Source organism: Sphaeramia orbicularis, chromosome 1 (genome assembly GCF_902148855.1).
Source record: "Sphaeramia orbicularis chromosome 1, fSphaOr1.1, whole genome shotgun sequence".
NCBI classification, from domain to species: Eukaryota; Metazoa; Chordata; class Actinopteri; order Kurtiformes; family Apogonidae; genus Sphaeramia; species Sphaeramia orbicularis.
The window spans coordinates 30,195,369-30,481,498 of record NC_043957.1 but is presented as its reverse complement, the minus strand read 5'-3'; the positions used below and the strand labels follow the sequence as shown (position 1 = coordinate 30,481,498).

The 286,130-nt window shown below is 38.5% G+C and overlaps 10 protein-coding genes across 18 annotated transcripts; 4 read left to right on the top strand and 6 right to left on the bottom strand.

Annotated features, from left to right (window-relative positions):
• Positions 1-19,770: 19,770 nt before the first annotated feature.
• LOC115420656 (somatostatin-like receptor F_48D10.1) lies at positions 19,771-40,549 on the bottom strand. The gene is made up of 5 exons (XM_030136113.1): positions 39,232-40,549; positions 36,750-36,890; positions 36,334-36,606; positions 32,107-32,253; positions 19,771-20,467 (listed from the first exon to the last, which is right to left on the bottom strand). Exons 1-5 carry the CDS (start codon positions 39,799-39,801, stop codon positions 20,264-20,266), a joined length of 1,335 nt encoding a protein of 444 aa, XP_029991973.1. The 5' UTR covers positions 39,802-40,549; the 3' UTR covers positions 19,771-20,263.
• A 32,185-nt stretch (positions 40,550-72,734) lies between these two features.
• On the top strand, positions 72,735-169,645 carry pkd1a (polycystic kidney disease 1a). Its single transcript, XM_030135177.1, has 56 exons — positions 72,735-73,209; positions 99,436-99,507; positions 100,082-100,150; positions 103,036-103,107; positions 105,205-105,368; positions 105,513-105,763; positions 107,661-107,921; positions 109,373-109,541; positions 111,478-111,655; positions 114,209-114,423; positions 116,253-116,374; positions 116,462-116,612; positions 118,108-118,370; positions 119,538-119,900; positions 120,887-121,369; positions 122,543-122,674; positions 123,439-123,614; positions 124,309-124,439; positions 124,763-127,380; positions 127,872-128,072; positions 128,526-128,825; positions 128,955-129,388; positions 131,375-131,525; positions 133,105-133,257; positions 134,393-134,533; positions 138,196-138,517; positions 138,979-139,195; positions 140,138-140,297; positions 140,403-140,555; positions 140,659-140,803; positions 142,399-142,728; positions 142,912-143,000; positions 143,583-143,901; positions 144,340-144,517; positions 144,666-144,930; positions 145,009-145,204; positions 147,136-147,306; positions 147,401-147,544; positions 147,634-147,844; positions 148,734-148,860; positions 148,968-149,078; positions 149,213-149,262; positions 149,579-149,793; positions 150,663-150,741; positions 150,824-150,939; positions 151,982-152,184; positions 153,607-153,801; positions 153,904-154,043; positions 154,977-155,107; positions 155,839-155,947; positions 156,078-156,203; positions 157,970-158,141; positions 160,078-160,368; positions 163,597-163,731; positions 166,044-166,370; positions 167,698-169,645. Exons 1-56 carry the CDS (start codon positions 72,947-72,949, stop codon positions 168,736-168,738), a joined length of 14,001 nt encoding a protein of 4,666 aa, XP_029991037.1. The 5' UTR covers positions 72,735-72,946; the 3' UTR covers positions 168,739-169,645.
• Positions 169,646-170,976: 1,331 nt separating this feature from the next.
• On the bottom strand, positions 170,977-205,114 carry tsc2 (TSC complex subunit 2). Of its 5 annotated transcripts, none has more exons than XM_030135134.1 (42): positions 204,945-205,114; positions 203,089-203,283; positions 202,635-202,721; positions 202,123-202,233; positions 201,880-202,027; positions 200,719-200,836; positions 200,559-200,607; positions 199,756-199,881; positions 199,547-199,620; positions 199,338-199,464; positions 199,086-199,229; positions 197,813-197,950; positions 197,613-197,716; positions 197,397-197,478; positions 196,359-196,514; positions 196,157-196,276; positions 194,142-194,264; positions 193,927-194,033; positions 193,666-193,831; positions 193,341-193,463; positions 192,400-192,534; positions 192,046-192,235; positions 191,781-191,874; positions 191,597-191,699; positions 191,073-191,167; positions 188,899-189,039; positions 186,086-186,247; positions 185,824-185,982; positions 185,643-185,755; positions 181,926-182,165; positions 181,280-181,528; positions 180,645-180,734; positions 176,856-177,013; positions 175,518-176,113; positions 174,960-175,038; positions 174,779-174,865; positions 173,946-174,132; positions 173,712-173,851; positions 173,549-173,627; positions 173,373-173,464; positions 171,932-172,030; positions 170,977-171,822 (listed from the first exon to the last, which is right to left on the bottom strand). In XM_030135134.1, exons 2-42 carry the CDS (start codon positions 203,221-203,223, stop codon positions 171,655-171,657), a joined length of 5,694 nt encoding a protein of 1,897 aa, XP_029990994.1. In that variant the 5' UTR covers positions 203,224-203,283; positions 204,945-205,114; the 3' UTR covers positions 170,977-171,654. The 5 variants fall into 5 exon arrangements, with proteins under 5 accessions (XP_029990994.1, XP_029990984.1, XP_029991003.1 ...); XM_030135124.1 differs by having other exon boundaries at positions 203,089-203,272; XM_030135143.1 differs by lacking the exon at positions 180,645-180,734 and having other exon boundaries at positions 203,089-203,272.
• A 1,190-nt stretch (positions 205,115-206,304) lies between these two features.
• On the top strand, positions 206,305-210,325 carry nthl1 (nth-like DNA glycosylase 1). Its single transcript, XM_030149755.1, has 6 exons — positions 206,305-206,568; positions 207,711-207,961; positions 208,049-208,219; positions 208,343-208,502; positions 209,183-209,288; positions 209,778-210,325. The coding sequence occupies exons 1-6, from the start codon at positions 206,307-206,309 to the stop codon at positions 210,070-210,072; spliced, it is 1,245 nt and encodes a 414-aa protein (XP_030005615.1). The 5' UTR covers positions 206,305-206,306; the 3' UTR covers positions 210,073-210,325.
• A 2,207-nt stretch (positions 210,326-212,532) lies between these two features.
• On the top strand, positions 212,533-224,026 carry nherf2 (NHERF family PDZ scaffold protein 2). Its single transcript, XM_030135088.1, has 6 exons — positions 212,533-213,199; positions 213,505-213,828; positions 219,238-219,429; positions 220,755-220,908; positions 220,988-221,208; positions 222,091-224,026. Exons 1-6 carry the CDS (start codon positions 212,993-212,995, stop codon positions 222,256-222,258), a joined length of 1,266 nt encoding a protein of 421 aa, XP_029990948.1. The 5' UTR covers positions 212,533-212,992; the 3' UTR covers positions 222,259-224,026.
• Positions 224,027-227,368: 3,342 nt separating this feature from the next.
• tnpo2b (transportin 2b) lies at positions 227,369-245,897 on the bottom strand. The gene is made up of 24 exons (XM_030135076.1): positions 245,714-245,897; positions 244,869-244,968; positions 244,525-244,600; positions 244,225-244,374; positions 243,876-243,982; positions 243,619-243,752; positions 243,444-243,525; positions 241,891-242,013; positions 241,679-241,797; positions 241,532-241,592; positions 241,243-241,414; positions 240,376-240,528; positions 239,150-239,375; positions 237,912-238,083; positions 237,572-237,766; positions 237,320-237,478; positions 235,897-235,984; positions 235,686-235,784; positions 235,483-235,578; positions 235,221-235,296; positions 234,532-234,631; positions 234,351-234,425; positions 232,761-232,891; positions 227,369-229,962 (listed from the first exon to the last, which is right to left on the bottom strand). Exons 2-23 carry the CDS (start codon positions 244,965-244,967, stop codon positions 232,784-232,786), a joined length of 2,670 nt encoding a protein of 889 aa, XP_029990936.1. The 5' UTR covers position 244,968; positions 245,714-245,897; the 3' UTR covers positions 227,369-229,962; positions 232,761-232,783.
• An 849-nt stretch (positions 245,898-246,746) lies between these two features.
• Positions 246,747-247,488, bottom strand: rln3b (relaxin 3b). The gene is made up of 2 exons (XM_030145160.1): positions 247,200-247,488; positions 246,747-247,114 (listed from the first exon to the last, which is right to left on the bottom strand). The coding sequence occupies exons 1-2, from the start codon at positions 247,372-247,374 to the stop codon at positions 246,834-246,836; spliced, it is 456 nt and encodes a 151-aa protein (XP_030001020.1). The 5' UTR covers positions 247,375-247,488; the 3' UTR covers positions 246,747-246,833.
• Positions 247,489-248,180: 692 nt separating this feature from the next.
• Positions 248,181-266,800, top strand: rfx1b (regulatory factor X, 1b (influences HLA class II expression)). 4 transcript variants are annotated; one of them, XM_030135037.1, is made up of 18 exons: positions 248,181-248,317; positions 249,416-249,791; positions 253,866-253,963; positions 254,082-254,171; positions 255,002-255,075; positions 255,198-255,507; positions 255,597-255,778; positions 255,865-255,984; positions 257,160-257,281; positions 257,524-257,642; positions 258,893-258,996; positions 259,094-259,245; positions 260,476-260,573; positions 260,917-261,066; positions 261,998-262,209; positions 262,328-262,481; positions 262,572-262,617; positions 264,695-266,800. In XM_030135037.1, the coding sequence occupies exons 2-18, from the start codon at positions 249,443-249,445 to the stop codon at positions 264,865-264,867; spliced, it is 2,553 nt and encodes an 850-aa protein (XP_029990897.1). In that variant the 5' UTR covers positions 248,181-248,317; positions 249,416-249,442; the 3' UTR covers positions 264,868-266,800. The 4 variants fall into 4 exon arrangements, with proteins under 4 accessions (XP_029990897.1, XP_029990884.1, XP_029990907.1 ...); XM_030135024.1 differs by having other exon boundaries at positions 254,079-254,171; XM_030135029.1 differs by having other exon boundaries at positions 248,191-248,326; positions 254,079-254,171.
• Positions 266,801-267,395: 595 nt separating this feature from the next.
• Positions 267,396-275,109, bottom strand: dcaf15 (DDB1 and CUL4 associated factor 15). 2 transcript variants are annotated; one of them, XM_030135057.1, is made up of 13 exons: positions 274,967-275,109; positions 274,243-274,340; positions 273,647-273,785; positions 273,370-273,476; positions 273,126-273,271; positions 272,877-273,038; positions 271,922-272,506; positions 271,733-271,824; positions 271,183-271,307; positions 269,407-269,487; positions 269,168-269,272; positions 268,937-269,052; positions 267,396-268,115 (listed from the first exon to the last, which is right to left on the bottom strand). In XM_030135057.1, the coding sequence occupies exons 1-13, from the start codon at positions 275,060-275,062 to the stop codon at positions 268,060-268,062; spliced, it is 1,908 nt and encodes a 635-aa protein (XP_029990917.1). In that variant the 5' UTR covers positions 275,063-275,109; the 3' UTR covers positions 267,396-268,059. The 2 variants fall into 2 exon arrangements, 1 of the variants encoding a protein (XP_029990917.1); XR_003935486.1 differs by lacking the exons at positions 267,396-268,115; positions 268,937-269,052 and having other exon boundaries at positions 269,407-269,490; positions 271,185-271,307.
• Positions 275,110-275,363: 254 nt separating this feature from the next.
• khsrp (KH-type splicing regulatory protein) lies at positions 275,364-285,398 on the bottom strand. The gene is made up of 18 exons (XM_030143980.1): positions 285,127-285,398; positions 284,010-284,106; positions 283,882-283,935; positions 282,483-282,519; positions 282,307-282,365; positions 282,127-282,198; positions 281,988-282,045; positions 281,678-281,825; positions 280,107-280,205; positions 279,897-280,016; positions 279,656-279,758; positions 278,925-279,049; positions 278,535-278,831; positions 278,323-278,432; positions 278,122-278,210; positions 277,832-278,023; positions 277,035-277,234; positions 275,364-276,223 (listed from the first exon to the last, which is right to left on the bottom strand). The coding sequence occupies exons 1-18, from the start codon at positions 285,214-285,216 to the stop codon at positions 276,215-276,217; spliced, it is 1,959 nt and encodes a 652-aa protein (XP_029999840.1). The 5' UTR covers positions 285,217-285,398; the 3' UTR covers positions 275,364-276,214.
• Positions 285,399-286,130: the final 732 nt, after the last annotated feature.

The window sequence follows — 286,130 nt, the reverse complement described above, 5'->3', positions numbered from 1 at the left end:
TACTTTAAGTTTAAATTATTCAGAAATATTGAATTGAGATTGTAGATGTGTTTTTGTTGTTGATTTTTAAAAAATTTTTATATTTTTAATTTGTGATTATTATTGTGTGTAGGCTTGATGCTGTACACATTTAAGTTGATGTAAGCAGTGTATTAGTTGAAAAGGATAGGCAAAAAATAAGCTTTTGCTTCTAGCCTATTCCTTTTTTGGTTTTTATGTTTATTATGATTGATGTCCTTAGTACAATGATTGATGTAAAACCAAAAATAAATTCATTCATTCATTCAGTAATTGTTTAGTAGGTGTGGCTGTGATGATCACCACATGTGCAATTCATCATGGGTGTTAATATGGGTGTTGCAAGATTACATATACCTGCTGCGTGAGGTGGGCAGTGTGTGTGTGAGGACAGCCCCAAACAATTTTCTAACCGTGAGATACAGAGTAAATTAAGTTGGTCGGTGTTTTCACTGTTTTTATGTTAAGCGGCCTATTTTGTTTATTTACAGAAAGTATATAGAACAATGATTGTGACCTATAATGAACACTTGGACATGATATCATTGAATAAATGGATTGGCACATCCAAAAACGAAGAAAACCAGCAGGACATTCATTCATGCACTCGTCAAAAAATACAACAGGTTGAACCCTTCCACACCATAGTAGTGGCTAAAGGTAAAGCCACTACACTATATTTGTACTTTTTTACTTATTTTATCCTCATCAGTATGTTTGAATACTGAGATTTCATTGGTTAATAGAAAATGTCTTATTTTTGGCTCCATTTGAAAGTGTCTGGAGCACAAGTGTCAAACATGCAGCCCGGGGGCCAAAACCGGCCCACCAAAGGTTCCAATCCAGCCCACAGGATGAATTTGCAAAGTGAAGAAGATATTAACAGTCAAGGGCGTCGAACTTGAAAATAATAGCATAATAACCTAAAAATAATGACTCCAAATATTCTTCTTGGTTTAATGTGAAAAAAATAATATGACATCATGCCTATAAATAATGGCAACACCAGTTTTTTCTCTTTGATTTATTGCAAAGAACATTAAATTCTGAAATCCTTTATTAATGAAACATCAATAACCTGAACAAATATGAACAACCTGAAATGTCTAAAGAAAAATAAGTGTAATTTTAACAATATTCTGCCTGTTTTGTGCCTTGGTAGATCTAATCTGTTATGTACATGTATAGGTCATAAGTTGAGGCATAATATTGATAAAATTATTTCTTCTTATTTTTCTTCAGAAATTTCAGTTTTTTCAGCTTATTCACATGTTTTTTGTTTGGATAGTTTGTAAAATCTAAATGTTTTCATAATTTAATGTTATTTTTTGCATTTAAAAAATTTGGAGTTGTCATTATTTATAGGCTATTATGCCATTGTTTGACCGGTCCGGCCCATTGGAGATCACATTGGGCTGAATGTGGCCCCTGAAAGAAAATGAGTTTGACACCCCCAGTCATGAAGCAAATTACGCTCTAAAAAAGTGGAATGAAAGGGCCACATTACACATACACAATATATAGATTTTAGTTTTTATTGCATGTCCCAACTTTTCTGGTAATGCAGTTTATTTATCTAAAAATAACAAACAGTGAATCCATGGCACCAGCGACACAGTTACTGCTTTAATTAGTGGTAATGTTTTAATGCACATGACACCAAGTATGGTAAATAAAAGGTGTTTTCTGTGAATGGACCTATTTTTAGCGCAGGTGACTAGTACAACCTGATATGCAACTTGACAAGAGGAGAATGTCCACACATAGACTCACAGGACAAATCTTAAAGTGCACAGTACAAGTGAGTCTGTCTGCGGTTATGCCTAAAAATATTTCCACTGGCTGCAGCTTCAAAGAAATCATGGTTTTTGGTGCAAAGTGAAGCAGTCTGATAGTAAATGGATCAAATAGTTATCACAAAACATTTTATGATCGTCAGAGTGTGTATTTGTGTGTCACTTACCGTCAGAGGAATGTGCATTTTGCATGTTGCTGCATTGGTGGAATGCATTGTGGTTTGGAGGATGGATTTGTCTTGCTACTGGAAAGCCTTAAACTAACACAATAAAACCACCCATCTCATGTTACTGCTCTCCTGCAAACAAGTGTGACTCAGAGTAAGAGGTGTGCTATTCATCTATGTCACACTACGATTAAAGAGTCTTATGCTTTTCATTTACTGTGTGTTTGTGCCTGTCTGTTGGAGCCTATCCTACTATGTCTGCCTATCATATATGGTACTGCAGGTCTTACACCAAATTCAGATTTTTTTTTTTTTTTTTGCTGAAATCCAATTTTTTCCCTGGTTGTTCACATTAGTATTCAAATGCAACTGTCATCAGACTCGTGCAGAAGAAAAGATAACGTCATACACAGCACATTGTTTTTATAGAAGTAAATATGGACTGGTATAAATCCTGGACATTACCTTTTCTTCATGGTATCAATGAAAAGATCATAGAAACGCATGTTAAAATTTTACATAACATATATCCCACTAACCTATACTCATGGTTCCTACAGGTTTCTAAAAGTTAAATTTAAGACTTTTTAAGACTACTTAGGGTGACATGGTGGTGCAGTGGATAGCACTTGTGCCTCACAGCAAGAAGGTCCTGAGTTCAATTCCAACACCAGTCAATGGGGGTGGGACCTTTCTGTGTGGAGTTTGCATGTTCTCCCTGTGTATGTGTGGGTTCTCTGGGTACTCCACCTTCCTCCCACCATCCAAAGACATGCACTGATAGGTTAATGGGTTAATCTAAATTGCCCATAGGTGTGAATGTGAGAGTGATTGTTCGTCTCTATATGTTCAGCCCTGCAATGAACTGGTGATATGTTCAGGGTGTACCCCGCCTTCGCCCAGAAGTAGCTGGGATAGGCTCCAAACGACCCCCGTGACCCTAGTGAGCATAAAGCAGGTTCAGAAAATGAATGAATGGATAAGACCACTCAGAACAGAATTTAATGCCTTTTTCACAGCCTATTTCATGGCCATACTGGCAAAAATTTATGACATAGAATTTAGGAAAATGTATTTATTTACTCCAGTGCCTTGATTCCCACTGCTCTGAGTCCTTTCTCACTGGGGGCTGCAAACTTAGTGATAATTGGTTCCTAATTTCAATATAAATTGTCAGGTTGGAACAGATGGAACTGAGTGGACTAATGTTACTTTCTTTGCAGTTTGGACATTTCCCAGACACATCTACACACATACAGCCAACAAGTTTATGGCAACATAATTTAAGACCTACCATATGAAATTCAATACCCTTTTAAAGACTTTTTTAAGGTATTAAATACAGATTTGTACATTCAAGACTTTCAAGACTTTTTAAGATCTCTCGGGAACCCTGTATTTTGTTCAAAATATTTAGATATGAAAATACATATAGTCTACATTTTTTACCTTTTGCAAACATCATGTAACATTTCAGCAGAAGTAAGTCACAAGAGAGTAAAATTGGGTCATAATCTTCATGCCTTAATATACCACATAACTGTGAAAAGGCAGTTTCATTAACTAACATGTGTCATACAGCACATAGTCTATTGCAACAGCACAGACCCTTCAGTCATGGTGTCAAACTAAAACCTTCCCTCTACCCAATCAACTCAGCTACTCTCCCCCCACAGGAACAACATGAGTCACATGACTACACAACACGTAATAGGAACTAGCTTTTAACGCATATTTTCAACATGCAAAGTTGCACACCATCACATGTCTCAGCAACACCGCAAACCATGCTAGTCACATGACTCGGCACAAACCGTCCAACAATGCAATCGGTGTGGCTCGCTACAATAATTTAAAAAAGAAAAGTTTCTAATTGTAAGATTTTCATGTGTGAATCCACATTTTATTTCGATTCATTTTCCCTACTCAAAAAGCAACAAAAACATTACAATTCTTTAAAATGGAATGATTACACCGCCTTCCAATGATTGTGTTGTCTATTGATTATATTTTGTAAATTGTCTAAATTGCCTGTAATGTTTGATTGTATTGTTGGAGTTCTTTAATAAAGTTTAAAATAAATAAATAAATAAAATTTTAAAAAAGGAAGTAAATATGGATCTTACTAAGTCCTGCCTCCTTTGGCACAGAATTGTGACATCTGTTGCATTTCAGTGATGTAAAAGTTTGATGAAATTTGGAAAACATTGGATATCTACCATATTTCGTACCATTCAGTATGAATTGGCAAAAAAGTTAGATTTGTGCCACTTTTGCCTGCAGTGTGAACGTAGCCTTAGTTTTCTGTGGGCCTGAGGGGGCCTGTTGAAGAGTGTGATTAAAGCTGATACTTGAACAGAGTTGGAAGATGTAACTTGTATGTAAGGCTGCATTGTGACCACTTGGTGGAAACATTTAACCAGAAATCTCAGGAGTCATTTGTACAAGGAGTAGGACTAAGGCTCCTTTTCTCTTTCGGTATCTTCATACTCATTGTCTGGAAAAGTGAAGCTCTAGTCTCATAATAAAATGAAGACATTCTAATCTCACACAAGATTCAGCATCTGTCTCTGTTTGTAGAGACAGAAATGAAGGTGAGCAAAGTGATGTTCTATTTGTTGAACTTGTTTGGTTTGGTTGGTTCTGCTGCCTTCCACATCCACATCCCATTGACGAAGGCAGTGGAATGGTGTCAAATTGATCCCGAGGAATACACAAGGGTTGTAACCACTGTCAGCAGAGGAAGGCACCGAATGGAATGGAATGAATCTAAATTTTGGTACAAACAAAGGCTTTCACTGTCTCGTCTCTTCCTGCATATTTTCAGTAAAATGAACTGATTTTCATCTAGAGTGTACCGCCTGAGCCCATTGGTTGCTGGGATGGGCTCCAGCACCCCCCGCGACCCTCTTGAGAATAAAGTGGCTCAGAAGATGACTGACAGAAGATAACTAAACTGATTTTTTTTTTTTTTTTTTTTTTTTTTTTTTGATATATGTTTTCAAAAGAGCAAAACCAGCCCAGCTGAACTTCGAAAACTACCAGAAAGAATGAAGACCTGGACAAATGAGAACTCATGCAGAGAAAATGAACTGATTTTTTAATGTATTTTTGCTGTTGTCAGAGGCTGTCACCACATTCACTCATTCATTTACTTGCCTGAATGTGGTTTCTGATGTGGTGTCTTACTTGTCTGATGTAATTATGGTACTTCAAAGCTTTGATTTCACTTAGACTATGGTGTTCACCTGACTCTACTTAAACCTGACACATCATCCTGGCCAGAAAAATATTGAAAAATCTTTGTCATAAGAAAAAATTGAATTGAATTGTTGGATCAGTTACTCCAGTAAACGTATTAAAACACACTGTTAACATACTTCACTACAAGGAAAACAAATGTATTCTAAAACTTATTCCATTAAAGTTATTTTCTGGTATAATAAGCTAAATGTACTTAAAGTATCAAAAGTCATTGTTCATTACGCAAGTACAAATACTAAATTATACTACACCAGTGTCTGTAATTTACATGTTTTAGGCTACTATTTTGTTTATTTCAGCTTTGATTTAATATTTTTTGTGTAAAGAAACAAATGGAAACAATGTCTTATGTTTTACCTTGGAGCCATTTAAACCTGTAGGGCTGTGTGTATTTTAAAGCACCATACACCATTATTGTTCATTTAGGCTTGTAATCAGTAGCTCAGGATAGATTTAGGAGAGATGATTTGACCTGGACCTGCAAAGACTTGGCTTTTTCATTTAAGACTTGAAGGTTCAGGCTCCAGACCTACTTTTGTCTTGTACATATTTGACTTACTCCTACCTCTTGTGAAGTGTGGAGATCATTTTAGGGTGATGATCAAAAGTAGTCATTATAAACACATAATATTGACATCAACATTAATAATGTTCAAAATTCTTAATATGTATGTTTTTCTATTTCATAAAACATATATTGTGTTGTCTAAAATTATAATTGTTCTGGATAATCAACTCACAAATAGAAGCAATACCTATAGCTGGGATTCATCAGATGTGTTTCACTTCTTTTTACAAAAAATGATGTAAGTTATTGTTCTGCTGTAGGTAAAGGATCAAAGCATGAGATGGTTTACCTTCATACATTGCAACATACATTGAATTTCCCCCAGGATCAATAAAGTATCTATCTATCTATCTATCTATCTATCTATCTATCTATCTATCTATCTATCTATCTATCTATCTATCTATCTATCTATCTATCTATCTATCTATCTATCTATCTATCTATCTATCTATCTATCTATCTATCTATCTATCTATCTATCTATCTATCTGTGCATCCGTCCGTCCGTCCATCCATCTGTCTGTCTATCAAACAGCTTTTAAAATGGTGAAATGTCTGATGGTGTTGAACTGCAATCTGTGTTGTTTGTAGGTTTTCAGATTTTGTATTTGACATATGCTATTATGTCTTATTTTATTAATTCTAAACTATATGAGATATCAACTATGTGTTGTGAAAGTTTTTACATGTCATGTTCTGTATATTTACTGTGATTTTATTGTGTGTTTAGCATAGGAAGAGAAACTGTTTTGTGGGTGGTAGCTAATAAAGATTGTACAACACATGATTACAAAGCAATCACAACTTGACAGTGACTGTCAATGTGAACAAACCAACATTATGTAAAATGAATGAATGAAATTCCAAATATAAACACTCCATCATTACCATTCACGAGACATTTCATGCATACATTTCATATGTACTGTATCACACATTGCATTCAACCGAATGCTGACTGTCAATTATTCCCCTCATTACAGTGTGTTCACAGTTGTGTCAAGCACAGATGTAACACGCACAGATTCACAGAGATTCACTGACACATGACACAATGGCAGCAAATAAGAAGAGGCGGTACGGAAGACAGAAATATAAGTGAATGCACTACCATATCAAAAATCTTATTTATCCCATGACATCAATGAAGAAGTGCAAGAAGATCTGTATAAAAGTGAAGAACAGAAAATTAGTCATCAAAACTCCTTACTTTAACATGTCAAATGTCAGGCTTTATTTTTTTAGAACTGTTCCACCAATTTCTGTCCATTTCCACACACACACATTTAAATATCAAATTTTTCTGGCTCTTCACAGCCCAGCAAAAAAGTCCCCACCAGAATTTAACTCAACAAATACTTTAGATCCCTCCATTGGTTATGTACCGCATTGATTAGTATGTTTCATCTGCAATAAGTTCTCTAACCCTAACTGATGCAGTGAGTAGTTTCTCATTTCCCAAACAACAATCAGTTTGACTGAGGGTAAAGATTGAACTGTGCTTCAATGGAAAAAGGTCATGTGGTCTGATGAGTCCAGACTGACCCTGTTCCAGAGTGATGGGTGGATGAAGTCATTACCAGTCATGCCTAGTGTCTACAGTACAAGCCCGTGGGTCAGTGTTCAGGTGTTCAGCAACATTATCTGTCCATAAAATGAGGTCAGCTGAACCTGAATATACTGAAGGACCAGGAATGAAAATCAATGGATTTTTTCTTCCCTGACCACAAAGGCATATTCCAAGATGATAAAACCAGGATTCATCTGGATCAAATTATTTAAGAATGGTTCAGGGAGCATGAGACATCATTTTACACATGGGTTGGCCACCACAGAGTCCAGACCTGAAACCCACTGAGACACTATGGGATGCGATGGGGCAGACTTCACATGACGTTCAGCGTCTCCATCAAGCACTTGATGAAAAATTAATGCAAGTCTGGATGGAAATGTTATGACATTTATTGTAATAACGCAGAAGCATTTAGTGGCATAAACAATGCCATGGTAAATGCATCCAATAAAAAAAACAAAGGCAATCTTACAAAATATTGTTTAGGCGAATTTTTTGGCACTGTACTGTTTTACAGACTTTATTTATGCTGTCTTAGCTCTCTTTCTGAATGTGCTATTATTCCTAAATGTGCTTCTAGCTGGTTTGCTATTATATATCAGTTACAGTATTGTCTCAAATTGTTGTAGATATTTGGTGTTTCATATCCATCACATATCTCTTATGTAAGGTTCAGGGTCAGGCAGTATCTCTCTGCAGGTCTCCATTTGCAGGTATTGATAAGGTAAGATATGGTAAGGTGTTGCTGCAAGGGGCATAGAGTAACTTTTGCACATGGCTATCTTTAGAGAAAAAAACATTTTTATTTGGAGGTTTGTCACCAGCATATGGAAGGTCACACATCAATGCAAAAACCCTTAACCCCCACAACCCCCGCAGCACAGGCAAATCACACGGTACAGCAGATTGTTGTCCTGATATAGAGTGACACCTCATTTTTATTCACTGCTAATCACACTGTTGTGGGAGCTAAACTGATATATGATATGATATGATATGATATGATATGATATGATATGATATGATATGATATGATATGATATGATATGATATGATATGATCTATTAAAAAAGGGGGGATTTGTGGGGTGCTTGTCACATGTCAGTTTGCCCCAGAAGTGAAACGATAATGGTGGCACCAGTGTCAGGAATTTCTCTGCGGCACTCAGTCAAAACCAATTTATTCCCACTGGAGGTTTCTTTATAAATGAAAAAAGAAATCTTTTTTTTTTTTTAACTCAGTCTTTCTGGACATTATCTTGACCTTGGTGGTGCGTTTTGAGATGTGCTTATGTGAAGTTCGGGGCATGTTAGTTAATTCCATTTAAAAGTGAACATAACAGTAGCTAATGTTGAGGAGCAGAGGAGGAGCACTGAAGAATGATTTTTAATGTAAAATTTGACTGCAAGAAATCTGACTATAGTCTTCAACATAGAAATCAGTGCACAGGCTGTAACCATGGATGTAGATAACTGAGTTGCCTAGAGGAGATTTTCATTTTTAAGATATGTTCTTGTCTGTTCACGGTTTTGAAATAAAAGAGCAAGTAACACGTGTACACTTCACCGATACTGCATGTTGGAATTTGAGTCAAGTGTGAAAGGTTTATGAATGTTTTTGAGACTCTAACTCTGCAGAAACGGAATACAGTGCCTGTTAAAAATGTAGACATCCCTAGTTTTTATTGTCCTATCCTAACCCCCCCCCATTTCCCAATTCATGCAGTTGGCTCAAGCCCCCACTGATTAAGTGGTTTAGAAAATGAATGAATGCAGGAATGAACGACTGAATGAATGAACAAATGAATATATAATTGTACAGATGAATTCAAATGTCACTTGAGACGATAACTGTAGATTTTCTATGAAATATAGCTGTGTCAGGTTCCACTTCACAAGACTCCGTTTACATCAGGTTTGGAGAACATGCCAATTCATTTCATACATGTAGATTAAATACCCCATAGATTATGACTGACTGAGTGCAGTGAAACATGAACAAACAACAGCAACGACATCAACACCAACTTCACTTGCAACAAGACAAGGAAAAAAAAACACATCCAAGGTCTTACAGGGTTATTTAGAGCGAAAACAATCGTCTGGAGTGTTACCTAGCATGGAGCAACCTGACTGAAATTCTACTGTACTGTTCTGCCTGGTCAGATAGAAATATGCAACTTGACAAGAACAACTGTGGCAAGTTTTATAAGAGGTATGGCAAAGTAATAATAATATACTAATAATATAATAATATAAATAATGGAATTACAAAATTCAATATAGATTTTCCATTAGTATATTAACATGTAGTACAGTATAGTTAATTGTATTTAGTATGCTTTTGACTTTTCTATCTATCTATCTATCTATCTATCTATCTATCTATCTATCTATCTATCTATCTATCTATCTATCTATCTATCTATCTATCTATCTATCTATCTATCTATCTATCTATCTATCTATCTATCTATCTATCTATCTATCTATCTATCTATCTATCTATCTATCTATCTATCTATCTATCTATCTATCCATGGAAAACATTATTTACTCATAATGTTTTATGTGAAATGTAAAAAATCCAACTTCAACCTGTCCTCTTCTGCTTTAAGTTGGTCTAAACCCTACTTTGCTGGATTTGCTCTTTTTATTTGGTTAACAGTAGCTTGACACCTTTCCCTCCATTTAAAATCTTAAGGAGGACCTGGTATTCTGCAGTATCACATGCCCAAGAAAATGAGTGAAAGTGTCAAATGGAGTCTGGTATCACTGCACAGAGCAGATAGCAAAGACAGATCCTCAAAGGAACTCACAAGAGAGAGGGCTGAAAAGAGCACTGAAGAGATGACAAAGCACAAAGAAGAGCTTAAAGAGGAGTCCAGAGAGAGAAAGACACTTGTTTGATGATAAAAGCAGACCTCCAGCAGCGTGGCCTTTACTGTTTCACCTCACTGCATTTTGTTCCCGGCAGACCTCGCTGTCTGACCCAAAAATCTCACAGTCCCCCTAGGGTGCCTTCAGCTTTAAGCAAACAAGCATCCTTCTGCCTAAATAAACACAAACTGCCACATACGCACATTGCAAAAGACGAATAAACAGGCTTTATTAAGAGGCTTCAGGTCAACTATTTCTTTTACAAACATCATGGGCTGTTTTAATTTTTTAACGGTGCAAATGCTGTAACAGCTGCAGTGGTTGAAAGTGTCTCTCCAGATGAGTGTCACCAGCTCTGGTGTTTTAGTCTGAGAGAATCTGTTTCTGTATCTTTCTTGCTCATTCATCCACCTCCACGTCTTCTATCTTTAACATGTTACACAGCCTATTTCTTTACATTGTGTGGCTTGATATTAATGACCTTCTTTTAATCCTCCATTGTCTGTCAAACAACAGCTATTATGCTTAAAGCAGGAGCACACTTGAACTGCTGCTCATCAAGTTTTTCCTCTGCCATTCAGTGCTAGTTACAATGAGAAGTTACTGTAAGAGTTCAAGTTGCAGTTAAATCATAAGGTAGTCAGTTTTACATGCAATATTTTAACTAACTGTTGAATGATACAATAATGTTATTGAGAGTATGGTGTGTTCAGTGTGTTTCTGTTCCCTTCTTGCAGAAGATTAGACTCAGGGACAGCACAGACAATTGGAAAAACTACTGAAGCAGAGGAGCAGAGTATTTTTCTATTTGTTCCATGAAGATGTACTAAAATATTCCCATTAGTCTGTTCTCTTAATTTAACTTTTCTCTTGGTATGGCACTGCCTCCGGTGGTGTATGTGAGTGTTAGTGTTGGTCCAATCATAATCCATTCATCATGCGTTGCTGGGTAAAATTAATCTGCCCTGACGCCTTCAGAATCAACAGTGCAGGATCTGCAGCTTAATATAAATAACAATGAACCTGTTGCTTTAACCAATCAGATTTCATATTGGCCATACAGGGGTAATCCAGCAGACATATAATCACACTGGCATTTTCATGCCGGTTTTGCAAATGTAAGCAGTAGAAAGTACAATGTAAAAGAGACTGAGGTGAATAAATAAAGGAATAATTTCATTTCATTTCATATCATATCATTGTATTTATTCATTCCAATCTAAATGATTGGGAAAGAGCAGGATGAAGAAAACTTATAATACCGGCCCTTTTCTTGAAACATCTGCTTACATCAGATTTGTTGCCGTTACACCTATTACAGTAAACAGTTTACATGATAGTCAATGGAAATAAAACAAATCCAAAATGCATAAGTAAAATTATTTCATTATATGCTTTTATAAAGCTTCTCTATTCTCTCCCTATATAACTGAATTTTAAACTGAAAAATATTTGTAGTCCCTTCTCTTCCATTGCCAAAGAATTCCACATTCTGACACCCACCACAGAAATACACATTTGCTTTACATTAGTCCTGACCCTTTGCTGTTTAAAATTAAACCTCCTTCTATGTTTTTATGTTTTATGTTTCCTGTGATACTAAAACAAATAAGCTCTGCAGATTCGCAGGCAAAAGTCTGTTTCTTGCTCTAAACACAACCAACAATGTCCTTAATTCGGCTAACTCTTTAAACTTAAACAATCCTGATTTAATAAAAAAACTCATTTCTGTGTTCCCTGAAATTAACATTGTACATGATTCTTATTGCTCTTTTCTGTCATAAAAACAATGGCTTTGTGTTACTCATATATGTGTTGACCCAAAAATCAGAAGAAGTACACCATTTACATAGACTGTAGGTAGTTTTAACAATATTACTTTCAATTAACTATATCTATATGATTTATTGATGCAATTCTCATCAAGTGGAAAAATAATATTGTATTGTAATAAAAAATAATCTTAAGTAGAAATTATAATTGCACAGTTAATAAAGCTGAATAATATGTTCATGATTAAAAGTTGTTTCTGCATGTGGTTTGTATGTATTGTTTATGTTTTTTTGTTCTGAGCTATTTATGTAAATCTTGTGGGTGATGTCGTGCAGTTTACACAATTTGGAAACCACTACCAAACTCTCAGCTATGTGTTTAAGGATAACCCATTACAGCAGTGTGCTCATTCTTCTTTTTATGTGTTTTGTGCATGAAATTAAAATGAACAGCTGGTTGCAAAAGCGCATGAATGCTACAAAGTGGTCAGAGCAGGCAGAAGCTTGAGGTTATGAGTAGTAAGAATTCATTTTACATATATAAAAAGGCAGCAAATTAAAAGGGAAAAAAACTGATGAGAGAGACCTGTTCCAGGATGATGATACCTCAGGGATGGACAGGGACTCACTGAATAGTTTGATGAGTATGAGAATCATATGTTATGGTCTATGGGGAGGTTTTGGACTGACATAGTAGTCTCCACAACATCATCCATCAACCATCAATTAGAAACATCTGACGTGTTGAATGAAATGTGGTATAAAACATCAGAAAATGAATGCAATAATTCTCATATTGTTTAAACCAAAGGGCCAAAGGGATTTTAAGTGCAAAGGGAGGTCGCACTAAACACTACCACTTTGGTTTTATAGAAGATGTTTGTTTTGTTTTTCCTGCTGTACATATGTCCAACAATCAACAAAACTAATCTTGGCCTCGGACTTCTTAACAGTAGTACATTTGTATTTTCCTCAGTGCTCACTACATTTTCATGACAAATTTGTGTTTAAGATGAAGATTTTATATAATGGATAACAGAAGTTGTTAAAGAACAAGACCGATATCTGATCACAAATCAGAGATTAGAGAGAATGTCCTGAAAACGAAAACACATTTGTGTTTCAGACATTTCTTTGTCTCTGTTGTTCTCCCATTAATCATGAGATGAATCCTATTTATCTGGTGTACTTGTATATGAAAGTGAATTTAAAGTAACATGGGTGGCCACGGCTAAGGAGGTAGAGCAGGTCATAGAATAACCGAAGGGTTGGCGGTTTGAATCCTGCTCTCGCCTAGTCGTGTGCCACCAGGAACTTTGAAAGTTCAGGGTAATACAGAAAGTTCCTGCAAAAGTTCCTGCAAAAGTTCCTGCGGTGGGAAAGGGCCTATAGTGTCCTTGGACAAGACACTTCACCCACCTTGCCTCCAGTGTCACTAACACTGGTGTATGAATGCATATGAATGTTCGGTGGTGGCTGGGGGGGTCGTTTGGTGTGAATTGTCAGCCATGCTTCTGTCAGTCTGTCCCAGGGCAGCTGTGGATACATATGTAGTTCACCACCACCAGAGTATGAATGAATAATGGATCAATAATGTAAAGTGCTTTGGGTGCCTTGAAAAGTGCTACAGAAATCGAAACCATTATTATTATGCTGAAAACACATTGATGCTTCACTGTTAATAATGCATTACATCAGTCATGGGAGCAAACTAATACTTTTATTGAAGATACTTTTCTAATTTTTCAAGCAGGGCTTTATATTCTAATGGGATATTTATTCATTATTGTATTAGTACTTTTAATTTTTTTTTTTTTAATGTTTTTTTTTTTTTTTTACAAAAAGCCTAAAAACAAGCCTGTCAGACAGAGGTTAAACTGAGGGGCTATGTAACAAGCCAGATATGATAAATAATTTGAGCTGTGAATAATCTAAAAGTATTCAGGAAGTGAAAATATGAGGCTGAATATGTGCACAGTGTTCTCTTTAAGATAAAGGTCAAATTTGCAATCCATGCCTATTAGAAAATCAATTCCTGCATTCCCTCCATATAATAATGTTATTGGGGCTTTTAGGGCCACAACTCATGTCCTTGTGAGTCTTTTTATCATCTGTCATTCAGTGCAGTGAGTGGATATACTGAGTGACAGTTAAATCCCAGGTGATTAACCTCACATCCTCATTCAGAGGGGAAGCTGCTGCTTCTGCAGGGGAATATATAAAACAATTTGATGGCCACTTGACTGACGTTAGTCATACTCTTATAGACAATAAATGACACCACAAAGCTGTGTTACAGTCAGTTACAGCCCACTATCGACAGTGTTTTCACTGAAAGATGACAGCTCAAGTGATGATAATTCATCTGAGCCTAGAGAATAGTCACTAAAATCAACAAGAATAAGAAAAAAAGAAAAAGTATTTACAGTCACAATAATAAATACTTGGATAGTGACACACGTGTAATTTTATCTCCACAGTGGATTTAACATGAAGGCTGTGGAAGTGTGGACAAAATATTAGGAATTACACCACTTTAAACATGTCTCTCTATTTTCAGGGGCTTAAAAGTAATTGAGCAGTTGACTGACAAGCAGATTCACATTCAGATGTGTCCTGTTCCCTGTTTATTCCAGGACAAATGAAGCAGATAAAAGGTCTGGAATTGATTTCAGATGTTGAATCTGCATGTATTTGCTGTTTCCTGGTATTCTCACCATAAGGTCCAAAGAGATATCAATGCAAAGAGATTGGCATTCAGCTGAAATAAAATAATATCATATATCTCAGAGTAAGTGGAAACTGTCCAAATACTCATAGGCCTGACTGTACGTTTTGCGGAATGATGCCTGTGCAACTGCAGAAGGTTATATTTAGCTGGCATTTCCATTGCTTTATTCCTTGATTGACATTTGGAAAGACCAAAAATGCCTCAATCCTCTGCCATTTAACTGTAATCACAGCCCTCAGAAGCATCATTTCTGTGTGTGCTATTGTGAGCATTTGGTATCACTGGGAGCCTGTGAGGTGACAATAGACATGACAACAGACTGAAAGATTACAGTACAAAAGAGCAAAAGTTAAATTATACAATTATCTACAGATGACCTTACATTACTTTGAAATATAATGATGACAAGCATGAGAGCTCTGATGTTATAAAAAAAACAAATTATGAATGAGCAAACACACCAGAAGTAATGCTGATCAATTCACATGTGCATCTGCTTTTTCCCATTGGACCAAGTTAACCAAATTATGTTTCCCTGAGTGGGCCCCTGCTGTCAAATTCTGTGTAATTTATTTATTTATTCAAATTTTCCACATTGTTTCGAGAAATCCATCTGACAAACAAATGAATCAAGATGAAAACGATTGAACAAGAATGCTTTCCCAGGCAAAGCCACTTCTCACATCTGGATGACATTGTAGGATGTTCATTCAGCAGAAATAGTTGCAGCTTGTCTCTGTAAACACATACATGTACAAAAGTAAAACCACATATCAGTATCTGTCAGTGTGTGATGTATGCGCATCTATATAATGTGTCGCAGCTATTAGGAGAGTGTATGTTTGCCTTGTGTTGTCTTGTGTGTGAAAAAGGTTACAAAACTGCAGAAGGAAAATCAAAGTGGCATCTAGCCTGTGATCATTAAAAAGCTAGGCTGTCTCTAAAGGCCTTTCTTAGAATAGGAGTACACACAGTGGCTTATATACAGACAAAGTAATATGCAATGATATGATTGCTGCTATTCTAGTCATAAGCATAAATATTTGAGGATTTTCTACAGCGGGGGCATCAACCATGTGGCCCGTGAGCCAAAACCAGCCCACCAAAAGGTCCAATTTGGTCAACGGGACAAAATTGCAAGGTACAATAAAGACACTGAAAATACTAATATTCATGGGTGTCAAACTCATTTTAGTTCAGGGTCGCATAAGGCCCAATTCAATTTCAAATGGGTCAAACCAGTAAAACAATAATATAATAACCTGTCCATGGTGACAACTCCAAATGTTTCTCTTTTTTAAGTGTAGAAAAAAAGTAAAATTATAGGATGAAAATGCTTCCATTTGCAAACTATCCTTTCACAGAAAATGTGAGCAAACAGTAAATGAACAACCTGGAATTTATTAAGAGAAATGAGTGGAATTTGACCCAGGTTTTTGTTTATTCCATGTTCCATGTTTTCTTTATCATTTATGTTAATAAATTCTTCTTTTTCCCTTCAGCACCGTGCATGTGAGTCCTCTCATTCCCACCCTTCTGACAGCTAGAGTGTTAACAAACAAAGAAACAAAGGACTGTAGTCCATGTCTCAAGACCAATGTTTGAAAAGTGGCTCCATTTTTAGATAATGACATAATACAACATCAGGCTCACCTATGTTTGTACTTATACTCTGTCCACACTAATATGGATTCTAATAATTTCCCAAACAGATATTTTTCTTTACTTTCTAGCCTCTCGTACACATAGAGACAACATTTTAAGCTGCAAAAATAGAGGTTTGTTTGTGTCCATGTGGACAGGAAAAAACACATATATTTGTGCTTTGTTTAATGAACCTGCACCTGAAACATCAAATCCAGGTGTATAAGCCAGTGTATGACCTGCAGTAGATCAAACTCAGCACAGATATCGATGGAGGACAAGCCAAACCGGTGTTATGGCCAAATCCACATCATGAAAAAGAATACACTTCAACAACCTGAACTAACGCTTATAACTTAAGTTTATAATTAACGTGTTTGCTGCTCACCTTCATGACAGATTAAAGCCTCTGTGTTCGCTACATCCAGTACTATCCACAGTGGCAACAGTTTGAAGTTGTATTTGTTACCTTTTATTTATTTATTTATTTGTTTAACATTTTACGGAGGTCAGCGTGAACAAATAAAAGCTGGTTCTTAAATACAGATCACGTCAAAAAAAAAAAAGAAATAGTAATAGTGATAAACTTCTGGCACCGCCACTAAAGCACAATGTTCACTTTTATGAGCTTAATTTAATACATTCAGTAATATAACCCAACTGTTTGTTGCTCTGATGATCAGGACCTGAAGTATTATTGTCTGATCTGAGACACTGCAGGTGTGTGTCTGAATTTTTAAGTGAAACTGAAGTTTGTAGACATGACAAACAGGACAGGAAGACATTGTTTATGCAATAAAAGCTCTGTTATGTAATGAAAAGATTCTATTCACTGAAATCCTGGAGGGCATTTATTTTGTAACTTTTGCAAACTGAAGAATTGTGTTTGTAGAAAAGCATTGTACAGTATTACACAAAAGTGAATGTATCAAAATGAATGTTTTGTACCAGATGATCGTGTCGACTGATAAACATGACTAATAAACAGAAGTAAATAGAAATAAAGATCTGACTCTAATACAAGCCTCCTTCAAATAAAGGCCCAAAAGCCGAGCTAAATAAAGACTCTGGTCACTGTTTAAGGAAGTATGATATATTATGATAAATTTTCAATGCTGGACCTTTAAGATCAACTAGATGTTTTGATCCCCATGTAAGATTTGTCTCTTTATTTATGGGAATTTGGATCAATCTGTGTTTACTCACAATTATATACTGAATCCCTGTCTATTATGGACTGTAGCTGTAGGGATGTAACGGGAGTGATTAGTTAACAGACATAATGTGTCATAATCTAATAAACAAATTGGAAAAGACACATTACATATTGCTGTCTATTTCCAATGTGTGCAGTCATTTGTGTTCATGTGTCTGTAAATATTTACATTAGAGGTGTGTTTCTGCAGTGTTCCTTGTGGAGGTAGCTATCAGCCTCACAGCGTGCCTCTGTCTGCTTTAGTTCCCATTTGGCATCATTTCCATTTTCCATAAATAGTCGGTGCTGGTTTTGCAGATGTCAGGTGTTATTGTGACAGCAGAAATCAGAAATCACTGACTTCATGAATATATCCTTTTATTCAAAATAAACATATATATATATATATATATATATATATATATATATATATATATATATATATATATATATATATATATATATATATATATATATATACACATCAACAGCACATAAATAGCTTTTTTAAAGGCGAAATATACAACATAATCTGTGTGTGAAAACATTCCTGCCAGGACCATTTCCATTCAGCTTTTTGTTTGCAACAAATGACCAATGTTATTTACATCCATCCCCTTATTCCCACACATCTACTTGACAACCCACTGGTGCGACTGCTTGTTGCCCATTACCTTTCCAGAACTATTTTAACCACAGTAACCACCTACTGATAACACTATGACCAGAACGCATCATAAATATTTTCTATTACCTTCACCTTACTGCAAAACCAAAAAAGGACTGTTCACAATAAAAGCCTAAGGGCTGACAGTAGTGCAGTACAGTATTTCAGTGACCATAAAGAACAAAAAGTAATGTGCTGATTAAAATTGCACTGTAAACAAGCAAACTGCACCATGACACCAACACTAGCTGCAACATTTCTTGCTGGATTTACTACCATCAAGGTTTTTGTGGAGGAAAACTCACACAGTATAATGGCAAAGTAGTAAATGTACACACAAAGAAGAGAAAATACACCACACTGTAAGCCACATATTCAGTTTTCTGTAGAGAGGTTGGTGGGTTTGGTTCAGTGATGGCTACATGACTGTAGGAGTACACAGAATAGGCAAACAGCTACATTTACCTTTGTGTAACAAGCAAGCCTTTAATTCTGCAAATGAAAATGCTCCTCAGCTTCACTTGTCAAAATTTACCCTTAACATCGAGTGAACAGAAATTGAAGAAACCTGAATTTTCACATTTACTATTTAAACACAAACAAAAGGTAATGGTGAATTTGTGAATCAGTGCTGTTTAAGTAAACATAATGGCTGTTGCCACAGTACTGTAGGACTACCTTTCTCATTTGTCAATATCCACAGAGCCAATCAGTGTCCTCGTTATATCATGTGTAGACTGGTAACTTGTCACCCTGCTGCCACAGTACTGTGGCAAAAATCCGGTTACAGGAAAAGGCTAGGTAGCAGTTACTGGATCTTTTATGGATTCTAAAAGTTTCATATCCATACATGTATCGTTTCAAAAAATATCTGCGTCAAGGCGGAAATGGGAAAACTGTACACAAACACAGACAGAGCCGCAGGATACACTAAAATCACACAGTAGTAGTACTAAAAGAATACAGTGAGCATGCCCATGAGATCCTTCTTCTTCAGCGTGCAGAGTACAAACATGAACACAACAAGAAAAAGAAGATAGCAGGTTTTATTGTAGTAGTGCTAATAAACTTAGCAGCGCTTGCAATACAAACACAACTCAGTAATCTACCATTGTTGTTGTTGTTGTTGTTTTTGTTGTTGTTACCTGTGGGGTTTTCTTTTTTTTTTTTTAACATCTGGGGTTTTCTTCTTCTGGTCACGTTGTACTATGGTGTCATGGTTTTGCCTATCCATATGGCAACGCAAGGGTGGCGTTGTGACATTTTTCCATTCCGTTTCAGGGCACCGACAACACCAGTGTCAAGTGGACAAAAGGCCAAAACGATATAAAAGTTTTGCAGATTGACATAATTTTGTTGTCGTGTGTACCATATATCACTACAGTACTGTGTATAAGAGGCTAATGAGTTTATGTAACAGTATCCATGATTGTCTCTGTGGCAACAAAATGTTGTTGTCAGTGTCACAGTACAAATGCTTACATTTGATTGACTCTGTGGCAATAGACAAGCCAATATTTTGTACCACAGTACTGTGGCAGTAACCATTGCCGTAAGTAAAACTGTACAAGAAAAAGGGTCCTATGTGAATTTACCTTCATCTTATATCCAAAAATGTGTATTTTTCATATTCACAATGAATGTACACAATCCCTTCCAACCAGCTTCAGAATCCAAATGCCACTGTTTGTTTCAGGGGAAAAAATACATTTGTACATTTTGTTTGAGATATAAAAAGAATGTAAGACAAGCAAGTAAGGCCTAACTCTATCTGTCTTGTTTTAGATCAGTAATGGTTTCAGACAATGGCTGAAAAGGCACTTACACATGATGGTTGGATGCAAAGAAAAGTGGAGCCTGACATCCAGCTGAGGACTGTTACATTACAATGAATCACGATGTTTCAATGCATCACTAGTGAAGCGGAAGCAGCGAAATGTCAGAATATGAGAAAATCCACTTTTGTGCATGCTTTATTTTGATTCATTATTGTTCTTGTTGAGCCACAGAGGCAGAGGGTGAAGCCAGAGATGTGGGGGTTGGAGGTTCAACTGCGTTTACAATAGCGGCATTCACTGTAGTGGTCGGTCCATTTCCTGCAAAAATAGAGGGAGATTGACTCGGAGAGGTGAAGCGGTGAAGGTCTGCAGCCGTGTGAGAAGTAGGAGAGCCTGGAGGTTGAGGAGAGACCTTCAGAGAGAAGAGAAGGAGGAGGATGGGAAGTTAAAGACAAGAGGAGTTTCGGATGTACAAATAGGCATGTGTCTGCCTCTGCTCTCAAGTTCTTCATCATTCATCATAGGCTCAGGTTGAATACTGGTAATGTTTACAGCACTCAAAACACCTCCTGTGTGAAGAAATCATTAAGTGGTCTTCTCTGTCTGAGACATGATATGCATATGATTAGTTTACTTACAAGACTGAAACAGAAGTTGCTATCCTATGTCATATCTTTGCTTGGCTAGTTTTTTTAACCCATAAAGACCCAAACATCTACCAACTACCAAAATCATTCACTAATATAAAATGTTTAAAATAATAACAGGTGTAAAATACAGTTTTTAATCTTTTCATGGTCATCAGACACATTTGGACATTCAGAGGCACCATAGTGAAAGTGGAAACAGTCATATTCTACAACATTGATTCACCAGTAGAACCCATGGATCAATGGCAGAGGATGGAAACATTTATTTTATTGTTCAGGTAATGACAGTTAGCAGAAAAATAGATTTTTTTTCTTCAGTTTTCTCTTTTTTAAATATAATAACCCACAACTTTAATCTGAGCTTTAATGAACATTGACATAATCCATAAATTATATAGGACAACACCATATGTATATATATATATATATATATATATATATATATATATATATATATATATATATATATTTATATATAGAGATATAGATATAGATATAGATATTAGGCCTGTGTACCGAACCGAACCGTTTCGGTACACACCTGTTCGGTTCGGTACACAGCTGTACCAAAACGGCACAGCATGTTGAGAAAAAGAAAAAGGAACGAAAGACGTTTGATGCAGAACTTTAAATCCGCACAAGTTTCACACAGACATATGGAAGGATGCACACACTGACCCAAAATATGAAATAGCAGCTGATATAAAGTTAAAAAAACAAAAAACAAATGTGATGTGAACCTGGAAGGAAGAGACTGGAGACCCTCCACCATCATTACAGTCCAGTTTGGACCAGTTCAGGTTCAGGTGAAAGACAACAACGAGGAAAGAGACGTTAATAAGACGGACGTTGTTTGGCCCCTAGGAACTACGGTAGTTTTAAAATACTGACATTAGCTCTGTCTGTCTGTCTGTTTGTCTGTCTGTCTATCACGCCCGCTGTATAATAAGGAATAAATAGAACGTTGAAAGTATGTAAAGTTTCACTTTTGTTTCACGATAGCGTTTGTTACATTAGTTATGGACCGCACCCCCAGGTATATAACTGCGCGCCCCCCCTACCCCCCGGCTCCGACAAAAAAAAAAAAAAAAAAAAAAAATCCCCCGTGCACACAGGCACACAACACAGTTTGTTCTCCGTCCTAAAATAAATAATTTGGTTCATTGTGTTGTTAATGTTTCTCTTCAGTTTGTTTCAACAGAATACCAGTTCATCCTCTTGTTAATGTTGCACTTCATGCGGAATTTTTTTTGTTATTTTTATGCAGAATGAGAACTGACAGAACTGTGATTAGATTTTTCTTGTTTGTTCGAAACTACCTTTCAGGGAAAAGTGCAATACAAATGTTTAAAATACATTTAGTAATATTAATAATTTATTTTATTTTCTACTTGATTTGTAGCAGCAGAATTATATTATTCCTGTTTTTCTATATTCTATTGTCTCCAAAAATTGGGGGGAAAATGTACAAAAAAATTCATAAATGCATTAATAGACATTTTGAGGGGTTTTCTTTCTTCCCGTACCGAACCGAAAAAAAACCAAACCATGGCTTTGAAAACCGAAAACGTACTGAACCGAAAATTTTGTGTAACGTTACAGGCCTAATTTATATATATATATATATATATATATATATATATATATATATATATATATATATATATATATATATATATATATATACTTAAGAAAGGTTAAAAATAGTTTAAAGCAAGTATATCAAATGTGATCTAAACTTTTTACAAAGCAATGAATTAAAAAAAATCTCTCACTTCTGAATTAGCGTCCTGTATATTTATTAAACAGTGTTTTTTGAATTTATATTTTACTATTTTGTTTAAGGCAGTTATGTGATCCCTCCCCTTTGTCTGCCTAAATATCCAACAGAAGGATTACACAATAACCACTGCACAGACTTTCATGAGGCTTGGCGGGATGAGCTCCTTAAGTTTTGGAGCAGATCCATTAAAAGGTGTAGAGACTGGAATAGTCTTTCACTTTCTTTAACACTGAGTAGCTGGAGGCTAACGTCGAAAATAGAATGGTATTAAGCTTACAGACGAATTTGAAATAAGAGCTTTGTTACTATGGTAACAGTCCATTGAACCAAATGTGGTGTAACTGAAGAGAGAATATTCAGACACGTCATAGCTTTGGGACTCTTATGGAAGAGGTGGCTCACTTCTGTCACTAAACAACCACTTAGTTAAACTGTTGTTTTCATGACAATCACATGACCTCTTTGATGATCTCCTACATCTCATAATCAATTAGCAAATCATGACACCACCTGGTAAAACCTAAAATGACCAAAACAATAATTTTATGTGAGAAGTGAACGCTTGAGCTGCTGTAACCATGGGGCGAGGAAGTATCTTACATGTGTAATACCACAGACAGCCACTGGCAGTGACTCCAAAAAGCCCTGACTCCCATAGATACTGAGCTTCAGCAATTATTTTCCTGGAGTCATCCCAGTATCACAGGTTTAATTTGGAAATGATCTGATGGTGCATCTTTCCATTGCTGATGCATTAATCAGATCTCTTCTCTGATATGTGCCATGTTGAGCACTGATTGGCAGGTCAGTATGACAGCTAACTTGCCTACTGCATTAGGCTTTAAGGTTCTCTTTATTACCTCCACCAAGGAGGTTATGTTTTTGCTGGCATCTGTCTGTCTGTCTGTCTGTCTGTCTGTGTGCAAGATAACTCAAAAAGTTATGGACGGATTTGGATGAAAATTTCAGGAAATGTTGATACTGGCACAAGGAACAAATTATTAAGTTTTGGTGGTGATTGGGGTGGGGGGGGCACGGATCTGCTTTGGTGGAGGTCTGCACTTTCCAAGTGCTTTTCTAGTTTAATAATATTTTTTTTTTCCTGGCAAACATTTCAGCTGTAGGTAGGGCTGCTCGATTATAGGAAAAAAAAATAATCACGATTATTTTAGCAATAATTGAAATCACGATTATTAAAAACGATTATTTGTTAACCTTAAAGTTGTTTATTTTTTTCTTGCAAAACAATGTAAAATATACTCTTTTAACATAAATAAAGCTTTTAACCACTAAAACAAAGTATGTTCACTTTTGTACGAAACAAAAAAATCTTTGAATGCAAATAAGTGTACTGTAAATTCAAGTATGTTTCCTTTTGTAAATAAATAGTGCACTGTAATTAAACTGCTATAGACTTGCCATAGAACTGTAGCAATAAAAAAAAAAAAAAACTCACGTAAAGTGCAAATTATAAATTCAAGTATGTTCAATGTAGTATGAAACAGTAAATTCAGTGGCGTGCCGTGAGGTTTCAGTTAAGGCCTTCTGTATACATCAGCCATGTAGAATACGTACGTTAGGGTTATACGGGTTATACGGGTTAGGGTTAGGTTAATACGGGAGTTGCAGCGTAAAGAGATTCGGAGACTGAAGATTGCATTGCGGGCGAAGTTGTAAACGGAGTTGTTTTTATGTGTTTTAGTTTTTCATAAGATTATGATAACGGTGGCGGTGGTTAAACTTTAGATGGTTTAAAGGTTTGTTGTGTTACCGGTCGGTGCGGACACAACTACGAAACACTTTTTGCACGTGATGTGTTTTTGCTCTTCGTCTTCTTCATCAAACCCAAAGTGATTCCATACAATTGAATTTGACTTGCCTTTTTTGTTTACCAAGCACTTCTGCTGTGATACTCTTGCCGTTTGTCCAGGTCGCTAGGTACAACTGTCCTCTTGGGGTGGACCTGCCGGCTAGCTGGCAGCCGTAGCTTAGAGGGGGGCGGGGCAGAGCAGCTCATGGGAGCTTGCGTGCGCGTGAATTAAAACAACTCAAAATTAATTTTTTTTTTTTTTCGATTACATAATTTTTGTAATCGTTGCATGTAATAATCGAAATCGTAATCGAATTTCGATTAATTGCACAGCCCTAGCTGTAGGTGTGGTTAGTAGGTTAACCTAACTAGACTGTAAAATGATTGTCTTACCCAGTGCTAGATGAAGTTTTATCAAGTGAGTAAACTAGCCCTTAAACTCTTGTAGTCCAGCCCCTTTGTCCATAAATGGTCACTTCTGGATCCAACAAAGCCAACACAATGATGGCCAAATCTCAAACTACTGTAAGTTCAGACACCAATGGGTTATGTAATATTCCTCTGTATAGTAGTTATATAAAGTCCACAGAGTCAGAATGTTAACAGAAGCTTTATATTCTGAAATGTAGTTACCAACGTGCACTTTTTGTCTGTTTTCTTCTTTCTACAATAAAAAAACAAGTTAAAAAGTAACTAGAGTTACAAATGACCACAATATTCCCATAAACATTGGCAAAATGTTGGGAATGAGACTATATATTGATACTTATTTCAATTCCATTTGCTGAAACATCCAATGCAATTGACTTACAGTGAGCCTGTTTACATGCACACCAATACTCCAATCATTATCCGATTTCTGGAGTTATCAGATTATTCAAGTGATAAACAGAACAATCTGAATGGCTTTATCTGATCACAGCAGTTAACTGATTATGGGAAATCAGATTAACACACTTAGATTTCTCCCCAATACTCTGATGTCTTCACGCATGTATACAGGTTAATCTGATTTATTTATTTATTTTACATCTGAGCATGTGTAAACACAATTAAAAATAGTAGAGAACGGACGCTATGTAGTCAAACGTGCGTGGAAGACAACAGGAAGTTTAAGTTTACCATCACTATGTATGTACGAACTCGTAAAGAAATCCGATAATGGGTTGGAGTGTCTAAACCAGGGTTTTTTGATTATCGGATTTCCTAAGTGCATGTAAATGCCATCAATCTGATTATTACAATTATCTGATTACTCCCGGATATCAGACTTTTATGGTCAGTTAAACAGGCTCACTGAGTTTAAAAAGGAATTCTATTTATACACAAATTATATACAAATAAGGCTGTATTTACATCATCAGGACAAACAAGAGCAAGAAGTAGTAGTCCACAATAGATCACAAAGAGAAGAGTGGACAACTAGTCTTGCTTGATCTCCAAGTGCCCTTTCTAATTTTACACTGTTATTCAACATCATTGTAGATGAGGGTCAGCCCTTGAAATTTTTCGGAGAATAAATGAAGATAAAATATGATATTTAACTTGTTTAAGATAAAATACTGTGACCTGGCTTTGAGAGTACCAAGGTGATCATTGTATCAGTGATGGATGACTTTAACATATTTCCAAGGATGAGGGTGGACAAAAGGTGCACTTTTCATAACCTTGGACAAGTTGAGTCTCATCAGACCTTATTGTCATTGTCCTGTACAATTTATTTAATTAGACACTCTTTAATCAAACAGTACTTCACATAAAATCTTTCATCTCTGACTTCATAAATGTTCTTAATTATTGCCTATTCATCAGAGTTTATCTACCTTCCTTTCTACAATTGGTTGGTATGACATACGCATGCACCTGCCTGTTGATTAATTCATAAGTGTTTGACAATCTTAAGAAGGAGAGCTGCCAGTCATGATGCATCAGCCTCATCAGTGATGCAGAAAACTATGTGTGTGTGCTAGTTCACTCCACTGGTTTTAGAAAATCATCAAACCCTGAATAATTCATGCATCCTATTTGACTCAATGCTACACCAAGCATAGATGATTTGTTATTACATATTGTTACTTTCTTTTTAAATTTCTTTTTTTTTCTCTCTTATTCCATTAATCTTTTGCTCTTAATTTTCCATTCAAGAACAGATTGTTGTTAAATATTCGTTCACTGTAGTCTTTCCAGTATTTCAGTTTTGGCTTGAGGCTTTCTTCACATTCATCTACTGGACGAAGAATGTCTTGTGGCTGTTAAGAAAAATAGGGCTAATGGCCCTTTAGCTCACTGGCATGTTCTATCAAGAATGAAACACAAGCTGAATTTGCAAGGTTGTAATGATAATAATACATTTTATTTGTAATCCACTTTACATGTTTATCTAAAAGCCTCAAAGGCAGGGTACAATAAATACGATTAAAAAGAAAATCAGAAAATTTAAAAAAAAAAAAAAAAAATGTTGGTTGTCAGGTTGTCAGATTCTGTCTCTATGTCAGAGTCATGTGGTCTTAATGCAGGAGGTCAATCTCCCAATAGAAGTGGGTGGTACTTTCACTGAAGGAGAACTCAACTAATTAAATGAAAGTCCATGCATGACTTCCTATCAGTGCTCAATAGTGACTATATTGATATCTGTAACCATTTCCACATTATAAGCCATCAAAATATGGACCATTATAAGTTAAGGCACATTTTTAATAGTGCAAAAATTTGTCAAAAAAGTAAAATCTATGTTTTTCAAAAATGTGAACACACTTCGTAGATATTATCTGAAGGAAGCTACATATAAAATTTGAAATGAATCTGACCAGTAATTTAGTCAGAGAAGATGTTTGAAGAAACTGATAATGAAGACAACAGCAGACGCGCCTTCACAACAGTTCATGGCCTACTGGCTGGTCAGCTAAAAATCTGAATTTTAAGGTTCAGTGTGTACGATTTAGTGGGATTTATGAGGATGTAATTACAGAAATAGAGAACAATATACAACATTGTACTTTACCTACATTACCATCACCATAAGTGTTAGTGTTGACTATAGCTAAAGGCTCAAAATAGACAAAACGCACAGGGGCTCAAACAGTTTTTAGCAGCTGCCATAGAGGATGGTGGTGGAAGAGATATAAGAGAGTCTAAATAAGTGTAACATCTACCAGAGGTCTTTAGTTGATTAGAAGATTATTTATACACAGCATGGCCAAAAAAATTCCAGACCTGGATTTAACTCCACATTGCAGTTATTAATATATTTCAGCTCCCACATGTTCTTTTAACACTAACAGATGCAGTGAGTAGCTTCTCATTTCATAAACATCCATCAGTTTGAAGAGAGCATAAAGACTGGACTGAACCTGAATATATTGAATGACCAGGTCTGAACATCAGACCTGAAGACACGTACCCCACTGAGAATATTTGAGATGTATTGGAGAAGATTTTATGTGAAGGTCAGACTTTTACATTATCAGTGTAAAAAATTAATGCAACTCTGGGCAGGAATAAATGTAAATATATTCAGATTGTGTATTAGCATTGTGTGGCATTTACAATTTTACTGTAAATGTGTCTCATAATCAAAGACTGTGTGTGTGTGTGTGTGTGTGTGTGTGTGTGTGTGTGTGTGTGTGTGTGTGGGCGGGTGTGTGTGTGTAAGGCTTGACTTTGTCCAACCCTTTCTATGTTGTTCATTGATAACAACATGCAACATATGTTTTCCAATGGCGATTGACAAAACATCAATTTACTTCTTGTTATTACAAATTGATGATGATTGATGCAGAAATTCATGCATATAAACAAAGATTAGAACAAGAGCATGACTATGATGTTGTTTAAGAACTGCTTCAGTCCAGAATTTTAGAAAAATAGGTCCTTTTCTGCAGGACTGTATTGCAGTGAAAAAATATAGTGACTTTCAGTTCTTGTCAACAAAATTCCTCATGGTATCCATCTTATGCAGTCTGTGTATAAAAATATCATGGACTTCTAGGACTACAAAATTATCTTATTTTTGCTTTTTCATATGCTTATATATCTGTGGTTTCATATCAATTTATATGTAAAACCATCTTTTTTAATGTATTGCTTAGTCTTTCGTATTTCATACTATATATGTACAGGGTGGGGAAGCAAAATTTACAATGAACATTTAGTTGTTTTTTCTCAGCAGGCACTACATCAATTGTTTTGAAACCAAACATATATTGATGTCATAATCATACTTAACACTATTATCCATACCTGTTCAGAAACTTTTGCCCATATGAGTAATCAGGAAAGCAAACGTCAAAGAGTGTGTGATTTGCTGAATGCACTCGTCACACCAAAGGAGATTTCAAAAATAGTTGGAGTGTCCATAAAGACTGTTTATAATGTAAAGAAGAGAATGACTATGAGCAAAACTATTATGAGAAAGTCTGGAAGTGGAGGAAGCAACAAAAAACATACCAAAGCTTTTATTAAAGCTCTCAAATCCAAAATCCTAAAGGATCCAACCAAATCCATGAGAAAAATAGCAATTGAACTTGAGGTAGACAACAAGACCGTTAGAAATGCAGTAAAATATGATTTGAAGTTAAAATCTTACACAAGAACACCAAAACACTTCTTGACAACAGCAACAAATCCAACTTTAATCATGGAATCATGTTTATGGCCGCCTTCTAGCCCAGATCTAAACCCTCTGGATTATGCTTTTTGGGGCGTTTTAGAACATGCTACCAATAGAACATCACACAGCAATGTCGACTTTCTTAAAGATACTATTAAAGAAGAATGGGAGAAGTTGTCACCCAAATATTTGGGGAACACTTGCGGAAGTTTCAGGAAGCGTGTGAAGGCAGTTATTGAGAAAGAAGGAGGACACATAGAATAAAAACATTTTCTATTATGTAAATTTTCTTGTGGCAAATAAATTCTCATGACTTTCAATAAACTAATTGGTCATACACTGTCTTTCAATCCCGGCCTCAAAATATTGTAAATTTTGCTTCCCCACCCTGTATGTCTATACATATATATATATATATATATATATAGATAGATATAGATATAGATAGATATAGATATAGATATATAGATATATGTGTATATACATATATATATATATATATGTCACATCACATCATATATATATATATATATATATATATATATATATATATATATATATATATATATATATGTCACATCACATCATATATATATCACATATCTTATTTGTCATAATATACCATATATGTGTGTGTATGTGTGTGTGTGTGTGTGTATAAGTGCTGGGCAGTGATTAAGATTTTTAATCGCAATTAATGGCATGGATTTCTGCTATTAATCGTGATTAATCGCATTGCTTTTTTTTGGGGGGGGGGGGGGGGGTTGCCGGCATCAACAGCATGTATTGCCTTTAAGTGATATTTCAGACTTGAAGTACTCCGGTGATAAAACAATTCCACATTGCAGTGCTTCCAAACAACTTTGTCCTTCTCAACCCCACCATCTGAAGACATTTAAAAGGAAAATGTCCATGTAAAAGACTGCTACTTTTCTCCATGTTTATGTCCCCACCAGTTTATTTCCACTTGTGAGTGACTGACAGGAGTCTTAAGCCCACTAATAAATACTAATACTAGTAAGCCCAATAATATGTGACGTTCAGTTGTTAAAAGCAAGCGAAGAGGGCCCTCTAGTGGTCGGAAAAGTTGCACTAACGTATGTTTTGTCCTTTCGGTGTTACCATAGTCAGGTCGGACATAAGACGGCACTAACTAAGAAAATAAAGACAAAATAAATCAATTAGTTATGTCTATTAATGATATGCATATTCACAGAGAATGCATAGATGTAATTATTATAAACTTAAATTGACTGCTAATACAACAGTCACATCGTAAGTAAGTAAAGGTTAGTTCAAAGGCTGGCATATTATACCTAAACACAGTCAATGAATTTACATAAACTTAGCATGAGCCTGCATAAAGAACTAGCAACCCATCTCCGACTGTTAGCATAAACGAATTAGCTTAAACATGTTAATAACACATTGTAATAAACACATCTAAAATAACGTCATAAACATGTTTCCAACGGCACGTTTGCATGTGAAATTATTTAGCAAAAAACAGAATGATTGATACATACAGGCGTTGAACTGCAGGAGATACCCAAAGTTTGATTCAGCATTACTTGGAAAGTTCGCTGGCTTTTCTCCTCTCAGCACGAGCAGCATGAGTTTCAAAATAAGAGTCCGTATGTATAAATGAACTAAGACTTGCTTGAAAGGCAGAACAATAATAAAACGGCATTAACGTGAGATTAAAAAAAAAAAAATTGTCGGCGTTATTTAATGAATGCGTTAATGCGGTAATAATACGTTAACTTGCCAGTCCTAGTATGTGTGTGTGTGTGTGTGTATATATATATATATATATATATATATATATATATATATATATATATATATATATATATATATATACATATATACATATATACACATACATACACACACACACACATATATATATCACATATCTTATATGTCATATACCATTTTCTCTATGGATACCTACATTTTATTCTCTAAACATTGATTTGTGATTTGTCAATTACAACAAAGCTAAATCTAATGTAATCTTTTCTAATTTATTGCAGAATATCTTTCTATCATGTCACACAACATGATTCACTTTGCCTTTTTTTTTTTTTTTAATTTCGAATAAAAAAATAAAAAAAAAATTAAAAAAAAAAAAAAAAAAAACACCAGGAAAAAAAGTTTAAAAAGTAAAAAAAAAAAATTGAAAAATTGAAAAATTGAAAAATTGAAAAGGAGCAAAAAGGAGAAGAATAGCTTATATACTCCCGCTTCGTTACCAGGGATGCACCGATACCGATACCAGTATTGGGTTTGGGTCCGATACTCAGCGTGTGTACTTGTACTTGTACTCGTAAAAGTACTCCAATACAACTGCACTGATACCACTTACGGCAGCGTCACATTCGCAGTTAAGTGGAGCAGGTATGTGGTGGAAGAGTAATGTCAGCAGTGTGGAATTTTTTCAAAATAAATGATGGTGACAAAAGTAACGCTGACTGCAAGTAACGTTAAAGACACAGACGGATACAGACGGAGCGTTCTGTCCATCCTCTGTGTACATTCCATCTGTTTTCCAGGTGCTCGCAGATGCGTACTCAGATGGAGAATACCATCAGAACCGCAGAGGTAGAGGATCTGTTCAAAGAGCAACTGTGTGAGTTAGAGAAAAACTACTGATATATTTATGACAACTACCTTCATCAATATCAACATTAGTATCCACATTAGTGTTACTTCTGTCGTCTCCATGTTTGTTATTACTGACTTTCTTCTTCTTCTTCTCCAAAAACTTTACTCTTCTTCATGGTATTTGTCCAGTATGGTTAATTAAGAGCAGCGCCCCCTGGTGGATTAATTGAGAAACGCTCATTCCAACACATTAAATGTCAGTAGCAGCACTTTGTTCCAGTCAGACTAATGACAACGACAATAAAGCACATTTTCAAAAGTAACTAAGAACTGTAATAGTATTAGAAAGCACTCATATGGGTACTCAGTATCAGAAACTACTCAAATGTAAGTACTTGTACTTGTACTTTGTCTGGAAAAAAGTGGTATCGGTGCATCCCTACCCCTTACCCAATCTTTTTCTATTGATCATAAAGTCCAATGTCAGTTCCTCATAGTACCTGAACAAATCCTACACATGTCCAGATACATTTTCAACGGTCCTTTAATTCACCATGCTCACCTCTTGAACACACACTCACACACGTACCTGGCTGCACTGAGGGTTGTGGTAAACCTGGTTACGAGGGGAGACCAAGGCGCAGTCGTGTGCTGTGGTTTTCTCAGTGCGTGGAGCGCTTGGGTCACCGTCATCTACGCCATTGGTTTTACACCGCACACTCTTTACACACAACACCTGTAGGACCACAGCAACATGTGACATGGGTTAAATATAGACGATTTAGAGCACCACTACAAAATCTACACATCATCCTCCTCTGTTTTAGAGAAACCATAGAGTATTTACACATATACACCACCAACTACAAACATTTTAGGAATACAGTATTGGTTATATAATTCTGTTATTCCATATTCTTTTTTACTTAACCCTCAAAGACATAAACAGCCACTAAAAATCAAAAATCTACTGAAATAAAATGTTAAATAACTTCAAAACCACTAGTCCTATCAATTCATGTAAATAATTCAGGTAGAAAGTGATTTCAAACCTTTTCACCATCATCAAATATGACCCATATGGATGTTCAGAGACTGTTTAGTGAATGTGGAAACACCGCCATATTTTGCAACAGTGATTCCAAGAAGTCTGACACAATGTAATGCTTGTAGATGCTTCTTTTTAGGATCACTTAATGACATATTTTGCTGCAAAAGTCCCATTTGCCTTAGTTTTCTCTGTTTTGATATCTAACCTTTGAAAGTACTTTGATGATCATCTACATGCAGTAAATCAATTAAAGAACACCTAATTTTCACTGAAAAATGAAAAATGCAGAGGATCATATTATAATGAATGGTGATAAGTCAGTTGGGAAAGGTTAAATGTAAATTGATTTGGAAGTTGATTCAAAAATAGTTTGAGGTCTTTACGTGTTAAAGGAACTAATATCTTTTTTTTTTTTTTTTTTCAAGCAAAATCATAATACTGTCATGTTTGGTTCTGCACACTAAGTCTAAAGTTAAAGAGAAGAATAATTGTTAATAATCCAGTTCATGGACTGATGTTAGGAATATGCTGTTATACATGCAGTGGCTTTATCTGTCTGATAATAACAAGATGGACAATTGGTTTGCTACAGAAGAGACAGCAAAAAATAAATGCCAAAGCCAATGTGTGTCTTCAGTCCCATCCAGAGCTGACATTAACATGTGTCCAGAGCATCAAACGGTGACAGGTCTGATGCGAGGTGTGAACAGACTCAGGATGCAATGAAGAAGCATTCTGATCCGATCACTCATGATGCATTCAGAGGAGGTCTGGGATGCATATCCACTTTCCAGTCATCAGATTGCCTCCACTGCTGCATGAGTTAATACCAGTGCATCAGTGGAGTCATATTCAAGTGCTTGTAGGACGTCTGAAGCTTACAAAAGCCCACAAAGACATGTATGAGTGCTTGTTATGTGTCGTGCTGCAGGAGAGCACTTGAATGACGCTCCACATATTTTTCCTCTGTGAGGAAAGATGGCATTTACAGTTTGCATAATATGATAGAAATTCAAGTAGTTTTTGACACTACAGCTCAGACCTAACATGGTATTAGTGGTGTAATACTTTAGTCAAAAAGAGGTGATAATGTGTAAGAAGTAGAAATGGTAATTACCATTTTATAATTTTTAAATTCATCTGTCTTTTATAAAATAGAAATTTGTTTTAAGTGTTTTCACTGTAAAAAATTGGTTATTACATTACAACTATTGCTAATTACATGATCATTACCATATTATTACATTATTATTTTCAAATTATTGCCCAGTTATTACTGATCTGTAAAGTGCTACAAATTCCTAAATCTATTTTAAGCACCTAAAGACTCAATCATCACTGAAGTGTGTGTCATCCAAAAGAAAAGAACACAGTAAGTGGTCAAAGCAGAAAATGATAAAACAATAGGGGCGTGTATTGGGAAGAATCTGGTGATACGATACAAATCACAATACTAGGATCATGATATGATATATCACGATATATCATGACACTGTTAAAAAGGCAATTTTTAGTTTCTTTCTTTTTTTTTTTAATGATTATTTCCTTGAAGAATTGAATTAAACCAGAAATATGGACAAATACTGAACACATTTTTATTGATCAGAACAGGATCTAATGCTATACCCCCAAATTTTCCTCTGGTCAAACTTAAATTCTGTTTTACAGACATTACAGTTTAAGATCCTCTTCAAACATTCATATTCTATTAGTTCAGAACTAACATCAGAACATTATTTTTGTGCAATCCCAACAAAGGAATTAACATTATTTAATAAAAGAGTGTCAAATAATAATGAATAAAATATAAACAACATAGAAAAACAAAAAACAAAAATGAACCTCCACAATATCTGCATTTGAATAAATACCTAAAAATATCGATACAGTACTTTTTAATATCGATACAGTACTGTGAAACGAAATAGCGCGATATATTGCAGAATCGATATTTTTTTACACCCCTATAAAACACAGTAAGTGATCAAAGGTTTCATATCAAAATTGAAGGTGTTTTGACTGAATCACATCATTTCATGCATGGAGTGGTAAACAAGAAAACATTCCACCTTACAACAGCTATGCAAATGTCATTCAGTGGTGAGTGTGCAGAATACGAAGAAACTGAAATGAAACACTGTACCATGTTTTGGCAATAGAGGAGTGGCTGTACTTGCATACAGAATGAAGGAGATTGGAAGCAATCACCCAGGGTGCATTTAGAGACACATTGTAATGCAGAGTGTGAACAGATGCACTTAAAGACCACATGGGGCAGGATTTTGAAAAACATATGGTAATACCAGCTCTGAACAGCGGTTTTGTGTGTGTGTGTGTGTCTATGTGTGTGTGTGTGTGTGTGTGTGTGTGTGTGTGTGTGTGTGTGTGTGTGTGTGTGTGTGTGTGGGTGTGTGTGTGGGTGTGTGTGTGTGTGTGTGCATTTATTTCAAAAGTAGTAAATGCTTTTGGCCTCTAATCTCCACGCCACGGCTTTGCTTAAATGACATGCTATTTTGGCTAATGTCATGACGTCACTTATAGATTTTAACATATAATCAATTACTTCACTTTGCTGAAAGCTTTACATGATGGATAAGGTTGCATGATCACTGACTGAGATGCACCCTCCTGGAATAATAAGTAGACACAGGAGTCAGGGCCAAGTCTGACAGCTCAGTCGTAAATGTTTTCAGCCCTATAAGGTCACTGTCCAAAAACCAGTCCCATAAGTAAGAAGGTTCCCTGAGCAAATTACCCACAATTCATAGTGCTATGACATCAAACTGAGAGTTATCAGATGTCCTGCAGCATTAAGGCAAAGAGCAGGTGACAAAATAGACTAACACCAGATTAATAAGAGTTTCAGAAATCAGAAGAATTTAAGGATCTAATTACAAACCAATTCATCAACTATTCCTTTTACTCATGTTTTGTGAATGCTAGAATTTTTTTTTTTAGCTGTAGATGCATTGAATTGTCTGGATTAATGAAGTGAGTCCCTGTCCTTTCACATGTTTCCAATGGGACACAACTTTATAGGAAATATGGGAGGTGTCCAGAGGCAAGAAACCAATAATTTTTTAATTCTCCTTAAATTGTGCCACCATTTACACATGTGTTTGTCAATTTAACTATCAGCGACCTAAACAGCAAAAAGCCTCAGTTGACTGAAAGTGTTTTATAACTTCTGAACCAATAATTCCATCAATATGTATAAATAATTCAGCTAAAGGATTTTTTTTTTTTTTTTTTTTTTTTTTTGGAGATTTGCAATGGACCTCACTCTTGCTTTTGGATGAGATGGACCTTGTGATCTTTTGTACGTCAGTGTGTTTAAGCTATTGATTTACCGCTGTTTGTCTGTTGATATTCCAAGTTGTGTTCACCACATCTTATAGTAAGTCATACTCTCAATTAATCTATACCTTTTTAACAAATTTGTCTGTATTTTTCATCCTTTTTTCAAAATGTTCTATTATATTTAATGCCTATTGTCTTGTGCTGCTGTACACTTGAATTTCCCCCTTGGGAGATCAATAAAGTATATCTTATCTTATCTTATCTTATCTTATCTTAATTAATGTATTGTATTTAAGTTTAAAGGTTATCATTCAGTGAGTGATTTAATCTGTGGATACATGCATGTCACCCTCTGCACTCTTACATGGCCATGTTTATGTGTAATAATGTTAAGCATCTCATAAACATGCTTTTCCCAATCACCTTAATATAATATATACACTTCTTTTTATGCAGAATTCCTACTTTTCTGAAGCTTTGTTTAAAGTTGTCCGACAGAAAGCCGTAGAGGATGGGGTTGGCACAAGAGTTGGCGTAGGACAGGATGACGGCAAAGAAGTAAATTCCTGCAGTGACGCTGGACTCAGGGATGATGACCACCAGGTTAACCATGTTGATAATGAAGAAAGGCAGCCAGCAGAGAACAAACACCACCACAATCACCACCACCATCCTTGTCACTTTGCGCTCTGAGCGACGGCGCTTGGTGAAGCCGGCCCTGGCACCTGAAGACTTCACCTGGATGAAGATATTTAATAATGAAGACAGTGATGAATGAGAGACGGAAGTTAGCAATCAAGATGGAAATTAGATTAATATGCTGATCTTTATAAGAGAATAAATTTATATACAAGCTTTGCCAATCACCCTCATGCACATACCTTGATTACGATGAGCAGGTAGCAGAGGCAGATGATGAGCAGCGGTCCAAAGAAGCCCACTGTAGCTGTGTAGAGAATGAAGGCTGTGGACCACACGTCCTTTGGCTCTGGCCATATCATGTTGCAGGAATTAAATGTGTCCTGAAGGGAGTAAAAGATACCACTAATTAATGTAAGTGACAAAAAACATTAAAATTAAGTCACTGTCTGCTCATTGAGATGATGAGTAAATTCAGTAAATAAACTCTGTGCCCCTGGGTCTACAGAGGAGTATAGTAGATGTGTCTGTGGGGAAATGTGAGTTTTCTTTGGACAGTACAATCTGTACTTGAAACACGGAGCAGAAGGTAACTTATCTGCACCTGAAGACCTCTTTGTCGTGTCACCTCATTGTTATCAAACCAGCGGCCTTCAACATGGCTTGCATTATAGAAACTTTCATTCTGAATACATTCCTTCTGCATTTTTTCCATCTTGCTTTTTGTGTTATCTCACTTTGAAGGTTTAATTCTATTTTGCTACTTTTGTGTTCAGCTCGTATTCACAGGCTTGTATGGTTCTACACATAAACTCCAGAGAAGTTAACTCCAGAACACTCAAGCAGGTTTTTCATGAAATTGCAAAAACTTTACAAAAATCTATAAACTACTTTTGACACAACTTTCAAATGAATTTTTCTCTACATCTAACCTTCATTTATTATTACATTATCCTCTACATTTCCTTATTTAATTTACTGATCATGTAGATGTTCATAAAAGTTCAGAGTAAATTCAAAAGTTACTATATAAAAGTACAGAAAACTGAAGCAAAAGTTCCTTTTTTTTTTTCAGCAAAATATAACGGTAACTTCATGTGAAAACCAGCCTAGACAACCACTCTCATTTACCAATCTTCATGGGTTTTACTGGTGAATTAGTGTTGCGGAAGATGATAGTAAGTGGGTTCAGATAATGAATGAATGAAAAAAGATGATAGTGTTTCCATGTTCAATATGCAGCCTCTGAACGTCTAAATGGGTCATATCTGACAATGATGAAAAGCTGAGAAAGTGCATTTTACCTGAATTATTTCAATGTATTGGTATGATTAGTGATTCAACAGTTATTAAACATTTTATATCAGTAGCCACTTTAGGTTGCAGGTGGTTCTTTAGGTCTTTCAGAGTGTTGGACTGCTTGGAGTAACAGCATTAGTCTGTGCAGCTGCACAGTAGGGTTGTTATTGAGTAGCATGGGTGAGTGCATATTCCAGCTGCTACTGGAAAAGTTATGTAAATATAAATATTCTGCATGGAGGAGTGTAAGAGTGAGAGTCCAGTACAAATATGGTGACAGGTATCCTGTGGAGATTTCAGCCACTAGTAGTGTCATGCATTTTATGTTGTTTGATGGGTTTATGTTTGTGTATAGTAATATTTAGTGGCAGCAATGTTTGACTCATGGACCAACAAATTTTAGCAAATGTTAGCAGAACTAACAGGGTCTTTTAGCCTGCATCAGTACTTATTATTTATTTATTGTTGATAATTTAATATATTTATTTCTCATTGTCCTCCAGTGGCCTATCTTGAATTTGTACACTGATTCATGTTTGACATATTGCCCTTTGAATGCTGACTGATGTCTGTGGTAAGCTGCAAATGAATTGCCCTTATGGGATAAATACAGTTTTCTGAATCTGAAAAGATTAAGCTGCTTTCTATAACTATATGCATTCCAATACAGTACAATACAGTTTGTGCAATGATACAACATTTATCTCAAACATTTTTTGGACACATAATGTTGCTGAACCCGGACCTGATGAAGTGAATCAACCCCAGATCATAACACTGCCTTTACAGACTTGTCCTGTAGACACTAGGCATGATAGGTAATCACTTCATCCCCCTCAACAGGGTCATTCTGGACTCATTAGACCACACAACCTTTTTCCATTGAAACACGGCCCAATCTTTATTCTTTCCATCAAACTGATGGATATTTAACAACTGAAAAGCCACTCATTAGTTAAGGTTAAATAACCTGTTGCAGCTGAAACATTTATCATTGTGATAATTATCCAGTGGAAGGATGTCCTCTATTTGCTTGGTTAAACATACAAGGAGCCTTTTTATTATTATTATTCTTACAGTATAATGCACACTTTGTTTATAGAGTTTGTAGATATTTCCTGTATTCAGTTCTGTGATTCACAGGCTGACCTCATGAGCAAATGGGATTGATTAATAAATAATTCATGCTGGTATGCTCATTGGAATGGATCCGCTTTTATGTAGCTATTAATATAAATAGAAAACAGTGCAAAGGCATGTGTTGTGTGGGCTGTTTGATCAATCTGGTATTTAACTGTTTGTCACTGAAAGACTGAGATAGATGTTTTTCTGTGGGCATGGATGGTAGTGTAAACTATTTAAGTCGACTTGTATGGATATTTTGTGAGTTTTTATCAATGTCTGACTTGTACCAGATGCTTCTACCTGGACATCCGAGAAGATGACCACTGGCAGGACCACCACAAAGGACACAGCCCACACAGCTGCGCTCACCACCTTGGCCACGCGAGGGTGACGCCACTTGGTGCTGCGGATCGGGTGAACCACTGCCAGGTACCGATCTATGGACATCACCGTGAGGCAGAAAATAGAGGTGAACTGGTTCATGGAGTCCGCTGTCATGACCACACGGCACAGGAAGGAGCCGAACGGCCAGTAGGAGAGCACATTCTGGGTGGTGAGGAAGGGCAGCCCGATGATGTAGAGTTCATCGGCCACGGCCAGGTTCAGGATGTAGATGTTGGTGACGGTCTTCATCTTGGCGTAGCGCAGCACCACGTAGATGGCCAGAGTGTTACCGATCAGACCTGCCATGAAAACTGTGAGGGAGATGACCGCAGTCACCAGAGTGCTGCTACCCTGGAACGGCACACTCTGAGTGGACATGTTGGAGGAGATGTTGAACAGGCGGGGATAGGGGACGAGGAAAGGCGAGGAAGAGGAGTTCGTGTCCGATGAAGGGGGTAACCAGTGGGTCTGGTTGTGGAGCTCCATTCTGGGGGAGATGGTGCCAAAAAGTCCAGATCTTTTCCTCCCAGCCTCACTTATTAAAGCACAGCCTTTTACTTTTTTGTTTCCCTTTCACTTCAAATGATTCAACCCACCTGTCTTTCAGATAACACTCCCGATATTGAGAAGTACAGTCTATAGCGATCGATATTCTTTCATTAATGTCTTTGGTGCAGATGCGCGCAGGTGTTCTACCTTCTTTGCGTCCTCTTTCTATCTTCACGTCCTACGTTCAACTTAATAAAAACATAAATGATCTCAAAATCAATCAGATCCACAATTATGCACCATAAATTAGACGGTCATGATTCTTTAACGCACATGTGATCCAGTGTGTTGTGCGTCAAACAGAAAAAGTGCCAGATTGGATTTTACGCACGGAATTTAAGTTAGGTTTCATTTTCCATATGATGACCATGCCTTAAAAACACGGCGTACAGACTTGTCCCAACACTCTAGCACTTAACAGGATGCAGTCCACCTATGAATAACATGTTTTAAGTCTCGTTTCACATTGGTAATTCACGCGCAGATCGAGGAAGCAGCGGGTTCACACTGACAGATACCCAGCAGCCAGAAAGTCACAAGTCTCCTTATGTCTTACATCAACAAACAGCCTGAAGTAAAGTCCTCGATGTCAGATCAGTCCAGTTAATCCTCTGGTACTGACGGAAATCTGTGTCCCGGCTCCCAGATGTTCGCTGTCCGTGGTACTGAGAGGAGGCGACTGCAGCTCCACTTCCACTCCAACTTTGTACCCACACTAGTCTGCTGGATGATATGATGAGAGAGAGAGAGAGAGAGAGAGAGAGAGAGAGAGAGAGAGAGAGAGAGAGAGAGAGAGAAAGAGAGAGAGAGAGGGGGGGGGTCCTCATCAGAAACAGGCAGGGGAGTGTTTGAGTAATGTCAGCTGTAGTCAGAAATGAGCTATGTCTGCCTTATGCATCCCAACTACTTGTAGACAGAAAACATTACTGAGCATTTTTTCCAGAGTCAAAAGTATTTTCCTCAAAAAGAATGCATTTTCCTCTATATTAAGTATTTTCTCTATATTGAGTAAATTTGGCTCTATGTTGAGTTTGGACAGCTCTACCTAAAGAGTAACTTTTATCACACACACACACACACACACCTATGGTAGTTCCTTGTTTCCCTGATACCATTTCTTCTTTATATTTTTTCCACAGCTGACGCATGTTTGCTGTTGTGTTTTTTCAGCCATGAAAATGGTCAAGGGTTTTCATCCCTGTATTACTTCAGAATTTTCTTATGAGCATGACCAAAACACATATGAAAGACCTTACTTGTTTGTGTTATTATTGTTAACCTATCCAAAGCAGCACAGGTCAGATTATTAATACTGTGATTGTGTTTTTGATCCTCTCATCAAGAAATATAATTTTATCCAAGATATACTGCCATTCCTCTGTTGACTCTGTTGAGATGATGTATATATACCCTTGTGAATAAATGATAATCATAGGTCATAGTATGATGGCACCATGTCTTATACAACACCCTCTCTCTTCTGGAAAGCTCGACCTTTCTTCAGCAGATATGTTTTGTGGCTACTTGAATATACTGTATCCGTGCTGAAGATAAATAGAGATGATTAGATTTCAGCCCTCCATTTGTCTTCAATTTATTACACAAAAGCACAGCATTTACAGGCTTTGTGCTGCAGCTGCCAGCCGTGAATCACAATACTCTCAACAGCACAGTATTATCTCATGTTGTGTGGTATTGCCCTGTGTTGACTCTCACAGCACTAAAGGGATGAATGATTCCTATCCTTTAAATTACACATCTGCCAGTGTAACACCTTGTGGGTGTGGGTTTTCCTGACTTGGAAGCCACTATTTACTCTTATTTTGAACAAAAAGGAATAAGGAAGTTAAAAATTAAAACATTAGATTAACCTTCAAATAATGAAACCACCTCTGACAACAAAAGGGATGACTGCTTTAAGATGTTTAATATTTATTGAACAGCTAAACCTTTGCATGAACTTGGAAAAGTCAAGGAGGATCATGGGTATGTCCACACCTCCAATCAACCCCCAAATCATCTTTGAACAATTTAAATAAAACAAGCTCAAAAAATTGTATCTGAACCCTCTCATATACTGAACTGTGAGTATGGGCTACTGCAATCTGGTAGGAGATACAGGGTAGTTCTGTGCAGGTATAGCTGGTATAAACATTGATTTATTCCTCAGTCAATTAAACTGATTAATAAAAGTGATTCTGACACTGCATTGCACAACTTTATATGTTGCATTGATTGATATATTGCATTGTTTGTATTTATGAATTTATGTTTAATATCTATGTGTGCAGCATGTGTGTAATGCAGATGTATAGCAATATAAATTGTTGTAAATTGCTCTGGGAAGGCTGTACAAAATAATTAGGGAGTAAAAACCCTAATGTTCCCAGAGAAAACATAAATGTGAGTATGTAATATAAAATTACAACAAAAAAATGAACCCCTTACAAGCAAAACTTACACACAACTACATAAAAAAGTAACTTATTAGTTAATAATAAGTTAATTATTATTAGTATTTGTGTTGTTGCTGTCAAGTTGTCATGATCAAGGTTATTATCGTTAACGGAAACTAAAGAAATGACGAAAGCTAGAATTGAAAAAAATATTTTTGTTAACTGAAATAAATAAAAACTATTATTTAAGAAAAAAGATAACTAACTGAAACTGTATTGTGTACTTACAAAACTAACTAAAACGTACAAAAATTATTGATAAAATTCCCTTTGTTTTCATCTTTGTCAATGTCAGATTGATATGAAATTGATTTATTTCGCTTGAGCAATTTTAGCTGGCAGCACAATATGGCAATTTACAGTCCGTCACTTCTCATGACTTGTCATTTAGAGTCAGCTTCTCATCCCCAATCTACCTGGAAACATGGAGACTACAGTTGGGAGAAAGCAGCAGAGTCCTGTATGGGATTTCTGTGAATACGATGGCAAGGAAGATAAAATATATGAAAAAGCTAATACTAAAACTAAACTAAAACCAAGCAATTACAAAAAATTTAAACTAATAAAAACTAGAAAACCTGCTCCAAAAACTAATTAAAACTAACTGAATTAGAAAAAAAAATCAAAACTAAATAAAACTAAACTATAATGGAAAACCCAAAACTATTATAACCTTGGTTATGATTCACACCAGTGTAACAGGCCACTATAAACGGGGGCATATTCTGGACTGGGTGTATACTTTAGCCTGTTACACTGGGTCAGAGAAACATGCACACAGAATTTCACAACACTTCCACCTGAGGACATGACCTTGAAAACAAGCATGACTGTTTTGATGTTTGTTTGTTTTTGTTTTTTTAATATGATGAACAGATTGGATTGCACTTTTAATTTCGTTGTACTTGTTACAATGATATTCTATTCTATTCTATTCTATTCTATTCTATTCTATTCTATTCTATTCTATTCTATGTTGCTATCAGTGTTCAATTTCAACATTTATATTGTAGCGAGGACTTGCTAGTCTTAGGACTTGATGTTTCAGGGAGTTCTAACTTTTTTATATAATGAAAGTCAAATTAATTGAACATTATGTTACATATGCATTATAATGTTTTGCTCTGTAATAAAGATCAATCTGATTGCACTATGTATGTGAATCCTTACCCATACCACATCACAGATACTAAATTAAGTGGAGACTGTTAATTTGAATTGCTATGATATAGTGTTGTTCAATAGGTATGATGTAAATTAGTGACATTGCTAAATAAATGGCATAATGTATATTCATTCATTCATTTATCTTCTGAACCTGCTTTATCCTCACTATGTTTGCGGGTGGTGAAGCAGAATATTGAGGCAAATATGCGACAATAGTTTAAAAGGGATTAACCAAATTAATCTTCAGAATCAGATGATGCATGGATCCTGATGCTAACTGAATAAACACATGATCGATGCCATGAAGTTAGTTTCAGGTCTTTAAAGTTAAATATCAGAAGACTAAATTAAAGCACTTTCTGTGTTTCCATGTAATTACTCCTGCTCTGTGTGTGGTTGAATTCATGATGTGATGAAATTAAACAAAAGGAGGCAGTCAAGCTTTTTGCAGCAAGGATTCAGTTATTGTCACAACACTAAAATGATTTTGACCAGTATTACCTTATTATTACACCTTATTAAAAGATAAGGTTTGGAACACATGCATGGAACATATGATACATTTAACATTTTAATGTGGTAATTGCCGATTTTGACTATCAAATATACTGATGCAATTTTGATGGTATGTAAGAGCCTATAAAACTGTGGAAACATCATGTAGTTTGGTAATTTATGTCACTATATTATCGCACTGATAATCTTGTCGTTCACAGGCTACCATATTATTTCAAAAATAGTAAGTAGTTTTACCCTGTTAGCTGTGAATGTGTTTTCCCATTATTTTCTAATAATGGGAAATAATGTTCAATTAATTCCATAGGCTTACTTAATTATATTTCTTTATCATCAAACTATAACCTAGTTGATACAAGATTACTGTAACTTGCAATGTTAATTGCTATACCACATTGCTTTTCCAAGGTTTTGGCTGAATTTCCCCAGAATAACAAGCAAATGTGTCTGGAGGGAGGCACGAAAATGCAAATTATATATGTGCCAAACTCATTCTCAGTAATTACATTGGTTTCCTGAAGCTTTCAGGTTTATAAATACAGGGAATATGGTCAATGTGCATGTTTGACAGGATGAGAATGTGATCTAAGAAATAAAAGCTGAAAAAAAATAAATAAATAAATCCTCATAACAAATAAAGCTGCCCCCCTTCTTAGACCCTGTGTTAAAAATTGTACTTGTGTGAGCAAACAACCACCATGTCAACATGCTTCTCATTGCTCTAAAAATAACAATAAATTGAAAAGCAGTGCAAAAGTGTTTTATTCTTCTCCACATTTTTACAGAGCATAACTTTACTTGTGGTGGAATATTTTCATTTTGCAATTAATACTTACTTGTTAAGGGCTGCACAGTTTTATTTTGTATTAACACTGGTGAAGTTCCTGTTGTGTTTTAAGAACATTTGGGTAATGTATTTATGTAGAGCATGATATGACAATTAATATTTTGTAGATGTTTTGGTGAATCAATTCATGTAAAATCAGCCCTCTATCAAGAGAGCTCAAAGCTTATCAACATTATGACCAAACCAGAGCAGACCAAATGAACACTACAGGAGAGTAAAAAACAATGGCCAAATCAACACTCTTAACATATAAAGTCCCAGTGCTGCTTTTGTGACAGTTCCCAAATGAAGTTTTCTCTATTTTTAACCTTTCTTGAGTGATTTATCACCATTTATGCTAATATTATGCTCTGTATTTAGCCTTTTTAAGTGAAAATCAGGTATTTTTCTATATTTAATGCACTGATTATGTAGATGCTCATTAAAGCTCAGTTTAAATTTGGGGTTCTTACATCCAAAACAGAGAAAACTGAAGAAAAAGATTGTTTTTCTGCAAAATATATTGTAAATTGAACATAAAATAAGTGTGTCCATCCACTATCCATGATCAAACTCCATGGGTTTCACTGGTGAATCAACAGACGATAACGGTGTTTCCACGTTCACCACGGAGCCTCTGAATGTCCCAATGGGTGATATCTGATGACCATGAAAAGATGACAAACTGTATTTTCCACCAATTATTTACATGGATTGATAGAATTAGTCTGTCAAATTATTGAACATTTTACATCAGTGAATGATCTTGGTCACGGTGGATGTTTGTGTTGTTATGGATTAAATTCAACTCTGGAAAATTAATGCTTCCGGATTTGCTGTGTATTGTTCTACATCACAGGAAAAATTATGGAACATTTTTCCCAGAGTCAAAAGTATTTTCCTCAAAAATAGTAAATTTGGCTCTATACTGAGTACATTTGGCTCCATATTGAATAAATTTGGCTCTATATTGAGTTTGGAGAGCTCTACCCAAGAAGTAACTTTTACTCTTTTTAGAGAGGGCCCAAATGTTATCTGAGTAAAGTAAAATTTTCTTCAATTTGAGTAGATTTTACTCAAATATGCAAATTATGTGGGGATTATTTTAAAAATGTTAGTTCATTCACAGTTATCCAGGGATGGAAAGGATTCACATTCTTGTATTTGAGGCAGAAAAATGACCCTATAATTAAAAAAATAATAATTTTTTCATGAAATTTCCTTGAGTAAAATTTACTCAAATTGAAGAAAATTTTACTCTAGTCAGATAATATTTGGCCCCTCTCTAATAAGCAGTGTTGGGCAGTAGTGTCGCTACTTGTAGCGAAGCTAGTAACTAACTACAATTCTCAGTAGCTTGGCAGTAACGTCACTATTTCCTGAATCAAGTAACGTTTCAGTAGCTTAACTCTTTTATTGATCAAGTAGCATGGTAACGAGCACAGAAGCTATTTTTATATGGATTAACACAGTGGAGAAGCAGTTTGTAGTCTAGAAATTTCAATTATATAATGCACAACACAAGCACTTAAGACTGTTTGGAATCGGGGCACACACTGTCTGCACATGACTCACTATAAACCAGGCGTTTAACCCAAGTGGGCGTGGTTTACTGGAACGTCATCGTGCACATTCTTGGAGCCGCCGTGCCTGTGCTTGTGGACTGCACAACAGAATCCGGGCAGCGATGGAGCTTTTCCCCACTCCCTTATTTATGTTCCCCTACCTCCTGCCACGTCGTTGCTCTCAGTACCAGTGAGCGGACAGTGCATACAGGATGGAGTGGACCAGGTGTGTCATGTGGGGCTGAGTTTCCATGGAGGAGTTGGAAATGAGACCTGCACCACACACCTGGTACCACCTGGAGCACCTGTCAGATGACAGCGTTCACTTCAATGCAGAGGGAAATGGTGCTCTGCTGAACATCGGATGGTTGTTGGCTGAGGTGTGTGGACGGTGATCACCACAAAGGCTCTTTTCAGAGCCGCCAAACCCACAGTAAAGAGCATTACGGCCGGTTCCCCTCTGTTTCTGTGGTTAATGGCTGTGACACAAGCACTAAAGGAACCAGTTGGTCAGTGGTGTAGTGGTCCCTGGAGAAGTGGGTATACTCTCAATTTGGGCATTTGTTTTTTAAGTAGTCCAGAAAAACCCCTTGTTTTACAAACAGTCCCATGTAAGACTACTATATTTAAATGAAAAATAAAATAAATAATTATAAATAAATAAAATTTAATATAAATAATGTTAGGTTAATGGGTTAATCTAAACTGCCCATAGGTGTGAATGTGAGTGATTGGTTGTTTGTCTCTACATGTCAGCCCTGCGATGAACTGGCATGTCCAGGGTGTACCCCACCTTCACTCATAAGCAGCAGGGATAGGCTCCAACGACCCCCGTGACCCTAGTGAGGATAAAGTGGGTTCAGAAAATGAATGTAAATTGTATGCTTACATTTTATCACTAAAACTATATGACATTCTTAATTTTAGACCAAAACCCATCATGCCTCGCACTTATAAACACAAGACATGCAGGGTTGCAGCATCGACAAATGGGATGTTAAGTAGTCGGCCGGATCTAGACCCCCACCACCACCAACACACCCAGACCCACATTACCACACACCCACATCCACACACTTAGACCTACACAGCCAGACCCAAACACCCATAAACTCAGACCCACAAACACATCCAAACTCTAACACCCACACAACCAACCCAAATACCCACATATCCAGATCCACACACCCAGAGACACAAATCCCAGACCAATGGACCTAGACCCTAACCCACACACCCTCTCACCCAGACCCACACCGACACACCCACCCTAATAAATCCACACAACCACACACTGAGACCTACACACATAGAAACAAGCTAACAAGGGAGGGCCGAGAACAGCTGGAAAATGAGGCGATGGGCATGCCTCATCAGTGTTTGACTTACCTGCCATTTGTTTAATTTAGCTAACATTGATTTCAGTTTTGAGTTTGCACTATGTTATTAAAGAGCAGTTTCCAGTCCCTCCAGAAAAATACAGGCAAAAATCCTTGATTATGTGATGGAATAGGTGCGGGTTTACGTGATTTTATGCAGTGAAACTGTGGAAATTTGCAAAAAGGTGCGAATTTGCAAAAATATGTGGGAACTGGAAAAACATGTTTTAATGAAATAAACAGATTCTTCTCCCACACCTTGGTGTAACTACTAACTACTACTAAATGAAAAATGTCTAATTACATGCTATGATAAGCAAACATACAGAAGTAAGCATACACTACCTCACAGAAAGTTGTGGTTATGGTTTAGTTCTTTATGGGTTAAACATGGTACAAGTGAGTCACAAGTGTTAAAAATAAAATAATTGCTTCCTGCTTCTATAGTGAGGTAGAACAGGCAGTCTGTTTCAAGGCTATTAGAGTCTTTATATTCATAAATCATTGTTATTGCCCTTTTTGAAAAAATGTGAACCCCCATAATGTGTGCTAGCTTGATTATGCATTGAATTATGCGATCACATAAACATGTTTTTCTGTAGAGAATGCTTTTCTAAGCATAGCTCCAACATGGTTTTAACATTTGTGAGGCACAAGTGTTAAAAATAAAATAATTGCTTCTTGCTTCACAAAAATTAGGTAGAACAGGCCATTTCAAGGCTATTAGAGCCTTAATGTTCATAGATCATTATTATCACTGCAGGAAAAACCTGGACCTTCAGCATGCCCTGTGGTGGTTTGCAGTCAAGTGTGAAGCGAGCGGGATGAGGATCAGCACCTCCAAATCCGAGGCCATGGTTCTTGACCGGAAAAAGGTGGTCTGCCCTCACCGGGTCGGTGGGGAGTCTTTGCCCCAAGTTGAGGAGTTCAAGTATCTTGGGGTCTTGTTCATGAGTGAGGGAAGGATGGAGCGTGAGATTGACAGACGGATCGGTGCAGCGTCTGCAGTGATGCAGTCGCTGTATTGGTCGGTTGTAGTGAAGAAGGAGCTGAGCCGAGAGGTGAAGCTCTCGATTTACCGGTCAATCTACGTTCCTACCCTCACCTATGGTCATGAGCTTTGGGTCATGACTGAAAGGACAAGATCCCGGATACAAGCGGTTGAAATGAGTTTCCTCTGCAGGGTGGCTGGGCGCACCCTTAGGGACAGGATGAGGAGCTCAGTCACCAGGGAGGAGCTCGGAGTAGAGCCGCTGCTCCTCCGCATCGAGAGGGGCCAGCTGAGGTGGCTCGGGCATCTGTTTCGGATGCCTCCTGGACGCCTCCCTGGGGAGGTGTTCCGGGCATGTCCCACCGGGAGGAGACCTCAGGGAAGACCCAGGACACGTTGGAGAGACTATGTCTCTCGGCTGGCCTGGGAACGCCTCGGGATCCCCCCGGAAGAGCTGGAGGAGGTGTCTGGGGAGAGGGAAGTCTGGGCATCCCTGGTTAGACTGTTACTCCCACGACCCGGCCCCGGATAAGCGGTGGATAATGGATGGATGGATGGGAAAAACATTTTCAAATGGTTCATGCTGGTAAAGTGGCTTGAGCATAGATTTTCTCCTATGTTCCAACGTATGTTGCAAGTTGGACAAGTTGTGCCACCAGACCACTTTTTTTTTTCAAAAGCTGTATTTCTTAAACAGTTTATTTCAGATCCAAAGTTATTGTTCCCAGGGATGCACCACATCCTGAAATATATGTACATACTTAAGTCGGAGGCATTACTGTCATGGCCTCGCTTTAAAGTCACTCTGAGTAAAAACTGGTACAATTCACCCCACTCTCCCCTACTGGCCACACAAGCAGACTGCATTAATGTAAATGTATTCATGAGGAAAACATGGTGTTTCAGTTATTTTTTGAACATTTATTTAACTAAAATACTTAAATCTGAAGTTGACAATGCATCCTTGTTCATATTTCACCTTAAATAAATCATTCTCTTCCACACATCTAAACCAATCAGGTAAACTCCGAAGTGCACTGTCTGTCATGTACACAATGTGTTTGATGCAGGACATAGAGCCCCGCCCCCTGGGTGAAACACCTGGCTTTTAGTGAGTCCCCTGTCTACACCATAGACATATACATAGACGCCGCTTTGACTGCTATTGATAACCCAATGGAATTGACTTTGCATGAATTCGGTAATTTAAATATGTAGTTTCTTAAGTTTATTACCATGTTAAGTTGAAGCAAATTAAAGTAGCTTCACATGTAGTGAGCCACTTCTGTGGTGTTTGTGTAACTTCGCTTGCTACATTTGACTGGGTGGTAGCTTCTGTGTAGTGGAGCTTCTTTCATGGCAGAGTAACTGGTAGCTTAGCTCACAACATTTTCCAAGTAACTTGCCCAACACTGTTGTGTGTACATTTCTGCTCTTTCTTTGATTTCAAGGTGATTTAGAGAAAGGACAATCTACAGACCGTACACATAATCCAAACATGAAACAAGATCATTACACGTCAGTGAAAGTAGCTGCTGTAGCTGGAGACTGCTTTGCATTTCTGAAAGTACGACGTAAGTGCTTTTCAGATGATCCATCATTAGATGAGATCCAACACCACACAAAACATGTCTTATATGCGATGAGATATAATCTGTTCGCAAAAAGAAATATATCAAGAAACAGTAGTGGAATGTTCATTTATTCAAGTACTGTAAAAATGTAAGCAATTCTATTTCTGTTATTTCAGAGCATCAAAGAGGTCAACAGAGAAAAGCAAAAGAGAATCATCTTTTCAGTCACTCAACCTCATGTATTAACCTCAAGTACTAATAAATGAAAAGCTACGTACAAGTGATTTTGGAGAACTTCACATTGACATTCTTCTATAGATTTAGACAGACTTTATTGTCATTCAGATATACAAATATATACAGAACAAAATGTCATTGCATTAAACTCGCTCCAGTAAAAATATAACAGAGTAAAAATAGACTATAGATGGTAAAATGTAAAATATAAAATATGTAGAATATGAACACGTACACAATGGAATATAGGTCAAGCAAAGGACAAAGAACAGTGCAAAGTACAGTGCAAAATGTAATAAAATATAATAAAATGTAATAAAATACAGATTAAAAGCGCCAGTCGTGCAATAGTATTTTACAGACTTTAAATTTAAAAGTCTGATGACCTGGAGGAAAGAAACTATTACAGAACTTGGTGGTTCTGCTTTGGATGCTGCGGAATCTTCTTCTGGAGGGCAACAGTGAAAAAAGACCGTGGTGGGGGTGTGAGGTGTCCTTGACGAGCGCTGAGGGGCATATGTATTTTTTCACATTCTCTTTGACAACCATGGCACAGGTGACATTTATCATGTCTGCTAAAATCATTTATATAGATTTTTTGAAGTTATGACGTTGCATGCTCATACAAAAGCAAAAGTAGATTCAGGTATAGAAAAATATTATAATAAAAGTAATATATGAGACTGATTGTTTTGTAAAGTGGTGGCACAAGTAGTGTTTCAGTCTTGACCAATGACACTTAAAGACCCAGAGCATAGGATCTGATATTAAGGATTTTTCAGTCAGGCCTACTGTACACTCTAAGAACTTTAACTATGCTCTACGCAATTTAATCTGTGTAACATTTTTACAGTTAAAAATACTGAGTAAATTTGAAAGCTGTGAGGTCATTTAGATTTACCTTATGAATTAAGTAAATGTAATTAAAAAAAAAAAATGAAGCCCATCTGAATAACTAAATTGAGTACCATGAATATAAAACTGAGTTGATATGATTAAAATTTTAAGTCTATGCAATAGTGACCCTGAGTTCAAACCACTCAAAAAATGAGTCGATATAATTAAAATGTTAGGTAGATGCAACTGAAAATGAGATTATTTAACAAAACAAATTTTCTACATTTACTTAATGTTTTTAACAGAATGTAATTCATACTGGACTATCAAATATCAGAATAAATAAGTTACATTTACTTAATTTTTAAAAAATGTATTTACTCTTTAATCTAGGGGTACTTCAGGTCAATATATGGGTTATAGGTTATGGTTATAATCCACCCTCTTTACACGCGAATGATGCACATCTTGACGTTCTGGGTAACAAAACTTACTTTCTTAAGATGTTGTTAGAGATGAAGACTACTGAGAAAGAATGAGTAATAATTAAAGTTATTGAAACTGATCGGTATAATTGGTCCATACTCAAATATCCTCACTGGTATTTACAGAAAATATTATGGCTATCTTAAAAATATAATACGTGACTCAAATACTCATTTCTTTTTGTAATATAAACTTAAATAATAGATGTAAATATAAGACTAAATTAACTGTTACATTTTTAAGCATTTATCTTGGTATGTCCAACTTTAATAAGCCCTTAAGTGATTTTCAGAGATTTTATTAAGGTAGCATACCTTTTTATTATTGTGATATTTACTAAGTCCCTGAATTATTTTTTAAAGGGTATCACAGTTTGTCAGTGTTGTACCAGGACTGGAGATAGGCCTGGCTCCATCCACTAACACTCTGGACAAGACAATGTGTTGTTTTTTCTTCTTTCTGTTTCTCTAAACAAGTCACGCTGGTCTTACGATAAACAATCTCTCTACAACATAGTCCTCGGAGAAATTGTTTTGGTGTTAAATTTGCACATTTGCACTGATTCAATCCCTGCAAAAAAGACAGTCACATAAAAGATGTCTGTCTTTCAGTGAGTTGTTGTAGCTCAGAGGTTATTGTTCTGTCACACAGTGAGGAGCACTTTGACATAACTGCCCATTTGCAGAAACAGTGTTGGTAGCAGAAACACTTAACAGACTCTGATTCTTTCAACCACTGATTGTTCTACAAAGCAGATAAACTCTTCTGCTGAGTAGCAGCGACCAGGTTGCTGACATTTTAGTCTATACTGAAGACATTTTTCTGTTTGACATTAAGAAAAGAATTCCAAATTCATTCCGATCTGTCAAACTACATCCAAGACCTACCCATGTGGAAAACAAAACGAAAGTTCAAGTGACTGTCTGCTTTCAGAGTAGAAAAGCAAACAGACAGTAAAAACCAAAAAAGGTAGCATTGTGCTCTTGAACTTAACTTGCTATTATGATGTGTTGAATCAGGATCAATGAGGTGTTCTCTGTTACATCATAGTTCTCAGAGCGTCAGCCAAGGAGGATGATCAAGGATGACAAAGATACAGAGTTTTCAGGACGCTGCTGATCCACCAGAGCCCTTTGAGAATACTGATGAGGTAAAAAGCAAAATCAATAAAATTATTGCATTCTTTCCTTTGGCCTTAAAAGGAACTGAACAGAAATCTTATACTATGACTGAAACAGATATAAAGCACCAAAACAACAACTGACTTTGCAAATTATTCCATTTAGAATGTGTTTTTATTTATTGTAGATAATGTGTCCATGTACATTTAACTGTACATACTGACTGATATTCTTATGGATGAAAAATTTCATGTAACATTATCTTTTTCTGCCTCTGCTTCAAAGCTTAACTCATTGGTGTTGGTCTGTAAGATGAGATCCCAGAGGATGCTGCTGCTGTCTTGTTGTATTACAGACGGATGAATTTAACCCTTAAAGACCCAGTGTGACTTTTGTATGAGTTCCAAAATAAATTTTTCTCTCTAGTTAACCTTTCTTAAGGGATTTTTCACCATTTATTATAATATTATCCTCTGTATTTTGCATTTCTTCAATAAAAATCAGGTATTTTCCCATGTTTAATTTACTGGTCATGTAGATGTTCATAAAAGCTAAGATTAAAGTTAATTGTCGTAGTATCAGAAACAGAGAAAATGAAGAAAATCTGACTTTTACAACAAAATATATCCTTAACTGATCATAAACCCAGTGTGTCCATCCACTGTCATTGATCCGACTCCATGGGTTTTACTGGTGAATCAATGTTGTAGAAGATAGATGGATGTTTCCACAGTAACAACGGAGCCTCTGGACATCCAAATGGGTCATATCTGATGACCATGAAAAGATGAATAACTGTATTTTACACCAATTATTTAGATGTATTGATATGTTTCATGGATCAGAAGTTATTAAACATTTTATACTGGTAGAAGATTTTGGTTGCCAGTAGTGGGTTGGGTCTTTGTGGGTTAAAGCCTTTTTTGAGATTGCCATGTTCATGTGGTTTGAGTTTGTAGTGCTCTGAGTAATACCTCAGACAAACATAATGGCATATCTACTGCAAACACACAAACCATCTTGGAAACATAGATTTTGATGTATTTAACACAGCTGCAGGTTTAAAAGAATCCTGTTAATGAGAGAGAGAGTGAAGGATCAGAATTGAGTTTCACCTCTGGTGTTTATGAAAAGCACATTTAGTAAATAACCATCCTTTTGATGCTCCTAATATTCAGTTTGTGCATTTGTTGAGATGTGGTAAAATCCGATTATGTCAGAGGGGAATGTAAGGTGGGTCTTTTAAAGACATTTTAGCTTCATGCATATTTCTGTAAATCTGAATGCGGCTTAATAATACCTCATCTGCATGTAATTACACCAGTTTAGAACTTCAAACAGGCAGTATTTCTGTATAACACATGCTTGAAACAATTTTTAAGCTACTATGAGATAAAAAAAAAAAAAAAAAAAAAAGTGTCTGACAACCTGTTACTCTATCTCCTTTAACAACAGCAGAGTAGCAGCAAACAAACCAGAGACACCTTCATGCTTATGCTTCTATGACTATAACATTTATATTTGTTCTCTGCTGCTTCATACCCCCCCCCCCCCCCCCCCCCCCCATGTACGCTCCTTTTCAGTGTGTTTCTTCTCTCTGTAGGGAACATGAGGAGCCCTCCACCACCACCACCATTTTCTAGCCCTTTACTATCAGAGACATGAACGCAAAAAGATACAGACACCCATCTCCTCAACAATCCCCCGAAGTGAAGCTATCACACAGCCCGAGGGTTGACCTTAGCAGCCTGTCAAAGGACATTACTGTCCTGTGGGCAGTGTGTGTTGTGTATGTGGGCAGGGAAGAAAGAGAACGAGAGAGAGTACTTGGAAAGACAGAAAAGAAAAAAATTTGTAAATTAGACCACGTAGCCTAGAGGGTGACTGCTAAAAATATAAACATACAAGACAAATATGCAGTAAATATTGGCAAACAATGCTTATCTTTAAGTTAAGATAAGACAAGACAAGACAAGACAAGACAAGACAAGATAAGATAAGATAAGATAAGATAAGATAAGGATTTAAGACATCATTGTTATTGTGGTAAGGGACAGTGAAACAGTGGAATATTGTGTTGAATGCTGTAAAATTGTGTGCAATATATTGAAAACAAGTGTAGGCCTCAAATCAAATCATGTCCATTTATTTTCAGCACGGATACAGCATAATCAAGTAGTCACAAAACATCATATCTCTGAAAGAAAAATAAAGAGCTTCCCAGAAGACAGAGGGTGTTATATTAGACATGTTGCCATCATACTTTGACCTATGATTATTTATTCACAAGGGTATACATATCATCTAAACAGAGTCAACAGAGGAATGTCAGTACATCTTGGAAAAAATGACATGGCTTGATAAGAGGGTCAAAAACAATCACAGTATTAACTAGAAAAGCACTCCGAGAGCGCAGTTCTCTGTCAAAGCAGATCATTCCACTCCCCCCGATCACCACCAAAATTTAATCATTTGTTCCTTGTGCCAATATCAACATTTCCTGAAAATTTCCTGAAAATCCATCCCTAACTTTTTTAGTTATCTTGCCAACAGACAAACAAACAGACAAACCCCGATGAAAACATAACCTCCACTGTTACACTTGGCGGAGGTAATAATCTGGCCAGTACTGTTAACTGTGGCTGAGGCCTATGTTGACTACTACATCACTTTGGGTAGACTAACAATAATAGCACAAACAAGTAAGGTCTTTCATGTTTTAGTCATTGTTCCAGGTACAGATTACCCCACAGTTGTTTTCCCTCTGGTTCAGGATCTTGGCCACAGGTCATTGAGGATTATCAGGTTCAGTTGCCGTGGTTCCCTCACCTGGCTGTAATTAGCCAAGTAGGCTTTAAAAGGAGCTGGAGCTCAGCAGCTCAGTTGGCTTTGAACTGTCCAGAACGCAGCATTCTCTACTGGTTGTCTGACATCCATCCTCACTTAGTTAGTTTTTGGTTGGCCATTTTCTGTCTTCCCCCCATCTTGACCAGTGACTCCCATTTCCACACTAGTGTTTAAGGCCCACCTTCCCATTATTTTCCCTATCTTTACAACAGACCAGGGGTGTCCAGTCCTGGTCCTCGAGGGCCGCTATCCTGCATGTTTTAGATGCTTCCCTCTTCCAGCACACCTGAAGGTCATTATCAGGCTTCTGCAGAGCTTGGTCACAGGTTTATCATTTGAATCAGGTGTGTTGGAAGAGGGATACATCTAAAACATGCAGGACAGTGGCCCTCGAGGACCAGATCTGGACATCCCTGTGATAGACTAAGGGCGTATTCACACCAGGAATGTCCGATAGTTCACTTGGTTTGGGCTGGACCAAAATTTTATTTTATTTTTTTGGTGCGGTTCGCTTTCACATTGTACATTTTTGTAAGTGGACCAAAATGTGTAAACAAAACCATGTGCGCTGAGGTCGTTCAGTCATTGGACAGAAATGAGCAGTGTCAATTAAAGCGCGAAGTCCAAAGTGAAAGGAGAGAATCATGGAAATTTTGCATGCTGTTTTTGTTATTGTCATAGCGATATGGTTTTTACAGATGCAGATGTTTGCACAAATGTTTGAGCAGCAAGAGCGTTTGATGCAACGTCAGGCTTACAATATTGTAGAATTCATTTCTCAACGACGAAGACACAGAGTAAGACGGCTACGGAGGACAGCGCTCGTGCACACATCATGTTGTGACTGTTGCTCTTCTTCATGCAAGACGCAACAGGTATGTAGTATGTCAAAAGACTGTTATCAAAAAGCATTAGTGCTACGTACTGCTTACCTATGTGTAGCTATCCTATATCACCGTTAAGTTTAGCCAGGTACAGAATTCCTTAACACAGGTAAAGTTTGCTGGGGCTGATGAAGTCGTTTATTATTTTTCTTTTCAAGCACAACAGACAAATCTAACTGGAATTCTGAAAATGAAATGTCCGTATGTTACTGTTTTGCATAAGCACCGAATCCAACCCATACCCACACTGAAGTTCAATTACTGGGAACATAAATGAAAAAAATTATACTGGCTTTTGACTGCTGCCTTTCTACAGTACGAATATGAACTAATAATGCACCGTTTCCACAACAGTAAAAAAAACCAACTGTGTCGGATCGGGTCCGGGCTGCTTTCACACCTCAAATAAACCACACCAGGGTTCGTATGGTACTGCGCCAAGACCACCTCTTTAGCTGGGTCTTGGTTCACTTGTTTGGTCCGGAACAGAGTTTGGTGGTTTTTATTCACATCAGCCGAAAAGGTCCGAACCAAGGGAGCAAATGAACTCTGGTTCGTTTTAAATGAACCAAACAAGACAGGTGTGAATACACCCTTCGTGGGGTCCTTTTAGAACCCCTTAAAAAGGACCCTACATTGGTTTTACCCCTTTTTCTTGGTTTTTGTCTAGTTTTTTAATTTCCCAACTTGTGACCCCGGTCTATGTTCTGTTGGATTTTGTTTTGGGGGAAATGTAACAGTCATGCTCACAACAAAATCATGAAATAATACAATGATGAAAACCCTCGACCATTTCATGTGATCCTCACATAGGTCTTCCAATTCTCCAGATGACTCAGCACTGAATGAAGTGTTAAGACAATGGCTGCCTCCATTTTCTTTTGTAAGTCAACAGATCGGGGTTGAAGGAGGGAGGAAGGCCATCTCTGATTTGCTGTGAGACTAGTCGCTTTAGACCAGGGGTGTCAAACATACGGGCCATGTGCCAAAACCAGCCTCCCAAAGGGTCCAATCCAGCCTGTGGGATGAATTTACTAAGACAAAAAATTACACAGAAAATGTTAGTCAGTGGAACTGAACTTGTGTAAGTTCAGTGGCCAGTGATGGATGAGGATGATGACCTTCTTCTACCTCTTCTTCTTCTCCCTCTTCTTCTCCCTCTTCCTCTTCTTCTTCCTCTTCCTCCTCCTCCTCCTCCTCCGGTCACATTTTCCTTTCTCATGTTTTCCTATTAAGAATAGTATCTTATTTAATCCAGTGTGTCCTAGTCTGAGCCTTATGAGTATTGTCTCTTCTTTTCTACACCTGCCCCAGCACCACAAACCAACATATGGTCTGATAAAGAAAAGTTCTCTTCCTTTGTTTTCTTTGTTCCACTGATCTTGCCATATCTTCATAATTTTCTTCTTAGTATTGAATTTGCTTCTGCTTTGCCAACTTTACTATGAACTGATGTCCATTCTAAGGGCTTGCTTAGCATATTTGTCGCCAGTTCATTTCCCACCAGTCCCACATGAGCTGGCACCCAAACCAATCTAAGATGTGTTCCAATACTTTGAATTTGGAATAACATAACTAATATTTCATAGACTAGATCATCCCTGTCACTTAAATTACCTGATGTGAGATTTTCCAAAGCTGATAATGAGTCTACATATTATTACTCTTTTTGGCTTAGTTTGTTCCACCCATTGCAGTGCCATTATGATTGCTATAAGTTCTGCTGAAAACACTGAAAAATGACCTGGTATTCTTGAGGCACATTTAGCATCAAATTCTGGTACTACAAATGCTACAGATACTTATTCCAGTGTCTGGTTGCTTGGATCCATCAGTAAAGACTTGAACATATCCATAATACCTATCATCATACATCATTGCCAGTTACCCATAATCTCCTTTGTGTTTCTTTATTTTCTCATGTAGTGTTGTATCTATCACTGGAACCAGTAGCAACCATGGAGTGCAGTGGATGAACCACAATAGGACTAACTGCAAGACTTGCAACACCAATTTTCTCAGCCTTTTCCTGTACTCTTCTACCAAAATGACCCCTTTTACTTTTTGATTGTTCCCAGGTTGGGATGAAGATGAGGCAGCTCCTTTATTTCCCGTCTTTCAATATTGGACACGCTGATTAATCCAGGTGTGTCTGCTACTTGTTGTTGTGACGTCTGTGGTCAGGTACACCTGGATTAATCAGTGTGTCCAATATTGAAAGACGGGAAATAAAGGAGCTGCCTGAAGTTCAGGAAGTAGTGGAGCTGTGCATAGAGCGCATTAGTCATGTAACCTCCTCCTCTGCTTTAAAGGGGTCATATTTAGCTAAACCCACTTTTATTAGTCTTTGGTACATTTATTTGTGTATTTGGACCCTAATAGTTCCAAAAGTTTGAATTTGAACCCTCCCGGTGCTGCAAAGCTATCTTTATATTCATTTTGGCAAAAATCGAGTGGATTTCTACAACCTGTTTTAATTCCTGCTTAATTTGTTACATCTATTACTACTTACGTCACGACATTTGCACATATAAGGTCCAGACTTCCGACGAACATTTCTCCAAGTATGACATAATTGTTAGCAGCAGCGGTTGTAGTCCACAGTGAAAATATGTCCAAACTTTGAGCAGATTACCTAACATGTTCAGTTGTTGGTTGAATGGGACAGAGCACCACAGTCAACAACCTGGAGGGGGTGGGGCATGAAGTAGCTCATGTGCATTTAAAGGGCCAGCACTCAAAACGACCTTTCTGGTGTCATTACTCAGAAATAGGGTTGACCCGTGGAGTTGAATTAATGAAGAATTCAGACCCAAGCATTACATTTACAGTTTATGTAGACCACAGGGAAATGTTTTAAAATGCATAATTCCATTTAAAATAAGTTAAATATCACTCTTTTAAAAGACCTGTGATGAGCCAAAACCTGCACAATGATGTGGATTTTCCACAACACAAAACTGGAGTTCACAGAAGTGAGAAGAATCTGTCTCTCAGACCACTTAAATAACTGTATGTTAAAAGGTAATTGAAGTTTTTGCTTAGTAACATCAGTTTTAATGAGATTTTAACATGGTGCAAATAAACAGCTCATTTTACAATAATGAAAACATGCTAATTCTCATTTTCACAATAAGGTAACTGTATAGTTTTGTGTTTTTGACAAGAGTGTTACCCAAAGTAATATTTGGCAGATGTCCTTTCTGATAAATATTATTTTGTGAATTACTCATGTGGGGAGGAAGGACTAGGGACCCAGCCACTTAAAATAAATGGTCAATCCACTCAACCAACTGCTCTACAGTGTTGAGGAGTAACACAAAACAACAGTGCTATTGTATTTAGAATACACAATATGAGTAACTGTACATGGATACAAATACAATTTAAACAGGAAGTGATGGAAATACAGTTGTAATGTATTAAAATAGACTTTCAGTCACACTGAAATGCAAAAGCCATCACTACAGCCCTCAGACTTAAAATAAATCACTAAACAATGTATATCTTTATGTTTATTTATATTATGTAAGTATTTTGCACATATTTGATTCTGCAGGAACACAGCAAAGGTTGTTTTCTGGCATCACTATCCTTGTGTTTACTGTGTTTGACTCTTGACATGATAAAAATAAAAGGTCATGGCAAGATCATGCTTTTTGTCAAAAAAAAAACAAAACATTGCACTGCTTTTATGTTTCCATATACTTACGCCTCACATCTCGACAACAAGTGCTACTACACTAGGTGAAAGTGAATTCCAAGTGACTCCAAGGTCAGTAATGTGTAAATGCCACATCTGCAGTGTTACATAATCATGTCATACAATGTTTTTAAGATATGCTACTCACAGTGCGTAACCTAAAGCAAAATGTTACATGTAAGGGCATTTATTCCCTGATCAGGATCGAAGTATATTTTCAACATAATGTTCACACAGCGACATGTTAGCATTGACACATTCATTTGAGGGTTATTAATGTCAAACATCAGGTATATGAAGGATCATCAGCAACAGTATGAAAATAAGTAGGCGTTTATAGAATAGAACACTCTCAGACATCAGGGTGAGGGCATTATTGATCTTTTTGTGTTAATTACTGTTATCTTGTAAAAAAAAAAAAAAAAAGAAAAACAAATTGTTTGCTTCATTCATGTCTCATCAGAGCGAGCATGTATGAAGCTGAAAACATTTTTGTTCTCATAAATCCCCGCTCCACCATGATTGCCATTCAATTTATGTATTTGATCGATTTTAGCAGATAGTGCTTCTGAAACCATTTGCTCTCATTAAAAGAATGCATTTGGGTAATTGTGCAGCTGCGGTACACTCCCTGAGTGCTTTGTAGATAAATAGGTTTATTTGAGTCTTTATATACACATGTTACTGCTGGCTTGTGCTTGTTGCGTTTACTGTGTCCAGAGTGGACTTACTCATTACAGTATATTGAAACTGGAGTAGTTTGGACCCAAAAGCAGAACAGTGGAGATGGGGAACAGTTTGAACAGGCCTTTATTATCACAGCAGAGCAGAATGAGCAAGTTCAACACACAGGGTGCTCTTCAGGGTGATAGCCCTCACATGGTCTTTGAGGCTTAGGCTCGGGGTAGTGGTGAGGCCAAACCCAGCCACATGACCAGCGGGGAGAACCCGAACCCTTGTGTAAATTTTTCAGCTGAAAATGTGCTGTGAATTTTGAGTGACAGGCACCAGCAGACATATATACATACATGTGAACCTGATTGTAAAGGTAACATTTGTACAAACACTTCAAATAAACTTGCTTGTGGTTTGTATCCGATGGGGTCTGACTTGTCTGAACTAGATGAGTCAAAGTGTTCTCATCAAAACTGCTGGAAACAGCTATCAGGTGAAGAAACTAAATTATTAACCCAACACACCTTCCTGCTATATCTGTTTTCTCCCTCTCTTTCTATTTCCCAATATTTTTAATAAATTACAGCAGATTTTTACAAATGAGGCTTACTTTCCCTCTTTTTTCCCTTAGTAATGTATGTCTTTCCAGAATAACACATTCTGAAAGTTTCTTAATCCAAAATTTCGTAAAGGGAGTATCAATAGTATTCCAACATAGTGCAATAACTCTCCTGACTTGCAGAACTCCAAAGTCCTGTAGATTAGTTCATTTCTGTGTTTGTGCGAAATTGCATAGATTCCAATTACATAAAGTTTAATAATTAGAAAGATGTTGATATTGAACACCTCCAACCTTTATCTGATGACATCTCTCCACAATATTCTCAAAGAGAGTGAAGATTGGTTCCTTTTTCATTAAGACCACATATGTCTGGAATATTACCAGACATTTAGTGAAGTTTGACAGGGGTTATGGAGTTCACCCATATCAGCCATTTGTATTGAACTTAAATTGATGATTTATTGTTTGCTTTTGTGTCTTCAATCAAGTATCATTCCAATCTGTTTCATCTATGTCTTCTTGGACGTTGGCTCCCCAGGGTGTAACTAGTCCACTGCTGAATGTTTAGAAGTAGATATTTGTAAATTATAATATAGGAGGAGGAAGAAGAAGAAGAAGAAGAAGAAGAAGAAGAAGAAGAAGAAGAAGAAGAAGAAGAAGAAGAAGAAGAAGAAGAAGAAGAGAGTTTTTTTTTTATTTTACTCACATTATTCCCTGGTTCTGATGACAAAGACAGGTTCACCACTTCTCGATGACAGGTGGAAGATAGGAAAATATTCTCCACTGTAGCCTCACTGCAAACTTGTCATCCATTTCATCATCTTTTGAATCTTCAAAAGAAATTAAATTTGCTCTTTCAGTGAAGGTTCATGCTGTGACATGACTCCTGAATTTCCAAACAAAACACTTTAAAAACACTAATATGTCATCATCTTCACAGCCTCCATCATCCTTGATCAGGACATAAACTGAATAAATGTAGAGAAAAGTATTGCATATCCCAATCAAATTACAGAAACATCAGTTTGTGCAAGACTCGTATTATCACAGGACAGTGCAATAGGTTTGGTAATTTGCCCTGGAATTTTTACTTAAGAAATTACAGACATGGCCTGACGTTCACACAGTATTAAGATCACAGACAACTTCCACAATTATTACAGTCAGCCTAAGGCTCATAGGTACAATTATTTCTGTGCAAATAGGGTCTAAGAATGTAGCTCTGCTGTTACAAACTGATGAAGCTGTTGAATAAAAACATTAGATTTCAAAGAATATCAATCGTTTATCTAGGGAAGTTGGCACCAATTATGTCAGCTGGCAGCAGATTCTGTGTAAATTGGAATCTAATTTCAGTTGTAATAACCAATGTTCAACCTGTAGAGGGCAAACTACATAGAGATTTAAAACAGATTGTTAAGGGGTTTAGTTATTCTTTAAGCACAAACTGAGTGTCTTTTCATGCCACAATTAAAACAAGAACCCATTATATTACAGTCAGAGCAACCTCCATGTTACTTCTCCACAGAGCAGATATTGTGCTAACAATGTACCCATTACAACAAATACAGGTGACAGTAGAACCTGACCAAACGTAGTTCAACTGGTTTTAGTGGTGAATGACAAAGTGTCCTATTCTGAGGAACATAATTTAATCTCTGGTCTCATGCATCACATATGCAAAGAATATCCTGCATTTGTATTTTGTAGGTAAGATGTGACTATACTGACTGTCACATATCAAGACAGTAGAACCTCAGCTGACTTTCACACTAACAGTGGTTATTTACTTCTTTACTCCATATTCAGCTGTGTTTACTTTAAAGTTAGTGCAACATAATAATAATAATAATAATAATAATAATAATAATAATAATGGATTGGATTTCTATAGCACTTTTCAAGGCACCCAAAGTGCTTTACTTTATTTATTTATTTAAACTTTATTTTTCTTATTTCACAATAAACATGGTTAAACATACGTAGCACAAACAGCAGGGTCAGGGAGTCACAGCTTACATAAGAAAAATAATAGATGACTACATAGATAAATATGCATTCTCACACAGTGTAAATGTGTATATAGGTTACAGCACTTTACGTTATTGTTCCATTATTCATTTGCTCTCATATTCATACTCCGGTGGTTGTAAATTCCGTTTGTAGCCACAGCTCCCCTAGAGCGGACTGACGGAGGCGTGGTTGCCAATTCACGCCAAATGGCCCCTCTGACCACCACCAAACATTCACACACATTCATACACCAGTATGAGTGACACTGGTGACAAGGTGGGTGAAGTGTCACTGGCCCACATGACTAGAACTGCCAACCCTTCGGTTATTGGATGACCCACCCTACCTGTGAGCCACGGTCACCCCCAATACTGCATTGGAAGCATGTCACATATTTTTCCTCATTAAAATACATGCTCTTTGGCCTAAATTTTGTTTGTTGGAGCTTGGCCATCCTGTTAAGTGGCCATGTGGATCCAAGTTCTGTCTCAAACTGTGCTGTAAAATTGCTTGTCAATTTTAGAAGGAGTGGGAGTAGATGTAGATTTAGCTTGTCACAAAGGGGTTTAAGAGAAATAAAAGTGTGAACTAAGCTTGAGTCAATAGTTCAAGTTCATGCGTCTTTTCATTTCTATTCTAACCAGTTTTTTCAGACATTTGACATGTCACTGTCATCCTCTTTTGTCAAAATCCTCAACAGCACATCAACTCTCTTTCATTCCTCATACAATGTGCCTTCATCTCCCTCACCCTTCATCTCCTTTCAGACTCTCTTCATGCTCTCCTTCTACATTTTCTCCTCATACCACCCCCCACCCCCCTTACTTCCCCGCTCTTCCTGTAGCCCTACAATAACACAGACAGAGGCCTCTGTAAGTACTGTTTTCCTGGCTGGGCTGGAGGACCCTCCCCATAACCAAACAGGAGCCAAGCTCATTTTACCTTCACCCAGCCCAGACTGGACTGGTCCAGGCCAGACAAATTTTAGATGTGCAAACCAACCAGATGCACTTGTCTTTAATCATGAGCACAAATCCACAGTTTTATCCATATTGATAAGGCTGATCTATCAATTAATGCTGGAATGGGGGACATCAAAGTCACATATGAATGGGAACAGCTTTCCCCTGTACAGACATAAGTGTACATGTATATATAACAGTGTCATAATTTTTTTTTTTTTTTATATATATCATTTTAACTTTCTATAAGAGTGAAAACATGATGTGCAGAATAGAACATTAGATCAAAGAACATATTCTGAGATTAATTTTTATTAATTTGTACAAATCACTGACCTAATGCTCTTCAACTTTCTGGAGATGATCTCAGCACATTTTTTTCCTCTCATGATCTATGGTTTCAAGCTATTTGAGTCTATGACTGTAATTATGGGTCAGACGATTAACCTTAGTGCATATTGCTTCAATTATCTGTAATTTTCTTCCTTTAAAGGCTGTTTTACTCTAAAGCTCCATTTGATACAAGGTGTGACTCTATTCGTAGATTCAAAATCTTAGTTACCTTAATCAAATCAAATCAAAAAGGGGGAAACCCACGGATGACCAGCAAGCTGAAATATAACTGTTAAAAACTCAAACTGCTGTTATCAGTATAAATACAAATCTCCATAACTGTTAACTGTTAATACTACTACTCTAAGTACCAACAGTGGATATACTACTACTGTAGTTGTTAGTAACCAACAATAGAGACCACTACCATCCCAGTAACTATATAAACACTATCACAGCTATATGGATAGATGAATAATGATGATGGAGGCAGGAGAGAAGCAGGACCACAGCAGGAGCATCCAGAGATGATCAAGGGAAAACCTGTGAGGCGTTAAAGCACAGAGACTCCAGGGAAGAAGTCAAGTTAGTAATATGCATTTACTGGCGTGAATAGAGATGAAGAGGAGCAGAGAGAAGGTCAGAGAAGAGGAGGAACAGAGAAGAGCTCAGTGAGTCATGATGAGTCTCCCAGCAGTCTAAGCCTATAGCAGCAGAACTAAGAGCAGCCTGAGCCACCCTAACTATAGGATTCATCAAAAAGGAACGTTTTTAAGCTACTCTTACACATAGAGAGGGTGACTACCTCCCAGATTGAGGCAGGGAGGTGGTTCCACAACAGAGGACCTTGATAGCTGAAGGCTCTAGCTCTCATCTTACTTTTGGAGATTCAAGGGACCACCAGTATGTCTGCATGTTGAGAGGGTAGTACTCTAGATGGATTGTATGAAACTCAAAGCTCTTTCAGATAAGTAGGTGCCTGGCCATCAAGGGCTTTGTGAGGAGGAATATTTTAAAGTCTGTCTTAGTTTTTACATGGAGCCAGTGCAGAGAAGCCAACACAGGAGAAACATGGTCTTTAATACTGGCCCTGGTCAGTACACGGGCAGCAGCATTCTGGATTAGCTGAAAGGTTTTTAAAGACTTTTTGGGACAGCTTGAGAAAAGTGACTTAAAATAATCTAGTCTGGATGTAATAAAAGCATGGATACATTTTTCTGCATCATTTTGTGTTAAAATATGCCTGATTTTATCAATATTTCACGGATGAAAAAAGCCAGTTCCAGAAATCTGTTTTATGTGTGAGTTAAATAACAAATCCTGATCGAATATAATGCCTAGATTCCTCACAGAGCTGTTGGACTCCAAAGTAACACCATCCATGATGACTACTTTGCTAATATTCGCTAATATTATTTGGGCGAAAACAATTACTTCAGTTTTTTTCTAAGTTTAACAGCAGAAAGTTGTTGGTCATCCAGCTTATAGTATCTTTAATGCACTCCTGTAGTTTAGTTAGCTGAGTGGTTTCATCAGCTTTCATGCATAAGTATAATTGGGTATCATCAGTATAATAATGCAAGTTGAGGGAGTGTTTCCTGATTAAGTTACTTAAAGGAAGCATGTATAAGGTGAACAGTATCAGTCAAAGAACTGAGTCAGCGCTTATTTATTTATTTATTTATTTATTTATTTAAATTTAACAATAACAACAACCTACACTGATGTTGTTTCATGTCACATTTGTGTTATGTGTATTGCTGTTTTCCCACATTTTGTGCCAGGGAAATCTTCATGAGACATATGTATAAAAGTAGGTTATATTAACTGTCTTTCAACCCTTCGTTGCATAATCTTTGAGTACATATTCAATCAAATTTCTCAAAAATCTTAAACGTAACACAACAAATACTGCAAACTGCCATTGGTGAAATTACATCTTATTTACCAAAACAATCATAGCTGCTCCCCGGTGATACAGAAGCTCAGCCAATATATCAGTGCATCAGTAGTTTCTCTAATGGCTCAATTATTTTATTTTCAAAAAAGAAACAGTTTAGTTATTATTATGTCACTTTAAAAATAAATAAGAAATATTCACATTTTCTACTTTTCAAAAGTTTGCAACTTTGCAACAGTTTAAGGTCAGACCTTGTTTAATAAATAATAGAATGATGCTTCTGTGAAAACATTTATTGGTGAGTTTGAGTTTCAGTCTGTTATGGCTGAATAGAATAAAATATGAAAGCACTTCCAGTAACTTTGGATACAAACTTCTTAAGGGAAAATAAAATGGGTATGCTGCTATAAAACACTAGAGTGTTATTGTTTTCCATGTTTTGGCTAAGTGAAAAATATTCTCATTTACTCCCACTTTGCTGGAATTTTGGTCTGAAACAGTCATTTTTCAACACATCCTTTTTTCTCTTCATTTGTGTTTTTCCTCACAAATCTGATCTCTGTAATGAAATGATGCCAATGACGATAAGAGAGTGCAAGAGTCTCATGTTGGGACTCTCCTTTGTGCAGAACACCAGATGCATGCAGGGAAAATTGACGGGCCCAGGCCAAGGCAAATACACAGGAAACATCTCCAACACGTGCCCTGCACTGCTTCAGGAAGTACTGCAGAGAAAAAAATAGAGAGAATAAGATACAGACCTGATCAAAATCTTAAGACCAGTTGAAAAATAATTAGAATTTACCTTTTGCACATTTTGATCTGAATGAGGTTTTAAGTAGAGCTACAATATACAAAAGCAAGAAGGGGGAGTGAGACAAAAAGCACTTTGAAAAAGTAATTTATTGAAAACAACAAGTAAACTGAAATAGGCTGTTTATCAGCTGATCAAAAGTTTAAGACCGCAGGCTATAAAAGCCAAAATCTGCTCAAAATTCTCATTTTCTGTCGGGTATTCACACGGTCATGCCCTCCTGATGGCTAAAGCTAAGAAGCTTTCTCTTCTTGAACATGGTCGGATCGTCGAGCTGCATAAGCGAGGCCTCTCGCAGCGTGCCATTGCTGCTGAGGTTGGACGCAGTAAGACAGTCATTCTAAATTTTTTGACAGATCCTGAGCATTATGGAACAAAAAAGTCAAGTGGTAGACCCAAAAAAATTACACCTGCGCTGAGCCGGAGGATCCGATTGACTGTCCGTCAAGACACAGGGCGGTCCTCGACCCAAATTAAGGCCCTTACTGGTGCCGACTGCAGCGCAATAACCATCAGACGGCATCTGCGGGAAAAGGGTTTCAAAAACAAAAAACAAATTCAAAGACCTCGTGTCCTACAACGCCACAAAACTGCCCGTTTAGACTTTGCCAGGGAGCATCAAACATGGGACATTGAAAGGTGGAAAAAAGTTTCATTCTCTGATGAGAAAAAATTTAACCTTGACGGTCCAGATGGCTTCCAACGTTACTGGCATGACAAGGAGATCCCACCTGAGATGTTTTCTACCCGGCACAGTGGAGGGGGGTCCATCATGATCTGGGGTGCTTTTTCATTCAGTGGAACACTGGAGCTTCAGGTGGTGCAGGGTCGTCAAACGGCGGCTGGTTACGTGCAGATGTTGCAGTGGGCATCCCTCATGACTGAGGGCCCTCGTCTGTGTGGTAACAGCTGGGTTTAAAAACAGGACAACGCTGCAGTTCACAATGCTCGCTTGACGAAGGACTTCTTCAGGGAGAATAACATCACTCTTTTGGACCATCCCGCATGTTCCCCTGATTTAAATCCCACAGAGAACATTTGGGGATGGATGGCAAGGGAAGTTTATAAAAATGGCCATCAGTTCCAGACAGTTGATGCCCTTCGTGAAGCCATCTTCACCACTTGGAGCAATGTTCCCACCAGCCTCCTGGAAACACTCGCATCAAGCATGCCCAAACGAATTTTTGAAGTGATTAACAAGAACGGTGGAGCCACTCATTACTGAGTCCTACTGAGAAAATTTTTTGTTCTGGTTTGGAGAGTTTTTTGTAATTTTTTGAGCGATGGTCTTAAACTTTTGATCAGCTGATAAACAGCCTATTTCAGTTTACTTGTTGTTTTCAATAAATTACTTTTTCAAAGTGCTTTTTGTCTCACTCCCCCTTCTTGCTTTTGTATATTGTAGCTCTACTTAAAACCTCATTAAGATCCAAATGTGCAAAAGGTAAATTCCAGCTATTTTTCAACTGGTCTTAAGATTTTGATCAGGTCTGTATGTATAGTAACTTCGAAATGAAATCCAAAGGAATTATAGCACTTTATCATTGTCACATCCCTCTGGATAAACTGGCTGTGATTTCTTATTATTCACCTGGACAACTCATGCATTGCTGATATAATGTTGCCTTCATGTGCTATGGGAATTATGGTAAATACTAATTATACCTACTTAATACCTACAAACTCGAAAATTGTACATGAATGTCCCCTCATGTTACATTTTCCATTGAGGAACTGGGAAAAAATAACCTTTGAACTTTTCAACTTGGATGAACAACAGGGGATTAATTGCAAATGATAAACACTGCTTGTATTAGTGTTCTGCTGCTGTAGCTGATGATTTTGCACATTTATAGTATACACAATTTGCAAAAAAACTATTTTACAAAAAAATGTTGCAACACATGAATTAACTCATCCAAAACTGTTTTACCCAAGTAGCAGGTCACGATAAATGGTGTGTCAGCCATTTTTCATTTGGCTTCGACAACAAAAGCACATGAAAACAATGCACTGGTAATTTCAAATTTACAAGTGGACAGGATCATCTTCCCAATAGCATGTTAAGGCAGCATATAGCCGAAGGCTTTGTGTATGATGTGCAATTTTCTACAACATACAGTGGCTCTTCCTTGAGAGAAGGAGGAGAGCAAGAAAGTGCCTTATTAGTGTTATATACAATCAGGGTACGATTTGTCAAAAAAAAAATAGGGGGGGGTTAAGATAATGAAAAAACAAGCAATCAACAGGCCTATTTCTTTTTTAAGTTAAGGGTTGGCCCTATTACATGTCTAACAGTTGAACATTCATCTTTAATGCAAGCTAAATATACATGAAACATTTAATTTTCTGTGACAGCCACACCTGTGATGTAGGGGATGGCCTATTTAAGTTTCAGGACCATGGATGAGGGCCGATCACTACCACATGGTAATGGATTTATGGTGAACGGGCAACTCAATCAGACTGTAAAACCTAACATAAAACCTAATTGATTAAGATGCAGGTGAACATATAGATTTATGCCTGCAGATGTACGTCCGTGATGTGTGGATCAGCGGGTTACCTGTGAGTCACAAAAATGTCACTTCCAGACACACAGAGAGAGAGAGAGAGAGAGAGAGAGAGAGAGAGAGAGAGAGAGAGAGTGCTATGGTATACAATGTATTTATGTGCATGGGGATGTTGGTGAATTCCGAGACTGCTGACAGTTTGGTTCAGGTGAAAGTTAAGGCTCCCACAGAGTCAGGTGCACTGTGGACATACTGTGAGTGGCTGAGGACTCTGTGTCTGCTTTGGGTTCGCCTTGAGTGCACTTGGATGTCCGAGGAGTTAAGTGCACCCGACCCTGTGGGGACCTTTAGCACCAGCAATGTAGGATATAGGTGTAAGGGCGAGGATGAAATTCATTCAGCAGAAGTAAGGATGTAAAAACCAGAGGGAGGGGGTTTGATCCCCCCCACCCTTCCAATAAATCACATCCTGTATACAATTATTCTGTTAAAGCCCTACACTAGTCTGATAAAGTTAAAGAACTAGATATAAATACAGAGAGGATGCATCATGCTTCTTCTCCAAAACTGTCCAATGGTCCTTCTCTCAGAAAGTATACTGAACTAGAGCCAACGCTGAATTAAAATGAATTTGGGCATACTGTTCCCAGAGCAAACCAGCACGATGAACATTTCAGGTAGTGCTGTTTCCCAAAAGAATGTGATCTGTTGACTCAAAAACTTCCTTCCACTTCTCAAAACACCCCAGTACAGAGAACAAAACTGTTAATTAAAAAAAAAACCACTAATTACTTTAAGAGTGAACCTCCAGAGAGAGATATAAGGTAACATTTTGGATTCATAACTGGTGAGAAAAAATATAGTTTTAGCATTCTGTCAGAAAAATAATGTTTGACTTTTATATACATTGGCCAAGCTCAGGGATTAAAACCAGTGAATGAATAAATATTATTATGAAGAACTATAAAACAGACTGTAGAAAAGGATTTGTTCCACACTGGTTAAAAAGTCATTTAAATTATAACAACTACAGTTTTGCCTGAATTAAATGTATGTACCATTTTAGTCCAGCGTAACATGAATAATAAAGTATATATCACTCCATATTTTAAAGTTGCTGTGGAAGTTGACCCCGTCCACTCTATACATAATATAATGTGCTATATACACCAATAAAAAAAAGTTATTCAAAGTACTAAATAGTATTTTTAATGTCTAGTCTAGTAATGTTCAGAAGACCTAAATATATAATTTGAGCTGTCTATTATAAATAAATTCATCCATTCATTTTCTAAACCACTTAGTCCTTGTGGGGGGCGTGGGGTTGATGGATCCTATCCTGGATGAATAAGGAGAAAAGCTGGGGTACACCCTAAAAGTGTTAGAAATATATTTCAATCTATTTTCTGAACAACCACTTCTATATTACTCATTAAAATATATATAATAAGTAAATCATATGTTGGGGGTGTTTTGTTTTTTTTTAATTTTAGTTCAGGGGCCACACATAGCCCACTTCAATCTCAAGCAGGCTGGACCAGTAAAATAATAGCAAGTTATAATAACCTATAAATAATTGCCTTAACTGGTCATATCCTCAGTGTTATTTTTGTGCCTTGCAAATGTATCTTGCCGGCTGGATTAGTTCCTTTGGCAGGTGTTTTGGGCCTGGGGCCGTATGTTTGACACCCCCATTGTAGGGGCAGAAATACCACTGTGCAACATCAAAATGACTGAGGGGTCGCACAACTGAAAACTATTGGAATAAGATGGCAATATTAGAAAGAATAATGAATAAATGTTTTATTTCAGACATTTAATAAACACAAAAGCCTACAACCAACAACAAAATATTTATCAATAGCAAACAAACAAAAAAGAAATGTTTACTATCACACAAAATAAACACTTTATCCAATTTTAATGTTATTTACACATTTGAAAAGGAGCAGGAACAACTAATTAAAGTGTGTATTCATATGCAAACTGCTACAGGTTTATTCCCAGCATCTGACATTAAAGAAGAATATTGTCACTGTTACAGTAACAATGAACATTTTTTAAACAGCTCTGTTCTGTTTAGCAGCACATTCTTGAAGTGCAAAGAGAGACTGTATATAAAAGCTGTCACACATAATTATACTGAAAATATAAACTGCGAAAAAAAAATACTGACAATATGCAAAACTACAAATAAATACTGAAATATTCAACAGTCCAATTCCAATTACGTGTGGTATTGCACTGCACTATAGTGTTTACTGTTAAATAACTAATGACAGTTTTCTCCATGAAGGCAGTACTGATGTTGATTTAAGACACAATTTTCAAGGAATTTTCAAAGAATTAAAGACTGCGCCAAGTTTTTAGCGGCGGGTCAAGAAACTGCACTGAGAGGAAGAAAGAGGAGGAGGAGAGAGGAGGAGGAGAGAGGAAGTTCTCCAAAAGTTTTTTTCCCCCTGAAAAAGATTTTGGAGAAGCTCCGTTATATTTTCGGAGGAAGGGGATCCTATTGTAAGAAAGAAAAGCGCTTGGGAGAAGAATCCACATGACGGTGTCTGAGGATTAATCCCTTTTTTTCCGTTTTTTTTTTTTTTTTTTTTTTTTTTCCTTTAGTCTCCTCACATGAAAACCCGTGCGCTCCGGTCCCGTGCGTTTTGTTCCTTCCTTCGCAGACTGAGTGGACTTACACCATCAGAGGCGATGAGATGTGAGTGAGCTATGCCTTGTGGAAATGGACAGACTTTTTCCAAGCGAAAATATGGCGTCTGCGTCCCGAGGTTTAGCTTCTTTTCCAGTCTGCTTGTGGCGCTCTGCTGCCTGGAGGTGTGGGGCTCCGGGCCGCCGTCGAGCTGCAGCCCCTGTCCGGTTAACTGCAGCTGCGCACTGGCGGGGCCCCAGGCGTCCTGCGTCGTCAACTGCTCCAACATCGGGCTGGAGAGGGCCCCAGTGGCGGCCGACGTCCCCCACAACACCAACGTGCTGTAAGTATCCAGACTGAGATGTGCACAAGAAGAGGAAAAAACAAACAAACAAACAATATTCAATCACATTTTACTGGAAAGCTACAATCCAACCCTCTGAGATAGTAATGTTTACATGACAAAAACATACTTTTCTGTTTCTCCTTTCTCCCCTCATATGATAAGATGAAACTTTACTGATCCCACATCGTTGAAATTCACAGATTAAAGCAATAACAGGATAAAGTGGAAGAAAATGTGCATGCGCAGAGATGGTACAAACAAGCAAACATTATAAAAAATAATAACATTAGTAAAACTCTACTGGGTATTTAGATATTAACATAAGAATCATGTGTAGTTTGTCTTTTCTGTTGTGCATATTTGGTTTGTTTTTGTGCTGCTTAATGATTGTTCTTCCTATTTGTTAAATACTCACTGACCACTGAACACTATTCCAAACTCATGTTTTTCTTTTTTCTTCTTTTTTCCTTCCTTCCTGTGTCATTTTCCTTACATCATCCAATTATCACACATTGAGGTTCACTTCATACGGAGTTAATTTCATTTGTGCTCTTCTTGTTGTTGTTGTCGTTGCTCCACAGTCATGCATGAACACCCTGACAGATGTGGGACCGGATCAATGTGGCCTCTAAAACTTTCCAAAAATTCAACAAACTTGGGCTGCGTGTGCACTAGTCTACATTGTTCCCAGCAAGGGCAACAACTTGGAAAAAAAGCACTAAAGGGATAGAGAAACACATGTAGCTGTGGCATTTTCAAACGAATAACAATAAGTGGCCTTTGTCTGCTTGAAGGTTATCTTTTTTGTGGCTTCAGAGAGTGAAGCAACTCTGTCTATGTGGTTGTGTGCACATGGTTGTGTTCGTGCACATGTGAATTCAGACCCCAGAGAAGCGAACATGGTGTTTGAGGTGTAGGTCAGCCTTCAACCTCTGGTGCTGCTGCAATGAGAACATTCTGTTCTGTGCCTACGGAAACCATATGTTATCAATTATTTATTTCCCCCTTTAACAAGACTCTTTTATTTGAAATAGAAAAGATTTAACTCAAATACCAATTCTGTCTTCATATTGACATCAGTAAGTGAATCCACTAAGTAAACCTTGAGGCATTTATAGCCTTTTTCAGAATAAACTCCAGCCACAGTGGATTCAGCATAAATATTCAAGATTATTTTATCAATTTAAGCCTCTCCTTTCATGTCAGACTTGCGTATCGCTTGACATTTAGTGCTAGTATTTGCATAAGACTAACGCTCTGTTAGGTGCTACTTAAATTAGAGACAGACGTTGGAGCTGGATCTGTCTCTAATCACGTCAAACTCTAGTGAAGCGTTAATTGCATCAGTTTATATACCTCATCCGTTATAGCAGGAGCCATATGGGAAGGTGGCTGACTGTGAACATTACTGTCCTCTGTAATTTGGTCTCCTGATTCCTGCGCTCACCCTGTAAGCTGCCAACATCTTGCAGTTACAGTCAGATATTTTGCTTTTAGTCAGTTATGATTTCATGGCCTGCTATGGCATCCAGCAGAGTTTCAGCCGAGAACTCACCAGTATTCATTTTATATGTAAGGCTGCAGGCAAAGCATGGGCTGTGCTATAGGCTATGTGCATTGTCTTGGATGGTGAATGGCTTTTAGATTGTATGAGGCAGACAATTTACCACAGGACTACAGACAGACAGACAGACAGACAGACAGACAGACAGACAGGGCCTTGACCCGTGGGAATCCACAGTTTCTAGAAGCAGTAGAGTTGATAAAATGGAGAGCAGAGCTAATCTTACTGGTGTAACACACAGATTAGGAAAAAATATAATGGCCCTCATTTAGTTTTGTATTGAAATCAAAAGTAGCAGGAAAGAATGCATTCATAGTTACCTTTTATATATGTCTTTGAAAGGGCTTTACATCATTACCATATGACTTCATCACATTCATATGACTTGATGACTTGACAAAGTTTACTGGTGTAACACACAGATTAGGAAGAAATAGAATGGACTTCATTTTGTTTTGACATACATGGACCATAGACTTTTACACAGGACTGAACATGACGTTTTGTGAATTTTACTCTTCCCGGCAGCATAAGACTTTTACACAGGACTGAACATGACGGTTTATTGCAACTCACTGCCATTCTGTGTCCGGATCCGCTGAACTCCGGTCCGTTTGATCAGAGTCCATGCAGAACGGTCTGTTACCGTGTTACGACGAGGGGGGTGAAGGGGGATGTTAGTAGGCTGGGTCTGACCAGGACTGGCGGAGTGGAACTAGGCCACAGTCAGAACCGGACTGACCTTGTTAGTGTGTGATCTGGGACCCTGTTCTCCCGTTGTGTCCCGACAGTTCTGTTGATCTGGATCCAGCCCCTCCTCCTCCTGTTTGCAGCTGTGAATGGACTCCTCCGTGGGCTGCCTGTAAGCCCACTGTAATTTTAAAAACAACCAATAACTCTATAGTATTAAGTAGTATTAAGTTATACCAAAGTATCGGTCCTATCAATAAGCAGTTTTCACCTGTCTGATCCTTGACCCAAAATACATAAGTACTCCAAAAGGCAAAGGCTAGATCTGTCCAGTTTTTCAGTTGTGAAGCAGACATGCACACACACATGCACGCACACACACACACACGTATGCACACGCACACCCACACACGCACACACACCTACACACGCACACACACACACACACACACATACACAGAGGTCACTTAGCTTTTCTAATATAGAAGATGCATTAGATAATTGTCCCACTTAAAGTAATTTCTCTCACAGTTTTAATCATAGTGAATGTCCAGTTACTGCTGTTTCCAATCATCACACCTCAAAGAGCCTTAAATAACACTAGGAAGATGCATAGTGCAGTGTCATCCAAATGTACAAATGTCTTTGCTGTTTTGTCTAATGTAATGGGCATGTAGTATATATGTAGGTATTATGGCTTATAAAACCAAAAAAGTTGTCTCTTAGTGACACTTAAATATTTTTCCAATATTGTCATTCCTCGCCTTTATGCCGAATATCAACAAAGGATTCTTGAGCAGCAAGTGTCTGTCAAACTTGAAAGTACATGTCTCACATGTTTTGTTGCTTGTTTCCTGTTTTATTTTTCTGAGTGATGATACATATACATCAGCATGCTTTTTAAATGAGCCGGTGTTAACTGGCTCATTTTCCACTGTTGTCCCATGACTAGATGTTAAAGTAGTCATTAAAACAATAACAGTGGGTCATTTTCAGATGTCGTTTTAAAAACGAATGCTTGACTTTTTATTTATATTTTCAAAAATGTATTTATGGATCTATTTATTTTCTGTATCAAATACCTGGTGTGTAATTTCTAGGGGGCTCTCAATCCAGTCATGTTTCCTAACTGAACTTTTCATTTAGTGATCTAGTTTTACATTATGCCATTTCATTCTAAGTAGCTGGAAGTTAAAAGTTAGTATGAGGAGGATTTGGTGAGGTGAGAGATTCTGTTCAGATCATACAAGCCAAACTTGGATGTATGTCTTTTATACACATCAGGGGTTCATAGGCAGAATAAAACTCTGTTAATGACTGGGGCGTTGTTACAGAGCAATGGTGGACTGTGATTGTGATCAGTAAGTAAAATGACATTTGTCCAGATCACTCACCAAAAGCTATCACAGACAGCCTAAGCCTCCAGAATCCAGAGAAAACTAGAAGAAAACTTACTATAGTTTGGTTGCATCTTGTCTACTGATAAGGGGTGAGGAAACTGTGATTCATATCATGGGTTGTGGAAGTAAATAGTTGAAAATATTGTAGTGGTTTTAAGAAGTATAATGTAATTAAAAGTATGTTTGGTGGAATGTTAATACATTAATGGTCAATTTTGATGATTATACAAATGCTTGCTGTATCTCAGGCCTGCTAAACATTTCAAGATTAGTCCTGGGATCTGAAATAAAAGGCCATTATAGTCACTATTCTTGCAGCTTTATCACAAACACATGAATACTAACAGACAGATTGGACTGTTTATACTCTCTGTGGTTTCAGGCTGCTTTGTGATCTTTATGTCACTAACTAGCTCCTCACAGGAGAAGAAGGAGAGATACAGTAAACAAGTACAAGGCCAAGTTCTGTGCACGAAGATACAAAGAAAAAGAGAATGTCTGATTGAGCACAGTAAGTGTGCTCTTCAACAGTACAGATATTCTCATATGACACGGAACATATTGACGATTTTAAAACATGAATATCTCAAGAGAAGTATTCTTTGCGTATGGATTTTCTTCTCCTGGAACCATTTCATATTATTGCCATGGCGACAGCAGCGTGTTTGGCTGTGACCAGACTGTGATACCTCACTTAAATCGCTCACATTCTTCATTCTTTCAGTATAAACAGACACAGCTTATGCTTTCAGTAACAAATGAAGTTCAGCTTTCTGTTTACTTATTTAGCTATTTAGTAAACATCAGATGTATAACTATTACTATTCTTATTATTATTATAATATTCCATCTGTCAACCTCATATATAAACAAATGTACAGACAAGTAAAAGTAGTTTTGATTTTAAGTTCCTATTTTCCAGAGAGAATGGATTGATCAAGACCTTTATTTGCAAACTATTAATAAGTGGAAATGGTATATTGACCATACTAAAGGTTCAGCAATGATTCAAGGAGACTTTATTGTCATTCCAAACAGGTACACTGTACACCCATAAAGTTGGACTAAAATATTTTTACCTCTTCGTATGAAATGATTGTGAAAACGTGATTTATTGTTGATAAAGTGTAATTGGGACTCTGTAGGTAATCATTGGTTCTGGTTGAAAGTGATTACTGATTTGTATAAATAGGAATAAAAAGAAGAATGTGTCTGAAAACCAAATTATTCCAGTTTATGGGCAACAGTGTACATGATACAAAACAAAATGAGTTACTTAGATCCCAGAAATATCAAACTAAGAAACTATGAATGATTAAAATAGCGTATGACTTTTGTTACCAATTTTTCATCAAATCTGTAAAACCTGAGTCATAGTCTAAATATCACGAATCCGTAAACCTTTCTGTGATTAGTTACCTGAATCTCTTCCCTCACGGTGAACAATTTTGAAGTTTACTCCACCTGGGGTTTTACAGATTTGATGAAAAATTGGTAACAAAAGTCATACGCAGCTTTAACAAAAACTACAGTTTAGACAATAAAATACAGAGGAAAAAAAATCATGATAGTAAATAAAGCTATCCATAAAACGAAATGAGTGCACAGGCTCAGGCAAACAGCATAAAATCAGGTGTTTTGATTCTATCAGAATTACTACTTATATTTGCCTTGAAAATTATGTTTCACCTTTATATAGTCTCCAGTAGAATTAAAAAGTAAGGTCCCAAACCAAAACATTTTCACTTGTCTGTCTGCATAAACATAGAATGTGGTCACTTTCATTAAGTCTTAAATATCCCTCTGAAATATTTCATCAAGGCTTAAAGTATTTTAGTGTTATAAGATCAGGGTGTAATGAAATTGTCAACTCACGAAACGATACAAAATATGATATAGGGCTCACGATACAAAAAAGTCACGATATGAAACAAGAATTAAAGAAAATCACCTGATGAAGATAAAGAATTTGATGAAAAACAACTTGACAGCAAAACTTGGACAGTGTGGGTGTGTTTTACTCTGCATATTATAAAGAAAGAATGAAAACAAATTTTAATTTACCAATGTCACTGTTTTTTTTTTTTGTTTTTTTTTTTGTTTTTTTTTATTATTTCTTAAACATAAATGACAATGTCATGAAATCTTTTCTCTTAGTAGTGCTTTCATACTTATGGCTCAAAGTCAGGCAGGGCACAAAACCTGTTTTTTTTTTTTTTTTCCAGTCTTTTCTAAACTATGTCCACAAACAAGCAAACATTTTGCCATCCTCTTCCATTCTCCTGTCCAAATATGAAATTCAAATGTTATTTTGAGGTAACTTATCAGTGCAAAAATACAAACATCAAATTCAGTCATGTTATTGTATGTCAGTCAAGTTATTGCTTCCTGTCTTCAGTACAAAATAAAATGCTCTTTAAAAAACTTAAAAAAAAAAAATGTAATTTTTTGTTTCCTTGTTTAAAATGCACTGCAAATACAAACATAAAATCTCAATAAAAAGTGCTCAGTTGTAAACAATAAGGACAACTACATTCTTGAAGTGACAAAGAAAACAAAATATTAAATAGTCCTCAGGGTTGCAGTCTACTCTAACCTAACCTATAAATGTCTGAACTCCAATATTTAGTCTACAACAGGTGCATATTCTTCTTTAAGTATCATCAAATTCCATCAACAGAAATGCAAAAATCAGCTATTCTTCCTTATGCAGACTTACACAGACATACCAAAGTTATTGAAGTGGTGCAGCCAGTGACTTCTGCAGAGTTATTTGGTCTTTCGGTAGTTGTTTTTTAGGCAGTCAAAGTAGCTTCTCTTTGTGGTGCTGTTGCAAATGATACATCATGCTAGTAGTGCTCGGCGTAGTGTAAGACGTACTGTACCGACATAGTTTGCACAGTTTTTGTTCGATCCATTATCTTCTCACCGTTATCTTCTCTCTTAGCTGGGAAGCCAATATGAGTCCACACCATCAATTTATGTGATGGAGCATCCACTGTTTCCTCGTCTTCCTCCATTTTCTGCTACAGTAGGCGAGAGGGTCAGAAATTATCAGTCAATCGCAGCGCCCCTTCTTGAAACTATTTTTTTAACCTGATTTTTATTTCGTGCATCTTTGAAGTTTACTTTGTCATTTTTTTAATCCACAAAATTTTTTGCCATGAAATTTTGTTACACCTCTAGTAGCCATGTATCGTTTTCTATAAACGAGTCAATGAAAGTGATTCATGCTGGTTTCCTGCTAGATTTCACAAGGCGATTGTGAGAAGCTTGACACTGTACAGTTACACATGCTTCTTAGAAACAGAATAAAATTTCTTAAAATGTATTTGAGTATCAGACTGATTTCACCCGTCCTGGTTCTTAGTTGACAAGTGCCGCTTTTATACAGAAGCAGCAATAGGCCGTTCATTGACAAAGGGTGTGAAAGTCAATGAAAGATCTGTTGTATTTTCTCCTCTGAGCCCCCATTTGGCTGGCAGTCAAAATGATGTAGACACACCCCCGATAAGAAATCACCCAGTGGTTGCAGGAGTATTTTTACATACTTGAAGAAGCATTCCCTTTACACACAAGTCCATCTGTTCCAGCCCACACACATAATAAAAGTCTCTTAACGCTTTATGCAGACAGCTTATGCAACAGTGCAGTCACTTCTGGGAAATGCTTGTGGAATGAACTCAAGTTTTTATTATAAGTCAGTAAAGTCTTCTGTCTTAATTAAGTATAGATGGTGCTGTGTGTGTCCTGAGACTGTGACAGCAAACAGCATGAATGAAGTAAGTGTCACTGAGCACAAGACAATTGGGAGTAGCTGAGCCCTAAAGCACAACTAGTCAAGTTAACCTCAAACCAAAAACATACTTTTAATACATACCTTAAACATGACATAAGATTAGGGCTGCACGATATTGGAAAAAACTGACATTGTGATTTTTTTTTAACCCTGCAACATATATTGCGATATGAAAAAATACTCAGGAGAATATAATAGCTGTGTGGTGCTGATTTAAATGGTCAAACAAATTAGTTGTGTTTAGGGATGCAAATTATCGATTACTTCATTTGTCGTTAGTTGGTTGCCCTTATCGATCGATTAACGATTAATTGATAAGCGGCGATTTTCCTGAGAACCTGAATTTCTTTTTCGATACAGTCTATAAGAATAAAAGCTAAATATTGATTATACACTTCATGAAAAAGCCATTTCATATTTCTTAATGATTGATTTATTGAACCATTAGATACAGACAGTGTTTCCTGTGGAATTTATGTGTTGATGTGGCAGTGTGTAATGGGGGGGGGGGGGGGGGGGGTGCGCGCACCTGTGTGCATTTCACTGGTGTGTGTGTGGGTGCATGCGTGTGCGTTTGTTAACTGCGCGTGTGTGCGTCACTTTCTGTCCCACTGTACAGTGCAGTCCGTGCCCCCGCAGAAGTTAAAGTGAAACTTTTCACTGACTTTAGACTACACCAACCTCAAGGGAAAATGCTCCGATACCGACCCCGCATTTGTGCATGAATTTATTCGGGGGTGCATTGCTCCCACAAACAGACGGGCCGGTCTGTGTTTGGCTCCACCATGTCCATAAAGACATTCTAACTCATCAACGCCATGATCTGGTTCAATGAGCGGCTATCCCAGCCACGGCGTCGCAGCGCAGAAAAACCGGCTGCCTTCAGACAGGTGTAGACGGGTGGAAAAGGGCAATTAACCGACAATTAATAATTTAACTGAGCAAATTCTTATCAACAATTAATCGTTAGTCAATTAGTTGTTTACATCCCTAGTTGTGTTACCTCTCATTAAGTCTACAGGTACCAGAACATATTTCAGTATCATCCTTCTTGTAGCCGAAATAATTCCAGATAACTGACGTTGCTTTTCTTTTTGCCACCAAGTCTTAGTTTTCTGTGATTTTTCTCTTGTTCGTTGCGTATTTTTTAATGTTGTTACCAGCGACTCACTCCATGTGCAGGGGCGTGGTCTGCTTCGGCAAACTGATTAAGAACGATTGTGAATGGTGGATCGCTGCGCGTGGTGTGTGTCAGGTACCAGGTTGAAATTGGATGAGAACGCATTGAGCTCATTTGCCTCCTACATTGCAGGACATATGATGTGACTATTGCGCACACAAACATTGTGATGACGATGCTCAAACGATATATTGTGCAGCTCCACATAAGATAAGATAAGAAAAGATAAGATCAGACAAAATAAGATAAGACAGTCCTTTATTCGTCCTCCACTGGGGAATGGACGGATAAATGGATCATACTTTACAAACCACACAAATGAACATCTTTAAATCCATGCATTAAAATTATACTGAGGTACACTGAAGTATCCTGTATAGTAACATACCCTCCTGAGACCCAGCAATGCATTTTTGTCCTCTGTAGGAGACAATAGTTTCACAGCTTTTTGTAAATATAAAAATACAAAAACACTGTCCAGTCCAAAGGACATTCCATAAAAACAACTGTATCTGAAAAAACTGTTGCATCATGATGTTTCCAGTCAAGGCAGTTATTTAATGTAAAAACGCCAAAACTTTTACTTTCTTGAGTCTCAGAAGGATATATACTATCTGACCAAAAAGTCCTGCACCCAATAGGATCGCTTTCAGCTTTGATTGCAGGATTTTTAAATTTTAGACTGACTGGATGAAAAATGCCATTGTTGTGTTATTTGACCAAGAAGAAATACATTCCAACATTTAGAGGCTGAAGTGAACACTGAGGCCTTTACCTGAGCTACAAACCCACTCATGGTCTCCTTCACCTCAGTTTGATCTTCTCTCCATTTGAGAGAATTTTTTTGTGGTGTTACCACGGCAGCGGGATGCATACACAAAGACACAGTACAGGCGTGGCAATGTTCTTTTCAGTCTTGTCTATTTACAGGGAGCAGATCTGGCTCCAAACTGGGTTAAGAGGCTTTCCAGCTGTCAGACAGACAAGACTCAATCTCAGTTCAATGTCTGTCCTCCCTCAGAGGCTGTTACCATCATACAAACACCTGTGTGCACATACTGTACACACAACTGAGAATGGAAGTTTAGTTTCATTTTTTTTTCTCAGTTCATTTTTCATTTCAGTGTGTCTGTACTGTATGATTACTCAGTTAGCTCAGCTACTTTGTTTCAGGATAGTAATAACATTTTTTATTTTAACTTTTTTTTTTTTTAATTTTATCACATTGTCCTGGCTAGAGATGGGTGATATATATCGCCTACAATAATTTCGTAAATGTTGATTTGACGATGTGCAATTTTACATGATCGAGTATTCATAGTGTCCCAAAATGAAAACAAACGGACGATGCATAGACAGTAAAGGAGAGGCACATGAAAGTCCTCACTGGCCGAATGCGTGCCTCAGAAGCCAATCAGCGGACAGAATTCAGTCTCGTGGTGACTCGGCGGCACCCTAAACACAACATCATCTCACATGAAGGAAATACGCAGGAGTCTCCCGTCTCAGTGGATGATTTCATAGCAGACGTGGGTCCACATCACCAGGCTGGAAATGGTTTGGTTTTGATCAGACTGTTGTCGGTCAAAATAACGTTATATGCAAGCTGGGGCACCATAAAGGGGGGGTAAACGTGACAAATTCATGTGGAGAGGGTCCAGTGGATACAGGTTAGAAGTTGTGAAAATTTCGTGTAAGATCCATAGTTTAATAGACGCATAGAAGCCAGGAGTCGGATGTTGAAAGAATGTTAGGTTTCACTTTGGTTTCACCCCAGTGTTGGTTACGTTAGTTATGGACCACACACCGGCATATGTAACTACTAGTTTTACAGCATTTTTTGTAAAAAAAAAAAAAAAAGAAAGAAATTCACATTTTAAAGGATATCATCAGACTATCGTGATCGGGAAATTTTTAAAAATAATCAAGATATTTTTTTTTTTTGCCCACTCTTAGTCCTGGCATTAAAAAATGTAGAGACACCAAGGTTTCAATGTTCATAAAGGGCAAGAAAAAGGGTTATATAGAAAATGAAACAAACGGAGCAAGGAGCTAATAGTGTTTCATTGAGTTAACACTATTAGTCTAAGTAATGTGTGACTGCATTGTTGGGCTGCTGCTGCTGCAGAGAATAGACTGACCCTGAAGAATGTGTCCCTGAGTCTCTGCTCTGTCATGTGTGTGAGAAAATCAATACTTGTTTTAAAGTAACACTGGCCCAACTTCATTAGCTTATTGTCCCTTCATGTTCAGCAGCTATATGACCTGAGCAGAGAGTGTTGTTTCTTTATCTTTTGTAGAAATCCCATGTCAAATAATAGATTATGAGCCGAGGCATTAAAAAGAGTGTAAAACATGACTCAGATCAGTGTGGGCTGCAGTAGATGTGCAGTGTACACACTGTACTCTAACAGGAGGGATTTTACTCATACTTGTTAGTAAAATATTCAGTGGTATTGAGGAAATAATATTATATACAGCTAAATTTTGAAAAATAAATAAATAAATAAATAGAAACTGAGAGTGTATTTATAAAACTGTACTTTGTTTATGACCCTATTTACGTTGTTTGTGTGTTTTCTCATATATTGTAGTATGATAGGTCAGAGACAGTTTAAGACCAGTTCTGAAAAACGTTTGTGTCTATGCTTTGTAACCAGTGGCAACAGAATCGATTTGTGACAAAGGATTTCCGGTTCAATTCCCCAGAACGGTAGAGAAATTGTTGGCTGATGTGCCCTTAAGCAAGGTACTTTACACCCCCGCCCCCATATTTCGTCACTACGCACCTGATAGGGCAGCCCTCTGCTCCTAGCGATGGGCTAAATGCAGAGGGTCAGTTTCAGTGTGTGTTTCATGTCCACATGAAAGTATAATGACAGTATACACTTACAGTATATTTTCAGGTATTTACTGCCAGGGTATAATCACGATCCATGATCTGAATCACAATTTTTTTCACTCCTTAGAAGATGTATGTAAATTACAACAAAACTATGATAAGTTTTCCTCTAGTTTCCTCTGCTTTATTGAGGCTTAGACTGTGTGTGATGGCATCATTTTGGACTAATAACATCATAATATTTTGACACCATCTAGATGAAGTAAATACTAGTTCACATTTCCATCAGTGACAGCTTAGTTTTTTCTATTAATTACTTAGATTATGGTGGCCTAATTTGTCCTATCCTGAGTTTCATGATGAATCACAATGAAATCAAGATGAAAAACATTGTTACACTTTAGCATAACTCTAAAGCATTTATGTAAATCATACTCATGTTGGATTTCAAAAGTTATGCTCGTAGCTGACAGACTTATGATAATTCTTCAACATTATTTCTTCAATAGCAAACTGGCAATTTTCACAAACTGCAAAATAGTGCAGTCTAAAGTTGAACAGTTAAGTGCAGATAGGTTCTAATTTATAGCTATAAATGGATGGAAATATAGTCTCAAGCCTTGCACATTCATCCTATAGATCCATAGGTTGGTGCACAATTACACTGTTCTGAACAGGCCATTTAAAAGAAAGCAGTAGCAAAGTAGGAACACTTTGACACTTTGAAAATTTGCACTCTCCAGAAAACCGAACAGTTTACACCAGTGAAAGTAGACAAGGTTGATACATATTTCCATAACTGACAATTGTTTTTATCTTTAGTAGGATGTAACGATTACTGGTATAATGATAAACTACGGTAAAATTGCAGATGGTTAGTATTACCGTTTAAATTCTAATTATCATGATAACTGTGTTTGATTACCACACTTTCAACACAAAGTTGATACGTAAAATAGTCAAACAATAGCTATAAGGTGACATCTTTAATGCACATTTGTTTGTTTGATGTTTACATGTTAATATTTGAATGTTTCTACCAACAGAAAGTACATTTTTCCTATTATTTTATTTGGAGTTTTTTGTTTCTTTTTTTTTCCAAAATACAACTTGGTTAAATTATTTCAGTGTGTGTATAAGTACTTTTTGAATGTTTCGAGCACATTTCAACAATACCGCAATAATAATGATAACCGTGATAATTTTGGTCACAATAATCGGGATATGAAATTTTCATATTGTTACATCCCTAATCTTTAGATAGATATAAATTGTAGCTTCTTAAAATATGACAGAGGATAGTGATAGTGTGTGCTTACTATAGTCACGTTTTTAGTATTGATGACATGTGAAAATGTAAAAAAAAAAAAAAAAAAAAAAAAAAAAAAAAGGAGGACGTCTATTCCTGGAGTAGTTCAGACATCTAGATGAGTTGGTGAGAAAGAATACACAGACTTTAAAGACAGCCTTGAGGAGCTTATGAGAAAAGCTGAAGCACACTGAGACCTGTTATTCATGTAAACAGATGTTTGGACACAGCTGGGACTTCTTTCACACATGGTACACTACTGCGTCTGAAGAGAATAATACACAGTGATGCTGGAACATAAGTCTGTTTGCACCAAAAGGTTGTAAATTTATGAGTGTGTTTCAGATTTACTTGTTTTTCCTTCAGTTTTGCTGTCGTAGCTGAGAAGCACAATCAGTTTTGTTGGTTTCTGTTTGAAGATGCTCAGAGATCCCCATATTTATTCAAGACAGCCTCTCACCACATGAAAAACCTCTGGGTATTAGGTGACCTGCCTTCCGGAAACACAGAGAAAAACATACACTATATGTGTTCTAAAATCAGCCACTTGTGATGCTGTCACCCGGCTGGAGTCGAGCTGAGACAGTGTAATTCAGTCCACTGCCACTTCAGCCTTCTTCATCCTGATGTGTTTTGGTCTGAATAGGGCTTTAAACTGCCTGCAAACTTCAGGACATTGATGTCATGAATGTTGGCGTTAGGGATGCAAATTATTGATTAATCCATTCATCATTAGTTGGTTGGCCTTATCAATCGATTAACGATTAATTGATAAGCAGCAGTTTTCCTGAGAACCTGAATTTCTCTTTCGATAGGGTCTATAAGAATAAAAGCTAAATATTTTTATATACTTCATGTAAAAAGCATGTCATATTCCTTAATGACTGATTTATTGAACCACTGGATACGGTACAGGCAATGACATTTATGGAGTATAACAAAATAAATTCTGCAGAGAAATTCAATAAAATAAACAGATCTGAAGAGGGGCAATTTAGAAGAAATGGGCATTTCTGACTTTGCATCACTGACATGATGGAGCGAGATTTCAGCGCAGATTTAATCAAGCAAATTCTTATCAACAATTAATTGATAGTCGATTAATTGTTTACATCCCTAGTTGGCATCTTCCAGTAACTTGCACGAGCTGTGTCTGAAGTACGAATAAAGCATCACCCCTAAAAAAAAAAGAAAAAAAAAGCCATGTATTTTACACTATTTTGTTTTTTGGGGGAAAATGTTTCAAACACTACCAGTACATGGGGACGGTCCTCCTTAATGCTTGATTTCTTCTGAAATCATATTTAATAATAATGAATTAGATTTCTATAGCTCTTTTCAAGGCACCCAAAGCACTTCACATTATTGATCCATTATTCATTCACTCTCACATTCACACTCTGGTGGTAAACCTCGTTTGTATCCTCAGCTGCCCTGGGGCAGGCTGACGGAAGCATGGCTGCCAATTTGCGTCAAACAGCCCCTCCAACCACCACCAAACATTCATATGCATTCATACAGCAGTGTGAGTGACACTGGAGGCAAGGTGAGTGAAGTGTCTTGCCCATGGCCAGGACCGCCAACCCTTCAGATATTGGATGACACACTCTACCTCCTGAGCCACAGCCACCCATTTACTCAAACTGAGATGTTTTTTTATGAATGAATCTGTGTGGGGTCCTGTATCTTGACTGAGTTATTTGGTGTGTGTATTCTCATGGTTTAAATTTTTAAGCACTTTGTTAAGGCTGTTGTTGTGTCTGTGTTATCCCAGGTTTTTTAACTCTGTAAGAGTTGAAGATCCACCAGGCATTACAAAAAAATATACTCCCATGAGTCTGGTTTGTCCATGGTAGAAATCCAGATTTTCCAAATGTTTTAAGAGTCTGAATACATTTATCTAAGGTGTATGTAAACTCCTGACCTCAGCTGTATGCATGGACTTAAATGGGGGAGAAAAGGACTGGTTGAATGTACCAACCATATGCGAGGGAGAATTTGTTGTGTTACCATGGCAATAGTAACGAATGACATCACTCACAGAAGCACAGACATTCCATGTGGTCATAAATAAGAGAAGACGGAGAAGAGACAGCTCCCATCGACTCCATCGACTCCTCCAGTGTGTGCACACGTAGAAATTTTTAACTTGTGCTAACAGATAGTTTTAGTTTATTATTAACTCTCAGCAGTAGTGGAGGTCTCACTGAGGACTCAAAGATCTCATTTTCCTTAGAAGGAAGATATGTGTGTTCCTGGTGGTGATGCAACATTCAACTGAAGTTTTCACATCTTTGAAAAGTTTCCAGCTCTGTTGCACTATGACTATACACTAATGAAGCGGAGGGCTGATGTAAAATTCACCGCTAAACCATATCCCATATTTCTAGTTAGTCTTTCAGCATCAGTCAACCTTATGAAAGATGCTGTCACATCAGGCATATTATGCATGAACTGTAAAAGGTAGAATCATTAAAATGTGTCTTATCAAATGTGTTGGCCTTGAACAGGCTGTGGGTGATGTGGACTCAGTTACTACAGTTGGACTGATCTGAAGAATACACATGTAGCTGTCTTAAGTAATGATAACCACTGAGAGCATTTATGCAGCATCATTTGTTAAAGATTATAGATTATTTTTACACGTCCAACAAACCTCAATGATGTACACTCCTGAAAAGTGAAAGTTAGGCTCAACTTATTTCACATTTTTCACATTTAGCCAATTTATGCTGATGTACTTTCCTCAGGGCCAGATCGGTATTTGAGTACAATTTGATTTCTGGTTGCTTTGATTTGATCCTCATCACTAATGTAGGTTTCTTCCCACTTGATATATTTGTTAAGGGAGAGAAACAGGGCAAGGGTCCTTTCTGGAGAGGAAGCATTTAACTTTTGCTCCCACTAAGCAAAACCACACCATACGACCATACAAAGTGAAAGTGAAACTTAAGACGCTTTACTAATTACCTCCACCAAGGAGGTTATGTTTTTGCCGGTGTTGGTTTGTCTGTCTGTCTGTCTGTCCATGTGCAAGATAACTCAAAAAGTTATGGATAGATTTGGATGAAAATTTCAGGAAATGTTGATACTGGCACAAGGAATAAATGATTAAATTTTGGTGGTGATCGGGGGGTGGAGTGGGGGGACTGATCTGCCTTGGTGGAGGTCTGCGCTCTCTGAGTGCTTTTCTAGTTCTTCTAAGTCACCCACTGTTGTGCACCTCATCTTCCTTGTCCCTTCCTTCGAAAACTTTTATTTGAGGGGGCAGGACGTTTGTTGCCCCCCCCCCCCCCCAGAGCTGGGCCTGGATGACGCCCTGGTGTTTGCTCTGCTGCTAGATTCACAAGCGCCGCTAAGTAGCGTGTCAAACACATGGCATTCCTTTAAATGAACTGCATGCAGTGTGGACAAATGTTTTAGCATATAGGAGGTATTTCCCCCCTTTGAAGAAATGGAAGCTTTGCAAGTGTTATGAGTGGCCCTGGTGTCATCTTTTTGCATGAAATATAGCTATACATTGGAGCGTTTCTGCCTCGATGCCATGTTGGCTACATTTAAACCAAAACAGCTACAGCGTATGTGTGACGTCATCATGTATGTGCAACAAAGGCAGAATCACAGAATTGTTAAGCAGGCAGGCAGATGATTCCAAGGAACTGAGCTACTGGGAACCAGTTTTCAAAAAGAACTGGTTCTCGACTCCCATCCCTAATGCTCACTCTCCACCATGTTTCTTGTGTTGTCTTGCTGTAATAATTCCTCCTTGGTGTGCATCCATGAAAATATTGCCTTCAAAAATAGAAAACCACAAACTAATACAAATTTTATACATCAACACAAAAATCAGCATTTTCTAGTAATGTCCCACCGGGGAGTTCAAGAGTAAGCTAATTATCTAAATGTCTATGTGGTCTCATGTTGTCTCCTGACTTCTCCGTGTCACAAGTCAATTTAGAATAATGCAACTGAAAAGTAATTATGAGCAAAAGAAAATACTAATGCAGCCTCGTGTCTGTGAGTCTTCAGAGTCGGTGTCAGTTGTGAGTCTGCATGGGCGAAAATTTAAACCAATACACATTACAATCTGGTTAACCCCTGAGTCAGTCTCAGTGACTGCTCAGTGTTTTATCCCCCCATTACACAGGTGGTAGCGGGTGCACGGTGGATGTTTGGATGTCTGTGGAAAGCACAAGGTGTATTCTCTAAATTTTTTGTATTGAGCAAACGGTCGAATTTTTGTAAATATTTAAAACACATCATAAAATATGTCAGCACTGACACATCAGGAGTTTAAAGGGTTAATGTTGGTGAACTTGAGAAGCCCTGGGGGGGGGCATGAAAAGCAAGCAGAAATGTTGCAGTCCCAATGACAGTCACAAAAATTAGTAGTTGTCAGTAGAAATCAGTGTGTCAACTTGCTCGAGGTCCAGAGGTGTGAGCAGATGAAGTCCTCCTCGCCTCTGTAGATAAGTGTTTTTGGATGGTGAAGCTTTTTTATCAGCTGGGCCCTCGTGGACAATTAAGTGCTTTTTTTTTCTCAAAAATTCGTAGAGCGGATCATCCACAAACTAGGTCAGTTTGATCTCTGATCCTTGGGCTGCACGATTAATCGATTTTAAATCAAAATCAGATTTTTTAATTAGGACGATTTTTAAAATAGGGAAATCATGAAATTGATTTCATCTTTCTCGTGTCTCCGGGTTGTGCGCCTGCGGGCTACCGTAGGCTCCTCCTCTTATCTGTGAGAGCGGTCTTTCACAGAAGTCTGTGTAATAACCTCAGACGTTAAATCTGTTATTGAGCCCACAGTACTTAGCGCACTATAAGCCATGGCTTCACGCACAGATCCCACAACTGAAATATAACTGCATGGGGATCACTCATATTACTTTGTCCCGGATCTGTACCGTACTGTCTTCTTCTGGGTCCAGGTCCGGGTTGCAGGGCCAGCAGCCTCAGCAGAGGAGCCCAGACAGCCCTCTTCCCAGACACATCCACCAGCTCCACAGATAGAATCCCTCCAGCGTGTCCTGGGTCGGTCTCTTCCACGCACAGATCCCTCAGTTTAAATAGAACCGCATGGGGATCCCTCATATTACGTGGTCCACACACGCATGACTGACGCCTGTCACTGACTTACATTGGTATCACTTCTGTGGGCCCAGATACTCCAAAAAGGGAAGAAAAAAAACATTTTTTTTTATAACTAATTTAGTTCTCTTGCAAAATTTTTCATTCACAAATGTAAGTTCTGTAACACAAAACCAAATATTGTTTATTTTTTGAAAGATGTTGAACCTTATTTAAAGCTATTAGATAAATCCGGAAACAAAAAGACTATAAAAACCATCAGTATTTGCTCTGATTTGGACATTATGTTGTAGTGCTTTCCCCCTGGATAAAACTGTTATGTTATTTTCTTGTTGTATACATTGTTTGTATACTCTGCTTCATTCAATAAAGATTTGATGAAAAAAAAAAAAACTTCTGTAGGTCCATCACGTGATGCCATCACAGATTTGAGGGAGGGAGCAGTGGCTTGCATTGTGGGCTGCTCACGAAAACGACATGCTGACTTCTGTTGTCTTTTGCAGTTTTACCCAAAAATCGAAATCGAAAATCAAGTTTTTTTAGGAAAAAATCGGGATTTTATTTTTTGCCAAAATCGTGCAGCCCTACCTCATCCCTGTTAAAGTGTCCCTGAATCCCAAATAGTGTGTGTGACTGGTTGAACGTGACACAGTGTAAAGCGTTTTGAGTTCGAAGATAGAAATGCACAATAAAAGTCCATTTACAAAGTACAAATTTGAGGTATTTCTACTTTCATTGTTTGCAGCTGTGTACTTTAAGGCAGGGGTGTCAAACTCATTTTAGCTCAGGGGCCACATTCAGCCCAAATTGATATCAAGAGGGCCAGACCCATAAAATAAGAGCATAATAGCCTATACATCATGACATCTCCACATTATTGTTTGTTTTTTTGGGGGGGTTTTTTGTGCAAAAAAAATATGAGAATGTTACAATACATTTATAAGCTATCCTTTCACAAAAAATGGGAATAACCTGAAAAGCCTGAAATTTCTCAAGAAAAATAAGTGCAATTTTAACAGTATTGCGTCTCAACTTATCATTTATACGTCTGCATTACAGATCACAGTGGATCCACAGAGGCACAAAACATTTAGTAACAGGAAAAATATTGTTAAAATTTTGGAGTTTGGAATTTGGAGTTTGGAACTAAATGACTTTGACACCCTTGACTCTTAATACCTTTAGTGTAATTTTTGCAGTTTGCAAATTCATTCTGTGGTCTGGATTGGAACCTCTGAGGGGCTGGTTTGGGGTTGTATGTTTGACTCCCTCACTTTAAGGTAGGGCTGCAGCTATCGATTCTTTTTGAAGTTGAGTATTCTACTCAATATTTCAGCGATTAATTGAGTAATCGAATTTCATCATCAAGCCGTCGTCGAGACTCATAATTATAGACCACAACAAATGCATAGCCTACGTTGTAACCAGCGATGCTGTGTTTCTCAGTTAGCAATCACATTAATTTACCTTGTGCTGGCTTCAGATGTGTACTTACACACATTGCACGAGATTCTCTGTTTTTTAAAGTCTGAAGTTATCCCAAACTTTGGACATCTTTTGCCTCACTCTCTTCCATAACGCCAACTTTTTGACTCTGAGTTGTGTGCGTCATTGTTTACAGTTTGTGTACAACATGATCCCCAGGGCGAAACACAAGTGACTACTTAAACTAAATTAATAATTAAAGGAATACTCAAGGCAAAAAACATGATTTACAGGATTTTTTGGATTTGAATTACTCGAGTACTCGTTGCAGCTCTATATTAAGGCAATTAAGGTAGTCTACTTCTTACTTCACTATATTTGTCTGACAACTTAAATTGCTTTTCAGATTGTAGTTTTTCATCTCCTATCTGTCCAATGAATGATAGTTGGTATGTTGTGATGAACTGAAGGATCTCCTCTTTAAGACAAAAGCAACTCTGAGTTTAATCGCATGCAACCACCATCCTATAATATAAATCCTTAAGTCATGAGTAGAAGTGTTTCACCTTGGCCTTTGTCTCTTGGTGACCACAATCTTATCGGTTCCTGTAAAATGAAAAATCTGTCAAATGTGAAGATTATTCCATGTTTTGAAGATAATGAGGATTGAGTGATGGACAAACCTGTTTATAAAGATGTGTGGAAACATCTAATAACCTCTTTAGAAACTCTGTTGGATTTAGGGGAAAATACATTGTCACAGTTGAGAGCAGGCATGTTTTTCTGAGCTCATGACAATATGTTGGAAATGCCTGGTTCTCACCGGACCTCAAGACGACAAACAGAGGATGATCTTGTTGAATATGATGCATAGCTGTAGAGCAGTGTTTTTCAACCTTGTGGATGCCTGGAATTCAAATGGGGTTGCCTGAAATTTAATTGATAAAAAATAAAAAAAATTTCTGATCAAAAATATATGGTGAGTTGAGCGAGACAATCCCAATACATGACAAACTGTGAAGCTGAAACTGAAGCCCTGTGGTACTGTTTATCTTTCAAATGTTCGTTGTGGTCGGTTTCAGATGCTGCAGCTCTTTCATAATTCATAGTTTGAGTTATTGTTTGGTCAGTATTAATTGTCAGCCCTGTAAATCCGAGCTGGACTGACTGTACATATCCTGACGGAGGAAAATAAAATTCTCACTTTGTGCAGTAATCTACACCTGGCTTTTCTGCCTCCGTCCAGAATAATATACATTATATAGACTAAATGTCGCCTAAAATTAATGTTTATTTGCAACATAGTATAGCAAACTATTACATGATCAGAAACAAGTTAATTTTAGCAAAAAAAATTTCTCTGTTTTGAATGTCTGGGGTCGGCAGAAATTTGCGATGTTAAAATGGGGTCACGAGCCAAAAAAGGATGGGAACCACTGCTGTAGAGTAAACTACACTTCAGATGAGCTCCACTTGAAACATCAACAGCAGCAAAATTTAACATGCATTAATGAAGCAATGATATGAATTGTAAATATCAGGGACCACTTTACTGCACAGTATGAAAATTTTACCAAGTGGCATATCTTATATAACTGTGGCATTAGTTAGTTCTTTTAGTTAATAAAAGGATTTGAATGCTTCTTCCACCCCTGACTTCATTCAGTCTCTCTTCATTTTCCCCTCTGCTCTTTTAGTTCTTTCTCTTTCACTTGTTGCATCAGTTTATGTGGAGCCTTTTCCACTGTTTTAGACATGACATAAATTAGCACTGCTTTCTGTGACGTTCCACTTCCATCTTTGGTTGTCTGGGGACAGATGCATTAAAATCTGTCTAATAAAGATGGATATTGAAGTAGCTTACATTAGTACAGACAAGATCAGTAATAATGTGCTTGACCCTTGAAATACTGTGTGGATTAATAAAAGAGCTAGGATCCTAAGCTTTTTTTTGTTTTGTTTTTTTTTTATTCCAGCTCCTTCTAACACCTGGCCTGTATGCAACATACATTATCAGGGATCATTTTGTGTTCATGAATGGCTTTTTTTTTAAATTTTTTTTTTTTTTAGAAATGGCTTTTATGCAGGGTTTATTTTGTGAATGCATTGTTTATACATCTGGTCTTCGGTCTTTTCAAACTGAAAAATGGGTTGTGATTTGCATGTGAACTTTGGCAGGATTAATGTGTGACCCGGGAAGTGCAGATTCTTTAGAATTTCATAAATGGGACCCATTTTCTACAGAAACATGCAAATTAAGTGTTGAGCACAATTATCATTTCTTTTGTAACATACTACATAATTACAATAATAAATGTTTTATATCTGGTTAATTTATGGAAAGTTTGTGTCATCAAAGGTGAGAAAATTACACTGTCAATAGACTTTGCATGTTCTTATGTTATAACCCTACCACAAAAAAGAAAAGAAGCGGAGGCCAATTTCCATAAAGTGCAATAAATATCTATCAGCCTGTCTGTCAACTTGTGTTTTATAAATAAAAAAAAAAGATAAAAGGAATGTGTACATAATAGCACATCTTTTTTTTTTTTTTTCTCAGTGCAGTCATCTGTTCTCAGCTATACTCTTTTAAGTTTTTTGGGTTTTTTGCTTCTTGAAAAGCAGCTACAAGATTCACTCTGTCAGAAATAAAACGACACAATCAAAGGATAAGAGATGGTCTGGCTGTGATAGAACTTACAGCAAACAATTTCTTTCACTTCTCATCTCTTTTTAGTTTTTATTTTTTAATTCCTGAAAGAACCACATTCACAGTGGTACAAAGTTCACAGAAGTACAAACGTGTTGGACAAAAAAATGTTTGTGTGCATTTGATGTCGCAGTTCCTCCTTAATTTTCAGCAGTAGTTTTGCTTTTTCATTTCATCACATCCCAGAAGTGCTGTAAGCCTGAGGCTCATTTCTGGTCCTGGTCCGATAATTTATGACTCTTAAGCTATGTGGCGTTGACTTTGTTGAGTTTTGTTTCCCAGGAAAGAGTAAGCAATGAGAGTAAGATAGCATTACAGGATTTGTGTTTTTCCTGCATGCATCGACAGCATGTAAGAGTGTATGCATATGTGTGTGGGTGTATTTTGTGTGCGCGTCGTTCTTTGGGAGAGTGTGTTAAACCGCTGCACACAGCTGCCCTTCACTTGCCAGCTGGACACCAGACAACCGAGGCAGCAGCAGCTGGAAAAATGGACAAAATGTTCTGAAGGAGGAGGAGCAGTGGACTTTTGAGTAAAATATATAATGCCTTTTAGACCATCTCCTTGCACCATTCTCCTAATTTTATGCTCCCTCCTGTTCTGCTCTAGGAAAAGTACCCACCCTCTCTAATGTCCCTCCCCTACATTTGCCTTGGACAGTAGGTGCTGTCTGGCAGCTCTCGCATCAAGCTGCATCTGTTTTAGAGGAAACTGGGAAGCTACGGAGAGGTTATTGATCTCCACACTTGGCCTGTGTTCCTCCCCAAGTTTCAACTCTACTTTCCCCCTCACACCTGCCTTCTCCATCATTCCTGACTCCTTGCTCTCTTTTCATCTGTAGAAAAGTTTTAATCATCCCTGATCCTGATCGAACCCCCCACTCAAACATGAAAGTTGTTCTATCTATTAATAAATGTTGCTGGATCTGTTATTTATTTATTTTTTTTACTTCCCCGTGCACCTTAGAAGTAGCTGAAGTTGTTCCTTGCTCACGTTCGTCTGTTCCTGCCTCTCTTTCTGTGTGTCGTCAGCCTTGAATAGGTCTGCCTTTTTAGATGTAAACAAAGCAGTTACAGAAAAAAGTGGGGAAGGAAAGAAAGTAGAAGAAATGAGTGGGGGAGGGCGCTGCAGAGAAATGAGGCAGGGAGGCTGAGGGGGATGAAAGCGACCACAGAGCAGTCTGTGTTTAGTGGGTTAGTGGGGCGCTGGCCTTCATTCGCAGTGATTTTGGATCCATTTGCCACCACGACGAAGCAGATCCCAATGTGTCCTCCAATCAGACCCACCTCACAGCTTTCATCACTGACATTTGGCTCGGAGGTTTCACTATCAGTTTTGTGCAGATGAAAGCCTTTCAAGTAGATATCAATCTTCTTTAATTTCCTTCACTTCTCTTTGTATCTGTTGGTTTACCTTTTCCTCTTTTCATATTCTCTTTAGAGCTTGTGCCCACTTCTCATTCCCTCTGGCAAGCTTGAAGTAGTCAATGAAGAGTGTGTGTGTGTGTGTGTGTGTGTGTGTGTATGTGTGTGTGTGTGTGTGTGTGTCTTCTCATCCTCCGGCTCAGAATAAGTGGCACCAGACAGGCCTTATAAGGAGTGGTTAGATCATTGGCCACACCGTTAGTAAAACAGAACCATATGTGGGCTGTGTGTGTGTGTGTGTGTGTGTGTAATTGTGTATATGTGTAGGCCTATACCTCAAGTACTCTGTGTGTGTGTGTGCGCTTATGCAAAGTAGAACCATGTGTGTCCAGAGGTAGCAGGGAGAACAGGAGCCTGTTGCTAATAGACATGGTGAAGGTCACATTATATGGTCATGTTAAACACACGTGCACTTTTTCTCTCCTTAATCTTCTTTTGAGTATACAGTGTTACTCATGACTTAGGTGGGAATATTGTAGTGGTGCATGTTCGTACGTGGTGCTGACGGTGGCATTACATAAAGTGAGGTGTCAGCCTTATGTACAAATTATCATCTTGTGGGAGGGGCATCTTTCTGCTGTCCTGTTTCATCTACTGATGGGTTTATCAGAAGAACGCGCTCCCTCTCTCTCTTTTTCAGTCTCCATCTTTCTTACACAGCTTGTCTGGAATGTACAGATGTTTCCTTTTGGGAATGGGCGTCCTGCTCTGTTCACACACACACACACACACACACACACACACACACACACACACACACACACACACACACACACACACACACGCATGCACGCACACAGAAAGAAAGCAAAAGAAGCAAGAGAGATCAGACTCTATTCCCATGTACTCAGGCTCATTTTCTTGCTTTTATTTGTCCTTGATTTGATTTCTTTTGTGAAATTAGTGTGCACCAAGATTAGTGCCAACTCTTGTTTGCTTTCATTCAAGAGTGCAGTATCTTATATGTGCTTTTAAATTCTGACAAATGGATGTTGAACCTTTGATTCTTACTTTATTCTTTGGTTCAGCTGCTCGCTCTGATTTGCAGCTGAAGCTTCATTGTGTGGAGACAGGACTAACTCAGTCATAGCTCTTCAGTGATCACTGAGGAGGAGACGTCTTCTGCTATTATTGTTTTCCTTGGCTTCTCAGCTTGATAGTTCAACCTATTCAGTTTCTTTTCTCTTCCTGATTTGTTTATCTACTGATGTCTCATTGACTCCAGCAGATTATTTTGGAAGTAATGAAACAACTGTGTTGTGACGGCTGCATGTGTCAACTGTACAAGCTGAATCATAGCGTTTGTGATGATTTGCAGCTTATACTAACCTAAAAAGGTCAATGATATGCCAGAGACTTCGTTTTAGTGAAAGAAAATCTATTACAGAAGAAAATATGTATTAATGTATTTGTGAAATAAATTTCCTGGACTCTAATTTATTCCTCAAAAAAAACATATCAAACTTTTATGAATTTGGGTAATAACTTCCAAACCCCAGCCTCAGAGATAATAGTTTTATGACAGTCGGTAGTATTTCACAATCACAAGATGGCAAATAAAACAACGCTTTATCCTCGTGTCACTGTAGGGTCCGATCAAGTGAACGTGAACATCAACATGAAAAAGTAAATTTGCACATCATTTATCAAGTGGGCTCATTTTTTAGCTAAAGATCTGTATTTTATGGAACTGTTATCCTTTTTAGAATGCCACTTACACAGTACAGGAGAAGTTCTGAACCTTCTACTAGGCTGCATTAAATTAACAAAAAGACATGCAAAAGACTCTCTATTACTTTGAGAAATTAAAATTCTGAATGATGAAGTTTGTGAATTCATACACTGGTCACATTTAAAAAGACTATCTGTGAACTGTTACTGAGAAATGACTCTTTATTTGTAATTTACCTATATCAGTATGGACCACCACAAGTTGTAAATAACACTGTGTTAGTGTTAAATACATTAAATAAAGCATTGTGATTATATCTGGCTTGTTGTTTTAAAAAAATAAGTCAACATTTTTGACTGATGCATACAATGGTGTAAAGAGTCATTCACATGTTACTATGGCAACCTGTCCATGTGTTACTACATTCTCATGTCAGTAAAACAGAGACTTTACAATATTTTACTCCAAAATTTATTTTCAGCATAGGTGAAAATAATATCTACAAGGTTTTGTCCTACTTGATATCAATTTCTGTAGAGAACCACGTGTTTTGAATGTTTGCATAAAGGTTAAGAAATTGATATTGATTTCAAGTCCGCATGTTACGGAGCAGTAATTTGACATTTTTCACCTAAAAATTTTATCTCCCCAAATTGTGTTCTACATAATGTTAAAGTGCTTATAAATACCTACTCAAATATGTATAATACATGCATATAAGTTACTCTTGACTGTTGATCTGTTGAAATGTGTCCACATGTTGCTGCTTGATCAGACCCTGTAAGGCTAAAGCTGATGCATTTATGTCATGTAGTGTGTGTGTGTGTGTGTGCACGCGCATTTTTTCTATTGAAATCTGACAATTAGTGGCATCGTTCAACATTTGAATTGTATCAATCCAGCTTCCTCTGTCACTTTCACAACACCTCAAAGAACCCATCCGCCATACTCATCTAACACTAAACATTCAAGCATAAAAAATAGGCACACAAGAGGAATATTTGAAGATTACCCATGCTGTCTGTGAACAGGAAATAGGTTACATGTATTTGCATGTTGCATGATCGTGTCATTACATGCTTTTTAAATATGCATATGTCTGTTTGCTCCACAGAGATCTGTCCAAAAACCACATCTCTTCTCTTGACACCAGCCTGCTAGATCGGCTCACTGGCCTTCGAGAACTGTGAGTATACATTTACATAAGAATAAGTCTGTGTGTGCTTAGGTGATTTAGACCTGATCTAATGTATTTAACACCATGTTCAAACAGCAGGTCTTAATGCACAATTGTTTTTTATGGTGAAATCCGATTTTTTTATGTGCTCATTCATATTTCAAATTAAATATGATTTCTATCAGTTTTGAGTATGAACTGAATGCAACCCTGAAGTGACCCACATGCGCAAAAGAGGTCCTGACCAAGCAGGCACGCACTGTGTTTACGGAAGTAAATATGGAGGCATCTTACCTCGGTACAGAATTATGACATTTGTCACTGTGACGTAAAGGTTGGATAAATGCGTCCTGGCCATTCAGACTGAAGTACAAAATATCAGAAACGTATCAGATTCAGGACCACATATGAAAGTGGCCTGGGTCAGATTGGACAAAATTGGATTTTTGCTGTTCAAACTGTCTTTAACATATCGGATACAGGTCACATATGGGCAAAAAAATCGGATTTGGGCCACATTTGCCTGGAGTCTGAACATAGCCTAAATGGCTGTGTATTGATTTTTGCATCTGTGTTCTGTCAGGTATCTACAGGGGAACAGGATCAATGTTCTCCCCAGGGGGGTGTTCTGCTGTGGGCCATTGTCAATCCTGTGAGTACAATCCTGTGAATCTTACAAACACCACAGGCCTTCAGCACAAAGCGGTATCATAAAAATGGTCTATTTGTTACTGATATAAATTGTCATGGTAATTTATGTTGCACACCTGCTCAGGAGCAGGTCATTTTCGAGACGGTGGAAAACCCATTAAAGCTCTGCACCCATCATTTCACTCAGAAAATCCCATGGACCTATTCCCTGTCCATAATGATATAATATATAACTGATATTAAACCACTAAAGCCTTGTTGTGTACCTTATATGGTTTTACAGTAAGACTTTGTCTACAGTAATACTTTTTAAAACATTTTTTACAGTTTTTTGTGATTATACCTATCATCCAGGCCACTCCAGCATTTTAGGATCCCTAAAATGGACACTTTGAAATTGCTAATGACCCAGCTCTAGATTGGAAACTTTTGGGTTGCATTGTAACATGGATGGAAAAAAATGAAAGCTTTGGAAACAATGACACAGCTGCTTGAATGGGTCTTATTAGTAACTATTTGTCGCAGTCTTGTCACATGATCTTTATTTTAGAAAAGGAAGATATTGTCCTTGACTACAAGTTTTTAATTCAACCAAGTTACAGGCAGTTTTGCTCTGGAAGCTTTTGTGCAGTTTAATTTTGCTTTTATGATGATAAAATTGAGGTAGGACAATAGAAGCTTGGCTTCCTCCTACTTCATTTTGGGCAAAAAGTATTCTTAAAGAGCCACAACGAAATAGTTGTACACTTTGTGACTTTTTTTTTTTTCTTTTTTTGGTTAACTTATTGCTTTCAGTATTCTGGAGTGTCTGTTTAAATTTGTAATTTCTCTTTGTTCTTTGTTCACCTTTATATTTTATTCTTACTTACATTCAAAATTAAGTTTATCATCTTCGTGATCATAGAACTACATTGCATATTGTCACCTTCTTAAAATAATTGCCCAAGTCATTTTTTCAGATTTTTCAGGAAACAAAATAGAACTTATCCAGATATTTTGCATTTGATGATTTAGGCAAAAAGGCATTTTTGTCAAAAAATGACTTCAGCAGTTATTTTAAGAAGCTCCATTTCTTATATGTAGGGCTTTCACACTGGCAGGGATTAGTGCTGCTTCTGGTTCCTTAACCTAATTTTGAAGTGGCTGGTGCATTCACGCTAAAAACAAATTAGTTTGGAACTTGAAAAGTTAGTTCTCAGATGGAACCAAAAAAAGTGGTTTCTTCTCACGAACCATGATATCATCAGTGGGCGTGTCATATTTTAAGTTGTGAAGACAAGCAGGAAGTAGAGGAAAATAGAGAAGGTCAGTGGTCTGCTGAGGAGGCACAATGATTGGTGGTGATCTGGACATCGACAGAATTACAGGTGAAGCTGGAGAGTTGTACCAGAAAAAGCAAATGATATGAAGAAGTTGCAGGAGAGATGGCAAAGATTGGATTCACCTGAAGGTAGAGTTACATCCTCCAATTTTGGTTCCACTTAAACTGGTGTGAACATGAGTTTGTTCCCCAGAAGGAAAGACATTATTCCTGAACTGTTATAAAAGCACATATGTGGACAGATATCACTTTCATTTAAAAAATGACATTTTTAAACAAAAAATATTAGTGTGGAGATTATCTAGCCTAATTTTTTAGCTCAAATGCTGTTTTTGCATTTGCTGTTTACTTGCTTTCAGACTTTTTATCACTGCCAAGGTTGAAGTGAAAAGTCTCAATTTGTCCTACATGCCATAAGCAGAACAAACACTTGTAACTTGAGTCTAGTCTTTAATGCTTCAATGATTCATACAGTGGACAGTTTATTGCCAATTTCCTTCTTTGGCTCCAGTGTTGCTTTTAGTTTGTGTCCTAACGTTTATTTATTTTTTTTAATTTCTCACATTTATTATTGAAGTTGTGATTGGTCATTTTGTTCCAACACCATATGCGAACTCATTTATTATCAATATTGTTAAAAAAAAAAAAAAAAAAAAAAAGGTCATAACCATTATTGTGGTGCAACCTTGCATGTTTGTGATTGTCTGACTTTGTTAAGCCAGGCCACTGAAAGATATGTTGAACTTCATGATATAGGGCCCTGATCGAGAGGAGAGAAAGGTTTGGTTTAGTCTGGCTTTAAGTAGGCAGAAATCCCAGGAGTAAGTAAACTGGACCAGAGAGCATTCACAAAAAAAAACGCTCCCTTCCTCCATCCATTACCTTATTTCTTCCACCCATTGAATGGGCGTTTAAGCACATGTTTGTGTGTATATGTGTGTGTGATGAGAGAGGACTCTGGTGGTTTCCATCAGTTCCTTCCAAAACCACCACACAACGGCCCCATTATGTATCCTACTGGATGGAGGAGGGAGGGAGAAGCAAATCATGAGTGGAGGAGGGAAAAGGGAGAAAAATTAGAGACAGGCAAAGAAGAAAGAAAGAAAATAAATGAGTGTGGAAATAAAGCAAAGAGGGTGGGTACAAATAGAGAAGGATGCAGAAATGCAGAACATGTCATTCAGTTCTTGAGTGTTTTTAACTTAACGCTTAATGCTCCTTATGTTTGTAACAAATACTCTACATTACTCTGGTCACAACTGTAGTCTTGTCTTGTTGATATAGCACATAGAGCCTTCTGTATATAGATGGAAAACTTCTTTCGCATCATGAGTTCATGTCAACAGCACAAACAATAAAATCATTTGGAATCGTGAATCATCCACAACACTGAAAACAATTGCCCGGCCCTCCAGTGTTGAAGCCAATGACAAACCCAAACCAGATGAGTCTTGTCAAAATTAGCATTGCAAAAAAGTGTAGGACACACATGTTATGAATGTATTAATGGATATTGATGTCTCCTCTGAAATGTTTTTTTGTATGTGTGTCTTTGTTTCCACCAGCGATTTGAGCAACAACCAAATCACAACCATAAAAGAAAGAATATGTGACAACCTGTGCAATTTAACACAAATGTAAGTATTTACTTGGCTCTTCACAGCCACACATCTTGCTCACTTCTTTCTCCTGACAAGCATAAAACATGTTATTCACAAACTCCTTGCCTACACTTTTAAGAGCATCTACACATATGTCAAATCAAGGAAGCTTAAATTAGATGTGTGTGCCCAATTCACCTACACACACAGTCAATGAATGTGTATTTGAGCCTTCAGTGGGAGTTAATGAGTGGTAATGATTCTGCAGCACATGTATGAAGATAAAATGTTACTTGTGTAAAGTTTGTGCATTGATTGTGTATTTTTAGGACACTGCAAACCTCTTCAGTTAAACTAATGCCTCTCCATGTCTTTTTTAATTCATGTGAGTTATGAGCTAAATTATGTGACAGAGTGAAAAAAATGGAGCACTCAACATGCAAATTCTACATGTAATAATAATGCTATTATATTTCGTTGAGTTCTGCTTTCCTGTTACTCTTTTCTGCTTCTTGTAATTGTCACTCAAGTTCTGATCTTTTACTCTCCTTTACTGGATCTACATGTTATCTAGGTAGTCCTGTTGATATAATAGACACAGGTATGATGAATAGTATTAATGTTTTCCTGGCAGCTGAAGTCATCATGTCTATGCATGTGCTGATGTCTGCATAGACAAATTTCACCCATTATAAGTAAATGGGGGAAAAAAGATTTTAGAAATTTGTAAAAAAAAAAATTTGTTTTGACCTACTTTTCGTAAAATGTAATCATATCTATTCTGGGTCACTGGCAATCTATAAACCCAATTTGGTATGAATTCAACTGATTGTTTTGCTGCTAGATTGTTAAGAAACAAGTAAACCGAACCAAAAACAATACCCCTTGCCTCCCCTTTGGGGGGCGAGGTACATAAATAAATAAGAACAGAATAGTCTGTAACTAACATTTGAATGGCATTACATTAGTACACTGGTTCCCAACCTTTTTTAGCTGCTGACTCCATTTAAACATCACAAATTTCAGGTGACCCCAGATTCAAAACGAAGACATTTTTTTCTAAAATTATTTTGTTTTTGATCATGTAATAGTTTGCTATTCTCTGTTGTAGATAAACGTTAATTTTGGACAACATTTAGTCTATATAATGTATATTATTATGGACGGAGGCAGAAAAGCCAGGTGTAGATTACTGCACAAAGTGAGAATTTTATTTTCCTTGGTCAGGATCTGAACAGTCAGTCCAGCTTGTATTTACAAGGCTGACAATTAATACTGAACAAACAATAACTCAAACTATGAATTATGAAAGAGCTGCAGCATCTGAAACCGACCACAATGAACATTTGAAAGATAAAGAGTACCACAGTGCTTCAGTTTCAGCTTCAGAGTTTGTCATGTCTTTTATGGATGGTGATTGTCTCTGTCAACTCACCATATATTTTTTATTAGTAAGTTGTTGTTTTTTTTAATTTTTATCAATTACTAGAAATTTCAGGTGACCCCATTTGAATTCCCGGCAACCCCACATGGGGTCCCGACCCAGAGGTTGAAAAACTCTGCATTAATAAAATGAAAAAAATTCTTACGATTGTTATTTTTTAACCTTCCAAGAATAAAATAACTCATTAAAACTTACTACATTATAGGACGCAAAGAAAAGACTCATTCTGCAATGTGTGCAAAGGTTTGATCATATTGTGAGTCAGGCAGGATTATGAGGGATGATACATCTGAGAATAGAGAAGAAAGGGAAGTAGGACAAATACAGATCTGTTAAATAAGTTCAACTCGATTCTAAAAGGAGCAGGTAGTTAGTGTAAACAGGCCAGGTTTGGTGATGTGGTTGTGTTTCTGAGCCCAGGTCAAAATTAAGGCAGTTCTGGATGATCTGGAGGTGAGAGAGGGATTTTTTTTAACCAATATCAAGGTGTAAAGAATGACAGAAGTTTAAATAATTAATTATGAGGCTTGAATAATGGTTTCCACATTTCTGTAGAGAATGACTCTAATTCTAAAAATATTTCTGATATTTCATAACATTTTTCTTGTAACTTGAAGAGCAAATTAAGTTATGGAGCATATTTTGACTAAGCCAGTCATGTCCTCCTGCTTTTTTCTCTTGTCCTCCAGTGATCTGAGCAACAACCCTTTCGAGTGCGACTGTAAACTCTTCAGGTTGGTCAGCTGGCTACAGGAGAAAGGGGTTCGAGTTCGACGCCCAGATGCCATGCTCTGCAACCATCCCCCTGAGCTCCACCACCAACCGCTGCTCAACGTTAGCCTGCTCACCTGTGGTACAAAACACACACTGCACATACTTCACAGAACAATCAAATTAGATTAAAAAAAAACTAAAGTCAGTTATAGAATGAGTCGTAATAATGGAAGATCATCTGCTTAACACTGAGTCATCTTTGAATCGTCTTCCTCTCCTTCAGGTCTGAATTATGCAGCTTGTCTTGAAGACAGCAGCAGCGGAGGAGGCGGACGTAACGAGCTTGTTATCTTCTCTTCCTCCACACCGGGAAATTTTACACGTGAGCAGTGTAACAGTGTGTGTTTCCTGATGTCACACCGCTACGGGGGTTTGGGAGCAAGGCATGAATGTCTCTGCAGCACAAATTCTGAGCCCAACTTCATCAGCGAGTCTCAGTGTTCTGCTGCCTGCACCAACCCAGATGTTATGAAGGTATGCCACACACAGTGCTTCCTCAGATAATTATTATAGCAATGCAGGATCATCAGACTGAAGTAATTATAGTGTGAAATATGCTGCTTGGTTATGCATTGCACTTTTTTTTTTTAACCCTTAGGGGTCCACGGTCACGGCCCTGTGACTGAATCACATGATATTTTCAACACATCGTAGCATTGGAAGTCAGTCATGTAGACCACTGGGGACAAAGCCATTCGAAAGTGCGGACATGAAACACTCTCCCACTTTTTATTTGATGTTGATAGAGCAAATACAACCGGAGATATGATGTTTTAAACCCGGAGCAAACAAGTAATATAGCATTATTATAGCGATATAAAGCAAGCGTTATATTTCCGACCATATCTTCGTCATTTTTTGTCCTTTTCAAAACGGAAAAAAAATGGCTGAATCTGCTGATTCGAATCCACAGATTGCATTAGCATTAAAGGTAAGGGTGAGAATGATCCCCACCTGAACCGCATGCTGAAACAGGGAGAACCAGGGGTGGGGTTGAGAAAACTGGAGAAAATGCCTATGTAAAGACATGCTTTTATGTCAAATATTTCAGTATAGTTTTAATTTATTACAATTTTGATTTTATATACCTAATATTTGGAACCAATATTCACTTTTAAAGTATTTGAAAAGATTTGTTAAGCGTCTTTGTGGTATTTATGCAATAAATTATATACATTTTTCAAATTGGATTTTATATTTTTTGTGTGTTTTTTGGCCTTTTATGTTGATATAATAAGTCAAAGTGAAAAAATAATAGGCAGATGATATAGATGAAGTTGTGCTGAAAAAAAGAGATACCAAACATGGGTATAGTAAACATTTCTTTAAATAGTATATAAAGGAAAAATCAAAAGTATTCAAAAAAGGCTCAGACCCCTAAGGGTTAAGTGTTAAAGTCTGAATTGAACTGAAATGAAAAATCCTTAATCTCCCTGAAGGGCAATTTGATTTGCAACAGAAGTGTACATATCTCACATATCACCAAAACAATCAATCTCACGTAGTACAATTAATCTAATAAATACAGTCAGTCAGTCAGTCAGTCAATAAATAAATAAATAAATAAATAAATAAATAAATAAGCAAGCAAGCTCGTCTACAGGCTGTTTACCAACTTGGGACGAATGAGTTGAGATATGGGTTTGATTTGGCTCTGCAGGGGAAAGTATACCTTCTCTTAGATGGGAAAAGCTGAAACTCTGCATGAAGAGGAAATCACTTATACATACACAATATACATCTAGGTATTCATACACAAATGTCAAATGTGGTCGGAAATTTCAGTTGTGAATGGTGTGTAGGTATTGTGTCTTTAGTAAATGTATCCTGTTGTCTATGTTGTCAATTGTTGTATTTTTTTTTTCTTTTTAGATCTGTTAAAACTGTCTTTTATTAAGAAAATGTGCAGATAACCTACTTTCAATTCATCCATCTCCTGTAGTCAAATGTTCAAACTGCAGCTTGTATCAGTGAAGGCCTCTTGTAGTGTGGCTTCCTTCTAGTGTTTTGTTTCTTCTTTTGTAAACATAATATTCAGGATTTCCTCTAAACCTTCCTATAACCTAGCAACAACTTCCTTCTGTGGCTTGAATAACTTCCCTTTGTCAGTTTCTCGCATGACTGTTGCACAGAGACACTCAAGAGGTGTTATCCAAAACTCCAATTATGTTGAAATCTGGGTTTATTTATTTTAAATCAGTGGAGTTCATATGTTTTATTAAAACCATGTTTTTATTTAAAACCATAAAAGTAATAGTGAAACCACAAACATCTTTGCAATTAACAGTAAAGGGTTTTATTTTACATTAAAATTCTTGCATGTATTGTCAGAAAAACCTCCTCTTCCTCACATGGTTTCCTCTATGCATAGGACTGTGGGTGGACTCTGGCCGAGGATGTGTTTGCGGTGGACTTCTCCGTCTCTGTGAAGCCTGTTCCGCTCCAAAGTGTTCACGACCAAATCAGTTTCTCTGCCACTTCCTCCGTCACTCCTGTAACTCTCTCCTGGGACTTTGGCGACCATTCATCACGGGTTAACACTTCCGAAACAGAAGTCACTGGTGTCTCACACAAATATGGACTTCCAGGACACTATGTAGTCAGTTTGATGGCATGGGCGGGACACAAGGAGGTGAGAGAAAAGAACGGACTATTTTGACTGCTGCACTCTGAGTAGAGGCATGAATCTTGACTAGATTCACAATTTGATTTGATTATGATTCCCCTATCACTGACTGTGGGTGGTTTTCATGTATTGCATCTTTATACGACACATGGCTCCTTTTTCATACAAGCTGTTTAATCAGTCTTAAGTCTTTTTTATTGAGGAAAATCAATTCTCTATTTAATCTGACTATTTTTATTACCTTATCTGTGGGTAATAACTGTGGATCAACTACAACCATTAGATCTGTGATAAGTCATTTTAATTTTTAGTTTTCATGCTTTCCATATTAGCTATACATTCACTTCTCTTTGTTGTTGCCAAAATTACTTGGAATGTAATAGAAAATTTTATATCATATGAGCAGTCACATCTTTTCAATACAAGTATCAGCTCAGTAAATGAAACTGCCACAGGCAGCGTGGTTGCCGGTGGCCGTTGAAAGAGAACTTTGGTCTATATTTTCTAATCTGATACTAGTCATTTTTCTCTAACTGCAAAATTGAGGGAGTTACAGTCAAAAATTGGGTATTTTGAAAATCATGACCTTGAGTTTGACCTTTTAGGGTCATCCAAGTTCAACAAAATTGGTACCAAATGAAAGACCATATCTAACTTCCTATAAGCCAATAGTACAAAGTTAGTCGATGTCCATCTTAGTTTTCAAGATAGAGGGTGTTTTGTGCATATGCAAATTAGGTGCTTGTGCCCTCGTTACTTTAGATGCCAATAACTCAAAATCTGTATATACACGTGACAAATGAGGTAGGTAATGGATAGAGAACTGAATTTCCAATAATTTGGCCTTAGTTTGAAATTGTTACAGAACAGAATAGAAGTTATTATCGATAAACAGATTGTACATACCTTACCATAGCATCCAGAAGTCACAAAACCTTGCAAAATTTGGCATATGAGAAGAGACTTGCACAGAGATGCTGTATGTTAAATTTTGGTATTATCGGATGAATATAGGCGATATTACAGCCATTTGAAATGTCAGAAAACTGAGTTTACTGACCCCCCTGATATTTACCCAGGGGCACTGACGAGGGTGTGACCCTTATGACATCATGATGCGTACCATCGGATGCAGAATAGAAAAATGCACAATTTGGCTTTGGTTTAAAGTTGATACGATGATTTTGACAGAAGTTATGGCAAAATGTCCATTTTTGAACTTTGGCCTATATCTCAGCTGACAAACAGACAGACAGACATATGAACTGACCTTCCGGCAAACAACAAAGCGTGACTCCTCATGCATTACCAGTCAAGGTGTGAATATTCACTGACCTCATCATTTAGTTTACAGTGCCCTCATTTCCATACCTTAACCTGTAACTGCCCAGTATTTTGTTGACTGAACTTTAATTGTATGATTTATCTGTTTTTTATTGTATATTTTTATATGGCAGGTCTCTGCACGGGGAGAGGTGACAGTGGCGCTTCCTCCCAAACTAGAACTGCTTTGTCCTTCTCTAGTTGTGGCCAATAAAAGTTTAGAGCTCACACTCATCAGCTGGGGTTCCATCAGCTTGGATATAGACTGGAAAATTACAAAGGACGGCATCCAGGTTGCTAAAGGTAGGTTTTACTCACACAGCAGCTATGAGCAGAAGATGAACCTCAATCAATAACCTTATCACCTCTGAGATAGACCTTGACTCCAATCCTCTCAGTAATCAACCATCAGGTGGATCCCTGCTGAAGTGCAGCTCTAATTCTGTGTTTGAGGTTTGTATAAGAAGCTGACAGGTTGAATGCAACAAATATCTAAAGTAAATGCTCAGGAATCACATCCATCAGGGGAGTTGATTTAAACGCAAAATTCCTTTGCAGGGACATACTTTGTAAAAATGGCAAAATCTTAAGATCAGACTATCACAACAAGCTGTGAATCATGAGAAGAGCAAATTTTCACTCATTTTCACACTTTTCACATATCAACTTATGATATTAATTACAATAGGTAACCAGTTATTTTTGAAGAAATGTATGTTTGAGTTAACACAACTTTGTTTTTATCACCTTACTGGCCGACAGGCCATAAGCTATTGTCGTCATGCGGCATCCGTCGTCGTTGTCGTCTGTCGTTGTTGTCGTCGTCTGTTACAAAAATTTCAATCGTCTTCTTCTCCGAAACTACAATTCCGATTGACTTCAAATTTGGTATACAGCTTCTTTATGATGACGTCAACACAATGTATTGAAATTATTTCAATCCAGATCTGATTCTGGATTTGGTGCGACTTTAAAAAATTTTCCCATTATAAGAGATAGGAAGTGCATTGATACAATAAATCAGTAAGTATCAATGATATCAAGTTGGAATTTGATTTTTTTACAGATCTGATTGGAATATGACCAAAACATGGGCCATTTCTGGAATATAATAAATACACATAACTGGGTGATAGTAAATGGCATCTGGGTACATTTCCCGAAGCTTTTAATTTGGCCAGTAAGCTACAGGGCCATTGGTCCTATTTCTTTGCACATGTGGTTGAAACATCAAATGAAACAAATGTAAATGCATTTAACAGGTTATCACATTAATTGTATTTATGCAAAAGTATAATACAGTAATATTTTACTTTTTTATTAAAAGCAATTTATCAAGATGTAGGCCTGTATCAGTTCACAGACTCTGTGTATTCACTCAGTGCTGTGGGGATAAAAGGCCTTTATCTGTGGACGAGAAATGTTTTTGAACAGATTTCTGTAGAAAACACTAACCTGTGCACATTTCAAATGCATGTTATGTTAAGATTATGAGACACACACAATCAAACAGTGTATCTCCTGTCCCTAGACAGCTTTGGTAATCTTCATGGATTTCTGCCAACAGCTGATTTGTACGATTTAATCTTTTGGTGTTATTTGATCTGTGTACCCAACTGGTTCTTTGAGATTATTGTGAGCCTTTTATGTTAAACTTTGTGGAATTAATGCTTTTTACTGGAGGGCAAAATATGAACACAGAAGACAAGAAATATGACAAGTGATGGTTCTCGCTGTGTGATTTATTGTATGTAGGTTTGTACAGCTCTGGTATATGCAAATATGACTGTTTGTGGTTTTTTTGGTCTTTTTCTTAACTATTTAACATTCAACATCTATTGCCTTGTTTGTCTTTTTCTCTCTTTCAAAAACCAAATACAACAGTATTGTTTATTCGTAGCAGCCACAAATATCTAATATTGTCTCTGTATTTGGTTTTTATTTTCCTCTGAAAGACTTATGCAACTGTATGTCTGTTTAAATATACTAGCTTTATCAACAAACTGATATTTGATCAAATGTTGTCTGTAATAGTATATTTTTTAAATTAAATGAAAAGTTTTTGTAATGTCAGATTAATTCTATGTTTGGAAACACACAATATTTAATTTTATATCTTGAAAAACAAACTTTAAAAGCTAATCTTCCAAACAGTGAAGTAATAATTTGCATTTCCATGATGATACAATTATAACTTTAAATGATCTATGAAATCGTGGATGTTTCTCTCCTCTGCCAGCCTCTCCTCATTGTCCAAGGGATGGGGTATTCCACAGCGAGTCCTCACACTGTTTCCAGATTGTTCCAGGGGAGTTGAGCTGGACAGATGCTCGAAAGCAGTGTTCAGACCGCGGTGGGGATCTGGCAATAGTTCGACCTGACACGCTGCGTAACCTGCTGGCACATAAAGTCACACAGTGAGTGTTTCTGTCTGTTTGGGGTTCAGAAATGGGGCCTCAGTGTTTCTGTTGGTGAGGTTTTGCAATACTATGTGCTATGTATTTTGTTAACAGAGACACAAGTTTGTACGAGTTAGAGAATTTCTTAAAGCATTTTTTATTGTTTATTCTCGTTGCATGCTGTAAATTCTATTAGTGATCATGTTGTCAATATCAATAATATCAAAGTATTGTAATAAAACGGATACAATATGCAGACAGTACAGATGGCTTTTCAACACAAATCCTCTCACCCTTCAGTTTGATAAAATGAAAATGTAGAAACTTGTTTTTACACTTTTACATATACAGTTTTGATTAGTTTTGGACAAACGTACCTCCTCTTTCCACCCTTCTGCATGACAGTCTCATAATAGAAAGTGAGACTTTTTGTGTTTGGGTCAGTGCATGTAACTTTTAGGCCTGCAAATTTGTAAATTATTATTTTCTATTGATGACTTCAAGCACACCCAATGGATTTGTTCCTCACCTTTGCTTCTTCTATGTTTTTGTCATCGACCCCCCTCTGTTGTATCTTTTTAATATTTTTCCCAGACTATGTACAAATATAGAAATTACAGCATGTCAAAAAGGAGCACAATGTCAGACTTGTCTTCATTAACAACACATTTCCATGAATACATGTTAATAATATTTTAAATGTATGAATTGTAAAGATGTGGTTTTGCAGATATAACATGTTTTGGGTCTTATACTGCAGTTTGAAGGGCTCCAGTGTTTGCTGTTTAGGTCAGAGAAGGTTGCAAAATACACATCTGTAAAAGCACAGCTGCACTGTGACTTTAACACCCTGGGAGGAGGGGTCCACATGTGTATGTGTGAGGGTAGAGGCCCTGCTCTCACACACCGACTGGAGAAGGAAAAAACCTGCCACAGATGGAGCTTATCCCCACTCTCCTCCTCCACTCATGGGTTTCTCCACCCCCACAATTATATAAGGAGCCCCATTTTTGTCTGTCCTTGTTTTCTTCTCCCTTTTTATGTACCCTCTCTGCTTGATATTTTTACTCCCTTCCACTGTTTTATAAAGCAGTAAAGAGAACAAAAGAGGAAGCACATCTAAGAGACTGGCTAGCATCAAAGTAAAAACTCAATAAGTTTGTTTGTTTCTATTTGCCATCCTCATAAATCGATTATTATGGACCCTCTTTTGAAGGAAGTTCTCAGTTTTTACCCTCGGTCATCGCTGCAGGGTATTGTCATCAGTTCGTCATCTGTCCATCCATCTATCCATCTGTATGTGCAAAAACTTTGGTGTGGACTAAAGGCCGAGGGTTTTCAAATGCAGGCATGTTATGTTACTCAACATTGTACAGCAGGAAGAGAAACAGGAATCCAAAGGGTAAATCCATTGTACCTGTTACAATCACAGCGGTTTACTCTACACTTTCCTGTAGTTAAAGCACCTCATAGTGTTTTCAATCAAGTAAAACTGCAAAGTTTGTTGTAATCACAGGGGTGTACTTAATACCTGACAAACCTGCTGTTACACAACACTAAGTTCCAATCAAGGCCCCTTTTTCTGTACCCTGTGTCCTGCAGTCATTGATTGCTGGAGTTCGGCTATAGTAGCCCATCATCACTTGAAATAAATGTGACTTTGATTCAAGCTTAGAGGTCTTTTTTCTGGTTTTGTGAGTTAATGGCCAATACTTTAACAATCACATATTTGTTCAGTCTCTGCATAACTACCCTTTACACTAATTATACAGTATATTATTGACCCTTATTTGATCATCTCAATTTGAGTGAAATTTGTTGTAGACCAAAGTGACTGTAGAATTACTTGATTTTGCAGGATTACACAAAAACTACAGCACAAATGTTCATTAAACTTATTGGAAAGAGTAGGAAAGTTACATGGTGGTGCAGTGAATAGCATAGCAAGAAGGTCCTGGGGTCGATTCCAACACCAGTCAATGGGGGTGGGACCTTTCTGTGTGGATTTTCCATGTTCTCCCCATGTCTGCATCGGTTCTCTCTGGGTACTCCAGCTTCCTCCCACCATCCAAAGACATGCACTGATAGGTTAGTCAGTTAATGTAAATTGCCCATAGGTGTGAATGTGGTTGTTTGTCTCTATATGTCAGCCCTACAATGAACTGGCGACATATCCAGGGCGTACCCTGCCTTCACCCATAAGAACTTGGATAGGCTGCAGTGACCCCCAGGACCCTAGTGAGGAGAAAGTGGGTTCAGAAAATGAATGAATGAAAAGAAGGGTAGGTCATTAGCCAAGGACAAAGCCCTGAAACTCTGAAGCAGATTCCTCACATGGGCGGAAAGCTGGAATTGCTTTTCACTTTCTTTAATATTGGAGACCTCCAGGCTAACTTAGAATTTAGAATGGCAGCAAGACTTTCTATCCAGTTCTAGTTTGTATTGTTGTTTGTGCCTTTGAGTATCTATACTTTCCAACTGGTTGGAACCAAATGACAAGCTCAACGGCCACATAGTTATCTGTCAGGAAGGTTGTGTGTTAATCATGTCACCTGTCTGTCACTGTCCCAGGGAGCGAGGCGTGTGGCTGGGCTTGAGTGATGTTGACACTCCTGGAAAGCTGCGTTGGGTGAACACCTCAGAGGCAGAGGATGGAGAGGAGGGTCTGCAGCGTCGGACTCAAATCTCCCGTGGAAACATGTGTGTATCACTCGATCAGCGTGGGCAGATCAGTTCACACCCATGTAACGCCAAACGGGCTTACGTTTGCCAGTACAGTCCCCAAGGTAAGCTACACACAGACTCCCAGAAAAGTAGGGTTCAGCTCAAACATCATCAATCAGAAGAAGAAAATGTGAAGTAACTTATAAATCCACTGAAGACATAATTAACATAAATCCCTCTAAATTTCAACCTTTTCACTGTCAATTTTATGCAAATCACACTGTGGTAAAAACAAGCGTAGAGGAAAAGTAAACAGCCTCCTACATAACTAATCAAAAGCACAAGACTGGTTCCCTTAAGCACCATTTATAATTGGATAAGAGGCAATCTCCAACTGTCCTCAGACATTTTCAGTATTGCAGTTATAGAGGATCCTTGCAGCAAACTGTATGTGTATTTTAATAATTTAGTGCATTGTGGATTTGTTTTTTTTTTGTAGGAATAAGGTCATGTTTTCTGAAAAAGTGGACTGAGACAAAGACAGCAATGATGAATGCAATGTTTTATCAGTCAAAGGTCTTGAACATAATTGTAAATATTCCCATTTATCATAATGTGCATCTTTAGGAATAAAACAGTTGTATCTATTCAAGGCTGAATTATTATTATTACTGGTTTGTTTGACTGTTGTTTGTTTTCATATCCAAATAATTCTGTAAAGCCCTGTGAGGCAACCTTGTTGTGAGATAGGGCTCAGCAAATAAAACTGAATTGAATTGAATTGAATTGAATTGAATTACAGGTTTGTTTCAGGTTCTCCTTTTGCCTATGCAGCAGGTACCTGATACCCACAGTAGGGGGATATTACTGAATTAAAAATGTAAGACCAAATATGAAGAATAGGCTTAAATTCAGTGGAGGTGAAACTTTTTCATTGAAAGTCAGTGAATATAAAGCCTCTCCTTTTAGTACAAGGGTGACACTAGATACACACAGAGAAGTCCAACAGATCATCTAGTCCTATACATAATTCAGACCCATCTGAAGCCAGAAGTTAAGAGGATCTACTGTGTGTCTTTTCTTCACAGAAACGTTTTTAATGAGGCTGAGCTCCAAAAAAAAATGTAGAAGGGCACACAATTATGATAGACAGACTTAGTCTAAAACCTTGGCTTAAAAACACTTTAGTTGAGTTTTTAAAGCCAAGCTTTCAGACTTAAGTTTGTCATACACTGTCAAGTGAGTCTAAGGGAAAGTTTTTTCCCCCCATAATCTCTGATGCCATACTTGTGTCTTTGGTTCAGTCTGTTTTTTATTCTCTTGTGTGATTGTATAAGTTCATATACGTTGCTCTAGTAAAACTAATTCTGGTGCTGTGTCTGGTCCAAGGTTACCATCATTCACAAAAGTAATACTGTGTCTTTACACAAGAAAGATTATAGGGAAACATCTGTAGTTTTTTGCCTTTTTCGATTGGTTGCAGACATAAGCCTATTATTTTGGCTGAATATGAAATCTATCTTCCCATATATTTGGTAAATGACACAAACACAGCAACTAACACACATCTTTAATAGTTGTCTTTTATGAATGGTTATTCTGTCCTAGGTGAAATTTTCTTTTTTTGAATTTATACAATATAAAGACAATATGTTTTGTGACGTTGTTGAATCTTGCCATTGCCCATATGATGATAAAAGACACTGAAGCTATTGAAAAGTGAAGTTAAATTTAGCATTTCAAAACATATAAAATAAACTAAACTAGCAAACCCACTTGAAAAACAGACTCACAATAAAGTGAAATTTAAAACACAATAATGGGATAAAAGTTAATGAAAAATTAAAATTATTTTGTGAACCATTTGTCGCACATGGACTCATGCAAGTGTGATTTTTATGAAATGTAAGTTTTGCGCTTTTCTCTTTTGTCTCTGTTTCTTGTACTACAGTACGTGTTCCAGATGCAGGGGTCTACATGGTTGGCCTTGCTGTCTTTCCCACTCATAATCCTCTGCATTCAGCCCCATCTGCTCCTCTCACTGCACCACCACCACCCATCAGCAGCATAGAAGTGAGAAAATACAGCTGGATTGTTTAAACTTATTGTTATTCTTCATCTTGTTGTTATTTTCACTATTTTACTCCAATTTTCCCTCAGGTGTTGCTATTCCCAGCGCTGAGCTTTGTCCAGGCAGGTCGACTGTCTTCTTTAGAGTTCATCACGCAGAGGCTGAAGTCACATGTCCACATCCTATTCCAGACGTACAGACCCCACTGTCATCATCGTGGCCTTCACCTGCTGCTCCCCAGTGAGTCACACTTAACACCTGAAAACCATTCACACATTTCTATCAAGCACCAGCAGGTGTTATAAAATGTTTAGACCACCTGCTTCCACAGATGAAAATGTACACACAATCATTTAATCTCACCAACCTTGTCTGAAGCTGTTAAGGTGTCTAATCATAAGAAGAAGCTGAATGAGACAGAAACTAGGTCAAAATAAGAGATGTGAAAAACAAGGCCAGATCAGTCAAGGTTATTTCTGTCCTGAATGTCCCTGTTTCCTGTCTTTGTCTGAGATCACAGAAAAAGTAACTGTGACACAAGGCACAAAAGATGAAAAGACTGTCTATTGTTTTTGAGCATCTCCCCTGAGACAGAGCTGCAATGATATACAAGCAGAGACTGGAAGCACTAGAAAGATGTGAGAAAGAGAGGACAGCAGCTGGTAAAATACATGAGAGCAGATTGGTTTGTGGAGTTTTCATTTTGTGGCTGTTTTTTGAGAACCCCCACTATCTTTAAAGCGAACTCTTTTTTTTCCCTAATTATTTTAAATTATACATTTACCTAAACATCTACAGAAAGAAAAGAAATCACACAGACACAATACAAAAAAAGCAAATTACACAACAAACCAATTAAACACAAAAAGAGGGAAAAAAAACAAAAAACACAACAACAAAAAAAACAACAAGAAGATTAAGTTTTCTGTTCGTGGACAAATTAATTTGTTTTATCAACAATGGAATCCTTTTTTCTCTACTGTCAACAAGAGTGTCCTGCTGTCTCCTATGTCCTTTTAAGAGAAATTTCTTGTTAGTGTAAATTATATTAACTCTTAATCAGCCCTGAGTATTGTAAAGAGGAGTTGATAATATTATTTATCTTTAAAGCAAACTTTTGATGAACTTGTAGAAACAAGATTGCTTTCAGTTGTATTTTCCAGTGAATCCAAGAGGCTTTTAAAAAGTTTATTTAGCATAAGACATAGGATAATTTTAAGATCAACCCATAAAATTACACTTGATCAGTTGGTGTCAAAGTAGAACTGTCAAACAGTTGTCATGAAAGAAAACTGCAATTTACCACTGAGATGTAGTAGAGCAGAAGTATGAATGACAGTAAATAGAAATAAATGTAAAAAAGAACACATTTGTACTTAAATACAGAACTTGAGTATAAGCACCTAGTAGTCGTAGTATACTCAAACTCATAGTGACAAATTCGATTTTTGGCTTTCTTGTTGAATATCACTGTGTGAAAAACAGATGAATATAAGCAGTGTATATGTTTGCATGTATGTGTATGTACTATGGTCAGATTTTCTACACTCATGGTTCTGCTTATTCAAATGCACTCGGTATAACTAGGATGCTAACTAAGTAGGAAGATGTTAGGGGAAAGTAGGTTAGTTCTGGGGAATAGCAAGACTATAGGTGATGTCAATGCTTTTTCGGATCTTGTCTTTTAATTTAAAAAGTAATTAAAGCTGAATAATAATCATATCTTCTGTGACAGGCTGTGGAGGTCCGGCATGTGCTCCTGTAGCTGTTTGTGTTCCTAATAACACAAAGAAAAGTGAACCACCGTCTTGCCCTCCACATGAGCAATGGTGTCCCTTCCAGCGTCACTGCCTTGGCCTTTCCACTCCCTGTCAACCATCGTCCTGTCCGAACTGCACCCAAACTCACCGTCTGTCCACCGGGGTATACAGGCCCCGATACACACTGCAGAATGAGATTCTCATCACTTTACCACCAGGACCTGGTGCACACATATTGGTAAGAGATACATTGTCATAGTTTAGTGTTTATAATTTCATAAATACTCTGGAGAAATACAGTGATGAGTTCAATATATGGATCAAAATGCCCGGGGCAGAATCTGCTCTAAATGTTAGTTAACATTTGGTGCTAGCTTTATGCTGTTGTATTTTTTATTTTTGGTCTTATGCTTGAACACTGAAATCCATTTATTTCAATGAAAATGTAGTGTCCTTGATGCTTATGCACATATGCCAAAAATGAGCCAATGAGATGTGGCAGCGAAATCTAGTGTTTCCCAGGCTGCCTGGTGTAGTCTGTTCAAACAATAAGAAACATAGTGCTGGAACCCATGGGGAAAGAACAAGTGAATGTAGCCACCCTTTTCATTTACAATGCCCGCTCACGTATGTTCCATTGAGCAGACCCTCTGTAAGGGAGAAAGAGGAAGAGCATGATGAATTTTAAATTATCATTTCTTTCAAGGCTCAAAAAGGGCACAGTTTTAGGTCTTAAGTGAAGATGAAGAAAATAGATTGTTATTTGTTGTTTTCAACTATACTAAAATGCTTCCAAAAAGTGGAACTTGTAAAAGATTTTGTCAGTGTTATAAAATAAACCTAAAAGACAAAAGATGTATGAAATCATATTGAGATAAATATGGTTTTTGCTGTATTGCCTTGCCCCATAATGATGAAGCTGTAGAAGAAGCGATCAGGCTAATGCTACATTTATGTCAGAAAGTTTGAACTATGATAAGAAGAAGCTGAATGGGAAGAGCACTTGTAATTCTCATTCTCTGGTCATTTTTAACTTTACAACATGCATACACATAACACATACCAAATTATCTACAAAAACCACCATTACCAACCTGTTAAAGAGAATAATTCACAAGTATAAGTTAATGAGACATACAGGTGGGTGACAAATGAAAAGTTCCTTATAATAATCATTTAAAGTTATAGTTATCCATTTGACCAGGACAGATGTAAACACTACAAGCGGTTTCCCCAGTAGTTAAATTAGTGCAGAGTTTTAATTTAGAGGTGTCCGCAGCCAAACTAGGTAAACAGTCAGGGAATTACAGCTATTATATCAGGCATCTGCAGTCAGTGTACACAATGAGGCAGAAAGATTGGGATATATGTAATTATACTACACTAATCTCTCTCTCTCTCCCAGGTGCAAGAACACCTGGAGGACCTCCTGGTTTCCCCTGGTGATGTCTTTGCTCTGCAGCATGATGCTGGCCCCACCTCCTTTCTCCACTGCCAATCATCCCCACACTCACCTTGGAGACAGCCTGTTTTAGCAGTCAACCAATCAGAGTGGTTCTGGATTAACAACAGCAGACACACAGATGAACATGACTACCTCCCTGACCCAGAGCTGGACGTAGAGGCTCTGGTGGCAGATGGAGAGGGAGGCTGGCTGGAGGAGGTGATGTGTCCTGTCAGAGTCCTCTATGTTGGGAGCAGTGAGACCAAACTACAGGGAGCACAGCTGTCTGCTGGTTTAAGTCAGCCTGGCCTCTACAACCTGCTGGTAAGACATCAGAGCTGTATGGCATATCCCAGCATGCATCTGATAGGTCACAACATACAGGATGTATGTAGGACTGATTCCATGTTTTTATATGTAAGAGATGGATTTTTTACTGTTGGATAAGACAGATTTTGCAAACAAGTACGTCAAAAAAACTACCTTTATTAATATTTTTGTGTTCTTTCAACTAGAAATCAAGTAATATGTTTTTTTAAAGGACTGATACTGATTATTAATTATCTAGAAGATCAGTAACCCATATTTGGAACTTATACTTTTGCTTTAAAACTGAAAATCTTCTGTTAAGTTTATAATATCCAACTCAAAAATTTCTTGAGGCTTATGTATGAGTAAAACAATGGTATAGCTAGTAATTTAAAGAAATTAGTGCCACTGATATGCGAGTGTCAATTAGAACCAAAGTAGTGTTCATGATTTGGTTATTTTATTGCAAATGGCATTTTTAAAAGTTACAAAAGGAGTGGTTTTAAAAATGCTGAATATTAGATTGGTCAACCCCCACTTTCCACAAAAACAGAGGTTAATCAATAAACGCCTATAAAGAGTTCTCAGATATAAATTATTTTTATTTGTTTTGTTTTTTCCCTCTCTGTAAATATTCTTTTATCTATTTGTTGACTTCTTTGTATTTTATGCATTGTCTGTTCAATCTTGTTGTACAGTGTCCTTGGGTGTCTTGAAAGGCACTTATATATATATATGTATGTATGTATGTATGTATGTATGTATATATGTATGTATGTGTGTGTGTGTGTGTGTGTGTGTGTGTGTGTGTGTGTATATATATATATATATATATATATATATATATATATATCACAGTAGAGATTGAAATCCAGTAGGATTCCTAATCCTACTAGGACAGCTATATATATTTATATAAATATATATGATATATATAATTTATTCTTATTATTTTCTTGTCCTTCCATTATAACTAAGAGAAAGGTTTTGGTCATCCCCAGGTGACTTCAGCTGAGCCGTCCTACCCTGCCTCAGCTACATGCCCATTACGGGTGGTGCCGCCTCTGGGCTTAACGATCATCCACCCAGCTCCACATAATGGCACCATCTATCTTCAACCCAATGACACGCGGCTGCTACTCCGTATCCAGTCACGCTATTTAACAAAAGTTTCACAGCGAGGCAGCAATAGCAGTGTGATCTTCCTGCCTGACTGTCCCCTGGAGTTTTTGTCAAGCCCTGGACTCTGTTTGCCTGGACCAACTTCAGGATCTGGGCCTGAGGCTGCAGAACCCAGTCAGTATGCAGTTTTGGATTTGGGCCTTGGAATGGAGGAACAAAAGATGCCAGTGCAGGTGGAGCTAGAGGCCCACAATAATGTGACAGAGGCCAGCCTTACTGTGATTGTACACCTGGAAAAGCCACTCAGTGGGCTTGTGGTGCAGCCACACCCTGCCCACAGGGTACTGATGGAGTCCGTCGTGGTAAGTATGTGTTCATTCAGCCTTATTCAAACCAAAGATTTGGAACAAAACAAGTCCATTGGCTGTTGCAGGCAGCAGTTCCAGCAGTATGAAGTGGCCAGCAGGACTCAAAGGGGCTGAGAGTATTGCCTGTAATTGTCAAATCACCTGTGACTAATTGTAGAATGTGGAGTTATATAGTATACTAGTACATTGTATATTAATACCGATATCTAGGGACTGAAGTTAGTAAATGTTTCGTTCCTGTTTTTAACTTAATTTCCCATCATGTGTCATGGTAGTGATGGAAGTCTGATTCTTTTTACTAACACGATTCTTTTGGTTTGGTCTTCTGTTATGAATCTATTCCAAATCAATTTGTTTGATTCACCATTTAAAAACAAATAAAAAATCTATAAGGTGTTGGTGTTGAACCGGTGGTGCCAAATTGCCAAGTATATGCTTAATCCACTATGCCACTTGACAAGTTTAAGAAGCAGTAGCTCTAACCCTTAATATCTGTCTTTCCTGTCCATCTATGAATAATGTAATTAGAAAATTACAAAACGTAATAAAGATTTTCCAGTAGTATATTGACATAGTACTATTTTGTCAATAGTAATTGTATTTAGTATATTACTTTGGTCCTATTAACTTGCCGAGATATTTAATGTGGAGATGGGACTCAACTGTAAGTACTAAATTGGCCAGTTAAAAATGTGTCAATTTCTCAGAAATGTGCACACACACACACACACACACACACACACACAGACATACACACACACACACACACACACACACACACACACACACACACACACACAGACACTCGGAGGGGCCATTTGGTGTGTATTGGCAGCCATGCTTCCATTAGACTGCCCCAGTGAGTGAAAGAATAATGGATTAATTAGTGATTTGGGTGCCTTGAAAAGTGCTATAGAAATCCGGTCCATTATTATTATTATTAGCCTATTAAAAGCCAGTAAAAAGAGTAGTTGCTATGGAAATGATTCTGTCATGTCTTTTTGCCTTTGTGTGAACTGGAAGTGTTCTGAACCAGTGTTTCCATCAGTTAGAGGTTTTCAGCTTGTCTTGATGAGAATCTTTGATCTTAACCGGCAGTTTTATCTTTTATTATGCACACATAAAAATACATTTAATATGTTTTTTTTTTCTTTATGTGTTTTCTAGAGCTACACTGCATCTGTGCATGAAGGCTCCAATCCTACATTTAAATGGACAGTTGATGACAAACCGTACTTCACCTATTACAACACTGTGCTCAACGTGATCTACCAGCATGCTGCTGTTTACAAACTCACAGTGAGTTGTTCTGATTTTCAGATGTGATTAATAAGATTGTTGTTACGCTGTTAGACTTTCAACACGCTTCCCATTACAAACATTAGGTGTTGCACGCCTCCAGTTTTTAGAGGCAACAGTTCTGTAATGAAAGTTGAGTTAATGTTGAGTAGTCACTGTTCACATCATCAAAACATTAACACAACACAACAGGTAAAATGCAGCACTAGAATACTTAAAATTAAGAAATTAATTCCAGCTCTCTGAAATGTGAGTCAGGTATCTCACTATGGGACACACTGCCTGCACTGTTAGATAAATGTCACTACATTTATTACCATCCAGACTTGAGTTAATTTCTTGCCCAGATTTTGTATTGATGATGGAGGAGTTGGGCCACTGTGTAAAGTCTTATCCATCACATCCATAACATCCTCAAAGGGGTTCAGGTCTGGCCAATCCAAGTGTGAAAATGATGGTCCCTGAACCACTCTTTGACAAATCAGATGAACCTGATTAAACCTGGCATTGTCCAAGCATAATGCTCCTCAGCAAATTGAGTGTTGTTTAAGGAATGAGAAACTACTGACTGTATCAGGTTTAATGAACTTGTTGCAACTGGAACATATTAATCACAACAGCAATTATCCAATGAAAGGCTGATGCCTATTTGTTTATTTAAATCCAGAAGACATTTTTAGACAGGCTGTGTATTTAATGACAATGTGACACAGAATTCACTTCACTGCCCTGTTTAATTGTCTAATGTGTTGTGGTTCTACCAGGTGACAGCCATGAACCATGTCAGCAGCCTCACAGAGCACTTTAACGTGACAGTGGACAGACTACAGCCCATGGCTAACCTCACAGTCAAAGGAGTACCAGATGTTGTCCCTCAGGGCTCCACTCAGACTCTCAGCACCTCTGTGCTCGTGGACATGTCTGTAGCTGCCACCTTTCGGTAAAAACTGTTGCGTTGTTGACATTATGCGCAATACTAACAACTGACAGAAAGATGGATTCATTACATCACTCCCTGTTGTGTTTTTTGAAAGAAATATTAAGGAGACATTAATAAGACAGGTGTTAGTCTCTGAATGTCTCTTCTTTTGTTTTTAAAGCTCAGTAATATAGTACTGCATCTGTTTGTGTTTGACTGGTCTTTTCTTTCCCACTATCTGTCACTCCTCTCTGCGTTTTCCTGTGTTTTTGTCTTCCTCTGCTCTAGCAGCACTACAGCAATCATACCATGCAGAGCCTTGGATTTATAACCATGTGGTTAGAGCAGATTGCTGACAGGAATTTTCCTTCTCCTCTCCCTGATTTTTTCCTTCTTCTTTCACTGTTTCTCTTTTACTCTTTTCCCTCTCCCCCTTGTTCACATTCCCACCCTCCCAGCTATAGCCCACTCTTTCCCCTCTACTCTCACCATTTTTGATCCAGAGAAGCTTCCTGTGTTTTGAGTTTCCACTTCTCCTGGTCCAACCCTCTAATGCCTTGTCAGAGAAGAGTTCCACTTTCCAGCTAGAAACTGTGGATCTTTGTGTACATGTACACGTGAATGGAAATTGTTATTTCTTCACCTTTGAAACTAAGCTCTATCTATGTCTTGGCATTCTGCTATAATGGTTTTTGCATTGTCCTGTTTACTGCAGATGGTCTTTTGGTGATGGTGGGTATAAGGAGTTTGAGTATAAGCCTCCCTACTCCTCGTCCCTCAACTGCCCTGACTCCCCCAATCAAGTCCTCCTAAGCAACAATGTCACTTATATTTACTCTCAGCCAGGTAATGCCATTTCCATTTTTCTTTCTACACTACTGGCGTACACTTAAGACTAAATAAGCAGAAGACAGCCTTGTTTGATCTGCTTTCTACGTACCACATTCCCTGGGGAAATTATCTACAACAACTGCAGAAACTTATGTTTGAGACAGGCTTAGTACATGTAGTATATATTCATATATAGTATGTTACATATACTTTTAACTGGAATGCACATTATATGATAGGAACTATGCTGATATGACAAAAAACAAAAAACTGTACAGTGTTGAAGTACGTATGGATAACTTTTTTTTTCTGTTCTGTGCTCTGCTTTGTCTGCATAGGAATATACACAGCTTTGGTGTCCGTGTCTAATCGCTATGAAAATGTCAGTCAGAACATCAACATGAGTGTCTACAGCATCCTCAGCCATGTTGATATACAGACTGAGCCACGTCTGCTCCTAGCTCATCAGTCAGCTGAATTTGAGGCTCATCCTTTGCCCTCGCCCTATGGCATTGTCTATGACTGGCACTTTGGAGATTACTCTGTCCCTTTGCAAGGTCGACGTGTGACACACACCTATGCACAGAGTGGTGTCTACAATATCTGTGTATCAGTAAATAACACCATCAGCTTTAAACAAGCTTGTGCTGAGACATTTGTGTATGACAAAATTGAAGGTTTAACAGCAAAAAGCTCCTCTCCCACGGAGCTTCACAGTCCTGCATCAGTGTGGGCACATGTTACAGCTGGTAATAACATCACATGGACTTTCTCCATGGGTGATGGGACTGTGTACACTTTATCCAAACCTCATGTGTCACACAACTATTCTGAAGAGGGCAATTATACTGTGAATGTAACTGCCTCAAATGCTGTAAGCTCTGATTCGACAGTCCTACCAGTTAAGGTGTTTGTCTTCCAAGTTGTAGAAATAGAACCATGTGGGTGTGTCCAAGAGAGGACTCTCGTCAACTTTAAGGCTTATGTGACTGGTAACGCATCCGCTCATCTTTATCAATGGAGCTTTGGGGATGGAAGTCCCAATGAAACCCACTATGGTGACTCCAACATGTCACACACCTATTCAGCCAGTGGGAACTACCACCTCTCCCTTGTTCTTTCCAGTGGTCTCAATGAGGCTACCAAGTCCATCTTAGTGTGTGTGCAACCGGCTTTAATAAACATCAACTTTACCCCTGAGAAATTACACTATGCTGTTGGAGAGACGGTTCAGTTTCATGTCAAAGTGGAGCCACAATTTAACTACGGCTATCAGTGGGACTTTGGAAGAGAGCAAGATCATGTACTTATTCACACTTCTGAGAATGTTGTCACAACATATAAAGACCCTGGTCAATATGTTGTGACTGTCACCGTATTCAATAATATCTCCACCAGTAATGCCAGTGCTCAGATTGACGTTCACATGCCAGTAGGACCAATTGTCATTCAACATAATGGCACAAAACACAATAACCTCACCCTGAGAGCGCCCTATGCTTTTATGACCTCCTCTTTGGCCACTGATGTCACTTACACATGGAACTTTGGGGACGGGAACATGCAAATAGGCCAGAATATCATCCACAATTACAACATATCAGGGAAGTACAATATTACACTGACAGCTGCCAACACAGTTAGTAGGAACCATACTGTTTTACCTGTTGTTGTGCTTGCACAGATCCATGGGTTAACAGTCAATGCCAGCCTGGTAAATGTCCCTCTAAATGCATCAGTTCACTTTGAGGCCCAAATGGAAGAGGGAGATGGTGTCCGATTCTCTTGGAACTTGTGTGACCGCTGTACCTCCCACCTCCCTGAGACCCCCACAACGTTTTATACATTTCGCTCTGTGGGCACATTTACCATCATTGTCACAGCAGAGAATGATGTAGGAACAGCGCAAGCAAGTATTCTTGTCTTTGTCCAACGTGAACTGGAAGGGCTGCAAATTTTAACAGATGAGGAGATCAGTGGCGGGGGAGTTGGTGGATTAAATGGTTGCTGCTTTGCTACAAATCGTGATTTGCACCTTCACGCAGGGTTAAAAGAAGGAACCAACATGACTTTTACCTGGAACCTCAACAAAGAATTTGATCCTCTCAGATCCAGCTTCAACATAAGTGCAAAGTCTGTAGCGGTGAATTTTCCCACACCAGGTCCATGTGACATCGGTCTTCGGGCAGCCAACCTGCTGGGCCAGCTATCTGTCAACAGAACCATCTATTTCCTCGAACCAACTGGATTAGTGTCCCTGCATATCAGCAATAACCCTGTTGCAGTCAATGCTCCAACTAACATGACAGTATTAGCATTGGAGGGCACAGATCTACAGTATCGCTGGTCTGTGAATGATGTGGTTCTGCAAGGGAACGAGCCCTGGAAGATGCATACTTTCATCAGTCCGGGCCTGAAGCAAGTTAGTGTGGAGGTTTTCAATGAAGTTAGCTCAGAGGTTGTATCAGAAGTTGTCCAGGTGCAGGAAGTCATTTCTGGGCTAAGGTTCACTGCTACAAATGTGACCGAGCAGATTTATGTAGCGACAGGAGTCAATGTCTCACTGCAGGCGGAGGTTGATAAAGGAACTAATGTGACATGGACATGGTTCTTGGATGGAATAACAGAAACTGGAAACAAAACCTCACTCATTTTTCACGAGCCAAAAACAGCAACCATTATTCTGAACGCCACCAACAACGTCAGTGAACAGGTGGTGTCCAGGGAGTGGTTTGTTCAGGACAGGATTCAAGGGTTGGAGCTGAAGGCAAGTAAAAAGTTTGCAGCAGTGGGAGAGAAAGTGGAGTTCAACATTTCTCTGATATCCGGCTCAGATGTGCATCTGACCCTCAGCATCAGTGGGGACACCACTGTTTTCCCTGAGCCCAACCAAACCTATGTCCACACATTCACTAGGGTGGATACCTACATGGTGAATCTCACCGCTCACAACCAGGTAATCCAAAGGAGATAGAAAACAGGAAATATTAAGAACAACTTTTAGATAATTAATAGGGGTCGACCAGTATCTTTTTTTCAGGGGTGATACTGTTTTTGATTATTATAAATCAAGGATAGCTGACATTTGGAACCACCAAACAGGACATTTACCGTCAAATGTTTACAGATAAACTTAAGGCAAACAGTCAATTTTAATACATAAGTTATCGCTATAACATTGTGTAAAAATTGTATGAATAAATAAAAATATGTTTTCTTTTCTATTAGTGTTCCCAGTTCAAAATTGTTTCTCAGTATTCCACAGAGAGCACCATAAACAAAGGTGACTCCGACAGATCTGATGTTGGATTTAAAAATATAGAAAACCATAACGATGCTGACCATCAGATCTGATTGGCCAGGATCATAATTGGTCGACCCCTAATGCTTAATCTGAAATTTCACTCTTACTATTAATATGGTTATTGTCATTTTTTTGCAATCTAGGTGAGTTCCAAGCGGCGGCAACTTCAGGTTGAGGTGATGGAGCCGGTGCGTGGTCTCTCCATTGTGGATTGCTGTCCGGCTGCCATCCCTGTTAATGTGAAGAGGTCCTTTGTTGCTAACATCCAAACAGGCAATCCTGTCAGATTCCTGTGGACCTTTGATTTGCACCATCTCAACAAACCAGCATATATGAGCAAAGAGGTCAGATGATTCAAATATTTTGAATCATCATTATGTATCATCATGATACATACTACAGCTCTGGAAAAAAACAAGAGATCACTCCACATGTCTAGAAACCCTCTGGAATGTGATCAAGAGGAAGTTGGGTGGTCACAAGCCTTCAAATAAAACCAAGTTGCTGCCACATTTGTGGTAAAAGTGGCCTGAGATACCCAACAGCAATGTGAAAGGCAGAGAACATGCCATGAAAGTGGGGATTGAAAATCAGGGTTAATCTAAAAATATTGATCTCTGAACTCTAAAGTTTGAACATAAGTATTGTGTTGTTTGAACTTTGGGTGTAGTGTTGCCGGTAGTTTGAAGAATAAATATCTGATGGTCTCTTAACTTTTTCCAGAGCTGCATATGTCATAATGTAAGAATAAAAGCTACACACATTCTGAATTTTGTCCATGATTCACTCAACTTTAGGTATTCTATACACCAGAAGAACCTGGTCTACTAACCATCTATCTGAAGGCCATCAATGCACTACATGATCAGAACATCACTAAGCACATCCTGGTGCAGAACCTGCTGACAAGAGCCACGCTGTATGCATCACCGCGGGACACTTTCATCAACAAGACAGTGACACTTATGGCCTTGGTTGAACCCAAATCTACTCCTGTGGAGTGCTTGTGGGATTTTGGAGATGGTTCCACCTTCACTTATACCAACAACACAAGTGTGGGTTATGTCTACAAATACCCAGGACATTACCGAGTCCAAGTATGTTTGTTTTGTTAATTACACGCATGTTTCTATTTATTATTGCCTCTTAAAATTTTGACCTCAGCCTAACTTTGAATGACATCTTCCATTTTCAGATGACATGATGTGGTTATTTTTCCCTTCTAGGTGAACTGTAGTAACCTGGTCAGCTCTGTGTTGGCTGAGGTAGAAGTAAACATCACTGTATTAGAGTGCGAGGAGCCAGAAGTGCAGGTGCAAGCCCCCCGTCTTTCTATCTGGCGTTCCCACCTCACTGTGTTTGATGCCAATGTCGACCTGAAAGGCTGTGTACGCTATGGAGCGCAGTACCTCTGGCAGATATTCCAGACACCCCACTGTGATAATGATAAAGACGACCGTATTCTCTCCGAGGAGGGGTCAGAGCCCTCACAGCCTCTCCCAGTTCACCTACCAGCAGAAGTGGATATGCGGCGCCTTCAGCTGTCATTGCCGAAGATGACACTGGCAGCAGGGACCTACACCCTGGTGTTTTCTCTGTCATATGAAGGTGTACCACTGAGGAAAGCTGCCTGTCTGGAGCTTAGTGTCATGGCTGCCAGGTTAGTAGAGGAAAAGTATTAAATACAAGTGGTGTCAGGCACAACAAACCCCGCCCCTTGCACGTATTGTAGCTTATTTTGGCATCGATTCAGCTGATGTCATCATGTCTATGCGTGTGCTGATGTCAGCATATTAATTACCTCTGTATACGTGCCAAGTTTGAAGTTAATTGAAACAAAATTGATGTTTTTATAAATATTTCGCCAATTATAAGTAAATAGGAGAAGGAAAAAGTTTTTAAAAATCAATAAAAAATTTTTAACTTTGACCTACTTTTCCCAAAATGTAAGCATATCTATTCTGGATCACTGGCAATCTATAAACCCAATATGGTATGAATTCGACCAATAGTTTTGCTGCTACAGACATGTGAAATTTCACCCATTATAAGAAAGTGGGGGAAAAAATGGATTTTAAAAAGTCTTTAAAAAATTTGAACTTTGACCTACTTTTCCCAAAATGTAATGATATCTATTCTGGGTCACTGGCAATCTATAAACCCAATTTGGTATGAATTCAACCAATAGTTTTGTAGCTAGAGTGTTAACAAACAAACCGGACCAAAAACAATACCCCTTGCCTCCCCTTCGGGGGACGAGGTAAAAATTTGCACTGCATGTAGATCTGTTAATCCCATTATTTCTCTCCCTTTGTTTGGATTTTGATTCGGTTGATTTCACTGTGAGATGATGCTCCGCCTAAACACTTTTCAAAGCATGTTCCATAACGAAGTAAATTAACTTTGGCCTGGAACTCATGCTTGTAAAAGTTGTCAGTGCTGGGCAGTTTCATGACAATAGATGTGTAATCTTCATGAAACCTTTTTCAAACCACACTTTCAGTAGAAATGACTTCTCTTTTTCTGTGCTTATGTTGAACATCTCCCAGATATGTATTGTTAATGAGTGTGTTATGCATTATATTCATCATTGTAAAATTATTGATAAGTTAATTGCGATAATAACTAGTTAAAGCTGCACTGCTTGATTTGGCAAAAAATCTGTGATTACCTTTTAGCATATCATAATTTAACAGGTCTGAGCACACATGAGACCTCTGTATGTATTCCTTTCCTCTATTTTTGGCTGTCTGTGAAAAATCAACTCTGTGGCACAGGTTTCTGGCTAATCGCAGCAATTTTCATACAAGTAGGGGGCTAAATATGTGATGAACAAATGTAATTACTAAACACTAATCAGATTCTGTCAGACATGATGTATACTTGATGCTACCACTTTACTCTGTGTTTCAACCGGGAGGCTTGAAACACCAACAAATCATCCATGTTTATATTTAGTCTGGGGCAGAGAGGGAAGCTGTGTGTTTCATATAGTTTTTTTTTTGTTTTACCCATGATTTTGGCTCCTGCAACTTAAGGTGACAATATACAATATTTCCACAGTAAAATATGTTAAAGCAGCAAGGCAGGTGCTTTATATCAGACATTTAATGATACCTGTGGCCATTTCAGCAGTTAAAACGAATAGAATAATTTTAACTAATTCTAAAAAGAGCACTTTGCCTTGTCTGTAAACATAAGATGGATTTTCATCTGTAACGATGGTGGGAACATTTCCCATGATCCTTTGCTACTTCACAATATCATTTACATATATCTACTTGTATTTTTGTTTAGATCAGTGGTTCTCAACCTTTTTTGAACAAAAGCCCCTTTATGTTATCATGAGCCTCCTACCGCCTTCCCAGAAAAAAATCTTGCAACAGGGGTTTATAGCACTTTGTAGGTAATGCCCCCCTTACCTCATCATTATCCTCCTTTTTGCATCCATTCCCCCCCCTCCGAAATAAGTTGTCGGGGGGGGGGGGGGGGGGGGGTGTTCTCCCCTGTCGAGAAACACTGGTTTGCATATTGTGTCTTTAACTAATCACTATTCACTTGTTGAAGTTAATAGGATACATTTTGTGCTGTTGTATCTATATTTTTTTTGGCATTTCAAGTATCTTTTTGTCTTTTTTCCTACTAGGCTGATGCCGATTATAGAGGGAGGCTCTCACAGAGTTTGGTCTCGAACCCAGGACTTGCAACTCAGTGCGGAGCAGTCAAGTGACCCCAACATGGACCCTGAAAGCCAACCACTGCTGCAGTACCGCTGGGAATGTCAGAACACATCAAAGGTTAGTGCATACATTAAATAAATGGCTTAAAAAGGCTTTTTTGGGCAAATTGGGAAACAAAAGGCCTTGAAGGCAATCGGTGAGTTACCACACATGTATCAGATAAAATAGTAAATTGTATTATCATTCATTCATTCAGTGATAAAAGTCTAGTCAATAAGGGACAGCCTAGTAGAATCTGTCTTCTCTGTCTCGTGGTTAACCAGTGGGGATTATCTCGCTATCTTTATTTCTCTGCCTCTTCCTAGATTTTAGATATTTGGCTTGAGGCTGACAGAAATAAAAGTGCCTTTTCACTTTTTATTAGTGAATTCATAAAACAGGATCTGGAGGATAGATCTGATTCTGTAAAAGAAGACAGAACAGTTACATAACAGTCATCTGGTCTGAGTCTTACAGCTGCTTTCACAAAGACTTGGCACGATTGATATAAAGAGAACTGAGAGTGATGAGGAGAGAGTAGAAGAAACTAAGATTAGGAGTTTTTCGGCATGTGTGTAAATTAGTTTAATGTTTCTTACACACACTCCTTCCTTAGTTGGGTGGGACCACATTCTGACTGTGCAGCAAAAGACCACAATATTAGACCCATTAGGATGGGTGTGTGTGTGCGTGCGTGCGTGCGTGCATGCATGCATGCGCGCGTGTGTGTGTGATGTGTGTATGTTAGCAGACAGGCATTTAAAGGGTTACATAACAGTTTAGAGATAAACTCAACATTCCACAGCTGATCCTATTCTCCCCACCCTGTCAATTACACACTTTCACATAAACAGCATGCACACATACATACAAAGTTATTCAGCACTATTGATTTTTAAAAGAGATGGGTCCATTATGAAATAGTTTTCTTGGCATAAAAGTTGGAAAGTAGAAGTTGAAAGGAACACAATTGAATGTTCTACACAGTTGTGACATTGGATCTGAAGATGAATAGATGTTTACTTCACCTTTCAATGATATTATCCCTTTTTGTTGCAGTATTATTTGAAAACCACCAATGAGCTGATTGTCTCTGTATTTAAGTGTTTAAAGTCTTTGAATTCTCATTTTATAGTGCGTTTATCTCCATTATGAGTTTAAATCCAACCAAACAAGATGAGAGTGTGGTGATCAGTGTCTGAATGTGCAGGGGTGAATGTGTCACTTGAGTAGTTCAGGTTCATCCACATGACGGAGAATCACAAGACACTTATCACACTCTGAAAGGGTTAGTTTGAGTTTTTGTCCTGGTTTTACCTCCTGAGAAAGGTTCACCTGTAAATCAGTATTCATTTAGATCTGTGTTATATTTATTATATATTTATTTTATCTTCACAACGTTTTTGCTGCAGTGTGGGTTTTTGTGTGACTGTGGTGTTTTAAAATGTTACTTTGGATTCAAACCCACAATCAAATTAACCGATGGAGGTAGCAGTTCAATACTGATAAAAAGGCTTCAGTTCAACCCACTAGAAAAGTAACAAGATACAGCAAAATCTGATTTGAACAGGTGAACTGATGAAAAAGGCAGTAACATTGATTTTTTTTATTTTCTTAAATATATATAAATATATGAATGTATCATTTCTGCTTCCAGGGTCCAGAGCACTGCTCCAGTCTGAATTTTGGGTATGGCTCCAGCGATCCAGTGCTTGGAATATCTGGCTCTGAGCTTGAAGCAGATGTTGAATACACTTTCAAACTGACTGTCAGCAAAGATGGCATGGCACCGGAGTCAACCACACAGACAGTAAGTACACACAGTGTCCATAATAAATGAATACAATAATTGAGAGGAGAGTACAGAAACAGCCAAATCCAGTATCAGATCAGAGTTCTATATGGTTTAGAGCTATTTTGTTTTTGTTTGCATTTGTTTTCTGAAATTCTTAAATTCAACCTTGTTACATCCTGTTAAACACAAGACAAGTGTGTTCAGTCCACTGATCAGCAGGTTGGAATAAAGGAACGAAAATGTTGTTGCCACTGAAACTGTACTAATAGACTGTACTAATACATCTTTTATCTGCTCTAATACAGTAAACTGTCATACAAACTGTTTACATACATATTGCAATGTATACGAATCCCTTAAGCACATTCTGTGTTGCTTTTGAGGAATCTGGTATTGAATGGCAGCTCCTGTGAATTTACCAATTTAATCTTGGAAATTCTTTGAAAAAAATACCCCCCCAGGTTTATTTTGATTATTATTATTATTATTATTGTTCCGTCCGTCTGTCCAACATTGTTGTCCATCCCATTTCTCAGACACCATTCACATCTTTTCAAATTTGACACACTTGTTCTTTTACCACTAGGAGACATGCCGTGCACAATTTGATGGCTGAATTAAAATTTTTGGGATTCTTTGAATATGTTTTTCTAAATTTCAACAGACAATTTGTCCAACCCATTTCTATTTACACTATTCATCCAATTATTTTCAAATTTCACACACATGTTCTTTACATGTGCCGTTGTCTCAATTTTTGCATTTTGTGCAGACTTTTGAAAATTTTGAAAAAGTTTGAAAGTTAAGACTCAAAAGTAATCCCTAGGTAGGCAGGGTATCAGTGAGCAGGAGGGGCAAAGTGTTGTATGACATTAGTAAGTATTACTTTTTTTTGTTTTTACCTTCAAAAGCATTAATATGTCACAATAACAAACAGAAAAAGAGAATAAAATAAAGGCAAAGCAAATGCAAAATAAATCATGCAACTCTAACAGATAATGAGTTACAACACAACAAAAAACAAACTGAGCATGAATCCTGTTTATATTTTGTATTTTTAAGTGATACAAATATTTTTTTTCTAATTGGAGAGAGTACTTAAGTTTTCTCCCTCAATTGCTAATGTTTAGGTTTGTACTTGCCTTAACAGGTGCTCGTCCAAAGTGGACATATTCCCATGGTTTATCTGGAGTGTGTGTCCTGTAAGGCTCAATCCATTTACGAGGTCAGCGAAAACTCTTACGTCTACCTGAAAGGAACCTGCACCAACTGCCAGGGTGTCCCTCGAGGGGTAAATACTCTTTCTTGAACCCTTTTTACACTTGGTTTTAATATTTATTTCTAGTGATCCAAACGCAAGTGGAGAAAATTCACTCTTTACACCAGTGACCTGCTAATCTTGTCAGAACTTGCCTATGTATGTCATCTGCACACAGTTATTGTGAAGAACTAATATTAAAGTTGGTAGGTAACAAACATCTACAGAACTGGAATTGTACATCAGTGCTCCTCTCTATGTTACTGGCATGATGTCATTTAAACAACCATTACATCCTTTATCATAGTATTTTCATGTTACATCTAGAGATAGATCCCTTTATTAACTGTAAAATTTCCTACAAGTAAATCGATTCCCTTCAAATTCAATTAAATTTGGTAGACTATGGCTTCATGAGTGGCCATTGGATGATATTATTCTTCACACTAATAATACTGACTCTGAAAATACCTTAGAAAATCCAGATTTGTGCGGTAACTTGGATACTCATCTCTAGAGTTACTGACCTAAGGTGATTTTGATGTTCAATAATCCTGATTTATTAATTAACTCGTATGTTATATTTCATTAAACTGTAGTTAGGGATTGATATCAGCTGACTAAAGGGGTTTTGGCTCTTTCTGATTCCAAACATTTTTATAATCCTTATTAAATCAGCTTTAAAAATTGCACTGACCTCTAGGTATGTACTTTTCAGAGATGCATCAGAATGTGACCACTTAAAAGTCCAAGCATGTAGTCAAATGTGTGCTTTTGAGCAGTATTCACCTGTAATCTGACTGTCAAAGACACATTCTGAGCAGGGTTCCTGTGGGGTCTTAAAAGCCTTGAATTTATAAATCTGTGTTTAATACCTTTAAAAAGTCTTAAAAAGGTATTCAATTTGAAATGGTAGGTCTTAAAGTAAAGTAAGTAAGTAAAGTAAATTTTATTTATAGAGCACTTTTCACAGACAGAGTCACAAAGTGCTTTATCAATTCAAATCAGAATCAAATTAAGTTTACAGAGACCCAACAGAATCCTTAAGTTCTGTTGCCATGAACTTGTTGGCTGTATTGTGTTTAAATGTGTCTGGGAAATGTCCAAGCTGCAAAGAAAGTAATGTTAGTCAACTCCAGGTGTCTCCGACACGTCACTCACAAGGCCCTTTCCAATTGCTTGCCAAGGAGTCAATAATATAATGACACAAAGTTGATTCATCACTTGGTGGAACAGGTCTACAGGTGTCTTGCCCCCCTCCTGAGTTGAAACGGTCAACTAGCTGTCAATCAAACTTTTGCTCTGGTTTTCTGTCTGTCATTGGAGAGGGTAAGAGTAATAAAATAATAAATAAATTAAAAATACAATGTTACAAATGTTTTATACAATTATATACTGTACGGCCACTTCATTATGTAAAAGTGACGTCGGAGTAAATAAATACATTTTCCTAAATTCTAGGAGTTACACATTTTTCCCAGTATGGCCATGAAATAGGCTGTGAAATAGGCATTAAATTGTGTTCGAAGCAGTCTTAAAAAGGTGTTAAAAAGTCTTTCATTTAACTTGTAGAAACCTGTAGGAACCCTGTCTGAGGGAACACACAGAGGTAAATACAGTCTAAAGTACATGCTGACAATCCTGACCGAATCCGACTCTACCGTCTCAGCAAAATGAAGTCACTGCACCACAAAAGCATCACTGAAGTGAATAATTTCAGATAATTTCTGTCCTTCTTCTACTTCACCTCTTCTTTGTTTTCTCCTTGAGTCATACTTTCCTTGGGGATGTGATGCATACACATCACAGAGCAATGTGTGGGTGTGAGAATGAGGTCATTGTAAAAGTGGAGCCAGAGAGAATATGTTCTGTCCTCACTGACACGGGGAAACAATTTGACCCAACACTTGTTGAGTCATTGGGCCTCGAGTTGTATAAACTGGATGACTGGTCAGTTGTAGTCTAACTTGGGCCACATTTAGGATTGCATTGAATATTGTTCCATTCTCTATTGGGATAATTTAATGCAATAGCATATTTCTGACCAAATGTAGTTTTACATACATGATGTCATGGGAGTCAGATTGTAACATCAGCAAGAAAAGACACAGCAGGGAAAACAAAGCAAAAATCAGCAGAATCACCATATTTTTTTGACATTTTAAGCCAAAGTGTGAAAAGTAAGTCATCACTGCCCAGTAAAATGGATCTTGTCAGTGTTTTAATCGTTATATGATATTTTTTTATTTATTTTTACTGCTCTAAGATTGTGTGGAATTGTATTGCTATGTTAAAAGTTTAGCTTATTTGAAATACATCCTTGTTTTCAGGTTTTTGACAGTGTATTTTCTGGTTAATCCAAGAAGGTTTATTTTGCCCAAGGAGGAGAATTTTCTCAAAAAAAAAAAAAAAAAGGAAGAAAGAAAGATCAATACTTTCAGAGATATGTGGTTTCACTGAACAGGGAAGGTGTCAAAAAAATTTATCTGAAGAGCTAAAGCTAAACTAAGACTAAAGCTGTTAAACAAATGTAGTGGATTAAAAAGTACAATACTGGAGTGTAAAAAGTTGTATAAAAAAGAAATGCTCGAGTAAAGTACATTTTAGTTCGAGTTTAGTGAAATTTACATCAATGAAAACATCACGCAAGATAACAACAAGCATGAGAACAAAATACAATTTATAAAAGAGAAACATCATCATTCAGGCACAACAGTTGTTCTTTTTTCTATTGTTCTATTTTCATTTTTATTTTTGTTTTGCTTTATTTTATTTTTTTTCCTATGTTTTTTTTTTTTTAATGTTTGTCTGAAATAAACTAAACTAAAACTGAACTAAACATTGGTTGGCCAGTTGTAGAGACATTTTGGGATTGTCCTCCAAAGCTGCTGTGTCCAAATGGCTGGAGGCCAACCCTGGAGTCATGGGCTTTGTCTTTGTTAGAGGACGGCCTACAGCTCTTTGAACCACCTCAAGATGAGACACAGCTCTGTGACTGAAAGAGTTTAATGAATTACTTTTAATTGATGTTCCACTCATGATGACATTACCTGAATTTGGAGGTACAATACATGTCTTTCTGTGTCTGAGCATAGAAAATATCCTCCAGGGGAATGGAAAAAGGACACCTACATTTCCTGATGAAGAGTTTGAAACGAAAGGTTAAATATCCCCAGAGTGCTATAGGGTATTTTATACACTCTCACAACCAGAAATAGGGACTTTTACTTTGTACTTATTCAATTATTATAGCTTCTCGTAGCAACCAACCTGCCCATTAGTCACTTTCACTGACACAGAAATGGCTGAGGCAGAATATTGTTAAAACTGCACTTGTTTTTCTTAAGACATTTAAAGTTATTCATGTTATTCAGATTTTTAAGGAAATATTGTAGATGTAAACATCATAATGTCATTTTTGTTTTTTCACTGTTATTCTTTTACTGGTCTGGCCCACCTGAGATCATAATGGAGTGAATATGGCCCCTGAACTAAAATGAATTTGACACCCCTGTTTTAGACAGATATCCCTTGGTTTCTACATCCTGCGAATTACTCCTGTGTCTTTTTTTTTGTCTCTGCTGTGCCCAATTGATTGGTCTGTGTAACAACTATGACTGAACCAAATCAGACAAATGAAAGTATACATTTTAAAATGCTTTTACTGACATCTGTAAAATCTCTCTGTCTCTCAGCGCTGGAGTGCCACAACTTTGCAGAAAGACACTCTGGTCCTTGACTCCTCCTCCACCACCACAGGAAATGGAGGCATGAACTTGGTGTTGCGCCAGGGCGTTCTGCGCCATCAAGACTCCTATATCTTCACCCTGCATGTGACTGATGCCAGCCTGGATGGTGAAGGAGCTGCGTCCATCACACTCCACCGCAACATGCCTCCAGCTGGAGGGGAGTGTCACCTGGGAGGGGGAGGTGAAGCGGGAATGGAGTACAGCGATGGAGACGGTGAAGGCTGGAGGATACGCACACTGATGGACCGAGTTCACTTCAACTGCTCAGGTAAGAATTCACCTGAGTGTTCACACAACATTCACCTGTTAGTCTCTTGTCCCGGTGTTGTCCTGCCTCTCAGTCTAGAGTTAATACTTTTGACAGTTAAAATTTGTATTTAGTTTTTCAGTTTGGTTTTAGTTAGTTTTTTTTTAGTGTATTAGCAGTTTTAGTTATTTTTTTAGTTTGTTAAATTTTTTTAAGCATTATCCAGAAAGGGTTATGGTTAGTTTTGAATGAATTAGGAAGGACGACAGAAGGCATTTAGTATGATTTATAAAATCATTGTTAATTTATGGTCTCATGTACAAATTCATTTTATTCTTGTTCATTATGAATCATTATCTCCATCTACAGCAGAGCTCAGTAATCAGCAACCTGTAGCAACGTAAAAGTGAACCATGCAATATTTTATATCGTAAAGTAACGTAACTATAATAACCCTTTGTCCATCGCTCTTCACCCTCCAGGTTACAGGGATCTTGGGGTTTCAGAGACACCCTTGCTTTACAGTCTGTTAGTGACTCGCTGCAGAGAAGATTACTGCGAGGACTTCTGTGTGTATAAAGGCAGCAGTCCAGAGCACTCGGCTTTCCTGCCTCCTGGCTTCAGCTCTGCTCGACACCGTGTATCTGTTTCCATCACAGTGGAAGACCACCAGGGAGCGGCTTCTATTGCACGCAACAAGTAACTACAATGGATTTCACTGCTCTGTGAATTTAGGCAATGTAGCCATTTGGTATGATCTCCTGTCTCTGAACTTTTTATTCATGTTTCAAACTACAATACTATAACCCATTAAGCTGATTATTTACTCTACAAACCTTCAGATAGATATTTCACAGATATCATTTCATTAACAGAAGTGTCAGCTCCGCAGTTTGAACCTATGGGAGTTCAGCCCATCAGTGTCACATTATTATGACCTGAATGTATTTGAAACCACTACTCCTTCAGCTGTAGCCAAGAGAATGAGAAAACGTTAATGAACCCAGGAGAAAGTGCATCTCAAATGCACGAAACAAAACATTAAAAATGAATAGTATTATGTAAAACACTTAAACCTGAATATCTAAACATCTTTGTTATTGTAAAGATGATATCATTGCAGCTTTTTTCCCTAGGATTTTGGAGATTTGGTGTTGTAACATTTTTTTGTTGTTTTTATTTCACTAAACTTTCTGCATGATTTTGAACTTATATTATTAAAATATTTAGAAAATAAAAATCAAAGAAAAATTGAATAAATCTGCATATTGAGTAACTCCACTTGCCAATTTCAATTCTATTTTCATTCGTAGCAGACAATCCCCACCTTTTACAAGCCTCCCCCTCAAGAAAAAGTCTGTCTGGGTGAATATTGCTGAGTGATAGAGAAATCAATAGTTTTTTTGTTTCTATTTTCCTTCAGCTGATCTAAACCCCAGGAGATAATCATACCCCTCAAATGTGTTGTATGGTATAAACAAATCCCATTGTTATTATATAAATAAAGTAAATAGACACTGTAACTGTTCCTGTCACAGCCTTAAATGCACACATTCAGCTACATCTTCCCTCAGTCCAAATGTTCACAAACAAATGGGAAATACTATAATTAATAAAAATATCTTTTCTGGTTTTGTCTAGGACCATCGAGGTTGTGCTGCCAGATCCCCCCCCTGAATACAGCAGCCTCCCCCACTGGCTGTCCAATCTGACTGACAGCAAACTGAAAACACTCCTGGAGCAGGGGGATTCTCAGAGGGTTAGAGAGCTATCACTGGCTCTTATTACAGTTTTAAATGAGGTATGAGAAGATATCACTGCCCATAATCTATTAAATGTGGTTCATCCATCAAATTATAAATGATTTAGTCATTGTTGTGACATATTTCTACTTGCTTTTTCACAGTATGAGCAGACCAGAGGGTCAGCACGTGTGTCTCAAGCTGAGCGTGAATATAGAGTTCGAGTCCGCAGCAACATCACCAGAGCTCTGACTTCTCTGGATCTGACCACAGTTAGCGACATCCAGCAGACGTCAGCTGCTCTGGCACAGTGCACGGTGAGCCACAGGAAAAGAAAGAATAAACCTACAAAGTACAATAACAGACAAGAGAGCAAGCCATGCACTCCATTTCACGTCTGTCACGTGTGTTTGTTGTCAGGCGGTGAGTCGAGAGTTCATCTGCGAGGAGTGTCAGAACAGCACGCTGAACAAGCTGGAGTCCATGTTGGAAATTCTGCAGACGGACACCAAGCAAGGCACTGTCACTCCCACTGAGATAGCTGACAACATCCTGAACATCATGGGTGAGAGACGAGAGAGTCTGTATTTTTTTTCTTAATTACTTTTGGACTGGGGAATAAAGCTGAGACAGAACTTAAATTGAATTCTTCTTTTCCTTTTGGCTGTTCCCTTCAGGGGTCACCACAGCCAATCATCTTTCTCCATTTAACTCTATCCTGTGCATCCTCTTCTCTAACACCATCTACCTTCATGTCCTCTTTCATTAAATTCATAAATCAGAATCAGCTTTATTGGCCAAGTATGTGAACACAGACAAGGAATTTGGGTTCGGTTTTTACATTGCTCACGACATACAGTTCCGACATGAACCCAAACAACATGTAGACCTAGACACAATATAGACAAACAGTCCACTCCAGAGAAAGACAACAATGGGTTGAGATTTACCGTGGATTTACAATATAATATGTACAGAGTGCAAATTGGAGTTTTTATACAGTGAGTGGATGTGTGGATCTGGTCGTTTAAAAATATATGTTTATGTATATATTATTTACAGTGGGTTTTACATTGTAATATGTACAGAAAGTGCAAATTGAAGTATTTCTGCAGTGAGTGGATATGTACAGGAATACAGTCTGTAAATCTGGTCCTGGGTCGTCCTATAGACGTCCTGCCTGGCAGTTTCGACCTCAGCGTCCCTCTACTAATATATTCAGTATCCCTCCTCTGTACATGTCCAGTCCGTCTCAGTCTGGCCTCTCTGACTTTTTCTCCAAAACATCTATCATGTGCTGTTCGTTTGATGTACTCACTCCTGAACCGATCCATCCAGGTCACTCCCAAAGAGAACCTCAGCATCTTAACCTCTTCTACCTCCAGCTCTGCCTTCTGTCTTTACCTCAGTGCCACCGTCTCTAATCGATGCAACATGGCTGTAAATTAAATTCAGATTGTGGAAATCTGGCTGATTGCATTGCCAGCCGCTGTAGTGTGGTTGGCTGGTTGCAGACTCGGGTTACTTAGACAAATGCACATTCATTTGACAGTCAGGTGCAAGTTCCAGAATTAATCAAAAACACTGCTACAAATTTGACTACACACTATTAAAGTAATATAATCAATCTAGAATGAAACAGATGGTTCCATTTGTCCTAATGGTTTTGTTTATCTGCTCTGTACTCTGCATTTCTTCTTTTAAAGTGTACCATTTGCAGTATTTCCACTAATCACACTTGTGCAATGTAAAGGGGATACAGCATTTCTGGAAATGGAAAGAAGATCTAATACACTGAAGCTCATGCAGAGTTTGATACCACCTAAATATTCACACTGAATATTCACAATAACAACATTTCGTTTGGGTCTAGTTGTGCAGACAGAAGCATAAATAACCTGTTGACTCTAGACTCGCAGTTTTAAGTCCTTGTAAAATGCTTCTGTTGTAAATAATGTAAATAATATCACATTTTGAGTCAGTTTTGTGCTGGTTTAGTTGACACTGTCTTTTCTGCAAAATGGCTCATTTGCTAACAGAAAGGTGTATTTCCTGTGGTCACATCTATATAAATGTGTCAATTTGTGCAACTGTTAACTAGTTCCTCTTCCTCCCAGAGATCTTTGTGAAACTCACTCTATCCCCTCCTCCTGCCCTCAGGTGATCTAATCCATCAGGTCAGCCAGTCAGCCTCCCAGTCTTACATCCCTCCTCCTTATGTGGACTCCTCTCCACCTTCATCCACCTTGTTGTCTGCTACTCTTGAGCCGGGTGGAGCCCTGTTAGAATCTTCTCCCTCCTTATTTGAACCACATCCTCTGCGTGTGGCTGCCAAAGCCTATAACCTGTCCTCCGTCCTCATGCTGATCCTTATGCACGCCCGTGTGCTCAACGAGGAGCCTCTCGTGCTGAAGGGAGCAGAGATCGCTGCTACAGGAAAACTAGCAGACCCCCAGAGCCTGCTCTGTTACCATGGCAACAACAGTCCAGGTGGGCCTGTGTAATTGATGTATTTTCCCTGGCAGGCTATGGAAAGTTTTATTTCTTTAGATGCTAACCTCATCACCTCATCTTCTATAGAAAGATGTTCATTGTACAAAAAAAGACTGTGGAAAAAAATTGTTTGCAGTTGATGATCCTCTCACCTCCTTTTGTTTTGTTTTTTTTTTTCAGAGTGCCAGCGGTTCTCCATACCTCGAGCTTTCAACAAAAGTCTTGGCAGAGCTGCTGCCGGAAACAGCATCATGCAGCTACTTTTTCAGGTGACATCAGAAAACTTAGAACATGAAAGGAGCTTCTCAGGCATGAACAAAAGCCTCTCTTTTCATTGATATCTAGGAGTTTAGCTCGTTGGAAAATACAGCTCATTCTTACAGAAATATTATCAAGAAATTTCTCTGTATAACCACCTCATATGATTAACAACTTTCCTGTGTCACAATATGCTGTAATGCATATTATTATCATGATTGACAAAGAGCCTCAAAAAAATGCAAACAGAATATTTGTTGTGGTTGAGGAAATCTTATCCCTTTACTGAAACTTTAACATGTAAAAAGTCTCTCTTTTGTAAAAGCAAAAAAAAGAAAGCTGTCAGAAAGGGGAGGGGAAAACTGCAGAACATTTGAAAAAGTACTCTCTTTTTAGAATTTAGTAAATTTAACTAGGACAGAAAATTTTGACCCCACAGGTAAGAGTCTTTCCCTGGTTGCATTAGTTTATTTGAAATGCAGTAATCCATACCTTAAAACAAAGTACCACTGGAAGTACACTTGAACCTCATTATAGTAACTTTGTCTTAAGCTTGGCTGAACTGAATTGAATTTGGGTTTTTTTCCATTCAGGTTGAGTCCAATCCTTTCCCTTTCAACTATGTGGCGAACTACACTGTCTCAACTGAGGTGGCGTCTATGGAATTTCGAACAGAGAACGGCACCCAGATTCCCATCTCAGGCCTGGATGACAGTTTAGCCATCACTGTTGCCATTAACAATGGCAGTGGTAATGGAGAAGTGGGCCCTGAGGGGTCTGGCACTGGGGGGGTCCCCATAGCTGGAGCTGTAAACATCAGCCACTGTGACTCCGTCATCATAAGAGTCAGCGCAAGAAACACCAACCGGCAGGCAGGACTGTTTGTGCAGCTTAACTTCACTGCTCTGGAGGGTAGGTTCTAGTGAATTTTACTCAATGACAGTTTCTCTTTATATTTTATGCTTTTATTATTATTATTAGTAGTAGTAGTATTTAGGCTTTTATTTTATTATTCGGTTCTTTCTCTGTTCTGTCACTGTAATTGAGGGATCATATTTATTATTAATGGGCAGGATTTATTTAGAATTATTAAGCTGTACAGGTCTCCATTATGGTCAGATTACACACCATTTAAAGGTGCGTTACCATAATTAGTTATGTAAATCACAGGTTTTTGTGATTGAATTAACTACCCTTGTTGCTAATCATAGAATACATGTGGTTTAATAAGAAATGACATGTGTTTCATCTGTTTTATAGTTTTGTTCTTTAAGTCCTCTGGTGACCCATTTACATTTCAGGATAAAAATACTTCTGATCTCCTCATTCTTTTTTCATGTCCTGTTCTAGATGTAGGAAGGCAAAGAAGAAAGATGGAGGAAGAGGGGGAGCCATATATCACAGCCTACCTTCACTCTCATGAACAACCCAATGAGTTCAACTACACAGACAGAAAACATATCACACTTGGAATGACCAGGGGGCAAGAACTAGACCATAGGAAATATACCTTCTTCCTGTCGCCAGAGTAAGAGCCCCTTTGCATCCACCACCGTCTAATAGTACTGTGTAGTATGTGTACTGAACTTAACTCCCAATGTGGTTGTTTACAGCAGTTCAGCTTTAAAAAGATCAGAGCTTTTGGTTACATTTTGTTTTCTGTCTTGTATTTTCAGAATGTATGACACCACACTGGACTACTTTATCAACGTGAGCACACCCTGCGGCCCCAGCTCTCAGCCAGTGGGGGTCCATTTAGAGGTCGGGGTTTTTGTCTCCCTGTGCCAGTACTTCAGTGAAAGTGATAAGCAGTGGCGGACTGATGGAATGGTACCCCTAGCTGAAACTAATGCCAGCAGAGCAGTGTGTCGCACCAGACACCTCACCGCCTTTGCTGCAGGCCTGTTTGTGCCACCCAATGCCATCAGCTTCAAAGTCCCAGTCAGTATCTGTAACATACAAATTTATGCTCATTCACAGTTTGTACACTTCATTGCCAAATGTTGTTCCTTTTTGCAGGAGCGTTCTGGGCCGCCAAGCCTTGTTGTGCTGCTGGTGTGTATTTTGGGTTTACTAAGCTATGTTGTGGCTGCAGCCATTTTACATAAGCTGGACCAGCTGGATCTACGCCGGGCTGGTGTGGTTCCACTCTGTGGCCGAGATGGGCTGTTCAAGTATGAGGTTCAGGTCAAGACTGGTTGGAGCCGAGGGGCAGGTGAGTTAGAGTGTTCTAAGGATGTCTAAAAATGAGTGAGGTGAAAAGTGTTCATTTTTAAAAATTTGATAATTACCTCAAGGGTTTTATTAATAATGGCAACGAGAGAAGGGGGTGCAAATACATAAAAATATGCTCTTACAATTTATAAATGCTAGTTCATGAAATGCAGGTACATTTAAATATGAAATATATATTGATATAAGAAAGTGTTTAATGAATATGTGATTAAAATATAACTGGTATTTTGAAATTGTAAAAATACTGTGTTTTCATCTATGGCCACATTGACAAGTTCAAGAGGGAATTACCAACCTATTTTATATTAATTACCTATTTTATCATGGATCATATGGTTAATTTACTGTAATGCACATTTCCACAAAACAACAGTTTAATTTTAGTCATCAGTACTGTGAACATGGCATTTAACCTGAGAGAGTTCAGTTTGTGTTCACAGCAAATTACAATCAGCACATTAGGAGACAGGCTTCCCTCTGTTATACTGTGGGAGTTTCTAATCAAACATTGAAATTAGAGATAAAGGTGTCTCTCCGCAAAAAGCATGGTTCTCTTTGCAGCTGCTAAAAACAAAAACAAAACCAACAGTAGAGGAATACTACAATCAACACAAATTCTTAGTTGGACATTTTTTCCAAAATTTTAACTTTGGGGTACATATCTGTCTTATCTGATAGTAAAATAATATTTTTAATGTGTTGCATTTCAGGTATTTAAAAAAACACAAATACAAGCTCTTAAGATATTTAACTAATTGCTTACTTTATAAATTTTGGGGGGTTTTGCAATGAACAAAATACAGTTACAAAATAGTCTTAAATACAGTTAATTCAGTGGTATAATGGCCCCTGGAGAAGTGGGTATACTCTAAATTTTTGCCTTTTTTTTTTTTAGTAGTCCAGAAAAACGCTGTTTTAGAAACAGTGACATCTAAGACCACTCGATTTAGTTTACTCAAAAATCCATCAGTAGTATTTGCTCACTATTATAAATTATCATGACTTGATCAGGAGCAGTTTGTAGGTTTTACTGGTCATACAAGCAACTGCATGAATGAAATGTATTCAGCATGAAGTAAACATAGGCTAACATTAGCCTTTCATAATGTTAGCCTTTCATAACATTAACCTACTCGCATAGTTGAACTATTGGTAACACCATCTCTTCTCCTCTAAATGTACAGTCATATGTCCAGTTGTTTAAAACAGTGACTCATTCTGAAACCACCTTAAAACTTACCTCAGAATTATGTATTCCATGAAAGTAGGTTCTCTCAATGTGTGTAACTCATTTGAAAGACGTTTATTCTGCCTTTCTTGCTCACATTTCCAATAATCATGCATCTTTCAATGAGACGTGCAGTGACCTGTCAATAAACTGGAGTGGCACTGGCACTTTAGGTGTCCAATCAGGTTACAGAGGTGGCCAGCGCAAGTTAGCAATATTTTCCTCAAAATGATCCACCCTACTCTGCCTCTGATTGGCTCATTAGTCCACATGCCTAAAGTTAACCAATCTTATCAGTGGAGGTACAAGTACCAAGTACTAGCCAATTAGAGGCAGAGTAGGGCAGGTCATGGCTTCACCATCTGAGGGGAAAAAATGGACAGTTTGGCTCAGATACTACTGAATGGTGCACATCAGGGGGATTTAGAGGTGGGTTTACCCAATGATGACTGAAAAATAAGTGGATATACACTGTATAACCCTGTATACCCTGGACTACACCACTGAGTTAACTGAAATATTGTCCATCTATGATGACTAATTTTAAATCTTTAATTAATATAATGTATTAAATATAATAAATAAGTACATCCAGAATTTGCATGTAAATGTGATTCATTGATTGGAAAGGACACATGAAACACTTCAGAGTAGTTTATGTTGTGGTGTCTTGGTTCTTGTAGGGACCACAGCCCATGTAGGGATCAGTTTGTATGGACGTGAGAGTCGCAGTGGACACCGCCACCTCGACAGCAGAGGAGCCTTTTCACGCAATGCTCTGGACATCTTCCATATTGCCACAGATACCAATCTAGGAAGTGTGTGGAAAATACGGCTTTGGCATGATAACAAGGGTACAAATTCATTTACACACACCACAGTTGATCATTATCAATGCAAGATAAGTATATATTTGAAAATATCTGTCCTTTGCTCTCCCTCCCTCAGGTTTGTCTCCTGCATGGATGCTTCAGTACGTCTTGGTCAAAGACCTACAAACAGGAAGCAGCTACTACTTCCTGGTTGAAGAGTGGCTGTCAGTAGACAATGAACGAACAGACGGACGGGTGGAGATTGAGGTTGAGGCATCAGGTACGAGAACACACCATAAATGTATCAGATAAAAATAGAATGATTATTGTATTTTTGTAAACTCCTACATTTCCTCCTGTTTTCTTCAGAGGAGGCTGTGCTCCGTCAGCTGCCCCGACTCCTGCACTGTGAGCTGCAGAGGGCAGTATGTGAAAGTCACCTGTGGCTTTCACTCTGGGAACGGCCCCCTCGCAGCCCCTTCACCCGCCTGCAGAGAGCTACATGCTGTGCTGTGTTACTGCAGCTCATACTGATGGCCAACACACTGTGGTACAGCATAGTAGTGGACAAACGATACAGGTACGCAACTGGGTTCATTTTACTACAGTCTCTGTTTATCAAACCCTTTCCACCAGCACAAACTAGAGCTCGTTCTGGATGGTTAACGAGCTGGGTCTCATTAAAATAAACTGAAAGACTAAATAAAAATAAAAAGTTCAGAATAAGAATGATATTATTATTATTATTATTATTATTATTATTATTATTATTATAACCTTTATTTAGGAGAAAAGCTCACTGAGATTAAAAATCTCTTTTTCAAGAGTGTCCTGGCCAAAACAGCAGCAGCAGAAGTTACACAAAATAAAAATTACAGCCATACAGCCACATTAAAAATATACATGAAACAAAATAAAAGTCTGTTCTAAAACCATACATAAAACACTAAAATAATAATAACATGCATATAAAACACTACCATTATTTTAAAAGGTACTAGAAGTATACAGCAGTGTTCCTTAGAAGCATCTCAAAACAGAACCCAATTCAATCAATTAAAAAAAGTTCCAGATTTATCCTTTTCCTATTCATTTAAAATGACTTTGAATGTATTTGAACTAACTTTTAAAATACCTGTGCTTTGTGTCACATCTCTACATACCAGTGCAAACTCCAAGCACAGCAACAATTCATTACATTCGTTTCCAAACACAATTGATCTGATGCATTTGCGGCAGTTTTTAAAAATGGTGGTCACAAAGTTTTTGTTCGTTTCTTGTGTCAATACCAGTGTTAATGCCACTCCGGAGCCTGTTTTCTATTCTTGTTCTGGGACTTTCAACACAAAAAAATGGCCCCAACTCTGTTGGGGACCTCAAACTTTGGTGGAGAAAGGGCATATGTGAGTGTCCATATTGAGACCTTGAGTATTTTTGTTCCTACATTTAACTGTCAACCTGTGTTGCAGCCTGAGGGCCGTGTCCAGGTTTTCCTCATTAAATGGAGAGACTGTGGCAGCAGGAGTTGTGGCCTGTCTGATCGTCTACCCTCTCTATCTGCTTGTTTTCACACTGTTCAGAATGAGCCGCAGCAAGGTGACAGACAGCAGCACTAAACTAAAACTAAAATATGATCAAGGTTTTCTCTCTCCTGTTGCCAACTGGCAGCTGAATATTTTATTTGTTTGTTGTGTGCGCAATAGTGTGTATCTGTGGAGCAGGTGTCACCACAAGTGGACCAGGAGTCAGTGGAGATTGATGATTTTCTGGACAACTCCATGGCTGGAAGTTCCTTCCTGTTTTTTAATGGAGAGGTACAGACTTTACACACTGAGACAGACTGTATCTGATATTAAATATAATTCAGATGCTTGCAGCCAGCCAAGGAATAATGCAGGGTTATTAGTTTTGTCTGTGCTCACCACTAATCTTTCTGCCTCTTTTTCAGACCAATTCAGAAGAAACCAATGTGGATTTACCCACCCCTTCAACCAAAAGGTGTGCTACTTATTTATGGAAGACAAATGATGGCTATAATTGCCATTCATCATTATAGTAAGAATAAGACAGAATGAAAGAATAAAGAGCATGAAAAATAAAAAAAAGGGTGGAAATAATTAGTAATTTGTGAACTGTGATCTCTGAAGAATGAGATGACCTAAAAAGTTTATTTTCCTATCAGCTTCTCCTGATGTTGAATTAATTCCTCTCTCCCCTAAAAACAGCAGAAATTTGAAAGGCTTACTTTAATGAAAACTGGAAAACAATGAGTCATCACATTGTTTAAATAAACATCCCTCTTCATGTGTTTCAGTGTGGAGAGTTGGGGCATGGCAGAGGAGGAGATGGAGGACAGGGACTGGCCGGAGCTCCTGAGTGATGTGTCAGTGGTGGGAGGGATGGGGTATGGAGCGGGGCTACCCAGACTGAAGAGGGGTCAAGGGAGCAGGCACCTTGGGGTGGACATGACCTTTAACCCAGACGAAGAGGACGGCACTGAACAACGCAACAAATATTTCACCTCTTCAGGTAACTAAAGCCTAAACTCCTAAACTGGAGCTTCAGTATTTTCAGTAATAGGCACATGAGCTGCAACACAGTGTATGAACTCACTCACTTTAGTCATATGTTACTGAAGGGCAAATTCAGTTATATTTTATAAAAGACGTAATACCACCTGCAGTTCATTTTCATTCAACAAATGAATTCAGCACCATTAAATATTGTAATTTCCAAGTGGCAAAAACATTCATTGTGAAAGTGAATGTAAATGGTTCACAGACATAACAAATGCACAACTCAGTTTAGTTTACAGTATCTGCAGGTTGTGATGGTTTAGGCTCCAAAAGAACTAGGTTTGGGTTTGTGACTGGTACCAGGATTTGATTTAATACAGAAAAACTCTGCAAAGATGTCAGTAAATGAGATGAGATGAAATTAGATTAGATTTGATTAGACTTTATTGATCCCACAACAGGGAAATTCAATGGTCAAGGCAACGACAGAACGAAGTGCAAGAAAAAAGTGTACATGCATAAAGATGGTGCAAAAGCAAACAATATAAAATAATAATAGTAATAAAAACCTATACAGACTATATACATACATACATTTACAGCAGAGAGGAAATTGCAAAAAAGTCAGACAATACAGATGGGACACAGATGGGTTACTGTGTTGTGTTGTAAAAATGACTGTTTAAACCAAGCATGATCATTTTTGAACTTTAACCAAAGCACTTTCATGGCATCCTCTCATCCTATCTAATGATATTAAAAAGCAAGGGGAATGCAAAAAACATGATTGGATTTGTAATTTGTAACACAGTTAACTGATTTCTGTGAGACGGATTACTTATTGTGGTCTGAGATTCCTCTAAAGTCAGTTTTCGCACACAGACGAGGATCTGATCAAGCACATCCTGGCTGACGGACAGAACTTCTTTCCTCAAGCAGATGAAAGTGAAATGGCTGACCTGTGAGTACCTTTATGAGATAACAGGATGAAATCTTTCTATATTTCCTTGACTTTAACTTATTATCGATCGTCTGTGTGTCAGTTCAAGCATCCTCGGAGATAAGACAGAAGTGATTCTCCTACAGAAATTGAATGAACCTCTTCCTCTGGAGACTGTCAGAAGGGACCCACCGAAAACTGCCTTCACCTCAAACACTGGTGTGTCTTTTTTGTGTGGTTTTATGTAGATCTGAAATAATCAGAGGAACTGCTTGTGTTTACAGTTCATCAGATGGTTGGTTAATTAAACAGAAAACTATGGAATTGTTTATTTCCTTGAGACAAGTAAGATTCCTGTAGTATTTTTAGTAAAATGACAGCAGGTTCTTGTTGTCAGGTGTTTGGTTTTTCTTTTTTTCATTTTTGCTGCCAGTAACACAATTATATGTTACTCCACTGAGTTCAGTTATAGATGTGTTTATAGTTGTTTTATGTATTTTATCGTCAAGACCTTACAATATTATAGAATAAAAACAACAAATCCTTATTATATGTTCTATATTGTATCCTGTAATTACAAAAATGCTCAGATTGGAATTACAGAGCAAACTGTCTTGTCGAATATAGTTTTGTCTATTATCTTCAAACTTGGCTACTGTTTTGCATTTTGGTTGGCTTTGTTACACTGTGGTACACTAGAGACATAAATCACTCTCCCCACTTTAACAGAACAAGAATTAGAGCTTTCATTTAGTAAAAAAGCCAAGTTTGATCATTGGCTTTTCACAAAGATGATTAATTGGTAGAATTATAGTCAGTAATGAATCCAGGAGTGGCGGCTTGGTTTGATGTGGAAAGAAGCCATCTGCATTAAGCTTCTATCCTGTTGTCTGAATATGTAATAAGCAACATCCTGTGTGTTCTTGCACTGGATACAAAGTTCTCACACTGTTTTTTGCTTTGTTGGTCATTGGATTTTGTTTTTTTTTTTATATAAATTTGTTCACCAAATAAGACTTAGAGTCCCTCTGTGAATTCCTGATATCTAAAATAATCTTTAGCTGTAGAATGGATATAATAAGTCAATGCAAATTCCTCATCCTAAATGCACTCAAGAACTCTCAGAAGTCTTTTCTTTTCATCTTACTTTCACAAGGAATCTTCACCTCCTCCCCAGTCATTTTCATTTTCATCTTTTTTTTGGTATTTCTTTGTACTCAAGGTCATTTTCAATTCTCCATGGTTTCCCCTTCCTTTCCAGTTGTGACAGATGTGTGTCGTCCCAGACGATTCCCTCCCTGGTGTGGTCGTGCTGCTTTGTGGGGAAGCTGGTCAGGAATTGCTCTGGCCAATGCTGTTTCAATTTGGACGGGCCACAGTTTCAGTCAACGTGTGGCCATGATGTGGCTCATTTCATGTTTTGCTAGTTTCCTGTGTTCCTGCCTTCTGTTGGAGCCAATAAAGGTAGGCAGAAACATTTTCAAAATGGGTGCTTCTATGAAACTGGTCCCTAAAACAGGGCAGAGGGGCTAAAAATTCAAACAAGATCTAGACTAATGTTATGAAGCAAGTTTGGAAGCACTTTGGGTCAATTTTGAAAATAAATATTTACTGAGATAAAAGAGAAACTATTTTTCAGATAAAAAAAAATCTGCATGTAAAATGGTAAAAAGGACACAAAAATGAATGCACTACTATTTTTTTGAATATCTTTTTATTCTCTCACAGGTACATTTTGGGAATCAAACTAATTATGCAAGGCAGTGTTTCACAAAAATGACCGCTGGTGCAAAATCACTCACGATTTATTTGTGTTTAAATGGGCAGGTTCCACATGTAACACCAGTGGACATGATGGGTTACACGCAAAACCTGGTATGAGACTGCCAATTCATGAAAAACCCACATGTCTGGATTAGAAAAAACACTAGGATTGACAAATTTAACAGTGTCTTTATTTATAGCAGTAAAGAAGACCATTTCAAGCCATGTTTTCCAGATCAAATGCACTGACACCTAGGTAGTTTTTCATGTCCCAATTTTGTTCCTATTTTTGGCCCCAATATTTTATTAAAAAATCATTAATTTTGGGATGGCTCAGAGCAAGTTGTATTTTTTTTTTTTTTTCGCATTTATCTGAGGTCATCATGAGGTACATCCTGGTTCGAAATATGTTTAAATTTCTCTTTTATTATGGGGTCTAAAAAAGCTGGCAAAGTGCCAGGTACCAAAATGAACCCAGTTTCATAGAAGCGCCCATGTTCATTTGTGTTGAGTTCAAGGCCTAGTTCAAGTCTGGCATTAACGTGAACTACAGCTGTATGTATTTTTTTTCTCACCTGGCATTAAAATATCATTCCAAATGTGTGGCCATGGGTCAGGAAGTACAGCGGGTCATCCAATAACCAAAGAGTTGGCAGTTCGAATCCTGCTCTGTCCTAGTCGTGTGCCATTGTGTGCTTGGGCAAGACACTTCACCCTCCTTGCACCCAGTGTCATTCACACTGGTGCTTTGGGTGCCTTGAAAAGCACTATAGAAATGTTATCCATTGTTATTATGTGTCTCAGGTGGCCCCTTGTAATGAGATCTCAGTTCCTCAGTTTATGTACAAATGAACAAGCGGTTACCTAAACCAGCACCAGGTTTCATTTCAACAAGACACTTTCATATGACACTGATGGACTGCTGAGCTCAACATAGAGGACAGCAGTCGATTGGCTGGTCCATTAATCTGTCCAAGGATACATTTGTGTGCATACTGCAAAAAGAATATGGACAGAAGGGTGTCCCTCTTTTAAGTGTATTCACTTCCTGTTTTAGAGCTGTCCATGCCTAATTGTTCAGTTATAATAGATCCATGTCCCACTTTGACTTTTGTCCTACAGGTGTTATGTGAGGCAGTTTACTACGCAGTGTTTGTGTGTCGTCTGCGTCCGGAGGACCAGGACGTGCTGGTGGAGTTCCCTCGGGTGGAGAGAGTTGTTCAGAGGGTCCCCAGGGTGCGACCTCCACAGGGATTTGCTCTGTCCCAGGCCCGGCACCAGGCCCGCAAGGTCCACATGCTGCACACCATGTTGAAGGTGAGTGAGAAAGAGAAGTAAAAATTAAAGCATATACGTCTTCATTGAGCTGTAAATACTGGTTATTTTCTTGTTTGCTAATACATTTTTTCTGGTTTTCAGAATTTCCTGGTTTACATGTTTTTGTTGTTGGTGGTTTTACTTCTCAATTATTCTGACACGGCCAAAGACACACACAGCCTGAGACTGCGCACTCAGCTGCAGAGAGCCCTACACACACCTGAGTATCACAGCATCACCAGGTGCGAACATGCGAACTGCTAGAAATACAGTGTTATATTCTGTCGACGTACCTGTCACTAGGTGTGCAGGAGTTCTCATTGTTTTCTAACTGAAACTTTCACCAAAGTTTGCACATAAAAGTACAAAATGCAACTCTTGGTGTTGTGTTAATGAATGCTAATGTTCTTATTTTTGAACTTCTTGTAGACTACTTTTTAAGTACAGAGTGGGGAAGCAAAATTTACAATATTTTGAGGCAGAGATTGAAAGACAGTGTATGACCAATTAGTTTATTGAAAGTCATGAGAATTTATTTGCCACAAGAAAACTGACATAATAGAAAATGTTTTTATTCTATGTGTCCTCCTTCTTTCTCAATAACTGCCTTCACATGTTTCCTGAAACTTGCGCAAGTGTTCCTCAGATATTCGGGTGACAACTTCTCCCATTCTTCTTTAATAGTATCTTCCAGACTTTCTCGTAATAGTTTTGCTCATGGTCATTCTCTTCTGTACATTATAAACAGTCTTTATGGACACTCCAACTATTTTTGAAATCTCCTTTAGTGTGACAAGTGCATTCAGCAAATCACACACTCTTTGTCGTTTGCTTTCCTGATTACTCATATGGGCAAAAGTTTCTGAAAAGGTATGGATAATAGTGTTAGGTATGATTATGACATCAGTATATGTTTGGTTTCAAAACAATTGACGTAGTGCCTGCTGAGAAAAAACAACTAAATGTTCATTGTAAATTTTGCTTCCCCACCCTGTAGGTGGTCCCACTTCTTAGACTTCAGAAAATGTTTCTCAAACAGTATTTATGGTCATAAAGAAATAACCTTTTTTAGCCACTCCCATGAATAGGCCAGAGATTTCCTTTTGTGTGGTTGTTAGATGTGATCTTCCCAAAATATGAGTGTTTTTTAATACATTCTCTCTTTTGTCTCTTAGCCGAGATGATGTTCTGATGTGGTTGAATGAGTCTTTGTTGCCTCGCCTACTGGATGACCCTGCCCTTTTAAAAGATACAGGAAGTGTGTTACTCGGCACATTGAGGCTCCGACAAATTCGTGACACACCGGGTGAGATGACCTTGAAGTCACCTTTATTAATAATATATTTTGATGAAGGAAACTAAACTGTGGCTCAACTGACCCTGCAAACCCATGATTAAATTACTTTTGTAAATGTGTTCTTTCTTTTTGTCTTTTATCCTTGTAGTGTATTATTGACTTAAATGTGTTGTATTTACTAGTATGAAAATTAATGAATATAGTCATTTTTATTTCAATAGTTCTAAAAAATAGCCTTTGTTATCTTCCCAAGGAGAATTTGTCTTTGTCTCTCCACACATGTACATTCAAAGTGTAACATACACATTAGTAGCACTACAAAACACCTTATGAGGGCCGTTCAATAAGTTCATGGCCTCACCCAGAACAGAACAACACAGACTGATAATTTATATTTTATTTTTCAACATAATCTCCATTTACAGCAATGCACTTGGTCCATTGATGTTCAAGCATCACTATCCCATCACGAAAGAATGTAACATCCTGTATTATAACAACCAGTATTTCTGGGTGAGGCCATGAACTTATTGAACAGCCCTCGTACATCTAAATATTACCTAGATGCCATAAATCAAGATTCCCTCCAAAAGAAAAATTTAACATTAAATATTACACTTTTGCCCTTCCTATTGCACGTGCCCCATAAATGTTGTAGTGATATAAAAACAAAACTTTAACCTGACTAGATATACAGCAATGTTGATTTTAATTTTTGCCAAACCTGCACTTTTTTCCAGTTCCTGGTGGCTTCACAGCAGGAGAAACAGTCCTGGGTAAAGGCTGGATAACATTTCCCACCAAAGATGATAACAATAAAACAGCACTCAATGACTCTGATGCAAATGGGTAAGAAAGGGGTTGAAAACATGGTAAATGAAAGGTTTACTTGTAACTCAGATTATCCATGTAGTTGTTGACATCATGTCCTTTTTGTTCCCTCTGTCCCTGTGTCTTTTGTACTTCTTTCCGCTCTTAGGACATGGCGTTTGGGTCAGAACCAGATGCCTACCAGTACAGATCTGATCCACCATCTGAATAGAAGCCTGGGCGAAGCCTCTTCCACTCTTCTGCAGCTGCAGCAGCAGCACTGGCTCGACTACAGGTAGCTACTATTGAAAAAAAAGCTGGAAACACTGACAAAGTGTCTTTAGGGCAAAGTTAGAGTAAATGGAAAGCTAAAACATTGTGAAATTCTAGTGCATGAAATTCCAAGGCCATAAAATCAATAAAAACTGTTATATGTAGGTTTATTTTTCTGCTTTAATACATGTGTTTGCGCACTGATCCCATAGGTCATATTGTTCCAAAGTCCAGGGGCCAAATGTGAGGGAGAATTAGACTGGATGTTCAGACTTTTACAGTGACAGGAATAATACAGAACCATGTGTACTCAAAAGCTTATGAAACTGGAGTGGAGTTGAGTTTTATTCACCCAGAAGTGCAGTTTCCTTCACAGCCTGCATTCAGTAAAAACTGGCAGTTGAAAATTTATACTACATCAAACATTGAAAGAAAACAGAAAATAACAAAGTAGGAATGTGGCCTCAGTTTCAACAGTTGTTTTGAGAATAATAATAAATATTAGCATACACTAACCATTAGGGTGGTCCAACAATCATGGTAAAAAATAAAGTTTCAGATAACCTCAATTAGAACCCTGCATTAGATTTTGGCATTCAAAAGATGATTTAGGAAAAAAAGAAAGAAAAAGGAGATGTTTTAGAGGTTGCACAAGCTGCTGGAAGTTGACTAATTTTGCATTTTCAGCATAGCCGAGCTGACCTGCTAAGAGAAGCAGCAGTACTATCAAAACCAAAGTTTTAGTGCTTCATCTAGCAATATATGCATTAAGTAAGACTGCTGACATCTGTGGTACTTGAGTGAAGACTTGGTTGGCCTGGCATTCTTCGACTCCAGTGTGACACAAGAGCAGAAGCAGCTGATGGTTCACAACATGATGGAAAATGAAGGTTCTTTCGGTTCCACTAAAGCGTTGGGATGCCCTTAATCCAGCAGATTATGAAGGGAAGCAGATCAGTGATTTTGTCACCACCAGCACCATGCGTTTCTTTGAAACTTTGGATCTGCCACAAACATTCTTCAGAATTCCTCCAGAAGACTGAGCTGATGATGAAGACTTTCAGAAGGCTGCTAAAATTGTGCATTCCAGAAAAGTTGTCAGTGATGTTGCTGAAAGAGGGGTGAAGCTTATTCGAGACTTCAACTGTAGCTGAACAAAAAATGAAGATCAGAAACAGTACTTGCTCCAAGTTGTCAAAGAACACAGGAACATTTTTTGTAATTTCAATAAAGCAACAGTGGTTGCTGGACTTTCTAAGTAACATTTTTATGCGAGTTGCAGTTTGATTTTGAGAATAAAATTACAAATTATTCTAATATGCCTTATTCATTTGGCTAGTTATGTTATAGTATATAGAGCAATCTTCACAACCTCTTTTGCAACCTCTAAATATTAATTAATTTGCATAAAATTTGGACCGAATTAATTTGGCCAGATATGGAACCAAATGCAGGGTTCTAATCCAGAGAATCTTAAAAAAAAAATTTTTTTTTGACCACCCTACAAACCATTAATCTTGTTAATATCACATTTGACATGAAGTTACAAATATTCACAGGGGAAGAACTGAAATTCAAAAAAAAAAATCCTATTGAGTCTGTTCTTTTTCATAATTGAACAAAGAAAATCTGTGCTTTTTAAGTCTTAACAAAAAAACCCTTCTGTGATGGATACCTCAAGCTGAGTGTTAAATAACAGAAATAAATCCTGAAAACTGGCTGTGAAACAAGAATGTAAAATATCGTGAATTTATTAGTGTATTGACTGTCGTGTGTTTGCGTTCATAGGACCCGTGCTGTGTTTGTGGAGTTTTCACTGTACAACATCAACACCAACCTCGTGGCCGTCTTCTCCTTCATCTTTAAGTTCCCAGTTTCTGAGCGTGCCCAGTCCAGCCTTGACCTTCTTGTCATCACCCTGTGGCCAATCACAGGCCTGGATTTGCAGCTCCTCCTCATGGTAACACCCGGCAACCACTGTTAATGAATTAAACTAACCATAATTAACTAAAGCTTCAGATTTTCTTGGGCTTGACAACAGTGCCACAGAGACCTATAATTTTTTTTAAAGCTAAAAATCCAAACATTGTCGGTCAGATCTAAAGAAGTCTCTTGGATGAGGGGCAAAACATTTTCATAAGACCTAAACCAGTCCAGTTGAACCGAGAAGAACTACAAAGAAGAACAATGACCTGAGCAAATGACAACCTACACAGACATTGTCAGTTTAACAACTAACAGGATGAAAATTAAAAGGGATTGTTTTGATACTTTATTTTACTAAGACTAATGCCAAAAGGTGCTCTTCCGCATGTATTTCATTCATTTCTTTTGTGATAATGTCTGAAGTTCTACCATGGACTCTAACATTTTTTGTGGAAAAAATACCATGGTTACCAAGTTTCAAGCCATTCTAACGTGGTACAGAAAACCTGCTGGAAGACTCAGCTGGATTTGCACCAGTTCACATGAACATTTGACATATTAATCTGCTGACCCTGATTGGCTAACAGCTAGCCAATGAGAGCCTGGCCTTTTCAGCATCCTTTACCCTATGCAACAAGTAGAGTTTATACTTCTTCCTACTCCTTTTCGACCAAGGCAAAATTCAGACTTGCACGTACTTGAAGATGGATTCTGTTCATTTAAATGTTTTTTTTTTTTGTTTTTGTCTTAATTTGCCTCATTTTTTTATTTTGTTTATTTGTATGTTCGAAAGAAAGAAAGAAAGAAAGAAAGAAAGAAAGAAAGAAAGAAATAGAGGAACTGGTAGAAACCGAAAGTGAAACTTAACATGCTTTGACCGTCCAACTCTCGGTTTCTATGCCTCTCTTGAACGGCGGACCTTCCATGGAATTTTCACAACTTCTAACCTGTATCAACTGGGCCCCCTCCTCTGTTCTATGGGCCCCCTGGGAATGCTAGGTCCCATGAATTTGTCATGTTTACCCCTGCTTTACGGCGCCCCAGCTTGCTGTATACGAAAACTGTCACTGAGCTAGACAAATTCTGTGGGCGTGGTCTCACCCGGGAGAGCTCATGAATAGTAATGAGCTCAGGCATTAACACTGACCAGCTTTTCTAATTGACCTGATTTCTCTGCTTATTTTTTTTCAGTGGCAATAGCAGACAGAAGAGGTAGCGGTTAATTTTCAAATTCACTACATAACACAAGCACCTATGGACTTAACATTCATTCATTCATTCATTTTCTGAACCTGTTTTATCCTTACTAGGGTCATGGGGGTCGCTGGAGCCTATCCCAGCTACGTATGGGTGAAGGCGAGGTAGACCTGGACATGTCAACAGTTCATTGCAGGGCTGACATATAGACACAAACAGTCACTCTCACATTCACACCTCAGAGCATGTCTTTGGATGGTGGGAGGAAGGTGGAGTACCCAGAGAGAACCCACGCAGACGCGGGGAGAACTTGCAAACTCCACACTGAAAGGTCCCACCTCCGTTGACTGGTGTTGGAATCATGGGCCTAGCATTTTATATATATATATATATATATATATATATATATATTTTTTTTTTTTTTTTTTTTTTTTTTTATATATATATACATACAAGTAAAAATGGTTTTGTGTGGCAGGGCTCCTTTAATATGTAAAACTTGTGTAAACATTTGGATTTAGAAACGTAACTTTTAGTTAAAATAATAATCACAAAAATGGTTCAGGATATATGTGAACACCAATAAAAAGACTTGAGAGTTTTGGTTTGTTTCTGCATGTTTTAAACAAACCAGTGATCCAAAAAAAACAAAAAAAAAAAAAAAAAAAAAAAACTGTGCATTTACACTTCAGAAAATACACTTCAAAAATATTCATTAAAGCTGTACAAAGTCCTTAACCTGTATGATAAATCTGGTGGTTGGTCTCTTCCAGATGGTCCTCCTGGCCCTGGTGTTGTACTTCCTGGTGCGGGGGATCATGGGATTCCTCAGAGAGGGTTTTGTGTACCTTATGTCAGCCTGGAGACTCCTGGGCATCTGTAAACTGGCTCTGGCTCTATCTGTGTGCGGTCTGCACCTGAGTCGCTGCATCATGGCCAAGCAGCAGTGGGCGTCGTACCTGCAGCACCCACGGGACGCCTTCACAGACTTCTACCCCCTGGCCAAACAGAGCCACATGTACACAGTCATCTCTGCTTTACTGCTCTTCATACTTGTGCTCAAGGTAAGGTATGAAGAAGAGAGCAACAGTTAATAATGAAGTTAACAGTTCAAGTGATGACTCAAGCTTTGATTCATTTTAATAGATTATGACTAAACCATTCTATATATTGAATCATGTGAAGGTTAAATAAGGTGATACCAACCTAACAGGATCTCATTGTTAGTAAACGTTTATTACTGCAGTTAAGTAGAATAGGCCTTTATTGTAGTTGCTTTTCCATTGGACATCTGGGCAAAACTTTACTAATATTTACTAAATGTTGACAAAACAGAAGTGCGTAATGTCGTTTTTTCCATTAAATCACAAATGTGATGATTTGTTCATTTATTATCGTGAGGTGACATGAGTAGTCATTCCATAAACATGGCAACAAACGTAAATATGGTGTTGACTTACAGATATATTCATTATTATTATATATTACCCCTCTATCTCGTACTAAATTAAATAATGATTGGGTTTCCTGGTGTGTTCACACATACTGCGACATGTTTCTTCTTCGCTTGTTGTAATGTACGTCAACATCTGGTTTTTTAATTCACCTGACTCTAGTTGCGAAAGAGGTCTTTCCATTGCAGTTTTGTGTGATATACTATTTGCGCTACGCCCGAAAAACCACCTGGTGCCAGCGCAAAAACTTTTAATCGAAAAATGAGACTTTTGACAAAGTTGTCGTTTTTCCATTAGGTACATTTTTTGTGCAAGTTATGTTTGCATAATTTGAGGGTCTATGGAAAAGGGACTACTGTTACAGGAACAAAGAAAATCAGTTCAGCAGCTCTGTTTCTACTTGGCAGCAGATTCTTAAAGTGCAAAAAGTAAAAGACTGTATAAAACTATCACACAAAAATATACTGAAAATATGTACTGACAAACATTGACAATATACAAAACTACACAGAGATACTAAAATATACAAAAGGCTTACTCTGTACCACAGATAGAAGAAATATATACAACACGTAAAGGATATATACAAGTTAAGAAAGGATATATACAGGGTAAAATTAAAAAAAAAAAAAAAAAAAAAAAGGGTATTGTATTGAAGGAGGCTGAGTCGTGCGTTGTCCATTAGACTGGGGCGGTGGTTTTTCAGTCGGGGGGGAGGGGGGCACATTTTACTGCTTGTGGGTAAAAGCTGTGCTTGAGTCTGTTTGTTTTTGTAACTAGTTAATATTTAGTAACTAGAGCTAAATTGTAACAAAATAATACTAAAATAGTATTTTGTGTCAGTTTGAATCACTAATTAAGAAAACTTATCTAAAAAATGCTGGTTGTCTATAGGTATACAGCCCTGTGAAATTCTGAGAATTAATGACACAATGGGTTTTACTCTAAAGGAATGTTTGTCAGAGCTACCAGGTCTACTACAAAACACTGTCTTTACATTACAATGCATTCACTTTACAGGCTATTTCTAGAGGAAAATTTATAAATCTATTGTATAAATGTACATAAACCAATATGTAATAACACTTAATCATATTAGGGATGTCCCAATTTCGAGCTAAAGATCAATATTGGCCATTTTTTAGAAGATTAGATCAGATTTAGTCAGGAGATCAGTTCTGGGGGGGCAAACATCCTGCCCCATCCAATTAAGGTTTCCAAAGGTAATTATGTTACATAAGTGTATTTTACATGGAAAATAAGAGAAAAACGTATTAGAGGCCATTTGGCACAATAAGAGCTTTAGTAGTGGTTCATGAGTACTTCAGTCTCCATTTGTTGCTGAGCAGATTCTGTCAAGGTTTTGTCAGTGCTTTAGTACTAGAATGGATCGACATGTTTATGTTAAAGGTAATGGTCCTGAAACACAACATTTTATTTTGCATAAACCAACAGGAAAATGTTAAACTGTTTTATAACTGTCAACTGTCAAACTGTCAAAACAGTTGATTAATTAACAAACAGGTAAATAAAGGTCCTGCCCCCTCAAATTAAAGTTTCCGAAGGTAGGGAAAAGGAAAATTAGCAGCACAACAGTGGGAGGCTTAGTGGAATTGCTGAAGTGTCTTTAAGTTTCACTTTCACTTTAAGGTCCAGTAGTGATGTACAAGTTGTGTTTTTTTCAACATGTGGGGCTTTCGTGGAATTATTTGACCCGACCCAACCCAACCCGCCTTGCAAATAAACTGACATTCTTTTGACCCGCCCCGACCTGCGAGTAACTAGCTGATCTGCCCATCAATAACGTACGGCACAGAACACACCCCCGTGTAATCCCTGGACGGACCTGTCCATAGACGTGTTACAGCAGTGGCAAACATACGGCCCGCGGGCCAAAAACCAGCCTACCAAAGGTTCTTATTTGTCCCACAGTATGAATTTGAAAAGTGCAAAATTATACTAAAGTTTTTAAGAGTCAGAGGTGTCACTTGTTTTAGTTCAGGTTCCTCATTCAGCCCAAATGTGATCTCAAGTACAATAAAAGCATAATAACCTATAAATAATGACTCCAAATTTAAATCAAAATTTCATTGTAAAAAGTCGGTATCGGATCAGTATCGTCAAAACTAATCCTAAAAAAAATTGGATCGGAGGCAAAAAAATCTAGATTGGGACATCACTAAATCATATGCACTGAAAACATCAGCTAAGCAGCACTTTTGTTCATCTTATTAATGTATGTAATATTTAGCACATTTAATCTCTGAGGCAGATCATTTCTAAAATATTGAAGCCCAATGTAAGTAATAGTTACTTTGACTTAATGCTTGATACTTTATAAATCATGTTAATTAATGTGCTATTACAGGTAAGTGATATCAATTAAAATGTGTGAATTTGCAGTTCTTGTTCTGAGTCTCTTGAAATGACGTTGGCTGCAGAAATGGCAGTTTGTATGTTTTTATATTTCACAGAGCATCAAATAGTTGAAAAATAACGGTTGGTTCTAGGTCACAATGAAACCTTTTACTGTAAATGTAGAGCAAATAATGCAGACTTTTAAGTGATCCCTGTAAGTAATTTATTGATTTTAAGAATGTCACACCCCTAACTAAACACATTCACTTACATTTTACACTGTAAATATGTCATGGATCTGTTATTCCCAACACTATCAGCAAATAGATCATCATTTCATTTTGTTTAATTCCATTCCTGGCTTATATCCATAGAAATAATTTTCACATTTTGCTCACTGTGTTTTCGTGTAATACCAAGAGAACATTTTTTGGACTCTAAACCACACTGTGTTTGCTGCGTCCTCTTCTGTCTGTCCAGGCGTCCCACCAGTTGCGGTTTCTCAGAGAGTGGGCTGTGTTTGGCAGAGCTTTACGGCGCTCGGTCTGGGAGCTGCTGGGAGTTGCCGTGGCTTTACTGCTGCTGTTACTGGCTTACGCACACACAGGACACCTGGTACAATGTGTTTTTTTTCTCCCTTTTTTCTGTCCTTGTGTTTATTAATTGCTCTGACACTCTCCCACACACAGAACAAACAGAATGGAATCGTACAAAGAATGTAAAGGTCTGTCCACCCACACTTTTTATTCCATTTGTAGATGTGAATAAGACCGTGTTTCTGACATCAGGTTTACTGTCAGCTTTCTTTACTTGGCTTGGACCTCCTACTACCAGAGCTACAACTCTGTATTAAAGGCTTAAATCAATATAAAGCAGCAAAGTCATTCATAATCTCTGAAAAACCTGATTCCGTCCAGTGTTATGTGTTACTTTCACTGCATTTTTATTCATCCAACATGTTCTCTTGCGGTCATTATCTGTATTTTTCCAGATACCTGTGACTAAATGCTTGTATAATTATGTTACATAAGTGTATTTTACATGGGAAATAAGAGAAAAACATATTAGAGGCCATTTGACACAATAAGAGCTTCAGTAAAAAATCTGTTTATAAAAACTAGCAGTGGTTCATGAGTCCTTCACTCTCCATTTGTGGCTGAGCAGATTCTGTCAAGGTTTTGTCAGTGCTTTAGTACTAGAATGGATCGACATGTTTATGTTAAAGGTAATGGTCCTAAAACACAGTATTTTTTTAAAATTTTGCATTAACCAACAGGAAAATGTTAAACTGTTTTAAAACTGTCAATGAACCTTTAGGTTTTTTTAAATTTAGGTACAATTATTTTTATGTCGAAGTTCTAGCCTTAACTAATTCATAAAAGAAAATGAGTGCCACTACTAAAATTGTTGAGTATTTTTGAAACCATTAGTCATTGTAAAGGACATTTTAATCCCTTGATCTATATGAAAATTGTCTACAACTACATGATCGTTCACTAACAGTTGATTAATTAATTACAACCTATGCTTTGCCACAATGGGCAGTGGTTTAGGAGAATATTCGGGGATAATGACACAAATAATATATAATGACTGTGTGTACCTTAATGTCCACTGTTAACCTATAACATTGGAATAAAATATTTTTACTTCTTCTTAGGTTGAGTTTAGTTTATTTCAGACACAAACATAATGCAAAACATGGGGGAAAAAATAAATAAATTAAACAAAACAAAAATAAAAAAAAGAATAAAGGAAAAAAGAACAACTGTTGTGCCTGAAAGGGAGTAGGAAGAAGCCAACACTTATCCAGTCCTACCCCCCCGATTCTAGTCCTCAGGCTGTTGGTGCTTAATCACTTGATATACAACATAAGATTATGATTATCCATAAGCACACCCCTACAAACCTGTACACCCACACACACCAGTTTACATCTACATCTGTACACCAACCCACTTCCACACCCCCATGTATACACTACCAGTCAAAAGTTTGGACTCACTTCTCATTTAAATGGCATGAAATGGACCACAGATGGCCAACCAGTGCACAGCATCACTGGGAACTCCTTCAAGACTGTTGGAAAATATTTCAGGTGACTACCTCATGAAGCTCATCGAGAGAATGCCAAGAATGTGCAAAGCAGTAATAAAAGCAAAATGTGACTGTTTTAAAGAATCTAAAATATAAAACCTGTTTTGAGTTATGTGACACTTTTTTCAACTACATAATTCCATATGTGTTCATTCATAGTTTTGATGAATTCAGAGACAGTCTACAGTGTAAATAGTCATGAGAATAAAGAAAAACCTGGTGAGTCCAAACTTTTGACTGGTAGTGTATACACACACACCATACAATATAACAACCTGACTATCCAATAATGTTCACACCCTTCCTTGAGATATTGTGACAAAACCATTTCTTTGCTAATTTTTTGGAATTTTTGAATGTTTGGACACTGCCTGAGGTCTACCCCCAACCCATTCCAAAGCTTGACCCCACTCACAGATACACACAAACTTTTCCTGGTTGTCCTGACTCTGCTGGGACTTTGAAATTCCCACATCCCCTCAGGTTACAGCCCCCCTCTCTATGGGCAAATAGTTTTGTATTTTGGCTGGTAGTTTATTTTTATTGGCTTTATATTCAAGTTGAGCTTTGTAAAAATTTACCAAATCATCGAGTTTTAATAGTTTTGACTGCAAAAATAATAAATAATAATGAACTTCTCATGAAATGATTGCGACAAAGTGATTTATTCTTGATAGATGAAGTCTAACTGGACTCAGTATTTAGCCTAATGGGGGTGGGGGGGTATTCCAACTTTAATAGCAACAGTGTATGTATCACCTGTGGTATTAGTGTTCTTCATGTGCAGCTATGAGAAATTAGCCTATTTTCTTCCTTCTCCTTCTCTGCAGCTCTTTCACTCTATATTCGATGGCTACAGCAGTGTGAGCTCGGCCTGTCTGTCGCTGTTGGGTACTGGTGGGTGTGGCCTGTTATACTGGAGACCAGTGTGGTCCATCACTGGTCCCTTCAGCGGCGTCTCCACGCTGGTGTTCCACACAAGTTTCGCCATACTTCGGCTGGTGTTACTGTGGCTCGTCACCTCGGTGTTACTGAGGAACTACCGGCGAGCACGAGCAGAGCTGTACCGCCCAGCCGTTGACCTCCAGGATTATGAGATGGTCGAGCTGTTCCTACGCAGACTCAAAATGTGGATGGGTCTCAGCAGGGCCAAGGAGGTAATGTATGAGCCAGTGTCTAGAAAAAACATGCTTTGACCATGGCTGTCAAACGTACAGCCCACGGACTGACACTGGCCTGCCAAAGAGTCCAGTCCGGCCCATGGGGTGAATTTCTGAAATTCAAAAATTGCACGAAAGATATTAACAATCACCTGCGGTGAACTGGCGACATGTCCAGCGTGTACCCCACCTTCGCCCAAAATGTAGCTGGTATATGCTCCAGCAACCCCCGCAGCCCTTTCAAGGATAAAGCGATTCAGAAATGAATGAATGAATACATATTAACAATCAAGGGTGTCAAAATCATGTTAGTTCATTTAGCCCAATTAGATCTCAAATGGGTTGGACCAATGAAATACTATCATAATAACCAATAAATAATGACAACTCCAACATTTTCCCTTTTTTTTAGTATAAAAAAAGTAAAAATACATGAAAATGTTTATATTTACAACTTATGCTTTCACAAAAAAATGTGAATAACCTGAACAAATACAAACAACCTGAAATGTCTTAAGAGAAGTAAATGCAGTTTTAACAACAAGTGTAAATGATAAACTGAGGCATAATATTGTTAAAATTGTGTAGGAAATTTCAGGTTCATGTTATTCACATTTTTTAGGATAGTTTGTAGATGTAAACATTTTCATATTGCAATTGTACTTGTTTCACTCTAAAACACAGAGAAAAGTTTGGAGTTGACATTATTTATTGGTTATTCTGTTACTATATCCTCAAAACTCCATTTTGGGGACAAAAGGCCGATTGAGATAAAATTTGGTTCATATTGATCGATCAACAAATATCTAGTATTTTTTCTGACATTATTCAGCAAATAATTTTCTGACATTGTTCAGGCCAGATATCCTTCGTGTTAACGTGATAATTATCCCTCTTTAGCACCAATAGGTGACGCATAGGGGAAGAACCTGATTGATTGGGGGTGTCCATGAATATTATCGCTTCTGTTGAAAAATCCGTTTTTTGGACATTATTAATAGATATAGTTGGTCAATTAAGCTCAAAATTGATTCGTATTGATCATCCAAAGTTAAGTTGGTATCTTTTGTACATTGTGCTGTTTATTTGCTTTATTATATAGCAGAGGATTAGGGGGATTTCAGGTATATACCCCCAGACAGCGTAAGCCTCGTTTTACTCCTGTTTGATTAACTACCTTTGTTCTGTTTGTTTTTTTCTGCCTCTTTGTCTTCCCAAGATTACACTGTTAATAGTAAACTGTTTTTCACATCTTGTCAGGTAAAATGAAGGTGAAATCTAATTTAGGAATATGTCCATTAATCATTAGTATTTGTCTTTGTAGTTTCGTCATAAGGTGCGTTTTGAGGGCATGGATCTGCCTCCGTCACGCTCCTCCTCCACCAGTGACTGTAAGTCTCTGTGTTTGCCGCCCCTGGACGGTCCCGACTCCCCACCGACCCCAGACAGCGTTGACGCCGGCTCTGAGGCTTCGTGGCGCCCAACCTCCTCCAGCCCCTGCAGCCTGACCGAGGCCCCTGGCATCGGACTGGGGCTCGGCCTCGGACTGGGACTAGGGCTCGGCCCTGGTGTGGTGGTAGGAGGAACCAGCTGGAGGGAGAGGGCAGAGACCGAGGCCTCGCTGAGGAGGCTCCTACCGACACTGGACGCCCTGCTGCAACAGCTCGACCGTGTCACCATGGCAACAGAGGACCTGTATCACATCGAGTGCAGACTGGAGCGGGCCCAAAGGAAAAGGAGGCACAGAGGGAGAGAAAAAGGGGGAAGAGGAGGAGGTCAGGGAAAGAGGAGTGAGATGGGGCAGAAGGGGAAGGGAGACAAAGACTCTGGATGGAGAGAACGAAAGAGTGGAAAAGACAAACACAAAGGGAGCAAGAAGAGCAAAAAGACAGAGAAGAGTGATTCAGCAAAGGACTGTGGAAACACTAAAAAGACTCCTGCAGCCACTCCTGTTCCCTTCTTAAAGTCGAAACCAGCCCCTTCACAAACCCCCGCCCCTCCTTCGACAAACAGATCTGTTGTCAGTGCACCTCCGCCCACACCAGTGACAGACAAACCTGACCCCGTGTCTCGCACCAACACTCTGTCCAAAACTGTCACCGTGCCTCCATGCACTCCTGCACCAACTCCCTCCATACCATCTACTCCTGCCACTACACCCATTAGCCCCACCCAAACGGTCACAGGTCGCAAATGGGACCCCCCCACAGAGAGAGAGACCTTCCCTCCCTCCTCCAGCCTGTTCAACCACCCAGCTCACACAATCACCATCCCCACACACAAACGAAAACGCAAACCCCCACCTCTGAAAAACAAGGTGCACCCAAACCTCGACAGGCACGGGCCTGGACACCCGAAATCCTGAGGGGTGGGGGCTCTGAGTAAAGGAGGGACAACACAACTGAAACAAAAAGATGGAGAAAAGAATGTCAGAGAAAATGACGGGTTAAGGACGAGAGGAGGACGGGGCAGCGGGTTTGTTCCCACGCCCCTCTCTAAACCCACGGAGAGGAAATGCAAAAAAGAGAGACAAGTCCATTGGGCAAGTCAAACGCAGAGAAATAAAAGAACACCTGATGGCCTGCGCTGCCAAAATCAAAACTCTTGTCTCTCAGAAACAAGGTGCCGGTCACCAGTTACTAACTGAGCTGGCTGAGACTTTTAAAGCAAGAGACTGTCCTTCGTCCTTTTTCTGTGGACCAAAACTGACCCCTGAAGCCATGTGACCCTGGAGGTTATATGGGGTTGATGACAGGAGCACACGAACGTGCTCACCCAACAATGAATAGAAAGCAGTCTGTGTTTTGTATGTTTCTCATGATTTCTCAGTTATGTGTATCTACATGTTTTTATATCAAAGCAATATTACTATGGGTACTTGTGGCCTGTGAAGGAAGTTTGATAAATTTGCATGCAGGTGCACACAGAGTTACGCACACACGGTTAGTTATACACATGCATTAAAAAAAAAAAACACTGTAGGTCCAGAGGTGCTTATATTAATGTGTCGTACACTTCACCCCACAGAGGTACAAGAGGAAAAAACAAACTGAATCACACAGGATCAGAAACACACACACTGGGCTGTTGTGATCCCAGCAGCCACTTCTTCAGGGCATGAATAGATTTGTTCTGTCTACAGATGGTCTGTGGATATAAAGCTAAAGGGAAGACATGAAAAGGCAGCAGAATGACAAATAGTAAGTGTAGGAAGTGATGGTAAGAGTGGAAAAAAGATGGGTAAAGAGGTAGTGATAATGATGGGTAAAAAAGAAAAAACAGGAATGATTTGCCTTCACTTACACACAAGTCGTCCCATTTTAAAGCTATTAAGACTCCAGTCTGCTTATTTTCTACAACTGTTTTTTTTTTTTTTATAGTGTCGTGTTCAATATGGTTGTAATTTGGAAGCACTTTTGTTCTGATGTAGATTGTTTTTTAATGAGATGTGTGGTGTTTTGTGAAGTAATAAGCTTGGTATAACACCCAACAGAGAACTTCACTCATACTGTATCTTCAAATATAAATGTTGCCAAAGCTTTTGCATCATTTATGCAGCTTGAGTTTTACCATACCAAGTAATTTGTGCTTTTATTTTGTACTTAGCACTTTATTTTTTTTTTCCTAATGGAGCTGATATCCAATGCCATATTTAATTGTCATTTGTCACATGTTCTTATCATCATAGCTATATTACAGAAACATCCTAGTAAGTATTATCCAGGTATTGAAGCAGTAGATAGCAAATGTGTTTGTATTTTTGCTCAAAACTGTTAATGTACTTTTTTTTTTTTTTTTTTTGCAATCCACATATGTCCAGTGGGCAGATCTCAGGGAACCCACACATCACCCTAACCTGGAGAGAAAACCAGGAAAACTAAAAGTAGGGGTAAAATGTTGGATATTTTCAACAATCTGAGGACATTTTTTAGAGTTTGTGGTTAAATCACGCCACTGGACATTGCCCTCTGACTCACCCATTTCTGAAAGATTCTGAACAAACCAAAGTGTCATTGAATGCAACATTTAAAGCCCTACATTTACAGATTTTTCACATTTCACCTGCTTCCTTACTGGTTTAAGGGTCCATAAGTTTTAGGTTTTTAACAGAAATGTAAAATACCCCTCGTCATTCTAATGTGTAAATATCTGTACATATTGGTGCTTTATAGTGTATATATTTTTGCTTATCATGATCAGTATTGTTTGTGCTGCAGCATCTTATTCAAAGGCAGAGCAAAGTTAACTGTAGCACCACAACCAAAGCTATCAGTGATGTATCAGTTAACCCATCACTGACCTTTAACCTCCTGCTCTGTACATAAGTGTCAAAGCCCACCTTTGTGTCTTCAGTCTTCCTGTGTTGTATTTTGTGTGAAGCTGCATCATTGAAAATATTTGTCTATGCTCTTATTTTGTATCTTGTATCTGTATTTTGCAGTTGTAGCACTTGTCATGCTTTTGCACTCGACAAAGTCAAATAAATTTGACTGCTGAATTAATGGAAAGGATTTGGCCTGGGATATCAGAGCACTATAGGATTTACAGGTGGTTTTTATTTTATCTTTTGTTTGAGAAAAAAAAAAAAAAACACCACCACCACTTTTTTTTTTTAATGTTCACTTTTTATTCCACACACGTATTTACACACAAACACACCCCGCTCTCAAATGTAGTGTACTATACAACTCAACTCCTCGCGTTGCACATCTGAGACATTTTGATTAGACCTAAAAAGTGCAAAGCGTTAGCATGTCAAAAATGTTGAAAAATATGCAGAAATTTTTCACACATATCAATACTTCATCACAAAATAAGCCTTTCTGATAGCATGGATGGAAGATTTAAAATACCTCAATAAAGACCAAAAATTAGGTCAAACACCTTCTTACTCTGTTGTCTTTGTTGTTGAGAATTGATTTTAATGTGATGGAAAATTTAGGTCACAATGAAAAACAATCGCATACTAAAGACAAAAAGTAAATAACTGTCCTTTTATGTGGAGTTCATTGACTTAATTTTGACTCCGTGAATGCATACGTTACAAAACAGCACATATCGTACTATAACAACGTCTACTGTTGTTCTGATTAGCTTTTATTTCAGTGATTTAAATCTTCCATATCAATAAAAGTCATTTGTCATCAAAGTCTTTGCTGATTCATATCAAAATTAGTGTGTGCGCATCGTCCTGAATCTTCCAGAACAGAGGTGAAAGTAAGAATCCCTTCAGCTCTAAAGCAGGTGTGTGCGTGTCTGTGCGCCAGGAAAAGAAATGTAACTAAACAAAATCAGTGAAATCATCCACTGTTGAAACAAGTCTTTTCCTCTGCCCGGAGGCCTCTGGGTTTGGTGTCGGCGTACTCTGCTGAAAGGATTTGTTCTGCTGAGTGTGTCCCTGCGTCAGCGAGATCCCTGGAGTTGAACGAGACTGAATGTCTTCCTGTGCCTGAACCAGACAGACGGATGGAACACAGGGATTTATTAAAATACATGTTTCATCCGGTACAGGTCAGAGCAGCGCTAATCATTCCACTGGTTCACTGGTGCTGACTTACCCTGGTCCGGATCCTCTTGATGTGCCGTAACCGGGCCAACCACTTGGAGGCGTAGGCGTCTGATGGGTTAGCTCTGTACTGGTGGACCAGTGAGGCCATCTGATGACACAACATGACAACACATACAGGTCACCTCTTAATCAAAACCATAATGAAACGTGGTCTAGATATGACCGTGCCATGTTAATAAAGGCATTTTAATGTTTAAAGAGAGTGCCTTGGATTTTTCTTCCAGTTTGATATCTACTTTTTGAATCCCTTTTTACAAAGAGCACCTCGAACAAACTTTTTTTGGTCCAAGAAGCATTCCTTCCCATGAATTTTTTGATGAAATGTCTACTTCGATTATATTGTGAAACAGAGTGGGATCATGTACTCACGTTGAATGAATGGAATGTTAACTGACTTAACCTCATTTGAGTGACCTTATCTAATGGTCATGTCATAACATTATGGCACCATCCATCAAAGGTTCCTAACTTTTTCCAGCTCAGATACAAAAAAAAATAAATCTGGTTTCTCTTAAACTACAAAAATACATCATGAATTTCATCATCCATATTTTTTCCTTGCTATTCCACCATCAAAACAACGCTGAAAAATTGCTCTTTGCCAGGGATGAAAAATTGGAGTCTATTGCAGACAACAAGGTGACATCTACAGGAACATCTGTCACTGTCAAGTAATGTCAACCCACAAGACACCTGAAAGAAACTGTATTCCAGCACAACTCATCTCCTTGTCTTCAGTCAAAATGTGGAAACTCAGTCTCCTCTGAGCCCAACAAAAATTCTTGACTCATTACATGATAATGTGATATATCAAATATATTAGTGCCAATTAAAACAAATAAAAGATTGAAATAAACTTTTTTCTAATAAATTCACAACTTACATCTCACTGAATACCTACATTTTTGCAAGGAAATATAAGGCCTTAAGTCACAATGAATTTCTGAAATATTTTTGTCACTGCAACATTGTGCAATACTTCATTATGTCAACAAACAGCCCAATGAAAACAAGTTTGAGACCTTTTTAGTCCCGTCTCTGCAGTCCTAGACACTGATCACAAATCATAGTAAAACTAGCTCGATATTTCAGTGCATCAGTAATTACTCTCTACCACATTACTGTGTTGGAAAATTGCAGGTAACAGTCACTGTGGTCAAAATATCACTGTATTACTGCTCTTACTCATCCTGTTTAATTGTGTTTCTGATGATTAATGTGGGTTTTGATGCCACTGATGGGTGACTAAATGGCCCGTCACCTTAGTAACAGAGATGAGAACAGATGTGAGAATTTTAATGTTGTTGGAAACCTGTATATATAAGTTGACAAATCATCAGAGCAGATGATAACAGCCTAGTTGTGTTAAGCAGAAATGTCCTATAGTACATGTTTAAGTACATTGTTAGTGTGCAGATGTGGAGCCTTACATTCGCATGCAAAGCCATCTGTCGGACCAACAGTGGCAGGTTCCGATCTGATACAATCTTGGCCACCGTAGTGTCCACTAGGCCTTCCAAATCTATAAGAAAACAAGGGACACAATAAATATAAAACTAGACAATCAAGGCTCAGAACCAGATGCCTTGTGGTGTCATGCCCTCACCCCTGCGGCACTGAAGGGTGACGAGGTTACACTCAAAGTCCAGCGGCTTTATAATGACTTCAACAAAGTTAAACTGACCCTAATGGAAGACAAAAAACACATGATAGGTAAAAGAAGGAGCATAACCGTCAGTATGCACATGACAGAGTGTGTGTTTACTGACCTTTATGGTGCCCAGTTTATACTCCTCTCCAGAGTCATTATACACCACCATAACAAAATCATTGCCGATGTGTCGCTTTTTGTTGCAGCAGCCTTTGTCGCTCTCTCGGTTTGGCATCAGTGTAGCGATGTGGAAAATGGCTACAAAGGTAGGAGTTGATGAAGGTGATTTCATTCAAGCACTCTGGTTTTGGAATATACTGTGACATTGACACGCAAACATGCACACACATACCCTGCATAATGTCGTCGTGCCAACAGTATGTAAATTCCCCGTCATCGCCGTACTGATCAAGGCCTCCTAAAAAGATCTGGTCGGGGTCGCAGTCCTTCAGATGGATTAGTTTTCCCAGACCTGTCAGAAATGCAGCGTAGCGGTTTGAGCCGTACTCGTTGGAGAGGATGGCGACCTCGTTGTTAATCTGAGGAGGGAGAATAATGGTGAGCATTTAGGCCAGTGTTTTCCAACCGTGGGGTCACCTCAAATTTAAATGGGGTCCCTTGAAATTTCTAGTTATTAAACTTACTAATAAAAAATGTATGGTGAGTTGAGACAGACAATCACAATACAAAAAAGACATGACAAACTGAAGCTGAAACTGAAGCACTGTGGTACTGTTTATCTGTCAAATGTTCATTGTGGTCGGTTTCAGATGCTGCAGCTCTTTCATAATTCATAGTTTGAGTTATTGTTTTTCCCGTATTAATTTGCAGGTTTGTATATACAAGCTGGACTGACTGTACATATCCTGACCAAGGAAAATAAAATTCACACTTTGTGCAGTAATCTCAACCTGGCTTTTCTGCCTCCGTCCATAATAATATACATTATATAGACTAAATGTTGCCTAAAATTAATGTTTATTTGCAACATAGTAGAGCAAACTATTACATGATCAAAATCAAATTAATTTTAGCAAAATGTCTCTGTTTTGAATGTCTGGGGTCGCCAGAAATTTGTGATGTTAAAGTGGGGTCATGAGCCAAAAAAGATTGGGAACCACTGATGTAGGTAATCTGGCAAATAACTGAAAATAGCTGACATTTTTCATCTGTGTGTGCTTTTACCTGCCCAGCTCCTACAAACACCACTCCAATCTTATGAGTGTCATAAGGAGGCATCTGGTCCAGCACCTTCACAGCACGGTCGATCACCTACACAAAGAATAAACAAAGAACAAATACTGTAAACAACAGCGTTCGTACAACAACGGAGCAGATTCTGAATAAAGCAAACACCTGAACTCACCTGAGTCTTGGGCAACAGCAGGGGTTTGTTGGCTTCATTCCCAAAGAAAGGAGAGTGGTACAGCTGGAGGAAAACAAAGCTGGAGGAGACGAGACGACAACTCAGACAGAAATAAAATAAATAATGACCAGCTTACCGTGTAATATCTTTACATATCATTAACCTCATAGCATAAATGCCTAAGCCATATTTTCCGGCCAAATTGTGATATCTGCATTACTTAGCTTTCCTAACACGCCTGCTTCATTTTGCATCACTGGCTATGTCCTGGAAAAACTAGGACTTAGGCTTATGTTATGGGGTAAATGATAAGGGACATAATATGACATGGCACAAATTGCATATCTATAATAATAATCAATATTTACAGGCTCTTCATTTTCTACCATCTCACATAATCATACAACTTGCACGCTGCCACTTCAGGTAGTGTCAGCAGACCCCTGATCAGCTACTGAGTCATGTCAGTGTGTTGCATCACATATTTAGTAAAATGACTGACAGATGTAAGCGGCCTCTGTTTTTGGATTACATTTATCAGTGGGGTGTGTGCAGCACCTGGGGCTCAGTCCAGAGATCTTTTCAGTGTTGCTAGGTCCCGGCCGACTGTGGTACGAATCCCTCTCTGTCCTCCTCTCCCTCCTGGAGGAGGGGGCAGATACAGAGATGGTGTGACCCCGGGGTCGGTGGCCTCCACCGGGGGAGATGGGTCCAGGTTGCGCTGCCGCTGTTGGGAACTCCAGTCTCATCCTTGCTCCTCCACTTTGTGCTGAAACCACACCTGGGCCTTCACCTACTTGACTTTGACCCCCGAGCCCATTGAAGTCCGCTCCTGTGTTTCCGTCCATCTTGTCTTTCTCCAGATGAGGCTGCTGGGGTTGAGGCTTGGCCTCTGAAGGTGCTCTGGGTCGGGACGTGTCAGCAGTCTCAGACTCCATCACTGCCTTGGAGAAGGCTTCAGGTAATGTCTGCAGCTCTGGAGATGAGCTGGACTTGTTGAGTCCATGACCCTGAGTGTGGGTCTGGAAGGGCAGCTCGGGCCCCTGACTGCCTGGGGTGGACGGTCCCACAGTGGGCTGGTCGATCGGAATGGCTCCCTCGCTCACTTCCTCCAGAGTTGACTTTTCATCATCCTGACTGGAGGTGGAGGAGGACTATAGGAGAGAAGTGACCGGAGAAAGGCTGAATCACAACTTTAAATACTTCAACTTACAGTAATGGGAAAAAAGTTTTCAGACACCCTTAAATGTCCCTTAAATTGTACACAATCTGAATCTAATGCAGCCAAACCTGTTCTGCAATGATAATATTTTAAACAAATGCAAGTGATTTTTTAATTTTTTTTATTGTTAACAAAAAAAAAAAAAAGAACCAAATTCTTGACAATTTCAACATGTCAAATTATTTTGCTGAAACATCCAGTTTTGATGTAACAGAACACATGCAGAAGGGAGCATGTAGGTATGGAGAATGGAACAATACTGGGCACAGTTCAATGACTTAAGGGTGATTCTAAATGCAATATATTACAAATGCATGGAGTGTCCAAAACCCTTTTTCTACCACTGTATATAAGCCCACCCTGTTTGACCTGCAAATAGAGTACACGTGCATTTTTTTTTTTTTTTTTTAAACACAAAGATCAGAGTTAAAGGGCTTCAGTTTAAGTCTGTCTTTAGTGTAATCTCCGTTTCTTTGACATAAAATAAATCCAAACAGTGAAGAATACGGGACATGTTTTGATTTGATTCAGTGTCCAAAGACTTCAGCACAGAACTGAACTTAGATGTTTGAAGTTAGTTTTCATACAAAAGAGGAAAAGATCTGAAAAAGAACAGAAAAGAAAGCATCACTGTACCAGGCTGTTTTTTTTTTTTTTTTTTTTTTTTAACGTACCCTGCTGAGCGACCCAGTGGGGAGGGTCTTTGTGAACGTGTCAGTTGACATGAAGATGGGATCAGACGGCATCGGCTCAAACTCTTCACTCTCCAGCCAATCAGATGGTGTGTGCACTGCAGGGCCTCCAGAGGACTCCTCCAGCACCACCACAGAGTCTACAGCAAGACACATAAGGGTTATACGGTATAATGCAACATATACACACACACACACACATACAGATTACAGACAGTCCACTGTTAGTGTCACAATCAGAAAGACACAGTCCCCGAAACAGACATCACACATTTCATCACAGTTGTCAGTAGCTGATTTTGATACACCACCTCACACACCATTTCTACTAGGGGTGGCTGGTACCAATTATTAGTTTTCATGGAGACCCATAACCAGTAGTTGCAACCAGTACAGCCAATGTGCAGAAAAAAAGAAAACTAAAAAACTGCCAGAGTCTACATCTGAATGGCAAAACCTCTAACAGAAGATTTGTCTTTCTGTATATGATTAATTAACTTTCAACATTATTGTACAATAAAACTTCAGGGGGCTAAGCATTTCTTATATGAATAACCCAAAATGTCAATTAATTAATAAAGTATCTCACAAAAGTTTTATGAATCAACAATTAAATTTGTTCCAAATCAGCAGCACCCAATTGCGTATAAGTACACTCATTCAGTGTGCCACTCAGTGCTGAGAAAAACAGAGAACAACGTGGCTGTTTCAGAGCAAAAATGCCTTTTAATTACTTTTTTAAATTTTTTTTTATGATGTGATGGATGAAAAAATTCATGATAGCACTAATCATAAAAATGCTGAATATTGGCTCCAAAATTTGGCCATTCTGATAATCAGTCAGCTGCTAAATTCTACCAGATAAATTCTAATAAATACATAATATGTGAAATCATGACTACATAAGAGAGAATGACATGCATCACTGACGACACAAACTCAAGGCTGAAAGGAAAACACACACATGCACATGTAAAGAGATTAGGATCATGACCTACAGGACATCCAGCCTATTAACACTGATCAGACACACACAGATCAATGCAGCAGGCAGCATCGATCCACCACCGCCTCATCTAAATGATTTCCATCATGCATTAGTTTGTTTGGTTTGTTTGCTCAAACACACTGCAGCTACTCCAACAGCAGCCCAGACCAGAACGTCCAGTCCTGAACCTCCTAAATGACAGACCCCCTTCTCTGAAACAAGAAGCAAAAGAAGAGGGAGCCCTCTGGGCCAGGACTCTCAAACCTCTGGATCTCAATATGGATTTATTGGCCTACAACTTGACCAGTCTGATGAAAAAAGAAGTTTTCAGGCAAAGAGTGGAAAAGCTGGATGAGGTCTGGGCTTTCCTGTTGATGAGGTCAGAGGTTAAACATCAACCTGGGAGTATGTTTCAATAACACAAGAGTTAGCACTCACAAGATCAATAGGAGGAGGAAAAATAAATCATCAGAGGAGGAAAAAAACAAAATCATGATCCAAAATCATGATGATATCTCTATGTCATTAGAGTGATTGAGCTGAGTGCAGGCACACGTTCAGTAACACTGGTTTGCGGACCCTCCCTCCCGTATTAATGTAAGACTGAAGGATAAAAGAAATACTGAATTTCATCACTTGCATAATTTGGGAGAGTAAAACAGTGGGGCCTTTAGACCATGAACTGACAAACACCTGTGAAAAATCTAATTCCTAAACACGATCTGTCACTTAAATTAAAATACAAGTTACAAAACAATGTTTCTCCCTTTGAATTTTATAACTCCACATCAAACAACATTGAGTAAAATACACAAATTATAAAGCAGTGAATTGTAAATTAACTTTGACTTGGACTTGACTGCAAACAGTAGGAATATACTCAATTTAATTTCAGCTATGAATATATATGGATTCCTGTCATTCAGACCTGGAATGCAGCCAGAAAAGTCAAACATGGTGGTGGAGGATGAGCAATGAAGTTAAAATGATTACATGATTTGAAACAAATCGTTTGCTTGGTTTTTGTAATCAGAAATTGGGTACCAAACCATACCCAGGAAAGACGTGGTTCTTTAAACATACAGATAGGTAGAGGACTGTGATTTATCCTCAAACACACAAGAAAAAGAATTAAAAAGTTAGAACACTGTTTCTCAGTGAAGGATAGAAAGAGATCTGGATTTTAACCGTCTATGGTGCAGAACAGAAATAAAAGAATTTGTGATCATAAAGGCTAAGAATGAAAGATGGAACTGAATCAAGAAACAAGAGCTCAGGGCTCATTTGGCAAACCTTTATAATACATGGTTACCATAAATGTACAAAAAGTAGAGCTGCTCAGTTAACTGAATCTTAATCAGTGTCCATTCAAAAGGCTGCCATTGAATTAAATAAAAACTGTGCATGTGTGAAGGTGACAACCTATTTGTTTGTGTGCAGTCCTTATCTACACCTACTAAACAGAAATGAGCAGGCAATCTGTTTAGGTAGTGAAGTGTATGGACCCACAACTATCCAGTCTGTAGACCAGGGGTCCGCATCACAAAAGTTCAACAGAATCAGGATCTCTTTGTGATACCCAGTTTTATCTCTCTCTACGTGGTCTTCCCTTGGGTAGGTCCTGCGCATGCTAATTGTTTCAATTCATTTCTGTGCAGCGTGGTTTCTTTCATTGTGTGGTACATTTGTCCCTGCCTGATGTCATCCAGCATCATTCTCTTTCTTCTTCTCAATCTCTGCCCTTCCTTCAATCACCATTCTCAACAGTCCTTCTGATCTCAAAATGTCCAATCCAACAGGCTTTTCTTTTCCAGATGGTGTCTAGTAATGTTCTTCTTTCTCCTACTCTTCTCAACACTTCTTTATTTCTCAGTCTCTCCATCCAACTGACCTTTTCCATTCTTCTCCATATCCACATTTCCAGACTTTTCAATCTCTTGATATCAGCTTTCCTCAACATCCAGGTTTCTACACACTCCATATCAAGGTCTTGACCAGTCTCTTCTTCAGATTGCGGTTGTGGTTCTTGGTGAGTAGCATTCGGTGTTTGTTGATCATATCTTTGGCCACGGCAATTCCTGTTTTTGCCCAGTTTTATAAAACTAAATTAAAATTATTACCTTGCTGTGTCAAATCAGGGTTTCTGATTCTGTTATGGTTCACATTATCACTGTGACCAATCACAAACATGGACAGATCTAAAGTCACATATTTGTCAGAAAAAAAATGAATAAATAGGATGAATGTGAAAATATAGCAGGCTAAAAGCTAATACTACTGTTGCTGCCAAAGACGAAATGCTGGAAATACCGTCCTGATGACTAAGACTGATGTTAATCACCAAGCAAGTAAATTCATAATATCCTTTATCGTGATCACAAACTGAAATACTGTATTACCCACACAAATCTCACTGTAACTTTGTCATTGAGTGGAGCAGAAATTAAGCATTATTGGCTTGTTTCTCTGAGCTGAGCATTTAGATATTATTAACTGTCTTCATACTGTTTGCAATGAAAAACAAGTCAAAGTACATTCAGAAAGTACTGCTTTCTGTGTTTATTTGTATTTTCATAATGTCCCAATGTTTTCTGACTTGAGGCTTATATCATTTTGAGCTTATTATCCAAAATAATAGATAATAAAAGGTCATATTACAACAGAAAATTTGAAATTATTCTCATTTTCAGTGTGTGCTGAGAAGCCACTGTATTGTACAAGTAGGAAAAAATATACATCATCAGGTGGAGAGGGATGTTGGGCACACATGAGGTGGACGGTACCTGCCCAGGAAATGCTCCTGTGCAATCTGCCAGGGGCTGGGGGGCCTGGGGGGCCAGAGCCCAGACCCAGAGACCAGAGAGAGCCGCCCACTGCAGGCAGACCAGGTGGCAGGCGTTTATATTACATCGCAGCCAATCACAAACCAGCATGGGGATGAGGATGGAAAAAAAAAAAAACATGGAAACAAATCAATCAGAAACTAGGAAAAAAAAAAAAAAAGTGAAAAATGAAAGTGAAAAAAGATGACTTCAGAAAGTAAATAAAGAGAAATGTAAGGATGAACAGTAGATGAATGTAACCCTGGATGGACGTCACCATAAAGGAAGCTTCTGCAGAAAAAAAAAAAGACTCATAAAACAATATCGTGAAAAAGATGCCAACTTGAAAACTGAAGCTGATCGAATGAACGCCTCAAATTCAAATATTGTTTTCACAGGCAATTAGACATGAAAGACTACTTATCTTAGTCCTGTAAATGTGGTCAAGAACAGGCGGTCAGGCAGAGAAGAGAGATGCATTCATGCATAACATATACTGTATAAACAGTATAATGTACATAAACATAAAAAAGTCATGGTCTTTCTTTTCTTTCTGACTTCCCTCTGTTGCACTGATTTCACTGGTTGTTACTTACCCGTGTTGGAACGCTGGATGAGGTTGGGTTTCCCTCCAACAGTGCTGTGTAGTGGTGGTTGGGGCTCAGACATTGAAGTCGGTGCAGGAGCTGCGGTGCTTGCTGGAGCGCTGGCGGTCTGAGCAGGAGGCTCCTTCACTCCCTCCATCGCCATGAGGACACTGGACAGCTCCTGCAGGGGCATGTTGCCAAGCTCAGAGGAGAAGGGGCTGGGTGGGTTCTCCAGACACATGAGCCAGCTTGTGTTACCTGAAATGAAACAGAACAGAACACTGCATTAGACCAATGATCTAGGCTCCATTACTGTAATTTGTTTTTGTCATTGTATGCATGTTATTCAGTAGCTCTGAGGAAAAAAAACTCTTCCTCTGGTAGTGTTTTCTAAAACGCATAAATATCACAGTTGTAAGTTTTTGTTGTTGAGGAGCCCACCATCAAAGTGTACTAATAAAAAATAGGACCAATGGCCCGGTATCTCACTGGCATGGTCTATAAAGAATCAATGACAACTTGAATTTGTGATGTTGTCAGGTTCTGGTGCGATGCTTGTGTTCTGTAGTCTCAATACAAGGAGCTCAATCTCACTCAAATTAACAAAATCTTGAGGCTTAGTATTAATTTCTGTTACGTTTTATGGTTTACATACCAGACGGTCTTCGAATGAAGATCTCAGCCCAGCCTTGTGTCAGCATGGGGACGAATTCAGCCAGGCTGGGATTGTCTTTGAGGGGAGGAGCTGATGCTGTGGCAGAAATGGAGGAGGAAGGACCCAGGCCGGTCCAGGTGGTGCCAGAGGAGGGGGAGAGGGGGGCAGCCAACTCACCCTCAGAGGGGGACACTAACGGGCTGAGACTCTGGGCGGGGCCTGCGCGAAGAGCATGTCCACCTAGAAAGAAGAAAATCACAGCACAGTCAGCATCATTGTCATCACTATCATTATCATTCTTGTCATTGTAAATATCACCTCACTGTAAATCAGCTTAGCTTTGTTAGATTATGGAATCCAATATTAAATCTAATATAATAGCTTCCCTGAAGAAAAGCACAAGGCAATAATAAAACAACAATTCCCTACTTATATACACTGCTCAAAAAAAAATAAAGGGAACACTAAAATAACACATCCTAGATCTGAATGAATGAAATACTTATTAAATACTTTGTTCTTTACATAGTTGTATGTGCTGACAACAAAATCACACAAAAATTATCAATGGAAATCAAATTTATTAACCCATGGAGGTCTGGATTTGGAGTCACACTCAAAATTATAGTGGAAAAAGACTACAGGCTGATCCAACTTTGATGTAATGTCCTTAAAACAAGTCAAATGAGGCTCAGTAGTGTGTGTGGCCTCCACATGCCTGTATGACCTCCCTACAATGCCTGGGCATGCTCCTGATGAAGTGGCGGATGGTCTCCTGAGGGATCTCCTCCCAGACCTGGACTAAAGCATCCGCCAACTCCTGGACTGTCTGTGGTGCAACATGGATGGAGCATGGTTGGTGGATGGAGCGAGACATGATGTCCTAGATGTGTTCAATTGGATTCAGGTCTGGGGAACGGGCAGGCCAAGTCCATAGCATCAATGCCTTCGTCTTGCAGGAACTGCTGACACACTCCAGCCACATGAGGTCTAGCACCGTCTTGCATTAGGAGGAACCCAGGGCCAACCACACCAGCATATGGTCTCACAATGGGTCTGAGGATCTCATCTCGGTACCTAATGGCAATCAGGATACCTCTAGCGAGCACATGGAGGGCTGTGCGGCCCCCCCAAAGAAATGCCACCCCACACCATTACTGACCCACTGCCAAACCGGTCATGCTGGAGGATGTTGCAGGCAGCAGAACGGTCTCCACGGCGTCTCCAGACTCTGTCACATGTGCTCAGTGTGAACCTGCTTTCATCTGTGAAGAGCACAGGGCGCCAGTGGCAAATTTGCCAATCTTGGTGTTCTCTGGCAAATGCCAAACGTCCTGCACGGTGTTGGGCTGTAAGCACAACCCCCACCTGTGGACGTCGGGCCCTCATACCACCCTCATGGAGTCCGTTTCTGACTGTTTGAGCAGACACATGCACATCTGTGGCCTGCTGGAGGTCATTTTGCAGGGCTCTGGCAGTGCTCCTCCTGTTCCTCCTTGCACAAAGGTGGAGGAAGCGGTCCTGCTGCTGGGTTGTTGCCCCCCTATGGCTTCCTCCACATCTCCTGATGTACTGGCCTGTCTCCTGGTAGCACCTCCATGCTCTGGACACTACGCTGACAGACACAGCAAACCTTCCTGCCACAGCTCGCATTGATGTGCCATCCTGGATGAGCTGCACTACCTGAGCCACTTGTGTGGGTTGTAGACTCCGTCTCATGCTACCACTAGAGTGAAAGCACTGCCAGCAATCAAAAGTGACCAAAACATCAGCCAGAAAGCATAGGAACTGAGAAGTGGTCTGTGGTCACCACCTGCAGAACCACTCCTTTATTGGGGATGTCTTGCTAATTGCCTATAATTTCCACCTGTTGTCTATTCTATTTGCACAACAGCATATGAAATTGATTGTCAATCAGTGTTGCTTCGTAAAGCTATACCTACCGATGTGGCATTTCTCACAGCACTTAGTAAAAGTTTGAACGGTTTGAACAACCCGCCTCTCTCCAAAGCCCCGCCCCCTTCCTGCTGCCTGAGCACTGAGGCTCCTCCTCCTCTCTCCTCCTCTCATCTGATGTGCGATGGAAACGGAGGTGGAAGCAGAGGTGGAGGTCCAGTCTGTTTTGGCGCGTCCGCGGACCCCTCCCTCAGTAATCAGATGCATCATCCACCTGCTGTGGGCCCACGGCTCCTGTTCCATCAGTAGACCTGGTCTGTGCAGTACTGGGTCAGTGTCTTTACTGCAGTGCCCAGGGGATGGGCGCGCGCACTGTGAACGCGTTTTCCGTGGACATTTGAGGTTTCATAGTCCATACAATTATCATCCTACATCATCTTACATTGTGTGACACCATGTACCTGTATGAGTCCCACCGTCATAAAAGCTGACCTTTATGCAGACCTGTTCAGTCCAGTACAGCTGACTTCCGGACTTTTATCTCCATCCTTCATTCATCAGACTCCCGTTTGTTCCCCTCAGTTGTTGTTTCTGTTCATAAATCAGTTTTTTCCCTTCCACATGTGCATGTCAGTTCTATCCAAACACATCCTAGACAGCAGACTGTGGTCAGTGACAGGAGAAGCAGTGCCAGTGAAGCGTCAGATTCAGAGGTACCCGTATAGGATGTGAGACGGCGATAATGGATCGGATGCTGGACGGCCGTAATGGATGATTGACAGGAGGCTCAGTCAGGTTCGGCCAATTATTTTATTCGGACCAACTAAAATGATTGGTCAGACTTTTATCAGAAATATATGAGAATTAAACATTTTTGAGTTTCAATACCTGGCGGATTTCTTTTATATTTTAGTTTGACACACATTTATTAGGAGCATTTTAAGATGACAAAAGAAAAGTGTAAAAATGCCACATCATACGGTATAGCTTTAAGTGGACAGTTTGATTTCACAGAAGTGTGATTGACTTGGAGTTACATTGTGTTGTTTAAGTGTTCCCTTTATTTTTTTGAGCAGTGTATAATACAATATAGAAACAAAAACTGATGTCCTCATCGTTATGTCATCCAGACAAACAACACAAAATCAAGGACATGTAGGGCACAGACAAAGCATAAAAGCATGGTGGTTCACAACAAAGAGCAATAATTTGCACCAATCTTCCTAAAATCAAAAGAGAACAATGCTGTAATGATCCTAATCTTCATTTCTTTCAAACCTATTTAGGTGGACTTGGAGTGAAATGAGCCATGGAAAAAGCAAAAGTGGGAGGAAAATAATCAGATAAAAGCACCGCTGCAAACTCAGTGAAAGATAAAAGGTCCACAAAAATTGTTTCTAAAAAGATTTGAGGAAAAGACACTAACAACTGCTTACTTATGATGTGACAGGGTTTTAGATGTGATGCTAACCATTTGTATCTGTGCTCTTTAATTACTGGAGAACTATTGTTTACATTTAATTCATTACCAATATTGATCATTTTAGTTATTTCTTATTGATGTGATAAAAGTTTATGATTTCTGTTGTTATTGTCAATAATTACAGCACAAATTGAAATGTCTTTTTATGTCTTCTGTGTTGTCCACAGGAAGTTTAGGTGTACTAACAGTAAGAACAAATATGAACCCTAAATAAATACAAAAATAATTGCACTACTACAAGATTACAGTTTGTCTTGAACAATGAGATGCTGGTGCTTTGCAGAATCATTTAGGCCTGAAGCAATGAATTATGAGTCATGTTGCTGAAATCTGATTACCTGACATGGAGCGAACCCGTATCCGTGTTGCTCTGTTTTGCTGTTGGTTCGACTGTGACTCCAGTTTGGCTGGAGCTTCTTTGGTTATCCGTGTGTGCAGTGATGGATCCGACCTGCATGAAACAAGATGATGAGGAAACAAATCAAACAGAAAAGTTCTTTTCTGTTTTCTGTTCTTTACCTGGTCATTTCCCCTCCTCCTCCCAGCCGGTCGGCCATGTCTAGGCCTAGCAGTGCTTGCGTTCTGACCCCTCCACTGGTTGTTATGGTAACCAGCTTGTTTCCCACCAGCCAGGTCATACTGCGACCCCCAGCCAGCAGGAACTCTGCGATGGGAGACCTACAAAATTATGATTTGGGGGTCAAAATCATAATCTGGATCCTTTTACAAAATTCATCAGTTGCGCAAAAATACTAGCAATTACAAATAAATCCGTTCACACCTCTTGGGTAGTGCAGAGAAGTTCGAGAAGACATATCGGGCCATCATGTCTAGACAGGTCTCGGTGAGCTCTAGGTGAACAGTCTTCAGCCCCTCATCTGCCTGAGTTACTGCATTTTCATCAGCAGAACCCAGACTGCAGGTAGTAGTGGAGGTGTGCATCCTACAGGAGCAAAAAGACATAAGGTTAAACGGTAGGAGATGGGCTGAAAAACAAGAGGAAGGCATGCAGACTCAATGTATATGTACATGTAATCATTACACTCAAGCATGCAAGTTCTCCTATTCTGATACAGGTACAGGACAGGAATGCAGCACATTATGAAAACCAAACCAACACTCAACCACACATTTGGGCCCACATGCAAAACAAGCATTTATATGCAGACATGTATCTGTGTGTGCACATAGACTGAAAGATTTTATTTTCCCGAGCACTCAAACACACACTGGGACACGGTCTCAGTGGCTATAGATGGAATGGCACTTTTCTCTAGTAAGCGCATTAATGGAGGTTTAACAGATCTATGATATGCCATGTTGGGATGATTAGAAAAACCTGAAGGTAGAACCTGTGTGTGAGAATGTGTTTAACTTAAATCCAACGTCTCCTCAGAAGCCAAATCTCTGTATTAGCACTCACTCCAGAGAAAACATCACCTCACTGTATCCACAACAACCATTAATGTGTGCTCTACAGGCAAATTGGTTGAAACGTCACATGTACAGATGTTAACACACATCTCAGTCGAGGCTGGAGGAGATTCAATGGACCAGTACAAACAAAATGAAGACTACACTGGCTCCCTGCTAAGTGGGTGAAGCAAAGGCAATGGGAATAAGTGATTTCTAAAAACACTCTGAGGAGTCCATGAGATGAGTTTGTTCATCACTTTGAGGAGTATTTAAGGCAGACGGTCTGTTTACAAAACTCATCCAGAGAAACTATTCAGGAGAACAAAACAAAAACACTTACATAGAAGAGTAAATGTTAGAACTAGAAGAATAAAAGAAAGAGAATAATACAGAAGTATTCGTCCTTGGTGGGTGTTTCATGGTGAATGGTATTATTTTTGTCAGCCTTGCAACAAACTGTAATTTACATTCTACGACAGTGGTGGTTCAGCAGAGTGATTTTAAAGTATAGATGAATGTCTTTCACTAAAGAAAGAACTACAAAAACAATGACGATGGCTTTTGTTAATGTTCAATATGTTGTGAAGCAAAAACTTCATTCTTCAAAGAGTAATAATAATTTAAGGCATATTCATAATGCAGTTAAAACAGTTTACATGCATATCTGAGAGCTTTGTCACTGTATGGGATTGTTCATTCAAATGTGCAAATGGTTATAAAGCAAGCAGAAATTTCCAATGCAGACTATGTCCCAGTATGTGTCAAAACACTTTCAGCACATTTTTATACTTACCATTCTTCAGCAAACATTCATTCAGCAAACAATAATTCATTTTTCACTTCAATGTCTAGTGGACACAAACTTACACCAACATGACCATGAAATGCTCACGACTGCGACAATGAACAAATTTCTGAAATCATCACATCGCTATCTATTACTGTTAATTTCATAAGACAATCTATTTAAGCAGAAGCATTATTCAAAATGATGAAAACATCAGTTTATATTTTATGGTACTTTCCAGAAAAACATCCCACTTTAAAATCTTGAAACATGGTCATGATATCTGAGGTGCAACAAGTGTCCACTAACAGACAGGCCCCAGTCTCACTAGTGAATTAATCATCAAACAGCTCTCTGAAGAAGTTGCAGATTTGCAGCCTTTCAGCATTAAAGCATATCAAACAGGTCAACATTGCAGTTGTTTAGATGTTTAAAGCAAATACAAAACTCTACAGTTTCAAAAAGTGCAGAAGAAGTGGGCTTTTCCTGCCCCCTGCAGGACAGGATTGGTAGATACAAAGTGACAATGTGACCACATCTGACAACTGCAATGTTAGACCAAACATCAATCACTCACTTAAGCAGGACAGCCACGCAGAGAAAAGCATTAACGTATGAAAACAGGTGAGGCAGAAAGTGTGTTTGCATACAAGTGTGGTTATGTGGTGATATAAGGATGATTTAAGTTTGTAATATATCTGTATTAAAGGTTCACATCAGCTCAGGTAGTCCTTAAATCCCACACTAGGAGATTGCCATGGTCATAGCAGCACAGTGTATGTTTGAGTGGAGCAAAAAAATAAATCAATTAATAAAACAAATAATAATCAAGCGAGCAAACAAAGCTGTTGTGTTGCTGTGGTCCGTCTTACTGGCCCAAGAAGCAGAAGTGTGCTCCCAACCAAGACAGAAGCAGAAGTTGTGTATTACCAGCCAGAATCACACCTCATGACTTTCAATTTGTTAAGTAAATCAAAATCAGTCAGCAATACACCCAGCAAAAACAAAACAATCGAGACAATAAATAAATAAATAAATAAATGACAATAAAGAAAATGTCTGTTAGAGCAAAATCAGACGGACAGACATCAGAAAACATCAACATGAATCGAGATGCCTTCTATACACACAGCATGCAAAATCAAATCATAAAACCAACATAAAAAGCATGTGTATGAATGCAGCCCAAAACAAACCAAAATGGTCCACACACAACTTTCCTCCAGCATGCACCACCCACTCCAGGTGTCCCTGGCAACAAACCACCCAACATCCGCCCAACGGACCCGCATGACAATGACCCTACAACCCATCAATCATCCCATGGAGGAAGCGAGAAGTGTTTGGGTTGCTGTTGTTTTGTTTGGTTACCCAGATGGCTCTTCTCTAACCTGCGGACCGCGTGTTCGGAGACACTGATGCTGCGGGAGCGGAAAGCGTCCATGGCTGACAGGTCCCTCAGCTCTTTAACTGGAGAGCTGCTGCTATTGGCTACCGCTGCTGCTGCCTTCGCCACTTTTGCCGCCCGCAGACTGCGTGCGTGATGATGGGTACCGTGGTGTAGGGCGAGAGGGTAATGGGCCCAGGTTGCAGTTACGGTGGGCCGTAAGGGGGTGGATCATCATTAGAGGTTGAGGTGGTTTGGGGTTGTAGGGGCAGTGTGTGGTGTGAGGACATTTATCAGGAGTCACCCCAGCACCAGAGCAATGTGAGCAGGTGACACACGCCACGCAGAGGAGGTGGGGCAGGAGAGGGGCCACAAAGGTAAAAGGGCAAGGAGGTCACAGGGGGAGGGAATGGGCCAAGAGCAACGTAGGAAGAATCCAGGATGACACGACCACCCCCCAAAACCACAACCACAACGTAGCACCCAATCGCGGAAGGCCAGGGGAGGGGTCAAATGAAGAGGTGAAAGAAAAAAAACAAGGTGAAAATTAACAGCAGTGAACACTATGAATCAGGTAACAGGAGAGCGGAGTAAGGAAAGAGGATAAAAAAGGACAAACTGAAGGAAAAACAGACAAGCTACAGCAGAGGGTAAAAAACAGCTTCTGCTATTCAGAAAAGAAAATACACACCAAGTATTCAGGAGAGCAACAAAATAAACATTATTTCACACAGCAGGTACATAGTGAAGCCAAGGACTAGTACAGGAGAAGTAAAATAGTAGGGATGGACTCAGCAAAGGCCTGATGAAATGAAAAGTTAAAACACAAGAACAACAACACATCTGACTGAAAATGAAATGCTAGGTTAAATTTGAGGGTTGGAGCACAGCAAGTCTGAACTAAAAACACAGGAGTCTGAGAAAAAGGATGTTATCTGTTACCTTATGTAAAAATTAAATCTAAAATTTAATAGTTGAACTGAACTGATTTATTAAATTAAGCTTTATGCTGTTTAGTAATGTGCATCTTAAACAATTGTTATGAAATATCTTTTAAAATTGGCTCCAATTATCTCAGTTGTCCAATATTGCAGCCCTCCAACCCTACAATGAGCAATGACAAGCACAGGAAAAATTATAACACAATGAAAAACTGAAAGTGGGGTGATATGGAAGGAAGCGGAAGCACTGTGTTTTAATATGTAGAAATTTGAAATGGGGTGTGATTAATTGGTACAGCAGAAAGAATTTAATGGTTGTTTTTCTTTAAAACAAAAAAAAATATACAGTTTGAGAGGGCTTGGGGTATTCTATATATATTTGAGGCAGGTAAGATGCACATTGAAAGAAGGAGAAAGAGATTAGCTAAAAAGCTACAGAACATGGGAGAGGCAGCATACCTGATGTTTAGAGAGTTGTATTTTTATGGCATTATCGTTAGCATTTTGGTCTTGGAGTGGATAATCCACAACTTCTGGTCAATGTGATTATGAATGTTCAAGACTAAACTACAGGGAATCATACACGTTCCAAACCACTTTAGGAGATATTGGGATGTGGTATGAACAACAGACATTCACACCACGTACAGATGACAATGATGCCTTGCCGAGAAGAGCTTCCTTACATCCTCCTTACTCCTCCGTGTGAAAGACAGTGTGTATTTCTCTTGGTCAACAAGTAAAGTTTGCGTTTATCACAAACAAAACTGATAATGACAAGATGAAGACCCTAATATTCACCCTGTAAGCTCTGGGAGCTACAGGACAGGTGGTGGACATAGTGACACAAACACCTGGATAATGCAATGCATCTGCAACTATAACAACACACTCCAACTTCAGCTTCTACCATAGTTGAATTATACAGTGAACTGAAGGGTAATGACTTTAGAATACATCATATTATGCAGATGTTCTTGTTACTTTGTCCTCCACTGCATGTCATTCACAAGAGAAGTGGGTTTCAAATAAACATAAATCATGGCAGAAAAGAACACAAAAAATCTATTAAAAAAAATAAAATAATGATCACCATGGCAACCTGAGAAGAGTCATGTCAACCATCACACCACAGTACCAGTCATGCTGAGTCCCCTGTTACCTTGGCAACAAAGGCCACATGGTCAATGTGCTGTGTTTGTACGTCAGCACCTGAACCCGAGTGTGTTTGCTTTACCTTTTGGGTCGTTCATTGAGGCTGGTGCTTCTGGCACGAAATGAACTTTGTTCATGACCATCATCAAATGGCAGCAGTGCATTGGAACGCAAACCCTGAACACAGAGAAGAGGGTCATGAGTAAACACAATAAAAATTTGCAGTAACAGTGAAATTTTATTTAAAACTTAGCAGGGTTTGCATCAACTAATAAAGAGCAAAGAGAATTTAATATTTTCACAGTTATGAGTATGTTTTATAGACATCGTTCCATAGACAGTGTGGCTCATTGGACATCAAGTGAAGAGTGAAGTGCACATGTGCTCCTCAGATTCAGGGATGCAATGACAAGATCTGCCTTTTGGATTCTGACACAAACCTTGTGTTTTGAAAAATATTGAAGAAAAAGTTGCATTTTGGAAAAGTTGTTTATTTTTTGCCAACTCAAAAACATCAGTAAGACTTATCTGATGCAGGAAAAGCAGGGATATGCCAGCAGGATTTTTGTGGGTTACAGTGCTGATATTATATTTCAAAGTACTCACCTTTGTGATGTACTGAACAAAGTCCTTGCGGAAGGGAAGTCTGCAGCGTATGAACCACATGGCAATCACATGGTGTGCCAGAGACACTATGTACTGGTTGAACCTGATGGAAAAATAACAGCTCAGGGTGTGTATGTGTGTTTGAGAACACAGGAAAGGTGCATTTGTGTGTGTGAGCACTTACTTGGAGGGATTAGTGTAGGGCAGCGAAATGGCAAATACACTAACATATTGCTCAGCTACAAAATTGGCATAAAGATGAGGCAGGCGTACAAGAGCTACAAAACAGAACAAATGAAAGAACATATTGGCCAAAATTGCAATTTTTTTTAGCTCCTTGTGCAATGAAAAATTCACTGTCCTTGAACTTTCAACAGTTATAAAAAACTATTTTACCTGCTTGATCATGATGAAAATTATTTTAAAAACAGACTGTTTTTGATACTCACTGGAGAGGAACTCTAGCATTGGCGATGCCATGGCAACAGTGGCAGAGATGTGGGTGAGCTTGACAATAAGAGCAGGAAGGAGCTTGATCATGATGTCAGGCATCTCCACTGTGCACATTGTAAGAGCCACCACACATTGCTTGGCACAGCGGTAGATGAGGCCGGTTTCAAGACACTGAACCAGCTCTCTCTTGGAGGGGAAAGGAAATTAACATCAATTAAATCACAGCTGAAATGACTGTGTGAAACTCAAACTGTAAGTTTCTAAACATCTCTTCAGAAATCTGATGTTGATAGTTCAGACTGTGTGACCATTTTTCAGCAGCTGGTTAAGTTCATCCTTATGTTTTATACCTGTCTGGACTGCTCCAGATAGTTATGGTAGGAAGTAATTGCAGTGAGGACGGGAACGACTGCCAGCTGGACATCGGTTCGGGAAAAGCCTTCGGGAGTCTTCTTTAAGCGCTCTGAGATCAGGCGGTCTGTCACCTACAAATGCAAAGGACATTTAGTGATTTGAACACAAGGGAATAAACAAGGGTTTCTGTAAGCTTGTAATTACCAGTGTTTGAAAGGTAAAATGTATTCAAAAATAAATAAAAACTGGGCAAAATATTTAGTAACAACGATCATAATATACTGACACTATTGATGATGGTTATTACTGAACAAGACATTTGTGCTGTTGAAAAGGTGACTGCCTGCTTTTTTCATCCCTCATGGATGTCAAGCACAGTGATGAGATCTACTGGCAGTGACAGTGGGTCCATCTTTGCCACAGCTCACACAGTGCTTTAATATGAGTTCAGTATGCTAATTCCAAACTGGACTACACTGGTTAAAACTGTTCTTGCTCTGCCCATGTCTAAGGTTTCAACAGAGAGAAGAAGGGTATTTATCTGCAGAATCAAAATACCACTCCAAAGTCATCTGGAGGAAGAGAGAGTGATGCAGCGTATCAGTGTTAGAAGCTGCAAGGGCATATTAGACATTGCAATGGGCAACTCTGCCATCATTAAGGAGAGAAAATAAAATGTTACCAGGTGGCCTAGAGGCAATTTTTTTTCTTACAAATGGGAAAAGTAGCTATTTAGCAGCTATTTTTTTTTTTTTTTTACTGTTCATGAAAGAGTCAAACTGTGTAAGGTTGTCATTCCTTTTTTAACCAGTTTGTCCAGTAAAATAAATTCTTTCCAGACACTGGACGAGCAAGAAAAGATAATTAAAAAAATTTGAAACCTTGGCTTACAAATATAATGAGTATATGTAAATGAAAGTGTGAGTAATTTTACTACCATGCAGCAGAGCATAGAACAGAGCTGGTCCAAGCTGCAGGGTGAAGTGAGCAGCAGCACTTTGTACTGCAGTGTCCATGGCAGCTTATCAAGAACCAATTTCAGCACCTTCCAATCTGTCTCCTGCAAGGAAAAAGAAAACACAATGTGAGACCTATCACTTCTTCTTGACAATCAGTAAAAAGGAAATGAGCAGAACCAGTCATATGAACAATGTCACCAGTGGACCAATATCCCCCATTGCTAAATATTTACTTCTCAAACAGTTAGACCTGATTTTGGCAATGAATCATTTATGAACAGGTTAATCCTTTAATTCGTGTACCATCTTGAGGCACTGCAATAAGACACTGAAGGCCGGAGCGTAGGGCAGGTAGGCTGAGCGTATGGAGGCTGTTTGAGATAGAGGAGCAGCAGGAGGAGCAGGGCTGCCTGCCGGGGGAGAAGTTGAACCTGTTGGCTTCTTCTCACTGACGCGCTTTTCTGGTTCACTAAACAATAAAATACACAGTCAGCTGGAGTCCCACAGAGTATTTAACTCAACCATCTGAGAAATGTGGCTGCTGTAGTGTGTTTCTGTGTTCACCCTGTGTCACAGTAGCAGTACGGGCTGAATCTCATGGCCCCGTCTTTGTTGGGAACCCCAAGACGATGAAGAGAGTCTGCTCGCATTATTAGAAAGAAATCAAACACCTGAAGAAAATAAAAAAAAAGGTAAGGTCAAGACAGGATGGACAGATAGGCAGGTACATTAAAAAAAACTATATGTAGAGATATGCAGAGATAAATGTATCTCCATACCTGTAGTCGAATACTGGAAGCGATTGAAGAACAGTACTTGTTCTTGTAGTGAAGCTGCAGGTGGCTGATAAGGAGCTCATAAACACGACTTGCGTGGCTGGCTGGAAGGCTGTAAAGCTTGCTCTACCAGAAGAAGAAAAATGGAGGCTTATAACCAACTACTTCAGACCAAACTGAATTACTTGTAACTTGTGATAAATAAAGAAAAGATAATAATAATAATAATAAAATTAATAATAATAATAATAATAATAATAATAATAATAATAATAATAATAATAATAATGGATTGGATTTATAGAGCGCCTTTCTAGACACCCAAAGCACTTTACATTATTGACCCATTATTCATTCGCTCTCACATTCTCCCTCTGGTGGTGGTAAACTACATCTGTAGCCACAGCTGCCCTGGGGCAGACTGACAGATGAAGATGATGTAGATTTTTTTTTAAAACTGTGATTTACTTAATTACTTTAACAATATCCAGAACCCATTAAAACATGTCAGAGAGCAAAAGGATTACCACAGACCTGGGAGTGGACCAATATCACACACTTAAAGTTTACGCTTTTTCCTATTACTGTATTTCCATTGTTCTCACTTTTAGTATAGCTTGTAATTACTCTTATTTTACTAGTTTTCTAGGATAGCATATCTTGCATTTTTATCTGCAGCTTTGTACAGCACTTTGCATTGTTTTACATGTGCTATATAAATACATTTGACCTTTAAGATCCTCTCAAGTTACAGATAACTTTTTTTCTAAATCAACCATTGCACGTATGTTGCATGTATGTGGTCGCCTGCAGGGGCAGGTGTCATGTAAAAATTCGGTATCTAGAATGGCTCAGGTAAGTATAATGTTAGTGGAAGGTTTGAAGCTTGTGGAGCTTTGACAAGAAGGAACGAGGCTTACGCTGTCAGGGGCCGACAGCAAAGGTATATCCCTGAAATCCTTCCAACCCTCTGCTAAACAGTAAATAAATCTATCCATGATAATTGCTAGACAATCGATGTAAACTCAGTCTGAGCTACATTGACCTGATAGTGGTAGAATAATGGTCAGAGAACCAATTTTTCCCCACAAAACTCCACCTAGTGAATGAAAATAATACCATATAAACTCTGGATGGTAGCGAGAAAATGGACATTTGTAAGACGATCAATATGAACCCAATTTTATCTCAATCGGTCTATTATTGCTTGATATATGTCCAAAAAACTGATTTTCAACTAAAGTGCCCCCATATGGATGACTTTTAATACTCACAGAGAGGCTAAAATCGATAGGGATCTTCTACTAAGGGTCCCCTATGTTGGTTATCAAAAGATAAAAAATCCAACCAAATCTGTCCTAGTAATCACGTTCACATGAAGGATATCCAGCACCAGTGGTGCCAGCAGGTCCAGCGGCGACATTCGGGATAAAACCATTATATCCCAGAAACTCGATTTCAGGAATATAATTAAAAGGTGGATAAAATAATAAAAATAAGGTCAGTGGCAATTTAGACCTCATAAAGCTAATAAGACTTAATATTTATTAGTCTGTAATGGCACAGAAATTAGAATGATTCTATTTTAACTGTCTTTGATTGAAATGTTTATAACTACAGTTGGAGCAAGTTATCTCCACATGTCCACCATGTTACAGTGTCATGTTTCTACAGTATCTAAGAACAGACGACTGCTGCTTTGCTCTATTTTATTGGTGCATTACTGTCGCCCCCTATTTATGTGTGACCCAGACTTAATATCCCCTTACCTAAAAAGCTTAGATCAGAAAAAAAACAAGGTCTTGTGCATATTTTGCCGTCAATACAAAGGAGGTTGATGCCTTTATGTTTTTTTAGGAATCTGTGGATACCCTGACAGACATTTCTAACTTACCCTTCACACAGCATCAGGAAAAATAAAAACTTAGATTTTATGCTGTGCACTAAAAGGTTCATCAGTTAAGAATCAATCCTATGTGACATTTGTGATTTCACTCTCAGGATCGGCATTGGTATACCTGCAAGATTTCTAGCAGACCCAGTATAGCAGTTCTGACATCCTCCATAGGAGACTCTGCTGTGGGGTCTCTCTCAGAAACCTCCACGGGCCCTGAACACACCAAAGAGCGACTGGCCACCTAGTGAAACAGAAACCACTGAAGTTATATCATCACAACTAAAGGAGGTCGAACTGATCTGTGGATATGTGGGTTTGTGTACCCGCTCAATAATGTCCAGCAGGCTGGTGAAGTGGTGGGTGTTGCAGCCCTCAGCAAGGTCCACCAGAAGCTGGGTGGCCTGTTTTCTGACAGCCAGGTCACGATCTTCAGCTATGCCACTGAGCTGAGGGATCACCACCATCTCAATCAACTCATCCTAGGACAGGCACAGAAAGAACACAACAGAAAAGGTTTTATTGTCCTGAAGTTGAATGATCAAATTTACATCATATCCAACCCATTACATGCTCTACAAAGCACAGAAGTAAGTATGAAAACAAATTAAATCAACAACTGTACAGTATTCTTTACCTTGAACAGACATAAACTTCATGGTCATTGTTAAACATAAACATAATGCTGTTTGAACCAGGCATTTGACTGGTAAAGGGCAATCAAACAAGAAATAGCTGGGATAAATGGCCAAAAGATCCTGCCTACTCAATCTATTACATTGCTCTTTTAAGTTTACATTCACTTTTTGAGTATTTATGTGGCTATGGGCAATTATTGGGTGAGTATTAAGATTAAAAAGTGTTCGAAATGCACAAATAACTTTTCATGTGGACATGGAATTGCAATGCAGTGGCAGAAAATATGAAGCACGAATCATGATGGTTATTCAATTAAGAATTCAGAAATCAATATTTGGTGGAATAATCCTGATTCGCAGTTGTAGCCGTCATGTGTCTCATCATACTTTCCCCCGGTCTTTTACTTTGCTGTTGGGTGTTTTTTGCCTTTCCTGTAGCAAAAATGATGGCAGCTAAGCTCAGCATCAATCTTCCTCTGGATCACATTCCAGAAGTTTTCAATGGAGTTCTGATCTGAAAAGTTGGAGCTGTTGAAATACTCTTGTATTTGTGGCTTCCAAAAGATGAAAAAGCCTGAAAATCAGCCAAGCTTTAATCGGTGCAAATCACCTGGGACCATGACAAGACAGATGGGATGTAGTGTATACCACCTGTGGACTGCACATGTGTTGAAGACAGGATTTAACAGTGAGGATGAAAATATGTTTGTGTGGGTTTGTACAGACCTCATAAAGCTGCCGGTTGGTACTCAGAACGAAGGACAAGATATGGAGCACTTTGATCCTAATCACACTGCGAGTCTCGTTTCTTTCACAGTGACAGCAAGATAACAGGAGGTGAGAAGATAAATAACATAGAGCAAAGACAGAACAGATTAATAGAGGAATGCAGAAAATACTGTAACCTTCAGTGATCATCAGCATCAAGTGGCTGCATTATACCTGAAAAATTTCTCCATAAGGCGATGAAGGCTCTGAATCCAGTCGTCCTTGGCAGGCTGGATTGACTGCGCCCTATACGAGATGAGGGTCAACACTGACGCATCCTGTCAGGGTGAGATTAGAAATGCAGTAACGTTATGTAAAGAGACAGGATAAAAAGGCAGGAAGTCACTGTGCAATACAAATGAACCAAAACTAACAGGTCTCTTGTCAGCACATTTCTCCACCAGAATGAAGAACTTCTCAGTGGAACCATGATAACCATTCTGCTCATACAGCTCCTCGACTGTGGTCAGTAGTTCATAGACGATGGCCTTCAGCTCTGCACTGCCTATTGTCTGTGAACACAGATGAGACAGACCACTGTATGAACATGTGCATGTGTCTAGGTTTCCACTAGGATTTTTATTCTTGCTGCTGTAGTGACCAAAAATTATTTATTGTACTTGAGAAATACTTACCAGTCACATCTCAATAACTGTTACAAACACACCGCTGGGGTAAAAATACTCTCAAATCATTTTGACTGTTTAATGTTTATGTTTATGTTTACGCATTTGGCAGACGCTTTTTTCCAAAGCGACTTACAGGGGAAAACCAATTAAATCACTCAATCAATCAAATTTTATTTATATAGCGCCAGATCACAAAAAAGTTATCTCTTGACATTTTATATATAGAGTTGGTCAAAACCAGACTCTAAGTCAATTCTACAGAAACCCAACAGAATCCTCCTGGAGCAAACACTGACCAGTTAACCCTTAATGACCAGTAACAATCCAAAAAAAATGTGGAATAATTCTCTATAAAGTGGTTCTCATTTGTTTTCTGTTCCTGACAAACAGCTGAACAGAAGAGTATGGAAACAGTCATTTAGTCATAACATAAAAAGGCAAATGTCACCTACATTTCATTTTGAAACTGCTTCAATGAAGTGATAAAAATCCTAATTTTTTAACTCTGATCCCATCTAACAAAATCAACAGATGCACATTAATATTACCAGCTGTGTAGATTTTTCCCTAAAGTTTAAATACTTTATCGCAAAGCAACAGCCATAACTTTATTTGTTACACAGCCCTGTGTGAAACCTTTATATTAGCATTAAAGTAAATACTGAAAACAGCAGGTGGAATTTAGTCAAAAATAAAATTCAAAGAAGGTAAAAGTCTGACTTGAGAACAGACACAAAACTTCAGCTGACAAACAGATCAAAAGAAGCTCTGTAGGAGAATTTGCTCATTTTGATGTTGTGTAACTATGTTGTTTAAAACAAACTGGATAGAGTTAAAGGTTATTTCCATTTTTAATCCTAAACTAAAAGGGTTTCCCTTGTACTCAATATTGTCAAAGCAGACAAAGTGCAGCATTTATTAGTGACTATTTTAACCCAGTGATTTTTAAACTACCCTTTTTTAAACCAGGTAGGAACCAGTAATTACAACACACAGACACTGTGGAAAGTTCACATACCTGGATCTGCTGCAACAGTCGCTCTATGATGCCCAATAAGATGTCCCAAGTGACCACCTGCAACTCTTTCCCATACTTTTTGATCAGTCTGGTGATGGAGAGGACAATCTCATAGGACACCACCTCATTGGCACATGACATGGCCTGAGGAGCAGAGCAGCAACAATAAGCACAATTGATGAGTCAAGTCTCATTCATAGTATTTAATCATCTATTTAATACTTCTTAGTTTCAGGTCTTTTGAGTGTGTACCTTATAGAAGGATGGCAGAACCAGTGTGGGTGTGTTTTTGAGGGCTGGGAGGCGGTGTGCCCCCCACAGTGCCATTCCAACAAAGAACACTGCACCCCTCAACAGTGGTGCATCCTCCATGTACACCCTGGTGGAGATTGCAAGTTTAACACCATAACTCATTAACAGTCCATATGCTCACTAATGCACCAAAAACTTCAGGGTAATACCTCTCCTCCATTATGCGACACATGGTGTAAATAGCACTGTGGCCTAGATGAGTCCCTAAGACCTTCCGCATCAACTGGAGAGGCAGAAACAGCAACAGACATTAGAAAGGAAGAGGCAAATAACTAGTTAGAAATCATACCCTTGAAATAAGAGACCACAGAATAGATAGCATAAAGTGTCTATTTACAGAACATGCGAGTTCTCACACCTTCCAGCAGGATTCACAAAACTCTTTGACATTTACAGTGCGACAGAGTGTGATAATGAAGACTGTGAGAGAGTCTGAGGGCAGGCAGTTGTAGCACACTACTGCATCCAATACTTGTAGTGCCACCTGGACAGTAAAAAAAAAAAAAAAAAGGAAAGGTCATGCTGAGTGTTGAACATTTGGAAAGCCAACCTTAACATGAGATCGATAACATGATTCTGTCATGTGGTCAGTGATCATTACCATTGCAATGAAGAGCAAAAAACATTCCTTATCTAGAGAACTGAATCAACCTGGATGTTTTAAATCCCATAGACAAACTCAGATTTTAGTATTGTGATGTATATTAATAACTCAGGCCCCCATACAAGAATTATATTACCATGTAAGAATCAGAAAAAACAATTACAGATTAAAAAGTTACAAGTTGCTATTATTAAAGTACAAAAAAAATAATTAAAAATTATTTTGAAAAAAATTACATTCTGCTATGGTATAAATTACGCTTCAAAGTAGCTCATTTAATTAATATTTGGAGAGTTGTCATAGTATTTGCTGTGGACTGTGATATTCTTTTTGAGTCACAGACTGACTGCAGGTGTTTACTTATTCAGTCATTTGTCTATTATCAGTAAAAAAAAAAAAAAAAAAAAAACAGCTGAAACTTTTAAGCACTGGCATCCTAAACTGTAAAAAGAGAGTTGAAAAAAATGCTGAATCATCTTTGTTAGAAGCTTAGAAATCAAGTCCCTATTGCAGGTTTTCTCTTTATTATAGATCCTTAAGTATAAATAAGAACCTACCTCAATATCTGTTGAAGATGTTGTTCTATTGCACAGGATACATATTTTTCTGTGGAGAGAACCAGCATTGACATATAGTGAGATAAAAAGTGAACTTAATATTCTTTTCAGGTGTATTGTTAACTGAAGAAATTTTGTTCTGTGTGGTGGTCTGACTTACTGGACCATGACAGAGACATTCTGGTCCAAATAGCAGCTGTTGAACTTCACAAGATTGACAAGAACATGGAGAAAGTCTGAAGTGAGACCTATGTCCATCCATAAGAGGACAAAGCAAGCTGAGTGGGAAAAAAAAAAACAAAAAACAGAAAATTTAGAGACAACAGTTAAGTTACAAGTAACTTAAAGGAGTGATATTTTGTTTTTTTAAATGGAATTATGCATTTTAAAACATTTCCCTGTGGTCTACATAAACTGTGAATGATATGCTTGGGTCTGAATTCTTCATTAACTAAACTCAACCCTTCAACTCTTCAACCCTATTTTTAAGTTATGACGCGAGACTGGTCGTTTTGAGCGCTGGCCCTTTAAATCCAAATGAGCCACTTCACACCCCATTCCCTCCAGGTTGTTGACCATGTTTTCTGTCCCATTCAGCCACTTGTGTTCGTTAATACAACCAACTGAATATTTTAGGTAATTGGCTCAAAGTTTGGACATATTTTCAGTATGGACGACAACCACTGCTGCTGACAAACGATAGGCTCTATGCACAGCCTCAATACTTCCTGAACTTCAGGTGGGTCCTTTATTTCCTGTCTTTTATTATTGGACACACTGATTAATCCAGGTGTGTCTGCTACTTCTTGTTGTGATTACTGATTAATTATGCACACCTGGATTAATCAGTGTGTCCAGTAATGAAAGGCAGGAAATAAAGGACCCACCTGAGGCTCAGGAAGTAGTGAGGCTGTGCATAGAGTCCATTATGGTGTACTTGAAGAAATGTTCATCAGAGCTCTTGACCTTATATTTGCAAATGTCGTGACGTTACTACTAGTTATGAAATGTAACAAATTGAGCAGGAATTGAAACAGGTTGTAGAAATCCACTTGATTTTTGTCGGAATGAATATAAAAATAGCTTTGCAGCACCTGGAGGGTTCAAATTCAAACTTTTTGAGCTATTAGGGTCCAAATACAAAAATAAATGTACCAAAGACTAATAAAAGTGGGTTTAGCAAAATATAACTCCTTTAAATTATAGAAATGAAAGTTTATTCATTGTAATAATTCATCAAATGGTAGAAAAAAGAAAAAGGAGAACAAGCTGGCATTCAACCAGAGAGGCGCTCTTTTTGATCATTCTCTGTGACTTTTACCTATATCCTCCTCCAGATAAGTGATGTCTTTGCCATTTTCTGTTAAGGCCTTGAAGACCTCCAGCCTGTCAGACAGGTCCTCGTTGCATGGTTGGTAGTCTCTGATTATCTTGAAGAAGTAGGCTCTCAGAGGGCCAAGCCGCTCCCCCTGTAAATCAATATTGAACGTGACTTTGGAGAATAACAGAACATATTTTGACTTTTTGTATTTTCTGGCGCATTTGTTTTCCTGTTTTTTTTTACCTGTCCTTGTATGATGGCCCTGAGCAGCTGCAGTACAGCATGTCTGGCCTCTGGTGGCTGCTCTGGAGTCAGCATGTCCTCCACAGCTTTCCATACTGCTTCCACTGCATGCTGAAAAACACATGTACATCATTTGAGCAAACACACAGGTCCAACATTAGTTAATAGTAGCCATGAAAGGCAAATAAAAAGTTAATATATATCAAGTTATAAAAAATTAAGTTGTTCCTTCACAGCTTCATTGGAAATTTAGAAAAAAAGAGCACACTTTATTGGATAAAATTACCATTACTTTGAAAGAGTTTGATCAGCACAATTAATTAGTCAAGCCTTTACTCTGCAAATAAAGCTCAAGTAATATTTATACAATTCTACAATAAGATTTTACATGGAAAAGAAAGTGATTAGCCAAAAACCATGGCAAAATTGAAAATTAGGCCTATTTAAATGGAAGTGACTCTCCTCTTTCACTGCTCCACTATATTAACATATCACTTCAGCTGCACACTCACCTCCTCAAACTTTTTAGTTTTGGCAAGATCACAGACATGGTTCATCATCCGAACTCGGTTGCTTAGACCACAGTCCGGGTGGAGCTCCTGAAAAGGGGAAGAGGATGGAGAGAAAACAGTCTCAGAATGGTAGTAAAGCCATACTGTATGATCAACAAATAACAAATGTGTACAGTAATTTGTGCATAACTCTGGGCACTCAAATTTAAGTTCAAATCTACAACATTAAGCACTTTGAAAAACCAGTGTTACTAATGGACAAATAACAGTCTGAATAAATATTCTTAGTATCTTACATACAGATTTTAATTTCAGTTTCATGGATTGTTTCCTAGCTTCCTGTTCTGGATACATAGGCCATCTGATACACAGATCAGGTTGCTTTTATTTCGAGACTCTTTTTGAATCTCAGAAATACAGGTGAGGTGTACAAATACAACAAGTTTCTACAAACCTTGATGATATCGGTCGTAATGATAAACTCAGACGGTTTGGTTTCGCTCTGTTTGCTCGGTGGACGTGGGGGTCCCAGCCCCAAGAACCCCTTCAACTTGTCCTTTACGCTCTCCTTGCTTGGTTGCTTATTCATGGCCCAGCCTGGAGGATGTCACACTGCACAGGCCGGAACTGATGGCTGCCTGTAAAAGAAGAGAGCAGCAAATATTTGGCAAACTTTGCAACCACCATCACGATAACAGACCTAGGAATTGTTTTCACTAAATCAGACTTGATGTGGATCATCAGGTAGTCATTAGCAGCAGCTAGAGAGAGTATCAAAGAAAACCTGGTGAAATAGGACAGTCATGTCTGCTGAGCAGCTACCACCTCTCAACAACAGACTCAGCAAGACCAGCTCAGCAAATTTGATTAAAATGTTCAGTTCAACAGTTCTTATTCTCTCATTTTAGGATAGTGTGAGTTATTCAGTGGACAATATGGCTATGCAGTCAAAGATTATCTTTGAGCTCTTCTTCATGCAAACATAGATCTATTCATTTTTTTTAATGCCCTTGAATTTAACATCCCCCTCTTTGTAAGCCTTTGACATTTGCTTTATAACCTCTTAAAGAAGAGATAAGGATTTAACCTGGGAAACTGTTCAAACTTCAACAACTCATTGATGTGATCCATTTTGTTAGCAGATAAGAACGTTAACTTCAGACATCATCATTATACATGTGGCATTCAGGTGTATGTGAAACAGCTCTTAACACTGCTCGAGTTAATTTTTTAATATTATCTATGCCAATTATGCTGTATTTTTGCATCTGATAAAATATGATCACTCAATAATATAACAGAAGAGACACAATGTTGCTGAATATTAATGAACATTTATGTAATACTTCTACATCTGCATAATATCAGGTAACCTAAGTTCTTATGCTGTGCTCTGATTAAAATAAATGGGGAGGGCCAGTGTTGTTCAATGGGAGCCACACAACCACAGCCCATGCTGCCTGCACAGCAAATGGATCTCTATTCATTTTATTTATTTGTTGTTTATTGGCCTTGGGTGGGAAATAATCACAAGTGCTGTTTATCTTAATAAATAAATAAATAAATAAATAAGGCCTTTCTCTGCATGATTTATGCTCAATTCATTGCTTTCATTTATTCCCATCAGCCTATCATGGGTTCTTAAGATAATTTTCTTTAACTTTGACATTACTTTTCCTTAAGTGTTTGCTGTTACTAAATATATTTCAAAGACTGAATGACATACCGAAGGCTGTGATTTGTATTTATTTATTTATATTAAATGGAGGTACTTGGAAAATTACACACGTGTTTCATCATATCTCAGAACCTGGCCACACAAACCAAAAACTATTCTGGATAGTGTCTGCATGCTTTTACAAATGAATAAAACAGAGCTTTGTGTGATTTTGCTGAACAGACCCTTTAGATTACCAAACAAGATTATAAACCTGAAGTGAAGTTGTCGTTCCAGCCTGTAAATGTGTAAACCTGGGGGGCAGGATGGAAGAATTTGCTGTCATGTGGACTTGACAGAGAGAGAGAAAGACAGAGGGAGGGAGGGAGGGGAGGTGAGCAGACAGACAACGGCTGTTCTGTTTCAGTACAACAACAAACACATCGGTGCAATGTAGTTTCCGACCAAACAGCCAATAATATCTGTGTAAAAAGTAGAATAAACGCGGAAGAAATCGGCAGAAATGCACAATAGTGGTCCTGGACCGTTAGCTTGTCTTTACATTGCTTGTCAGGGGTTAGCATTTCTCTGTGGCATTCAAGGTCTGGTAGCTTAAAAACAACGTCTCCCCTCTCCTCCCTCTCCCCTCTCACCTTATTAAAGTTGAGTCTTTCTCGGTTTCATTCAGTTAAAGCTCCGTTCCAAAGCAGCCAACACAGCCGTCCGCGTCTGTGCATTGAAATTACACTATTTGCAGCTGGAAGCTTGTTCTCGTCCAGGCTCGGACTTCCACTCCTCAACCGGATGACACACTAATGCTCTGACAGGGGCACTTCCTACAAAAACACGTTTGTTGCACTTGCTCATGGGACATGTAGTTCTGAGCCAGTAGCTATCAAGCTATGCTAATCAATATGTCTTTTTTATTTTAAAATTTAATCTAAAACCACCCATTCAGAACTGAATCAAAGTTCTGTGAATAAATTTTACATTTTGAGTTCGTTAAAGTGTCTAAGTATCCTTGGGCTGTGGTGACCAAACAAAAACCTAAGCTAGCGGTGAACGTGGCTAACAGGCTGCTAGTCGTATTAGCTATGCTGAAGTCAGTTGCTTATTGGGTTCAGCTCAAGAGCCGTACTACCACAGAAGTGCCTCTAAGTGGAGCTTTTGGATAAGAACTTGATGATGTTGTCATTTTATTAAACTGAACTCGGTGTGTTTCTTGGTGACACAATTAAGAAAACCTTAAGGTTGATAAATATAAATTATAGCTTTTGTGCTTGTCTCCCATTTGGTACTGTCTCAAGTACTGCCATTCTACTTCTAATGTAAACATGTGTAATGTCCTGTGGAGTTTTATTACTCTTATTATTAGTTTGTATTGGGTTTTTTTTGTTGTTTTTTTGCAGACATTTTTCTAAGCACATTTCCTTGCAGTTTATCCTGTTGCGACCTTAATTCCCATTGTGGGACAAATAAAGTTTCATCTTATCTTATCTTATCTTATCTTATTATAGCTTCCTATCGAAAACAAATAAAGAAAAAATGTTCCGTTTGCTATTAAGTCAAATTACTGGCTGTAAGGTGTTGGCTTCATAACTGTCAAACAGGATATTGAGCATACGATAAAATTGCATGCATACATCAAAAAATGGTAAATATACAGTATTGTGTAATATCTGTTACTTCTATTTAAGTGACAAAGACTATATAAACATTTGCCAAAGACGTAGAGCTCATTTTAGTGGAAAAATGGAAAATTCCATCACAGAGACAGAAATTCACACAATATTATAAATAAACAAAATTTATAATTAATAATAATAATAATAATAATAATAATAATAATAATATATACAGTCGTGAATTACATGAAATAATAAATTATAATATAAAACTATAACAATAAATAAATAAACTGCATAATTATGAATGGAATTTGGAATTGTGTTGCCACTTAAAGCTTTTATTGAATGAGGGGAAGTTGAATGGGAAGCTAACTTCTGTTTCCTGTGATGCCTGGGGTGACCTGCAGCCCCGGTGTGTGTTGTTATGTAGTACGGTGTATCATGATGTCCTCTCCTTATTTCGTGCAGAGGTCTGTGGTCACTCGAAGCGGTCACCAAACTAACAGCTGTACAGCTGTGGCATCTCTCCGCTCCAAACTGACCCACGGACGAAGAATCGTGGACCCAGTCCAGTCTGTGGCAGTGAAAGAGGAGGAGCAGGAGGCGAACATCTCTGATCAAAGACCCTCCTCGGCCCCCTTAGCAGCGGGTAATGTCTACAATGAGGCTAATAGTTAAAAAGATTTTGTCTAAATAGTTAACGTTCGAAATTCACCATTATTCACCTATTTTCGATACTGAACCTTTGCGCATGCGCGGAAACTGAAACTTACTGAATTGTTCTACTCGTTTTGTATCCATTGTTGGATCTGCAAAGTGGAAAACACATGCACATACAGCATCACCACTCAGCAGGAGCCGACACATGCCAACTATATATGGACACATACTGCTATTTTATTTACCCGTGGTTGTACATAACTTTCTGAGCACTGACAGGAGAAATAGTAATAAATATGGATTAATTCATTACAATCGTACTTTTCACTGGCTTGGTTATATGTGGCAGTAAGTGTATGTTTAGTCCTCAAAGCTGATGTGTTGGAAGCAGCAAAATGAGCAACATAAGGAACTGAGTGACTTTGTCAAGGTCCATATTGTAACAGTGATGACTGTCAGAGCAGACACAAATGTACTTTCACTCCACTGCATTTGGAGATAATGTACAATGGACAATATGAAAAGGTTTTATACATAATACAAAATATCATTAAAGACTGAACAGTGGTTGTCTTCTGACATCTTAAAAATCATTGTGCTGTCAGGGCCACATTTCAGGTGTCAATGACTTATCAACGGTGCCAGATATTGAGTTTTTCTTCTAAATTTGTCAAATTTTTATTGCAGAAAAAAATCCAAAAACTGGAAACAGTTTATCAGTGTATCAGAATTTAGCTTTTTCATCAGTTCTGTGATAAGTCCTTTGATTTTTCTGGTATCCCTGTTATTAAAACCGGACATAAACTATTTCACACTAGTTTCACCTCCTGCAACTTCAGTAGTAAAATGCTGCCACAACACTAATACTTCACTATTAATCTAATGACAGAGGTCAGTCAGAGGCACCCAACCAGTACTTTTACTGAAAATACTTTATGTTGCAGATACTTATGTGTTTTTATTTAAATAGCATTGTTCATGCAAGACATTTCCTTGTAACAGGTTACAATTATATTACTGTGTTGATAAAGTGAAGAATCTCAAACCATGTTTCACCACTTGTATTTTCTGTGTAATACTGATTTTCCTCTTCAGGTCTTCAGGCACTCACACTCTCTCTTTATTTTTTAGATGGTTACTCTAAAATCCTTCCAAAAACAGAAACTGATGCTTCATTGCTGTCTTCACACCGCCTCAGGAGGAGACAGCTAAAGGTAGAATATGACAAGGATGAAAATGATTCCCAAGTGAAAAAGGAGCACTGGGAGCCTCCTGAATGGACAAAACAGCTGGGATTCATACGGGAGATGAGGAGTGGTCGTGATGCACCAGTTGATCACATGGGAGCAGAGAAATGCTATGATGCAGAAGCTCCTGCACATGTAGGTGTAACTAGGACGAAGAATGGCTATAAACATCAGCAGTTCAAATTAATTGAGTTTCCTCTCTTATTTTCTCTGTCTGTGCAGGTGAGACGTTTCCAGGTGTTGGTGTCACTCATGTTGTCCAGTCAAACCAAGGACCAGGTGACAGCAGCTGCCATGCAGAGGCTGCGAACCCATGGATGTACTGTTGAAAAAATACTCACTACTGATGATGAAACACTGGGAAAACTCATTTACCCTGTTGGCTTTTGGAGGGTAACACAACTCTGCTCGCTGTTGTTACATCCATTAATTCATCAATCTTCAGTGCTTCTGTTTTCCACCCTACACGTGTAACATTTCGTTATGTTTTGTTTCTCAATTTTATTCTTTTTCTAGAATAAAGTAAAGTACCTGAAGCTGACATCAGCCATGCTGCAGAGAGAGTTTGGAGGGGACATACCAAACAGTGTGGAGGGACTGGTCCAGCTGCCTGGAGTTGGACCTAAGATGGCCCACCTTGCCATGGACATTGCCTGGGACCAGGTGTCAGGCATAGGTGGGGTCTCAAGCCCAAAGATGAACGATAAATACAATAGTAGTAACGTAAAACAGAACCTTTTGATATATTTTTATACTTTAGTTAGTAGGTTTTTTAGTTGCTGTTGCCTATAGGTATCATGTTCTGATCCCCATTAGTCACTATCAAGATACATTCATACTATTCCCCATGTGATCCACACATGATGCTGCATCCTAATCATAAAATATATAGGCCTATAAGACATTATTAGGCTACAAATCAGTAATGTAATGTAAAAATGTTTTTATTCAAATTTAAGATTGTGAAACTATCAGTATCAGAGATCATACAAAAATGTCACTCCACACATGTCATTGTACAAACATTTTATTGAGCCCAGGATTTTGGCATCAAAAGAATTTGTGTGCTCTTTAAAAGTAAGTGGCAAATTTATTGTATTTTAATTAAGAAAAAAACAGAAGTGTCAAAGTAATCTCTGCTCCATACTATTTTCATGTACACCATCACAACTCATTTGATTGACGTGAGTCTAAAAACTTTGATGCTTAGTGATTATCTGATGATCTGTAAGGTTCATAAAGTAGCAACAAAGTGATATGACACTGCAGTAAACTGATTCAGTGTCTGCAACATAGTGAATCTGAATCGTTTTCTTTTCCCATTTGATTACGTTTCTGGTATTGATCTTGGTTTAGGTGTGGACACACATGTGCATCGGATCACTAACAGACTGGGTTGGCTCAAGAAACCGACCAAGAATCCAGAGGAAACTCGCAAGGCCCTGGAGGAGTGGTTACCCAGGTAACAGCATGTCTATTTCAATATTTATCAAGGCTGACCCAGAGACACATACTGCATTGATAATTATATTTTATTATTGTCAATCAATGTAAGTTACTGAATAGCAGAAATGATGCACACCCACATGTTCCAATAAGATGGGTGAAAGGTTAAGAATATCTGAAGTACAAAGTAAATCAACTCACCATATAGTTCCTGGTGAATGATTTGATGTATTGTGTAATGTTTTGTGTACAATGATCTCTTTAGATTTTGGATAAGTGTTGTAACACTTGTCATCTTAAATCTTACAAGACCATGACTTGAAACATACACAGCAAATATAATCCTTTATAGATTACTGAACAGTACATGCACCACTATGTTCACACTCAACTATTTAGGAAACAAGAGTGAAAACACATATCTCCACTCCACTTTGCAGCAGTTAATTTTATGTCAGCTGGTTTTGATCTTCTTCTAATAACCATCTGTTGTGGTACATTGCAGGGAGCTATGGAGTGAGATCAACTGGCTGCTTGTGGGTTTTGGACAGCAGGTCTGTCAACCTGTGAACCCCCTCTGCTCCATGTGTCTGAACCAGTACAGCTGTCCTTCTGCCCACAAAAACTCTCCTTTAAAGAGACCTAAAGCCGGATCCCCACGCTTTCCAAGCCCAACCTCCTCCTCTAAAATAAAAGCTGAACCAGAACAGGAATCTGCTGTTAAAGTTGAGAAGGAGTCTATGCCCACACCCATTCCCCCCACCGTACAGAAGAAACTAAAAAACAAGGTTAAACGCTGATTTAGTTTCAGTCAAACAAGTTTTTGTCTAATCTGTGACCAAATAGTGAACAAGAGGTCAGACTATGTTCAACACACACTCTAAAAATATGAATGTACGCTACACCTGGATATGTTCAGCATGTTTGCAGTTATTTCTTTTTTATTAACACTAAAATTATATTTTTTCATGTAATGAGAAAACATATTTTTGTACTGTAAATGCCTCACTTTTTTAAACAAAATAAAATAAAATAAACCTTTCATACACTGGAGTTGGGACATTTAACAGTTACCCTTTATTCCACAAAACCTTTTATCTTTTTATTCTTTCATTTTTACATCATGTTATCACTCATGTCTATCAGCAGGACAGGGCATAAACTACATCACTGATTCCCATAAAAACTGTGGAAGGCTAGGGCATGGACCAAGAATGATACCTGCAAATTTTGGGCTGATCCATAAAAAAGGACAGAGGGTGGAGTTGTTTTTGTCTTTGTTAATGAAGAGCCCTAATTTAGAACTTGGAATCACCATTTAAATATAAAAAAATAAACTAGCCAACAACTCACAAATTACATCTAAGATCTGTGTTATGGTAACAGTCAGTGGCACCAACTGACAAAAATAAAACGTAGGTCATTATTTGTTGTTTGCTTGTGGCTTAATAATATTCTGTATTAATAAGAAGAGTGAAGTATTGTCCTTTGCAGATGTCTGCTGTCTCACCGTGCCCTTATTGGTTTTCAACATATTGACTTTTTTAGGACTGACATTGCTGTGAAGACACAAGTGTAATTAATACTATGTAATGACTGCATCACATTATGTGTGTCAGTTCCAGAACACCTCCTTCTCTGTTGGCTGGCTGACATGGTTCACTGGGATACATAAAGGAAAGGGGGACACAGCCTCAGTAATTCCATTAATTACACTCTTTTTTTTTTCTTTTTTTTTTAAATATATTTTTATTTCACAAAAGAAAACCATCCAGATACAGTACAAACACAGTGATACTGGGTCTTATATTTTGCAATTCTCCTTTGTGCACTCTTCCCAACCCCCACCCCTAAAGGAACAAACCAACTAAACACATTCAGAAGTAACAGGCCAAAAACATAAAAGCCTAAATATTGAAAGAAGAAATAAAATAATAATTACAATAATAAGGGTAGCAACATAAGCATTAGTTACACTCTTGATCAAAATGTCAGAATATCTTTTTACAGAAATACCCACTACAAACATCAACCCACTGAGCCACTGAAAAAATGAAAATAACTTGAATTATTTTGTTTTTGTTCATTCACCTTCAAGTCACCAGCAACTGCATGCATCTACTGATGGAAAATGTTTAATAATTGTTGAACCACATGTAAATAATTCCATTTCTCAGCTTTCCATTATCATCAGATTTGACTGATTTGAACCGTCAGTGAAAGTGGAAACAGATTCATCTTCTGCAATACTGATTCACCAGTAAAACCCTGTAGTTTGATAAATGACAGTGATTGTAAATACTTGCTTTTATGTTCAGGTAATTATATATGTTGTTGAAAAACTCACTTGTTCCTCACTGTGTTTTGATATAATAACCATTGAATTTTTTCTGAGCTTTTATGAACCTCTACATGATCAGTAAATTATAGGAAAACACCAGATTTGAAATGCTGTAGATATTATAGTAAATGGTGATAAATCACATAGGAAAGGTTCATCTCATTTTCAGCACTAACAGGCCCTTCTACATTCAGAAATGTACAAACAAAGTGAGGGAAAAAAAAAATTGAACCTGTTTTTGCCGCAAAGTTTCACTGGTGAATGAACTGTTGATAGTTTTAGTGACTGAGCTGCTGAGGCCCTGCGTAAGGATGAAATGTCTTGCTCAAGGGTACTTCAGCACTGGCAAAGATTACCGTCACAGGTCATTTGAAGTGCAAAAATCTCGCCGTCGCCTTCTCAGTTTTTACCCCCTGGATGTCTTTAACCTGTGTTTATCTCGTCTGTCTCGGTCGAAATGTCAAACCACGCATACACCCACTCAGTTGGTTTTCCTAAATGCCTTGAAAGGCTCTTACGAAGATACAAATGCATGTGCAGAAGGTGCAAATACACTGAAAAGTTAGATTTGTCGTTTACGCAACAGTCCATTTATTAATCGCCGGTGCAGATACAAGAGGGATCGAGGGGGGACAAGGAAGATTTCCGTTCTCAGGTCACAGTTACCTCCACCAAATGAGCCTTTTCCTCTATTTCTTAAGATTGTAACAAGATCAACGTACGCGTCTTAAATGTAAGTTTGCATTTCAGGTGAGCTCTTTTTTTTTTTTTTTTTTTTTTAATCTCCAGACCAATACTTAGTCAGAACATTAAGTTCCAGTTTCATGTTCTGGTGTTGTTTGTGGTTGCAAAGAGCGGCTGCGCTGCGTCGTCAGGTGCGCACGGAAGGCGACGTATCGGCATCTGTTGTTGACGCCTCTCTTCACTTCTTGCAGCAGGTCGGACAGGAGGACACACGCCCATCTGACGGAGAGAATTATGTGTTACGTGCGAGGAACAGCTTTCTAATCTCTGATCTCTTGGATTATTCCTCCGATGGACGGGACTTAGCGTCTGTTTGTGGTTTTTGGCCACTGTTTTACGCGCACCGAGGGCCACTTTTGCGCGCTCTTATTCGCACCCCTTGATTTTTCACGATGGATTAAACACTCATTAGTTTTAACCTAGTTTTTTTTTTTTTTTATTTGTGCGCTCTGAACGATTGTGGATTATTTATGGACATGTACTCACATCACGCTAAATGATGGTGATCTTTTGGTCACAGAAGCGCGCAGTCGTACGATGGATTAGGAGCCAGCGACTTTCTACTGCACTTCGACCAAGCACCTGTTTATTCTCCTGAGACACTTGGACTTGTTTTCACCTACTGACGGGCTGTGATGGAGAACGAGCTGAGACCTAGGCTCTGTTTCCTTACCAAAGGAGAGCGCGGCTATGGGTTTCACCTGCACGGTGAGCGTAATAAAGGCGGACAGTTCATCCGAAAAGTGGAACCCGGCTCCTCAGCAGACCTGGCCGGGCTGAGACCGGGAGACCGGGTGGTGGAAGTGAACGGGCAGAATGTGGAGAACGAAACTCATCATCAAGTAAGTGAAAGCTCAATAAACAGGTAAAATAAACTAAGAAAAAAAGTGCTTGTGTTGTAGAGAGGAGCCATGAGAGGCACATCAGCTCTGTGAGGTGCAAACAATGACTTCTATACCTGTTGGACCACTTTTCCTCTGCCTGAGGAGAAGGAGGGGGTGTTAAAATGGGTCAATGTAAGCCTTGTGTAATGGGAATCACAGGGTGTCTTTGTCATGCTAAAACTATAGACACCATTTGAGGGTGAGAATAATAATAGTACAACACTAATTATTGTAATTTGCCTTGAATTTGCTCTCTGCTTCAGGTGGTTAACCGGATCCGTGAGGTGGATTACCGGACCAGACTGCTGGTGGTGGACAGAGCAACAGACGAGTACCTCCTCAGCTGTGGCCAGGCCTGCACCGAGGACCTGGCCATTGAGATGGGAACACTCTCCCCGCGCCCCTCACCTGCACCCACCCCTAGTGCATCTCCCATTCCTCCCATACTCAGAGAGATCATAGCCATGTCACCCAAACTTAACCATTCACACTCAGTTCATCCTCGTGCTGCAGACTCACCCACTCATATGACCACACAAGTCATCAAGAGGTTGTCTGTGACATCAAGTTCAGCAACAGACACAGAGGTAAGGGAACACAGCAAAGCAACATACAGCAGAGTTCACCCTCTGGAGCTGGTCACTGTGGCTTAAACAATTAAGTTAATGTGTTACTGTGCTGAAAGTATGTAACACTGATGGCACATTCTTACCTGAGGTCTGCTACTAATCTGGACTTGAGCACTTGGCCGACCAGCTGGTTCAGATGAGTCTCACAGCCGTGCTATAGGACCTCAACTTTTACTTAAGCAGCATTTTTTTCAAACATGTGCCACAAATTGCTTTCCACCGACAGCATCACAAATAGAAAAGAAAACACGAACAGAAAAAATATACAGGAAATTTATAAGAAAATCACTCAAAAGGTAGAGAAACTATTAAGATAAGTTCAAAATGTGCTGAAGAGCGACACACTTTATTTTAAATGAAACAAAACAAAACCAAAAGGCAGTTCTCCAGAACAAAACGTAGGCATATTAAGGAGGAAAGCGTGACCGAAAAGGGGGAAAAAAGGCACACAGTACTCAATCATTTTCTGTTTGGTTGTGAAGTCCATTTCACTGCATGCAGGATGTAAAGAAGTCAGGAAGTAAAACAGACTACTAAATTTCAGTGTAATTGCAGCAACTTTGAAAGGATTTCTCACCTCCTCCTACACCTCCTCCTCTTTTTTTAACTGTCCCTAAAATCAGCACAGTGGTGTAAACCCATTGTACATACCTATTTATGATCTATTGTGTAGTCTGTAAGTGGTGCGAGTTTTAAAATATGCATTGTTTTTAAGACAGCATTGTCTCTATACTGAGTGTTAACACCTGACTGCAGGTGTTTTCCACCCAGTTTAACTGATCGTGTTTCCTACCATAACATACAATACTGAAGGTATTGTTTATTCAAATTGAAAGACCATTTGAGAATAGAGGTGTGAGAGGATATTACAAACACTTTGTGGTGTATTAGATGGTGGGCAAAAACAAATATTGACTTATCTGAGAACTTCTGTCTCTGTTTGTTACCACATTTTTATACACAATAAAACAGAGATTGCAGATTTTCAGGACCGGCTTCTGTTTTGTTAAGATACTTGATTTTAGTGCTTGTAGCTGACAGGTACTGCAGCCAAATGTCCAACGTGAGTCAAGATTGTACCACCTGTCTATCAGGATCGGCTTTAGGTTGGACAGGTTTTTGTGAGGAAAGTCAGCATTAGGTGTCTGGAAGTGAAAGGTATAGCAGGCATGAGAGGGATCAGATTTTGAGATAGCAGTGTTGCATAATCAAACCCTTTGCATAGGTTGTGTTTTCTATTTGTGTAATCTAGTTGTCTTGGCCAGGGGGCATATGTTCTCACTCTGCTACTGTGTGACTTTGCTGACCTCTGACCTTACAGTTAAAGTGCTGCTGGTATTAAAGATTAAATGTACAAAAACACACAGAAATAAGCACAAACTCATTCAAATTCACTTAGGTCAGCAACAGTGACACAGCAAAAACTACATTTCCATAAGTGCTGACCAGACAGTGCTGTGACGCATAATGTCAGAACGGCTTTAGAAATAAACATCAACTGCTTGACAGATATTGAGCTCATTGTTTTGGCTCCAAACAAAGTGGACCAGGATCCTCTGGGCCAGCGGCTCACGTCAGACAGCCATCTGTTTAGTTAAAGGCACAATAAATACAGGCTGTCCCTTGGCTGCCATCACAGCTCACGTTCTCAGTTTTGGCAAAAGGTTCAGACAAAACGACCAGTACTGTAGTGACAGTAGGACCTGTTTTGTGCATAATAGTGCAGTCCATTACATCAGCACATCTGTGGCTTCATACATGAGCTGATACCTACATGAAAAGTCCATATATTTTAGAGTTGTAAGTTTCAAAAGTATTGCACATAAAATTGCATTGTGTTGTGCTGATGGGTGGGTTGAGAGCTGGGGCAGTCGCTTTCTGCTTTGATGAATATCTAGGGGTCGGTTTTCTGATAAGGGCACCTTAACTTTTCCTAGATTCACCTCATTTGACACATTTCTCTGTTTTTCCAACTTTTGGAATCCAGTTACCTACTGTTCAAAATCTCTGGAAACCTAAATACACATTCATTCATTTTCCAAAGTACTTTGTCCTCCAGAGGGTCGTGTGTGTGTGGGGGTGGTGGTGGTGGGGTTATACAATGGGTGAAGGTGGAATACACCCTGAATGTGTCGTTAATTCATCACAGGGCTCCTAAATGTACATCTAAATTAAGATCTTATGTTATAGTTAACTTCGGTATTAGAAAGTATTAGAAATGAGGTTCAAATCCAAATGAAAACACTTCATGTATTATTATTGTCATCATTATAATAATAATAATAATAATTATTATTATTATTATTATTATTATTATTATTATTATTATTATTATTATTATCATCATCATTATTATTATTACACTATATATAATGTTATCTAACTAAATGTCTGTATTATGTCGAAAGTGTAGAATGAGCCATTTTTTTGACCAGGTTGTATATAGTTAATGTTTATTTTCTCTATGATTTTTTTTTTGGATGTTTAATTTTACTTAAATGTCATCCATGCATTTTTACTACTGAAGACACATTTACATGGGCCTATATAATACCAATCATGATTAAATGGTGGCTTTGCTCATAGATACTTTCAGTGAGAATTAGATGAGTGAGTATTTTTGGCAGCTTATTCAACAGGTCTGATTAGAAAACATTTATGACACATTAATCTAAGGCCGCCTCCATTGAAGTGCCAGGCGTTTCCTGTGGACATGCACGTTGTCTCTCTTGTATCTGTCCACTTGTGCTGTACATCTTGTGACTGTACAGACGCAATTTCGTTCTTGCGTGATGTTATTGTGGAAGCAGACACCCATATATTCTTACACAACCACAATGTTAGCTGGTATCACAGTCCCTCAACAGTCTGATCGAGCTTCACGTACAAAAACCTACAGCAGATAAAACAGCTTTTAACTTCTCTTGAAATCCTTCTTTTGTTTTTAACAATGACACATTTTTGTTCTTTGTGTGGTTCAAGCATGACACAGTAAAAGGGCTCAAGAAGGGAATTAATTGTGTTTTTCATCTAAGTGCTTGACCTGAGTAGTAAAAAAAAAGAAACTAAAAATGTGATACACAGAAAAAGTACTCTAAGCTGATGAGTGTTTTGCAGTAGCATTGAATGTGTAAAACACTAATGCTCTGTACTATCCTCTGGGTTTCGTTAACTCAGAGAAGCTGAATGTGTTTAATTACAGGTACTGACTTGCACTGACTAAAACATCCGCAATATGGCTATTCCGGCTCATGAAACAGATATGTCCCACAAAATCACAGTTAAACTCTTGAAATAGATCAGCCTGAATGTTTCCAGGTCAGAATGTTTGTGTGTGGGAGTTAATCTGGGGCAATATGGCAAATATAGCCAACAGGCCAGTAAACATAAACAGGAATCCTCCAAACCAGTGGGAAACACTGACCCGGGGCCACAGCGACCTGACCTGATGCTGTGGACGGTTCTGTCACTGTGACGGTGTGCACATCAGCCACCTTTGTGTTTTCTCAGTTATTTTGAGATAAGCTTTGATTTATAGAAGCTGAAAATGACAGGATAAAAGAATGCATGACATAAAATCTAATTTACAAAACCATAGTTTATTAAAACACCCATATTGTCAAAAGCAATTTTGTTTTTGTTCCCCATTAAGCATTACCATGAAAAGAACATGAAGACAAACTTGATTTTACCTGTAATTTCTTTTATTTTTTCGTAATTAGTTATAGTTTGTATTCACTGTAATCACCCTGCCCTGTAGGCTTTTGGTGTCCGTGCACTTTGAGTCTTTACTGATGGTGTAGAAAGGACAGTGAAATCTGTTAGACAGCCCTCAGGTCAGGTCATTAGACAGTTCCTATCCTTAGCTTACCTGGCTCAGAACGCACACAAAGCCAGTGTGATTGTCATTCCAGTCGCACAGGAGGCTTCAGCCATGTCGTTGGTCATTAGACTCAGGATCGGTCTTAATGTGTCTCAGCCAAAGCCACTTAGCGCACTCTGCTTAGCTCTGAGACCACCAGCTCGTCCCAGCAGACACTTTCTCCTGCTTAGTTCACTGTACGGTCACACCTAATTCACCTCTTGTAGAAACATGTCCATGTGAAACGTGATATAGCATAGAAACCTTCTATGGTCATTTTAAATGACATGACAATGTGCTTTGACAGTGTGTTCTGAATGAACAACTTGTAATAATCACATCGCCTCAATATAGTTCAGCTGAAAGCACATTGAATTATTGTCTTGTTAAAATGTTGTTGCTGTTTTTTTTTTTTTTTGTTTATTGTTTGTTTGTTTGTTTGGTTGGTTGGTTGGTTGGTTGGTTGCATTGCTATAAGCACTTTTCAACTATTTGCATTCTGTACAGTTTTTGGAATTTCTGATACCAATTAATACTGCCACTGTTTTTCATACATTAATTTCTGCATTACATAGAAAGCTCCATGAAATCTGCAAACTTAAGCTTTTAAAAAAATCTGAAAATGTAAGTTGTATATAGTCATAGCAAACATCAGCTCTGTATGAAGTTTTGACATGTAAATCTGCAATAAATCTGCAGTTAAAGCAGCGTATGACTTTCATCACATTTTTTTCAAATTTGTGAAACTCCAGTAATAGCCTAATTATTACTAAACCATTAGTTTTTCCTTGCTTATGCACCTGAATCACTTCCCCCACGATGAACAACTTCGAGGATGACTCCGTCATAAACACAGTCCTCTTGTTTACATAACAAACCGAAACATCACTCAGGCCTTTTCAGAAATTTTGTCGCTAAGTGCATCATAGGAATGGGAATTCCACGCAGCAGCAATTTCACTGTCTCTTTGTGAGTGCAAAACCCAAATGTCGCCTTCACCTCCATCCACCAATTATACTCATTCTTTTAAAACCTGGTGGACTGTACAATTTTATGTTGTAGCGATCTGGCTTGTTTTGTTGCTGAATATGTGGGAAACCGCTTTTGCTTCCCATAATGTACTTCAGATTAATGATAATTAGGCTAACACTTGGGTTTTACAAATAAAAAAAAATTGTGATGAAAGTCATATGCTGCTTTAAAATCAATTAATATGAAACAATCATGTAGCTTTGATGCACAAAAAAAGCAGCTTTTATAATCAGTTTGATGCTTATAAGCTTCAGCTCTCATAGTAGAGTTATCATGAGATGAAGTGAAAGAAACAAGAGCCTGAGAAGCCTGTAACTCATCTATGAATAAATCATTGAGTTTAATAATAAATCACTGTAAATCTTACTTAAACTTGTCACATCTACAAAAGTGGTAAAAGCAGTTTTGACTCCAGCAGAACAGATGGTAGTTGTTCATCCTACACTTAGCTTGTCTCCTGTTTGTTGTTATAGCTTCAGGTGGAGCCTTCACCCGAGCCGACCAATGAGCTCCTTCCTCGTCTGTGTCACCTGGTGAAGGGGGAGAACGGCTATGGCTTCAACCTGCACAGCAATAAGAAGAAGAGTGGGCAGTTTGTCCGTTCTGTGGACCCCGGGTCTCCTGCTGAGGGTGCAGACATCAGGCCTGGAGACAGACTCGTGGAGGTACACAAAGTACACACTCATTAAATAAACTGGGATTCCAGTGTTAGAATTAACTCTTCATTTTGCAGAGGCGTTACATTTTAGGAAATTAATGGGAAAATCAGTGTCACTGCCCCCACATTAACTTCCTGCTCAATGATTTGCTAAGTAATTGGATGGAAGCAGATCCAGTTGATGCAAATTTACAATAGGAAATGAGAGGCTGAAAACAAAAGACATTATCTTGAATAAAGGTATAGAGGAGGGACCGAGGTCTTTGTCATTTTGATGACAAAGGATTTCAATATATTGTGATATACAGTATTACAGTAAATCAAACAAAAGATGAGGGATCTAAATGAAATTAGAGTAGAATGACCTGAAAATAAGAATTGTCACGTTTTCCATGTGTCATGTGGTTACTTCAGGGGAGACAGTTGTTGCAACGTGCAACTTCACCCTAGACTTCCAACAATGAATATCATATGCTTAACATTTAAGATAAAATACTGTAATATTTAGGTGAAGCTGTACATCCCTACCCTGCTTCCTGTCTCTGCTTATTTTGTTGAACTGGAGATAAAAAGCTGAAAGAAGTGAGATTGATACAGCATTTTAATCTACAATAGTGGTTGGAGTTTAACCACAACACAAAACAAGCCACTGTCTGCCACAAATCTTTGTGTGTAAACTATTAACGGAGTTCATCAAAGGGTTTTTGGATGTGATGTAGTATCATACAGTAAATACCAGTTCTTACCCTTTGAGTATGTTGGATTTCTTCATTAAATCATCTGAAAATAACTTCAAATCCAGGAGTGTTTCATTTGTTTGCCTGTCAGTGGTCTCATATCTCTTATAATACACTATTATTTATGTTTGCTGTTGTTTATGGCAATTTCATACATCACTAAACAAAATTTGATATAAAACTATAAGTTATTTTATTGAGTTATTTCTTAGTGAAATGCTCTGTGTGTCTGCAAACAATATGTGCAGTATGTGTGCTCACATATCCATCACAGGCATTGCAGATGTCTGTATGTACTTGCGTTGTCTGTTTCCAACTCCATCTGTGTAAGGTACAGTTAATGTTTGGAGGAAGACTGCGGCGACAGGAAGGGAATTCATGCAAATCAATACATGTTTACCCAAATCACAGATTCTATCTGTTTTTGGTGTGTGAGGCAGCACAGATTGTACCCTGTCTCCTATTATTATACATTAGATTGTCATGCCTTTCCTTTTCTATGCTGCATCTTTCTTTCTTTCTTTCTTTTTCTTTTCTTTCTTTCTTTCTTTCTTTCACCATAAGGATAATAAACTCTTTCTGCATTTTTTCTCAGGTGAATGGGTTGAATATAGAAGGACTGAAGCACTCTGAGGTGGTGGCTTTGATTCGAGAGGGAGGGGATGATGTGCACCTCCTAGTGGTGGATCAGGAGACCGATGATTTCTTCCACAGACTCGGAATCACACCCACAATCCGTCATGTTAAAGGTCAGATACCACACATGCACACATATAAATCCCTCTTTGCACCCTGTGTTAAATGTTTCATATTGTCTCTCCTTAACAGAAGTCTACGTGGATGAAGTAGCCACAGAAAGCATCCCACCCACACCATCTCCAACCATTGAACTCACCACTACAGTTCCACCTATCATAAATGTCGCTCTGACAGATTCCTCGATTCCAAACACATCCCCGAAATCCCGAGCTAATGGGAGCTCTGCGTCCCAGTCCTCGAGAAGCTCCACCACCCAATCAGAGATCAGCAGCTCCGACATGAGCATCCAGGTGAGGACGCACATGTGCTCATTACAGGTGCCAAAAGAAATCACATTCTTCACTCAAGCAGAAGTACATATAAATAATAAAAGTGGATGTACTGACTCAACTTCTGTAATGAAGTAGAAGTGAATAAGTACAGGCTGGAAGTAAAATGTAGGTCGTTGTGGGACATTTCTGTTGGCTTCTTGTTTCTGTTCAAAACTGTGGACCTATAATGAAGATTAAAGCTGCAGGAGCTTAAATCAAGGGGGGGAAAACACTGGAATTGTAAAATACAGACTTTACTTCTGCAATTCTCTCCTCTCTCAATTGACTATATATAAATATGGATGAACATGACATCATCTCATGCTTTTATAGGGATGTGAGGTCACCTTTCTGACAAAAATCCAAGACAAAAGTCAAAATCTGGGTGGATATTGATGGCATGAAAACATAGGCAAGAGGTGGATGCAGAAGTCTCCTGTCCTTTCAGACTATAAATGATAGTACACTGAAAGGGAATTGTGGAATTTTATCCCAATGATGCTAAAACTAAGAAGCTCCACAGCTTTAATGTAAAAATCAGTTTTCAGTGTCAGCCACATAAGTCAAAAGATTAGTTCTCTGTTTGTCTATTCTGTTTTCTTACTCATTTTTCTTTTGTTACATTTGTGGTATGTGATATAAACTGATGGCTACACTTCTGGAATCATCTGTGCTATATGTTATACATTCATGTAGGCTGAAATTAGTCTTGAGGTGAGGAAGGGAAACAGTTAAGTAACAAGTAATGAACAGATATCTGAAAAATCTACAGCAGCACAGTGTTTCTACTGTATTTCCTCCCATCTCTGACATGCTTATCTGTGTGAGAATCTAAGAAACAAATTTGTCTGTGTGCTGTAGGTCCCCGATGAGGATGACAGGCGTGTGTCAGACCCTTTCATGGATAGCGGATTGCGTTTGAGTCCTACTGTTGCTGAGGCCAGAAAAAAAGCCCTCGCCAGCCGCAACAAAAAGAGAGCGCCCCCTATGGAATGGAGCAAGAAACACGAGATCTTTAGCAACTTCTGAGGCAGTGGGCAAAGGGAGTACACAGAAGAATTTCATGATTGTTGATGGTTTATACTTTAAAGGTACAATATGTAACATACGTGATGACATTTAATGTAATGTATTATTTGTCTTATTTTATTGTAATGTGGTGAGTGAATGCAACGTACCTTAAAAAACGCACCTACACCTTTCTCGTTAACAGACATGAAGCAAACTCAGGCTCGATTTTCAATATCACTGCTCATTATTGCGGCAACCCCAGTTACATTTAGCTTAGAAATATTTTCTGCTAACATCGAGAAACAACCCTCTTCAAGCATAGACTTCAACACAAACTTCATGTAAGCGCACAAGATCATGTGAATGTTACACATTGTACCTTTAACTCTAAGAAGTACCTCTTTTTAGGTCGACAGGGAAAAAAGGGCAATGCTTTTTGAAAGCATGTGAAGAGGAAAGGAATAATATTCTCTCACATTTATTCTAGTAAAAAAATTTCAACGTAATATATCAAATAGTATTCTTTAGATGCATTATAAAATGTATTTTGTGGATGTGTCAAAAACCTCACATTTCTGCTTGAAAGAAGGACTTTTAAGATAATGAGAGACTTTTCACAGATGATCACAGTGTTGTTCTTGAGTTCTAGTCATTTCAGAGAGTAGTGACTATGCTTATTTCAAGAGAGTCCTCAGTGGCATTTCTGCATTTGTCTGCTTTTGGACTGTATTTTCTTTAGAACGTTTCCTCTCTTATAACCTTGGTGGATTTTGTTTTTGTAAGTAATACTTTTCAGTGTACAGTTTGCTCATCAGAGCTCAGTTTCACAGTAGTTGCCTGTATATTTGCTTTTGTTAGTCACTTTAAATGTAACATAAAACCCTAAATGGTAAATGGAGAAAAAAATTGGAAGGAAGAAACTATTATATGAAATGTATGATGTTTGATCACCTCAGTGCTTCCCAAATATTGGGGTGATTTCTGTGAAAAGGAAATATTTAAAAGATTGACAGCTGACTAGACAGAAAAAACTGGTTGATCTTTTAGAGTAGCTTTAGAACATATTCTCCAACAAAATTAAATAAACTATTAAAATGTGTATAAAAATGCCAAGAGAGAATTGCTATTGCCAGTACTTTACTCATGCACATTTGAGATACTGGTAGTACCCTCTGTAGTCATTTTATGCTATGATATACTTCTCCTTTACTGCATTTCAGAAGCAAATATTGTATGTTTATTCTACTGTATTTGCCCACTATATTTTTCATACTGTGTATGTTGCTGTCCAGTGAAAATGAAAAATGGATGTATGAGATGAGTTTAAAAGCCTCCTCCTACTTAAGCTAAATGAACTTTTGTGGGATTTGTTGGGAAAATGTATCAAAACAGACCTGAAATCAGGCCTATTTTTCTGAGCTCATGAAAAGTAGACTTTTTTGGTTGTGTGATTCTTACAGGATGGCGATGCTGATAATCTTGTAGAATATGGTGCATTATTATAGATTAATCTTCATAGATTAAGTTGTTTAAATAAGATCTACCTTATGCATGTGCAGCAATAAAATGAATCCAAAAGCATCATAGATAATTGTAAAACACTGACAGACCATTTCACTTTCACAATGACTGCTTTTGCTTTTCATTTTGTAGGTGATACTTGTATACTTTTACTTACACAAGGTTCTGAACGCAGAGCTTTTACTTGTGAAGTATTTTTAGTGTGGTATAAATACTTCTTACACCACTGGTTATTGTTTTCAAGGTAGATAAAGGGTCACTTTGCCTCTTTGTGTTATTACTTTGATTATATCATATCATATGGAAACTCTTTTCCTCTCTCAGAAAGAGGATAGTACATCTACTGGGACCATGGACAAACAAAAGGCTTGAATAAGAACATGTACAGAACACAAACAAGAAAAGCCTGCTCACACAAGCTCCTATACATGACACACTGTAGGTCAACACAACAAACACATTATTCAGATGTGATGCATGACTCCAGTGTCCTAAATTTTAAACTCTCCAAACAATGCAAGCCTTCTCACAATGTCTGTATCAGATGCAATGTGCGTAAAGAGGTGTTGTTGTTGTTTTTTTAAGAAACTCATCTAAAGACATGGATGAATTAGCACTGATGAAGGGATGGTGTGGTAAGGTAGCCTCAGCTCATCCCTAAACCCACCCTTCTCCAGCTCCACCCCAAGCTTCAGGATAAACAAATTGTATCACGGTAGAGATGAAAAGACGATATGCATTGTAGCCAAAGCCTGTAATTATAGGCTGCAGATAAATTAGGTAGTCAAACTGTGGTGTGTGGGAGATGTCTGACAGAGCTGCAGCTGAACTGCTTTGTTAATCAGGTCCCAGTAGCAGTGGAGAGGAAAGCCATTGACTCAGAAGAGACACTGTTAAAAAATGTGCCTTTGACGTGACTAAACAGGAAATCTCTGTCCCTGGGAAGATGCTGTGAATACACACAAAAAGTGAAATCTCAGCTGTACAGACAACAAGATCCCTCTGAGCATGAACATAATGAGGTGGTAACAGATATGGTTGTATCCAGTGGTGTAGTAGTCCCTGGAGAAGTGGGTATACTCTAAATTTCTGCCTTTTTTAAAAAGTAGTTCAGAAAAACGCTGTTTTAGAAACAGTGACATGTAAGACTACTCTATTTAGTTTTCCCCAAAAATCCATCAGTTGTATTAACTCACTATTATAAATTATCATGACTTGATTAGGAGCAGTTTGTAGGTATTACTGGTCACACAAGCAGCTGCATGAATGTAAATGTATTCAACATGAGGCAAACATACGATAACATTAGCCTTTCATAACGTTAGTCTTTTCGCATAGTTGAATTATTGGTGACACCATCTCTTCTCCTCTAAATGTAGTCATATGTCCAGTAGGTTAAAACACTGACTCATTTGGAAACCACCTTAAAACATTCCTCAGAATTATGTATTTCATGAAAGTAGGTTCTCTTGACATGTGTCACTCATTTGAAAGATGTTTATTCTGCCTTTCTCGTTTTCATTTCCAATAATCGTGCATCTTTCACTGAGACATGCAGCAACCTGTCAATCAACTGGGGTGGCACTGGCACTTGAGGTGTCCAGTCCGGTTCCAGAGGTGGCCAGCACAAGTTAGCAATATTTTCCTCGAAATGACCCACCCTACTCTGCTTCTGATTGGCTCATCAGTCCTCATGCCTAAAGTTAACCAATCAGTGAAGGTACCAAGTATTAGCCAATTAGAGGCAGAGTAGGGCGGGTCATGGCTTCACCATCTAAGGGGAAAAATGAGCAGTTTGGCTCAGATACCACTTTGATATACTGAATGAAGTGCATCAGGGGAATTTAGAAGAGGGTGTACCCAATAAGTGGGTACACTCCGTATACCCCCATATACCGTGGACTACACCACTGGTTGTATCAGTGTTCACAAATATTCAGATTTTATCCTCCATGTGCTGTGCACTTTACTGGGCATGCAGATCCTTTAAAGGCCTGTGTCTTCCCCAAACCAGCTACTCTGTGTCCAGTTAATATAACTGTTCAGTTTTACATATTAAGGTTTAAACATCAGGAACAGGGACCTGGGAACATTGTGAACTCAGTAATATCCCAAGTGATCTCCTGCAGAGAACCTGTCAGAGCACAGATTAGGAACAAAAGAGTTATTTCACAATGTGGACAAAACAGTGCATCCGTAACTATGTACTGTGTAAAAATGCCACATCCTTGAAAAGCCAAATCACTTGAAAAAAAAAATCACAAAAAATAGCAAATTTTAATTTTATCATGTAATAACAGCATTTTGTAAAATAAAGCATGGATGCAGTATATCCACCCTGCACCCTCAGCACTCAATTCAGATTTTCTCCCCAAATAAGATTTTTTTTTTTTTTTTTGTCTATTCATATAATATTAAATTATTCCTAACTTTGATTCCCTCCTGTACAGAGTTGTGATAAATCTTGATGTAGAGGAACATAAATAAAGCCACATGAATTTTGATTTGACTGTTCAGACTGACTTTGCTTTGCATCTGATCCAGGAACACACATGGATTTTGGCCAGAACAGAACTGAAAAGATTTGTGATTTGCACCGTTCACAATGTCATGGGGCAAAAAACATGATTAGAGTCACATGAGCAGAGAAATTAGATGTGGATTTCATGGGTCTCTGTGGCTGTTTTGAAGAATTCTTTGCAAAATGAAGGATACTCTTTTTCATGATTTAAAAACAACCAAAATGGATGCATTCACCTGCACATTATTTGTTACAGAGGAACCATGTTACGGTTGGTTCTGCCCTAAACAACAAAATGTTCAGAAATACACACAAACTTGTATCAAAACCTGACCTGGAAAAACTTAAAGAAAGGTTAGTTGTTTTCTGAGAAATCTCCTCAAAAACAAAAAAATTTGAGCCTGTTAAAAATGGAGCTGCTAGAAGTACAACTCTATTTTCTAATAACCAATGCAATGTGTAATAATTTATTTAAAAATGCAGGGAAATGTATTACATGTTGCATGCATGTGGCAGGTGTCATTACATGGTACAGTGAAAATGTAATAAAGCTGTTTTCACATGTTTCTACTTGTGATAAATCACTGTGTGAAGTAATTTGAACATTCATTTCTTTGTATACATGCAATAAGGACACATGGAAAACAGGAGACAGTGTCTATACCTGTGATTTCACTGTAATGTAGCTGTACTGTACATCCAAGGTTGTTTTGGTGTTGAACAGATTACACCCAAACAACTTTTCTCACAAAGGACACCAAATGGCAAATCTAACATCTGGCCTTCAGCAGACAACACAATTTATTTCAAGAATCCACAATGGAAGTGGATTTTCAAACACATAAACTATAAATCATGTAATAGGCTCAAAGCACTTTATTTCCATTCTCAACCTTAATAATAGTAAAAAAAAAAAAAAAAAAAAAAAAAGGGAACACGACTGGCAAATGTAATCGACACAGAGAAACAAAGGTACCAAAGTCTTTCTGCCAAATTGCAACAAAATCATGCTCTTTATTACACTTTAAAAAAAAAACTCCTTCTGTTTCCATTTCCTTTCATCGCTCCATTGTTCCCATCTTTTTCTTTTTTTTTTTTTTTGTTCAAAAGGCTGTCACACTCTTACCTTCCATTGTGTTAATGAATCTGTCACTGAAGCCGAGTAGCATCCAAAAAATGTACACTGATATGTCCAATACAAAAACTCGCTCATGAAACTAAAAACATCAAGTAAAAAAAACAAAGAAAAATAACAAGCAACCAAAAGCATCATCATGTACAACTAAGAAAGTGTGGCGCTCTAACTAGACTGGGGTTCAGATTGTCTCGGATTTGACATGATTCATGATTGATTTACTTTAAATGGTCACAGTCTTGGTCAAATCTAGTACCAACTACAGTTCGTTGCCAAATGTCTACATGCTGCAAAATGCTGGCGGAAAATTAGTGAAAAAAATAGAGATCCCTGTTGTCAATTTCACTGGCAAAATCTGATTTCATGACTTATGAAAGCCCTGGCATGCCTGTACTTCCACCTCATAATGATGCACATATTAAATATTGAAATAGCAGCTCATCTCTACTTAAATTTCAGTGGCTATTGCTCTTTGGCAGTGTCCTAGCTCTTATTTTCTTACTGTGCTCTCGTCACATTGTGTATTGAGGTGGTGTGTTGGTGCATAAAGGGCAATCGTATTACTCTGGAATACACGTCATGCATACACTGTTGCACACACACATCCACACACACGTACACACAGTAAAAATACAAAGCATGCACACAAAGTAGGTTCTGGAGGGGAGCAGGCTAGAAAAAAACCCTTCAAAAAGAAAATATTTGCACCCCAACTGTACGCACATCATATGAACACCATCTAACTATTCAGAACATGCTCATAGGCAGGAGGGACTCATGCACACCAAATTCATGCAGGTTCTCATACATGTACACACTCACATACACACACTTCCACACACACCTCAGCAATATGCAAGTTAGTCATTGTAAAAGTGCGGATTAGTCGCAGTTTCACAAAGTTGTTTTTATTTGCCATTTAGTATTGGGATATTTTTGCCAGTCAAAGACACTTAATTTCACAGTGCAACACAGTATGACAAACAGTGACATTAGGGTCAAGACATATCATATGGGTGAGGTTAAAAAAAAGTCCATACAAAAAAAGTTAAATAAAATAAAATAAAAAGTGCAAAAAAAAACCCCAACAACTTAACAGTCACTGAAAATAGCATTAATTAAAAAATGTTTTTGTGTTAATTGTGCGAATTTAAGTCCACTATAGAAACAAAAATCATCAGTAGCAGCAAAAAAAAAGAATAAAAACAAAAAAGAATATGGACCATTTTTAAAACATTATAAAGATCACAATGACATTGCCAATCACTGTTTTACTTAAGATATCAATATGGCATCAAATGGATATCAGTACGAATGTAGACAGACACATACACACTCATTCTCACACTCCATCTCAAACACATACACAAACAAACACTTGGTCACAGTTAACAGGTGCCAAGGACATTGCGGTGGGAGTCAAGTTTTAGCTCGGTACCATATCAAAAACAATACATATTTCATACTGTTAACACAGAATGCTGAAGTAGGAGGATTTACAAACTGCACATGCACACGCACACACACACACATAAGCAAACAAAACCTCAAAGAGACAACTAAGGATGTGATTTTCTTTCCACGAGTTCTCCCCTCTGGTGAGAAAACAAATGTGTTAGCCCTAATCCTCCCTTTCCTAGAGGAATGGTTTCTGTGAAGCCACAAGGAAAAGACACTTGCTCTTTTCTGTTTGTTTGTTTGTTTGTTTAAATCTCTCTCGATCTTGTAGAAAATGTGGCAAGAACATGTCTGATAAGATGAACAGCTCTGTGATGTAGCACTCTGGTCAAAAATGAAGATAGGAAACATAGATGCGATAGCGAGATTATCTTACAGTTAAGTAGAATTCAGTGACTACGGATGAAGTAATTCAAATTGAATCCTATTTCCCCGGGAAAAAGAAAGATATCACCCAGAAAATGAACAGAGTTTTAGACACCTGGCTGTCTGTCCCTAACTACATGTAGCAGGTCTCAAAGAAGTCTAAATAATAGTGCCACCCACAGTCAGTTCCATGTACTGCATGTACAGCATGTGCAAGTGTACAGTATGTGTGAGTCTGTGTATGTTGGTCTGTCTGTCGGTCAAGCTATCGGTTTCTCTTAAGTTTAAGAATCCCATTGAAATCTCAACTGTCCCTGTCCTCCCAGCCTTGAAACAGACCTGTCTATAGCTCTTTTTCCCTACTTTGTTATCGATTTCCCTCCCTGTCTTTCCCTGAACTTCCTCTGTTCTGATCTCTTTCCCTGCCTATCTCTTCCTCTGGTTCCCAACTCTTCTCTTCGCTCTGTCCTTCTCTCTGTCCCTCTATCTGTCCCTACCAGTTAGTTTTTCTGTGTCGGGTCCCTGCCTAGTTAATCTAGAGGTGTCCCCCTGTACCCTCCCTCCCTCCCGCCCACCCTCCCTCTATGGACAAACACATAGGGCGTGGGGGCCGTCCGTCAGGGGGAGCGGCCAATAGCGTCCCTCTCCCTCCCTCCCAGATCAGGGCAGTGCAATACACAGATGGATGAGTTTCCCATTCACCCTCCTCCTGCTGGCTCACCTGGAAATGAAGAGGCAACACACAAACATGAACCTTTGTAATGTGATAGGTTTCTTTGATTGTGTTTACATGCACACCAGTATCCCGGTTCTGTGGGTGTCACCATTTTGGTCATGTTTGGGCTACGATTTTTCAGGGCTGAGCAATAAAAATACATTTTTAATTTCTCTTCAGGGCTCATTTTTGCTTATGTTCATATAAAAAATGTAATTTACTTTGCTCATACATATTTTGATGTTGTACAAACATTTCGTGGGCAGCACGGTGGTACAGTGGTTAGCACACTGTCACAGCAAGGTCCTTGGTTCGATTCCAGCACCAAGACCTTTCTGTGTGGGTTCCTTCTGTGTCTCTACAGGTACTCTGGCTTCCTCCCACCATCCAAAGACATGCACTAACAGGTTAATTGTTCAAGCTAAAATTGCCCATAGGTGTGAATGTGAGAGTGACTGATTGTGCATCTCTATGTCGGTCCTGCGATGAACTGGCGACCTGTCCATGGTGTACTCCACCTTTGTCTATAGATAGCTGGGATAGGCTCCGCAAGGATAAAGTGGTTCAGAAGATGATGAAGGTGATGAAACATTTTGTCACTGTAACATAATACCATTCTGAAATATTATGCTGTTCGACAAGAGTTTGTCATGTTCTCATCATAAAAAAGAGTTTGAAACCAATAGTAAACCTGAAATAAATCGTGACTGGGACTTTATGGTGTCAATTAATAATAATAATAAAGGATTAGATTTCTATAGCACTTTTCAAGACACCCAAAGCGCTTTACATTATTGATCCATTATTCGTTTGCTTTCACATTCCCACTCTGGTGGTGGTAAACTACGTTTGTAGCCACAGCTGCCCTGGGGCAGACTAACAGAAGCATGGCTGCCAATTCACGCCAAACGGCCCCTCTGGCCACCACCAAACATTGATATGCATTCAAACACCAGTGTGAGTGACACTGGAGGCAAGGAGGGTGAAGTGTCTTGCCCAAGGACACAACACACTGACTAGGACAGAGTGGGATTCGAACCGTTCGGTTATTGGACGACCCGCTCTACCTCCTGAGCCATGGCCGCCCCATAATTATTGCTATCAAGCGTTATCCATCCATCCATTGTCTTCTGCTTATCCGGGACCAGGTCGCGGGGGCAACAGTCTAAGCAGGGATGCCCAGACTTCCCTCTCCCCACACACCTCCTCCAGCTCTTCCAGGAGGACCCCGAGGCGTTCCCAAGCCAGGCGAGAGACATAGTCTCTCCAACGTGTCCAAGGTCTTCCCCGGGGCCTCCTCCTGGTGGGACATGCCTGGAACACCTCCCCAGAGAGGCGTCCAGGAGGCATCTGAAACAGATGCCCGAGCCACCTCAGCTGGCCCCTCTCAATGTGGAGGAGCAGCAGCTCTACTCCAAGCTCCTCCCTGGTGACTGAGCGCCTCACCCTATCCCTAAGGGTGTGCCCAGCCACCCTGCGGAAAAAACTCATTTCGACCGCTTGTATCTGGGATCTTGTCCTTTCAGTTAAGACCCAAAGCTCATGACCATAGCGGTCGAAGTGAGTATCAAGTGTTACGACAATCTTTATTTTGATTACATTACCCAACACTATGGCCTTTGAACAGAACAAAGAAACCTGCCTCTTTACTGACAACTGCACACCAGTGATGTTTACAATATAAACTAGCAATTAAATCTGACGTTTCTGGAGTGTTAGGCGAACACAGAGCTAACATAGTCGCAATGATGTCACTTATTGATTTTTGACTGCTGTTCTGAAGGCAGGAGGTTGCATTTTGGCCGTGGTACTGTTTTAGAGTCAGAACTGACCATATATGGACAAGAGCATGTAGCTGGTAGAGCATGAGAAGTGATGAATGTGCTAATGCTAAACACTATCTTATGCCACGTTTCCACTACATGGAACCGGCTCGACTTGACTCGACTCGACTCAACTTGGCTTGACTCGGGTACCAGGTCCAGTTCCTGGAGACTGTTTCCATTACAGGATGCTAGCGACTTTACAGTACCTGGACGTCATAGCGAAGCAGCACGTTACTTCCGTGCTGTCTGCTCAGAGAGTTGCTGATAAACTCGCTCGTTGCGTGTTGTCTAGTCAAACTCATGCTGAATTTTTACGTCGGCCACCAAAGACTGAATCTCCTGACTGAATGGTGTAGTTTTTCGAGCTGTCATCATGTGGATTAACCTACCGCTACATTTACTGTAAACCTCCGCATCTGGTTTTTGTAAAACGGCGGGTCACAGAGACAACTCTCTGACCAATCAGTGGTCTGCAGTGTTTACACGTCACATTTTAGTATCTGTTCCTCGGTCCTGGAACCTCGGCAGAGGTGATACCAAACAACCAGTACCGGGTACCAGATTTCAGGTCCTTTTTCGTAATGGAAACGCAAAAAGGCCGAGTTGAGTCGAGTCGAGCCGAGCCGGTACCACGTAGTGGAAACGTGGCATTAGAGAGATACAGTAAAACACTTTAATTCATTAAACACTTGCATAACAAATTGTCTTGTGTTAATGATTAAATAGAGGTAAAGTGAAGACATTTAATTCAATAGGCAGAAGCTCCAAAAGTCAGCGTTGCAATGTTAGCATTGCAGATATTTCCACATTAGCATCTTTCAGTTGCGGGTGTTTCCCAACCATGTCACCATAATGTAGTGTATAATTCTGAAATTGGGATGTGATAGGATACACAAAAAAAACCTGAAAATAACCGGGATACTCATGTCCATATAAACACACCCTTTGATTTTGTGACAGATATTATTGTAGAATTACCTTCTTGGGTGGGTGTAGAGGCTCTAAACTCCATAGCAGGCTGCCAGTCTCTCCTTCAGCAGAGGGGGGAACTGCTCTGAGAACTGCTGCCAGTTCTCCTCCCCAACCTGCTCCTTAAAACCATGCAGGATCTGAGGAACAGGAAAAAGAAGAGCAAAAAAATAAAAACAACTTCAGGCCCATATTGACACTCTAACAACAGACTTGCAGGTGGAGTGGAGCTCATCTATGGTTCCAAAATATCAAAAAATTGCAGGTCATGTGAACTAGTGCTGCACGACTAATTGATTTTAAATTGGAATTGGATTTTTTAATTAGGACAATGTTTAAAAAAGGGTAATCGTCAAATCAAATTTCATATCTCTCGTGTCTCTGGGCTACCGTAGGCTCCTCCTCCTAACTGTGAGGGCAGTTTCCACAGTCTTTGCTCTCCACACACCAGTACACAAATGATGTTTGCTAAGGAGAGTGAGAAGTTTGTGGCTAAAAATAGCAAGAGTAAGTTGGTTGTGTGGAATTGGTACGGCTTCGAAATTTCCGATGAAGACCAAACCATTCATCGCTGCAAACTCTGACTGAAGGCGGTATCTGTCAAAGACGGCAGAACAACCACCTTTTTTCAGCACCTCAAACATCATATGCCAGAGTGGGAGCAGTGGGTTGCATTGCGGGCTGCACATGAAAACGACATGCTGACTTCTGTTGTCTTTTGTAGTTTTACGCAAAAGTCAAAATAGAAAATTGAGTTTTAGAGGGAAAAAAAAAATCTGCATTTTATTTTTGCTAATGTGAAATAGATATCACACTTATCCATACACTGATTTTGATAATACCGTATTTCCTCTAATAGTGGCCTGAGCCTTTATTCGCCTCGGCAGCAGGAAGTACTAGGACTTTATTTGATCTATTTAATAAGTAGAAATGGTTGTATTTAGCTCAAAATCATTAGCAATGTTAAAACTAGTGCAAACTGACACATTACTTCATTTCAAAATAAAAGCCCTCTATGCTTTCAGTGAATAGAAATCATTCCTTGTTTGCTTCTATTGGGCCTCTTTGTTGTGCTTTTATGTTTCTATAATTGACATTTTGGCAAATAATATTCAGACACACACACACCTGCAGTGACTGAGATTGGATGATAATACTTCAGATGGTACTTCAGAGGTTCAGAACAAATAAAGTCTATCCTTTATTTGTCCATGTCATGAGGCTTGGCTTGTAACTGACTCCCAGTTTTTATTGGAGGGAACATGGTATTTGTATTAATTACTAAACCTTTGCTGGGATTTTATAATTCTCTCAATCTCGCAATCTGATCCTCTGACAGCTCCTTTATCAGTCCTTTTATTAAATAAATCCCTGTGGCCTATAAAGCCTGGACTTCTCCATGGTAACAATTCTGTTTTGTAAACAGTCTGGCTTGAAGATGATTTTCAGAGTGCTTTTTTTCCCAAGAAAGTACAAACATGCATCAACTGCTCTGTGGTAGTCAGTTTGTAATTGTTATTTATCAATTTGCAGTGCTTCAGGAAAAACTGAATATTACTTGGATTGCCCACCCATCTCATCCCCTTATGAGCCCCTCACCTTATAGAACATATCTCTCAGATCGTCTTTAGGGTTCACCCAGGAAGCCACCGCATCACAGAAGAAGATGAAGTCCTGCACACACATACAGGAAAATAAAAACGGTTTGCAAAATGTCACCATATCAGTGTCTTAAAACAAAACAAAAAAAACATGCCTTAAATGTCTTTATGTAACTCACCTGCACCACGCCTCCAGGGTTTACACCAATCATCATGCAAATGCCACGGAAAGCAGAATCTTTCTCCTCGTTATCTCTGATGTTCCGTAGAGACGTACACCTGCAGACACATCATTACCCAGTCAAGATGCAGTCACCAAGCACTTTCTGCTGTTTAGAAGAGGGAAAACTCCTGCCAGGATATATGTCTACTTTAGGAACATCAGATTTGCTCACTAATCTTCACTACATGACTTGTTTTTTTCCCAAACAGGAACTTATCTAAAGCATGTCAACACAGATGCCCTGACAATACCATGTATTTAAGCAGTTTTCTTTTTTCATTGGCCCAAAATGCCAAAAACTAAAAATCTTTAGTTTTTCTGTCAGACACAGCAAAGAAAAGACCATCTTTATATCACAAATGCATTTTGCCATTTTTGCTCAAAAGAAAAGCTAAACAAGCAGTTCCCAAAATAGTTCCTGATTAATTCAATTCTCAGTCAACTGATTCATTAAGCAAATCATCAACTAATTGCTGCAGTTTTACCATACAATAGAACACCTCAGAAGATTTGGAAGTACAGATATGAGCATGTTCTATATTTGGAAAAGCTGACTTTTGTATTTACAGACACTGAAAATTATGCGATATGGAAAAGTGTGCATAGAGAATCAGACACTGAAATAGATACGACAGAGTCTCTCACCATGGGCGTATGAACTGTGGCAGCATGGGAGCGACCTCTTGAGGACACACATAGCCCAGTCGACCAATGGTGATGGCTAGAGGGAGGACGGAGTACCCAGGATCAGGATCACATGTGTACTGATGCATAACTGTTTGACTTGAGTGTATTTGGAATCTACAATTTCAATTGTCACTACTAAGAATTCGTTAAAAAAAAAAAAATAGATTCTGCATGTTGCTCTGTCAAAACTAAATGATCAAAAATCTGTATATTCACATACCAGTGTTCTCCAGCAGGGTCTTGGGGGTGTTAGGACGATTAATAATCTCTACCAGCTGGTTCAGAACCATTGCAATGTATGGCTGCATCTCCACTCCTAACAGAGCAGAAAATGAAAGTGAGATGCACATTTCAATATAATATATCTCATAGTCATCTGCAAAGGCACTTCACACCTTCATATAAAAATTTCCTGCAACTCACCCATCTGCATGCAAATCTCTCCAATGGCCCACGTGGCATTGTTGCAAACAGAGATGAACTCCGGGTTCAGATTTGTCCCGAGGATTGGCATGAATTCGGCTGAAGAGCACGCAAGGAAAGTCATTATGAGATTCCCAACAGAGAAGATAAGGTATTTTCTCTGTGTTGTATGTGTATATGTGTGAGGCAGAAAAGAGGGTATGATAATTACCAATACACGGTTTGACATGAGGAAAGCAAGCCTTGGTCAAATCACCCAGGAGAGCAAATGAACTCTGTCTCACTTCAGGCATCGTATCCTGGCACACAGAACACAGATGAGCACACAATGCTGGCATACAAAATGAAGAAGACACACAAAGCTGTAAATTTGCTGATACAATGGGAAGACTCTAACAAAAGTAATTGTTCCTAAACCCTCATGTGTGCCGATGTATTTACCTGCAAAGACCCACTGCCTTATTTACTTCCCTCTTATTTTCCCATCTTTGTTTTCTGGCAAAGTATATGACCCCCACCCATTAGCAGTGAACAGTGACAGTGGGACTTGGTGTCAGACAGTAAAAATAGCTCTAAATGAAGCAGCTCAGAAAATGTTGGACAGTGTTTAAAAAAAAGAAAATAAAGTGATTGAAAATCGCAGGCAGATAAGACTCAAATTCAGACTCAAAGCAATGCAAAGTTAGCCTGTTGAACAGGAAAGAGCTAGCAGTTGGCTTATTAAGCCTAAAGTATGTTAAAGTCCTACAATAGTTGTTTATGATGCATGTACACACCAAGAATAACTCAAGTTTTTCAAATTTGAGTTCACACCACAACTATTGGGGGGAAACAATTTAAGGTGATAAAAACCTTAAAACCAAATCAAAATATATGTCAAATTACAGAGAACCATGTTCAACACATCACATTTGTACTGCACAGGAATGATTTTGCTTTTGTTTATCTTGTTATATAATATAAATAACAGTAAAAGATAACAGATGTATCCCAGAACCGTGATGATGACCAATCAAGTACAGTCATCATCAGTTTTTCCAACCCTGTTGTGGACTACATTCTCCTCTGTGGGTCTTTTGAGATCCAACATGCTGTGAAATATTTTGTGTTTTGCTTTTGTTTTTCTACACTGGAAAGTGGATTAATTAATGTTTTTTTTTTTTTTTTTTTATCTTTTCTACAGATTGAGCTTTAAGGTTAAAAGACAAGAAACAAGTTGACTTAAAGTTTGGGTTATGCTCCCCGTTTATATCTTACAACAGGTGATCAATATTCATTTTGAGGCTCAAACACAGCAGGAGGATACAGCATGTGTTTTGCACCATCCTTTACAGAATGTTACTGTTCAGTGGTGTAGATGCTCACAGGGTTAGCATTACAATCCTGGTTATAGTAGGAATAGATCCAAGTTATCCTACTATCAACCAATACAAATAACTTTACACTTGAAACAAAAAAAAAAAAAAAAAAAAAATCCAACCAGCAATAGTGACAGACAGGAGGCCAAGTTTGAATGTTGTTTTTACAGTAACCAACAGTTGCAATTAATGGTTTTAACTACCTACCCCAATGGGGTTTGGACTTTGGTACACTATCCAAAGGTCAGACTGGAATCCCACACAAGCTCCACTCACCTGCATGCACTGGAAGAGCAGTGTCATGATGTTACTTCGAGCCACAAGTGTGTCCACATGACCACCCAGTCCTTCTGCCAAGCCACTTAGAAGATCCAGAGCAACAATCATGAAGTCCTTGTCCGGTGCCTCGTACTGGTCTGGCTGCTGACTGTACATCTGAGAGTGAAAGACAGACACACACATAGCAAAAAAAGAGCACAAAGGAGAAAGGTGGATATGTGGGTGTAAGACAAGCCATGTGACACTCACCATGGCTTGAGCGAGTGTCTTCTGTACAAGTGTAACACATCGCTGGTAGACAGGTTCACAGTAGGGCAGGAAGCCGCTCTGCAGCGCAGTGGCAACAGATGACAGACACTCCAGCAAGGGGAAGAGATCCTTGTCTTCATCCTTCAGCTCATTCCATTTGGCGATCAGCGGAGGCATCAGCTTCTGTATATACTCCTAAAAACACAAGCATGTGAATTCATTTTTCATTTGTTTTTGTACCAAAATACACTCTGCAGGAGTATTTTGTGTTTATGAATAAATATCAGTAGAACATCTAACAAGATTACGCAAGTCTGTGCGAGTGATCATTTTGGCTCACCGGCTGGTTAAGATGGTGTCCAACCGAGTCAGCCAGTGTTCCTATGGCATCATAGAGGATGAGCAGGTTCTTGTGCTGGTACTTTCCAAATGCAAAAACCAGTGTGTCCAGGATGAAGCTCAGGTAAGGTACCAGCTCTGTGCACGCCTCTTCTTCCAGCGTGGCAAATGCACTGTAAGACAAAACAGCCATTGATACGGGGGTTACATGAGCAAAGAGATAAAACACTGGAGAGAAGATGTGAAAAAGTAAGCAGACCCTACTAATACCCCAACCTGGTTGCACAACACTTTGCCCATCCTGCTCACTGATACCCTACCGACTCAGGAATTAATTTTGAGTCTCAACTTTCAATCTTTTTTTAAAGCTGTGTATGATGTTCATCACCAATTTTTCATCAAATCAGTAAAACCCTGTTGGCCTAAGTATCACAAATCTGTTAGTCTTTCCACGATTACACACCTGAATCACTCCCCTCAAGGTGAAAAACTTCGAACTGTAGTCCATCACAAACAGTCCATTTGTTTACATACTATACCAAAACCGAAACCAAACCATCACTCGGTTTTTTTCAGAATTCCACGCAGCTGCAGTATGGGCACAGCAGCAACAAACACAGAAACAGCTTCACTGATTCTTGCTGCTGCAGCTGTGTGGAATTCCCAAAAAAAAAGAGTGATGGTTTGGTTTCGGTTTGGTATGTAAACAAATGGACTGTTTGGGATGGAGTACACTTCAAAGTTGTTCACTGTGAAGGAAGTGATTCAGGTGTGTAATAACTAATGGAGACTAATGGATTCATGATACTTAGGCTATCACTCAGGTTTTACAGATTTGATGAAAAATTGGTGACGAACGTCATACGCAGCTTAAAAAAAAAAAAAAATTGGAAAAAAAAAAAGGCAAAAGTTGCTAGAAAGGCACATGTAACAAACATATGTGTGAAATTTGAAAAGAATTGAGTGAAGAGTGTCCGAGAAATGGTTGGACAAAATTTCTTAGTTGAAATGTAAAAGATCCAAAAATTTTAATTCAGCCATCAAATTGCGCACTATACCTCTCCTAGTGGTAAAGAAAGTGTGTCCAATTTGAAAAGAATTGGGTGAACAGTGTCTGAGAAGTTGGTTAGGCAAAAACTCAAATGGACAGATGGAATTCCTGATATATTTATAAACCCCTGCCTGCGGGGGTATTACAATAATAATAAAAAACAGCTGGAGAAAAACTAAAGGCAATACCTGCATGCTGCTTCCTGTACCCTTTTGTTGCCATCCAGAATACGTTTGAGCAGCTCGGTCATTAGGGGTTTAAGGTGAGCATCAGGGGGCTGGCTGACCACCCAGTGTGCGTAACGGCTCAGGGTCCAGCAGGCGATGGAGCGAACCAGAGCCTTCTTGTCACACAAACACTGAATGAGGTGTGGAATGAGCTCAGGCAAGTAAGGTACCATACCCTGCATACAGCCTGGAGGGAGAAAAGAGAATTATGTGTCTTATATAATAAAAAGAAAGCAGAGATGGCCACAGTCCCCTTCTAGTATATGAGTTCCTATTATCAGAGGAATTTCAGTTACTCTACCAGTAAATTACATATGCAGAGGAAGCTGTCAGATGTAGTGAAAAGTTCTGATGAAAGTTGTTACCTGCACCTTGAGTAGAAAACCGAGAAAAAATATTACTACAACTAAAATGTTAATATTCAGTATTCATATTTTTATTATACGGTGCTGAAATGAGCCTCACAAGTATAATTTTTCTCATTTCAATAAACACGTTTTGGTAAACGTACAGTGTATAATTCTTGCCACTGTCCGCCTTTCAGTTAAAGCAACTGGGAAAAAAAAGCTGTTCGATCACAGAGCCATATTCACCACCACTGCCTATGAGAATCTGATATGACTCAGGAAATACTTATGTTCATAAGTAATCAGATTCAATCAGAATTTTTGCATTGAATAAAATAAAAAAAGGAATTTATACATTTGCCATTGTAGCAAACATAAATGTAAGTGTAAACAAGTGAACAAAATAATATAACCAAACATTCAATGCAACAAACCCTCTCAGAAAACACAATGGTATCATGGTATGTGGAATTACCCCATTATTATTGTTATTATCATGTTTTAATTACCCTTAAAGTAATGATAACAAACACGCACAATTAGAAATTAAACCATTTTAAAAGTATGTGCAAGTGGCTGCCCTTTGAACAGACATAAACAGCAATGTATCTTTTTGACAGAAAGAAACCAGGAGGTGTGAGTGGTGCATGATGACTGACAGTCACCTAGAAAAGACATATCAGTAAGATGATGATTCTTTTTTTACATATATACTGGAGAAAAGCAAATATAATAGCTGTCACTTTTCATACAACGGTATTCAACTGCTACCTTATATAAATCATGTGGAAATGTTAATAGTATATTTTACAGTTTTAAATGCACTGTAACAGGTCTCACCCTCAGCAATAGCCCCCAGGACCAGGATGCCGGACTCTTTGATGACCCAGTCCGGGTGGAAAAGCAGGCCTTTGAGAAGGGGTAAAAGATGGGGCAGCAGTTCCTCACGAAACACGTTGGCAAGAACATCCAGAGCTGCAGCTGAACACTTCCCTGGAGAAGAATCACATGTTAAAACAGTGGCTTTGAACTGTAAAAAAGGAACAACAAAGTCAAGTAAATACAACAGTAGTAACATCCCCTCATTAATCATTATCACCGTAAATGTCAAATAATAATTTCTTTCAGGTTTAAAGGCTGCCTCTTTGGTCTGGAGAGACAGTTGGAGAAATCAGATGGTTATTTGTGATTTTTCTTTATTGTCAAAACTTGACAAACCCTTGTCAAAAAATCTAGAGTTAGAACATTACATTACCATCATTAAATGTTTGTTCATTAAATTATGCAAGAAATAAATTAAGTATAACAGAAACACAAACATTTTTCTCTAAATGTTTTGTAAAACACATTGCAGACTCAACATGTTCTTTTTTAACTGACAACTGCCATCAGATTATTATTGAAGTCAAACTGAAGACACATAAAAAGCCTCACAAAAACACTTGTATGTTTATCTTCAACATTATGGACCAAAAGAAACATAGTTTTCAGTTCATTCACCTGCTAAAGCTGTGTTTATGTAGTACTTTGAGGTACTTCGTAAGAAAATTAATTTGATGTAAGGCCAACTAAATATACTTTTGGCTGGTAGATTGTCACATTGACCTTCCAGACGGTGTAGAATAATAGCATTAGAGTTGATGAACATGTCAGTGCTGGTGAAAGCTGCACCAGAAAACACTACACAAACTTCACATTGGAACTTACGAAGATTCCAGTCAGACAGCGTGTCATCATCATCGTCCTCATCTTCATCAATATCCTCTCCCTCCTCTCCCTCCCCGCCTTCGTGCTGTAGAGTGACAGTGCGGGACTTGTGGAAACGAGGCTTGATGTCTTGCTCACTGTCTGGAATCGTCTCATCTTCTTCAACATCACCCTGAACATTAGAGTTACAGTTACATGTAGATTGACCTCAAGTAAACAAAAATATTGTGATGAGTTTTTGTATGATGAGATCTGAACACTGGATCTAAGTTGTATAGCATCATCTTACCTTCAGAAGAATTATGTCAATCTCAGAGTATTTCATCCCATTCACTAAAATAGGGATCAGTCTGAAAAAAAAAAAGAGAGACAATATTACCGCTTAGATGAAGTTAATACAACACTGTTTCCCATTCTTTGCCATGTAAACACTTACTGGACCAAGTGGCCAGACAGGGCTTCTTTACAAATAGGTTGTTCAGCCAGCGTCAGCCAGAATTCACAGGCCTCTAGAGCCACATTCTCATCTGGGTCCTGAGTCCTCTGCAGCATGTACTGGTAAAAGACAAAAAAAGAGATGATAACAAGGGGGAAGTGGAAGGAAAAAGCAAAGTCACACATTGCACATCCTATCAGTCACACCCTCACCTGGATGATACTGTGCATATGGGGGATGAGGCGGTCAATGCGGACTTCCAGCAGCATGACCAGAGCCCTGCACACATTCTTCCGCACCTCACTGTCTTCATCCCCAGCCAATGCGAACAAACTCTGGATACAGAAGGAAAAGGATGGTACAAGAATAACCTGTTTAACAGCATGTTACAGCAAAAAAATAAACTTTTTTACATCAAACATGTTCATTTTTAGACGATTCAATATCCTAAAGCAAATGCTGCAGCTTTATCCATAATAAACAAGGTCACTATAACTGTGTTTCTATCCAGATGGATTTGTTTTTTCATATTCTCAATGTGTCCAGAAGACGGTGGGCATGGAATTTCTTTTAAAAACAAAAGCTCAAATAAGTACAATGAAAATTAAATAGACGGAACAAAAAAATCAGCAAAAACCAACATGAATGTCATATTAGATGAAGACTGCATCAAAGCACCACTGTACTGATAGTGATGAAGAGCAGACTCTTAATATTCACATAATAGTAGTAGGTGGAAACCTGCATGAATTCACATTTTCTTTTGCCATTTTTCTGAAAACATTCAAATCTGCCATACACTTGGATGGAAACCTGCCAAAATATAGTTTTCTTAATATTGATTTAGGAATGCAAAATGCACAACTGTCCTTTATAACTGACTAAAAAATGGTTCATGATACGGATGAGGAAGGTGCATGCCAAGCAGTTGAAGGCCTTTGCAAGTTGCCATTTCCATCCAGGTCTGTCCAACCTCAGTATATGGGAAGAGTTTGAAGAGATTTAAAAAAAAAAAAAAAAAAAAAAAAAAAGCAACAAAGCAAAAAAATTAAAAGCAATAAAGCTGGGATGAAGTTGGGTTTTTTTGCAAAGCAGAAGCCATCACTGTATCAACACATAGAACCAATATTCATTTCATTACACAAATGAATGTTACAGTTATGGCCAAATATGTGCAATAAGGTCACTATGACCTTGACCTTCGGCCACAAATATGTAATCAGCTCATCCTAAGAATGTGAAGACAGTGTCAAGGTGTTGAAATATCACTTTTATGAGAATGGATGAACAACCAGATTACTTAATGCCTCTAGCCAATATTGTCTCTGGTGCGAAGCAGAAAAAAAACAGAGAAATGATATGGATGGCCAAGGGAAAAAACAGAAAATTACTTTTTCTCCTGGCAATCTGCCTGTTCTAGTAACTGTAAGGAAACTGGCAAGATGTCAAAATTAGACAGCTGCGCTATTTTGTAAAATGATTCACATAGTGAGACAGCAGCATTTTGCAGTAAACCAATTATTCCCTTTTACATTTAACATAATTTCCTATTCAGAGGATATGAAATACCACGCAGGTGATATAAATCTATATCCATTAGACTGCCATGTTTAAATAGGGTCATAATGTTAACTTTGTGCACACTATTTCATGCCTATCAAAACCCAAAGTCATACTGCACTTATTACATGGAAGAATTAATGGTATGAGGTACACGTGGAGAAAACAAACTTATTCATTTAAAAGAATATTCTGTCGAGCTCACCTCAATAAAAGTATCGATATTATCCATGAGAGCTTGAGCTCGACCAATGATGAACTGGTTCACACATGCTATAGCATGGGACCTGATGGAAAGACATATAAAATGAGTTAATAATGATTATTTTAAAAGAAGAGTCATAAACCTCCTGTTGAGTCATAAGGAGGTTTCACTTCACCTGATTTTGGGGCTGCAGTGTTTAAAAAACTGGAGAAACTTGGGGATCATAATATTGAGGGGTCTGTTCAGTGCATCACTATCCAACAGTTCAGATGAATCCTCACATATCTTCTGTAGTGCTCCAAAGGAGCCCTAAAAGGCAGAAAAGAACATGAAGAAGATAGTGTCAAAAGACTAAAAGAAAAAGAAAGCAATTTGAGTACCACAATGCAATATCGCAAAAGTAATTTGAGTGTGCAGTCACATGAGCCTGACCTCGCAGGTGTTATAGTCCTCAGAGTTGAGCAGATTACAAAGCTGCGGCAACAGTTCAGGCCAGGTCTGAAGCTCTCCTTTGGATGCGATAGTTGTGATCAGGATACCTAGACAGTGAAGAATAAAAACACACTGTTATTATTGGTATGCTCTAAAACTCAGGAGTAACAGATATATTAACAAATAAGCAAAGAAAATAATTTAAAGCATCTTGAAAATGCAGCCCTCACTCCCACACAGCCACATTACCTGCAAAAACCCAACCACCTACATAATAGTCTGACTCACAGTGGCTCGAAAACGCAACGTTCTCTCTCACCACCTCCCCTTTTCTCACTCAAACACACACCAATAGTAGCTCTGATCAGTGGCGAAGGGTCTCCAATGTTATTGAGACATTCTCGTTTGATGAAATCTGCCACATTGGGAGGGAAATTCTGGTAGTGAGCCTTCACATTGTTCTTCAGTATCAGACCGCTGAGAGAGCGAGTGGGTTCATCTTGAGAAGGAAGGAAACAGATAAGACAAAATGAGACTGGATACAGATTTATTTGCAGGGGACAAGCAACGGTAGGAAGTCTACTTGATAAATAAATGTCATTTATGCTCTATTGTTTGGATTCTTATAACAAAACATGTGCATACATACCCTCAGATTTCAGGCTTGTGAGGACAAAGATGAGATAGTTATTGAAGTCTGGAAACTGATTTAGTTGTTCCAGTTTCTGTAGGTTTTGTTAAGAAGTTCAACCATAGACACACATACAAAAACCCTGCCAATACATTTACACCCTCACATACCTTGTGCACCCATTTGACATTGCACTGTTTGCGTCAGTCAATCACAGCAGCACATTTGAAGCAAGATGTGCATCGCCAACACACCCATTCGTTGTTCACTCTCCACCATTCTGACACACAAACCTCACGCCTTTTCTGTCACATGCTCACAATCACAAACATACACACACGCAGAGGTGGGAGGTAGGATACTTCTTGTACAGCTCTCTGTGTTGCTGTGTCTGGGGACTGGGAGTCTTTGAGTAGCTGGAGCACTTGCTGTAGACCCTGTTCATCTGGCTGCCACTCCATCCTACAGGACACGTACACATACGTCAAATACCTCATTATAAGACATGTCTGTAAGGCACAGTGAATCTTGCAACCAGTCACACCTGTTAGCACACCCTATATTGCTTACTATTAATATACGTGTTAAAGTAATGTAATACTAAGCTACAAAGCAACGGCTACACGTCAAACAACTAACACGTGATAGTTAATAATAACAACAAATTATAAAATATGATACTATTGTTAATTGTCTTAAATCTTATGTCTAGAACAAGCACACATTGTTGCAAGTCTTCGCCAGTAAAAACAATAACACTGCCGTGCAGACGCTCTGTAGGTACGTAAACGCTTTCAGTGCCACTACGCAGTTACCATTAGCTCTGCAGCTGGGGCTGCAAGGATAAGTACAGCAACAAAAATAGCTATCAATCGAGATCTGAACTGTCTTTCTTCACATGAGGCCCAGACAGTACAGGCGCAAATGTCTGGTTGGTTCATCCAGCTAGCGACCTAGCCTAGCGTCGCTATGATTCCTCACGCATCAGATCCAAATAGGGAACAGCCACAAAACGCAGTCTTATATTTACATTCAGGATACCACCTTACACGTTCAAAGCTGGGTTTCTAATCAAAGCAACAAGGACGACGCCAATGGGGCGCATTAATATTCACAGCAGAGTACAACAGTCGCATATCAACCCCCCGGCAGCTACCAGTAGCACTGCAAGCTAGCATCATCTTGAAAGTACCGCGAAAGGTCTTACCTGGTCACTCCGATGTGATAGATCTATTCTGCTGTCGACAATTATGCACTTATGCTGTAACAACTAACATTAAATAAAATATGAACACAGTCTGTGTAGCTGATTACAAACTTCTGATCTCTGTAGATCTGTGTGGTTGCTATGCTAGCTGGTTTGTGACAGAGATTGCATGCCTTGCAATCAAGCCGGGTGATCAGATTGATTACGTTCGGCTTCCGTAGTGGACAGACTGTTGCTAGGTAAGCTAACTGTATAGTGTCTTAATACTTTTAATCTCTTCTAGACTCTGTGAGTATTTTTGTGTAATATTATTTCAATTCTAAGAATAAGTATTGACAAGTGACAGTGTTTTGTTTTGTTGTGTGCATTTTAGTGTTGTCTTTTGTTTGTGACCACCAGATGGCGTTAGCTTCATATTCCTGTAGCCTCTAACTATTGTATAGTTGATCTGTGAACTAACAGGGCGTGGACACGCTTACATGAACACTAATACACCTTAAAACCTCAACAAATTCTGCTGCTGTTTAGCTTGGATTAGTTAACACTTATTTAATGGCACATCGAATGGTAAATCATCTTTGGCTGAGAGTGAAAAACAGCAGAACTCTGACATTTCCTTGACAAAGGTTGTAGAAGTTCAGTGTTGTTTAAACTGGATATCATTGCATTTTAATCTCATTATATTTTGTGTCCAGGCCTGAATCACAGACACTTAGAGAAACCCCAGAAAATTCCGTGTACTCATAGTCCACACCACTTCCTTTAATGTTGAAATCTTGTCAGAATTGCGATTCTGAAACAAGGCTTTGGAAAAGTGGAAGTGTTCATAACAGAATGAAATATCAATTCAGCACCTTCCTTTTTTTAACAGTTTTTTTTTTTTTTTAATAAGAATTCATACAGCACAGTATTGTATTAACTCCATTTTGTTTAATTTGTGACAATCACAGTGACCACAAAACATTTGCATTCTTTTTTCCACTGTCAACACAGATAAGTTGAACTGAATGTGAAAGCAGAAATGTTTTTGTTGTTGTTTGTATAAAGAAAAGAATTATTTAAAAAGGGAGAAACCAGAGCTCTGGACTGTTTACAAGATGAGATGTTAAGAAAAGTAGGTTCAGCATAGAGAGCTTATTTCACTCTTGCTGCAGCCCCACTTGCAGCAGGCATTGGACAGTCCCACCACCACATCCCGACCTTTCCTATCTCCACTTCGTAGAGCCTCCAGTACCTCCTCTAACATTGGTGAGCGAGATGAGCGGCTGAATCCAGCAGCTGCAGATGTAACATCAATTGCCTGATCTTTCCATATGTTGGACTCAGCATGATCCTGTTTACCAGCAAGTTGAGGGATAGGATTTGTGTTCCATGGGTCAAAGGTCTCTTCTCCAGGGAGAGCTGATAAAAAAAAATGACAGGTAATTTTATGGTTAGAGTCTTGGAAAAGATAGCTCATCATAACAAGGTAACTGATATAACTTACCTAAATCTCCTACACTTCTCCTCCAGCGAGAACCTCCACAGGTAAAGATGACAGCTCGTATGAACTCTCTTCCACATAATTTCACCCCATAGAAAGAGGGATGGTTATCATTGCACCGCACCCTGTCTACAAGTGCCACCAACAGTCCTAAAGTCAAAAGGGCTGCCTTCCACATGGTGTGAATAAAATTGCTGTAAAGCTCTTGTAAACCGGGTAAGTTGTTTATGTAGCGGTTTGTGTTTCTCCTTGGGCAGCCCAACTTATATAGTCCTCAGAACCTGAGAAAAGGACCTCAACTCACCTCCACTCTTAGTCATACCCAAAGATAAGAAAGGAGACCTTTAGGGGCAACAATGCTCATACACAAATCGCAAATGTGTGATTCAGTAGTGAATGATGGCAGAAGTGATGTCAACAGGGCTATTCACAATCCAATCACCTGTGACCTTTTGTTGGCCTTTTTGTATCAGGTTTTGTGCCACCACTACAATCTCTATTTTCACTATCTGCTCTGACAGGCATGGGATGGAGATCACTATCCATTCATGCCAAGCATAACTATTACACTGGTCCCCACTGCTAGTGACATCCTCCCTTGAGCACAGACATAATTATTTCAAATGCCAAATAACTACAGCTGTGACACAAGTCAGTTATGAACTTCTGTGTTGCCTTGGCAATCAATCATATCAGTCTATGGGGTAGTTTAGGGAGGTTAAGATAAGCAGCAATGTCGACAAATCATGGAACAAAATAAAGTCGACACCATTATTTTTTCTGTCAGCTCGGCGTCATATGTTATAAAAAAAAAAAGTAACATTAGAAGTGGTTAATTTCACGTTATGGTCCCTTTTACATGACAGACAGGGAGTGGTAGCCAATCAGCGATTGGTTCTATCAGTGACATCGCGACCACCTCCCAAACCGTCCAATCAGCACACAATGTAGGGCGGGGCGATGACAAGAGGGTAGCAACAGTTGCCCCGGTGAAGGCAAGGCGCCATAGTCACGGTAGTCCTGGCGACAAGAACCAAGCAACGGGAGTCAACAACAACAACCTAAATCAAAGGAAAAAAAACTTTAACGACAAAAAAGGACATTCCCGGGATATATAAGAGGTGAAAAAAGTAAAATGTCTTAGAATTATTGTTTAATTTTCTGTAAATTTTATACTTGTGCTTGTGTGTAATCGTCAGCGTTAATGTGAAATTGGTCGAGCGTGTCGATGATGAAAGTGGTTGCTAGCTTCTTTCCAAACGCAGACCGTTGTTATGGCGATGTCAGATCTTTGATAAGAGCACAAGATGGCGGGTGTGTTGTAGTGCCAATCGTACTTTTTGGCTCATTAGTTAAAATGTTTGGGGGTTATATTTTATAATTTCGGTTACAAATAAGTCATTGTGAGACGCGGTTGGTGGCGTTGTCTTACGTTTATCGATTAAATCACACGAGCAGCTAGCCAGTAGCCTGCTGGCTTTAACGTCATAAGTTAACGTGACTGGCTAGCAGGGGAAGCTATTACTCTCGCTTTCTCAACTCACTTTCAAGCAAGCTCTCCAGTAACATCAAAAAGCACACGTAACTGCCACACAACCACACCGTTTATATGTTATGTGCACGGAGATCAGAGCACAGCGTGTTTCATGGTCTTTAAGTGACTTTGAAAAAGTTTTTGGTGTGACATTGAATTCGGCGAGTCACTCCCGTTAACAGTGTGACGGATGATCATCTGATTGTCTTGGTTGCCGTGTTGGTTTATGCAGGAGTGGCATATCTTCACGTGGGATGGCCTGAAGCCTTAACTGACAGTGGAACCAGTGGTTAATCTTTATTAACTTATAAATGACACTGCCAGAGGCTGCATTCGCTTGATTTCTTTAACGTTAGTCGGTATAGTGATTCTACAAGACGCACCTTTTAATCATTTGATGAATTTCTTTGTTTTTAATGTGTAATTTCACAGTGTTTCAGGATAGAACAGGAAAAGCCCAAACCAACTGCTTAGGCTCAGGCAAAAGCACTACTTCCTCCACTGATTTATGTTCTACACACTCATGCACACAAAAATATTGATACACACAAAAATATTGATACACATGTAAAAACTCACTCAGTGTATGTTGCCAGAACATGGACAGATTAAAATATATGTTGACAAAAGTGCCTTTGTACATGTTTGGAGCATTTTCATTAATTCTCTCTCTTGTTATCCACAGAGCAAGTGCCTCAAAGCATTGGTTGCCATGGCAACTTCTGGATACTCAGAGGACCTTCAGCCTCAGCAGGCTAACACAGTAACCATAGCAACACCTGCTGCCACCACACCCTCATCTGCAAAGAGCACACACTTCCTGTCCGAGATCCCACCGACCTCTCGAACCATTGCATCAGCCAACCAATCAGCCACTGTCTCAAAAACAGGACAGGATGCACTTTGTTCGCAAGCTCCACCCACTCAGGCGCAGAGCCAGAAGGCAGTGGTTCTAACCACTCCCACGCAGCACTATGTAACCCCTGAAATCCAGCACTCTGCAGTTCAGAAGAGCAATGGTCAGAGCAGCTCTCCTCAGTACATCATAGTGACGGTTACAGGTGAGAGGCTGAGGAATGACTGGCGCATACATGCATAATACACACTCTACACACATACACACACACACACACACACACACACACACACACACACACACAAATAACCACTTTAGTTCACATAACCAGCAGGAAGACATGATTTGGCATGTACCCTGAGCATGCTTCAATCTCAACTCTCTGTCTTGAGTATAAACAGCAGACTGGATCCTGTTAGGTGACAAGGAGTTTGTCTGACACTTAGGAGTGTGTAAATCTGTGTCACATGTTAAATACTCAACTTGATTATTATCTCGACCAAAGACTTTATGTTTGTTGTCACTTTGTCTGTCTGCAGGATTGCCCAAAAACTAAAACACCACTTTTTGTGAAAGTTGGTAGATGTGTAGGATTTGGCCAAGGTTTAACCCTTTAAATATTGAGCTGGATCCAGAAAAAGGCTCAGATTCAGGGATGTTTGTGAACTTTTTCTTGCATATGTGGGTAGAGGTGTGCACGCTAATAAGTGCCTTGCTACTTATAAATGTATTCAGTGTTTCAGCAGCAGTATAAAAGACATAAGGTGACATCAAATAATGCTTCATTTGCTGACTAAACAATAACTAAGCAATTTACCAAATCCTCCAGCTGAGGAGGATGTTTACCAAGAAAATTCATTAACAGCTTCACAATGATTCAACAGTGAATCTTAAAAAAAAAAAAAAGAACCACACATTTGAAAACAAGATAGAAAAAATATAAAAGCTGAAGTGCAAGATAGTATAATAATAAATAATGAACATGGAGGTGGAGAAACAACAGGAGTGCAAACATTTGACTGATTGAATATTGCACGGTGACATGATATCCACAGATAGGAGTGAATTCTACTGCATTTATATATGTTCAAGCCATCTACCTAATGATTTATGTACTGTATAGTAGCAATGATGATTTATGAGTTCACTATTTCATGGTGCTCTACTGTACTTAATGTTTTTTCACACTCTTACTAGTATTTCCACGATTAGATAGTAAGAATGAAGACCATCTGAGATCTAAGTACCACTTGGATTGAAAATCACTGATGTATTTTGCCTCACTGGTTGGGTGGTGCTTTGATTATGAGGATAGAATAAGCTGATGGACTGGTTGCTAGGATGCGAAGTCCTAAACATGGGAGCTTGGATGACTGATGGATGTATTCTCACTTCTCTTTGCTCCAATGCATTTGCTGTTTCAGAGAGTTGTTCATATCATGATACTGTATTATATATACCACATTAATATATCACTAGCTTTTATGTTTTTAGTTGTTGAGAAAATTAGAATTGCTATTATTTATGGATGCTAATGTGTGCCTATTAGTTACATAATAAGGTTATTTTTCTAAAAGTAGAAATAACAATGTTGTTGTATCTCAAAGTTCTCAGTAGTATAGTAGTCATTTGATATTATATGTGCTAATATACTGGATCTATAAACTATTGGAAAAATAAGAGAACTGTCCTGGTGTCAATGTGTACGTTTATTTTGGGGCTGTCTATTCGTAGATCGTTGTGCGTACTAGTGTCAAGTAACACTGTACACTCTTACCCATGGTTCACAGACCAAGGGCTTGTTTGTTGAATAGCTGTGGTGATTAAAACTTGACATTCCCCCATATTTAGGACATGGATATAAGAAAGAAAGCTGGTTTTAGCTTGGTCTTGCAATTAATAATTAGTCCATACCAACATGTGGCTTTGCTGTATCGCTACTTTATACCCACTTTAATGAAAGCAGATCAGATTGATTGATTTAAAGTTTCTGTTAAATACAGTGTAGCAACACATTAAGTCTAAGCACTGCAACGGACTGCTTGATATGAAAAACCACACACTGGATTAGAGAGTAGTATCACGTAACATCTTAAAAACATGTTTGTCTAAAGGAAAACTAGTTATCTTAGGTGAGTTTAGCTGCATTTCCCAGTTGACCTTGCTGAAATTTCTACTGCAAAAATGCTCCAATAAAAATGTAAATTATAATTAAATCTATGCCTTATTATTTGCATTAACGGTTCATTATATAAAATGTAGCGATATTTATCTAGTTATAGGACATAATTCAGGAAATTGATTATTGAATTTGTAATTAGTGTAATCACATGAAAATTAGTGTTGCATTTTCATTACCTTTATATTACCTTCATTAGCCTTTTATATCTACAGAAGGAACACATTTCTGTAGTAGCTCAGAACAGTCTTCTTCTTCTTCTTCTTCTTTCTCCTCCTTTTCTTCCTCTTCCTCTTCCTCTTAGAGCACATGGCATCTAGTGTTATAGTGCATTGCCATCGCCTACTTTGTCTAAATATGGACTAGAGCTAATGCCCCCTTCACTAAAAAGCCCAAAACAAACACTGGTGCTTATGAGGAACATGCACTTTTTTTTTAGCCATCGTCATGGGTGGTATCCAGTTCTTCATCACTAGACGTAACTAAATATCACAAAGCCTTTTAGATAAACACATTACAGCTGTTTTCAATTATTCTGTCTCAAGCTTCTGCTCATGTTGGAATTGAGAAGAGTTTTATTGTATTTATAATAAAGTTACTCAATTTTATGAAATAATAAGTAAATGTGCAACTTGTCTTAATGTAGTTGGTGCTACAGACTAATCAGAGCATAATCTGTGCAGGTGAACCATGGGTGCTTGTGTGTGAATTTTCACTGGCTTCACAATTTGATGATTCATTTGTCAACATTTCAAGTAGTTCCTTATGCATGCCAGTACCAGATCCACAGTGTTCTGTTTTAACGTTCATGGCTATTTGTTTAGTATTTAATAGAAACATTCAGGTAATTATTTTGTGCTTCCATACTGGCAAGTATGTGTTGGCAAGAGCATTCAACTGAACTCAAGGATTAGCTTATGGTGGACAAAGCTCAGCATCACCATGTTGTGTAAAAAAAAAAAAAAAAAACACTCAAGAATTCCTAATATGATTGTGACAAAATTTCACTCAAATGTGTAATAGAGTAAAATTATGGTTTTGACACATCATCTCCTCTCTGGCATGCTTATATTCAAAGTATATCGAGCATCAAAGTCTTCACTAAGTATATCGTTGTGTATGATTTGGACAAACATGGACATAAACTGCAACTGATGTGTGGAGGCATACACCCACAAGTTATTGGTAATTTGGTAGCTAGCACTTTCAAAATCAGACTACAACACCCTATAATAAAAACAGCTGCATCTCTTCAGTTGCAGCATCTGGGTAACCCATTTGAGTTGATAAAACAACAAAACATTGGTGCTTCTGCAGTGCGTTACGTGAAGAGGTGTGAGTATTCACTGGTTGCAGACTTTTAGATTATGATTAGAAGTGCATTGCAATCCATCTTTGAAACTTTTCATACCACTTCGTATAGCGTGATTAAGTACTGTGGAGGCAGGCAGTGACTCTAACTAAAATGTTACTGAACTGCTAACATTAGCTAGAAGAGTGGACGGTGCTCATTTTTTTTAATGCAAAACTAAATTATGTGGTGGTTTTGCAAAACTGTGCAGACTTTGACTCCAGTAATACCACCCATGTGTTTAGTCAGCCACCAAAGTTGAAATAAGAGTAGCACAATAATGTAGTGCAAGACTATAATGTTTTCCCATCTGACAGCTACAAAGGAGCAAATATTCTGTATAATATTCTCCACCACCCACTGTCCATCCACCCTCTGTTTTCTCCCTCTATCCATTGTCCCTCATGTATCTCTCATTTCCCTCTTTCATCTGATCTGCATGTTTACAAGATGGAGGGATTTCTCTTTCCATCTGGGAGATTAGCTGTCCAAGGCTGTCCTTCTGTGTGCAATATATAAGGATGAAGGCAGACGTGGAGAGATACACTTACTGTTTTTCCCTATTAGTGTCTTCAGCTAAACAAAAAGAGACATTTAATTGTAGGATGTTCTGCCGTGGCTGTTATTATGATTGGGAAGCACTATGCCGTGAGTACTGAACTTGTGGTGATGGTGGCTGGTTTTCCGTTCACTTCCTTTCATCGACTTTATGGAACTTCTCTCCTACATCTCCTTTCTCCCATTCCTAGAGGGCTCTGTTCACTCCAATGACAGTCTGTCAGACTCCAGCCCGCCCGCCCCGGGTGTTCCCACTCAGGTGGTCCAGCCAGTGCAGACCACCCCACAGGTAAGACATGAACATATACAATAACCCTCTAATATTATGACAGACCACTGAGGAGGAAACGACAAAAAAAGGTTGAGTGCTGATAAGCATTAACCTGACACTGTGACTCTTCCAGCAGAGGTCAGTGTTGCAAGCGGTGTCACAGGCAGCAAAGAGAATTCAGACAGGCAACATTAACAACCTACAGTCTGTGCACATTAACCAGGAGGTAAACAAACACACTCTCCTGGTCATACTGGCCAAGAAATAGATTGAAATGATTTTCCATGTGCTTGGCTTTCACTAGTTTTACAATTAACAACAGCCAATAAAGAGGGATATAGGATAGGAAATCCTTTGTAGAAATTCTTTGCAGAATTCTCTTTTCCTCCTAACATATATTGATCCTCACCTCTGTTTTACTCTTTCTCATGGTCATCACTCACTTTCCATTTCGATTTTCAATCACAGATGTACCCTAGTGCCATTAGGTGCATATGTGAGGCATTCACTGTCATAAAAAAAATACATAAATATATGTACAAGTTATATATAGCATGTTACTTCCAAAATATAGGGAATGGTGGGATTTCAATGGAATGTTTACACCATAACACTCTTACATCTGTCACTAACCCTTCTTCCTTTTTTACTCAGGGATTCTGTGGGTCCTTAAAAAGTCCTTTAATCTGAATTTAAGGGCCATTTATCAAACGTGATTTTGATAGGTCTTAAAGCTGATTGGATTTAATACCTGGTGGAATCTTGTTGAACATGTCATATTGTATTGACTATTGAGTATTGGGCGTTATTAGTGTCTTCAGTCAGAAAAACATAAAGCTGCTGTGAAACAGCTGCCATGAAATGCATGACCTTACCAAATAATATTGTGTATTCACATAAGGAGCATCAATAAGTCTGGCCCCAGCACAACACAATATGAAGTGGGTTAAACTGAACTTTTTGAAACCAGCAGAATCCCTTTATCTTATCATAACACCAAACCTACACATCAAAGTGGAAATATAGGGTTAAGTGTCTTGTTTGGTTTTTGTCCAGGTGGAACATGTGTACTCGGGTCAGGTGCAGTATGTAGATGGAGCAGGAGAGGCAACTTTCACCACATCCAACATGTGAGTGGAGAGTTTTTCTGTCTTCATGGTCACACACAAATGTTTGGCCGCAATTGTGCCACCCCTTCACACACACTCATTTATCTGATTCTGTTTATGTGTACATGCCTTTGTCCGTTCAGTCGTTCAAGCAGTTATCCTTTCTCTGATTCGCCTCTCTACTCCCAAACTGCTCCAACATCCTCCTCCAACTACTACGAGGCCACGTCTAGCTCTGAGTCAGACATCACTGGATCTGTGACCTCGCAGCCAGTTTCTGTGGCAACGGCAGGGGCTAATAGTGGAGGAGCGGCTGCAGGTGGAGCAGGCTATGTCATTCAGGGAAGTTATGTGGTAGGAGGTGGAGGGGGAGGAGTAGCAGCGGCAGCAACAGCAGCAGGTGGAGGTGGACAGAGTTATTCCAGCTCTAACTCTCGTGCCCCTCCTGCTACTGTAAGTTTTCAAGGTCGTTGTTCATTTAGTTTGAAATGTATTTATGACTTGGCCTGAAGTTAATTTCCATCACTGTCCATCTCCCTCAGGTTCAGTGGCTGTGTGAGAACTATGAAGGGGCTGAAGGGGTGAGTTTGCCCCGCTGCACCCTCTACTACCACTACCTACTGCACTGCCAGGAGCAGAAACTAGAACCTGTCAATGCTGCATCCTTCGGCAAACTCATCAGGTCTGTCTTCATGGGGCTACGAACTCGAAGATTAGGCACAAGGTATGAAAACATACACACTTAGATTAACTATGTTAGACTAGTCTCTCAGTGCGTCACCCTAACTATTTCTTGTGTGTGGGTTTCAGAGGGAACTCTAAGTACCACTACTATGGTCTGAGGATCAAATCCGGTTCCCCTTTGCTCAGGCTCATGGATGAGCAGCAGCACATGGCAATGAGGCAACAACCTTTTTCACAGAAAAGCAGGTATACACACACATACAGTATATCCATACTCCTGTGTGTCCCTGTGGACACATCTGTACTGTCATGTTCTGTCATGTTCTACAGATATTACACTATATAATATTCTACATATTTTATGCTGTTTAAAAATATATATATTATACAGCGCATCAGTGCATATTGTGAGTCTCATTCACAAGTAGTGCATAAATCAGTGCATACCTGTGAATTTCTTCCCCATAAATCCTCGATTCAACAATACTGTAAACAGATAACAATGCTGTATCTGCAAACAAATGTGCAACCACCTATAACCATATGTACACACAAATGAGAGCCTGTCTTGTATGTAACCACATTTAACAGTATATTAAAACCACATTAAAAAGGCTTTAATGAACAATATCAGCAAAATCAGTAGTTTACTTATAAATTTGAGCAAATTCATCGAATGATACAAATACAATACATCCACAGTATAAGTTCTCTTAGTTCATGATTTGGGATGTGGACTGTGACTACTGGGAATATTTCAGTTTTTAATTTTAATTTATTTATTTATTTTTTTCTAATGTATTAGACAGATATGTCCAGAGAGAAAAGCAGGGAGAAAGAGGGTTGAGTTTATGAATGTTTGTACAATATCTGCGTCAAGTTTCTCATCTTGTTCTCAGAAAGATACCTTCATTACTGTTGAGGAAAGTCTCAAAAAAGGTGCTGTTTTTTTCATCTTCCACATGGGACACTATTGTTTCAACTTTTTGCTTTAGAGATTGTTTTTCTCTTTCTCCAATGTCAGTGCTCTTTCCATGTTACATATGTATTTCCTTACAGGGAGAAATTGTGTCATAACAGTTTACAGAATATAGCCAGATGAGAAGGATACACTAAAACACACATGTTGGAAAGTCCATGTGTCACATCTCAGAGTAATTTTGTACAGAATTAGAGCAAATGGTTGCTCTTATTCTATAAAGTCAATGGGTGAAGAAAACCCATTGATTTTATGTGGCATTAGATGCACCTGGAGACCCCACTAACCTGTTCCAATTTAATTTCAAGTTTACATTTAATGTTGCAAAAAAACGATAATAAAGAATTGAGCGCATCTTCATCACACATTTGGTTTGGATTGAATTAGGAATGTGGACATGTGACTCGTAGTGTCTCTGATACCTGGGTACTCTTTCCAATAGGATAAAGCCAGTTCAGAAGACACAGGGGATCACCAATGGGACATCAGGTGGGACTGGGCAGCAGCAGGCGGCAGCACTCTGTGATATTTCTGCTCAGGTGCAACAGTATCAGCAGTTTCTGGGTAAGCAGCATCTCTAAATTATACATTACATTCATTTTGCTTCTTATATGATTGAATTTGTGTGAAATTATTGTATTTACAGAGTGGATTTTATCTTATTTTATTAACAACGTACAGATCCACAGCTGTGTGCAATAGATTTCTGACTTTATATTTTATAAAGATGATTTCAGCCATATGAATGTCTAAAATAAGTCTTTTCCATTGCCAGGTTCCTTATGTTTCTCTCTTTTTCTGTGTAGAGGCATCCCGGCCACTGCCAGACTTTGTAGACATTGATCCACAAGATCAACCTCTGCCATATGGGATCCTTTTAGAACATGTCAAGGCCTTCCAGACTCTCTACAGAGAACACTGTGAAGTAGGCATACCCGTGTTAGTTTCTTCCATTGATTTTTCCTGTGCTACAGATAGGGATAGGTACTGAATTTGGTACTTTATTGGTACCGATCCGAATTCGTTGGTACTACCGAGTATTGATTCACATAAAGTCAAACGGTAACCACATTTCGGTACTTGAACACATCCTCATGTTGTGTCTGTCAGGGAGAGAGTGGAGGAGTGTCTGCCTGATTGACAATGGCATGGGATGCATGAGAGTATGATTACATCAGTGATGGCCTGATGATAATAGCAAGCATGGTGGATAGAAAGTGTTCAAGGCTGTGGCTCCACTTCGCTAAAGTTGATGCAGACTGTGCTCGCTGCAATATCTGTGATGCTAAATGTAAAGCTATCCACAGCAACACCTCAAACCTGAGGAAACACTTAGTCAAACATAATACACATCTGAAGGCTGAGCAATGTACAATATTTGAAAGCCCCAAAGGAGCACAGGCTATGACTCCCACACCAGGTATTGTCACTGCAGCTGCAGCAGACAGTGGCTTCTCACCTACAGCCAGCACTGGGCTGCAGCAGCACTGGGCTGCAGCAGCACTGGGCTGCAGCAGCACTGGGCTGCAGCAGCACTGGGCTGCAGCAGCACTGGGCTGCAGCAGCACTGGGCTGCAGCAGCACTGGGCTGCAGCAGCACTGGGCTGCAGCAGCACTGGGCTGCAGCAGCACTGGTTAGCTCCTTCACAGCAAGTATTCTCCACAGATGGGGACATGGTCAGTGTGGAGCAGGCTCAGCTCTTGCCAGAAAAAGTAGATATGTCGGTGTTCCTGAAAAACTGCTGAACATGTGCAGTACAGTTCATGCTAGAGGGAGTGGTTTGTTTTAGTTTGTAATACTTTAGTTTGAAAAATGTTATATATGTTATATTTATTTTTTTAAGTTATTACCCCTCCCCCCAGACACTTTTTCTCAAGTTTTATGTTTGTTATTCACTGTTATGATGACAAATAAATATTCAGAAGTTTTAACAATTTTTTTAATAGACAAAATGACTTTACTCATCACACATACTCACAAAAAGTACCAAAAACAGGTACCATTGTTCCCAGGAACTGAGTATCGGTACTGTATCGGTTTAGATGTGAAAGGTACCCATCCCTAGCTACAGAAAATGGGAAAGAGGAGTAGAACACTGGTACCTAAAGAAACAATGCAGTCAGACCAGGATTTTGAAGATAACACTCTTCTGTGGTGTTATGTGATCCTCACAGGCCATTATGGATGTGATGGTCAACCTTCAGTTCACTCTAGTGGAGACACTGTGGAAATCATTCTGGAGGTTCAGCCAGAGCAATGATACAGAATCACTCAATCTGTAAAGTACCACAAACATCCAAACAGTGGTAGCACATGAGGTTTCTTATCCACCACTGAAACTGTCATATAACCCGGTCTGTGCTGCGCTACTTCAGGCACAATGAGTCAGAGAAGCGTCTGCCCAAATCATGCCTGGTGGTTCTCTGCAAGTTTGAGCCAGTGCTTCGCTGGACAAGAGAATGTGACAACCTCCTGTACCAGACTCTGGTGGAGATCCTCATCCCCGATGTCCTTAGACCCATCCCCAGTAAGTTTGAACTCTCAGGTCTAAACATTTCAGAAGACTACAGACTGAAATAATATTGATGATAATATGTTGTTTACTTGATTGCAGGTATTGCAGAATTTAATCAAAGCACCTAAATCACCAAATCAAAATGTAATAAACTGGTGTGTAAAACTGTAAAAAAAAAAATAAAAAAATCTATGTAGTATCTACTGAAATGGATACATTTTTAATTTCTTTGCCGATACTGATTGCCAGAGATCTGATGACAACAACTGATATTGAGTTTGAATTCCCTGTATTATCTTGTATAGTGAAGCACAGTGAAGTTTGGATACAACTCTTCATATGAACAAGATTAATAGTAAAAATATTTGGCATAATGTGGGTGACACGGTGGTGCAGTGGATAGCACTTGTGCCTCACAGCAAGAATGTCCTAGGTTTGATTCCAACACCAGGGGGTGGGACCTTTCTGTGTGGGTTTTCTCCAGATACTCTGGCTTCCTCCCACTATCCAAAGACATGCACTGATAGGTTCATCAGTTAATCTAAATTGCCCATAAGTGTGAATGTGAGAGTGATTGTTTGTCTCTATATGTCAGCCCTGCGATGAACTGGTGACATGTCAGGGTGTACCCCGCCTTGCCATAAGTAGCTAGGATATGCTCCAGCAACCCCCATGGCCCATAGTGAGGACAAGCAGGTTTAGAAAATGAATGAATGAATATTTGTCATAAATTTTAAAAAAAAAAAGTTTAAGATGAAAAATAAAATATACTCAATCAACAATATTGGAGGTGATATTCATTTGCCATTAAAAGTAACCAATCTTTTGTCAATATAAAATTTTGTGGAAATATATTTGAGCTAACTGTACAAAATAATAAATATATGCATGTATTTAGAAATTTCACTCTGACCTGAAAGGATTATAGATGGTAAATAAATACTATATTAGTACTACATAAATAAATGTTTTGATAGATACTTATGTATGGGTGACACATTCTTTGGACCACAGAATGGTGACTATAGACAGACCCAGAGAGGCAGCATCATCACAGCTTAAGAATGCCTTTTAAAATGAATTTACTTTATCAGATATCACACTGAAAAGAATACAGATAATTTAAAAAATGTGAATTGGCTCCAGTAATTGATCATGGCTGATAGATCAGTCTATTTTTATCTTGTGCAACACAATGTAAGATGTTGTTGTTTTCCTTTTTTTCCTCTACCACCACCTCAGGTGCCTTAACTCAGGCCATCCGCAACTTTGCCAAGAGTCTAGAAAACTGGTTGACCGGTGCCCTGATGAATATCCCAGAGGAGATGGTCCGTATTAAGGTATGTCATTCCATTAATGCAATATCACTGTATGTCTGTGTCCACCTTTAATCTGTACTTCTGTATGTGAGAATGTTATCACAGTTTCCACTCCATCTGAAAGTGGACTCTTGCACCTACATCTGTAAATTATTTGTAGTGATCGACTTTTTACTTTGGGGTTGAGTGACTTCACTGGAAAAGACTGTGCATTTAAATCGTTCATGTTGTAGATGTAAATCTGTGTCCCGCCTCAAAAGGGATGGTGTCCTGGTGTGCATTTCCTTTTTTTCAGCGCTGTCTTCATCTGACTGTGTGATGTGTAAACCTGTCAACATTGTTTGTCCTCACTCTTTCCTTTTAGGTGGTGTGTGTGGGGTCTTTCTCACAGACACTGCGTCGCTACACCAGCCTGAACCACTTGGCCCAAGCAGCACGTGCCGTCCTCCAGAACTCAGCCCAGATCAACCAGATGCTCTCTGACCTCAACCGGGTTGATTTCACCAATGTTCAGGTCTGTCAGATAGACTCTGTGTATCTATATTTAATTTTCCTGGTTCATAGAAAGAAAGCCTTCATAGTATTAATGTTCTTAAATGTGTCCCAGTGGTTCATATGATAGAGCACAGAGGCTGACCAGGTTGCACTGATATCAGTTAGGGGTCTTTTTTCTGCATGCCATTTCCCTTTCTTTCCTTCTTACTTGTCTAACTCAACTGTCTCTAATTAAGGCATTATTACAATTTAAGTCTATGTATATTTAAATCTCATATATATTTTTAGAATTAATTTGCACACCAAAACACCAGTAATAAAGGGTAAATAAATAATGGACTAGGACCAGTGGTTAAATTGGCTTTTCTGAGGAGGGGGCGCTCTGGTGTAGGCTACAGTCAATGGTCATCTGATTTTCACCCAGCGTCTACATTATATTGCCCTCACATTGCCTACAAATGATCTAAGACTTTTTTTGTTGGGTTTTAATGTGTAGGCTGTGTGATTGAATAGTTAATCTCCATTTGAAAACTTGAATATTCTTTGTGTTCTGTTGGCCGTTTAAATCATGTGGCATCCAATGTTGAGGTGTATTATTGTCACCTACTATCTTGAGTGTGAATCTGATGAGGGTTTTACTATTTCGTCATCTAAAACATGTGGAATGGATTAAAAATAAACATACATTCTAATGAGGGCCTTCCATGTTTTTTGCAGCCACCATAGGTGGGGATGTGTTGGGCTGTTCAGATGCATTTGCAATCTGCAACTTTACCACTAGGTGTCAATAAATGTATCTATACTGAAACTTTAATGTTCCACATCTTGAATGTCATTCAAGTCTTAAAAGTTTTAAAGCGAGCTCTCTTTAAACTGGCACACAGTCAAACACAATGAAAACACAGCAGCCTGTTGACAGTGTGTGTCCCCCCCCCCCATCCCACCCACAGGAGCAGGCATCCTGGGTGTGTCAGTGTGAAGACCGTGTAGTCCAACAGCTGGAGCAGGACTTCAAACTGACCCTGCAGCAGCAAAACTCCTTGGAGCAGTGGGCTCACTGGTTGGACAGTGTTGTCTCTCAGGTCCTAAAGCCCTACGAGCACAACCCCATCACCCTGCCAAAGGCTGCCAAGGTCTTCCTGCTTAACTGGTCGTTTTACAGGTGAGAAGAAAAACTAGATATGCAATGAGGATGAACAAATGAAAACAATGGTTTTGTGTATTATGTTCTTTATGTATGTAAGAATGGTTTCTCATTTCCTGCTGCCCTGTCCCACCAGTTCTATGGTAATCAGAGACCTGACTCTGCGCAGTGCTGCCAGCTTTGGCTCCTTTCACCTGATCCGTCTGCTGTACGATGAGTACATGTACTACCTGATAGAGCACAGGGTCGCCCAGGCTAAAGGAGAGACGCCTATCGCCGTCATGGGAGAAGTATGTCCACTGACAAGCTGTCATTCACATAGTGCAGTCTTAGTTGGATTACAGATCTCCACTATCTTCATCTATCTTTTGTTTTTACAGTTTGCCAGCACAGTAAAGAGCCGAATCTCTCCAGACATTGAGAAAGGTACCATAAGCATTTCCCCTTTAAATCCAACCCTTTTATCTTTATTCTTCTTTTTCTTACACTAAATATTTCTAAACAGACACATAAAACACACAAGGAATAAAGTATAGGTTTGACATAATCTACATCAGGGGTCACCAACCCTAATCCTCAAGAGCTACTATCCTGCATGTTTTAGATGTATTCCCTCTTCCAGCACACTTGACGGGTCACTGTCAGGCTTCTGCAGAGCTTGATGACAGGCTTATTATTTGAATCAGGTGTGCTGGAAGAGGGATACATCTAAAACATGCAGGATAGTAGATCTGGAGGACCAGGGTTGATGACCCCAGGTCTACATGAACTCAAAACAAAATATTGCTGCGTTTCCGCTACGTGGAACCAGCTCAGCTTGGCTTGACTTGGTATTCCTGGAGACCGTTTCCATTACAGGATACCACTGACTTTACAGTTCCTGGACGTCATAGCGATGCAGCGCATTATTTCTGTGTCGTCTGCTCAGAGAGTTTCTGATAAACTCGCTCATTGCATGTTGTCTCGTCTGAATTTTTACGTCGGCCACCAAAGACTGAATCTCCTCAACCGACCATGGTGTAGTTTTGGGCTGTTATCATGTGGATTAATGTACCGCTATATTTACTGTCAACTTCCGCATCTGTTTTTTGTAAAACGGCGGGTCATAGAGAAAACTGTCTGACCAATCAGTGGTCTGCAGTGTTATATGTCACGGTTTAATGGAACCTCAGTGGAGGTGATACCAAAACACTAGTACCGGGTACCAAATTCCAGGTCCTTTTTAGTAATGGAAACGCCAAAAGGCCGAGGTGAGTCAAGTCGAGTGGAGCCGGTACCATGCAGTGGAAACGTGGCATATGATTTAATAGAACAACAATGGGAGCCCTAGTCATGGGTTAAGGGGGGGGGGGGGGGGGTGCTGGACAACAATATGGGGTGGGATGCATATTTTCTAGCACATCATGCCCCCCCCTTACCCGTCCCATCACGTTACTTTTAGAATTACGTGCGATGAATTTTTAGCAGTTTTTTTTTTTTACAATTAAGTAGCTTCATCTCTCACAATATCACTATTCTTCACTACTTAGTAACTCTCTCGTAGACACCATTCTGGAGCAGAAAGCACACAACAGAGGTCTCATTGGAATAGTATATTCTTTGTTTAATCACCATGCAGAGAACTCTCTTGATATCCAGAAAAAGCAGTGGGAAGAGGAATTGGGTATAGAAATATCAGAAGGTCAAGAATCCTTAGTTAAAATTCACTCATCATCAATCTGTCTAAAGCACTCAGTAATGCAGTTTAGTTTAGTTTAGTTTGTACAGATAAAAGAAAAAAAGAAGCATAAGAAAGATAAACGAAAACCACTACAGTGCAGGAAGAGGCACTTATCTGAAGCCTCCACCTCAAGAACAGAAGAAAAACATTTATACAATCCAAATAATATATAAAACACACGAGCTTAATGAAAGAATAATATGCATGATTTCAACAATGAAGAGAACTTGGCATACATGCACATGTAATGAACGGTGATTTAAGACAGGGAGATTACAGTAATTAAATCTTTTTAGCATGTTTTAAAACTTTTTATAGTTAAACAGTTATTCTGTTCAAAGTTGTACACAGACTGTACAAGTCTAAAGCTAAACTAGCTAAACGAAAGTAGACTACTGACTAATGTGACAGATGTACCCAGGAACCAGGAAATCTTTCACACATGTTTTGTTTCTACACCAGATTGAGCAATTTCTGGAAACCAATATTTAATTATTTAATTAGGACTGTTAGAGTGGGGTTACATAACTATGTTGTTATATTTTATGTACATTCAATTGTACAGTTATGATTGTTACAATATAAATATTCAATAAAAAAAACTTCTGAGAAAAAAAAATAATGCGATGCCTAAGATACATTTAAGATGGCTGCAATAACAAATCCTAGTTGTCTCCTAAAACTGCCCCACCTATCACTTATCTCATTCCTCATGCTCTTTTTGCATAAGGTGTTGTGTTGAATCATGTCATTTATTGGTGTGTCGCTCCCTCCTTCCATCAGAAGAGGAGGAGGATGATGAGGAAGAGGACAGTGAGGATGAAAGCGCGGAGATCGTGCTTCAGTCCAACTCTCTGAATGCCATCGAGGATGAGAAGGAGTCGCTGGAGCCGCCTGCCAAGCAGCCCAGGACAAGCTTAAATCTGCTAACAGAGGCACACAGCACACCGCCATAGTCGCACCTTTAATACTGTAATTAACACAAACACACACACCACGCACATTCACCTTAAGCTTTAATTTTAACATCATGTCATCCCATTGCGTGTCACCTCGGTATGCGTGGTGCTTGGTGTAGTTTTTTACAGTATATGTGAACATGGGAGAGCAGCAGAGGGCTACATCAAGTCCTTTTTGCCAATTTTAATTTTGTACTTTGTGCTGCCATTCTTTTCCTCTATGCCTTCCATCTGCCCATTTATAATCCCTCTGTTCCCTGTGCCTTCCCTGTGTCTTTAGCAGCTGTTGAGCTTTCAAGAGCCGCCTCTGTCCAGCCTATACGAAGTATAAATATATATTCTTGATTCCCTCCTGGCCCGCCTTAACCACTGACCTGATTGCTGTGGTAAAATGAAAAGACGTCATTGTTCTTTATTTTACTCTTGCTCTACATTACCTTCAAAGCAATGACTATGCAGGGGAGCTGGACTTGAATTAACAGTATTGTCTGAAATACACATTTATAAAGTCTCAAGAGTAGCATCTGTATGGATTCTGTTGGCACATGGATGTCTATCAAGTGCTTATTTGTGTCATATTTCCATATTTTCCTCTTTTTAATGTCAGTCTTCTTAATTTGGGCAACTAATCATACCCTGTGCCTTGAGAGATTTCTAGATGGAGAAAAAAAAGCTTGTATTCTATATATTCTGTATCGTGGAATAATAAATGAAGGTCCTGTGAATAGTCTTGGTGTTGTGAAGTTAAATAATTGTAAAAAAAAAAATATATATATATATATCTCAGATGGTGACAGCCTAACCCAGTCTGCTATTTTTACATCCATCCATTCTTTCTTTCATCAAAGTGCCACTATTCATCTTGATTTTACAAACACCATCCAGATAATTGCTTAAGTGCTGCCTTACTGCACAGACTTTCATAGATGGAACTTGGAATAGGCCACAGGGCAAGGACGAAGCTTATCCCACCCAGCTTTTACAACCCTGTATCCATGGCAACCAGTGTACCACGGCCAGCTATCTAAAGTTTTTGTTGTGTAAAGGCAGATGTTTATTTTCTGGGTATCTAAACAGCAGCTCTGTGTCTACATATTGTAGATAGCCTAGTATTATGTACCTTAGTGAACACTGTTATATATCAAGTATTTGTGTGGTTTAACCATTATTGCCTTAAAAAAACATATGTTGTGGTTTGTCCACCACCAGAGTACTGAGCTAGAGTATATTTTTATTGTGATAATGGACCAAGCATGTGAACATGGTGTCTTTATAGGTGGACTGTACTTCAGGCCTCTGGAGTCTTTCCAAAGAGCACATGCTCAACCAGCAGCTTCACACATGGCATGAGCAGATATTGATTTTAGTGTCTTTGGTGATTTTAAGTGTTGGGCTATTCAGATATGACGAAATACAAGTTGTAGTACTGCTGAGGTGTCTTATAATGCAATTTCAAGATTGTACCAAATGAGCAATGAGTTTACAAGAGCCCTACAAGAAAAAACCATAACATCCTGTGCACTTTTAATACCCCTCGGCCAACATATAGTGTAAGATTCTGTTGAAAGTTACTGCCCTATAATTTATATTAGATTGTCTTTGTGTAAAACTTATTACATACATATTTATATTTGAAAGTACTCAGATATTTTAACTGCAAAAGGCACAAGGCCATTGGACCTTGAAAAAGTAGGTCAAGGTGATGTATTTACAATAGGCTTCTGCTGTATGCCAAGATGCATCCACAGTATAATTTTGGTGCAGATATCTCAATGCATTCTTCAGATAATGCGATTACGTCATTGAATGGACAGACGACAAAACGATTGCAATACCCCTTTGGCCAGAAATGGCCATGGGGTAAAAACTGGTGTTTGCATGTAGTCATTTAGTGAGGGTGGAAAAAAAAAATCCCTGACTGGACAAAGTGGAATTTTTGATTGTGATGTCACTATTATAGAAGCACATGGGAGTGGAACTGGGGTCGGTAAGATTGAGTTTGCGAAGTGATGAATTAAATCTGCAAGAAAAATTGAAGCTTGTACATGAGTAATATGATTGTGTGGAAAACATCTGCATATGGATACAAAATCCCATGTAAAACTTAGCAATCACGTTATTTTGAACTTTGACCCTATATTTACAACTGAATTTTGTTTCTCCACCTTGAACTTCTCATGCATTTATTTTTCAGGTTTACAAAGGTTAATGTTCAACTACAGATTATGAAGAAATCTATGAATTTCACTTTACAAGCTCCAAATGTTACTGATCTTAATTTCAGTCCTAAGTTTCTGTCCTTTGCTTGTGCTGCTGAACTTTTTCTAAATTAGGTCCTCTTGATGTTACTCTGACGACCTTTGTACTCAAATCTGTGAACTCTGTTTGTAGCTTTATTCTCACTGTTGACTAAAAGGATGTGATTTCTCTCAAATGTTTTTTTCCTTTAATTTAGTTTCTCTTCCTGTTTGTTTGGGTCTTTACTAAATTATTTGTAAAGCTGATGAAGACAAGGACTCATGGCATATTTTTGGACATTTTATTTTATCAAAATATTCCAACAGAACATAATCTGACTCCCATGCTAGTTATACATACAGAACATAAACCAGCATGTGATTCCCAAAAGCCTTCTAATTTAATGACATAACATTTATCCCCCCCAAAATTGTTAAGTGATGCAGTACTGAGTTCATTTCATTTTCATTTTGATAAATACTGCAGACTTTTAAATCTGGACCGAGACCAGATAAGAAAACATATTGTTGACAAGCAGCAGAATCTGTCAAATTTACATACACATTACACAAAGTACACACACTGCCTCTGGATGAACTTGTCAACACCATACAGGTGCATTACGGAGCATACATTCACTTACACACAATACGTTTTTATGTAACAAAAAAGAAAAAAAAACAACTACATTTTTGTTCAGTCCAGCTCTTGCTTTTGATAGTTGCAATAATACAGTACACCATAAAAAATGAAACCTGTTAAATTAAACACAGAATATAAAAGTCCATCTTTACAGTATTTCATCTTGAATGTTCAGTTTGACACTTTGAACTTTTACTTACATGTTACCAAAGCGCAGTTACTTAAATGAATGTGGTTCTCCTCATGTTGAAGCTTTGTCCACATATGCACGTCGTGTTCTTGCTGTTTCTTTGAAACTCATGGCCTACTTCATAATACAATCCAGGTGCATCGGTCGCTGTCTGCGAGCACTTGAAGGGATGAGCCTACACAGATGACAAACACATCGGTTCTGGGTTCTGCTTTTGCACTTCTACGCAAAACGTGAATAACAGAAAACTAAATCTGCTCGACTTGATCTCCGGCCTTTAAAAAACAAGAGACAGATGACTGTGGCCCACAGTTTTTTTTTGGCAGTGAGATGGATCTGAACTCTGCACAGTACTAATGACAACTCCTGACAACTGAAATAAAGGTAAGAGTTCAGAAATGTTACGGTAAGTTAGATTTATGACATTTTAATAGGACAATTTGTGTTTACTATTCTATATGTGGTATGTCCAGGTATTGAAAGTGTTTTGGCACAAGATGCAAAATTTAAATGCCTGTTGTGTCAGGGTTGATGGAAATGTAACATCCAAGCTGCGGCTGATTAGGTTATGCTTTGATCACAAGCATCACTGAGCCAATCATATCAGTTCATGACGTCACCAAAGTATCTTTCTATGCATATGACAGTTAGTCTTGTGGTGCAGCAGAATGAAGTTTTTAGCTGTGACGGGAGAGATTAGTGACATGTTTGGTGATTGTATTTTAAGAAAAGAAAAATTTATTTTTAGTAAGTGTTTATAAGTCTTTTAATATTGTTTGCCAGTATTATCCTTACCATATCAGTGAAAGAAAGCTAACATATCACGAAACAAAATGGTTGAGCAGATATCAAGAAAATCTGAAAAAACAAATTAAGCAAAACTGGCAAAAGAAATTTCATAGGCACCATTTTCAACCAAAAGATCTGTTAGAAGTCATGGTTGATTGATTTTATTCCAGCTTGTCCTCAGTGCATGTGTGTGCATATTTAAGTCACCTTTGTGCAGTGCTTCATTGGTCATTCGATTGATGTAGCGAGAGCTGCTCTCAGGAACCAGCCACTTCATCACTGTGTTCACACAGGACTTCCTGTAAGAACTCCACACACTCCCACTGACAGAGACAAAAACAGCACCTTAAATATGACAGAAATCAATGGAGTTGGAAAAACAAATGGGAAACACACCTAGGAGAGCGTGTGTGATCAGGGAGGACAGGATTTTCTCACCTGGTCTGACCCTTGACCTCTGTAAGGTCACCGACACCCACAGTGCAACACATGCCTGTGTTGAGGTCCCAGCTGACCTGCAGGTTGGAATGGTAGGTGTTTGGCCTGGAACCAAACACAACAAAAATCAGATTGAGAAAAAAAAAGCAACCAGTACATTATTATTACTACAGAAAAAAGCATCTGAGACACCAATCCCAAGCCAGGGGAGGCTCAGATTAAGACAGGGAAAATTGTACCTGCAGTGCTCCTCATCTGAGTTGGAAAAGGCCAGTAACAGCAGACCAATGTTGATCATCACCGTGTTAGTCTCCGGACCACACCTGAAACATATCCAAGATTATATTTCCAGGTCAGTTACAGAATGTTGCATAAGGGTACTGCTTTTGAGATTACAAAGTCACTGCTGAGACAAACAGTTAGTGGGAACTAGGGATGGGTACCTTTCATATTTAAACTAATACCAGTTCCTGGGAACCGCTATCAGTATACACAGTACCCAATTTAGGTACTTTTTGTGTGTATGTATGGTGATTAAAGTCATTTTGTCTAAATTGTAAAAACTTTTGAATTCTGAATATTTATTTCTCAACAATCCAAGTGAAATAACATAAAACTTGAGAAAAGTGTGTGGGGGCAGGCAAATAACTTAAAAAAAATAAAAATAACATTTTTCAAACTAAAGTATTACAAACTAAAACAAACCATTTCCTCTAACATGAACTGTTCAGCAGTTCTTTTCCAGGGACACCAACATATCTACTTTTTCTGGCAAGAGCCGAGCCCGCACCACACTGACTTTTTTTTTTTTTTTTTGATGCCACTTCTTTTCCTCCGATGCTAGCTGTAGGTGAGGAGCCACCGTCTGCTGCAGGTGCAGTGACGGTGCCTGGTGCAGGAGTCATAGCCTGCGCTCCTTTGGGGCTTTCGAATACTGAACATTCCTCAGCCTTCAGATGTGTATTATGTTTGACTAAGTGTTTCCCCAGGTTTGAAGTGTTGCTGTGGATAGTTTTACATTTAGCATCACAAATATTGCAGCGAGCACCGTCTGCATCAACTTTAGCAAAGTGGAGCCACACCCTCAAACACTTTCTATCCACCACGCTTGCTGTCGTCATCATCAGGCTACCACTGACGTAATAATCACGCTCTCGTGCATCCAATGCCGTTGTCACGTCAGGCAGTCACTCCACCCTCTCCCCGACACACAACGCAAGGATGCATTCAAGTACCTAAACGTGGTGCTGTTTGACTTAAAGTGAATCAATACTCTGTAGTACCGATGGAATTTGGTCGGTACCAATAAAAGTACCAAGTTCAATACCAATCACTAGTGGAAACAACATGGAAAATTTGTATACTTCTCTTCCTGAAATTACATACATTTAACGTAGTGATTGTGTATATATGGCTGCATGCAAAGGGTTTTTCTAATTTGTGAATAGATAGTTTATACAGCTAAATTATTTACTCATATATAGTGACAGAATTTTAGCTGCAACAGTGTTGGGGATAAGATCTATAATCGCAATGTAAATTGAGTAAAAAAAAGAAAACTAACTAGACTAAGACCAATAATAGAGTATCCATAACCATTTAAAATCTTTAACCCATATAGAATACCTAGAACTACTTTTAAGGCAATTTCCAAATCAGATTTTGTCTACATTTAATCTTTCTTCAGTGATTTAGCACCATTTGTTATATTATCCTCTGCAGTTTGCATTTTTTCTGAAAAGCATGTATCTTCCTATATTTACTGATCATGCAGAGGTTCACAAAAGCTCAATGAATTCAAAGGTAATTATATCAAAGCAGAGTAAACTGATGAAAAAAAAAAAAATCCTTCAGCAAAATATATCATTAACTGAACACGCAAGTGTCCACAACCACCAGTATTTGTCAAATTCAAATTACATGTGTTTTACTGGTGAATCAGTGTCACAGAAGTGTGTGTTATATATACATATATATACACACACACACACACACATATATATATATATATACTGACCTCCAAAATCACAACATCATAGTCGCTGAAGGAGCAGAACTGAGGGGCCCAGGCAGCATCGCTCCGGATCACCTCATTGATAAGATACTCAAAGTCCAGGGTCAGCTGCTCCACACACACACTCTGAAAGACAACACAACACAGACTCAAAACTAGGGATCGACAAAGCCTATCATCAGCACCAATACCCCCACCCCGCCCCCCTAATCTTCAACATCGTTTTAGTATCCGATTGTCGCATTGGACTGCAGTAATTGAAATTGTATACAATACTACATAAAACTCTACATACACATAATAAAATAATAATTCCAAAAATTCATTTTAACCTCAACTTTATCAGGTAGGTCAAATGAGAACCAGTTCTCATTTTCAATGATGACCTGGTCATTTAGTATAACTGCAATATAGGAAAAGTGTGAGTGTTTTTAATTAACCTTAAATCTAGTTTGTTGGTAAAAGTAAACACAATGTATAGTACTATGAGAAATAACATGTAGTGCACTGCATTTTTTAGTATGGGATTCAGAACAAAGCAAAACATGTACCTGTCCACTGTGCGGCCCAGTGACAAGCTCAAGGTTTCGTCCTCTCAGATCAGTGACTGTGAAAGGCAACTGAACTTTATCATCTTCATAGCCTACAGACAGAAATGGAAGAACAAGGATCAGCTTCAAACATGTTACTATTCTTTTATTCTTTCATCTCTGTGCTTGAAACCTTCATCTTCCTTTTACCTCCTGCACTTCCTGTGCTCTGCTCTGTTGCTCCTGGCTGCTGCAGGCGGTAGTGAAGCCTTGAGTAGTTGACATATCCGGGCTCGTTAGAGCTGATCTCCTGGGATGACGATGGTGTTGGAGGGGACGAAGGGGACGAGGAAGAGGATGCAGGAGACATCACCTGTTCTGAGCACTGCAGCACACCGTGGCTCCTGCCTGATGTTGATGCTTGTGGTAAACTAGTCCGTCTCTCCTGCTCATCCCTTTGTGTCTCTCCATTTATCCCTTTGTCTACTGTAACCTGTGCTGCCTCTTTTTCTCCACCATCCACTGCTCTTCTCTCTCCTTGGCCCACTGCTCCTCCTCCTGCCTGGGCTCGCCTGAAGAGGTCAGCTGCAAACTCCCGGGCTCGAACGGCTGCTTGTGACTGACTGGGAGAGCAGGAAAACGGACTAGGCCTGCTGGGTGGCAATCTGCTTTCAGGTGATCCTTGAGGTAGTGAAGATGAAGAAGCTGAGGGGCTGGAGAATGAACATGTGGGGGATTGACCTGATGGAGCTGCTCTCTTTGTGTAGAGGATCTGTGATGACTGACCCTGCTTTCCTGTAAGAGAAAAATAGAAGTCAAAGTTTGGAGTACAGTTTCAAGTTTAATATAAGATACATTAAAATACTGGGTGATGATGATCACTTTTAGCAGACTGTTGAGACAGATATTGTTGTGCATCAGTTATCCATACGACAAAGAAATTTATACACACAAAGACACGCATTACATAATAGAAATACCACTTTTTTTGAAGGAGACACATCAGTCCATACACCACATTATAACACTACCTTTGTCTGTTCTGATAAATTGACTGGGCTGTATCAGGTGCAGATGGAGTTTTATAAATACATCAAATTCATTTAATGAATGAGGTATTTGCTTTTGAATTGATGTGAAGGACTTAAGCCGCAAAATGTGTTACCTGGGCAGAGTGAGATACCACAGGCTACCAAAGAGTAGCTTGTGTTTAATAGAATGACCTGGTCCTTCTTCAGCTGGAAAGCTGGCTGGAAAGTGGGGAAAGGATACACCACCTGGTACCTGCTGTTGAGCACATAACCATGTTCCAGACATTCACCTCTACCTGTGGAGAAAAGGATGAAGATGGGTGATGGATGCAAAGGGAACCTGCAAGGTCAGCAGGACAGTACATGCTTGTGTATGTTTTAACCTGTCCGTATGGTGGAAGCTGATGGAACCGGGCAGCAGTTAGAACAAGGTTTAACAGGAGGCATTGAGGCAATAGTGATGTATATGTCCCTGTTGTTCTCATCACTCATCATCAAGTTCATCAGGACAGAGCTTGAACTGCGTGTACTGACAAGCAGAAACATGTGCACATTGATTTGCTGTTTTGTATAAACATGAATAACACTAAAATGGAACTGAAGACTTATGTGTTTAATTTTTCTTACTTGAAGCCAAAGATGACAATTTTGGAGTGGTCATTCGGCCACTCACAAACAGTAAGGTAAAGATCACTGTAAATTTCTTCTCCTGCAAATAGTCGGACATGATGGACCTAGAAAGAAAAAGCACACATGACAAGATGTCCTTCTATTCAAATTATTACCTCCCCTTTTATGACTCATGAAGGAGAATACTGTATTTTAACTTATCAGTTCACAGCTTACATGTAAGTCTGTGTGGGACAGAACATATTAAGGCAATAAAGTATTTATTTTCCTTTACCTGTTTCAGTCTACTGTGTAAGTTGAACTCCCACCAGTACAGGTGGTAGGTATAGAAAGAGAAGTCATCATCTTCTCCACAGTCGCTGGTGTATGACAGAACATAGCGTCCACATTTTGTGAAGCCAAGAAATATATGCCTGAACACAACAAAATTACAAAAGGTCAAAAAATTCTTGGTAGAAGACATTTAATTCAATTTACAACTAATCACGGGTATTCTACAGGGTTTAAAGTGCAGTATTTTTACTTATATATTTGCACAGGTTATTTGTAGTCTAAATTCAAGTTTCTGATGGTACACCTTTTGAGGAAGCCCTGTCTCCAGAATATCATAGCTCAAAAATAATACTGAGCAGACTGGCAGCCACGCTTCCATCAGTCTGTCCCAGAGCAGCTGTGGATACAGATGTAGCTTACCACACCAGTATGTGAACGTGGAGTGAATGATTAATGAATCCAATATAAGGGCTTTGAGTCAGCAAAATAGAAAAGTGCTATATAAATCTAATCAATTATTATTATTGGCAGTAATACATAATGTCCAGAAACATGACTGACTTGCTTGCGAATGACAAATATAAACTACATACAGACCCTGCTCTGAGGAACTCCTCACTCACGATGTTCTTCAACGGGACACACACTCGAGGTGGAAACTTCCTGAACAGGCGTTGAGAAAACTGTCCTGACAGCTGAAAAAAAGATGATAATAAGAATACAGAGAGCAAATGACCCAACACACATGCATCATATTACGGTTCAGTAAACCGCTTTTGCATACAAGTTGCATGTGTTAACTGTTTAACTAATTCATGACTAATGCAGTGCAACATCTCTCTAAAAGACTTCTATACACAAACAGCTGTGGTCTGGTCAAATGGTTCAGCGCTTAGTCGTAGTAGAACCTGAATACGAAGGTAGAATTACCGCTACATTAAAAGTTAGGCAAAAACCCGAGCCGACAAAGCTTGAGCGTTAACATTATAACGTAAAGGTAGCGATTTGCTTTCACGGCTAGCATGCTAACACCACTCAAGTACGTTAAAAATCCGTCTACATGTACTGACAAATTAGGCAAAGGCCGACTAAATGAAGAAGAATGACCGCAAATTAAAACGCACCCTTTTCGCACCTACAGTATTCGCTAATTTGTTGCCTACCTGCCTTTATCCGTAGCGGTTAGCCACAAGCTACCTACCAGCTAGCAAACGCTAGCCGACCAAGCTGCAGGAAACAAGGAGCCGCGCGCTGCACAAACCCAACGTCTGTGAACGTGTTTCCGAGATTTATGCCATATATATTATCGATAAAAGCTTACCTTCCCACGCGTGAGAAGCTTCACAACATGGTCTTTATGTTTTCTTTGAGCCTTCTGTTTGCCATCGTCCTTTTCTGATTTCGAGCTGGGCGCCATCTCCCACTCAACTGTTGTCCTTCGTCGCACTCGGACGTCGGTCCCGATTGGTCCACGGGCAGCACGAGACTGCCCCCACTTGCTGGTGGACGCATCCATCAAAACCAAAACAAAAGGTAGAGCACAACAGGGACGTCTGCCTGGACCGAACACCCAGACACATCTGCGACGTCCAACTTAAATCAAATGCTTTTATACAACGGTTTTTATTTCTATTTCACAACTTTACCTGAATATTGGGAGTACAATGCATTACAACACACTAGAGGGCAATTATAATAAAGAACACACAGGAAACCACTGGGAATTTGAAGGTTTTTTATTTTTAAGTATTTAAAAACAAGCAGTAAAAAATAACGTAAAATCAGCATACAATAACAGAATCTATGGGAACAAAAAAAATCTTGTGGACATAAAGAGGGCAAACACATGCTCACAAACACAACCACCCTACATAAAGTTACTGTAGGACAGGTAGTGCCTTAATGCAGCCAACTCTCACACATTTCTCTATTCAGTAGCATACACTATATAGACACACGCATACAGGTTACCCTCAAAGAAAATAATTACAATGAATAAAATTAAAAGTACATTATGAATGCAGGGAGAGACACCTGCAACTTAAACAGTAGGAATGTTAAAAAAAAAAAAAAGTACCAAAAAGACTGGACAAAACAAAAGATCAAAAACTTGAGCTTTTTCTCTTTTTCTTACAAACATAATTTTTGAATAATATTCAAAATACTGCTAAACCGTTTTTACCCTAAAGAAATTAAAAGGGGAAAAACTACTAAAATTATTGTCAATTTAAAGATGCTGTTCCGCTAGTTTCCAAGCAAAGATGCTCATTAATTCACATTTTTAAAATTCTGAGATGTATCACAATGTGTGGGTGAGCTGAAGTGGCAAACATAATAGTAACCCAAATATTTATTTAGTGCTTTGTTCAATGCAGAAGCAAAATGTGTTCCCTTTTCATTTCTTCAATTTTGACTTTAAAAATTAGACAAGAGTAAGGATGGATAGAAAACACTAAGGTGAATGTGTTATCCTGTGTCTTGTGTTATTAAAGCCAACGGAAATGTCTTGACAGAAAACAGAAAGAGTCCAAGGAGTTGTGGAACTGTCCAATAGGCCGAGCAAATCATGTTACTGACCCTGAAATGACAAATCAGACATAACATCATTGAAAGAGCAATTGTAATGGATTTTTCTCACAGAGGTGTGTATCATAGTTTCACAGTCGATAAGACATGCCTACTGCCTAATGGTGCTGAAAATTGTCTTTTGGCCTAATAGTTATATGTACTTTGTACAGTTCTTACTGAAATGAACCAAACCCAATCAAAATCTAGTAACACTATCAGTACACGATTACATGAACACTATTCTGTCTTTTAGTGTAATTTGTTAATTAATCTGGCCACTTTGTCAAAAAGATGAGAAACATAAAATTTCTGTATTCACCAAAATGCTATTTATTTCCAAGCCTTTCTTCATGTCTAAAAACAGTTGTTTATCTTTTGACCATGAATATAGGCTTTTCTTTTGGGCAGGATCTCCACTTCAGGCTGTTGGCAAAGTCCGTTGTACAACAAACGGATAACTGTAACCCCAGCTGTGACATACTGTGCATGTGCTGTATACATGTCAAAAGAACAGTTGCAAGACTTGAATCAGGTTATGAGTCTTGATCAGAAAGTGAGAATATCCAAATCTAATATGCTATAAAACACTTAAAGTTGAAGACCAAATTGTCTTTAGCTTTATACTCCACATATAATATGTGGAATATTTCTGAAACTAAAGAAGCATCACCTTTGTATAAATATAAATCTTAAATTTTGTGCTGTGCCTATATAAGATAAGTTGTAGAGTTGGGGAAATGCCTGTTGGTGCTACAACCTCTGTAACAGGTTTGTTGTACAGTTAGTGTTACACTGGTGATGTGTAGTCCAACTCATGTTACCTGCTGTCCCTGTTGTGGAGCAGCTGCTTGTCCAGGAGCCTGTCCTGCCTGTCCGTAGTAAGCTGCCTGCTGTCTGTAGTACTCTGCCCAGGCTGCGCTGTAGTCCTGCTGACCTCCAGCTGCAGCAGCTCCTCCACCACCTGCTGCTGCTGCAGTGGCTGCTGGGCCTTGAGCAGGCCCTGCTCCTCCAGCAGGTTGAGCTGAGAAAACAAATAATTCATTAATTCAAATAAACCATTATAGAATTATTTATTTGCAAGTAATCATCACTTTAAGTGTTTACTTTAGCAGCACTAGAAAGTATAAATAAATTACAAGAGCAAGAAGAATTACATAACTGGATTAAATCTAATTTTGCTTTCAATTTAGGGCTAAATTTTCTTTTTAATGAATTGAAATATTAATTGCTGTATTGCTATACTGACAATAAGTACAATATCCAAATAGCAGGTACTGCAATTTTACAGTCAAGGTAAAATGTGTTTCAATATAGTAATAAAATTAAACGTGTATAGAGGTATGACATATCTCAGCCTGCCGATCATATTCATATTAAGGGAATTTGCTTGTTTGGTACAGACCAATGCAAAACGTAAATTGAGATAATTTTAATTTCAGTTACAGTTAAATGCAGAAGTTATCACAAATCACAACAGATGCCAAAATAATAGCAACAATAACCTTCATTTCATACTGTTCTGCATTTCACAAATATTTCATCTGTTGCACTTCATAAAAATAATGTTACTCTAATCCAAATAAATTCAGACAAGTGTATGCTAGTAGGTTCAACATACTCATGCCCATCTTCTTATAGTACTCTTCCCATGCCTTTGTGTAGTCTGGCTGACCCCCAGCAGTCTGTGCTGCTTGGCTCTGGTCTCCTCCGGCCCCTGGAGTCTGGCCTCCCATGGCGCCCCCTGGCTGCTGGTTGTAGTATTGTGCGTAGTAGGCTGCCCATGCTGCATTTGGGTCTGCTGCCGCCTTACCTAATGAGGTAAAGAAATAAAAACACAGGATAGTGACAACACCGTCTGATCTCTTAAGTACTTGTACAAGAACAGAATGTGAAGGAGAAGGTACTCACTGGGGTCATGAGGAGCTGGGGCTTGCCACTGCTGGTAGGTATTTCCCCAACCTTGAGGACAGTACTGGGGTCCACCAGGTGGGGCTCCACTGCAGAGACAGGGAAGAACAGGTTTAAAAACCACATGTTAGTTTATAAATTGATTATTATCCCCGATAGAAATTGTAAAATTCCAGCAATGAAGTATTTAATTTTACTTACTGAGGAGCACCACCAGGAGGTCCTGCATTATAAGGGTTGGGATTATAAGGACTCATGGGACCACTTGGACCTCCTGGACCAGGTCCGCCACCCAGTGGACACAACGGAGCCTAATAAGGAGAAAACCTGGGAATTAGCTCAATTTAGGACCTTGGTATATGGTTTATGTCCCTTTTAGTTGTTTGATGTCTCACAATGACAAATCAATATACCTCAATTTTTTCCTCAATAAGCTGCTTTGCATGGTCAATCTGCTGGGGGGACCCTCTAATGGTGAACAGCTTGAAGTTTGGATCTCCGTTTGGCGGTGGTTGACGAGATATCTCAACAAACGCACCAGTTTGTTGGTTGATGGACTTGACATTCTCGCCTTTTCGACCAATTACAAGTCCACATTTGTGAGCAGGGATGGAGAAGGTCATCTCCCCTCCTGGAGGACCCCAGTTCCCCTGGCCTCGACCCCGTCCTCGCCCGCCGGGTGGCATCCCTGAACCAGGGCTTGGGGGGCCCTGAGGATGACACACCGTGTATGTCAGGTTTAACAGCTCAACAAACAAGCTCTGCCTTCAGAACCAGACAAATCAAATAATGACTGTACGTACCCCCTGCCCACCTTCCTCTCGGGCACGAATGCTCTGCAAGAGGTCAGTGATTATTGATGCAGCATGCTGACACTGGTCTGGTGGACCCATGATGTGAGCAATCTTCTCAGGACCTGAACCATCATCTGTTAGGGATGACAAACAGACTTAGGTGAGGGGGAGTACACAAAGTAAAAAAAAAAAATGTACAGAAAGTCTTGCTTTATAAAAAAAAAAAAAAAAGGCACCAAATCGTCAGTGTCACTTTGTACAATTTATTTAACATCGAACAGCTGTAATTATATTGTAATTCTATCCAACTGTAAATGTAAAATGGTAACTTGACTGCACATATATAGTGCTTTTCCATACCTTCATGATACCCAAAGCGCTTTACAAAGCCTCACATTCACCCATTCACACATACACTCATACACCAGTAGGTGGCTGCCACCATGCAAGGTGCTGCCTGGTTTTACTGGGAGCAATTTAGCGTTCAGTGTCTTGCTCGAGGACACTTAGACAAGTGAACAATCTGAGCCAGGATTTGAACTGCCAGTCCTTCAGTAATTGGATGACCCACTGTACCAACTGAGCCACAGTCACCGTGAAAGACTTTTTCTTTGCCAAGTAGATAACCTATGTGAATAACGTTACAAGTAAAGGAAGAATGTATTCTCAAAAACTATCATTGAGCCAAGTCAATTACTTTACCATCATTTTGTCACTAGATGAACATCTGGGGTGCTCACCTGGTTTAAACTGAATCTTCACTCCTGCATCGCTCTGGATCTTCTTGATCATCTCTCCACTTCTGCCAATCACAACTCCTACAGAGTGACGTGGCACAGCTATCTGTAGAGTTACAGCCAACACTTCTGTTAACTCTGCACAGTTGCATAATTAACTGGAAATAGCAAACTTGCATTACATATTAAGTTACACTTGTTATTGCTCTGTTGAGATCATTACTGCAACATTTAGATGGCTTACCTCAATGCCGCCGCCGCCACCACCACCTCCTCCTCCCATTCTTGATCCATATTCATTCCTTTCCCCAAACCCTGCATGATCTCTTTCTCGCAAAATCTCATTGACCATCTCTTTTGCTTGCTACAAAAAACAGAAGATAGTGAATCTTAGGCTACCTTGGAGTATAAAAAAGATTTTTAAAAAATGAACTGCACTGTGTTTTAAAGTTACCTGAACTTTGTAGGGGTCTCCAATGATGCGTAGGGGTTTATCTACGTTAGGTGGCTGGGACCCATCTTGAATAAGAATCATTTTAACACCAGCTCGCTCCTAAGTATTAGATTAACATGTATGTTAAATTATTGAACCAAGGTACATTAATCCAGTCTGTATGGGAGCACTTAACTAGAGCTGAAACAGTTAATTGATTTTTTTTAAAAAAAGTGATTAAAATTTTTCTGACTCAAAGTTTTGTTTCCTTAATTTTGCTGTTGCTTTACATTGGATCCACGGTTGTGTTTCACGCAGATGCTTATTGTGACAAACATGACAGGACTGTCCCACACAACATGGAGTGTAGCTCAGAGGAGACAAGGACAAAAATGTATAATGCGTGGGAACACTTAAAACTTGGGGGGAAAAAAAAAACATCACAAAACAATAGAATGCGGTACGAAGCTAGTTTATCACAAGAGCAAGCTTCAATGGTGCAGCATTTGCAGCAGAAATACCCAGTCTGCATTACTCCTGAGAGCAGAGTTGACACAAGGTAATAATGTTACAGTTAATGCTTATGCTAATATGCAAGTGTAATGAACACTCTGAAAGTATGTAGCAGCCGCTAGTTATGTCATTAACTTTAGCTAAAGAAAAAAACTAAATGTTGCTGCATTACTTTAATTCATGTTTTGCTGTAACTGTTGGTTAAAGCTACGTATGACTTTCGTCATCAACTTTTCAACAAATTTGTAAAACCCAAGTCATAGCCTAAGTATCACAAATCTGTAAGTCTTTCCGTGATTACGCACCTGAATCTCTTCCCTTACGGTGAACAATTTCGAAGTGTACTCCACCGTTAACAATGGTCTGTTTACAGACAGAGCCGGTAGGTCACTTGGGCATTTTTCAGAAATTTGTCACGACGTGCTCCACGCAGCTGCAGTAGCAAGAGGCAATGAGGCCATTTCCGTGTTTGTTGCCGTTTTGGCCATAATGTGGCTGCATGGAGCTCCACTTCCCACATTGCACATCACGACAAATTTCCAAACATGCCCGAGTGACCTACTGGCTCCGTCTGTAAACAAATGGATTGTTTATGATGGCGTACACTTTGAAATTGTTCACCGTGAGGGAAGAGATTCAGGTGCGTAATCATAGAAAAACTTTTGGATTTGTGATACTTAGTCTATGACTTGGGTTTACAGATTTGATGAACAATTGATGACAAGAGTCATATGCAGCTTTAAGTGATTTAACTGATGGAAAATACGCTGCTTCTCATTCACAAACAAAAAAATGCAATGAACAAATATAGTAAAACTGGTGTATTTCACTTTAGTTAAAGTGAGTAGCATTTTCAGTATGGATTATTCAAATAATCATTTAATGGTATCAAAGAAAACTATCAATAACAATCATTACTGGTTACTGTAGGTTACTATAGCATTGTATTTGTTGATTACGCAAACTGCACAATTTTCATAATCATTTTGTTTGTAATCTCTGTGCCACACAAGCACTTTGACTATAATAAAATCTGTGGTGATCTTGAATATTTCAGCAAAATACATTGTGGCTCTCACCTGGAGCTGTTTGATAGTCTCTCCTCCTTTGCCTATAATAAGGCCAGCCTTCCCTGCAGGGATGATCATCTCCTGCATGGAGCCTCCTTGCCCATTGGTGGACTCATGGCCCCTTGACACTATGTCATCAATAAGAGCCTTGGCTCTCCTGTGAGCAAATTTAAATGAAAGAATTTCCAGATTAGAATCCCATATTAATCCTCTCATTTTCAATTTTGTTACTTCTAAACCTTTAAACAAAAGGTGCTTCCAAAAGACATCCATGAATTAAACTGCACATATTTACATGTGAATATGAACTTTAACTTACTGTATGGCATCTCCTGACCCCGTCAGGGAAACACTTCTTTCCGGAAGACCAGCACTGTCTGTGAAAAGGAATAAAACTGTATCATTGTGTCCGTGGCTGTGTGTAAACATAACAAATTAAGAGCTAACTATTTGCTCACCATGTGCAATCTGGACCTTGCAGCCAGAGTCTTGTTGAATTTTATTGATCTGTTCACCACCACGTCCAATGACTTAAGGAACCACAGACAGTGGATGAGAAGACATATGGATCAGAGTTAAATTTGTGTGATTCACTAATCCAGGCATCATGTGAGTCCAATGTATGTGCATCTACTCACTCAGACCGACCATGCCATCAGGCACCCTGTACTCCTCTGTCATCGTGGAGGATCTGACACTACACACAGGGGAACACATAAATAAAGAAAACTCCCATTTCTGTCATAGTCATATAACCACAAACCCCTGAAATATTCATGATTTCAATGAATAAACACTAAAAATAATCCAATACCTTTGTTGGGACAGAGCAGCTAGTTGAGCTTCAATAGCTGTAAGAGAAGAACTGGTGAATGGTGGAACTCTGAACCAAGGGAGTGTGTATGATAGAAACTGTCTGACTGTACAGGGTGAGTCAGAAAAAACGCTCTTTCCATTTAAAGAAATTGTACTGCTAAAACGGAAACACTGATTTTCCTTTTGACCATACAGTCATACTGATGTGGTTGTTGAGCATGTCTGGTGATGTAGTCATAGATTTATTGCATTGCATAAGAGAGAGAAGGTCCATTGTTTATTGGGCACTGAAATACCTGCCAACACAATGTATGCCACAGTGAACAAACTTGAAATTGACAACAATTACAGGAGTCGGGGCTTTGCTTTCACACTCAGGACATAGGCCTACATGACAGTGCCCAGGGAGTTTTCATCATGACAAGACCACAGTTTACGGATGTGCAGAGAAATCCAAGCCCTACGACGAACACGAATGGCGAGAAGAGCTGTGTTAGAGATGCGACAACGAGCACAGATTTGCATCAATCTGAATGGTAGCCAGGTTGAAGGTCGTGCCGGACGACTTTGTTGAGACAAAACATTTTGATGGTGAGTAAACATGCTGTAATGGTTGACAATTTCAATTTCATTCACGGTGGCATAAACTGTGTTGGCAGATATTTCGGTGCACAATAAACAATGGACATTCCCTCTGTTATGCTATGCCATAAATCAATGATTCAATCGCCAGACATGCTCAATGACCACATAAATATGACTGTATGATCAAAAGAAAAATAAGCATTTCCATTTCAGTGGTACAATTTCTTTAAATGAAAAGAGCATTTTTTCTGACTCACCCTGTAGAGATGCATACCAAAACCTGGGTCTAACCAGGCCCTGGGGCTAAATAATTAAAGGCCACCAAATCGATTAGGTCTGACATTATCTGCTTTGCTAATGGAAAATACATTTCTTACATATTAAAGCAGCATAATTGATGTCTATCAAACTTTATAGAGTCTGTTTCTTCATAGGACGTTTGTGATGCAATCTTCTAATTTGATCTAGATAATACAGATTTTCTTTTGCAGCAAAAAATTACTTAAATTTGCCTCAGTCTACAATGATGACAAAATCTATGACGACAGACTCTGATACTGATTTAGTTTAAAAAAATGCTGTTGCACTTTCCTTGTAAAAAATGCACATTATATACATATATATAAATAATTATGCCACAAATTGGAAAAGTGAAGCAAATAATTCTGTTCTGTATTTGAACCATAACCCTAACCTGAAAAAGAAAACAAACCAAAAAAATAGTAAGAAGAATACTGTTAAAATATAAGATCAATAAGGATGATCAATATCTTAACAGTACCCATCCCTATTTATGAGTGTGTTTAACTTACACATTGAAGAATCTCTGTCACTCTGTGATGCTACCTTCTTGGCACTGGGTTCATCTAAAACAACAAATATAAATGTGATTCCTACTCTGCAGAAAACTAGAATGCAGCTAAAGTGTGTTATAACCGACCTCCTTCTTCCAGGGATCGTTTCTGTGCAGCGAATGGATAGCTCTCTGCTCCTCCATTGTTACTTACTGGGGGATCGCCACCAATTTTAGCTGCAATCTGGAAAGAAAGTTGAACACTGTAAAGGATGTGCTGTGCTCCTTCAGTTCATCTTGTCTGTTATAACAAGCTCTAGAGAATTTGTGCTCAGAAGGATTGACCATTGCACACGGATGGTCACATGCCAACAAATAAAGCTGAGATGCTTAGATTTTGGCAGCACAAGTGATTTAAATCATCTATCAGCAAAGTGAAATACTACGGAAGACCACGCAAAAATTCATGAAGATTGTCAAAAACAGGATTATTTTAATACTGTGGTTTTTTTTTTGTTTTTGTTTTTTGTTTTTTACCTCTTTCCGAGTAAGAACATTACTGCTGTTGTTAATCAAATGAATATGTACTTATTTTCTTAATGGTATTATGAAAACACTAGACAACGAACCATGTGGTTTCACACCGGAGCTGAAACCAGCTTTTATGCATGAATGAAATAACTATTGAAGTAAATAATTATAATTATATATTCATATCTAATAAAAGCATTTTGACGACATTGTCCAGCTCTGTATCACACTACAACAATAAATACGTATGGTATTACAGAAACGCTAATAATGTAAGTCGATCTTTACAATCAGCCCTTTTGTTTATTCACCATGCTATAACACAGACAGATATTACTAATCTGTATCATAAGTAGAATCTAATGTTAACTGTTTTGTAAACCAGATGGAAATAACGGTAACTACATTATGTGTTTGGTTACCGTTAATCATAGCTAATGTAGCTACAACTAGCCTAGCTTACGATTACCCCTTTACCTTAACCTCAGACTCGCTGAGGAGACGTCGTTAACGGTTAGCTACATGTACATTAAATATCTACATTACTCGGTTACTCGTGTAACGTCTAAATCGCACACGTTTACTATACAGACTATCATACTTGTTAAGACAATTAAATGCTGGCGCGCTAGCTAGTTAACTAAAGCTAACGTCCCGAATAATTAAAGCTAGCGGCTTGTCCTACCAGCTAACTAGCCCGAGACGTCTTCACGTAGCCGACCACTTTGGTTACCTGTCTAGCTCGTTGTAGCGCATCTGCAAAGGCGTCCTTCTTCATCCCAGCACCGACTCCATTTGTGGGCAAAGCGCCGTATTCAGACATGCTGCTCACAAGACACACGGGGGAAAGGCTGGAAACACTTAGCCGGGTCGGGCTGCGCAGAAGCGGGAAGGCTAACAGCAGCGTATCGGGGACAGCAATGTGAGGACTGCTTACCACGCCGGCAAACTTCCCTGCTTAAAATAACCAATCAATGCATCTTGATCTTCACCCGGGGTTTTCTTCTTTTTCTTTTAGTGCATTTTGTAAAGGAGATATTCAAAGGAGTAAGCTCTATATACTGCCATCATCTGGACTGGAGGGGAAATTACACACCAGCTGTTAGAGGCCCTTTTCATGCGTCTGAGTAAAATAAAATAAAACTAGAAGCACTCGGAGAGCGCAGACCTCCGCCAAGGCTGATCAGTGGCCCCCCCCACCCCCGATCACCACCAAAATTTAATCATTTCTTCCTTATCCCATTTCCAACAAACCCTGAAAATTTCATCCAAATCTGTCCATAACTTTTTGAGTTATGTTGCACACTAACGGACAGACAAACAAACAAACAAACAAACAAACCCTGGCAAAAACATAACCTCCTTGGCGGTGGTAATAAAATAAAATAAAATAAAATAAAATACCTAAATAATGAAACAAATGTATTAAGAATACATGAGTGTGGTTGTGTATGTGTGTGAATATAAACCTTATAGTATACATTGGTTAACTATATTTTTCTTATTTGCTTCATTTATGTTTGATAAACATCAATCCCATGACATGACCATTATTATTTTCTAATGTTAAAACTATGCCTTCTTACAAGAATGATTTTTATGTGCAATAAATATTCATAAATAAATGCATACACCTATTGACAGAACAGATATATTATGCTATTCATTTTTTCAGTGTCAAAGATTGGCAAGCTTGTCACTATGTCATTGTATGATGTATTTATGTTATGGTGTCTC

Excerpts from the sequence above, each read along its gene's own strand:
- LOC115420656 (XM_030136113.1), bottom strand. The coding sequence starts at position 39,801 with ATGGAGCTCCACAACCAGACCCACTGGTTACCCCCTTCATCGGACACG. Across the intron at positions 36,891-39,231 it reads TCATCTTCTCGGATGTCCAG|GACACATTTAATTCCTGCAA; the intron begins GTAGAAGCATCT and ends TACTCCCTTCAG. Across the intron at positions 36,607-36,749 it reads ACCTGCTCATCGTAATCAAG|GTGAAGTCTTCAGGTGCCAG; the intron begins GTATGTGCATGA and ends ATCTTCATCCAG.
- pkd1a (XM_030135177.1), top strand. The coding sequence starts at position 72,947 with ATGCCTTGTGGAAATGGACAGACTTTTTCCAAGCGAAAATATGGCGTC. Across the intron at positions 100,151-103,035 it reads TGTGGGCCATTGTCAATCCT|CGATTTGAGCAACAACCAAA; the intron begins GTGAGTACAATC and ends TGTTTCCACCAG. Across the intron at positions 154,044-154,976 it reads GAGTATCACAGCATCACCAG|CCGAGATGATGTTCTGATGT; the intron begins GTGCGAACATGC and ends TTTGTCTCTTAG.
- tsc2 (XM_030135134.1), bottom strand. The coding sequence starts at position 203,223 with ATGAATAAGCAACCAAGCAAGGAGAGCGTAAAGGACAAGTTGAAGGGG. Across the intron at positions 199,230-199,337 it reads TTCTGCCATCCTTCTATAAG|GCCATGTCATGTGCCAATGA; the intron begins GTACACACTCAA and ends TCTGCTCCTCAG. Across the intron at positions 191,700-191,780 it reads CCCTACACTAATCCCTCCAA|GTTCAACCAGTACATAGTGT; the intron begins GTAAGTGCTCAC and ends TTTTTCCATCAG.
- nthl1 (XM_030149755.1), top strand. The coding sequence starts at position 206,307 with ATGCCTGGGGTGACCTGCAGCCCCGGTGTGTGTTGTTATGTAGTACGG. Across the intron at positions 207,962-208,048 it reads ATGCAGAAGCTCCTGCACAT|GTGAGACGTTTCCAGGTGTT; the intron begins GTAGGTGTAACT and ends CTGTCTGTGCAG. Across the intron at positions 208,220-208,342 it reads ACCCTGTTGGCTTTTGGAGG|AATAAAGTAAAGTACCTGAA; the intron begins GTAACACAACTC and ends TTCTTTTTCTAG.
- nherf2 (XM_030135088.1), top strand. The coding sequence starts at position 212,993 with ATGGAGAACGAGCTGAGACCTAGGCTCTGTTTCCTTACCAAAGGAGAG. Across the intron at positions 213,200-213,504 it reads AGAACGAAACTCATCATCAA|GTGGTTAACCGGATCCGTGA; the intron begins GTAAGTGAAAGC and ends TCTCTGCTTCAG. Across the intron at positions 219,430-220,754 it reads CTGGAGACAGACTCGTGGAG|GTGAATGGGTTGAATATAGA; the intron begins GTACACAAAGTA and ends ATTTTTTCTCAG.
- tnpo2b (XM_030135076.1), bottom strand. The coding sequence starts at position 244,967 with ATGGAGTGGCAGCCAGATGAACAGGGTCTACAGCAAGTGCTCCAGCTA. Across the intron at positions 241,593-241,678 it reads CTGTCTGGCCACTTGGTCCA|ACTGATCCCTATTTTAGTGA; the intron begins GTAAGTGTTTAC and ends TTTTTTTTTCAG. Across the intron at positions 235,785-235,896 it reads TCATGTCAAACCGTGTATTG|CCGAATTCATGCCAATCCTC; the intron begins GTAATTATCATA and ends CGTGCTCTTCAG.
- rln3b (XM_030145160.1), bottom strand. The coding sequence starts at position 247,374 with ATGTGGAAGGCAGCCCTTTTGACTTTAGGACTGTTGGTGGCACTTGTA. Across the intron at positions 247,115-247,199 it reads GAGAAGTGTAGGAGATTTAG|CTCTCCCTGGAGAAGAGACC; the intron begins GTAAGTTATATC and ends TTTTTTTATCAG.
- rfx1b (XM_030135024.1), top strand. The coding sequence starts at position 249,443 with ATGGCAACTTCTGGATACTCAGAGGACCTTCAGCCTCAGCAGGCTAAC. Across the intron at positions 255,508-255,596 it reads CTCGTGCCCCTCCTGCTACT|GTTCAGTGGCTGTGTGAGAA; the intron begins GTAAGTTTTCAA and ends CATCTCCCTCAG. Across the intron at positions 255,779-255,864 it reads ACTCGAAGATTAGGCACAAG|AGGGAACTCTAAGTACCACT; the intron begins GTATGAAAACAT and ends TGTGGGTTTCAG.
- dcaf15 (XM_030135057.1), bottom strand. The coding sequence starts at position 275,062 with ATGGCGCCCAGCTCGAAATCAGAAAAGGACGATGGCAAACAGAAGGCT. Across the intron at positions 271,825-271,921 it reads GAGCACAGGAAGTGCAGGAG|GCTATGAAGATGATAAAGTT; the intron begins GTAAAAGGAAGA and ends TTCTGTCTGTAG. Across the intron at positions 269,053-269,167 it reads GAGGTCAAGGGTCAGACCAG|TGGGAGTGTGTGGAGTTCTT; the intron begins GTGAGAAAATCC and ends TGTCTCTGTCAG.
- khsrp (XM_030143980.1), bottom strand. The coding sequence starts at position 285,216 with ATGTCTGAATACGGCGCTTTGCCCACAAATGGAGTCGGTGCTGGGATG. Across the intron at positions 282,366-282,482 it reads GCTGCTCTGTCCCAACAAAG|TGTCAGATCCTCCACGATGA; the intron begins GTATTGGATTAT and ends CCCTGTGTGTAG. Across the intron at positions 279,050-279,655 it reads GAAGATTCAGTTTAAACCAG|ATGATGGTTCAGGTCCTGAG; the intron begins GTGAGCACCCCA and ends CATCCCTAACAG.